Source organism: Rhipicephalus microplus, chromosome X (genome assembly GCF_043290135.1).
Source record: "Rhipicephalus microplus isolate Deutch F79 chromosome X, USDA_Rmic, whole genome shotgun sequence".
Taxonomy (NCBI): Eukaryota; Metazoa; Arthropoda; class Arachnida; order Ixodida; family Ixodidae; genus Rhipicephalus; species Rhipicephalus microplus.
Genome location: NC_134710.1, coordinates 10941737 through 11204902, shown reverse-complemented (window position 1 = coordinate 11204902; position 263166 = coordinate 10941737). Strand labels below are relative to the sequence as shown.

General features: G+C 44.7%; 1 protein-coding gene, 1 long non-coding RNA gene and 1 other non-coding gene across 7 annotated transcripts; all 3 read left to right on the top strand.

Annotated features, from left to right (window-relative positions):
- The first annotated feature begins 30072 nt into the window (after positions 1-30072).
- On the top strand, positions 30073-191601 carry LOC119175657 (RCC1 domain-containing protein 1). 5 transcript variants are annotated; one of them, XM_075881816.1, is made up of 5 exons: positions 30073-30306; positions 31961-32039; positions 136636-136845; positions 190952-191368; positions 191429-191601. In XM_075881816.1, the coding sequence occupies exons 1-5, from the start codon at positions 30205-30207 to the stop codon at positions 191596-191598; spliced, it is 978 nt and encodes a 325-aa protein (XP_075737931.1). In that variant the 5' UTR covers positions 30073-30204; the 3' UTR covers positions 191599-191601. The 5 variants fall into 5 exon arrangements, with proteins under 5 accessions (XP_075737931.1, XP_075737933.1, XP_075737930.1 ...); XM_075881815.1 differs by lacking the exons at positions 30073-30306; positions 31961-32039 and adding exons at positions 61387-61656; positions 68352-68465; XM_075881817.1 differs by lacking the exons at positions 30073-30306; positions 31961-32039 and adding exons at positions 61518-61656; positions 74855-74975.
- On the top strand, positions 74984-97152 carry LOC142777430 (uncharacterized). Its single transcript, XR_012888081.1, has 2 exons — positions 74984-88501; positions 91090-97152. It is a non-coding gene; the product is annotated as an uncharacterized LOC142777430 (long non-coding RNA).
- A 45510-nt stretch (positions 191602-237111) lies between the features above and the next one.
- Positions 237112-237195, top strand: TRNAL-UAA (transfer RNA leucine (anticodon UAA)). Its single transcript has one exon. It is a non-coding gene; the product is annotated as a tRNA-Leu (tRNA).
- The last annotated feature ends 25971 nt before the right edge of the window (positions 237196-263166 follow it).

Here is a 263166-nt window from a genome sequence, read left to right as displayed (position 1 = left end):
AGCAGGTCGGCATGTTCGGTGGGAGTAAAGGTGTCGGCAATGGCGCTGGAAAACGTATCCTTGGACGACTCCTCGAGGGCCGACAGTGATTTTGGGTGGTCGCAGTAGTCATCCGGGACATGAACCAAAGACGAAGGGTCGAGATTTTGCACGCGGCCGAGACATTCCCCCGCAAGCAAAGTGACAGGTGTGGAAAGCGGGTTGAGTATGAACATATTGCTTCTTCCGGCGGCAAGGTCAATCGTTGCGAAAGGCAGCGGCAGAGCTCGACGACTCGTGAAGATATCGGAAGACATAAAAAAGACTGTAGCGTCAGTGTAGGCGTTGCATGAAACTGGAACAAGTGCGAAATTTTCAGGTGGAATGTCGGTATCTTGATGCACGAACAACTTCGGCGGCCGATGAAGAGCGTCAAGTAATGGGACATCACAAAAGGGTGCAAACTCAACTTCAGCGCGTGCGCAGTCCATGACGGCATTATGGCGGGATAGGAAGTCCGATCCGAGGATGACGTCATGCGAACAGACAGCGAGGACAATAAACTCCACAATGTGAACAATGTCTTCGATGGACACTCTTGCAGGGCAGGCTGCGAGAGGCGTTACTTGCTGTGCACTTGCGGCGTGGAGTGACAGTCCCAAAAGCGGCGTCGTGACTTCACGTAATACACGGCAGACATTGGCGGCAATAACTGAAACGGCGGCGCCAGTGTCCACAAGGGCGAAAGTACAATAACCTACAACAGTTACTGCGACCACGTTAGCAGGAGAGAGGCGAGGGGTTAGACAGTTCGAAAGTGGCGCAGTTCTTGCCTCTTGAACTGCGGTGCTTAGTTTTCCTGGTCAGAAGGTCTGGGCCGGCGACGCATGGGGGAGGGTGATCGCCGACGAGAAGAGGGTGCGCGCGGCGTCACGAAGTCGGGGTCGTTGGGAGGGGCATAGCGAGGTGACGAGACCGGCCCGTATTGCGCGAAGGGTTGGCTGCCGGGTTGCGACGATCGAACATAGTCGCCGAACATCTGAGGTCGACGGCGGCAGTAGCAGGCAACGTGTTCGGGAGTGACGCAGGCGTAGCATGTCGGTCGGTTATCGGGCGTCCTCCAAAGATTGGCGACTGGTGGTGCTGCCCAAGGTGCAGTATAAGCAGCCGGGTGTGCGGGCTCTGAGCGCGAGGTGTAGGATGGTTGCGGAAGCCTACGCACAGCGTCTGCATATGTGAACGGCGCTGCTACAGGCTGCATCTCTTGCGAACAGGCGACAGGAGGAGCCACAGGCTGCGCTGCATACGTTAGGGGTGCGGCCACAGGCTCACGGCTGGCGGATAGGCGACAGGAGGGCCTACCGGCTGCGTGACACGCTGGCAGTGAACACGGCTGGATAGAGGCAGCTCGTGTGTAGGGACCCGACGAACGCCGAGGTGCAGGGCAGGAGGCGGCGACAGGCGATCGGAAGCAAGGTGCGTCTCGATGTGTGACGCTATGGTGACGATAACGCTTGGCGGAGTGGTGGCGTGGGTACGACTACGGAGCAGTCAACCCGCATCAGAGACGCGATGCTCCATGCGTGTAAATGGCCAGCCCGTCCAGCGAACAGCTTGGGTCGAGACGCGATGCTCGGCGCAACCGTGACCATTAGCCAGGCCACCTACGTCGCTGTGCCGAATGGCTGAGAAGGGATGCATCCCTTCTGATCAATGAAAAGATTAGAAGGAAGGGAGCTCAGTGGCTGGCAGGAGTATATTAAAAAGATAGAAAGGCACCTGCGAAATTTTGGAACCATCCTAAACTCCCTAAGAAATGAGACGAGCTTAGAGCAGAGTTTTATAACTACAGCCCAAGGTGCTAGGCTAGAAGGGGACGAAGCTATTGAATATATCAGAACAAGGGTGACAGAAAAATTTCAACAAAGAAGTACTTTATGCACCACAATAGACAAGGACGAATCAAGTGGTGCAATGGCTCCATTTTCAGAACAAGAGTGGGAAAGGGCTGAGAAAAGGGTTCCTAGTAGTACATCAATAGGCCCAGATGGCATTCCAATTAGGCTGATAAAGACATTAGGTCCGAAGTCTAAGCAGGCTTTGAGAGAGGCAGTGAGCACACTAATATTCGATGGTGAAGTTCCCGATGGATGGAAACTTAGCAGGATGAGCATGATCTATAAAGGAAAGGGGGACAAAGCTGACATAAACAACTACCGCCCTATAACAGTGACATCAGTGGTCTACAGGCTGGCGATGCAGATTATAAAGGAAAGACTGCAGGCGTGGATAGAGGATGAGGGGGTGCTGGGGGAACTGCAGAATGGGTTTCGGAAACACAGGAGGTTGGAAGACAATCTGTTTCACTGACGCAGTGCATCGAAATAGCAGAAAAGGAACACAGGCCCCTGTGGCTAGCATTTTTGGATATCAAGAGAGCGTACGATAGCGTGGTTCAAGAGGAATTGTGGGGAATACTGGACACACTGGGCGTGGAACTTGTAGTCACTAATCTTTTAAAGAGTATCTATAAAGGTAACAAGGTAGTTATAAAGTGGGAAAAACAGGTATCCAAGCCTGCAGAGGTAAAACGGGGGCTTAGGCAGGGGTGCCCCCTGTCACCCTTATTATTCATGATGTACCTACAAGGATTAGAGGCAAAATTAGAGGGATGTGGACTGGGCTTCAACCTCTCTTTAGTCAAACAAGGAAAACTTATTCATCAGGCACTACCAGCATTAATGTACGCAGATGATATAGTGCTAATGGCCAACAACAAGTAAGATTTGCAGATATTGATGGACATCTGCGGTAATGAGGGAGATAGGTGAGATTTAGATTCAGTAAGGAAAAATCAGCAGTCATGATTTTCATTGACAACAAAGGTAGTGAGCTTAGAATACAGGAGGTCACGCTAGAGATAACAGATAAATACAAATATCTGGGCGTATGGATAAGCAATGGGACCGAGTATCTGAGGGAACACGAAATATACGTGACGACTAAAGGTAACAGGAATGCAGCAGTCATGAAAAATAGGGCACTGTGGAGTTACAATAGGTATGATGTTGTGAGAGGAATATGGAAAGGGCTCATGGTTCCTGGGCTGACGTTCGGCAATGCGGTCTTGTGCATGAGATCGGAAGTTCAAGCAAGATTAGAAATTAAGCAACGTGGAATAGGTAGGCTTGCTTTAGGAGCTCACGGGAATACACCAAATCAGGGAGTACAAGGTGATATGGGATGGATATTATTTGAGGGCAGGAACAATAGCAGCAAGATAAAATTTGAGAAGCGATTGAGAGAAATGGGGGAAGAGCGTTGGGCTAGGAAGGTTTTCAGCCACTTGTACATGAAGAATGTCGATACAAATTGGAGGAAGCGAACCAGGAAGTTGACTGGTAAATACTTAGAAAACAGCAGGTGGCCAAACCAAAAAGAACTATCGGTTAAGAAGAAAGTGAAGGAAACGGAGACTGACATGTCGAGAATGGGCATGATTAAGAAGTCCGCACTCGAGATATACCGAACTTTTCAGCAGGAAATTGCCAAGGAAAGGATCTATGATAATACTCGGGGGAGTTCTCTACTGTTTGAGGCCAGGACGAGAGTACTGCGAACCAAGACATATCCGGCCAAATACGAAGGGGTAGACACAGTATGCAGTGCGTGTGGAGAGGAAGAAGAAACTGCCGAACACTTGATAATGTTCTGTAAAGGGCTTCACCCTATAGTTCAGGATGATGGCGCAGAGTTTTTCAAAGCACTGGGGTTTAGGGACCGCGAGGGCAAAATAAACTTTAAGCGGGTAGACTTAACTAGAAGGAGGTTATCTGATTGGTGGCTAAAGTCAAGGCACTAGTGAAAATTGAATTCACTGCAAAGTACGAATCCTTAAATTCACTTTTTAAGAAAAAAAATAAATATACTTTTTGGTTCATTAGGTATTACGGCTTGGTGGCGCTAGCCACCACCCGATCTAAAGGGTACAGCCATATCCATTCATCCATCCATCCATCCGACCGTGGAGACGCCTCGCCGAGATCCGCGATGCCTTTGACAAGGAAGAGATTAGCAGGCCAGGCCGCGCCCCGAGATGCAGTACTCGTGCCTGCAATGCCGCCCCAGCTGGTGGTTGGACGGCAGCAGCGTCGACGGCCGCGTTACCTGGCCGGAACCTGTATCGCCTGCGTCCGACGCTTCGGCCCGCTGTCTCCCGTCTGCCGATGCTTCGGCTTGTTCCCAGCCACAAAGCTTGCCGCCACGTAATGGTCACACGTGGCCCAGTCACGGCACGCCACCTCTATGGGCCACCCCAGGTCATCAGCTGATTGGCTGACCTCATGCGCACAGTTGGCTCGAAATCACACGCGCCTTGCCTCGCACTTCCGTCGTTGTCGTCGTTTTCTTCACTAATCACACCGTGGAACGCATATCTTCCGATAAGGTCCCCCTTTCCTCTGGTGATTTGTACCTTCTTACTATCGATGACGTGAGTGAAAGTCTTCAGCATGTCCTCGTCATGAACGTACATATCACGCACACGTGATGTGCTGGGCAGTTTTTTATCAGCACGAGGAATAGCGTGGTTCCATACATCTCGCTGCTCGGGTACACACGGGGCACAAAAATGTCATGGTGTCTCTCATTTTCTCTAGCCATCCGTACAGCCAGGAACGCAACATGTGGGCATGATGAAAACACGCAACACATACGAAGCAGAACAGGGCACGCAGAAGCAGAAAACTGTTCGCACAGAAAGAATACTCCACAGATAAAGACTCACTGCAACATGCAGAGCCGACGAAGGTTACGGGAGTGGCATGAGCGAGCATGCAGAGAATAAATACGGATGCGACAGCAGCGCCACATTTGTCTCTGGAAGCGGCGGCACCACGCAACATCGCTCAGTTTTGCAATTTACCTAGTTCTAGAAACGTTACTTTTTACGGCCTTCGCATCAGGTGTAGTACATGCCTCTCGCTGCTGCTCCGAGGAAAACGCTACGACCCTGACCTTCCTTAAGCAAGATTAGAAATTAAGCAACGTAGGCTTGCTTTAGGAGCTTACGGCAATACACCAAATTAGGAAGTACAAGGTGATATGGGATGAAACGCATTCGAGGGCAGGGAAACTAGCAGGAAGATAAAATTTGAGAAGCGATTGAGAGAAATGGGGGAGGAGTCTTGGGCTAGGAAGATATTGAGCTACTTGTACATGAGGAATGTCGATACAAAATCGAGGAAGCGAACCAAAAAAATTGACGGGCAAATATTTAAAAAGAGCAGGGGGCCAAACCAATAACCACTATCGGTTAAGAGGAGGGTGAAGGAAACGGGGACCGACATGGGGAGAATTCGCATGATTAAGAAGTCCGCACTAGATCTAGATCTATCGAACTGATAAGCAGTAAATTGCCAAGGAAAGGATTTATGATATTTCTCGGGGTATTTGTTTTACTGTTTGAGGCCAGGATGGGAGTATTGCGAACTAAGACTTATCGGGCCAAATACGAAGGGGTAGACATGGTATGCAGTGCGTGTGGAGAGGAGGAGGAAACTGCCGAACACTTCATAGTGTCCTGTAAAGAGCGGGACGGGAGTATTGCAAACCATGACTTATCAGGCCAAATACGAAGGGGTAGACATGGTATGCAGTGTGTGTGGAGAGGAGGAGGAAACTGCCGAACACTTGATAGTGTTTTGTAAAGGGCCATTTACCCCCTTTAAGATGACGGTGCAGAGCTTTTCAAAGCACCTGCGTTTAGGGACAGGGAGGGCAAAATTGACTAGTGCGGGTAGATTTAACTAGAAGAAGGTTATCTGATTGGTGGCTAAAATCAAGGCACGAGTGAAACTCCTTCACTTCAAAGTACCACTGCTCAACTTCACTATATAAAGGGAAAAAAATAAATCTAGTTTTGGGTTCACTAAGTATTACGGCTAGGTGGCGTTAACCACCGCCCGATCTAAAAGGTACAGCCATATCTATTCATCAATCCTCCGCCGCTCCGTGCAGCGCGCTCAACGCCAGCACATGAATTAGGGCGCGCTTGTCCACTCACCGCGCGTTGAAAATTAAGTTGCTTAATTGTTCAGGACGCACAAATGGTTTGTAGCATATCTCATACCTGAAGATGCTGGGCTTGGACCTATATAACTCTGAAGAGAGCACATTGCTGGCAGTGTCACAAGCCCCGAAGTGAGCGCGCGATCGTAACCTTTTTGTGACAGAAAGCGCCATATCACACACCCCTTACAAGTTTGTCTCGGTACGCTGAACGCTTTCTTCAGTCTAATTCTATGTGATGCAAAAGAAACACGGCCTTTTTCTCTCCTTTCTGTTTGTCTGTTGCGATTTTCTTAACACACGCGTGGTGTTTGCTTTCGCGATAATATTGAGACCCCTTTTTCGCTGCTTGTTCAGTGAAAGCGTCTTGTGAAGTTGAAACATCTAGATCTGTTTCTTTGGTCTTCGCTTTTTGCTTCCTTGATGTTTCACGTAGGGGACAAGCTCAAACAGCAGGATCTTTGCGAGGCTGCTTTGCACTTGGAATCAAGTAGGAAGGATAGTCCTCGAAAAGAGTAGGCGTGGAGTCAGGGATACGTTATCTGATGTGGAACGCAGGCACATAGTCTTCATCACGCAAGTGTCTGCTGCATACAACTCTTTATGCAGACTTGTATTTGATCATGAAGATGTCTCTCGCAACATTCTTTTCTCGCTTGGCGCAGAGCTGAGTATTACTTGAGAATCGGTCAAAAGAAATACCGGTCGTCTTGCCCGAACGGTGCCGTGCAGGTCGATTGGCCGTGACGGAACGCACCAATACACATTCACACCCCTTATATCAATGTGCATAATGCACGCACTGAAGGTTGCGCGACTATCTTCTCGGCTCGAGAAATCACTGTAGATTGAACACCGACAAATCACCGAATGAAATTTATATGATGTTTCGGTTTCAGCTTTCATGGTGGCCAGATTTAGTTTTATGTAAAGCATTTTCCCCTCAGGGGGCACTACCCTGTGTATATATTATATTAGGAAATATCAATGCGCACATAGAAGATATGGATGGAAAACTGACCCAACAGGCGGAATACTAATGGATATGTGTGAAAGGCATGATTTAATCATTTGCAACAGCACCGAGAAATGCGAAGGGCAGATAACATGGGAGGTGGGAAGGCTGCAGTCAACCATAGATTACGCAATAATGTCACATAGGATGTATGATCGGCTAAGAATGATGAACATAGATAAATGTGGGTCCAGAAGCTTAGGTAGTGATCACAAACATATCAAGCTGAGTTTTGGAAGAAAAATAAAAACGGAAAGGCGGCATTACGAGCAACCACACGGTAATATTTATTCAGAAAGGCAAATAGAAATTGCAACTAAAGAGATTGACTAAATAATCAAAGAGGATACTAAAACAGAGTGGACGTGCACAATTCTAACTCGATTGTTTGAGTTAGAACTTGCTAAGGTACGAGTCAAATCAACCGAGAAAAACAGACACAAACCCAATAGCTGGTGGTATCAGGAAGTTAAGGGAGCAATAGTAAGACGCCAAGAAGCCTCCAGTTAACACAGATACGCTAAACAGAGGGGTGAACCGGAAGATGATATCAAAAGAAAATGGGATAACTTCTTGAGGGGGAGAGGCGCTGCGGTCACCGAGGTGAATGGACGCTCTTCACGTCGGCTCCGTTCTCATAGAATGATTTTGCAGCGAATACAGCCAGGCACCGCTCGGATTTGTATACCATCTGATTCTTCTCGTCACCGAGAATCCGAAGAGACCATATTCTAAGGTGGGTGATCATTTTTCGAGATTTTACGACTGAAAACCAGCCCCCACCAAGCAGCGTCTACTATTCCTACGACCGGCGCTCCGCGTCGACTGGGGTGGCCTCACGATAGCCAGGCCTCGGCGTTCGCGCCATACAGGCCGTAATCATCAATAATGGAGGTATCGCAGCAGAATGAAGACGCCACCCAACGGGAAGACGACACGGGAAGACGGCAACGGGAAGATGGCAACGGGTGGACAGAAGTTCGAAACAGAAAACGTGCGAAGAAAGGTAGCCAGGAACGCCGTGGTAGCCCTAGCCCTACCCGAACACCTAGAATGCGCGGTACAAATCTGATATCCCGGATAACCAGAGACAGCAAAATGCCAAGACTGCCGACAGGCGACTTCAAGGTAGTTATAAGGCCAAGAGGAGGACTGCAGCTATCCAAGCTCAGCTTAACGGAGCTAGACAAAGCTGTGTATGAAGTGGCCGAGATCCCTAATGAAGAAAGAGAGACGGACACGATTTGTCCGAATAATTCTCAGAACATCTTGGTCGTTAGCACCCCAAACCAAGACCATGCAGACAAGTACCAAGGCATCAAGCACATCAAAGCCAACGACAAGTTGTATGAGGTGGGAGCATAAGTGACGGCCCCGGAACTCACTGCCAAAGGTGTAATCAAAGGAGTTCCTTTGAACGAAACCCCACGGGACGTCACCGCAGCTATTATTACAGCCCGAAATCCTACGGCGATCGCAGCCAAACGTCTTGGCAACACCACGACAGTGATAGTCCTTTTTGACGGCAGCAGAGTCCCGACGCACGTTATGTACACAGGAGTGCTCACACGCTGTTCACTATATAGGAAACAAGTTGACTTTTGCAAACAATGCAACAGACTTGGCCACAGGAGTGACGTGTGTTGGAGTCCAAACGACAAGCTATGTACGGGTTGTGGAACGCCTGATCCGAGCGAGGACCACCACTGTCAGCCACGATGTCAGCTGTGCGGCAAGGATCATCCCACGGCTGACAAACTCTGCAAGGCCAAGTTCAAGACACCCTACATCGTAAAACAACGCCAGTATTTCCGACAACTTCAAGAGACGCTCGAGGAGAACTACCCCCTTACCACCAAGCCAACCGAACGCGGGAAGTCCAAATTTTGCACGAGGGCAACGCGTGGGTCCAGATCAAGGTCCTGGTCCTGCGCAACGCCCCGCGGCCACACCAACCAGTCTCCGGGACCGAGAAGGCGCACTACATCCCGTTCCAGACCCAGGTCTAAGCCAAAGGGTGGCAATGGCCATCAAGGGAATTCGGCATTCACGGTGAGCTGGTCAGACGTGGCTAAAGGGACGCGCCCTGAGCCTTCGGGGGAGACTGCGCATAATGTCAGTGATATAGCGGAGCTGAAAAAAGATAACGCTTAGCTTAGAGAATTGATATCACAACTTACTCGAGAAATTCAAAGTCTTCAAAACTGCACAAATAGAACTTCTAGTCAAATGCGTTCCACGGCTCAAGAGCGCCTCAAAGAAATGCCAGATAACCGAATGGACGAGGACAGTACCCCGCCACCTCTTAAAAGTGAAGCTCAGGTGTCTAATGACAAAACTACGGCGCAAACCTCGAATATTAATCAAACATTGTCCAAAATACAGAAAACAGTTAAGAAACAGGCAGAGGCAACCAACAACCTCTCGCTTGCAATATCTATGATCATGAATAAACAAGACAAACTCGAAGCTAACGTAGCCTATCTCAACCCTAGGACACCTCCGGTACTTCCAGCTACCAACCTTCCGATAGGCACTGAAGGAAATTCACACTTATCTCAGGGCACCACTTCAGTGCCTATATCAACTAATTTCATGAGGCCTGCCTCTTTTCACCCTTCTCCCTCTTCGATAGCCAACTCAAAATAGGGAAGCCCAGAAAAAGAGACTTAATTATTTGGCAGTGGAATTGCAGGAGCTATGAGGGGAAGAGAGCAGTGTTGCAACAACAACTTAGAGACAGAACCAAACCGGATGTTCTAATTTTGCAGGAAACCCATGCTTTAGCTAAGCTACCGGGATATCAGGCGATCGCCCCCTCAACAGGGGATATTAGAACACTAACCACTCTAGTAAGGAAAGGACTCGTAGCAATCTGCCACGACACCCGCATCACAGAAATTGAACATATACTCGTACAACTTGCCCCTAAAAGAAAAAAATCTCCGAGCATATTTATTCTGAATTTGTACAGCAATCCCACACGCATACGACAACCTTTCCTTCTTCTCTTTAAGAAGGCCGTAAATATAGCGGGACCCAATCCACTCGTCATAGGTGGAGACTTTAACGCTCCACACAGTGCTTGGGGATACGGATACACAAGAGCCAAAGGAAAAACGCTATGGCAGGATATTCGAGAAACAGGCTTAATTCTCATCACTGATCTCGACTCCACTACCCGTATGGGAACTGGGCTTGCAAGAGACACGACTCCAGACTTAACGTTAGTTCGTAACGCGAGGACCGCTAAATGGAAAAACACATTCGATGATCTGGGGAGTGATAATCGAATATTAGAAATCAGGATAGAAACCATGGCTGCCGCAAAAATTCAGAGACAGATTAGATGGACTGACTGGGATAAGTTTCGGAAGTCAGAAACGTGAAAAAACAAGACCCTATCAGCAATATAGAAGATTCGATCAAAGATGTCAATAACGACGTCAGCGAGGCAACGCGAAGTATCACTTCAAGTCCACCCCTAGAGCAGATTGATAGCCATCTCGCACACATCTGGGAGGCCAAGCAACCACTGCAGAATAGATGGCGGGGACAGAGGCACAACAGGCGCTTGCGCAAGCGCATAGCCAAGCTGAACAAACAGATCGAAGAACATTGTAAACAGCTAAGCAAACAGCAATGGAACCAAGTTTGTAATAGTCTCGATGGCCAAATGAATGCTGGTCAGACATGGCGCATGCTCAAACACCTGCTAGACCCAGATAACACCAAATCAGCACACAAGCAAACCTTGCGTAAACTGGTGCGCCAGTATAACGGCAGTGAGGAGGACTTTATCGCTGAGGCTAGCAACACGTACCTTCCCGCCATGCCTGTCATAGAGCACGGACCATATTCCGGAGGCCCGAACGAGCTCTTAGATGAGGAGTTTACTGTGGCTGAAATCAGGGCCGCGCTACCGAAGCTAAACACCAAATCTGCACCGGGACCAGACAGGATCACTAACAGAACACTACGGAACCTTGACGACCAAGCCATAGAGAACATCACGCAATATATTAACGAGTGCTGGACCGAGGGCACTATACCAAAACAGTGGAAAAAAGCTAAAGTAATTTTCATCCCCAAGCCCGGGAAACCTCCCGATCTATCGAATTTACGCCCCATATCACTAACGTCTTGTGCTGGGAAGCTGATGGAACACGCTTTTCTAGACAGAATCAACACTTACCTTGAGGAGAACGAAATCTACCCAGATTCCATGTTAGGGTTCCGCACACGGCTCTCCACGCAAGACGCTATGCTGCAAATTAAGCAGCAGATTCTAGACAACAAAACAAGAGCTACCCGGGCGATCTTAGGGTTAGACCTTAAAAAAGCCTTCGACAAAACATTGCATACGGCTATCTTACATCAGATCTGCCAATTAAGCTTAGGATCAAGAGCGTATAACTATGTGAAGGACTTCCTGACAGACAGAACGGCATCTATCGTAATGGGAGAACTGAGATCTGAGGAAAGGCTTATGGGCAGTGCTGGTACCCCGCAGGGTTCGGTCATATCGCCAATGCTGTTTAATCTCATTATGATAGGACTCCCGGCGCGGCTGCACTCAATATACGGAATACATCATTCTATATATGCAGATGATACCACCATCTGGGCGTGTGAAGGTAGTGATGGAGAGATAGAGCATAGACTACAGGAGGCCGTCACCACTATTGAGGAGTATCTTGATGGTACTGGCCTCGAGTGCTCGCCAGATAAATCCGAACTCCTCCTCTATCGCCCCACGCTTAAAGGCAGACCACCCAAGGGATACAACCGGGACCGTGCTTACGAAGAGATCAATATTCACACCAAAAACGGCAGGACTATTCCTATAGTGCAACAAATCAGAGTCCTTGGACTCATCATAGAGTCTAAGGGTACAAACGGTGAAACCGTCAAGAGGTTAGTACCAAAGTCACCAACGCAATACGGCCAATAAAGAGAGTCACCAACACACACCAGGCATGAAAGAGGCTAACGTCATCAGGCTTATTTATTCATTCGCCATAAGTCACATTATATACATAGCGGCATATCTAAACTGGTATACAGCCGAAAAACTAAAAATCAATGCACTCATACGAAAGGCGTACAAACAAGCTTTGGGCCTTCCAGATAGCACCAGCAACGAAAAAGTGTTTCAACTGGGCTTACATAACACTTTAGAGGAGCTGATAGAAGCACAACAGATTGCCCAGTTGGCGAGGCTAGCCAGCACGCGCACAGGACGGACTATCCTTGACAAGTTGGGGATAAATTACCATAGGCAACAAGGAAGTAAAGTGTCGGTTTTAAAGGTGATCAGGGAAAAGATCCAGGTCCCCAATCTGCCCAAAAACATGCACCCCGAATTTAATCATGGCAGAAGAGAAAGCCGCGCTAGAACTCTGTTTAAGGCCTACGGCAGAGACAAGGAAGCGTTGTTCGTAGACGCAGCGGAGTACCCTAGTCACAAATCCTACGTTGCGGCAGTAATAAACACCGACCGCAAATGCGTAAACACGTGCTCCATACGCTCGGATAATTCAGAATTCACGGAAGAGGTGGCTATTGCACAGGCCATAATTTCCCAAAAGTGTAGGTATGTCATCAGCGACTCGCAGTCAGCAATCCGTAACTATGCACGAGGAAAAATATCTCCCGAGGCAGCCAACATACTCCTCCGCAAGGAAAATCTCATATCATCCGAGGAATTCGAAGAAAAGTATATTATATGGTTCCCAGCCCACACCCCGTGTGCGTCTCCCATTCCCAACCTCAACGAGTAGGCTCACCGCGTAGCGCGAGGTCCCACTTACCGCACTCGCAATGGAGCTTCACATGAGGTACTGAGAGGAGATGAGTGGTGGGAGAGGGACAGAATGTTTAGGTTCTGCGACATTATCGAATTCTACCAAAAGTCGAGGCGCACATTTCCACCACCTAGCTCCACATTAGACAGATCTCAGGAGGTTGACTGGAGGCGACTTCAAACTAGAACATTTCCCAACCCGAAGCACTTAAATCGCATCTACTCCGAACTATACCCAGATGACTCGTGTAAACTATGTAGCATGAGACGCGCCTCCCTAGAGCATGTGTTATGGGAATGCACACAGATACAGGACGCCAATGCAGTCTCCCCAGAACAGCTTGGGGCGCGGTGGAGAGCCGCGCTGATCAGCTCAGATCGGACAGATCAAATATGGGCCATCCAGCGAGCACGGGAGTCGGCTGAGAGACAGGGTCTCTCCACCGCCCCTGGTGCGGCTTAGGCCCACGCCTCAATCCGCTGGTTAAATAAAGTTTGCTCACTCACTCAACTTTTTGAGGCTCAGAAGAGAAGCGTCCGATTTGATCAGTAATAAGATTAAAAGAAAGGGGGCCCAGTGGATGGCGGAAGTAGAAAAAAAAGGGATAGAAAGGCTGCTGCAAAGTTTTGGAAACTTCTCAACTTTCTGAGTAATAAGACAAGCATGAAACAGAGGTTCCAGGGGCCAGACTAGAAGGGGATGAGGCAATGGAATATATAAAAATAATGATGACAGAAAAAATAAACACCAAGAAAACGCTGCATGCACCGTACCAGATCAGGATGGACCAATTAGCACAGTGGCTCCACTGCGACAGTGAGAGTGAGAAAGGGCAGAGGAAAGAGTTCCTAATAGCACATCAACAGGCCCTGACGGCATCCAAATCATGCTAGTAAAGAAACTGGGACCAAACTCTATACAAATATTAAGAGAGGCAGCGAGCAAATCAGTAATGAAGGGTGAAGATCCCAATGGGTGGAAACTAAGCAGGATGAGCATGATCTATAAAGAAAACAAGGACAAAGCCGATATAAACAACTACCGTCCTATAACACTGACATCAATAGTTTACTGGCTGGTGGGGCAGATAGTAAAGGAAGGACTATAGACATAGATGAAGAATGAGGGGGTGCTGGGAGATCTACAAAATGGGCTCTGTAAACGAAGGAGCTTGAAGGACAATGTGTTCTCGTCGTATGCAGTGTATTAAAATGGCGGAAAAAGAGCACAGGCCCCTGTGGCTGGCGTTTCTAGATATCTAGGGCCTGCCGTCATTGAGGTCTAGATAGACATGAGGGTGCGGAACCCTGCGCGGTGCTCTCACCCTCCCCACGCAGGATTGCCCAAAATTGTCTATTTTTCTCTCTGTCTTCTAGATATCAAGGAGGCTTACAATAGTGTGATTCTAAAAGACTTGTGGGGAATACTGGACACACTAGATGTGGAAGATGGAATAACTAATCTTCTAAAGGATATGTATAAAAGTAAAAAGGTAGTTATCAAATGGGAAGAACCGGTATTTCATCCTATAAAGATACAATGGGGGTTTCGACAGGGATGTCCTTTGTCACCTTTGTTATTTATGCTGTATCTCCAGAGATTAGAAGCCAAATTAGAGGGGAGTCGACTCGGCTTGAGTCTCTCTTTTGCCAAGCAAGGAAAACACATATAACAGATATTAGCAGCACTGATGTATGCAGATGATATAGTATTAATAGCCGATAACAAGGAAGCTAAGCAGGCAATGATAGACATCTGTGGTAATGAGGGAGATAGGGTGAATTGGAAGTTCAGCAGAGAGAAGTCGGCAATCATGATTTTTAACGATAACAAAGGCAGTGAGCATTAAACACAGGAAGTTTGCTACAAATAGTGGATAAATAGAAATACTTGGGCGTATGTATAAATAACGGGGTTGAGTATCTTAGGTAGCACGAAATATACGTAATGACCAAGGGCACTAGGAATGCAGCTGTATTGAAAAATAGGGCTATGTGGAACTAAAATAGGTATGACATTGTGAGAGGGATTCGGAAAGGTGTCATTGTCCCGGGTTTGACGTTCGGCAATGCGGTCTTGTGCATGAAATCAGAAGTTCAAGCAAGATTGGAAATTAAACAACTTGGCGTAGGTAGACTTCCTTTGGGAGCACACGGGAATACCCCAAATCAGGGGGTACAGGGAGACATGGGATGGACATCGTTTGAGTTCAGGGAAGCTAGCAGCAAGATAGAATTTGAGGAGCGATTGAGAAAAATGGGAGAGAAGCGTTGGGCCAGGAAAGTTTTCAGTTACTTGTACATGAAGAATGTCGATACGGAATGGAGGAAACGAACTCGAAAATTGTCAAGTAAGTATTTAGACAACAACAGAATACCAAGCCAAAAGGAAACTTTCAGTCTCCCCTTCGTGCGTTTGCTTTCTCTGGGAGTCCAGTCAGTTACCTTTAATGACCAGCAGTTATTCTGCCTACGTGCTACGTGCCTAGCCCATGTCTATATTCTCTTCTTGATTTAAACTATATCCTTAACACCGGCTTGGTACCTGATCTACTATCCTCTCATCTTGCCTCTTAAAATTGCACCTAGCCTTTTCCTTCCCATCACCCGCTGCGTAGTCTTCAAGATAAGCTGTGCCTCTTTCTATGCCTCCAGGTTTTTGCTCCGTAGGTAAGTACTGGAAAGATGCAGATGTTATATACTTTTCTGTTGAGGGTTAGTGGCAGATTATCATTCATGATTACTGAGTGCTTGCGAAATTTGATCCACCTCATCCTTATTCATCTAGATATTTCAATTTCATGGTTCGGCTCTGCGCATACTACCTATCCTAAATAGACGTATTTCATTACAACTTCCAGCGTATTTGTACCTATCGCAAGGTGTTGTTTTCCGCGGAGAGTGTTGTACATTACTTTAGCTTTGTGTATATTAACTTTTAGACCTAGTTTACTGCTTTCCTGCCCAGTTTGTCTGTCAGACACACTCGAAAAAGTGTATGTCGGAGAACGTGATGATGTAGCTCTGTGTACACGGTCTGCAAGTGAATGTGTTAAGCATATACGTGATGGCATTGAAGGTGACAGAAGTATGGAGCAGCATGGCCTCTGCAGTGGTCAGGTGAAACCTCTCGGCCAAAGAAAGAGCACGTCATGCGTATCTGAGACTCTTGCTTCGGAGCCCAACGAAAAGCGAGTGGCAATGACAAACCCTAAAATAGAGCCAGAAGATGATCATAATTCGAGCAAGAGGGGCCGGAACTCCAAACGCAGTAGTGGAGGTAGGAACGCTTTGGGCCCACAACATGGTACTCCGTACCGTGCGGAGGCGCACCAACTTCAAGGCAACCGAAAGATGTGGCGTGCTTTGGACTGCGTAGCTTGGCGCTCGGACCCAAATGTTTGGATTGAATACTGCTCCATCTATATGAACATCGAGAAGCCATCGTGGTACACAGAAGCACATAAGAAGAAAGAACTCTGGTTCTGCGCTAGTACGTGGAAGAAAAGGAGGAAGAGTACAAACCTGGTTGACCGATTCCGAACTGAACTGCGACACGACACTGGACTTCGAACTAGATGCATAACAACAACAAATGTACCAAGCTAAAGGCATTCCTATATTCTTCAGCACTTCAACACCGGGAAGCACGTGACAGCGTTCGAAGCAGCGAAGCGGGCAAGGACAGACGGTTCTTGGCTGGACGACTGGTCCGGGGAACTAGGAGACGTCCTCTAGGTTCAGTACTGTCCTGGATTCCGGCTGGGGGACTGGCCCAGAAACCAGGCGATCCGCTGCTGTTCCGGCTGCCGTTCCTGACAGCTGCACAACCGGTGAATGAGGCCTCGACTCCAGCTTGGTGACTGGCCCAGGGACCAGGCGAGGTTCCGCTGTTTCGGCTGCCGTCCCGAGTGGTTACGAGTTCCCGTTTGCTGTGGGCCGCTGGTCCTGCTGCCGTTCCGGGTGGCTGGCACGACCCAGGTGTGCTACTGGGACGAATGCGGCGGCTGAGAGCTGTTGCTCGAGGGCGGAGCTTCCAAGCGACCACTACCCTCCTGCTGCTACGGCGGCAGAAGACCGTGAGATGGCGTGGGCCAACTCATGTTGAAGACGTCAACGGGACAGATGACATGTCATGCGAGCGATCGGCGTCCAAGCCCAATCAAAAAACGACGAGATACGTCTAACTAACTGAGAAATTTCGCATAGAACTGCATTTGACAGACCATGTTAAAGATGATCCATTAATAGTTGCTTTTTCCGTGTAAATATATTGTGTGTGTGTGTGTGTGTGTGTGTGTGTGTGTGTGTGTGTGTGTGTGTGTGTGTGTGTGTGTGTGTACACAAAGAACTCATGACGCGGGTAATACGTTGTCTACTCTATGAACATGCCTACCCTTTTTATCCCACCGTTTCGCTGTTCTTGAACTGGGGGGAAGATGTGGTAAAAAACGCTGCCCTGGAGAGTGTGCGTCATGCTTTGACGTAGAAAATCGGTGTGCGGGGCCGATTTAGTATTTCAGGGTGCGCGGGAATCATCATGATGGTGATAGCGGTAAAACTATGAGCTCGCCTATGTGCGTGCTCGTGCGCGTACCACGTGAAAAAAGCTCCCGAGCCTCGGGGACAGCTCGGCTAACCCCAAAGATCAGAGAGCAAGGACAAGTTCGGGCCATGCCCCGGCTGCTCGTTCTGACCCTCCGTGTCCGGGCCTCGTCTCGGCGTTGAAGTCCTCGGGTGCGTCCTGGACTGGGCATCGCCCCACCACGCCCCCACGTTGGTCTGAAGCGGCGTTCGTCACGGCCAGCTGCTGTTCTGGTCTCGGAGCGAGACGCTGTCCCAGGTCTGTTCGTGGCAGACGGGCGGTGCGCTGTTCTCGGTGGTGTACAGGCAAGCCCAGCCGTTGACCACCGTACTGGGATGGCCTTGGCGGTTATCTTCTAGACCGGGCCCCACCTCGGTACGAACTCCGCAAGCACAAGGCACACCGCCTCCTGACTACCAGAGAGCTCAAGGTCAAGCGCAACGTTCACGCCCCAAGAGTAGAATGTGAGTGGACGAAAGAGAACATTAACTCCCTCTCGCGTAGGACCGTGAACGCGTGTATATATGTGTGAGTTTATGTTGTGTGTATCCCTTTGTCCGTCTTCGTGTATATAAAAGTCTCTCGTTGTCCTCGAACGCCCTCTGTCCTCATCTGGCTAACCTGCGCCCACAGTGGCCCACAAGACTTATGCTGACAAGCTGATCCTGGCCACTGGCGTGTAAAGACATATGCTTACAAGCTGATCCTGGTGACTGGCATTTAAAGACATATGCTGACAAGCTGATCCTGGAGAATGCTGTATAAAGACATATGCTGACAAGTAGATCTGGGCGACTGGCGTATAAAGACATATGCAGACAAGTAGATCCTGGCAAATGGCATATAAATACATATGCTGACAAGCTGATTCGGGCCACTGGCGTATAAATACATATGCTGACAAGCTGATCCTGGCCACTAGCGTATACAGACATATGCTCACAAGCTGATCCTGGCGATTGGCTTATAAACACATATGCACACTAGCTGATCTTGGCGACTGGTGTATGAAGACATATGCTGACCAGCTGATCCTGGCACTGGCGTATAAAAACATATGCTGACAAGCTGATCCTTGCCACTGGCGTATAAAGACAAATGCAAAAAAGACGATCCTGGCCACTGGCGTATAAAGACATATGCTGACAAGCTGATCCTGGCCACTGGCGTATAAAGACATATGCTGACAAGCTGATCCTGGCGACTGGCGTATATAGACATATGCTGACAAGCTGATCCTGGCCACTGGCATATAAAGACATATGCTAACAAGCTGACCCTGTCAACTGGCGTATAAAGACATGTGCTAACAAGCTGACCCTGGCGACTGGCGTATAAAGACATATGCTGACAAGCCGACCCTGGCCACTGGCGTATAAAGACATATGCTGACAAGCTGATCCTCGCCACTGGCGTATAAAGATATATGCACACTTACTGATCCTGACGACTGGCATATAAAGACATATGTACACTAGCAGATCTTGGCGACTGGCGTATAATCACATATGCTGACTAGCTGATCTTGGCGACTGGCGTATAAAGACATATGCTGACAAGCTGATCCTGGCGACTGGCATATAAAGACATATTGACACAAGCTGATCCTGGTGACGGGCGTATAAAGACATATGCTAACAAGCTTATTCTGGCGACTGGCGTATAAAGACGTATGTTAACAGGCTGATCCTCGCCACTGGCGTATAAAGACATATGCTGACAAGATGATCCTGGGCACTGGGGTATAAAGACATATGCTCACGAGCAGATCCTGGTGGCTGGCGTATAAATATATATGTACACTTACTGATCCTGGCGACTGGCGTATAAAGACATATGCACACTAGCTGATCATGGCGACTGGCGTATAAAGACATATGCACACTAGCCTATCTTAGCGACTGGCGTATAAAGACATATGCTGACAAGCTGATCCTGGCCACTGGCGTATAAAGACATATGCTGACAAGCTGATTCTGGCCACTGGCGTGTAAAGAGATATGCTGACAAGCTGATCCTGGCCACTGGCGTATAAAGACATATGCTCACAAGCTGATCCTGGTGACTGGCGTATAAAGACATATGCTGACAAGCTGATCCTGGTGACTTGCGTATAAAGACATATGCTGACAAGCTGATCCTGGCCACTGGCGTATTAGGACATAAGCTAACAAGCTGATCCTGGCCACTGGCGTATAAAGACACATGCACATTAACTGATCTTGGTGACTGGCGTATAAAGACATATGCTGACAAGCTGATCCTGGCCACTGGCATTTAAAGACATAAGCTGACAAGCTGATCCTGGCAACTGGCGTATAAAGACATATGCTTACAAGCTGATCCTGGCCACTGGCGTGTAAAGACTTATGCTGATAAGCTGATCCTGGCGATTGGCTTATAAACACATATGCACACTAACTGATCCTGGAGATTGGCGTATAGATACATATGCTCACAAGCTGATATTGGCCACTGGCGTATAAAGATATATGCTGACAAGTTGATCCTGGCCACTGGCGTGTAAACCCATATGCTGACAAGCTGATCATGGTGACTGTCGTATAAAGACATATGCTGACAAGCTAATCCTGGCCACTGGCGTATAAAGACATATGCTGACAAGCTGAACCTGGCGACTGGCGTATAAAGACATATGCACACTAGCTGATCTTGGCGACTGGTGTATAAAGACATATTCTGACCAGCTGATCCTGGCCACTGGCATATAAAGACGTATGCTGAGAAGCTGATTCTTGCCACTGGCGTAAAAAGACATATGATGACAAGCTGATCCTTGGCACTGGCGTATGAAGACAAATGCACAAAAGACGATCCTGGCCACTGGCGTATAAAGAAAAATGGTGACAAGCTGATCCTGGCGACTGGCGTATAAAGACATATTCACACAAGCTGATCTTGGAGACGGGCGTATAAAGACATATGCTGACAAGCTGATCCTGGCCACTGGCGTATAAAAACATATGCTAACAAGCTGACCCTGGCGACTGGCGTATAAAGACATATGCTGACAAGCCGACCCTGGCCACTGGCGTATAAAAACATAGGCTGACAAGCTGATCCTCGCCACTGGCGTATAAAGATATATGCACACTTACTGATCCTGGCGACTGGCACATAAAGACATATGCACACTAGCATATCTTGGCCACTGGCGTATAAAGACATATGCTGACTAGCTGATCTTGGCGACTGGCGTATAAAGATATATGCTGACAAGCTGAACCTGGCCACTGGCGTATAAAGACATATGATGACAAGCTGATCCTTGGCACTGGCGTATAAAGACAAATGCACACAAGACCATCCTGGCCACTGGCGTATAAAGACATATGCTGACAAGCTGATCCTTGGCACTGGCGTATAAAGACTAATGCACACACGACGATCCTGGACACTGGCGTATGAAGACATATGCTGGCAAGCTGATCCTGGTGACTGGCGTATAAAGACATATGCTGACAAGCTGATCCTGGTGACTTGCGTATAAAGACATATGCTGACAAGCTGATCCTGGCCACTGGCGTATTAGGACATATGCTAACAAGCTGATCCTGGCCACTGGCGTATAAAGACACATGCACATTAACTGATCTTGGTGACTGGCGTATAAAGACATATGCTGACAAGCTGATCCTGGCCACTGGCATTTAAAGACATTAGCTGACATGCTGATCCTGGCAACTGGCGTATAAAGACATATGCTTACAAGCTGATCCTGGCCACTGGCGTGTAAAGACTTATGCTGATAAGCTGATCCTGGCGATTGGCTTATAAACACATATGCACACTAACTGATCCTGGAGACTGGCGTATAAAGACATATGCTCACAAGCTGATATTGGCCACTGGCGTATAAAGACATATGCTGACAAGTTGATCCTGGCCACTGGCGTGTAAAGACATATGCTGACAAGCTGATTATGGTGACTGTCGTATAAAGACATATGCTGACAAGCTAATCCTGGCAACTGGCGTATAAAGACATATGCTGACAAGCTGAACCTGGCGACTGGCGTATAAAGACATATGCACACTAGCTGATCTTGGCGACTGGTGTATAAAGACATATTCTGACCAGCTGATCCTGGCCACTGGAGTATAAAGACGTATGCTGACAAGCTGATTCTTGCCACTGGCGTAAAAAGACATATGATGACAAGCTGATCCTTGGCACTGGCGTATGAAGACATATGCACACTAGCTGATCTTGGCGACTGGCGTATAAAGACATATGCTGACAAGCTGATCCTGGCCACTCGCGTATAAAGACATATGCACACTAACTGATCCTGGCGACTGGCGTATAAAGACATATGAACACTAGCTGATCTTGGCGACTGGTGTATAAAGACATATGCTGACCAGCTGATCCTGGCCACTGGCTTATAAAGACATATGCTGACAAACTGATCCTGTCCACTGGCGTATAAAGACATATGATGACAAGCTGATCCTTGGCACTGGCGTATAAAGACAAATGCTCATCAGACGATCCTGGCCACTGGCGTATAAAGACATATGCTCACGAGCTGATCCTGGCGACTTGCGTATAAATATATATGCACACTTACTGATCCTGGCGACTGGCGTATAAGGACATATGCTGACAAGCTGATCCTGGCCACTGGCGTGTAAAGACATGCTGACAAGCTGATCCTGGCCACTGGCACATATAGACGTATGCTGAAAAGCTGATCCTGGCCACAGGCGTATAAAGACATATGCTTAAATGCTGATTCTGGTGACTGGCGTATAAAGACATATGCGCACAAGCTGATCCTGGCCACTGGCGTATAAAGACTTATGCTGACAAGCTGATCTTGGCCACTGGTGTGTAAAGACATATGCTCATAAGCTGATCCTAGCGACTGGCGCATAAACACATATGCACACTAACTGATCCTGGCGACTGGCGTATAAATACATATGCACACTAGCTGATCTTGGCGACTGGTGTATAAAGACATATGCTGACAAGCTGATCCTTGGCACTGGCGTATAAAGACAAATGCACACAAGACGATCGTGGCCCCTGGCGTATAAAGACATATGCTGACAAGCTGATCCTGGCGACTGGCGTATAAAGACATATTCACACAAGCTGATCTTGGCGACGGGCGTAAAAGGACATATGATGACAAGCTTATTCTGGGCACTGGCGTATAAAGACATATGCTCACGAGCTGATCCTGGTGACTGGCGTAAAAAGATATATGCACACTTACTGATCCTGGTGACTGGCGTATAAAGACATATGCACACTAGCTGATCTTGGCGACTGGCGTATAAAGACATATGCTGACAAGCTGATCCTGGCCACTCGCGTATAAAGACATATGTACACTAACTGATCCTGGCGACAGGCGTATAAAGACATATGAACATTAACTCCTCTTGGCGACTGGTGTATAAAGACAGATGCTGACCAGCTGATCCTGCCACTGGCGTATAATAACATATGCTGACAAGCTGATCCTGCCCACTGGCGTATAAAGACATATGATGACAAGCTGATCCTTGGCACTGGCGTATAAAGACAAATGCACACATGACAATCCTGGCCACTGGCGTATAAAGACATATGCTCACGAGCTGATCCTGGTGGCTGGCGTATAAAGATATATGCACACTAGCTGATCCTGGAGACTGGCGCATAAAGACATATGCTCACAAGATGATATTGGCCACTGGTGTATAAAGACATATGCTGACAAGTTGATCCTGGCCACTGGCGTGTAAAGACATATGCTGACAAGTTGATCCTGGCCACTGGCGTGTAAAGACATATGCTGACAAGCTGATCCTGGCCACCGGCAGATAAAGACATATGCTGACAAGCAGATCCTGGCCACTGGCGTATAATGACATATGCTGACAAGCTGACCCTGGCTACTGGCGTATAAAGCCATATGCAAACTAGCAGATCTTGGTGACTGGCGTATAAAGACATATGCTGACAAGCTGATCCTGGTGACTGGCATTTAAAGACGTATGCTGACAAGCTGATCCTGGAGAATGGCGTATAAAGACATATGCTGACAAGTAGATCCTGGCGACTGTCGTATAAAGACATATGCTGACAAGTAGATCCTGGCAACTGGCGTATAAAGACATATGCTGACAAGCTTACCCTGGCCACTGGCGTATAAAGACATGCTGACAAGTAGATTCTGGCAACTGGCCTATAAAGACATATGCTGACAAACTGATCCTGGCCACTGGCGTACAAAGACATATGCTGACAAGCTGATCCTGTCCACTGGCGTATAGACATATGCTGACAAGCTGATCCTGGCGACTGGCGTATAAAGACATATTCACACAATCTGATCTTGGCGACGGGCATATAAAGACATATGCTGACAAGCTGATCCTGGCCACTGGCATATAAAGACATATGCTCACGAGCTGATCCTGGTGACTGGTGTATAAAGATATATGCATACTTACTGATACTGGCGACTGGCGTATATAGACATATGCACACTAACTGATCCTGGCGACTGGGATATAAAAACATATGCACACTAGCTTATCTTGGCGACTGGCGTATAGAGACATATGCTGACAAGGTGATCCTGGCCACTGGTGTATAAAGCCATATGCTGACAAGCTGATTCTGGCCACTGGCGTGTAAAGACATATGCTGACAAGCTGATCAAGGTGGCTGGCGTTTAAAGACATACGCTGACAAGCTGATCCTGGAGAATGGCGTATAAAGACATATGCTGACAAGTAGATCCTGTCGACTGTCATATAAAGACATATGCTGACAAGTAGATCATGGCAACTGGCGTATAAATACATATGCTGACAAGCTGACCCTGGGCACTGGCTTATAAAGACATATGCTGACAAGCTGATCCTGGTGACTTCCGTATAAAGACACATGCTGACAAGCTGATCCTGGCCTCTGGCGTATAAAGACATGCAGACAAGCTGATCCTGGGCACTGGCGTATACAGACATATGCTCACAAGCTGATATTGGCCACTGGCGTATAGACATACGCTGACAAGCTGATTCTTGCCACTGCCGAATAAAGACATATGCTGACAAGCTGATCCTGGCCACAGGCGTGTAAAGACATATGCTGACAAGCTGATCCTGGCTACTGGCGTGTAAAGACCTATGCTGACAAGCTGATCCTGGCCACTGGCTTATAAACACATATGCACGCTAACTGTTCCTGGAGACTGGCGTATAAAGACATATGCTGACAAGCTGATCCTGGCAACTGGCGTATAAAGACATACGCTGGCAAGCTGATTCTGGCCACTGCCATTTAAAAACATATGCTGACAAGCTGATCCTGGCTACTGGCGTGTAAAGACATATGCTGACAAGCTTATCCTGGCCACTTGCGTATAAAGACATATGCACACTAGGGGATCTTGGCGACTGGTGTATAAAGACATATGCTAACAAGCTGATCCTTGGCACTGGCGTATAAAGACAAATGCACACAAGACGATCCTGGCCACTGGCGTATAAAGACATATGCTGACAAGCTGATCCTGGCGACTGGCGTATAAAGACATATTCACACAAGCTGATCTTGGCGACGGGCGTATAAAGACATGTGCTGGCAAGCTGATCATGGCCACTGGCATATAAAGACATATGCTCACGAGCTGATCCTGGTGACTGGCGTATAAAGATATAAGCACACTTACTGATCCTGGCGACTGGCGTATAAAGACATATGCACACTAGCTGATCTTGGCGACTGGCGTATAAACACATATGCTGACAAGCTGATCCTGGCCACTGGCATATATAGACGTATGCTGACAAGCTGATCCTGGCCACAGGCGTATAAAGACATATGCTTAAAAGCTGATCCTGGTGACTGGCGTATAAAGACATATGCGCACAAGCTGATCCTGGCCACTGGCGTATAAAGACTTATGCTGACAAGCTGATCTTGGCCACTGGTGTGTAAAGACATATGCTCATAAGCTGATCCTAGCGACTGGCGCATAAACACATATGCACACTAACTGATCCTGGCGACTGGCGTATAAATACATATGCACACTAGCTGATCTTGGCGACTGGCGTATAAAGACATATGCTCACAAGATGATCCTGGCCACTGGCTTATAAAGACATATGCTGACAAGCTGATCCTGGCCACTGTCGTGTAAAGACATATGCTGACAAGCTGATCATGGTGACTGGCGTTTAAAGACATATGCTGACAAGCTGATCCTGGAGAATGGTGTATAAAGACATATCCTGACAAGTAGATCCTGGCAACTGGCGTATAAAGACATATGCTGACAAGCTGATCCTGGCCACCGGCAGATAAAGACATATGCTGACAAGCAGATCCTGGCCACTGGCGTATAATGACATATGCTGACAAGCTGACCCTGGCCACTGGCGTATAAAGCCATATGCAAACTAGCAGATCTTGGTGACTGGCGTATAAAGACATATGCTGACAAGCTGATCCTGGTGACTGGCATTTAAAGACGTATGCTGACAAGCTGATCCTGGAGAAGGGCGTATAAAGACATATGCTGACAAGTAGATCCTGGCGACTTTCGTATAAAGACATATGCTGACAAGTAGATCCTGGCAACTGGCGTATAAAGACATATGCTGACAAGTCGATTCTGGCAACTGGCGTATAAAGACATATGCTGACAAGCTGATCCTGGCCACTGGCGTATAAAGACATATGCTGCAAAGCTGATCCTGGTCTCTGGCGTATAAAGACATGCTGACAAGCTGATCCTGGGCACTTGCGTATACAGACATATGCTCACAAGCTGATCCTGGCGATTGGCTTATAAACACATATGCACACTAACTGATCCTGGAGACTGGCGTATAAAGACATATGCTGACGAGCTGATCCTGGCCACTGGCGTATAAAGACATATGATGACAAGCTGATCCTTGGCACTGGCGTTTAAAGACAAATGCACACAAGACGATCCTGGCCACTGGCGTATAAAGACATATGCTGACAAGCTGATCCTGGCGACTGGTGTATAAAGACATATTCACACAAGCTTATCTTGGCGACGGGCGTATAAAGACATATGCTGACAAGCTGATCCTGGCCACCGGCATATAAAGACATATGCTCACGAGCTGATCCTGGTGACTGGCATATAAAGATATATGCACACTTACTGATCCTGGCGACTGGCGTATAAAGAGATATGCACACTAGCTGATCTTGGCGACTGGCGTATAAAGACATATGCTGACAAGCTGATCATGGTTACTGGCGTATAGAGACATGCTGACAAACTGATCCTGGCCACTGGCATATAAAGACATGTGCTGACAAGCTGATTCTGGCCACTGGCGTGTAAAGACATATGCTGACAAGCTGATCAAGGTGGCTGGCCTTTAAAGACATGTGCTGACAAGCTGATCCTGGAGAATGGCATATAAAAACATATCCTGACAAGTAGATCCTGGTGCCTGGCGTATAAAGACATGCTGACAAGTAGATCCTGGCCACTGGCGTATAAAGACATATGTTGACAAGCTGATCCTGGGCACTGGCGTATAAAGACATATGCTCAAGAGCTGATCTTGGCGACTGGCGTATAAACACATATGCCAAATTGCCTTGCCAGAAGAGCAAACTTGAGGGAATAGAAATGTATAAAAAGTTGAACAAATAAAGCAGACAAATAAAGTTAAGGATAAAACAGAGATATTATTTTCGCTTTACATTACAAAAGACATATTGCATTTACGAGACCGAAAAAAAAAAGTTCACAGCACTAGGTGAATATGAGATGCAAGCGACGAACAAATGAGAAAGCACTTGTGCTAACAATCCTATTATAATTTCAACAGCTCTTTGAATAGAAACAGCAGAGAGAAAGCGGCATGGACCGCCAAAATATCGTCTGATAGGTAAGTGCTTGTTATTTTAGATACACCATCAGGGCCAGCGGTGCTATAGTTCGACGCTGGAGAGCGGCACCAGAATTGGTGCTGTCATCGTCGCACACACTGAAGTACGCAGCGCTTTCAAGTGGCCAAGGCTAAGTTTCTTGGCTCTGATGCAACTACCGAGAGAAGGAATTTCGAAAACATAAAGACTACGCAAGCCTTGCTTCAACAAAAGTGACGCGCACACCTCATCGCCTACCCTGACTGTCGGAGTGGGATGAAAAGAATATAGGTCATTGCCCTTAGCTTTATTCAGGTTGCTTAGTGGCACCAGCAACAGCCTGAGCAGCGGAGTTAGGTCAGCCATTAATGTTTCGCAAGGTATAGCGTTCCAACTGCTCTATCTTGTATCAAAAGATACACGATACATATTCGATTGTAACGGAAATACAGGTACAGATACTCTTCTTCAGAGACGTATCGCGATACAGATGCACGATACCCGTTGATTGGTATGTGAGATTTAACGTCCCAAAACTACCATATGATTATGAGAGACGCCGTAGTGAAGGGCTCCGGAAATTTAGACCACCTGGGGTTCTTCAACATGCACCCAAATCTGAGATACAAGATACTCAAAGAATATCTAAGATAGTATTTCAAATACATGTATCTTGGATACTGCCCTTTCTTGGTACGTACAGTTACAGGTTGGAATAATACTTAGAGCGGAAAAAGAAAGAAGCCGTACAAGTAAGAGAATACATACACCATCTAGCACCAACTCACAACTATAAATGTAGTGCACATGTTAAAAAAAAGAAACATTTGAAAAATGGGGGTGCAGCGTGTGTTATAAAGAGGCACAAAAGTCAAATAACAAAGCTGCTTGTTTACTGTTGATTAATGAAGCTCACCTTCTCTATCATTATATGACAAGAAATTTGACTTGGACAGATTGCGCCATTATTTGTGACATGATATGACTCCAAAATTTCTTGTGTTGTTGAAAGCGCAATGAAAAAGTCACTGGTTTCAAAGATAGGATTACATTTGCATTATTGACTTAGAGAGGCAAGATGAGAGGCTCCTTTCAATGGACTTGGATGCTCGCTGAGAAGCGTGCTAATGCATCGACCTGGTCGATGTGCATGTGGCCAAAAGAAGGATATTTGCGCTTAACTTGTGCACAACAATTGACAAAAAAATTGACGTGCCTTTGACCGCATTTTTTTTTTGCACACTGCAGACCTTTGCGATCTTGTATGCACTATGGAACAAATGTGACTAAACTTATCTGGGCAAACAAACGCTTCTGTATACAGTCACTTCGGTATACATTCTTCACTTTGTGCCACTTCCTATACAAACATAGAATAACTGCGATAATTTTAGTTGCTTCATTATTTACTGGTAGCAGGAGACACAGTGCTTATCTTTATTTGCCATGCGAACAAGTTTCAGCAAACTGATGCAACGATACGCAGGATACCCTGCCTCTTTGCGGCGATCAATTCACAGCTGGAAAACTACTGCTTATCTAAGTGCGCAAGCTTTTTATTCTCCCGATGATGTTAGTCTTGAATACAAAAGATAGAAACAAAAACTGAATACCAAGTACACATCACACATTCAGTTTGACACTGCTTCCAATGCTGCAGTATCATATTAATATATTTTTTTTTCTATTTAGAGAGCAATAGCAGCTTATGCCCCCAGAAGGCTACATTCAGGATTGGGACAAATAGTTGTGTACTCTCCGTATCACTGTGTACAGCATGCAGACATGGCCTTTCTGCAAGAGTGGCACTATGCTAACTCCACAATTATCTTTTCTCCTTAGAATGGAAAAATAAATGTAGCCCTGCAGAATGCATACGTTCTCAATGGTTCTCAACTACAACAATTGACGTGATTGAGAGCTACACAATATGTCTCCAATACAGCGTTAGTTTGGCATAACTACATGCAAAACAGTAAGCAGACGTCGACTATCCTTTAAAAACACCATAAGTTGTAATGTATATTTTAGTTTGCTAGTGTTTGCAAAAGGTTTCTACAATTATTTTCAAATCTCCCAAAAATTGCATTCTTCAAGTCTTAAACATTACTAGTTTGTACAATAGATCCTGACATTTTCATAAAGAATATAAATGAAGTAATGAGAAATATACTCAACCGAAAGTGTTTTGACTTTAATGCCATAATTGCACAAATATAGATGACCTTCCCAGCAAAGCCAAAATATAAAATACGAAGAAAAACTAAAATATATATGTGTGGTGGTTCGGTGCCCTCAGACACGGACACAAAACATTTATCGACTTGATACAATCACAAACACTCGGATTGGCCAAGCACTACAAATATCAAGAAAGTCCAAACCCTATGCTCCTAGCCCACACAAGCGCGACAATCAGTGCATCCCAAATTATTTGTTCGTCGGACGTCACTCACAAAACCAGGAGGTTGACGAAATATGCACGAAGCAATAGGATCACGAGTAGTGCCTGTGTGCACGATGACGTCGTGCGTTGAAACGCGAGCAGATGTGGAACTGCTTGTTTCCCAACACGCAAGCTACGCTACGCCCGACGTGGCAACGAAACCACTCCTTCAGCTCCGGGCTTCTGCTTCAGCTCCGCTTGGACGTGGCACTGAGACCACGATTCCCACCAGTTGAATGGAAACAACAGCTGCTTGACCGGCTGCTCGCTTGCTCACCGCAGGAGCAGCACTGCTACGCCGGGTCGGGACACTCGCTTTTCCGGCGAGCAGCTGTTTCCGTTCAACCGACGGGGACCGTGGTCTCAGTGCCACATCCAAGCGGGTCCATCGCAAGCCGGAATTGGAAGCATGGCCTCGGTGCCACATCGGGCGCAACGTGGCCTGCATGTTGGGAAACGAGCAGTTCCACGTCTGCTCGTGCGTCAACACACGAGGTCATTGTGTACACGGGTACTACTCCTGATCCTACCACTTTATAGGTCTGTCGTCAAGCTCCTGGTACTGTGAGTGACGTCTGACGAACAAATAATTTGGAATGCACCGATTGTCGCGCTTGTGTGGGCTTGGAGCACATAGTTAGGACTTTCGTGATATTTGTAGTATTTGGACAATCAAAGCGTTTGTGATTGTATCCAGTCGATAAATGTTTCATGTCCGTGTCTGAGCGCCCAGAACCACCACAATATGCAACTGAAATGTGTGATTATTGATAAGTTTCCGATAGACAAACATTCCCTCATATATGACACCACATTACACTTTCGTGAACAGTACTACAATAAAGTTGAGAGTACGACAGAAGCCCACCAGATTAGATGACAAATAGTAAAAAAAAGAACAAAGACAACATATCAAAGAATTGAAGACAATGCTTCGACTACTCCACAGAAGTCTCTCCGAGTGAGTAAAAACCCAGCATAGAGCAAGGTTTCTGAGTGTAGGGCATGACATGATTGCTCGCTGCAATTAAGAGCAAGTGGCAGGGCTTGCATGAACAATGACTCCAGATGAGTATGCATTTTCTTCCTGGCAATCATGCGTTCCAGTGTGCTCCTCCACAGTATGCAGTTGCGCAGTGCTTGGCGAGGGCATTCAACGCAATGAGTTATTACAGATATTTCTTCTTTGTTCAGTGTCTTGGCCCCTTCCTTGTGATACTACAACCATGCAAGGCCAACCAAAAGGATGCCAAGACTGTGGTTAACTTTGCTGAAATGTTTTCGAAATTTATGCCACACAAGTATGAATCAAGGCTAAATTTTCAGAAAATTTTATCTTAAATATGGAATACAATAGAAGAAAACATTGTCACATGACTATTAAAAATCAATTTCCTTAGTTCCACTTCTAGCTTAAAAATGCAGCATTACAAACAAAAAAATCACCATGGAGTATTGTACTAGTTTGTCTCTGTTCTAGCAAGCTATACGGAAAAAGATAGTACAGAGCGAAAATGAAAAGGGGGACCAACACCTAAACATTGGATGGAACAAGCTCAGAGCCCAGCTCACCATCTCTATCATCTTGTTCAAATGCTGCTTGCTGTATTTTGCAAAACAGCCCTTTGAGCCAAAGGCAAAGAATGCCGCGCTGCTCAGCACAAAAGTGACATCACTTTGAGAACAAGAATCAGGTGACAGAAGCTAGAAAAGATGGGAGTTTGGTCCCTGATGGTATGCAGACATTTTCATTTTTTCCACCCTTCAATGAATCTCAAATGGGTGCCATCAGACTGGCCGAGAGAGCTTCAAACGCATCATACATGTTGCAACTAATATTCAACACAATCATACTACAATGCATGCATCTCTAGCTGATTACACCTATCGTTTAAACAATATGCCATATTTGGGCATTATAGATCAAAAATGTTGGTACCTTCTATGAGCAAATTAACTGAATTCATTCGACTGTTTTATGCAAATGAGGTGTTAGCAAAAAATACACCACCGATTGAAATACGCTGTCACTAGTTGTGCCTTGAAACGCTGAGTTAGCACAATTAAGGCTCTAGTTGAGGCAAAGAGAAGCTTGAAGGGATAAAAAATCTGAACAGGGGGTGTCGGTAGAGTAAAAATTTTTGACTTCCAGTCTGCGTTTTCAGGGCAGCTGCCTTGAAAACAAGACCACTTGTCACAAAGTTGGCTCGAGCAGCACCACCTATTCAAGAATTTTTCATCCAAGTGAGTGCCGTATCTTAACACTTTTGCTAATGTTGACATGGGTTAATATGAATGATGTTATCAAGTTGTTGCATTTACTCAGCTTGCAACTTCTCGGCTCTTTAGTTCCCTTAAGCTGTAGTAGCTGCTACTGCCGCATTTATGTCACTGTGGTGGATTTAAAGTGACTGTACAAGAGAGCAACAAAGGAGTGGCTAAGGTAGAAATTCACGCTAGCTGGTCTGCCCAAATGATACAGTCAGTACAGTGCAATGTGCAGTTATTTGCAGGTTCTCTTGATTTGCACTGTGTGCTTTGCTACACCCAAGCTGATTGCATTTTACACTCTCGAAATGTCAAGCCATTCAAGTCCATTCTTTTGGATATGATTGATTGATTTGTGGGGTTTAACGTCCCAAAACCACCATATGATTATGAGAGACGCCGTAGTGGAGGGCTCCGGAAATTTAGACCGCCTGAGGTTCTTTAACGTGCACCCAAATCTGAGCATACGGGCCTACAACACTTTTGGATGTGAACACAGTGTTGCAGCACATGTGATGCAGAGATAGCTCGAGCAAATGTTGGGTGCAGGCGACGTATTTCAAATGACAGTTCTTTGTCTTCCATGTCGCCAGAATTCAACCCATCAGCAACAATTTTCATATCCAGCTGACTTACATCATTGCTACCTTCTTATCGACAATGACGAAATCTTAAAGTGAAGGCTCTGGGCACAGCGCAAGCAACTTCAGCGATTTCGTTTCAAAGACGCACAAACTCGCCTTTGTCAACAACTGTGCTCATGGATTTGGTAAATTTGATATACCTAAAGTACAGATCATTACAAAATGCACATTTCACATAAATAATGATACTACAGCTTTTAATATAAATATAAATCAGAATTCGCTGTACCTGGGCTCTGTATGATCAAATTCGACAGTAGTGCTACAAAAGCAGCACATATACCAAGAGTCGATTAAGAATGTTTTTATCTTTTCATCATGGAAGATCCTTATATTATTGGTGTAACAAGCTGGGTGCAATGCATTCTTTAACACTACTGAGTGAACTGAGGAATCGTACAAGCATAATACATCAAAGACGACTCAGAAATGAAAGACTGCTGGTTTTGCAACTGTGAAATTCCTCAGTTGGCTCGCTGTGATTTTATGGACTGGCAATTTATTTATTTATTTATTTATTTATTTATTTATTTATTTATTTATTTATTCATTTATTTATTGTTCAGATACTGCGGACACGTAGTATAAGCAGGGAGGGCAAATTGAATGGTGCAACAGTGAACATGTCAAAAACAAAAAAAGAATGAATGAAACAAGAACACTAATACAGAAATAGAGTCAATATGTTTGGCTGAACGCTATACAAACAAATTATTAATAATCAGAATTTTGGTGTCGCTTCGATTATACTATTCCATTCAGGTATTCTACGTGGGAAAAAAAGAATTTTTAAATGTATTTTTTCTCACGAAGAAGGGTGTTAATGCATCTTGTCTACGGTGACGAGTGGTTCGGGTTATTAGGGGCGACAGATATAATGATGAGTCTATGGATGTATTGTTCATGTAAACTAGTTTAAGAAATTCCACTCTGTGTTTCTGTCTTTTCATATAGAGTGGTTCAATGCAGTTAGCATTCATAAGTTCTGTGCGTAATACCTGCCTTGAAAATGTGTTAAATATAAATCTAACTGCCCTTCGCAGCCCTTGCTCGAGGTTATTGATATTAGTTTTTGTATACGGATTCCAAACAATGCAGGTATATTTTAGTTTGGTTCTGATTAAGGTGTTATAGCATAGCAGCTTTATGTCGGAAGGTGCTTTTTTAAGTTTGTTCCTTAGGAGGCATAATTTTCTGACGGCTGAGGAGCAAGTTTTACTGATGTGGTCATTCCTTGTTAACGCGTTGCTAAAGGTGACTCATAGATACTTGTATTGGGTTACTTCATGCAGGGGGGATGAACCAAATTTATACGTATGAAGCAAAGGTGGTTTCTTATGTGTCATTCACATTAGTACGCTTTTGTCTATGTTTAGTGTCATTCCTAAGTGCAAGCACCATTCAAGAATATTATTTAAACTATTATATAAGCTAATTTGATCATTAATAAAATTAATGTCTTTAAAAGCACGCAATCATCAGCAAATAATAGAATCTGGACACCATCTTCAACCATATTACAATGTCAATAATGTATATGATAAAAAGGAGAGTGCCGAAGACACTGCCCTGTGGCACACCTGCTGTGACTGAAAGTGAGCCCGATTTTTCACCATTAATTTCTACGAATTGATGCCGGTTTGTCAGATATGCAGCAATCCAAGATATTAACAATCCTGGGATTCCTGCGCTTACAAGCTTCAGAATTATTTTATCGTGAGGGACAGTGCCGAAACCTTTTTGGAAAACTAGAAAAATTATGTCAATTTGTCCGTTTTTGTGAAGAGTCAACGCAAAAAAATGAACAATAGTGATCAGCTGTGTGACAGTCGAATGCCACCTCCTAAACCCATGCTGATACTTAGTTTAAACAGAATGCATTTCTAAGTATGTAGTTATGCCATTTGCGATTATATGTTCAACAAGTTTGCAGCATGACGAGGTTAGAAAAATAGGACGGTAATTTTCAACGAGAAGACGATCTCCCTTCTTATGAATTGGTGCAATGCGGGCTGTCTTTTATTCACTCGGTATTTCTGACAACAAAAGTGACGTACGAAATGTTATAACAAGAAATTTTGATAAAGTTACCGCATATCTCCGAAGAAATGAATTGGAGATATTGTGAGGTCCACTAGAACTTTTGGGTTTGAGTTTTAGCAGCACAGCAAGTACACCCGGTTCCGATATAAAACTTGCATCAGAAAGTTGCAGTGCTGTACAGTTGTGTGAACAATCACTAGAATTAGAAGAAACACTGTGAAAAACTTATTAAAGTGACTGGCAAGTTGTAGCTTATCAGTAACCATCTGTCCAATCACTGTCATTTATGATATTGTCTTTTTTTTTCTTCTCAGCAATGTAATTCTAAAATTTGCTTGGATCGTTTTGAATGAAATCGCGCCAGGACGTGGTAAAATAATAATCCTTTTTGACTTACGCTCCGCAAGTGCGAGCTCGTTTTGTGATTTCGATATCAAGTCTGGCTGCTCATGTGCCTTCTTAAATCGCTTAGTTTTGCGCTTCATATGAATATAGTTACGATTGATTCATGATGTTTGCTTGTGTACTCATTTTTTTATTGGGTATGAGTTCGTTAAGACAAAAAATGACAGATATCTTTGAAGCGAGTCCAAAGTATGTTCACATTATTCTCATCAAAATCAGTTAAGTAGTTTTCCAAGTAATGAATCACATATGCGTCATTTGCGCGAGAATAATCTTTGACAGAATGGGCACATGATTTATCGATTTTTCTACAAGAAGTAAGCAGCAAAGAAATATAGACAAGATAGTGATTTGATAGCCCGGGCTTGACGACCACCGTGAATTGAACAAATTTGCGAGCAAAGAATACCAGGTTTAAAACTGATGATGAAGAACCTTGCACGCGAGTAGGTTCCACTACAGCTTGCAAGAAATCGTGGGTTAACATGATATCAAAAAATATGTTAACAATGAAGTCCAGAGTCAAGGTGCACCCAGTCTATACCAGGCAAATTAAAGTCGCCTACAAAAATAACCTTGCTACTCAAGTATTTATTCATAATACAGGATAATTCATGCAAAAATTCAGCGGCAGCGTCAGGGGGCCTATAAACTGCGAAAAGTACAAAGCCATAGCCCCAAAGCAATGCCCTAATGCACAAGCATTCCAACAAGGGTGTTATTTTCAGAACAACAGCTTTAACCTGATTTTTAACTAGGACTGCCACACCCCCTGCCCTGGAAGACCTATCTACTTAATAAACATTGTAGCAAGGGGGAAACACATCTCGGTTGTTAATTTCCTCACGAAGCAAAGTCTCAGTAATCGCTGTAATATGGGGGTCACGTTGAAGTAACAGTATCCTAAATGAACTGGTTTAATTTGAGACACTTTGAGCATTAACATTAATTATTTGCAGATGCTTATTTCCCCGATATACGTTATTTCATGGTTACAATACCTGACTTCACTGGCTAACTTGTAGCCAAGTCTACATTTTGGCTGTTGTGATGAAACAACTTCAGTTAGAGAAAGTATTATTGAAAACAAGGACAGAGCGACGCATTTCAGTGGGAAATAATATAGCCATGAAATGTGCAAGGTTTATTAAATGGCTTCAATTTATGGGAACATCGATCAACTGGTATATTCAGAAACTGCAAGTAGCAGCGCTCTGTGGAAGTTTGAGCTATTCACACATACCGCTTATCTCTACGAACTTCCTGTAACTATGCTTGGCCAAAATATTCACAGCTCCTTACTAAACCAACTAACACAATGTCTATTAAATTAAAGGGGCTGCTCAGGACCCTATCAAGGAACACAAGCCTCACACTAACATTTCAGCTCGTGGTCTGGTGCTCTGAAATGTACAACATAAATTATGAAACTGACTGAGGCATTATATTTTCCGCTGAATGATGCAGTGAGAAACTATGAAATATCATGCATGTAAAGTATTAAAATAACAGAGTTTCACAAATAAATAACATTTTGATAATCTAAGTGAAGTCAAATACAAACACGCAATATACTAGTAGGTACTAAGTGCTTACTTTTTCGGTGTCATTTGAGAGCTCTTTCTACCGAAAGAACCATAGATTGGACCAAGCAATGTGTTTCCTGGTGCTAAAAAAGGAACAGAAAAACCAGTTGGCGGAAACGCTAGACTCGCCTGAACAAAAGGTCCACTAACTTTGCCAGCACCACTGCGAACGAGTAATTTATGGTACAAGACACATCTGCATGCATTTTGGAATGGGCCGCACGAAAAGCGAGGACACTGGAAGTACTAGACACCGCACAGCACTGATGATAATACTCCTAATGACCCCATTTTTCGTGCCGTCCGCTCCAACATAAATTACCAATTTTAACTAGTCCAAATGACAATTCTTCTGAGACATCTGGAAATGAATGACTGAATGCATTTTGCCCGAACCCCACATTACCTGTGGGATGGATACTAATAAGTATAGATTATATACCTGTACAAGCAGACTGCATAACATCAGCAAACATTGGACAAAAAAGGCTGGCAAGCAAAACAGTGATTGAAAGCTTTGTAGTGACAAATACGGGCTCTGAAAACGATGACGAAGACGTTTGTTGTGGCGGAGGCTCGTGCTGATGCAGCTGCTGCTGAAACCGCTGGTTGCTGTCTCAGTGCTGTTAGGTTCAATAAACGGTTGCTCCACCCCGGCGTGAGTCTAGCAGTACTCTTACAGCTTTCTTAGCAATTACACTTCCATTACACATTTTTCTTGCTTGAGAAAATGTTTTTCTTTAAGATAAGTTTGCTAGAAACAAATACAGTGATGCTACCGAAGTCTGCAAATTTGGAGCAATTTTCGGAACTAAAAATTTACATATTGGAGCACTTTGGAGCAGAAAAATCTGCTTTATGAAGCATTTTGGAGTAGCCAAATTTTCAATTTTAGAGAAATCCGGAGCAGGTAACTTCACATCCTTCAGGAGAAGCAAGTTGCATTTACATTCAAGGACATGAATAATTATTTTTGGGTTGTTTGGAAGAGCTAGAAATATTTTATTTGATGGCAGACCTTATAGAACCAAACCACTTTAGGAGCACTCCCTATCTCAGTTAATGATGCAGAAATAATGTCATGCTGTTGAGCATTCTGGAAAAACTTGTTCAGTGGATATTTTTATAGCAAATAGACAGAATAAAAAATAAAATAGAATATCCCATATCCCACCAAATACAATTTTATGGGACAAAATTTATATCATTTTGACCCTGAAAATATACTCTGCTATATAATTTGAACTTGGCTGGTCCTCTAGCATGCGCCCGACCTCAATTGGGGGTTAAACGATGGTTCTGAAAGTAGCAGCAGCATCCAACTCTCCTGCATTTACCATAGGTGTGCACGTGTTTTTCGTGCCTCCTTTTGTCTTTGTGCCAAGTTCCCACTGCAACCAGCTGCTTGACGAACAGTGAATGCATTAATCACACATCATCATCTTCAGTCCTTTTCTTTTTACATGCCCCAGGAATCGAAGATTTTAGCACAATAATGGGTACGCTCACATGGAATAATGGCAGCTTTTGTCCCATTATAATGCATGCGTTCCTTTCTTTTCTTTTTAGGCAACGTTTCTTCCAGCACTCCTTAGGCTGCGCGATTCGAGATAGAATAATACCAAAGCAGCGTTCACAGTAACCTAGTCGGGGCCAACCTTACTAATATTTATCACCATCGGCGTCAAAAGGTGGCGACCACAAAGGGCAAGTTCAAGCAAATAAAAAGAATGACACACCTCTTTAAGTCTAACCAAGAGCGCACTTCTAAGCGAAAATTTATATTACTTATTGAGCTAGTGGCAAGAAGCTGCTTTACATATTCTGGGCATTACAAAGAAGCACATGTATAGCAGGACAGACAAGCAAAGTGGTCCATCTGATATGTGTCAACATCCCATTCGAGGTTACTGAGAAGTTCTTCGATCAATGGAGGACAGTAAGTGCGCTAGCCATTGTATGTAGGACATAATTTCTAATTTATAGTGCTGAAGTGCTGCATAAGAGGGTTGCGTAACATCAAATGAAATTTTTATTGTTTTCTGGCTTCATGTTTTTTATTACCAGAAGGAAAGATGGGATAGTGTATTTCCTGCTCGAAAAGTCAGTACATGTTTGCCTGCTAAGTTTAGAAAGTGAAATGCAATTTTCACCCTTGAACACATAATATATGAAGGACACGCTACAGCTACGACAAATGCTGCTAAATGAGTGAGAGATTTGCTTTCTGCCCTTTAATTTACTAGATATACCAACTGATTTCGTCTGTCCCTTCAGGGCAGAATTCACTCAAGTGAAATAACTATTACATCAACAAAAAAAGCTCTTTACTTATTGCTGAATAATCTTCCAGAGATCTCTTTGTGCTTTAAACATATGCTTCAAGCATCCCCGGTCATTGAAAAAAAGAAAAAAAATGCAACAGTGATCGAAGTTTCATTTGGGAAAACTTTATTCTAAAAGTCTGAAGGTGTGCACATTAAAAGTGATGGAAGTGACATTTAATATTTTACAGGAAAAGTACTACTTTGAAGCAGCCGTAAATGTTTACGGAGCAGAAAAAAATTTCTAATTAAGAGTAGCCACTGGTAATTTAGGAGAAGAAAATTGCCCACACTGTAAAAAAGTTCAGAGCATAGTCGAAGCATTTTGTAAATGCTAATATACTCAAGAAGCAATATTCAATGTAAGTTTTATGAAGGAAATATTCGCAGGTTGTCATAAATGTGCTCGGAAATAAGCTGCAATTTTAAACACTAGTATTTGTGGCAGAAATTAAATCAAACCGGAAAAGCTGAGTGCCATGTTTTAGAAGTAGCCAAAGTGCAATATAAGTGTTGCCAAAAAAGCAGTAGATAATCAGTATGAGGTAAACACAATCCTGCTGATTTTCACATTTTTCCACACTAGCCTGCATGTCTAACAGAGAAAAAAGAAACAGCTAAATGAGATATATGCTTAATATGCCAGTTTTTGTCACGCAAATGAGATCAGAGCTGATAATGCTGCACAGATTTAGTACACTGGGGTGATAGTACACAGTTTCTTTTCAGTTTCTCTAGGACTTATGAGTCGGTCAAACACAAAAATTCGTCATTCTCATTCTCGAGGTGTCATTTCGGAGCAGGTTTGGAGCAACTACTAAGAAAAATTACTGTTTGGAGCAGTTTGGAGAAATCAGAGCAGCACTTCTATTACGGCCGCCAGATCTGCGTGGTACACGAAACATAGTCACGGCGAAGACTGGAAGAGTGGCCTGTCATAGTGTCTTATAAACACTTTTTCGGGTAACTACTAGAAGCACACTTGAATAGGTGCCCAGTATGGCACAAATAATTATAAATTTTGTGCAGTAGGCCAACCCACAGTGTTGGCTGGCCTTCATTATGTTATCCTTCGTCATTATTCCAAGAAGAATGGTATCCGCTACATACTTGCGAAGAATTTTGTGCAATTTTTTATGCAGTGGCTGGCGACGACGCAGCAGGTATGCGCGACACCTAATAGGTGATCAAGAACAAGCTTTTGTTATGAGTTTGAGCAATGAACAATGCACTCGTTATGCAAGTTCTCACGCTGTGAGGCTTGGTAGATCTCTTGCTGCTCTACTAACGCTTTATTATTCATTCTAACGCGATTCCTTCCCCTACATCAAGCCTGCCTAAGGAGAGTTTGCAACAAAGTTACGGGCACGAAGTGGCTCTGCAGTAAATTCTGGGCTGTGATGCAGTAGACCTCGGTTATAATCTCGCTTTGTTTTCCGTGTTTTCATTTCAATTTGTTTTTATTATTTTGTATGATAGTGGTTAAAAACACCGGCAGCAGACAACTAAGGCACCACACGCAACCCTTCCTGTGATTTCATAACAGCTTTCCTGTAAAAAGCAATCATGCTACAATGTCAATAAATGTCAAGAGACAGCCCTTTAAATATTGAACACAGAAACAATGGAAAAATAAGTAAGAGACGGTGACTTGCCACTGAACCCCGGCTGGGAGTAAGTACTGCTCAAATATTTTCTTTCGCTCTGCCAGAGTAGACAAGTCAATCAAATGTGGCAATCAAATCTGTCAGGCCTCAGCGGAAAGCCTGAAAACATCCAGAAGGAACATTATGAAAGGCAGTATACTTTCTTTGCTTCCCGACACAATTTAAATATTATATTCACCATTCGCATTTCTTGAAGTTTCTCTCTTTCTACACTGCAATAGAGATCATTCATTTCATTGTAAAAAGGCTACTGTGCTCATTTAGCAAAATACCAATTTTAACATTGATTATTGTCACAGAAAAAGCTCAATTCCAACTCGGTTAGTTAGAACTTGCAGTCAATTTGAACTGATGCTCTGGTCCCGGCACCACCCTGTTTATTTCTGCAGGGGAGGGGGGGGGTGCTCCGCCATTTAAATGCGTTGGTATCCACAACGGTGAATTCCACAATGGTACATACAGCTGCCCATTTCTTTTTTAGACCTGGGTCAATAAACGCCGATTTCCGGCATCCTGGTGTCCGGTTCTCTGAACAGCAAAGCAGAAAGCAGTTGCACATGACTGTTCACCAGGAACATGTGCATATTGTCCTTCCTTTCACCGCCATGCTTCGTTATACGGCGCTTATCGACGGGATGGTCGACGCTCGCGCGTTCAGGTTAGAAAAATTGCCGGCTGTACCAGGAACTGACACAACACATTCACTACTCTGCACAACAACACAACGAAGTACTTCAGCAGCAGCACTCATCACTGATTTAGATGCAACATTCTCAGCAGCTTCGCAAAGCTTTGCAGATATGTTTTGGTAGCCAGAATGCTAAAGGGTGGCATGTTCACCACCGTCACCAGTGTCGGCAAGGGCAAAACGCGGTTCCAGAATACAGCTCAATAGAACTTCCTGCTTTATCACATTACCGTGCAGTAACCGGGTCTCGTTCAAGTTCGCAAGGTTCCGCATGGCCGACGGTTCGAACAGCAAGAAAAAAGGCTGGAACATTCATGTCGATGGGGTTAGAACTTTCGTTTCAACCAGCGCACCCAAATCTGAGTACACGGGCGTACAGCATTTTCGCCTCCATCGAAAATGCAGCCGCGGCAGCCGAGATTCGATCCCGTGACCTGCGGAAGAAACACTTGTGCCGAAGGCTATTTCTCATGCCATAGTTTAATTATTCCCTTCCTCCGTGCGAGTACCAGTGTAGTGTATAGGTGTTCTGTGGTGCTACTACAGGCACCATTCTATGGTGCCTGTAGTATGAAACGCGCTTCAAACGCGCTCAAAGCAAACAGAGACGCTCGCAGTGTGCTCGTCATGGAGAAAGGAAATAACTGCGGTCATCACAAAGATTGGGAAGAAAAAAAATCCTCACATTTTTTTAACTTATTCTGATAAAAAAATGAACAGAAATATATGAATTTAGCGTTAATGTTTGTTAGCTTATCAGTTTTTTTTTTACCACACAACCCCCAAAGCTTCCCTAAACCCAAATTACCCGGATAGATTCTGTGAGAAACGAAGGGGCTGTGTTCATCAGGGGTCTAAAAGCGCAGGCAGTTACATAATTTGTTTCACGCTGATAATAAATATTAGGTATATTTGTAATAAAAGATTGCGTTTCAAACCCAAGGCATTATTGCGCTCTAAGAAGAGATGTCGCAGTAGCAGACAAAATTTGTCTGCATTTGTGAGTTTCACACAAGAGAAAGCCACGCCACTTTTGTGGACTTGGATGGTGACCATATTGATTCAAGCTGCATTTTGTCGGCGCTTTGGCATTCTCACACAGGCTGTAAAAGTGGCGATACTCGTTTTGTGGGCCCGCCTCGTGCGCGCCCGGTATTTTGCCTTAGAGTGAATTTCTTTGGCCTGATTTCCCTGGCCCAAGTGATGAATTATGAATGATCGAATTTGAACGACGTTATGTAATCCTCAAGTACAATGCGATCCGTGGCTGTTGTGGGATATTGTACTTGAAATGGCGCTCTCAGAACAACGCACTTGCGCACAGGAGGGTGGTAAATGTTGCAACCTACCAGTCGTACAGCCCGATTGCGAGGAGACTTCGGATGGTCCCACATGCCTTGAGTGTAGATGTTAATGAAAGATAGCTGTGTTGCATATCATCGATTCCCACTGCGCGTGGGATATGCCAATTTTTTACATTAAAGAAATCATTACCTTATTTTTCATTTTCTGCATTCACACTTTAACTTCATAGACCCTGGGTGCATTATCTGTAATTGCACAAGTGTGCCTGGAAGCCACCTACAAAGTGGGTTCTAATAGGCCTGGCCTACCTTTTATTAATTTACTATTCGTTTACTAAGCTTCCAAATTACACGTGCCACTTCACTTTTTGCCTTCTTGCTAAATGATCTCGTAGGGAAAATAACCTATGCATTTCATTCACAGTATGTACCCACTCATTCACAGACAACATTTGATGTCCTGAGGCCGCATATGGTACAATCATCCTCGCACAGTTCTCATTGACCTTGGTACTGAGGACGACACAAGCTGGTTTGACCCGGAAAGGTCCTTTCGAGTGCTTTCTGTGGACAACAATTTATTCTGAAAAAGTAATTTTAAGGACATTTTGTAGGTGACAAAATCAATGCACTAGCACTGGTTCAAACGTCTATTCGAGTGCTTTCTGAGGACAACAATCGGTCCGGAAAAGGTCCTGTCAGGGACCTTTTGGGGATGACAAAAACATTGCACTGAGATCACACATTTTTTAAGGCCTTTGTGCACCAAGTAGATGCATTTCATACGTGAAAACTTTCTCCACATGTTTGTTTCATGCAGTCATAAAGTTATTGTATATTTTCGCCTCGTTTGTTTTTTGTTTTTTGCAGAAAATTTTAAAATTATGCGTCCCGCTTAATCAGACACGCGTAATCAATTGGCTTAGATATCGAATCTGGTATTGCGAAATGTCCATTTGAAACAGTGTACGTGTTCTTAAATGTCACAGCCTTAAACTAGTCATTAGACGCCGCTGTAGCGCGTAATAACAAACAAGCAGCTGGCAACCATAGACTTGGCGGCACCATGACTATGGTGGCTAGAATTGGGAGGTGACGCCAGCGCCCGCATATTCGCCGAGCGCGCGCGATCCTCGTTTTCAAGCGCCGCCGCGACGGCCACCACGGCGCTCCTGTCGGCATAGTGATGCGGGCGAAGCGCGCGCTCCGCGCTCTCTCGTCGACTCGCCGCTGGGTTCGCTGGTTCGCCTCTGGAAGCGTGTCTGGGTGTGTGCAGTTTTCCGCGTTGATGTCTCGCTTATGGCAAAATGTATTTAGTTGCTGACATGACAGTGTGAGTGCCGACCTTAGGATGAACTCCAGCACTACGAAAGCGAGGCAACGCCACTGCTTTGCTCCTGGCTGCACGAGCGGCTATGTGTCATCGAGGGAGCAAGGTCAGCGTGCTTCTCTTTTCTCTGTTCCCAAAGACCCTGCCCTCTTCGAAGCCTGGCAACGAGCCGTACCCCGTGCCGACAAGTCGTTGGACGTGAAGTCGGCGCTATGTGAGCTTCATTTCGACGAGCAGTTTATTGAGCGTTTTTACACGCATGTGATAAACGGCGAAACTGTTCAGATTCCCCGAGGGAAACCGGTGCTGAAATCTGACGCGGTGCCAACCATATTCCCAAATGTTCCTGCGTATCTTTCAAAGAAAGTGCCGAAGAAAAGGACGTCAAGAACATCCACTTGCGGCCTACCATCGAAAATTCGGCGTCAGGAACCAAGCACGTCTGCTTGCGAGGAGACAGCTGGCTCGTACAGCACAGAAAGCGACAGTAACCAAATACCTGTTCCGAATGTGCCCGCAATTCCCGACGTCCGCAAGTGTGGTCTTCCCAGCGCTTACTGGGCTCGACATCTAATTGCTGGAGCCGACAACGCCACGGTGTTTACAGTTTGCGCACTAGATGGTGACAAGTTGACTATTGACAAGTATGTGCTAATGACATCAGATGAAAACAAACTTCAAGCGACAGCTTTTGTGCAAGCCACAAAAATAAAGACCCTTGACATTACCGACATCGAAATGGCAGAAGAGTTGCTTCGCGACGTCGACTCCATGATACCATGCAGAGGGTTTGGTAGAACTGGTGAATTTGGAGGGAATTTAAAGTACAAGGAGAAGACTTTTGATGGCAGAACCTTCAGCCCATCTTGCCGTGGGGTTGCTCCAACGCCAGAAAAAGCCTGCCCACAATGCAAGCACCTCAGAAGACTACTGCTGAATCGTGAGTCCTACAGGCGAAGAAAAGGCAAAAATGTGGCCCAGTCCGAAAAGCTTTCATACAGGCTTAAGCTGCGAACAGCGCAAGCGAAAAGGAGTCGCCTGAGTGTCCTGCAGGCTAAATCACTCATCAAACAAATGAAAGAAAAGAATGCACGGAATGATTCTACAGCATTTGAAGAAGCGGTGAAGGCCCTACCCATTAAGCAGCAGCAACAAGTCAAGGCGTGCTTTGCTGCGGCTAAAAGAAAATCCACGAAAGGGATGAAGTATGAAAGTGAATGGGCTCTAGAGTGCCTTATTATGTCCATGAAAAGCCCACGCCTCTATGAGCATATACGCAAAAACAACATCATGGCGTTGCCTTCTCGAACATCACTACGTCGATATCTCAAGCGTTACAGGAGTGGATTCGGCCTGAGCGAAAAAGTGTTTGCTGCTGTGGCGGAAAAAACAAAATCTATGGACTTGTTCCAGCGCCATGGTGGGCTGTTAATTGATGAGATTAAGCTATCTGAACACTTGAGCTTGGGAACCGATGGCACCATCGAAGGTTTTGTGGACCTTGGGAAGTTCACACCAGAGAGTGAGCGCTCCGTAGCATGTGACCATGGCCTTGTAGTATTGTTCGTGCCTTTTACAGGCACGTGGCACCAGATTATTGGTGTGTTCGCATCACGCAGCATTGTGAAGTCCGAGACGTTAGGCAAAATAATCCTCGAGGCAGTAGTCATGAGCGAAAACGCCGGTCTGCACGTAGACTTTATCACCACTGATGGAGCTGCGTGGAACAGAAGCATGTGGCACTCATTCGGCATACACGGCAGGAAAGAAAACACAGTATGTAGAAGGCAGCACCCTACAGACCCAGAACGTTTTCTGCACTTCATCTCGGACTTCCCACACCTTCTTAAATGTGTGAGGAACACCTTTGTTCGAACGGGCGTGAAACTGCCAGAAGGTTATGCCAGTGTTGACCCTATTGACTGTGCCCGGAAGCTTGATGAACAGCATGACACGACTCTCAAAGCCATGCCTCATATTAGCAAATCGGTTGTGCATCCCAATGGCTTTGAGAAAATGAGGGTAAATTATGCAGTGCGGCTTTACAGTGATGAAGTCCTCAGAGGCCTTTTCTTGTACAATGCAACCATCGAAGAAAAGCATGGGAGCACAGCGGCGACAGTCAGCTTTGTGGAAAGAATGAGAAGGCTCATTGAGGCCATGAATTCAAGGTGCAGTTCGGGTGCACTTAAGCCTGGAGGGATGCACGAGAAGTGCATTCAAAACTTCTTGACTTACCTGGACGATTGGGAAACAGCTGCTGGCTCCGGAGGTTTCCTAAGCCGCAGTACAGCCGAGGGGCTTCGTGTTACCTTATCAAGCACGCTACACCTTCTCCGCTACCTGACGATGAAGTTGAACTTCAGCTATATGATGACATGCCGCTTGAGTCAGGACCCCCTGGAGAGGCTGTTTGGAATCGTCCGACAAATGTCTGGATGCAATGATCATCCGACTGCCTCCCAGTTCCTAATCTCGGTCAACACTTTGAGCTTCCAGAATTTGGCAAAACCACCGAAAGGAAGCAATGTGTCCTCAGGACTGCTGAGAAGTCTGCTGGGAGCTGACAACGGAAAGGACCTCACTCCTCGGAGGAAATTAGACGAGCTTCTTGACGTAGGAAACCTTGCCGAAGCACATGAAGTGCTCAATGAATACGGCCACGGCACCGAGCATGCAGACATGGTCGTGCAAAGCAGCGATGCCAGACTCATATTCTACATGGCTGGATATGTGGCAAGAAAAAGCGTTGCAAGCACCAAATGTGCAGAGTGCAGCCAGCAGCTCCTACAAGGCGAGAACGATCCATCTCCAGCTGCAGCATCCCTCACGGCTGCTGTTGACCGAGGAGGCCTGCTGTACCCATCAGTCAAGCTCAATGAACTCGTGACCACTCTCGAGAACACTTTTACCCACTGCTTCAGTGTTACAGAAGTCAAACCTGACAGCATCATGGACTTGGTTTCCTTCTTGCAGTTAAGAAAGCTTACACTTGTTGGCTGCCCTGACCACAGTATGTCCCTCACAAACAAAATTATCAAGTTTTATGTTCTTACTAGGCTCCACTTTCATGTGAAAGCCCAGAACAGCAAACGAAACGCTAAGCAGGAAAGAATGAAATTGCTGAAGCTTAGACGCGTGCTCTGAGTTTGATATTGTAACTTTAAGCTCTATTGATTTTTTTTTTGCCGAGTGGAAAATGATTGTATGCCTCTTATTACTTAGTGCCAAGCGATGCGCTGTCTGTGTGCAATGTTTCAATGTTTTTAACTACTCCTGAGCGTATGTAAATGTGCGTATTTTTTCATTTTATTTTATTTTACCCTGTATTCCATGATGTGCAATAGATCTTCCTAATAATATGATGTGCAATAAATATTTGTTTTATTTTCCTCGCCAAGAACTTTGGTAATATTTTTTTTAAAAAAACGCCGTCGCCTTGCACTCCAAAACACTGCAGGGATATGCGAACGAAAGCTTTAATTTGCGCAGATTCAACGTCACAGAAGTCTTGCAGCGGCAGCCAATTTCTTTTAATGCTTGAAATGGCGTTCTATCAGCCATCGTCACAGTGAGTTATCTGAATCGCCAATTTATCTGAATCATGCTTCAGCAACAGCATCTTTGAAAGGTCCGCGCGCTCAAGGCGCGCGCGCGTAACTAGCATCACCATTCCGCCGACAGCGCCACCGCCGCGCTGCTCGAAACGAAGGAGCGGCTCCGAGCTCCCGTTGGCGTCACCTCCCAATTCTAGCCACCATACCATGACCTTCTACCCTGGGTAGGGTGGCTAGAATGAAGAGGTGTGAAAAGCGGCCGTTGAAACCGGTCCCCAAAGCGCGCCGATGCCGCTTGGAGCGCTGCACGCAGAGGCGCGGGTACCCTTGCGCAGGCGGCATACGAATGAGCGCGCGCTACTCTCCGCAGAAATCTCTCTCGCAGTTAGACAAAGGCTCGTAGCCGGGGGGGGGGGGGGGGGAAGCAAGGGCCCATTCTCCCCTAGTTTTTAGCAAGTGCCCCCCCCCCCCGAAAAAATTTCTTGCCACGGGCCTGCTCTCACGCTATATGGCGGTCACTTATTTTGGGTGAAAACCTTTTTTATTGAGCCAATGTACGACAATACATGGAGCTTAAGCCACGTAATGTCTTACGTGGCTTAAGTATCTCTATATTTTCTCGCCTCTGAAAACAATTCTCGAAAAGGCATATAAGCGAGACCCGACACCAACTTTTGTGGATTTCGTAATATTTCGGTTACTCACGGCGGAACTGCAGGGGTGTTACGAGACGTTGCAATTACTGGAAGGCTTCATATTACTTAGAGCATGTTAAGTTTCTTCTTCGCCCCGCCGCGGTGGTCTAGTGGCTAAGGTACTCGGCTGCTGACCCGCAGGTCGCGGGTTCAAATCTCGGCTGCGGCGGCTGCATTTCCGATGGAGGCGGAAATGTCGAGGCCCGTGTGCTCAGATATGGGTGCACGTTAAAAAACCCCAGTTGGTCAAAATTTCCGGAGCCCTCCACTACGGCGTCTCTCATAATCATATGGTGGTTTTGGGACGTTAAACCCCACAAATCAATCAATCATGTTAAGTTTCTTCATCCACGAGCAGAAACTTCGGTACAAGAGCCTCGTTTTGCTGTTCTGCCGCGAACCCATAATCTTGTGCGAGTCGCAGCTTAAATTCTCACTTGGCATTCAATTATCGGTTCCCGAACGTAGAAGTTTTAGCAGCCTACAATTGCTCATTAACTTAGACGAGTAACTCTATAAGAGCGCTAAAACTTACGTATGCCGCGAAGCGTGTGACTCGAGAATTGTCCCCACCAGCAGAAATAGAGGAGACACTTTTTTAACAAAAACATAACTTTATTTTCATGCATGCCAAGGTATTCATGCTCTGCCACTAGAGTACGCGTTGCTTAACTCTCTGCCCTTTCTTTTCGTCTTCTTTTTGGTTCATGCCTTTCAAAAAAAGTGGACACGAGTGAGGCAATAAAATCGCGCCACACTTTTGGTCAAGAAAGCACCATGCTTTGGGCAACCAATTTGTTGTGTCTCGCCAATCCCCTTCAGCACCTCTATGGCTGACTTGGCGTGAAGACGTGCTGAGCTCAAGAAAAGAGTGATTTTGTCCTCAAGGTTCAGGATGAGGGTATAAAGAGAATTCGGCGGATACAAAAGTCTGCCGAGATCCCACAGCTCGCTTGCCTGGGCTGGGAGATTTCCTGGCACATTTTCTCTCGGGACAAGACAGGCGTTCTTGCACTCATCACGATTATTGCTCTTTCTCGCAACGTAACCTGCGACATATTGTACAAGGTGGGAGTCACTTCGCTCAGCAGTGTACGATGCATGATCTATCGACACTTCTACAGCATCAGATAGAAGTCTTTCGTTGTCTTCTTCGCCATCTTCCGTTTCGTGCATCATTTCTTCTACGGACAAAAGAGACTCCACCACTCCGTCAGCCACTTTGCCGCCCTTGGGACTCTTCACCAGGCTACAGAAGCTTAGACATCTATAAATAAACAATGCATAACTTACCCATAGTAGCCGTCAAATGTAGTGAGATATGTAACATGTTTATACGACAGGCAACATTACGTGTGAAAATTGATATTTATATACCTCATGATGACAACAAACTGTGCAGGGGTGGGGTGATCATTGACACCGCCTGCCTGCCGCACAATTCCAAAACAACGCTCAGGGCAGTCTTGGCTTAGGCGAGCAGTCATAATGTATTTGAAATGAACTTCCTCAGTCAGGTACTTCAGGAGGTGCTTCGTACTTTGCAAGGTCACACGCAATCCCACCGCGGTACTTTTGCTTAGAAAGCCAAGCCCTTTTGTATGAGCTTCCCAGAAATCAAGGAACTTGAGTGCTTGGTCTAGCACAGCTTCCTTTCGGCTATGAAGTCTGATACAAAGTGGATGAAGTGTAGAAAAGTTGATGCCTGGCCAAATTATTGACAGGGCAAATATTTCACTTTTACCGTAAAGCTTCAGCTGGGAATCTGGACGTCATAACCTCGATCAATTCCGCCATGAGACCAATGACGAGTCTTGTTAGCCCAACATTTGCGTATCGAGCCTCCATTTGATTTTTCTAGAAATCCATACATCGAGTAACTTGCGGACTGAAAACATGAAATGTCAATTTCACTCGCATTTTCTCGAATCTATTTGGGAATATATGCGATCGAGTCAGCTTTGGTGCCACTTTCAAGGTGATGGCACTGTTGTCAAGCTTCCACATGGCTGACACATGCTCCCAGTGAGCCTGTAAAATTTGCACGTTGCATCAGGAACTGTTAAGCATTAAGATCAGCGGTGAGCAGTACGTATCACGTATACAAATTCCACAGAATTATCAGAGCAAGCCTACCCATCCGTTGTGGGTGTTGAAGCCGTGCTTCATCATTGTGTTTCTCACACATTTCATCAGGTGAGAGAAATCCGAAATAAAGTACAAAAATCTGTGTTTGTCGCACGGATGAACGACTCTGCGTTGAATGTCATTTAGGGTGGCGCGTATTCCAAGGATTTTTCACATGGATCTGTTCCAGGGTGCACCGTCACAGCAAATGTAATCCAAGTAGAGGCCGACTTGCTCGCTTATAATCGTTGCCTCCATTAAAATTTTTGTCAGTAGCCTGGCTTTCACGTTCCCGCTCTACGAAAATACACCTGAAGAGAAACAGAACATTACAAGATGTTTTGACAAATGTGCTTCGGCATTGCTAGAAATTGTTATCGATGGTCCGGGTCCATTTCCCCACAAATGGCTGGAACATTATGACCTGTCCCTGGTCAGCCTCTTTCTGTCTTTCAGAGGCATCGGTGAACTTGCCAAGGTCTACGAAATCTTCAATATAGGTGGACGACTTCATGTCCAGATGCGCAGAGAGCTTCATCTTGTCCACTGCTATGCCTCCATGCCTTTTTATTTCGTCCAGGTCTTTAACTTGGGCAATGAGACAGCTGAGGAGTTTAGTATTAAACCCATAAGCAGCAGTGAATCCCTGTGGACAAAATTACATAAGGAACAATCTCTATTGCACACCATATACAGTCTTATACCTTTATGTATTTTTGGAGACAAGCACGACTTGGCAGTACAAGAATTTTGTAGTACAAGTACAAGAAAATACCAGTGCACCTGCAACAATCACAGGGAAGTGCGCCGCTCCCTACCCGCGCCGCTGCCATCAGCGCCCCTTGCGGCGTCGGCACGCCGAGTGACCCTCTCCGACAAGCGAAAACCGCCCCGCTCATCACACCTCGCCATTCTGATTTCTAGCCACCCTACCCTGGGTAGTACACACATTTGTCTAATTTTTGTACTTCTGGCCTGCTTCTAGCTCCGTGTGTGTTCGTGTGGCTCGGAGCATGAAACAAATATTAGCAAATGTTCACCGTTTGCACTTCAAAACCTTATTTTTTAAGCTTATTATTTCGAATCCAGTCCCTAAGTTCAAAAGGGTTTGTTCTTTCTTTCAAGACAAAACCGTAACCAGTAATAAACAAAGCCGCAAGTACGATTCGCCACCCGCAAGTACGAAGACTAGGCAAATGTGTGTACTACCCATCATTACCATGGTCGCTGAACGATCGCAGCGCTAGAGTGCCCTTTAGTTATTTTGGGAAACTCTATGGTTATTAGCATGCCATCGTTATTTTTACTGGGTGAATATAGCCAACGCCTCCTCTAGAAATGGAGGAGGCGTTGATATAGCATTCCGGCTATTCTCACCAGGTCGCAGCAGCGGCGGTCACGTGTTTCGGAACACAGGAGCTAGGAAGAATGGGGTTTCTTAAACACAGGAGGTTGGAAGATAATTTGTTCTCATTAACGCAGTGCATAGAAATAGCATAAAAGGAACTCAGGCGCCTGTGGCTACGATTTTTTGGATATCAAGGAAGCATACGATAGCGTGGTTCAAGAGGAATTGTGGGGAATACTGGACACACTAGGCGTGGAAGATGTAGTCACTAATCTTTTAAAGGATATCTATAAAGGTAACAAGGTAGTTATAAAGTGAAAAAAAAACAGGTATCCAAGCTCACAGAGGTGAAACGGGGGCTTAGACAGGGGTTTCCTCTGTCACCCTTGTTATTCATGATGTACCTACAAGAATTAGAGGCCAAATTAGAGGGAAGTGAACTTGGCTTCAACCTCTATTTCGTCAAACTAGAAAAACTCATTGATCAGGCACTACCAGCGTTAATGTACGCTGTTGATATAGTGCTAATGGCCGACAACAGGGAAGATTTGCAGAGATTGATGGACATCTGCGGTAATGAAGGAGCTATAGTTAGATATCAGGTTCAGTAAGGAAAAATCGGCAGTCATTATTTTTAATGATAATGAAGGTCGTGAGCTTAGGACACAGGAAGTCACGCTAGAGATAACAGATAAATACATAGATGTGGGCGTGTGGATAAGCAATGGGACCGAGTACCTAAGGGAACACGAAATATACGTGACGACTAGAGGTAACAGGAATGCAGCAGTGATGAAAAAGGGCACTGGGGAATTACAACAGGTATGATGTTGTGAGAGGAATATTGAAAGGGGTCATGGTTCCTGGGCAGACGTTCGGCAATGCGGTCTTGTGTATGAGATCAGATGTTCAAGCAAGATTAGAAATTAAGCAACGTGAAATAGGTAGGCTTGCTTTAGGAGCTCACAGGAATACACCAAATCAGGGAGTACAAAGTGATATGGGATGGACATCTTTTCAGGGCAGGGAAGCTAGCAGCAAGATAAAATTTGAGAAGCGATTGAGAGAAATGGGGGAGGAGCGTTGGGCTAGGAAAGTTTTCAGCTACTTGTACATGAAGAATGTCGATACGAAATGGAGGAAGTGAACCAGGAAATTGACTGGTAAATACTTAGAAAACAGCAGGTGGCCAAACCAAAAAGAACTATCGGTTAAGTAGAAAGTGAAGGAAACGGAGACTGACATGTGGAGAATTGGCATGATTAAGAAGTCTGCACTAGAGATCTATCGAACTTTTAAGCAGGAAATTGCCAAGGAAAGGATATCTGATAATACTCGGGGTAGTTCTCAACTGTTTGAGGCCAGGACGGGAGTATTGCGAACCAAGACATATCGGGCCAAATACGAAGGGGTAGACACGGTATGCAGTGCGTGTGGAGAGAAAGAGGAAAGTGCCGAACACTTAATAATGTTCTGTAAAGGGCTTCACTCTATTGTTGAGGATGATGACGCAGAGTTTTTCAAAGCACTGGGGTTTAGGGACAGGAAGGGAGACTTTAAGCGGGTAGAATTACCTAGAAGAAGGTTATTTGATTGGTGACAAAAGTCGAGGCACGAAGAAAAATTAAACCCTTCACTGCAAAGTACCAGTTCTCAACTTCGCTATTTAAAGAAAAAAAAAACATGGATAAATCTAGTGGTTAGTTCACTAAGTATTACGGTTAGGTGGCGTTGCCGCCGCCCGATCTAAAGGGTACAGCCACTTCCATCCATCCATTCATCCATCCATCCATCCATCCATCCATCCATCCGTCCATCCATGTTCCCACGGAGGAAGAAAAGGTGTGTGCTTGCCCTACGCAAATTGCCCTCAAGCGAATCATCAGCAGTTATCATTACAGATTCGTTATTAGTATGTAATGCACTCTCTGGGGCAGCAAATGCAGAGCTGATGAATACGTTTCGGCATTTAGTACCGAAAAACGTAAACAAACTGCATTTACTATAGGTACCGGGCCACCGCGGATTATATTTGAACGAAATGGCGGACCCTTTAGCAGCAGCCATAGAGTTTCTCAAAATTAACTAGAGGGCACTCTCGCGCTGCGATCGTTCAGCGACCATGGGTATGGTGACCATGGGAATGATGGGTAGAACACACATTTGCCTAGTCTTCGTACTTGCGGGCGGCGAATCGTACTTGCGGCTTCGTTTATTGCTGTGTTTCGGTTTTTTTTTTTTGAAAGACAGATTCAACCTTTTTGAACTTTATGAACCAATTTGGAAAGGTAAGTTTATAAGAATGAGATGGTGAAGCACAACCGCTGAACATTTGCTAATATTTGTTTGGTGGTAAAACAACTCCAAGCCACACGAACACACACGGAGCCAAAAGCAGGCCAGAAGTACGAAGTTTAGACAAATGTGTGTACTAGCCGTTTATTTATTATTTATTTATTTATTTATTTATTTATTTGTTTATTTATTTATTGCATACTGCCGGCCTCATATGGAGGCCTTAGGCAGGAGTGGGGCATAAATACACAACACAGAACAAGCTCGAAGTATTGAATAGAACTGCACAAACAAAAAAGAAATACATGACTTAGTATTCTGGAAATCAACGGCATTGGCAAAATATGCAAAAGCAACGAAAGGGAACCAATTGCACGGCCGTTAGTACTCGCATAGCACAAGGTGCTCACATTAAGTATTTACATAGCAGAAAGCATTGCATGTACTGATATTGTACTTACATAGCACAAAAAGTCAAAAGAAAAAAGAAAAAAGAAAGTTTCACCATTTATTCGAACACAGCAAACTGAAAGCGGATGCAAGTGAGGACATGACTTTACATGACGCTTCGAGCATAGTGGCGGTTAAAGAACTTCATTTCTGATCGCCTGCAGAAAAGAATCAATGTTGGAACGTTCTACCGCATGAGAAGATAAGGCGTTCCACTCGACGAGTGTCCGAGGAAAGTAAAAGTACGTAAAAGTGTTTGTTTTGCACTTCAGCTCGGCCACCTTTTTTGCGTGAAGAGACCGAGTAAAGCGGCTGATGGCAGGTTTTGTGAATGCGGATGAATCAGCTCGTAGCATTTTGTGATAGAACAAATAAAATAACTTTAATCTGTCAGCAGCGCCTTGTTTCAAGTTTCTCTAGTCCTGCTTTCTGTAGAAGGTGGGACGGGGATGTTCTATAACTGTTATAAATGAACCTAACAGATTTTCTTTGGATACTTTCCAGCTTTAGTTTATTATAGGCTGTCCAGGGATCCCTGGCCGCCACATGCATACTCCAATATGGGCCTAATAAACGTCCTGTAGGCTAATAGTTTTATTTCCGTTGTTGAGTGACCCAGCGTGCGCCGAAGATATCCCAGTTGTCTGTAGGCTTTTTTAGCAATAAACGTTACATGTTCATTCCAGCGCAAATCGGAGGTTATCATTACTCCTAAATACTTATAGCTTTGCACTAAGCTTAAAGGTAGATTATTGATGAAGTAGGTAAATTCAAGTGGTTTATTCTTGCGAGTTATGGTCATTGGTACCATTTTTTACTATTACTGTTTTTATTACTAGTACTGTCATCTGCCATGTACAACTCCAGTTTGCATTTGCACTTAATGCTTGATTTAGCAGGACCTGATCATTAAGGCTAGATGCTTCCTGATATATTACGCAGTCGTCTGCGAATAGCCGAATTCGGATGTCTATGCTCTGAACAATATCATTAATATATATCAGATAAAATAGAGGCCCGAGAACAGAGCCCTGCGGAACACCAGATGCCACCGGAGCTGAAGGAGAAGCTGTGCCATCAATGACTACACATTGCCGCCTTGACGAGAGGTACGCAGCAATCCAGGCCAAAAGGCGATCAATTTTGAGAATGGGCTTCAGTTTTAGTATCAGCTTGGAATGGGATACCCGGTCAAAGGCTTTTTCGAAGTCAAGAAATATTATATCTACCTGATTATGTCTGTCTAATGCTAAAGCGAGGTCATGTATTGTTAAGACTAGCTGGCTTACGGTTGACATCCCTCTACGAAATCTATGTTGCCGATGGTCGATCAAATTATTGCTCTCAACAAAGGAAAATATGTGCCTAAATATGATATGTTCAAGCAGCTTCACAGAAGTACATAAAATTGATATAGGCCTGTATGAAGAAGGTGAAGATTGGTCGCCTGATTTAGGTATGGAGGTAATTTTGGCGAATCTCCAGTCATCTGGAAGTTCCGCACGAATCAGTGATTTGCGCCCCGCCGCGGTGGTCTAGTGGCTAGGGTATCGGCTGCTGACCCACAGGGCGCGGGTTCGAATTCCGGCTGCGGCGGCTGCATTTCCGATGGAGGCGGAAATGTTGTAGGCCCGTGTGCTCAGATTTGGGTGCACGTTAAAGAACCCCAGGTGGTCTGAATTTCCGGAGCCCTCCACTACGGCATCTCTCATAATCATATAGTGGTTTTGGGACGTTCAACCCCACATATCAATCGAATCAGTGATTTGCGATTTAGCAGAGTTAAATACTTCGCGCACCATTCAGCATATCGCACAAGGAAAGCGTTTGGTATTTCATCAATACCAGGAGATTTCTTTGTGTCTAATTTAAGAAGCAACGTCAAGACCCCCTTCTCACTAATGAATATGTCATTAATCGGCAGTATTTCTTCGATACGCGAAGTTTTTATTTCTTCGATACGCGAAGTGAGTGAACACAGAACAGAAATATGTGTTAAGTATATACTTGAGCTATTTCAAGCTTGCCGTCGAGTACTGTGTCACCGGCGGACAGACGCGGCAGAGACTTTTTTTTTGCGGTGACAAGTGCCACCAGAACTTATCAGGGGATGAGAGAAGAAAGTTTTTCAGTGTGACGTTTTGGAAGTGCACTTTGCTTTTTTGATACCATTTCCTAGCATAGTGCGTAGCTCGAGTAATCTTTTCAGCGTTAGCGCTTGTTGGAAGACGTTTGTGCCTGGTTCCCGCCTTTTTAAGCTTACGCCCCATTCGAACGAGGTCCCTCGTCAACCAAGGGTTACAGCTGCGCACAATCTTTTGTTTTGTTTTTTTTTTTGGCACGAACTGCGCAATGCATCGAAAAACCAGTTCCTTAAATAAACGCTACATTTGTTCGACGGAGCCATCAGTTTTTTCGTACAGAGTGCTGAAGTCGGAGAACGAACTACCAAGTAAATCGAGTACGTCGACGTCACTAGCATGGGTAAACAATGGGATTATACTTTTTTTATTTGAAGTTTCGAAGAAAACTGCATTTCTAAAGTTAAGGATACCATCTTGTGATCAGATATTCCTTCAAAAATATCTATTCTTGGACTCGTCCTTAAAAGCTCATTAGAAACAAGAAAAAGATCCAAAATAGACTCCGCTGTTTGTTGAGTGCGTGTAGGGGATTTAACTAATTGGGTTAAGTTGTGCAAGATAACGAGGTCAACGAATGGTTGAGACGCGACAGTAAGAGCTTCTGGGAAATAGTCTGACCAATTAATTGCTGGTAAGTTGAAATCACCCGCGAGTAACAGGTTGCCGAATCGAATAGTGTTCAAACACAAGAACTCGTTAAGGTTTTCAGCAAAGGAACTATCACAATTTGGAGGGCGGTATATACCCACAACAATCAGGTTGCATTCTTCAAGGAATAGTATAAGCGCAACACTTTCAATGCCCGGCACATTCGCTAATCTGGACGCCTGCAGCGATTCTTTGAGAAAAATAGCGACTCCGCCTCCCCTACCGTGATGATCATTATGGTAGATTCTAATGCCCTTTGGTATTAACTCGTGGTCACTGACGTCTTGAAGGAGCCAGGTTTCGGTTACAATTATGATGTGCGGATTGTGTGCCATAATATAATACTTTCCAAATCAGCTAACTTGTTAAGAATGCTACGAGCACTGATATTTAGGCAACGGATACTTTTCCTGCAGCCTCTACTAGTTAACCGATTGCGCCTAAGCCTACTCGTGCTCTGAACGTCAGAAGCAGAAGACGTCTTATCTGTAAGAATAGGAACCCTCTTGTTTAGGCTGCTATCCCATCGAAACAGAGTGCCGTCGATGTTTACCTTGTCATATGTGAGTTTCACTTTCTTTCCCTCGCTTCTCTCTTTCGCAGCACTATCCCACAACTGCTTGCGCAGTATCCTAGTAGCAGTAGAAAAATATTCACTAACTGAAACGTTCTGGCCTTTAAGCTTGTGGCAATTTCTTACAACACTTATTTTTTCGCGGTAGTCAATGAACTTTAGGACAACCGGTCGCGATTTGTTTGCTTGTCTGCGTCCAATTCTATGAATTCGCTCAACAGATTTCACTTCGACATTTAGTGTCGTCGCAAATAAGTCATCAACCATCATTCCCATGCTCGCTGAAGCGCCGTGCATTGCAGCTTCTGTAGACACTAGCGCCAGAGTTCCCTATTGGGAAACTCTATGGCAGCAGTATCCTTGAGTGGGCCCACCATCCCAGTTTTGCCAAATACGGCTTACGTGACAGCACTAAGGTTCCGAAATGCTTGTCTGCAACGGGGAATAGATAATTTGGATAAGTTTAGAGATTTCGAGCATTTGAGGTATTGCTGAAATAAACAGTGGTGTTGATTGATTGATTGATTGATATGTGGGGTTTAACGTCCCAAAACCACTATATGATTATGAGAGACGCCGTAGTGGAGGGCTCCGGAAATTTAGACCACCTGGGGTTGTTTAACGTGCACCCAAATCTGAGCACACGGGCCTACAACATTTTCGCCTCCATCGGAAATGCAGCCGCCGCAGCCGGGATTCGAACCCGCGCCCTGCGGGTCAGCAGCCGAGTACCTTAGCCACTAGACCACCGCGGCGGGGCATAAACAGTGGTGTGTATCTCGCCAGTTAGAAGTCACTTATACCAGTTTGCATTGTGCAGTTCCACAACTAAATTATTACCTTAACAAAGCTCGACTCAAGGCGTCACCGCTGTGCATTTTTTGCAACGAAATTGAAACAATCGAGCATTTCTTTTTTTTCTGTCATTGTTACTCTTATAAGGAAAAAAAATATTTAGTAGCCCCATTACAAAAACTAGGAATACAAGTAAATCTACCAGTACTTTTCTGACTTGGCGGCACTTCATTTGGTTACTGCCACAGGGATATATGCTCCACTGTGTTTGATTACGTCAACGCAACTAAAAGATTACCGTGCCAGTGAATCCCCACCTTTTCAGATCTTTAGAATATAATTCGTAGCGATGTCTGTCAAAAACAAGATATGGTTTGACCACTTGCTCAGCAAACATTTTTGTTCATTGGTAGTATTATCGCTAAATTAATTTTTCAGATTGGCTTTAATTTCATTTTAGTTTCATTTAAGTAAACCGCCGCCCGGTTCTTGGACCATCCGGATGAATGTGGCTGTACCCTTTAGATCGGGCGGCGGCTAACGCCACCTAACCTTAATACTTAGTGAACTTACCCCTAGATTTATCCGTGTTGTTTTTTTTTTTGCTTTAAATAGCGAAGTTGGGAACTGGTACTTTGCAGTGAAGGGTTTACTTTTTCCTCGTGCCTTGACTTGCCTTGACTTTTGTCACCAATCAAATAACCTTCTTCTAGGTAATTCTACCCGCTTAAAGTCTATTTTGCCCTCCCGGTTCCTAAACCCCAGTGCTTTGAAAAACTCTGCGCCATCATCCTGAACTACAGGGTGAAGCCATTTACAGAACATTATCAAGTGTTCGGCAGTTTATTCTTCTTCTCCACACGCACTGCATACTGTGTCTACCCCTTCGTATTTGGCCCGATATGTCTTGGTTCGCAGTACTCCCGTCCTGGCCTGTCCCGCCGCGGTAGTCTAGTGGCTAAGGTACTCGGCTGCTGACCCGCAGGGCGCGGGTTCGAATCCCGGCTGCGGCGGCTGCATTTCCGATGGAGGCGGAAATGTTGTAGGCCCGTGTGCTCAGATTTGGGTGCACGTTAAAGAACCCCAGGTGGTCTAAATTTCCGGAGCCCTCCACTACGGCGTCTCTCATAATCATAGAGTGGTTTTGGGACGTTAAACCCCACATATCGATCGATCCCGTCCTGGCCTCAAACAGTAGAGGACTACCCCGAGTATTATCATAGATCTTTTCCTTGGCAATTTCCTGCTTAAAATTTCGATAGATCTCTAGTGCGGACTTCTTGATCATGCCCATTCTCCACATGTCAGTCTCCGTTTCCTTCACTTTCTTCTTAACTGATAGTTCTTTTTGGTTTGGCCACCTGCTGTTTTCTAAGTATTTACCAGTCAACTTCCTGGTTCGCTTCCTTCATTTTGTATCGACATTCTTCATGTACAAGTAGCTGAAAACCTTCCTAGCCCAACGCTCTTCCCCCATTTCTCTCAATCGCTTCTCAAATTTTATCTTGCTGCTAGCTTACTTGCACTCAAATGATGTCCATCCCATATCACCTTGTACTCCCTGATTTGGTGTATTCCCGTGAGCTCCTAAAGCAAGCCTAACTATTCCACGTTGCTTAATTTCTAATCTTGCTTGAACTTCTGATCTCATGCACAAGACCGCATTGCCGAACGTCAGCCCAGGAACCATGACCCCTTTCCATATTCCTCTCACAACATCATACCTATTTTAATTCCACAGTGCCCTATTTTTCATGACTGCTGCAATCCTGTTACCTTTAGTCGTCACGTATATTTCGTGTTCCCTCAGATACTCGGTCCCATTGCTTATTCATACGCCCAGATATTTGTATTTATCTGTTATCTCTAGCGTGACCTCCTGTGTTCTAAGCTCACTACCTTCGTTGTGATTGAAAATCATGACTGCTGATTTTTCCTTACTGAATCTAAAATCTAACCTATGTCCCTCATTACCGCAGATGTTCATCTGCGGTAATGTCTATCTCCCTTTGTCCATCTGATGTTGATGATGATGATGATTAAAGGCCTCCCCTTTGAATCGGGGTGACGGCTTGCGCCATCTAGCCTACCTTAATAGTTCGAGTTTAAATTTTGTCCCTCAACTCGGATGTCTTCTTAATTTTGCCCAGCCGCTACTCTTGGCTGGGATGTTATTTTATCGACTTCTCTGCTTTTCCTCCACCAATACTCCAGTCGCTGCTTAGTAATACCTACTGCTGACCAGTTAATGCTTCCATCAACCGCGAAGCCCAGCGCTTCAGGAAGTGTGACCTTCCCCCCATTTCTATCCGGCTGAATCTTTTGGCATTCCATGACTATGTGGTCGATTGTTTCTTTATTTATGCCACATCCAACACATGTCTCATCCTGTGACGAATATTTGCTCCTGTAAGTTAGAGTTCTCAAGCAGCCAGCCCGCGCCTCAAAGAGCAACGCACTACCTTTATTGTTGTCATAAATGTTCTCTTTCCGGATCTCTTGTTTGCTTGCCTTGTAGATTCCCAGCGATCCCTTCTTTTCCATCCTCTCTTTCCACATGAGCGTCTCTGTTTCCCTCACTTGCTTTTTAACTGGCCCCCTTTGCTTATTTGCCGCGGTCAAGTTATATTTAGTCGCCAGCTTTCACGTCCTCCCTCTGTGGGTGAGCGCCATCCATCGGAGGTCATCAGTATCAGCATCATTAGGTGTGTGCGTGTTCCAATTTTCGGACAGCATGTGCTCGGTGCTGTGTGTTCTGTGGTGCTGTCTTCTAACTTCTAAGCAGTCTGCGTAGACTGTCTACATGATGTCTAAGAATTGTAACACAGCCGTGGTGTACCGCTACTACGGCTTTGACAAGTTTCAATGCTTCACCCCGGATCGTGCGAAGTCTTTTCGTTCATGTCCTGGCGATGTTGGTGCGGTGCGGTCGGTGCACGTTGGCTGGGCGAACGCTATATTCGTGACAGGTGAGCTTGGCTCCTCAAGGTGCAGTCGACTCTCAAGTCCGCTGCTTGCCGCGTAATTCCGGTGGGTTGCGTTATTCCGCATGATTCCGCTGTAGTAGTTGGCGTCTCTGAGGCCAGTGGTGGAAGTGCTGCTCCTAAAAAATAGTGCTCCGAACTGTGAGTTTTTCTTTCTTTCTTTCTTTCTTTATTTCTTTTTTTTTTGACACAAAGAACGTCAGCAAGCCTCAAGAATCATCGATGTACGCAACCCTATCGACTGTAATCTCATTAATGAAGTAAGAACTGGCGTATGAAGCCGTTCGCACGGTTAAAGGACCGGTTTCGTTTTACGGAGTGACTAGCGTTACGTCTAGACGTAATGATAGAAGCCGTTAGAGTTACGTCCAGACGTAAAAGTAAGAGGTAGAGTTACGTTTAGCGTGACAACAATGCAAAACCGGCTTGTTAAACCCACCAAACAAACCGGCAGCCGTGGCGTGGCGAGCTAATGCAGCACGCGCAGAACAGTGCAGTCGTTGGTGCAAGCCCTACTAAAATATTTTATTCATTTTTTTGTGCAAGTATTTTTTTAAACAGGGCGGCATTATTGGTCATTATTGTTCCACGGGCGTCGCTTATATATATATATATATATATATATATATATATATATATATATATAATGTACTGTCTGTTAGATCTCATTAATATTGTGTCAAAACACGGAAAAACGAGCCCTTAGGTATAAACTTCTTTCCCTTATATATATATATATATATATATATATATATATATATATATATATATATATATATATATATATATATATATATATATATATATATATATATATATATATATATATATATATATATAGAAGGCTGGTCCACCAGCTGAAACTGTTACGATTAAATAAATATTTCATTGTTTTGTTTCCTATACTGCACTATTCTTGAAGTTTATAACTTTTTTTACGGTAGCCGGAAGAAACTCTGATCGTCTATTTCATATATATATATATATATATATATTCAAAGAAGATGGCCTTCGTGGCCGCGGCAGACACGCAAAACCGCGTTGCTACAGTGCCGTACAGTTGTGCTGTAGCAAAATAGTGAGTGTTAGCGGCGAAAGCGCACCGCGAGATTATCCCAGCATGAGCGCTATTGGAAGCTTTTCCTGTAGAGTCTGTGTATTGACTCTATGAGTCGTAGAGTTTCCCACAGAAAACTCCATGGCCTCAGTGAGAATTCGTTTTGTGTTCTGAGGTGATTTTTTTCATGTTTTTATCATTACACCCCTAAACACACACACACACGCACACACACACACATACATACATGCATACATACATACATACATACATATATATATATATATATATATTGAGTCAGATGGATGTCTTTTTGTCGCTCAAAAATAACCGTAATCTATATTAATGTATTTTTCAAGCGTACGTATCGTCCATCCACTGTCTGATGTGACGCGATCGTGCTGTGGTCAATAGAGGCCTAAAACAGGCTATCAATGCTCAATATCAGTGCAAAATAAATGAGAGGTTCTGAAATAATTCAAACTACATGATGGACCAACAATTATTCACGATAATGTATATAAAATCACGATAAATTCTTCCGAAATTGCTGCTGTCACCTGTACCTAATGTCGCGGCTACAGGCTGCTACAACTGGCAGTGCGCTACAAGTAGGCCGCGTGGGCCAATGTTTAGAGAGACTTCCACAGAACACCTATGGATACTACATTGGCGCGGGCTGCACCTTTAAAATTAAGTTGATGAGGTTTTCGGGCGACGAGATATCAGCATGTCGCGACGCGGGACAGCTGTAACTACTGTTACCGTATGGGCGTAATCTTAGTGATTGTTTAATACTTCAGCACGGGCACGCAAACCGTACTTGCATCCAGTTGGAGAGCCGCTGTTTACCACTAACCGCGGTGTGAGCAGGGTTCCATCATGATTGCTCCCCTTGTTGACCGCTTTAAAGAAGCTAACCAAAAGGCAGCACCCGATACAGTAGTGTGGTACCGACAACGTCTTCCAAAAGTTCGTCAGCTGGTCTGTCTCAACAGAGCTGCTGATACGCGAAAAAGTCCAGCGCAATAAACGGCGCAGCTTTCAACACACATGTGATTTCGGGTAAATTGGTGAATTTGTGTTTATGACCGCCTAATTCGGCGAGCGGCAGTGCCAAACGTTACCGTAGCAGATGCAAACGTCACCGTGGGACCGTGCACATAACGCAAGCAGTGGCCATGAGCAGTGGCTAAAGTTATATCTGGACGTAGCGCTACCATTGGCTATAGGTACGTCTGGACGTGACGATTGCGGTGGCTATAGTTACGTCTGGACGTAACCCTAGCCACACCGTTCTTTTTAGGCAGTGATTGCTGCGCCGCGTGGTGCACCAGTCACCTCCACACAAAAACTGCTACTGCGCCGCACTGAAGTGACCTCATGCATTTTTAAGGTTAGGCGCTTTGTTTGAATAGTCGGAGTGTCTAACGTTACATCTAGGTGTAACGATAGCAGCAGTTAAAGTTCTGCCAAACGTTAAACTGGTAAGTTTTTAAGGTACGTCCTGCGTTATAGCAATGCAAAATTGGCTAGTTATACCTTCCAAACAAATCGGCAGCTTTGGCATGGTTAGCTAGAGCGGCAAGTAAAGGACAGGTGAGGTGAATGGTTCGAGCCCCATTGTTTTTCTTTTCCTTTATTTGTTCGCATAGGTATTGTTTCGACATTTGCGCCTCCTCATCGGCCTCTTGTCAGCCTGACTTGTTGCTGGTGGTCCTGTCCATAGGCCCTTTGAAATTGCATGTTTGATGTCCACCGCAGAATTGGCGATATTTATGATAAAGTATATTGCGAAATAATGTTGTTGATCGGTCAGACGCAAAAGAACACAAAAAATTCAAATGCAGCTGGCTGTATCGGTTTCTCCGGCACACGCGTCAGGATTGTTGCCAGGGTTTATCAAAGTTTTGATAACAGAAAGGCGCACTGCAACATCGCCACGCCGAATATACAACCGGAAACTTTATGATATCCAGCAGCGTACCGTCACCTGACGAAGTAACCGGCAGGCCGCTTCAAAATACTGACGTGCCACCGTATTTCTCTAGGTGATCAGCACTAGATAAACGACGCCCTAGAGCAAGTGCCGACTGTGTTAGCCCTTGTAACTACAAAACAGCTTGTCTGCCTCGCTGAATAACATGCACCGCCAGTGACAGCACGGGAGCATTTACGTATTACCGGATGAGAATGGGCGTACGTGTTCGCACTTATCAAAACAGCCTGCAATGCAGTAGGTTTGGCCTTTGGAGATTACAGGCTTTGTAAGAACACTTCGCAGACGCACTGGGGTTTCATGCATGCGCGTCCGGACAGTCACACGTGAACTGTGCAAAAACATTTATTTCATCCTCGACCTTGCCCTTCGTGACAAGCCAAACTTGGTAGCAAGAACACTTTCACCTTCGACAACACGACGCTTGGCATTGCAATCTAGAAAATGCAGTACATCCAACAACAATAATCGTACTTCACACTGAGAAAATTTATGGTGCACACACTCGGATGAAGCTGCGGCGCTGTGAATGGCTACAATTTCCGATGTGATTCTTAAATAAAAAGAATGTAAAAGTGAGCCCTGTAACTGTTTCTCAGGGGGAGGACACCTCAACAGTAGCTCACAAGGGAGCTACTGTTAAGGAGGGATGAAAGGGATAGGATTAAAAGGTATATAGAGAGAGGGGAAAGTAGAGAGCGTGGCGCAGGGACAGTGACATCCAGAAGTAAGGAGAAGATATGAAAGATGGTCACACAAGCTAGAGTACGGGGCACCACTTGTCGAAACACCACTTGGGGCACCACTTGTTGAGAGCTCTTGTCGGCGTCAGGAGATGGCATGGGCGAGCCAGTCGCGGCTAGCTTCAATTTCCAAAATCAACATGGCATTCAGCAATCCCTTGAGGCAGTGATAGCACAGGGTCTCCAGTCCTCCTTGGGGGTGGCCTAGGCCCAGGCCACGAATTCGCCGGAGTTTTCAATAAGGTTGTTACCACCACCACACATCGCAGCTGCAATATCTACCACTGTTTACCTTTCCAGCCGCAGCACCCATGGCACCCCTGTATATAAAATACTTGTGATATGTGCTTAATCAACAAATATAAGATAATTGACCCATGAAACACCTGCTTAGTAATATTTTTGTAGGTTTAATGAATTATACAATAATAATTTATAGAGTCAAATAGCTTTAAGCAATAATTTTTAAAGTGACGTCACTTACATGCAAAAAGAGCTCTTCTGTGTGAGGCTGGCTGCTGCACCGCATGGCGCAGGAGACGCTGCCTTCTTTTTTTACGTGAAATCTTTAGAGCTTGTTTCAGAGAAATACTGGCATCGTTGGCTGTAAGCGAAAAATAATCATGTTGTCCCTGGCCGAAAAATGCAGAAAGATGCAAATAATAAAATATTTGCGAATAAAAATGAGCAACCAACTTGGGACGTTTGCGTGGCAAGCAAGTACTCTATTATAGACGTCAAACTCTGCCCAGGCGGCGCTGCGAAAAACGCTGCTCCCATCGTTCGTCAGCACGGGTAAAGGACGGGTTTCTTTTTAACGTGATATGTTCAGAGCTCATTTCGGAGAAATACCAAAGTCGTTGGTTGTAAGCAAAAAATAATCATGTTGTCCTTGACCGAGAAATCAAGAAAGATGCAAATAATGAAATATTTGGGAGTCCAAATGAGCAACAAACTTGCGATGTTTGCGTGGCAAGCAAGTGTGCTACCGTAGACGTCGGACTCTGCCCAGGTGGCGATGCGAAAAACGCCGCCACCATCGACGCACGAGCCACCCGCAAGCGAACGTGCGTAACCCCTTCTTTTTTGTTGGTCTTGAGGCATGATTTCCTGAATATCAAGGACCTCGCAAGCTCCTTGCTTCAATCGAACCTCGTTTGAGAAACGTGTGAAGTTCATCAAAATGAACTGTGGGTACAGTGTGAAAGATGTTTTGGTTATTTTGGCATACTGCAACAGGAAATCGAAGTGCAAGTGAGCATTGCATGACACCGAGTCTGAGGCAAGCACTCCGACCTGGGTTCTGTAATGTCTAAATGCGTTAAAATTGGGCATACACATGATGCCAAAGCAATGAAGTGCCTACACAAGCAATCTATCTTACAATCAGTGGTACGAAGCTTGCTTTATTCGGAATGAATAGCCCTGGCGATGTTCGCCTTTGCAGTTGCATTCTCCATCGACCTCTGGCTTCCTGTCTATTGTACTCTTTTATTACGCATGCTAGAATATTCTCTTGACGATTATCATCAGTTTGTATATATTGCCAATAAAGATGCATGCGTGTCCACTTTCTCAGTGTACAACGAAAGGCAAAACAGAGGCCTGCTTCGAGCCGAGCTTCAAACTGAGCTCCGGCAGTCGCGGAGACCAACGACAAGAAAAAGCTGATTGTAGTCGCAATCAATTTGCGACTCGCCTGTATGACGTGTTCGCATTTTCTAGTTAAAGCCGAAACTTAGGCCCTTCAAAGTTTTATGTGCGTAATGGTGTGTGGTGGCGACAACTTCAAATTCATCGTGGTCGCAGCATATGCAATGTTTATAGCGTGCGTCACCTGTCTACTGCTGCACGATTAACAAACAAAATCACTACGGTTCTCCGTAAAGGCAACTGAAAGAATAACAGGAGGTCTACATCATCACACTTTTTCATGTGAACGGCTGTGGAGGACGCTTACCCAATACGCACGCAACGGCCCGCATCCAGCACTCTTGGCATTCTGCTTCACCAAAGCTGCGGAAATTAGTAAAAGTGTAGTCCTTCATGTCCAGGGCCATTCGCAACACAACAGTAGTGTCGAAAGGGTTTTTTTTTTTTTGTAGAGCGTGAAGCTGTTGTATCTGCTCTTGCTTTTGCCGTTTTTCTGGCGAGTGAACCAGCAAGCACTTCACGGCGGTTCAGAGACACGTTTGACTAGTAGAGAGAAACTCGTAGCTCTTTTTTCTAAGTGCTCAAAGCGCAAACACACCTAATATTTAGCTCAATTGTTGTTTCGAGCGCTATAATTGCATTGCGCGGCTAACTGTACAAGGGAGTTGGGCTTTGCACTACTCAAAACTGCATTGACAGGTGGCGCTGCGTGTCCGCAATACTCCAAAGTCTAACGTTATACAGCCACGCGTCTGCTTGTAAATACATAGTGTTAAAATCACTTCCTCTGCTTGGAAAGGCAGTGGAAATTATTTTTATGCTTTACAAACAGACCCATCCTGTACACAGGCTTTACAATGCAGCATATAATATCACAATAATATTGCTTGGTATAAGCGTAAATTCACTGGGAATCAGAACTTGCAGCGATTCCACTGCTGCGTCAACTGTGCCAAATCAGATTTACTGCGCCGTCCTGATAATATCAACGGAAACCACGCCTAAGTCGGATTTGAGAGAGTCTATCATTGGCATAGGCGCAACGGAGCGTTAAAAAAAGGGGCACCTTATTCTCTGGGCCACCAAAGTCACAATCACGTACCTAGAATTATTCTGCTGAATAAAAAGCTGTCCCGCATGCGTCCTACGTAAGCTACGATGCTATGTTTAGTGCCGACGCAACTAGAGTTGTGCAAGTCTGCTTAACGGCAAAACGCGCTCTCTGCAGGGGCTAGTGACGTCTGGTCCAATCAGTGGCGTGAAACTGTGGCGGCAATTCATCTGCGGACGTGGTCCTTTCCAGAAACGCTGCTAATAGCTCGTTTGAAGAGTTGCGCAGCAGGTAATAAAAACAATTTTCACAAATAGCTACCTATGTGCCGCCAGAATATCTGTCACGTCTACCTCTGGACATCACGATTTAGTTTTCCATGCTTCACGTTAACCGAAGAACACTTCGATGGGAAGGCATTGACACTTCTTTCTTTAACATACCTTATGCATGTATCTTCATTCAGAAGTGCTTTTTCGTAATTCTTTCCACGAGCACATTCGCATTCATAACCGCTGTTACGGTAAAAGTCTCTGCCCTTTCGAACTCGTGAAGGCTTCGGCCCGAATTCAAAAATGTCGCGTGCTTTTGTAAAAAATTTCTTATTTATAAAAGCATGCCTCTTTGTCGGAAAAGGCGCAATTCGTTTTCGATGCGTGCAGCTCTCAGCAGTGGGCTCAATGCTCACGGCTTTGGTGTCGGAATACCCATTGTAAAGCGGCTACGCCTACACGTTCGCTCCAGGATTTTCAGTGTCAATAGCTGACGGTTAAAAAAAACTGAACATCGCAGCATCGCATTCATTACTTCGTTTTTGGTGGAGAGGGGGGGGGGAAGCTGTGTCGCTTGAAGGGCGTAGTCGCTGGGGGGTGCTATCTAGAGGTATGATGAGACTGCTCGTAAAATTTCTGTGCTAATAACTTCTGCTATAGTATCTAGAGATAAATATACCTCTGTTTTGCGTTTAGATTACTCACTGCACAAGAATCGCTTCGGCAGCTAGTGTGATCATTGTCCCTTTAGCCAGCTCTCTTTTCAGTTACGAGCTATCGGGTTCAAAAGATATAATTTTTTAGTTTTACTTAAGCTCTTAGCAATGAATACCATCAAATTGTATTTTTGTACCAAATAATAAGGCTTGAGGTCATCCGCGAGGAGCGCTATTGGTGGGGTTGCCATTTCGAAGGTTTGCGCCACTGCGCTCACAAAAACTTGCTGCACGTGTGGTGTTTTATACCCGTACAGCGCCTTGGATGACTAGAGACCCCCAGAACACATCTTGCATGCCGATGCACGTACAAATGGAATCAGACTTGTCTAGAGCGCCCAGCTGGCTGCTCCAGCTGCCATTTTCTCCAGAAATTTCTTCAGTGCGACCCCCCTATAGAGGGTATGCACTGACTGACTTGACGTGCATACCCCCCTAGGAGGGGGTGTGCATATCAAGTGCGTCAGTGCCACGGAGGGCACCCAGTTTCGAACCTCATTCCATCCTCGATATTTTATATTTAGTTTTTATTTATTTATTTATTTATAAAATACTGCAAGCCCAAACAGGGGCCCAAGCAAGAAGGGTAAAAGGACACAAACAAAGCACATAAAGGCAGAAAAATCGTATACTCAGCAAAAAAAAAAAAACACTGGCATGAGTGCGAAAGGAACTGCAGCATAAAATAAGGCTTTTTACAGCGAAAGCTACGATGAGATCACAAGGGTCGATTCTGGCGCTGTAGTTGTCCGCCGCCATCGCCTGTGCCGGTAACCACCATTGTGTGAAGTAAGAAAATGAAATAAACACTGAGGTCACAATGGGAATCGAACCTGAGTCTCCTGTGTAGTAGCCAAGTGCTGTTCCCCTGAGCTACGCCGATTTTATTGCAAACTGATCCTGTGCAGGCTTTATGTTGGGTAAAGAATTGTGTTAACATGTGTAATAAATCATTTTAGAACAGTAAAGTGACAACCAGGCATCACACATAGTTACGTAACGAGTGGCTCACTGAATGCTCCAACCCATTACATAAGCCTCCGGCATAATTCTGTGTCAGCCATAACATCAGTAATGTGCACATAATGCCTCTCAAGGAGGCAGAGGGTACCACACTTTTCCGAAGAATGACGAAAACTGGCATAATGGACACTTTACCGCTACACAAAAATTATGATGATTAAAGGAGTAGTAGGTACCACGCAAATGTGCTTGTAGTAGTTGTTTCAAGAGTATTTAAAGGTTCTAGAAAGGCTGCTCTTCCACTTTTAACTGTGACTGGGCTGCACATTCCACACAGGCGGGCTGGCTGTTTTTTTTATCATTTTTTTGCGTAATAGCGGTTACAAACGCCAGTGGCGGCTGACAACTATGGCACCCATATTGTGATGTCATAATGGCTTTTGCTGTAAAAATTCAGCAGTCAGCGCCTGTGCTATGCATATGCACCTCATGGCGATGCTCTGTTACTTTCTTGCCCAAAGCTTTATGCATCGAGGAAAATATTTTTCACCCAGTTTTACGAGGAACACATCTATATTTACTAAGCACTCATTTTAGGTGATAATGTGCTTGTAGATACATTATCATCATCACCCTGACTACGCCCACTGCATGCCTCTCCCATGTTATGCCAATAAACCCTGTCCTGTGCTCTCTGCTCCCACGTTATAGCCGCAAACTTCTTCATCTGCCCACCTAATTTTCTCTCTTTCCCTTGTGCATTTGCCTTCTCTTGGAATCCTGTCAGTTATAAGTACTTGTCACACCTAAGTACTTATATACGGTAGGAAGGGGAAGGTGGAAGCTTGCAATGAAAAATCCGTAAACCGGGGGTGTGTTGAGCCAGTGTTTTAGCAAGCCGACTTGTCTTCCTGAAGGCTAGAACAGAACTCCGCTCGTCGAAACGTTGGCTCGATACAACCCGCGTTAACGGATATTTCCAAGTACTTATAATGGCTTACCATCTCTAGTGTCGAAATTACTATTTCATATTAAAATTCCAATGGGTTAGGACACTGAGAAAAAGACACTGCTTTGCATTAACTAAAATTTAGAACCATTATCAGCATTGAAACCAATCTTGAATGTTGTGCAAGTCCTGTTGAAGGGCAAACTGCTCAGTATTGTTAACAACTGAATGATGAATAACACAATCAGCAAACATGGGGATTTCGCTAATAACGATGGTAATGTAATATTAGAAAAAGTAGGGGGACCTAATACCAAATCCTGAGGGATGCCTAATCCTACTGGAAGAGGCTCAGAGTCATGGATGCACACGGACTGCAGGTAATTAGCAAGGAATTGCTCAATCTATTTAGAACTGCAGGTTGTAGATTTAGTCATGAGAGCTTTATAATAGTAAGCGTTGATGAGCCACTTGTTTGAATGCTTTTGCAAGATAAACAAAATTGCATCAGTTTGTATGCTAGCATCTAGATAAAGGTTTAGGTCGTGAAGAAAGTCAAGTAATTTCGTTTCACAAGATAGTCCCTTGCAGAACCCATGCCGAGAAAGGTTAAAACAGCTGTTAGCATCAATGGAGTGAATTATTGAGTGTATGTGACATGCTCCATGATCCTACAAGGCACAGATATGATGGAAATGGGATGGCAGTTTATGGGTGAACTCTTGCTGCGTGATTTGTAGACTGGGCATTTTCAACTCTTTCGAGAGGTTTTCAGATGATGGTGACTGGGAAAACAACAATGTTAGACATGCTGCAGATATTACTTCAGTGTTCTTCAGAAGCTTTGATGTGATTTTATCGAAAGCGGTGGATGATGACACAGTTTAATGTTGGCAATTATGGTTGAAATGCCGTTTATTGAGAAGGTGATAGAAGGCATTGGTTGCCTCAAAACGGGCAATAAACGTAGTACATAGTCTATCAGATTCTTTAGAAAATGCAATGCTAAACCTGTTAGTGGTGTCCTTATCTGATAGCATTTCACCCTGTTCGTTGGGAAGAGATGTGTTGCAGGTTGGGTGCGCGTTGACGGTTTGCCAAAATTTTTTAGAACTTTCAGTGATAATCTTAGCTAAGTCGTAGTGACAGAAAGTGAGCTTGCTTTGACGGATTGCTGCAAGATGTGCACGTTTCGCTTCATAGTATTGTTTCCATGAGTGGTACAGGGTGTTTTGTTCAGCCTGATAAAAATGTAGCTTTTTCTTGTTCTGAAGTTCTTTAAGATTTTTCGTGAACCATGGTTTGTGATGGTTAGCGTTGATTGACAATGTTGGAATGTATTTATCAGTCAGATTTATTTTTTCTTTGAAAAAAGACCAGTTTGCATGAGTATCACGCTGTTGAAATGTTATCTCGCATTCCTCATAGAACTGTTAAAATTCATTATTGATTGCAAAGTAATTGTTTTTATTGTAGACAAATTATTCTCTTATGTGAAAGACGCATGGGTTGGGTGAAAGCAAATGTAGTACTAATTACCTTGTGGTCACTTATTGCATGAAGGTAAGTTACAGAAGATATTGTTTCTGGGCTTGAAGATAATACTACATCAAGAGTTTTAGCACTATCTAGTGTGAAACGTGTTGGTAGGGTTACCGCCTGCAGGGGCGTCTGCGCAAGTGGGCGTTTGGTGTGTGGCAATACCACGGACCTGAGCCAACGGGGGGTTTCGACCTCCTCCCACGCTTCACCGTGCGTGGCTTAGCTCTGTCCGGGGAAAAAAGAATCCTGGTGTTTGAGCCGATGCTGGGTGATTGGACCTTTAAGGCCGCCCGGCAGAGGGAACACATACCTTTGGCCCTGGCTTCACGTAGACGGCACCCCTGGACTGACCCACCCAGGGGAAATTGGCAGTCACCTTTTCCTATCTTTCTCTCCCCCTACATCATCGTCTTTTCTCCTCTTTAAATCTATCCTGTCATCTTCTCTTTTCTATTTACTTCCAAATTTCCTGGCGGCTAGAGTGAAACTTGTGTAATTGCTCAAACTTGGGTAGTTATATGTGTTTTGAGTGAAGTGCGCGAGTCAAGTGATTTTCGAATTTGGCGCGGCAAGATGGGCTACTGAAAGTGTGTTACCTGCGCCAGTGCAGTGAACACTGGCAATTGAAAAAGAAGAAAAGCCTCAAGAGAATTGCTTAAAAGAATCCAGAGCCACGGCATCGAAGAAGGAGGGAGAGGAAGAATTGTGCTGGTGCTTGAAAGAACGCGGCTAGGATGCGGCATGCGAGCTCATCGGGTGCAAGTAATGAGGCGTCAAGGCATCTACCTAGCCGGCGACGACAATCGCGGGGTCCTGGTGACCAATCAACTACCAACGAGGCTATTGGCTAGTTTCTGGCACGGCCTGGTTCTGGTGTTCGAGCTGAAGACAGCGCCGCAGATGACGTCGTCTACCGGGAGCGGGAGCGAGCCGTCGGGCTACGAGCCCGAGCTTATGCACTCCCACCACGGCAGCTTCACCGCTGGACTGTTGAAGAATGTGAACCCCTGGTGAGCCGTATCTATCTCCTTACACGTCTGGACTCTAATACAAGAACTCGAGAGGCTGTTAGACTCGTAGAGGTTTCCCCTCGTTAAGGAGAACTGCTGGTGCTTCTTAGTTTACCTTTTGCTGATCTTAGCATTCCTCTTTATGTGTTTTTTTTTGTTTTTGTGAAAATAAAGTTCTGTTTCAAGCAACTGAAACGCTCACCTCCTTTTTTCTCCAAAAAATAACGTTTCACAGCTAGCCCGACTGGCTTTATCTACCGAACCTGGCACAATATGTGGTTATAGCAGCGATGCATGGCTGGCGTCTCCAAGTGTTCTACCTTGCAGCGTCTTCTTGTTGGGCTCGATGGTGGGTGGCCACCATCGCCGCCGAACATTGTATTCCATGTATGGCACACTTCCCCCCCCCCCCCCCACTCCCTGATCGCCGCCCGAAAAGTGGCGCAATGAAGAACAGGTTGTACTTTCCAAACCAAAGAAATTCTTCCCTAAATATCATGAAGTACATAGCCAGAAAGAAAATAAGACAGTCGGATCACTTTTTCTTGTATCGAAAACCTTCACGGAAGCAATTGGCCTAGGATATAATGTCACCAAGATGGGAAGCGGCAACCTCCTTCTGGAGGTCTGCGACAAGCTTCAGTATCACAATCTCTCAAAACTTGTAGCATTCAGGAACGTCCCAGTATCAGTAGGCCCACATAAATCCATGAACACAGTCCGCGGCGTCATTTCTGAGGATGATTTTCTTGAACTCTCAGAAAGTGAACTATTAGAAGGCTGGCAAGGTCAGAATGTAGTCAAGGTACAGAGAATTATTATACGATGAGACAAGAAGGAAACACCCACCAAACACATAATAATCACCTTCGGTACTAGTGACTTACCAGAATCAATAGAAACTGGCTCTTGCAAGCTTCATGTAAGAACATATATTCCTAATCCTCCAGATGTTTCAAGTGTCAAAGTTTCGGGCACGGATCACAGAGTTGCAGAGGGCGCACCACTTGCGCAAAGTGTCCATCCATTCAAAGCATATCTGACGAATGCACATCGGAAGCAACTCATTGTTTTATCTGCGAAGACGATCACCCTGCCTACTCACGAACATGCCCCATATGAAAAAAAGAGAAACAAATAGTAGAACTCAAGGTCAAATTCAATCTGTCATTTCAAGAGGCACGTAAGCGTTTCGCACTTCACGACTCCTATTATTCCTCCTTCGCAGATGTGACGGGCCATGCCACATGTTTCTGCACCCGCGAATGTCACACTGAATGTGGCCACGGTCGTGCCACCAGTGTCTCCGGCTGGAGCAGCCTGTACTGCTCGGCCACCTGACAAACAAGGTGGGCAGACCCCCATGTCTACTGAACCTCACACCACTGCAAGCGCAGTTATGTCTGAAAGTTCTGTGACCATGCCTGCTAAGCAGGCACCATCCACCACCTCACAAGAGGTGATGTATACAAGTCCTACTCCTCCAGTGCCTGAGATGCTGCAGGAGAGGCGCAGCTCTTTGGAGCGCACTAAAAAAAAAAAGACTACACATTAAAGGGCCTCCTAAGGACCCTGTTATCTAAGGCAACACTTTTTGTACACACAGCACCCTACAACCTAGAAATGACACAAATATTACAGTGGAACGTCAGAGGACTGCTGAAAAACCTCGACGATATTCAATAACTTTTACACAAACATACACCGAAAGTGCTGTGTGCACAAGAGACACACTCAAAACTGAAACACACAAACTTTCTACGCCATTACGTTACATTTTGAAAGGATCGGAATGATGCAGTCGCGTCATCCGGTGGTGTTGCCATTGTTGTGGATCCAAACTGCCTGTACACATTTACCACTTCAGACGTCTCATAAGGCAGTAGCCGTCCAAGCCGTTATCTTAAACGAACTGGTCACAATTTGCTCTCTTTATATACCTCCTCAGCACCAACATAGTAAACAAGAATTACAGGAATTAATTGATGAGCTTCTTTAACCATATCTTCTCCTTAGAGATTTTAACGCACATAGTAGTCTGTGGGGTGACTCGTGCTGTGATGTGCGTGGTCGTCTGATTGAACAGTTCTTTTTCTCTCCTGGTGCATGTCTCCTCAATAGGAAAGAGGCAATATATTATAGAATAGCTAACAATACCTACTCGTCATTTGACCTAAGCATTGTATCCCCTACTCTTCTGGAAAGTCGTCAATAATCCTTTTGGAAGTGATCACTATCCTGTAGTTCTGAGCTCAGCAGTACAAAATGAATGCTTGCCACAGGTTCCCAAAGGGCTGATAGAAAAAGCCGATTGGGACCAGTTTTACAAGGTTGCTAGCTAGAGTTGGACTGACATAAGTGATTGTGGCTTAGATGCAGCTGTAGAATACTTTACTACTTTTCTTATTGAAGCTGCAGCTAAGCGCATTCCGCAAATATCTGGACTGGCCGGAAAACAATGCGTCCTCTGGTGGAACAGTGAGTGCTGTAATGCTCGCAAACAACAAAACAGGGCATGGAGGCTGCTTCGAGGCTCATCAACTGCTGAAAATCTTGTCAGTTTTGAAAACGACGAGTCTCAAGGCATGAGAGCGTGTTGACAGGCCAGGAAGGAGAGCTGGCAGAGGTTTTTATCTAGAATCAACTCATGTACACATGAAGCAAAAGTCTGTAGCATGGTCGGTAGGGTAGTAGGGCAAGAAGCACATCCTCTTCCTCTAGTAAACACACAAGGCAACGGTTTGAAAGACCAAGCCAACTCCCTAAGTGCACACTTTGAATAGGGCTCCAGCTCATCCCATTTCAGTGCAGCGTTCCAAAGGTACAAAGCAAGAATAGAAAAATAGGAAATAGAATGCAAATCTACAAGACTTGAGACATACAATGAATCTTTTGCCTTAGCTGCGTTACAAGCATTGTTGAACTGCTGTAACAGAACCGTCCCAGGCGTCGACCGTATATTATACGAAATGCTCGAACCTCTACCTCCTGAAATCCAAAACGATCTTCTTTTTTTGTATAATACCATTTGGTTTTCTGATGAGATCTCTTCCACCTGGAAAGAAGCAGTCGTTATTCTGATTTTTAAACAGGACAAGGACCCATGTTCAGCATTGAGTCGCGGGCCCATAGCATTGACGAGTTGCCTTTGCAAGGTTTTTGAGAAAATCGTAAACAGGCACCTGATGCACTTCCTTGAAACTAATGGCCTACTTGACCCATGGCAGTGTGGGTTTCGAGAGGATCGGTCTACCACTGACCACCTTGTCCGTATCGAGGCACAAATTTGCGACACTTTTGTTCATACTTTTGTTTACACTTTTGTTCATTTTCTTTCTGTGTTCCTGGATATGAAGGCCTATGATACTACGTAACGCTTTGGCGTACTCTGAGACTTGTCACATTTACATGTGCGGGGCAGAATGTTCGCAATAATTGAAAACTACCGGTCCAACCAGACATTCTATGTCCGAATTGGCATTGATTATCTCGAATATTTGTCCAAAAAACAGGAGTGCTACAAGGTGTTTTGAGTTGCACTCTTTTCATAGTCAAAATGAATTCCTTGCACTGTCTGTCCCACGCTATATTTTTTACTGCACATATGTCGATGAAGTACAGGTTGGTTTCAAATCGTGCAACCCTTCAATGTGCGAACGTCAGGTTCAACTAGGTTTGAACAAGGTTTCTCAATCGGCAGATGAGACTGGCTTTAAACTCAATGCACAAAAGAGCACATATGTCTTGTTCTGCCAAAGGAGGGGCCCACATCCCGACCACAACATTAACCTGCATGGTCAACGTCTATCTGTGAAGACTGAGGATAAGTTCCTGGGCCTAATATTAGACACAAAACTAACCTTCATTCCACACATCAAGTATTTAAAAGACAGGTGCTTAAAAACCATGAATATTTTGAAAGTGTTGTCACGCACTTCGTGGGGCAGTGACAGAAAATGTCTCATGAAGTTACATAAAAGCCTCGTACGCACGCACCTAGATTACGGTGCCATAATCTATCAGTCTGCAATACCATCTGCCTTAGAGATTCTCGACCCTGTCCACCATCTATGCATTCGCCTCTCTACGGGTGCTTTTCGAACTAGCCCCGTAGAGAGTTTGTACGTAGAATCAAATGAATGGTCGCTCCATTTGCAGAAATTTTGCGTGCCTTTTACAAACTATCTCAAGGTTAACGCAGATGAAGAACATCCAACTCACTCCCCAAATAATGACCTGCCGAATTCTACCTTGTTCAATAACCGTCCTTTGCTGAGACAGCCCTACTCACTCCGTGTCAGGAGGCTCGCTGAGAAAGCAGCTGTGTCACTTGTAGAACACCGTTTGATGGCTCCAGTAGTATATCCGCCACCGTGGAATTGGCAAGTTATAGACAGCGATCTATCTTTCATGGAAGTCACTAAACACGCACCTACTGCACATATCTGCACACACTTCCTCGAACTCCAACACAAGTACACTTGCCCAGAATTTGTCACAGTTGCTTCTAAGTCTTGCACTGGTGTGTCCTATGCAGCTGTTGGCCCATCGTTCTTTAACTTCGGTAATCTGCACTCCGAAACAAGCATCTTCACCGCAGAGGCTCATGCGGTATTTGTGGCCATGAAGCATATTAAGGAACTGCAACTACAACACGTGGTAATATACACAGATTCGCTGAGCATTGTAGCGGCTTTGAAAACTCCGCGAAAACATAAAACGCTTGTCCTTGTGTCATTGTACTCTCTGTTATGCAAGATCTATGCTCTCAAACTACATGTTATTGTGTGCTGAGTGCCAGGGCACTGCGAGATTGCTGGAAACATGTTGGCGGATCGGTTAGCCGTCTCTGCTTAAGACGACCCTGCTGCCAATGCATCAGTAGCTGTCCCTGCACTTTACCTGAAAGCTTTCCTACGACGGGAGCTCAGGGCATGCTGGCAGTGCCTATGGGATAAGCAGACAGAACACAAACTGCATGTTATCGAACCGAGAATTGGAAATTAGACAACGGCATCCAGATCACGCTACACACAAGTCACACTTACAAGACTACAGATGGGACAGGCACACTCGACATATTCATACCTTTTGTCTGGTGGCGATGTGCCATTGTGTGAAAGATGTGCAGAACCACTTACGGTTTTCCATATCTTCGTCCAGTGCCGTGATTTAGATGCTTTCAGAAAAAAGCACTTTTTTACTGGCCTACCGACTACAGATACCCTTGCACCCATCAATGTTCATTGGTAGAGAACCCCTTTTCACATATAAATCATTGCTGGCATTTTTAACATTCGTACGTACAGTACTTTTAACATCATAAACCCAGGTGCTCCGTAGCACGACCTCTGAAGACAGCGCCGCCGTGGTGTTCTAGTGGCTAAGGTACTCGGCTGCTGACCCGCAAGTCGCGGGTTCAAATCGCGGCTGCGGCAGCTGCATTTCCGATGGAGGCCGAAATGTTGTAGGCCCGTGTGCTCAGATTCGGGAGAGCCCCAGGTGGTCAAAATTTCCGGAGTCCTCTACTACGGCGTCTCTCATAATCATATGGTGGTTTTGGGACGTTAAACCCACATATCAATCAATCATCGACCTCTGAAGACAGGTTGCTGGCGCGGTGGCTGCATCTCCATCATTGTTTTACTATATCGCGACGTTTCGCCATTCACTCTAACTGCACATAATTCACGCCCATGTCGTGGTTTTATTGCTTCTATGTTTTTACCCACATTAGCACGAGTAATTTTAAGGCCCTTTTACAGCCACCTATCATCATCGTTGCTCGGATCATTTGTCCATTGACCTGGTACTCTTTGGCCATCAAATGACCCTTGCACCTTAAAACACCACACATCATCATCATCATCATTGGTGGGGTTACCAGTTGAGTGAAGTGGAAGTTTGAACATGTGTTAATGAATTCTTAGGATTCCAGCTTTCCAGTACTTAGTGGAGGGTTTTATCAAACAATGTTTTGGTAATGGAAATCCCCAAAGAGTGGAAAGCATGTATTTGGGTGCTTTTTCACCAGCCGGCTTAGGATGCTGTTCAGTTTTGTAGAAAAATCTGAAAAACAGTTTTGGGGTTGGTAGTACACCCCAACGAGGTAAAGTTGCAGCTTGGAATGACATAGCGTTCATAGAATATCCATTCTGAATGTGTATTATGAAGTGTTGATTTGGAAGACTTTTATTATGGCCGAGGAACGGGCAGTCTATAGCTACAATCAATGAAGAATGATGATGTTCATGCAACAATCATGAGGATGCACAACCAACACATGATAATGATGATAATGTACAGATGAAGAGGATGGGTATACTGAACGCCCACAATATCAATAGCACAAAATGAAAGTTTTCTGAGGATACGGCCACCTCTGCTTCCCTGCCGATATTTGTGGATTAGTTGAATGTTTACTCATCAAGGCAATGTCTTTAGCAAATCGCAGCTCTCAAGAAAAAGGTGAAGTAAAAAAAGTGTCTTTTTGTCTCACAACAATATTCATCATCCAGCTCGCTTACACTTATTTTCTTGAAAACTCGGCGCTGGCCACTTTCATATCAAGAGAACTATGTCATGCAGATAACGCGCATGTCGTTCATGACCTAGAAATGCAGGGTGCATGGCGATGGTACAAGGAAAGGAACACAAAACAGATGATGATTATTGTTGTCAGACAAAAAGACCCCCTTTTTTACTTGATCTTTTCTTTTAGTGAGGTTACTAAGATACTCTTCATTAACTTTTATCTCTAACTCTTCTTAATTTAGGGCCCTAAAACCCTCCTTTAAACATGCAATGAATAGCATTGGACAGATCGTGTCTCTCGGCCTTACACTTTTCTTTATTGGGACTCTGTGGCTTTCGTTATGGAGAACTATGGTGACTGAATCCATTGTAGATTTCTTCCTGTATGCTTATATTAGCTTCGTGAGCGCCCTGATTCTGTAGTGCCTGCGTGACTGTTGATATCTCAACCGAATAAATGCCTTCTCATAATCTGTGGAGGCTGTGTTTAGTGGTTGGCTCTATTTTGCACTTTTCACTATCACCCGATTGACTCTTAGTCTATTGTTGAGTAGCCTATCGAGCGCCAAGTCCGCCACTGGAGGTGCGAGTGCTGCAATTTGCTGTGACATGCAGGGTTGGATCACGTAATCTCACCTCGTTCTGGCAAAGAAAAGCGGGTGGTTGGATGCGTTGTTTTTTACGGCAACTTCATGGTGTTTTGAATTTTTAACAGCGTTGTATTGCTCTCACTTCATCTGTGCGGATTTCTGCAGACTACACAATGCAGAAAAGTTGCACTAAACGTTACCAGCGGCGTGGCACAGTGCGCTACGCAAGTGATGGCGCTGTCGCGGCCGTTGGCAGTGCCCCTTCCTCGTCTCTCTTTGTTGTTGTGGTTGTTATTTCGAGCCCATGGAGTTAAAAATCAGCAGAGATTATGAATTTTCACATCAAAGCAGAACGTTTCAGTATCTGTATGGGAGCCTCATTCACAATGGACAATAATTGTGCAAACAGTTTGATTATGTATATTTTAAAATGGGACTCTGAATTGTCGGAGAGTCAAGATATAGCCCGGAAGTCTTGCTGTTTTCCCTCTGATTTCTCGTTTCTTTTCTTTTGATTTCATTATTTTCACCCTATTCGGTCTATTTCATGGCGAGTAGCTTCTGCATGTTTGGCCAGCCTGTTCGACGAAATCGTCTTTGTTAGATCATACGTGTGCGCTCCAGTATATGCTAAAGCTTACTTTCTTCGAAGAAACTTTTATGGCAGTCTGCGCCACCACCATCCCCCCTGGGCGTTTCTCCATGTGTCTACACGACCACGTGGGTTTCCATCCGCCAGTGGGGTAGCTAGGGGGTGGCACATTAAACCCTTGCCCTCCCCTCTCCGAAATTTTTCCATGGTATATAGTGTACAAAAGAACGGTCACCCACACCCGCCTTCCCGCGCCCAGTTCTAATCAAAATGGTGCCCCCTCCAAAAAAAAAAAAATGCTAATGCGCGTGCCGTCTGCGACTTCAGCTCACGAGGTTCCTTGCTTATAGATTACGACAGTATAGTATGGGCCCATAGCCACTGTCACTTCCTCTTAATTTTGTTTTGATCTACAGGCGAAAACGCGGTCAGCTTCCAAAACTGATTCGTCTTCAGAAAACTGCCATGAAATATCACGCAGCTTATGAATGAAACTGCAAAAAAAAAAAAAAAAAAAAAAAAAAAAAAAAAAAAAAAAAAACTGGGCACACGCAATGTTGCTGAAACATGAAATGGTCATTCAGATCATGGTGCACAAGACCTCGTAGCAAGCTCAAGGGCGTAAAATAATGCGGGTGGTTGATTGTATTTTCATAATCACGATTAATCCCTTTATAGAAGCTCTGGAACTGAACCAATCATAATTTTTACCCATGTGTGGCAAGATGGCGATCAAATGTGCAACGTGTTACGACCGTAGAAATTTTGTGCAATAAATATTAGGAAAATGCCACAGACAGGAGTTACAACTCTGAATGCGGCACACAAGTGCCTGGATCTCACATTTGCCGCCAATCATAATAGAAAAGTTGCGGCTGCATGCGGCTGTAAGAATTATGTGTTGACTCCCACAAAGCAGGCAATGCGCTTGTGGTGTGCTTCATACGGTTATGTGTGCTAAACATAAATGTAATTTGCGTATGCCTGTCATGTCAACCACGGCCTGTTTTTAATGCAAACCTACAATGAATGAAGTAGCGTAGCGGCCCGCTTTTCTTGCAGCAAAGATAAATTTTTTACTGTTAATAACCATTTGATGCTTCAATTGAACAAAGAATGAGTCTTCAGCTTTTAGAGAGGGGGCATGGTCGGCCACCGGGTTGTTTCATTTAGGTGGCCATAGCAGACAATGCTGGCAGTCAGGCATTGTGAGAAGCAATGCCCGACAATGGCTGCGTGACTGCCAAGACAGTTATTTATCACTTCATACAGTCAGGGAAGAAGCTGCTGCAGTATTTTACTGATTTCCTAGAGTGAAGTACAAGAATAATAATAAAAAAAGAGGACTTAAAAGCGGCTACGGGCTGCGCGCAAGAAGGCGGCGGAGCAATCCAACCACGTGCGTCACAGGGATGCCTCCGCATGGTGGCGTCACGGTATCTTCTCGCCCTAATACGAAATCCTGTTTAGTTCTTTGGTTGAGTGAACTCTGATGTCGCCTTAATTCTATTAGCTATTGTTTTTATAAATAGCTAGTAGACAATGAACAGTGAGCTGATTGGCCTGCAAGTCCTTGACGTCCCTGTTTTTGTACATTAGGATGATGATGGCATTCTTCTGAGATTCTGGCATCCTCCCCATCGAGACACACTTTGCATACAGGGTGGCCAGTATTTCAAACACAGTCCCTCCACCGTTTTTCAACAGGTCTAATGTTTACTGATCCTCACGAGCAGCTTTTCCTTTTTGCATTCCCTCTAGGGCTTTCACTTCCCCTGATGTTACTGGTAGTATGTTCTATTCATCTCCTTGGCTATTGCTGCTTCTTGTGTTATCATCCCGATTATCTCGGCTGCTACACAATGAGCTGTCGCATGCACTCAGTAGAACTCCCCCGCTACCTCAACTATCCTATCCATATTGGTGGTGAGTTTGCCTTCCTTGTCCCTTGTCACGGATTACGGGCTGCTTTTGCGGGCAATGAACCGAGACAGGACTCCGTTAACAACAAAATCCATTTAATAAACACCTGCACAGCACACCCTCTATATGCAAATATACAAAAATATAGCAAACAAATAGAAATAACTACACTCTAAATTACTACTATTATATAAACCAATCCTTGTACAGACTAAACTGTCCTAACTATTGCCAAATATCTCTACAGCCTGAGTGCTTCTCATGGTTCTTCTCGTCACCTTACTTGTCACAACTGAGGCGGCGGTCCGGATCGGTCGTGTCTTTGTCAGGGCTCTTGGCCTTCTCTACGAACGTCGTCGTTCGTGTCGCCCGCCGTTGTCGCCTTACGTCGTTGCTGACGTGGTGGATGTCTTATTGGTTGGGCCTAGTGGTTGTTGGTGATACCCGGTGCTGCCTAGTGACGTGGCCACCCAGGGACTGTCTTCGGCGGCTTGCTTTGAAGGGGGTTTGCGCCACGAACGACGGCACTTGCTATGCACGGTGGCTGCATCCCGAGCAGCCTCCCTCGCAGCAGGTCGAGGTCTCTGTCCACTTCTTGGGACGCCCGCGTCATAGGTTGCCGAGTCGCTGTCCTATCGCTCCCGTCGCCAGTGCCTTTGCTGGCGATGCAACCTTCGCCTGCGAAGCCCACGTCGACAAAGCCAGCTCGTCGCTGCTCACGTGCCGATCGCGGCTGGGGTCACGCGTTTCGAGCCTCGCTGTACGGTGCATGCGCTTGCGCAGCACTGACCGTCATCTATACTTTGTTGTCTTCTTTCTCCGCCCATGTGCTCTTGCTCGTGACATCCCTAATGCATTCATCTGATTTTTCCCGATGCACAGTTTTGTCTTCACAGATTTTAGGCTTCCTCTGTCTTTTAGAGCATGCTCAATTCTCAATATGTTATACCGTCTTATGTTGGCTACCTTATGCCTATTGATCACCTCCAAAAGCACCGCCAGCTCTATTTTGTCTGTTGCATTTGAGAATTTTATGGGCTTATGTTTGTGAAAAGGAGATGCCAGTCAACAAATGCATGTTTTTTCCGAAATTGCATATTGTTATGGGGAAGACAGACCCAGCATCCTCAGACTTAAGGGAATATGTATATTTCCAACTGTTTTGTTGAGCTGAACTGCTAATACAAAGAACTCGCACCAGTTTATCTGCTGTCGTCCCCTCCTTCGTCATGTCAATCGCTATGGCACTGGTACATAGCAATATTCGTTATTTTTATTGACTTTTGTAAGTTTAGTTTCTCTACTAATATGACAAAGAATTTGAAGATTATAATTAAATTTAAGGTAAATTAAAATCCCTTTTTAAGAGCACAAGGCGGCTACTGGAAACTAAAAAGATCTCATTGTCTAGAGTCCCTTGGAAATTGTCACCTGGCTGCTTGCCATTGGATTTCTTAAATGAAGTCAATTAAAGCCTCATTCTCAAAATAAACAAGATCCCAAGCTTTCATAACGAAAGAAATCATTTAAAAAACGTATCTTTGCCACATAGATGAGCTTATGTCTTTAAAGTATGTTTTTCTCAAGATGCAATTTTTGGCAACTTTTTGAGTTTTAAAATGTCTTATACACACTTTAGCATTAGTTATTTGTATTATACAGTTAATGGTACAGTAATATGAGCCATTAATGGCTTGGCACAATAAAATTTAGTGACAAAAAATGTGTCCAGAATGAAACTATATTTAACAGACTGTCATGGTACGAAACCAAAACTATGCAACTTCGTTGTAACTGTTTACATATTATAAATCAGCATGAAAGCCTATGTATACTGCAAAAGTTTCATTTCCCCAGGCTACAGATTAAAGAAACTTTTTGTTCCTAAAGAAAAAGCCCCGTAATGAGGTTTTTGTGCCCTTATGTGTTTTCAAGGGCTTGTAGAGAAACTTTAAACCCAGCATGTACTTAGCTGAGCATCATTGGTTTACTCTCTCATTTTTGAAAAAGGCAACAATGCCCTTGTCAGTTACAATTCTTGCTCTGACAATGAGGAGACCCAATCAATGCATACCTTGTGTCAGTTGCTTATGGATCAACGCCAACTCATCCTTAGTGCGGATTGCTTTGGCAGGAACCTGGCAACTGGCCAGAATGCGTGCCTGGTGACAGACTCTAGCATCCTTCTCGCGATTTGAGTAGGATTAGAGACGCTCCAACTGTCGAATAACATCTCACATAATCCTTGTACTCACCACTGAAGATGGTAACTAAGATTTTAGTCGGGAGCTCTACATTTAAGCTACAAGATTCGGGGCTTCCTGGTTGGTAAGCTTGTGGGCACTCATGCCAGCTACAACTCCTTGGTATTCATATCTGTTGTAACACACATCGCTTCATATTTCTAAAGAAAATCCAGCATAAGGAATGACTCTATGAAGGCTGGTGATGCATAAATTTCGCCTCGGTGTGGTGGTCTAGTGGCTAAGGTACTTGGATGCTGACCCGCAGGTCGCGGGATCGAATCCCAGCTGCCGCGGCTGCATTTTCGATGGAAGCGGAAATGTTGTAGGCCCGTGTGCTCATATTTGGGTGCATGTTAAAAAACCCTAGGTGGTCAAAATTTCCCGAGCCCTCCATTACGGTGTCTCTCACAATCATATGGTGGATTTGGGATGTTAAACCGCACATATCAATCAATGCATAAATTTCCAAGTCTTCTAATGGACCGTCTTATGGGAGACACGATATAAGTTCCATGTTGTTGTAAAATTGGTGGGCACTCAATCCACAAGTGCACTCACTAGAAAACAGTCAATACAGATTAATAACTTTTGTTCATAAAACTATTTTTTATCAGAATTAATGATACGCTCAAAGAAAAATAATCGAGTAAAACGGGCATCTTTTTGTCCCACAACAATAATCGTCATATATCTTGTGTTCCATTCCTTGCTCGCGCCTGGCACTTTTCAGGTCACGAGTGACATGCGCGTCATCAGCGTTACATAGCTATCTTGATAGGAAAGCACAGAGTTTTCTAGAAAAGAAGCGTAAGCGAATCGGATGATAATTATTGTTGGGTGACAAAAAGACACCCTTTTATTTTTTTTTGGAGTGAAAAAGATTAGGGGTCAAATTGATTTTTTCAAGTAAGAATTAATTTAGGAACAGAAAAGCAATATGTGATAAAGTGCACATTGGCTGAAAATGAAGCTTTGGTTCGGGGGCTTTGCAGGCTCAGTTAGTGGCGCCACTGCTCTCTAAGTGCGCAAGGCCAATGCAGCTACTTGGAACATTTTGTCCCTGTTCCCCCCTCGGCGCATTGATCGAAGTTGTGTTTGAAGAAAGTTGCAGTGGTGTATGACATAGACAAGGCAAAACAGGTCCCACTTGTTGCTTAGGTGATGATAGTGATTACAATTTCAAGACCTCTAATCTGACAGTGTACTTTGCCAGTGTGTCAGTAGGTGATTTTTACCCTTTAAATTACTTGTAGATGGCATAGACAATTCTCACATAATCATTTGCCTCTGAATCTCGCTACTTTTATAAAAGCTGATATAAGGAAAATGCTAATAGCTCAATCGGAATGGCAAGCTCGGCGTGTTGTAGCGAGCATTATAAAGGGGAACACGTGACTAGCTGGTTAGTCTAACAAGGGTTTTGCACGTGCATCTACTGTTTCACTTATACTCGTGCCACACGGGCGGAGAAAATGGCATTCACCTCCTAATGCCTTCAGATTGAATGTCATTCACGCGGTGCCACACAGATGAACGAAATGGCATTTGCCTAAATACCATTCGTCATTTAATGCCATTTGCAGAACTCATTGGATTGAGAAATGCGTACTCTCAACAGCACAGCTGATGAAGTAATTATATAAAACAACATTTGATTCAACTGAAAAAAACTTTTTGCATCTTTTATTGACACTAATCTCTTAAAAAAGTGCTTAAAAACTTTTCTTCAGCTGGTGGACGCAATAAAATAAATGGGACAGGTGCCATTTTGATTTTACGCTGCGGATCTGACTAGCTTTGGCTTAAGTTGCTATACGGCCGATTGCAACGTCGTGAAACAAAGTAATGAACAAAGTCTAACGGCAGTGTAATATGCTGATTTGTATATTTAATTTTTCTCAGAGGTATATGTAGCTTGTAAACGCATGTTTATTTTTCTATTACTACTCCACAATTGCTTACTACAGAAGATAGTGTGGTCGACATCATCGGAGTCTAATGTGATTCATTTTTGAAGTGTAGCAACTCCGCTCCCAAAAATGTCATTCCGGAACTGAATGCCTTCACTACCGAATGTCATTTCCTGTGCTTGTGTGGCACGGGTATTAGAGATAGGCCTTTATGCTGGTTACTTTCGCCACCACAGCCACCAACTTATTTATTCTCCTCTTCCACTGCTGCTGAAGCATTGCAATATTTTTAATTGCAATAAATAGTCTAAAAATAAGCTGTATTCAATGGAAGAGTCCTGGCCAAAGTTTTCTTTAGTGTCACATAAGTTGGTCGCCAGACTTGGGATATTTTCTCCTGCGGTTCCAGCTTTCCCATATGGTTCCTGTGCGATACGTTGTGCCTCCGCGGTCAGTTGACATCGGCCGCTTTACTTAGCAGCCCGTGTTTGTTGCAGAAGTCCTAGCCCCCTGTTTTCGCTGTACGTTCTGTTCTAGAATTAACAAATCAGACTCGATCATGCTTCGGAAGTGGGAATTTACGCATTTGGACTCGATGGTGTCTCGAAAGTGGAAAACCCTATGTGCAACGACGGATTTATCTAGGAAACTGACTGGCATTGCAAAAGTCCGCACACAGTGAAGTGAGCAGCATTGCAATGCATTGTCACCAAAGCATGGAATACCTTCATAGCTGTGCATGTTATTCAGGCTCTCCGAGGACGCAAGGAGGACTTGGCAGCAGCGGGGGCAGCGAAAGCTTGTTCCTCACACGCCTGTGTTCGATTACTTCAGTTGATCAGTTGACAACTCAACGGCTGATCATCGTCGGCACATCGTCACATGCTGTGCTGCCACGCATCGCTGACTGCGTCACACGTTTCGGGAGGCAAGCCCTGACGAAGCAAAAAAGCTACCGCCATGGAGCAACACCAGGGGAACCGTCTTTAAAACCAGTAACAGCGCAGGCCTGCACTTCACTTGGCAGCAGCGGGGGCAGCGAAAGCTTGTTCCTCACACGCCTGTGTTCGATTATTTCAGGTTTGCATTAATTTTTTTTTACATACTAAACAAAGCTTATTCTTTTTGCTGCCTTTTTGCTGCCAAGGTGGTGATACATTTCTTGTGTGAAGTATTGCTGTAGTCATGAGTGAATTGGCTAAGTTGCGAGAAGAAATGAGAAAGGAGATGATTGAATTCAAATCGTCAATTGAAAGAGAGCTAAGAAAGGAAATAAGAGACCTGAAAAACTGTGAGCTTTTTGAACGACGAAGTTGAGAGGGGGATAACAAGTCACTCAGAAGCGCTAATGAGCAGTTGAGAACCGAGTGTGAAGCTTTCAAGAAACAAATATCTCAACAAGAGCAGAGGATAACTGCATCTCAGCAATACTCCCGCAAATGTAACCTTGAGATTAGGGAATACCCAAACTTGCTGAGGAAGATCTTGGAAATACCCTTCACAGGATCGGCGGACTGCTGAATGTGCCTGTAACCAAAGATGATGTTGAAAAATGTCACCGTGTACCAGCAAAGAATGCCAGTTCAATACCGAACATAATAGTCCAATTCCGCAGCCGTTCAAAATGGGATTTGGTGCTGCAGAAAGCAAAGAAGACACGCATCTCGACACAGGACCTCGGTCACGCCTCTAACACACCTGTGTTCATCAATGAACACTTATGCCCAGTCCTAAAGCAGCTTCTTGGAGCGGCAATAGCTGAAAAGAAAGCAGCGAACTGGAGGTTCGTGTGGACGAATGATGGGGGTATTCTCGAACGAAAGGATGAAGGCTCACATGTATTGCACATTCGCGACGCAAGCGACATTGAAAAGATTGCCTAAAAACGCTATCCGGAATTGCGGTGCAGCTTCTGTTTCGCCATGGCGGTATCACCTTGTGACATCAATAATCTTGGCGGAAATCGGTGTAGCGATAGTCTCTGCTGCCTTCATCTAAACATTCATTCAGCATGGAACAAGGAAGATGATCTATCTTTTCTTCTAGATACGTTTTCTTTTTCTTTCGATGTAATAAGGATTACGAAAACTTGGTATACTTCAGACGACGAGATTTACAAGCGAGATGGTTATAATGTTTTCTTTCTTTACTGAACAAAGAAAAAAGGCGGTGGCCTCATGGTTCTAGTGAAAAACTGCATGGACGCTCAAATAATACCACAATTTTCTTATGTCGGTGCTGACATTGAGTGCTTAACTTTGACTACACGTAATTACGTATATGCTGTCATGTACAGACCACCTAATTCATCTGTGAATACATTTATTAGTAGCCTTGTAGAATTATTAAATTATGTAAATGACAACAATTCAAAACTTATTCTTGGCGGTGACCTTAATATCAACATACTGGAGCCGTCTGCTGTCGCAATTACATTTGTGTCTACGGTCGAGTCGAGTGGCTACAATATAGTAACGGAAACTCCCACACGTATCACACCTACCTCAGAAACGTTAATCGATCTATTTATTACTAACGTAAACAAAAATAACGTAGAGACTGGTGTAATATGTTGTGACATCAGTGACCACTTTGCACTCTACTTAGTTACGGAGAGTGTAATCAAGAAGTCCCAAACACTGCCCGCTAGAACAGTTCAAAATATCACATTTCACACTTTAACAGCATTCAGCACAAGCCTTTCCCAAACAGACTGGAGTGCGGTATACCACTCAGAAACTGCAGATTTAGCCTATGAAACATTCTTGATTATATTTAAGAAAGTTTATTTTAGACGCTTTTAAGAAAAAGTTCTACAGAAATGCCATAGAAGTCGCAAACCATGGATCAATCGCGAGTGTTTAAGAATAATTGAAAAGCAATCAAAGTTATTCAGGAGGTTTTTAAAAACTAAGAATGCGTCATACTTAACCGCATTTAAAGAATACCGCAATAAGGCGAACGCCTTTATCAAGAAAGAAAAAAGAAATTACTTAAATCAACAATTCTATGCAGACAACTGCAAAGGGAGTGCAGAACTGTGGAAGAAACTTAATGCTTTGCTTCACAGGACACCGATCTCTCCTGGGGTTACTGAAATAAATATAGATGGTCGAGCGGTTACAGATTTAGAGCTTGCAGAAAGATTTAATCGTTTTCTCACAAACGTTGCACAGCCGACGCAAACAGCACAGACAGCTATAACTGACGCAATGACAATACAGACAAAGAACATCTTTCTTCGACCAATCGATGATCAAGAAATAGTTTCAATTTTTTCTACGCTAAAACAGAGCAGCGCTCGTGACATAGATGGTGTTCAGATTTCCCAGATCAAACATGCAATCGATATCATAGCTCCCGTGCTCTCTCACATTTATAATTTGTCTCTATCAACAGGCTGTTTCCCAAAACAAATGCAAACGTCCGTTGTCAGCGTGTTATATAAGAAAGGAGACAAGAATGATCTTACAAACTATCGGCTGATTTCTATATTACCCATATTTTCAAAAGGCTTGGAGAAAATTATTTTTAAAAGACTCTGAATTTTTGTATGAAGTTTAACATCACATCTTAATCTCAACATCGTTTTATAAAGTGACACCACTGGGCACGGTGGCACCGAAAGAATGCGGTTCGCTGACAAACCTCTGCTTTTTGCTGTGCAGTTCCTCGGCCTCCTGCGTAATGCAGAGAGCATACCGTTGTCGAGGCGGCTAGGCATCAGTCCGGGGATTTCTACTGTCATGACGCTGGGTATCAGCGTTTGACACCGCCCATCAAACCACCACTTTATTCTACGTCACCAAGCGCAGAAGCCGGCACGCAACCTTCGCATAGAGCGACACCATGCGGAACCAGTATAAAGGGTCATCCTTTGGAATGCGCTATCACTGGGCACAGCGGCACCGAAAGAATGCGGTTCGCTGACAAACCTCTGCTTTTTGCGGTGCAGGTGAGGAAATGTTACGGCAAGTGTTTCCGTTCAGGCGATCCTTTTCTGCTAGTGCTGCCGTGCCCATGGCTTTGTTGCTTGCTTGATATTGCTGTTATCGGCCTCAGGAAATTACTGCTTTTAGGGGGGGACATTGAAACTAACCCCGGTCCCGACACTGCATCAATATTAAAGCAGCTTAGGGAAATCGCAGCTGATATTAAAGATATAAAGGAAAACCGCCTGGTAGAAATTGAAAAAAAGGTGGACGCTTTGTCAAACCTTGAAGAAAAAGTGACTTCATGTCAGGACCGGCTCACGCATATGAACCAAGTTGTTCTAATGCTTGAAAGGAAGATAGGAAATTTAGAGAACCGCAGTAGAAAACCTAATTTGGTCATTTTTGGGCTACCAGAACCAGAGGGTGAAAACGATGGATCCCTGGAAACAGCCGTAAATAAAGGTATCTTTAAAGACCTTCTCGAACTGGAACTAGTAGCGATAGAACGCATTCACCGATTAGGTCGTCCATCTCTGAATATGAAATGACCGGTCATCCTGAGACTGCTCGATACGAGAGGTAAAACAATAATTTTTAAACAATGCCACAAACTGAAGAACTCTGCTATATCAATAAGTGAGGACTATTCACAGAAAGTTCGTGAAATTAGGCGGAAGCTTTGGGCAAGTGCGAAGGAAAACTGGGAGAGAGGGGACAAAGTTTCTTTAGCTTTTGACAAACTGTACATCAATAAAGTGGCATATGTTTGGAACGAGGAAATAAATGATAGAGTTGCTGCTCAAAAAAACGACGAAGAAAATTCACGCCGGCCAATGACCCGTCGTCACGTGCAAAAGCTAAGGCAGACGCTAGTTTCGCCGACTGCCAAGGCAATGCTTTAAAGATTCCGTATTTAGAAATCAACCGTCCATCCTACATAAATTCGATTTCAGCCAAAGAAAAACACCTGCGTATCGTCAATTTCAACGCTCGTAGCGTAGTAAACAAGACAGATGTACTTGAAATTCAACTGCTACGGCATGATCCACACATTGCAATCATAACAGAAACTTGGCTACGTAGTGATATAACAAATGAACTAGTCTTTCCACCCAATTAAAAAGTGTTTCGCAAAGATAGAATGTACAGAGGCGGGGGTGTGGCCGTTCTAGTGAAAGATCAGATAGATGCGACGCTTATCGGTGACACTCCCGACCTGGAGTGCTTATGCGTCAAGTTGTCATGCTGGGGCCATAGCTTCGTGTTGTACGCATGTTACAGGCCCCCTGACGCTACTCCAGATTATTTGATTAAACTTCAAGAGCACATGTCTTCTTACCAGAATAAGAAAATTTTATTCATTGGTGATCTGAACCTGTCTGGCGTCAATTGGGAGCTCCTCCAAGCAAACAATAAAAGTGATGAAAACGCTAACATTATTTTCGACATTATGCTGACACATGATCTAATCCAAGTGGTTAATGAACCCACGCGTGTGCAAGGGTCATCCTGTTCTGTATTAGATGTTGTATTTCTAAACCGTGCATTTACTGAGCATATTGTGTCAATTGAGGATGGTTTGTCAGATCATTCCCTCGTTGCAGTTTCTGTACCCATTGTCAAGATTGCTGTTCGCAAAATTGCCAAAACCATATCTATTAAAAATTATTCGAGAGCTGATGACGCCAGCGTCGTTGACTACATGGAAACCTGTCTTACGGGCTTTTCTGACAGTGGCGGTGAAGTGAGTGCTCTGTGGGCAACCTTTACTACAATGTGCAAGGATTGCATAGATACATTCATACCTACTAAATCTAAAAAGTCAATAAAAGTACACCATGAATGACGCTTGGCATAATTCAATTGAAGCGCAAGATCAAACGAATAAAGAAGAAACATGCGCGTACGGGGAATATTAGTGCGTGTACGGATGTTATCAGTGAACTACAAGACAAGCTAGCATGCGCTGTACGTGATTCGAAAGACCTATATTTCACTGCAACATTGCCGAACTTTATAAATAATGCGCCGGATAAGTTTTGGGAATACCTAAGCGAAAGCAAGAAGTCTGTCACGGAAATCACAATTAATAGAACCATTGTTAACAACTTGAATGCTATCGCACAACATTTTAACGATTATTTTCATAGCGTATTTACCAGTGGTAGTTCAGGGTTATCTTTAGACTCTAGTGTTTCAACGCCATGAGGCGAACTTCATCTCATACAATGGCATTGTGTCTATGTTGTTAAACTTAAAAACCAAAACAACTCCTGGCTCTGACGACATCCCAAATGTGTTCCTTAGGCGATACGCCGAAACTATTGCTAAATTCCTGGTTGTGTTATTCAGTGAATCTTTGGTATGTGCAAAAATACCTAGTGATTGCAAGATGGCTCGAGTTGTCCCAGTCTTTAAGAAAGGCGATCGATCGTTAATACAGAATTACCGCCCCATATCACTGACGTCATCATGCTGCAAAATTTTGGAGCACATAATCGCAAGTCGCATTAATGAATTCTTTGAAGAAAAGTCGATACTAACCACTTGTCAACATGGCTTCAGAAAAGGCTGCTCGACTATCACACAATTAGTTATAGTAATCGATTCATTTGCTAAAGCTTTGGATGCTAACGGTCAAATTGATGCTGTATTTTTAAACTTTAGTAAAGCTTTCGCTAGGGTCATTCACGAAAAATTAATTCTAATCTTAATTTACTGGATCGCAGACTATCTGAATAACCATAAACAGTATGTTTCATTTAATGGACACAACTCGGGCTGTCTACCAGTTACTTCAGGTGTGCCCCAGGGCAGTGTCTTGGGTCCATTACTCTTTCTTTTATATATTAATGACATCGTCACCGTCGTCACACCTGGAACACAAATAAGACTGTTTGCAGACGACTACGTTGTGTTTCGTACAATTAAATCAGTGGATGATCAGAAGGAACTAGATTTCAGCTTGAATAACATAACCTTGTGGTGCAAAAAATGGGGCATGGCTGCAAATACCGACAAAACAGTCTCTCTTCGCATAATGCATCAAAAGAATCTCCTCGCTCACGTGTACAAAATGGGGTCTGTCCCATTAAAACAAGTTGATAGCTATAAATACCTTGGCGTAACCTTCACTGCCAATTTATCTTGGAACCTTCATGTAGAGAACACATGCTCTGCTGCATTCCGCAAACTAGCTTACCTGCGACACAAGCTTAGAAATTCACCTTCAAACATTAAGTTACTCGCCTACCTAACATATATCCGCCCAAAACTAGAACATGCCTGCGTAGCATGGGACCCGTATACTAAGCTCAATATCAACAAACTTGAGAGAATACAAAGAAAGTCGGTTCGTTTTATTTATTCTAAATACAAACGTTTGGACTCCCCATCACAGCTAATGTTGGCTAATGAGATTCCTTCTCTTGAATCAAGAAGACAGAAGTACCGCTTGGATTTTTTACATAATCTAATTGACCACAAAATCACCCTCAACTCTTTGCTTTATGTAAGCCCTCTTTCCATAAGGCAAACACGGCACCATCACTCTGATGCATTAACACCTATTTATGCTAGGACAGACACATATAAGTTTTCCTTTTTTCCACGGACCATTTCAGAATGGAATTCTCTGCCCGCACCGTAGACCTTGTGACGATGGGTGACATGTACTTTTCTGTACCTTTTTTATGTGCATACTATCACAATTTTGTTAAGTTAAGGGTGGGTGGTGACGATGGGTGACATGTACTTTTCTGTACCTTTTTTATGTGCATACTATCACAATTTTGTTAAGTTCTTTTGAATATGTTTATATAGGCATTTATATATTAGTGTGTATATGTATATGTGTGTGTATATGTGTATATATATGTATGTATGTATGTATGTATGTATACGTGTGTATATTTGTGTACATATATGTGTGTATATATAGTGTATATATATGTGTATGTATATGTATATGTATATGGATATAGATTTGTATGTTTATTTGTGTATGTATATACATATGTATGCTTTAGTTTTGTGTACAATTATGTATGCCCGTCCTGCAAGGATCACGTCGTGGTCTGCAGTATGTTCTAAATAAAAAAAATAATAAAAAATAAAGGGCGGGTCGACGGAGACTGCTTTACTAGCTCAGAAAAAAATAATCCTTAAATCGTTTCAGAGTAAAGAACTTTGCATTGGTGTTTTCATAGATTTTTCTAAGGCTTTCGACCGTCTCTGTCATCATACTTTATTTGAAAAATTAGAAATATATGGTGTTCACGGCATTCCACTTTCCCTCTTGAAATCTTACTTTAAGTACCGCTCACAATGTGTGAAAATTAAGGATTCATTTTCATCTCTCCAGGCAATAATCACAGGGGTTCTGCAAGGTAGCATTCTAGGACTGCTGCTTTTTAACCTATACATAAATGACATTGTGAAGATCAGTGACAAACCTAAATACATAATATGCGTGGATGACACCAGCATTTTCTTTACAGGTAACAACATGACTGCCATGACCACACTTATAAACACTACGTTAGAAAGCTTAAGCATATGGAGTGAACGAAATTCATTACTCATTAATGCAACAAAAACAAAAGCTGTAGTTTTTCATTCGCGGAGACAGATTCCCTTAGACAAAAGATTACGTATAGCTAGCGCGGCTGTTAAAATTGTAGAAACCATTAAAACTTTAGGAGTACTTTTTAATTGCACAATGTCGTGGGATTCTCAGATTAATAATCTAATTACCAACCTATCAAAATGTGTGGGCATACTTGCACGAATGCATTATTTTCTTCCAGCTTCTGTTAAACTAACACTTTAGAACGGCTTGTTTTTGTCGCATCTAAATTATTGTCTTTTTGTATGGGCAAGTACGACAGCAACCAACATAAGTAAAATATACAGACTACAAAAAAAAGCGATCAGGTTTATAGCAAATGTCGACTACTATGCACACACTGATGAACTGTTTCAGCGCTATAATATTATCCCAATTCACAAACTTTATGAGTATTCCCTAGCAATAAGATATAAGCAATCTTTTTTTTCTTAACAATCGTGCCTTCTTAGATATCTTTGTACTGGAAACGCATGCTATTCCATACCCTACTCGTCACCAACAACACTGGAACCTTCCATTTTGTAGAACAAATTTTGGGCGACAAATGTTGTGTTTTAGTGTTCCTTTGTTATTAAATAAAAATTAATGGAGGCAAAAATAATTTTTGAGAAATGCAGTGCACATGACATTAGGGAAGTGCTTTTATAGTGAAAATCGAGAAAATGGTGGTCCAGGCATTCATGAAACTGAAACTGTCTATATATATATATATATATATATATATATATATATATATATATATATATATATATATATATGTGTGTGTGTGTGTGTATCTACATATATGTGTGTATATTTATGTGTATGTATATGTGTGTACACGCAATTTCTATGCATAGCATTGTTGTCATATATATAGTAATTTGTATTCTGTCATATTTTGCATTGTACTTCGGAATTTATGCCGAAAGAAACTACTTACGCATATTAGTCTCTGTACATAGCATTACTGTACGTGAATCTTCTGACTTGTACTGCGCCAAACATCTCATGGCCTATGTTCAGTGCCCTATATGTTCATGGCCTATGTTTCTTCACCCATGTCCACGTTGCTTGCCATGTATTAGGGAGGCCCGGGTTCTCCTCAAGTGAAAAAACGTCACTTTTCACCCGAGCTTGCCCTCATCCTTTGGATGAAATAAAATTGAATTGAATTGAATTGAAAAGGTGACTCAGGCTCATCACGGGCGCTGGCAAAACACTGAGAACCCCAGAGTGGCATGTAGGTTACTTGCGCCCTTGTGACACGGGCACCCCACGTATACTTGAAAAAGAGTGAGAGCCGATGGGAAAACATTACAAGGAAGCTGGAACTTTCAAAGGCTACAGTTGTAGCTATTTCGTGCAAAGAAACAAGGGAAGGGTTATAGGGAGTGCATGAGCTGGAACTGTGAGAAATTTAGTCACGAGATTCGGTGGCAATCTGGCAACACTGGCTCCCTAGTCTGGGAACTGACCTCTGTGACACCAAACAGAACCTTGCCATTGATGTACAGTCTTAATAATTATGAGAGAGAACACTCAAATGTGTGGCTAATAGCTTTGAAGCCCAATTCGATGGACACTTGAATGATGCTATTAAGAAAATGATAATAATTAAAGTTTTGCCCTCAAAAACCATGATAGGATTGTGAGGGATGTTGTAGTGAAGAGCTTTGGAAATTCAGACCATCTGGGGGATCTATTGTACACAGGCCTCAAGCATCTTTGACTCCATTGTAAATGTGGCCACCATAGTTGAGATTTGATCCTGTGACCTTCGCGTCTGTAGCCGGGCACTTTAACCACTAGACCACCGCGGTGGAGTTAAAAATAAACTGCGAAGAATAACGCTTTTCTGTGTGCTTCCTCCACATGTCTGCGTTTACGACATATGCAAAGTATCATGAGAATAGTGGCTTTTTACTCGCCCACATGCAGTAACTCACACTCATGCACAAGTGGATGAATAAGGAGGGAAGGGCGGCAGGGAAAAGAAACTACCGTGCCTCGTGACCTTGATCACACGGTTTTTTCGGTGTGATCGCGCATGCATGCATGGACAAGTGGCGGCCTCCCGTGGCTATCTCGGTAACTTGATTTTTCGGCCACAGACGTGCAGACAATTTTTCACTCACAACAAATGGGGTCGATGCTGGTGGCGGGCTTTCTGCGACATGAGCTCTTTAACGCTATCGCGTCAATAGATAAACAGCTATCACCCTGCTATGCTTTGTTATCCTGCCATATTAGTGTGAGTGGTGGTGACAAGTAATCAGCTGCCATTTTGTATTCGCATTAGCAAGGCAGCAGTGCCAATGTTTAGCAGAATCGTGGCACACTTTCAACACAGTTTTCATCAGCCACCGCCGCGAGTTTCTCGTAGCTGGGTTCAAGGCTATGTGTCACGAGTATGTGTGCTCCCTCTCATGGTGTTCATAATAGTACGTAGTTTGATGCTATTATATGCACCATAATTAGTGCTCAAAATGAGAGTATCTATAATAAATAATACCCAACCTGTGCTGCTTACGAGGTAAGAAGAGTTGATGCTGAGAAGCAGTGCTGCCTGTGTGGCAACCACGACCTACTGTACTACTGACCTGCCCAGCGAGCGGAGCGCCAGCATGCCCTTTCTAGTAAAGGCGCCGGCTGCTATGCACCTTGTGGCGCTGAAACTTACCCCAGCCGCACCGGAAGGTGGTAGCCAGAACGTGCGCCACCGTGCTTTCTTTTTTGTTGTCTTCTCGAGTAATCCGCAAAAAAAAACCCTGTTAGCAATCAGGTACTGCACTGATTATAATTGATTTCATTGATTTGTGGGGTTTAATGTCCAAAAACCACCATTTGATTATGAGAGACGCCGTAGTGGAGGGCTCCGGAAATTTTGACCACCTGGGGTTCTTTAACGTGCACCCAAATGTGAGTACACGAGCCTACAACATTTCCGCCTCTATCGGAAATGCAGCCGCCGCAGCCGGGAATCGAACCCGCGACCTGCGGGTCAGCAGCCCAGTACCTTAGCCACTAGACCACCGTGACGGGGCCACTGATTATGATAATCGTTAGAGTTTTATGTCCCAAAATCACCACACTATTACAATGGAGGTCGTATGGCTCTGGAAATTTTCACCACGTGGTGTACGTTTAAATCTGAAAGGTAAGCGCGCTCGCTGTTCTTGCTTTTCGTACTGTGTGGAGGCTCACTTGGCCAGGGAGAGAAACGAGCTTATGAATCGAGCAAAATGAACCAATTGAAGAACAAAACCAGTGATAACCTATCATCAAATGCCAAAACGAAGGATAACCTCTGTTGTATCATCAAGCGCGTGTAACTCCACCATTAAGTCTCCGTTTCAGAACATTTTCATGGCCACGAGGCTATTCGTAAATCTCGACATATGGGTACAGTTTAGGGGCTTTTAGAAACCTGTTACTAAACTGTTAAATGCTCAGGAATGCGATCAGTTGTCTAAGAATTTCAGTACATGTAATTTCTGTTTGCGAAGACCTATAAAGATGTGTGCTCTCATTTTACCCTTATTCCAGACGAAGGTATGTAGCAACATATCTCATTTCTGATTCTGCAAGATAAGTTATAGCTGTCGTTAAAAATGAAGGCCCAATTCTTGCTCAAAAATGCTCTGCAGGAGGAGTATGTGGCGGCATAACAATGCAAATGAGTCAGCGTTTTCAAGTAACATAAATATTTTTTTCTAATTTACACCACAGGATGTACAACTAATAAGAGTTGAATAAGTGATTGTAAGGGCTGTTTTGTTTTAAACCAGTTGCAGAGTGTTCTTCATGAATTTTTCGTGTACCTGTGATTTACTTTTGCCATATGGGACAAAAGTATTTATCTGCAAATTACTGTCTGTATTAAGTTGTTTTGTATGCACGCTAGATGCTGCAGCCACTGTCACATGTCACAGTCCTTGCCCTTTCTTGCCCAGACAGTAACTGCATACTAGCTCAGTATACGCTAATGGCAACAAGTCTACCGTTGTATACACAACCTGGTATCACAAGTTGAGTGAGCATTTGGCAGTCTGCACGTTTTATAACCTGCCTCTGTCATCATTCTTCATAGTTTTGCACACTGATAGATGTGCTCGTATCCGATTTGCGATTCTATTTGAAGAATAATGCACTAAAATGTCAAATAAAATGTGAAAGAAGATTTCTTAACTCACAATAAATAAAACAATTCAAAATACACAACACATTTAAACACAATGGGCAATAAAACTCTTCTCGAACCGGCGGCAACCTATGCATTCACCAGCGCTCAGCTGGGGTAACTCGAGTCCCCCCTTAGCGGCAAAGTTCGGAACCAGAGCCAGCGCAGGCAGCTTCGTAGACCGCGGCCAGCTGGGCGGTCAGGAGTACAGTAGATCGTGGTGGCAAATAGTGGAAAATATAAAGATCATGCAAGCAGAGTGCACCAGATTGAAGTGTGCAAGCATGGGCAGCTGTCCTGCTGACTTTCCACTGCTTGCAGCCTGTGTTGTGTCCATAGAAAATTATAAGGGATGTGGTCATGGTATTCACATACATACCATGTGCCACAGGTTATCTCAATCATGCGAGACTTTGGAACCATAAAGAGGGTGTGAAGGAGCCTGTGTTGGAAAAAATGAAGCAGTCGAGGTGACGGTGTTTTTTATTGGTAAATTAAACATGCTGATGGCTGCGAGGACTGTTATTCCTCAAGATGGTCGTTATCCTACCATAAAGCAATGCTTCAAAATGCTCTGGTAAAAGTATGTGCGGAGGCCTTATTTACAACAGCAGCAATTGTTCTTGCAGGGTTGGGCATCTGCTTTTATATTCATCTAATTAACATTACACATCTAAATTTATTACTCTGCATTGTGTAGTCAAGATATGCACAAATACACCTGTGACTGCTACCTATGGTATGCACGTAGGCACAATGAATGTGCACTTTGTGATGTTAAAACTGACGTCTGCTCTAACCGAAGTGCCAACATAATGTCACACCCTGAGCTACCCTTTACATGCCAGTATACTCAGCATGTGTACTAAGGCCACAATATCTGCATGACTACTTGGTTTACACAGACTTAGATACACCTCTTAGCTCCGAAGAAAAAAGCCGGCATCCTGACTGCTTCATATTACATTTGTTCTCACAACGTGTGGGAGGTGTTGGAATTTTTCTCTTTGCCAATGCAAGGCCCATCATATGCACTTTTTGTTCTCAAGAGTCGATTGTTGACATAAAGGTCCGATCAGTAACACCACTGAAACTGTTCTTCATTGGCGCTACTTCTTAATCCACCATGGAGTAGAACCACCGAATTTGTGTGATACCATGTCGTGCACCTTCTTAACAATGTAATTTTTCTTTCTGTGGCAACTCAAATAGCGAATAATAATATTTTCTCGATTTTGTAGCAGCACTGTGAACTCAATCAATGTCATCAGGCGAAACAGGACAGTTTGTTACGTGCCAGACCTTCTTGAGAACGGCAGTGCATGATTCCCCCCCCCCTTTGAATTTTTGGGATGCCTTTTATTTCAACATGGTTCATCCTTGAGTACTGTTCCACGTGTGCCAGCCTTTTTTATAAGGCTTCATTTTTATTTCTAAATGCTCTATTTGCAGCATTAGCTTGTCCTGTGTTGTGCAATATTCCTTACGAAGAAATTCCACTATGTCAACAAGCAGATCCTGTCAGTCTATAGAATGGTTTTTGATTTTTCTATACACCTTTGTGTTAGGTTCAGTCATGGGCTCATTATCAATAAAAGGTAACAGTGTAATAGTTATAGTTACCTAAACCAAAGAAGTAACTTTGTCACAGGTGAAGTTACTGAGTTTCTGAAAGTAACTTTTCTTACATTTACAGTTATCATGAAAAAGTAACGTCATTACTTATCCATTACCGTTTAAAGTAAGGAATTCATTACATAATAAATGATGGAAGTTTTTTCTTAAAAATGTACGAAGAGGAATGGGGAGTACATAATCAGTGAAGACGACATTCATTTAGTCTGATTGATTGATTGATATGTGGGGTTTAACCTCCCAAACTTGTACATTTAGTCTATTCTTCATGTTCTTCATAATGTGTCGGAGCTTCTTCTGAGATATTTGTGTCTGCTGGGCAAACGAACCATTTTTAACTGGACCAACAACTGAATTTTTTTGACCCAATTTTTTTCCAGTGCGACAGAAAGCTTACCCTTTGTAGCATTTGTAGCTGCAGTAGTTAATTCCAAATGCACGTAGTTATTCTATAAGCAGTATTTTTAGATCTGAAAGGCTCTGAATGTGACTGTCTCTTTTTATTCAGCAATGCTGAGAATTGATAGCATGCCAATATCCCTTTTAGCGACTTGTGTATACTGTCGTTGTTCTGCTTTTGCAGAAGTTCCTGTACCTATGCTTAACCATGTTTATGCTGAGCTTTACAACTATTTTTGAAAATAACAAGCTTTTATGACAGGATATGGCTTTATACAGCTTCCCTGTATTTTTACACCATTGTGTGCGCCTGTGCCCAAGGTTGATGGGCCTGTGTCGTAGATGGCTTGTCCCGGTGTCTTTATTCTCTTGACGCACAAGCCAAGCCAAGTCACAGAGCACGTCGCTCGCTGCGCATATGCACGGCCGTGCCGTGTAGTGTTACACTTCATTTCTGAAACAAAGTGTGGGTAGAAAAACAGTTTCGCTTCATAACCTTAGCGACCTGAAAACTGCATGCGTGGTTTCGTGAGCACGCAGAAAAGTTGCTCAAGACGCGCTGACAAGCACGGGATTATTACATCATGCGAAAGCAGTGCCACTTTAGTGTGTATTATTAACACAGGTATATATGTACATTTTATGGAGTATAATATAAGGAAGCGGATGTTTAATATTTTAGTACTAACAATAAAATTATACAGTAAAATATGGCCACATTATATCGAATAATTTAAGCTTCTGCCACCAGGTGATGCCACAGTTCATTCTTTGCAATTTTCAATGAAGGAATAAAAATATAACTCTACTTCTCACAAGCAGAACTGGGTTGGTTTGAGCCAGTATGAAGGACAATCTTTCCATCCGTACAGTCTCATTTCATGTTCTGAGAGCACTTTTCGATCCCTTTAAGCGCTGCTATACCTTGGAACTTGAGCTTGCAAAACCTGAAGACTGCACGCCTGCAGACAATCAGTGAGGGATTATTTAGAAGTATGATGCAGGTATTCCAAAGGGACTTAATTACATCGATAAAATGGGCTGGAAATAGCAAAAAAAACAAATGTTGCTGAAGTCAATCATGCAACATGTTTTTAGATGGAGCCTCTTTAACACTGGTGGACTGGGGATAGCTTTGACCTAATCAATGCAATCACTAGTTCATAAAAAAAGTGGGGGTGGATTTCTGAAAATGTGATTCATTTGCCACGGGTGTATCGACTTCAAACAGCAATCGCCGCTTGCTACCGAACATTTGTGTAGACATGTGTGACTTATGGACTGAATGACATCCGCTGATTTTTCTTTTTTTTACCATTGTATCCTGAGAATGTCACCTGCATAGGAGGCAAAATGCCTGTCATTTTCTTCACAATTGTGGTTGGAGTAGACCTTTTGCAATCACTCACATAGGAATTTTTAATTGCTTCACACAAAACGACGGGAAGGTCAAGATGGAAGCTTGCGATGTACAAAATTGGTAAACAGGGGTTGTATGCTCGAGCCGCCATTTTGGCAAGCGGACTAGTCTTCCTCAAGACTGGAACTTGTTTTATGAGTTCATGGCACTTGAGGCTTTCAGCTGTTCTGCACTGCTGTCTTCCAGCCCCCTATCAAACATGATTAGCTCACGTGTTCATGGCTTCAAGCCTCACGTGTTCATGGTCCAACTTTGCTTCTTGTAAGTGCTGTGTGGTAGTGCTTGCATTGAGTGGAGGCATAGTTCACCCAATTATTGGGAGTGCACACTTTGCCTTATTTCTCCTCAAAGTATGATGGTTTGAACGAGTGCGTATCGTATACCAGTTTTATGTGCTTTCTTGGCATGGAAATCACCATTTGTTCTGTGCAGGCATATGTTAACTACTTAAGTTACTGCAAAGGTATAATCATGATCATGGATGTTGTTGGGATGGAGATGAGCCACAAGGACTTGAAGTGGGTGCTTCCATGTGAAACAGTGCTATAGCCAGCACTAGACACTGCACAAGCTTTGTACTTCAAGAAATGTACAAGAAATTATCTAGTAGTACTTCTGTGTAGATATGTTGCAATCTCGTGTTATACAGATTTATATAATCGACAAATCAACCATGCTTTTTTCAACTTTGTCACAATTATAATGAGGTGAGTTTGTGGTAGTTGGTGGCACATCTGGAGGTGGTAAACAGCGTTATAAAGATGAAGACTAACGAGATGAAGAAACAATGTACCATACAAAGTACTGAGTCACAGGGTGTATTGTTCATTCTTCTTCCTTGGCTTTGTCTTTATCGTGTTGTTTCCTGATTCAATGTGTCCTGTGTGATTTGACCATCTTTGTGAGTGCAACATTGCAAGACAGTCTGATGAGGAATCATTTATGGCAAGCACAACCAATCAATAAGTACAGCAGCAGCTGTGGTTGAGCATTTACAATTACACTTTAAAATGGAATGCAACCATTGTGTGAACACAAGGAGATAATACTTGGATGGATCCTGGGTTGGTCGCAGTTATTTACTGAATGTGGCACTGATGGTGTCGCCTTTTTTTGGCCTGTATGAAGTGAAGGTCCAGAGTCGCACCCATTGAAGCCCATCAGTCTAGCCGAACACCCTTTTTTCCTAGTTGAAATTGACATGAAAACTGTGTGGATACAAAAAGGTCATTCTTATAATGAAGTTGGCTTGGCCGCAGACTGTTGCTGAAGTTGATGATACGGCCTTGAGAACACCAATAGGGTGTCAAGTAATTAATGACATACACGACACGCATGTCATAGTTTTCATAGTATGACTTGTCATTTATGTTCTTTTTACACTCATGTCATGTCATAATTATGATATTCGTTAGGTTAATGAAGCAGCCATGAGGACCCAATTGAATGTCGTAAATTGCTAGATGAATACGGTTATAGTGGCTTAAGTTCTCAGAGGCATGCATCGCATTTATTAGATGCAAATCAGCTTTTGACTAGCCTCTGTAACGCTGTCCCTCCGTCCGCGCCGTGCTCCCCTGGCTGCAAGTGTTCGGGCCAGGGTTGCCACTAACTTTTCAGTGAAATTTCCCGAATTACGAGCGAAACGTCACCAAAAGTCACTACTTTTCTTCAAATTTTGTCAAAATTTTGCCACCCAACATATGTTGTAGGCCTAGTAATAAATATTGCTAATTTTGTATAGCCTCCAGTAGAGAAGTAATATCCATAACCCCTTAAATTTTATGGCTGTTTTCCATCCAAGTTGAATCACCCGATTCATCATGAGAGGGCTCACTGGGCATAGATTGAGCCCTGGAGTCCCATCACCCGCTCTTTACCATGGGATAACCGAGAAAGGGCATGGATGCACTAGTAGCATCCCTGAAAGTTAGCGCCTAACAAAAGTTTGTGATGGTTTAAGTGGTATCGAATACTCGGCAAAACAGTCGCTATAACAATAGAGGGATGGCATGCGTAGCCTTGCTGCAGTTTTTGACAATCCTATTGTAGTGTAATGATGTGTCCGATAATCAAATAACTTAATTACAAAACAATAAAAATAAATTCGAAAGGACTGCGCAGCCGCGCAATGCCCTCACTCTGTTTTCTGCACAGTCATGCTTACGCTACACATATAGGATGACTTCCAGTTGGGCATGTTGGTATGTCTTTATGATGAAACAAGCGACAAAGAGTAAGGAAGCGCTCGTCCGGTGTCCTTTCTGAGTGTTCGTACTCTTTGGCACTTGTTTCATCATGACATTACGCTACACATTCGCCTCAATGCAGTTTCTGAAGGCTCCCCCATGAAATCGACTGCTTGGCTGGCCCGAAAAAGCATGTTAACAAATATTCGCTCTACATACCGAATGAGGGAGTACTACCATAGTGAAGAAGGCGACAAGCTATTCAGGACACTTGCAGCTGTGGTCGGAGCATGTGGCCTAACCATTAATAGCTACTTGAAAAGCAAAACTTGAAAGAAGCTTAAAACTCCTAAATAACCTAAAAACCTATACCACCGCTTCGCGGCATGTGTAGCACTTCGTTGATGTAAGTTTTGTTGGGAGGTTGCCGGAGGATTCACCGCATTAGTGCCTCAAGGATATAGGTGAATTGATAAACAGGACAGACATACTGAATTGCGCTTAAAGGGACCCATAACTGGCCAGAATGGGTGATTAGGTACCTGTAGAAATCAAGAGAGCATGAATTTTGGTGACATGTGAGAGCGTACGTTTCGTCATCTGAGTAGCATTTATATTTTTAAATCGCGTTCAAAAGTAACCAAAACTGGTATGTCACGCCCCTAGTGCAAGAGCTATGAACCACAAATATGAAGTCCTAATAACTTTGCAGTTATTATATAAAGTGCATCGGAATAAGGGTTTAAATTTCAAATATATGTTGCTGTTAAATTTCGTTTATTTCCGTGTTCATTACAAGATGTTGAGTATGGGGTGCTGCTTTCGTGGCCTCTGCAGGAAAGTGGGTAAGCTGCGCGTGCACACGGGCTGGTGGCGTTTCCAGAGTAGCTCGATACCTGTTGCGTCAGGCGCGTTGGAAGAAGCATGCGAGCCTCTGAATGCGATTGCTGCGGCATGCGAGATGCCGTCCACTTACTGCTCTGCGAAGAATCGCTACCACTTTATGCGCGCTGCTGGTGCTGGCGATAGTGACGCTCCATCGGATTCATCACTACCGCTGTCGTTCGTCGAAGCATGTCGCTCTGGTGCTACTTGAGGGGTCCTAATTTTGTGCTTGCATGTGTGCTGAAATTAGCTCCGCTAACTTGCTCGAGTTATCAAGTGGTGACATCGAAGCCGACCAAGTACGGCCGAACATGAACTACTATGCGTGAATTGTCAATCGCGAGTAAATGTGTCGTTTCGTTGTCAAAGACTTGTCTTGGCTCGACTTGACTAAAGTCGAAAAAACTACCTGTGCACGGCCAAAAGTACTTGCATGAGAAGCCCCATGAAAGTGGTGTAGCTTTTGTAATATAATTTAGCAGACTAGAAAGCAGCGGTTGCGGGACTGCAGGCTTGACAAACACAAAATTAAAAAATATATATAAAAATTACAAAAATTTAAAAAATGCTAATTATAGATGTTCTACGGTATTTTATGTTTTACCATTCCGTGATCACAAGCACTGACAGGTAAGCTTTACGCTGCACTCAAGAAAACGGGTACCATAAAAATTGTTTGTGTGTCCCTTTAAAGTGCCCCTTCTACTGAAGGATCTGAAAAAAATTGAAAAGGTGTTGTCGCTCATTTGTTTCGAAGACACTGAGTACAGAATGCATAACTCAGTCGACACTTAAAGGGGCACTAAGGTCATCTATTAGGTCGACGTTGATTGTTGAAATAGTGGTCCAGAAACCTTGTAGTGTTACTTTTGTGCCAAGGAAGGGCCTGTTTTAAAATAAAATCATGTTTTAGTGGTCCGCATCAGGTTAGTGCACTTCAAATCACCCTCCTCAAGAAGCGGACTGACGGGTCCGTCTCACGTCACTGTTGCCATGCACAACGTTGACCTGCTTTATTGCGCTAGTAGCAGCAGACCGAAAGCAGCGAGAGCCACAGCAGCAACAACGGCCAGTGATCAATATCCCGCCATTGGCTTCGAGATTGCAGACGTTTTTGTTTTCACTGCGCCCGGCTAGATAATACCATCTGACCAGTGTAATCACACGAAAATTGAATTTTCAAACCACTCGCGCCATTCCCCATAGTAACGTCCGGCGGTTCTTTTTTCCCTGAATCAAACAGAAACAAACAAGCAGCATTTTATTGCATCTCTTTTCACGGAAAGTTCTTTATTTAGAGCAGTTAGCCCGATTACTAGTGATTAATTGTAGGCGGACCGTCTGATGTCATCGGGATCATTTTGAAGATGTCCTACTGCGGCGCTTGTGTTCTTGTGCATTTACCTTAACTTCTCGGTAAGTAGGGTGCTGTTCTTGATAATATTGTCGTTTTAGGTGTTGTCATACATTGAGCTTTCACTCTGACGTAAATTGTTATTTGACTTTAGTGTCCTTTTAAGCTGAAAATCGCCAAAAATTTGCCATGTCGACATTCATAATTTTAGGCCGGCATAAGCCTTGCGAATTCGCCAATTTGGCAAAAAGTAGCCACTAGTGGCAACTCTGATTGGGGCGGTGCCAAGTAGGTCACGCCTCCCTTGCAGTGCGCGCGCCTTGATGTCACTCTCCCTAGTCTGTCGCCACTCACTTCACCCTTTCTACCGCTCGCAACTTTCGAGCGCACATTGAGTGAAAACACTCTTTCGGCTCGTTTACCTGCTCATGAAACCCAACCTGTCTCCCGTGTTTTTGCATTTAAAAAGAACGTTTACTCTAGTAAACCGTTCTTCCAGCGCCCACGACAACGTCCGTTTCAGCCGGGTCAACGGCATATGTACGGCTGCTGCTTCCCATCCCATTATGGTTCCCTTCGGGGAGACAGTCTATACTTTTTATAGTATAGATCGTAGCGCGGTCAATCTAAATGGAGGCGGTGAATTTATGCATTACCTACATGTACCTTGCTTTTTTGGGCTAGGTTGATTGTTGAACACATTTGCCGATTCAAGCTCAAAGCATCACATAGAGCCATCAGGACGCTTAACAAGAAGTACCATAGCCAGGATTAGGTTTGACTGACGCAAACTCTGGAAAGCATCTGACGATAGCGCTCCTGATTTAGTTCACTTGCCTTTCCTCGCTCGCTTGTGTTTGAGCAGAGTGCACTCGCTATTGATAGAGCCAAGGAACACACACTGGCACTGCTGACAACAATGAGTTCATTTTCATTTCCCAGCCAACAAAAAAAAAAGTGGGAACACTGCAGTAAATGAAGTCAACAACTATAACAAGGCATATCTATATACTGGTGAGAAAGCCAGCAGCTACTAAAAAACAAGCTTTAGCACATTGTGCGCAGAAAATTAAGTTTTTTTGAATGCATAAATGTTTTTTTGTGTCCCGCTCTTACCTTGTCCGATTTGTTTTCACTGCCAAGTTGTCATAATGGATTTATACCAACTAGCCTACCTATTAAATCTTCTTCAATTTATTTCTTCAGCTTCAATTAGTAAAGTAATCTGGTGATTTCATGCTTGTTTTTGTTTGCTATGACAGTGTTGTCAAAGCTATCTATTCTAAAAGACAGGGCGCCCCGCCGCGGTGGTCTAGTGGCTAAGGTACTCGGCTGCTGACCCGCAAGTCGCGGGTTCGATTCCCGGCTGCGGCGGCTGCATTTTCGATGGAGGCGGAAATGTTGTAGGCCCGTGTGCTCAGATTTGGGCGCACGTTAAAGAACCCCAGGTGGTCATATTTCCGGAGCCCTCCACTACGGCGTCTCTCATAATCATATAGTGGTTTTGGGACGTTAAACCCCACAAATCAATCAATAAAAGACAGGGCATGCAAGCATAGACTAGGAAGAAGTGAAGGCTCCACAAACTCCGACTAACAACTGCAATGGTGGAGAAGAGAGAAAGCGTGAAAACTTACGAATGCATGCCCATGCCATTTGTGATGCTTTAAGACATATGATTTCATCTTTATATAAGTTATTGGATGGTTGACTCAAGCATACGAAACCACTATAATGCCAAACCTCAATCATTGTACACATTTATTTATTCCTAAGCCAGTACAAAACTGCGTACTCTTCAAGTTTCTGCATAAACTTACACACTTAACAGCGTAAAGATAGATGAGCCTTCGTAGATTAGAAGATGAGTCCTCAGTTAGCAACCTTTTGACCACAGTTAAAAGGAATCCGCAGCTAACAAAGGCAGCTAAAAATGCCTCCACGAGAAACTGTACGCGGACTGGATGAGGGTAGGTAACCAACAGCGTGCGGAATTCCTATGGAGAGTAAAACTCTTTGAACTATGTTATATGGACAGACGAAACCAAAATCCGTTATAGTCCGATCTGGACAAAAACTCTCCATTAGCTGCGCAGACATCATACCCAAGCACGCACGCTAATGAGTCTTGTACAAGTTTCTCCGGAGTTTGTCAGCCTCATATATTTCAGTATTATACCTGCCACTGCAAGAATGACTACCCATAAAATGCTTCAGTTGTTTTTAACCTCCTATTAGCTATAGTAAAAGGAACACTATGACCAAATACGAAAATAACTTCGATATGATTGTGAATGGAATGTGAAGTTCTTGTATTTATTCCTTTTGCCTCTGAGCATTACCGACCAGACGAGTTTTCCTCGAAGTTTAGATTTGAACCTCTAAGCTAGCATCACTAAATGCTAAGTTTGCAGCACGTATATCGGTTATAGACTAGCCGAAAGCTACAACAGAAGGTATCCTGCCTTGTGACAAACACTGGGGCTGCACATTTTAGTGTCACGGGATAATCATCTGCTCGTAATGCTTGGGCAACAATTTTTTTTTTTTCGCACTGCAAGATAACTTGGCAGTTCTCGTAGGAGCTGTTATAGATGATAGTCATTGTAAAACCCTAGCCTCAGGTCCAAATTATTGTTTTAAGCCACACCTCAAACTGTGAGAAGTTTTAGGTTCGCCACATATCCTCACTAGACTAGTTTATAAAAGGCACTTGCACTGCATTTCAGACGGTGTTACTTGTATGGAGGCATCTAATATGCATCTCGATCGTCCTGAGCTTATCCAGCGTTTGGTGAATCAATGTGTGGAGGAGAAACTAATGGCGGTAATTTCAAATAACGAGTTTTTGGGGCAGTTCATCCTGAAGAAGATTTCAACAGTGTGAAAAAAAAAAAGACAAATGGACCAAAAGAAAGCTGACACGTTTCTCTTTGTCAGCTCACTTTTCGTCTGTGTTTTTTTTCCATGCAATTGAAATTTTTTTAAAGATAAGAAAGAGTATTTCGTGATTATTTTGAAGAGTATGTTCGCAGAAAAAGCAGTAATGGCCATAAAAATCATTTCGAGATGATAGAACTTTAACCATAGATATTTAGGCAGTGTGCCTTCGGTCTTTTAGGAAGACATAATTTTGGAAGGATAGCTTGTAGTGTCAAGCGGGCTGAAACGCTTACTTTAGACTTGTGTGTTCAGCAAAAGCACATACACATGAAACGAGATTCCTTTTTAAGAAGCTGTTTTTGAGAAAGGCATGTGGCAATCCAGTTACTTGAACAGCTGCTTAGCCTCTTGTAAACCCTTTTTGTATGTGTTATTTTCGGGCAGTTCCTCTCTAAGGGGAACCCTAGTAGTTGTAGACTTGGTTATGAGACTTATGAGGGCTTGTGAAAATATGCTAATGATTGTATTGACGAGCAAGGGCACAAGCTCTGCCGCGGTGGCCTTCAAGGTGCTTAGCTGTTGGCCCGAACGGCAGGGTCCGATACGGCGGTCGCATCTTGTCAGGGCACAGTAGGAATCGAGAGTAGCTTTTGAGCATACTGTAATTACTTTTGCAGGGTGCACTCGCGCTTAGCACTAGATTTTCTAGGCACTTTAGCACATGCCCTTTCATTTCACACAAGAAAACAAGAAATAAAAACCTTTCTGTCGGTACCCCTTTAAGTCTTCTCACATTTGGTCACTTTCAAATAAAATTAGCGCCAGCTTGAACGAACTTGTTACACGTTTTTTATGTGTAGGTTATCCTTGTGGTGCAGTGGCCACTGTCGCTAAGCAATTCGACACTTTCAGTGACTATAGAGGATGCCACAAGAAAAATAAACAACAATCAATATAGCTGTTGTTGCGATGATCATATGCATGCACGGAGCCTTCTTCACATCTGTTGTCACGGCATGGTTGCAGCCGCTTGCGGTTAGGATAATTTTCCACGGCATTGAGCCTCCCTTGAAAGAAGCAGCTCATGCTTGTCACGCTACGGCCTTGTGTTGCAACCCACGCGCTGGTAAAGCATCCGTCATAGGGCATACAGCATCCTTTGTCAAACTCGGTTCGTCCGTGCACTCCAAGCAGCACGAAAAAAGGTAGAGCCAGATGCCAAACGTAACTCCGCTTATCTTGACCGAAGACGCATTAAAAAAAATAAGAAATTCGGCCGGTCCCACGTACCTCGGAGTCGACACTCTGCGAAGCATGCGGAGGGAAGGTGACCATGTTGCAATTTTTTTATTGAGCGACATGTCATGAAATGATGCTAAATAGGTGTACAAATGTTGCACGCACAGACATATGTTGAGGAGTCGCAGATGTTTATATTACCAGTTGTTCGCACTTGCGAAACGATGCCAACTAGAACATGCGTATTAGCAATACCAGAAGCTGATATGCAGCGCTGATGCGCGCGAGGATGCTGGCCCTGGACACTGCTACATAAATCAAATTCAGTGCATAGCAACTAACGACAACTGACATTAACCCAACATGATGGCTGTATCAAAGGAGTACTTATGTTACGTTTATAAAATTGGGTAGGCAGCACTGCAACCACTATTGACGTTTCACGAAGACTAGCCTCTATTTGAAAAGTAGTTCCGAGACCTGGCGTAGCTCTGTGGTAAAATGCTTCAGTGCCACACAGAATGCTTGGGTTCGATTCTTGCAGGGACTCTGACATTAATTTCTTGCAATCGTCGGGTCGACGCTAATCATGTAGGGTATTCCTTACCGCTCGCATGTGAAAATTACCCGTGTGTTCTCATCGTTCCTGGGTAGACACTAAGTGTCTATCATCTATGGCACATACCCGCATACCAGCTGCACATACCTGGCAGTGGGTACGTACCACTGTCATGTACGTGACGGGATTGCCACAATATATGTCTTGACCAGTGCGTAATATTTGTTGAACAATCTTACCCTCCCATGCTAATTTTAGTTCACGCCAAGTCAAGGGGGTGACCACAAGAGCACCCAAGCGTAAGCGGCCAGGCAGGCAGGCAGGCAAACGGGCGGGTGGGCAGGCAGGGCGAGGCAAGGCAAGGCGAGGCAAGGCAGGGCAGGCATGCACGCATGCACGTACGCTCAAAGTTGCGAATTTCGCTAAAAAATGCTTTGCATTTAAAAAAAAGAATGTGAGTGCATACACACACCCGGGCATCAAACATGCACAACGCTCACTTCAAACTGCTTTATTCATAGCACGAAGGCTTGAATATATTCTTGGGGCACATGCGCACAATAACATCACCTAAAAAAAAAGGAAAAACTGGGCCAACATATTTGCGATAGCAAAAAGCGCGGCTGTGAGAAGAACCATGAGAGGCCCTTGGTGAAATGTACCATAGGGGCTGTGAACTTGATAATCTTATCCTGCGGCAAGGTGAACATTGGTCCAACCGAAAGATGTGTTGATGGCCGATTAAGAAAACATGCCCAAAAATTAACAGAACGAAATGACAAATATATGCACTCCTGGTTGCACATGTCATTTTGTGTGGTTGTGACGCACGATGCTCTGAGACAAAGATTATAGGCAGAAGCACAAGAAAAACTCAAAGGGAAGTGTTAGAGGTCTTTTCATAGAAAAAAAAAACAAGAATCACTGTGTAAGCGCCCATTCGCTCTCTTTGTTCCCAAGTGAATCCGAGTTTATCGGTTCTAGGCTGTGAGAAGATAAACTTTGTGTATAGTGTATGCTGTTATCCTGGCTGCGGCGGCTGCATTTCCGATGGAGGCGGAAATGTTGTAGGCCCGTGTGCTCAGATTTGGGTGCACATTAGAGAACTCCAGGTGGTCTAAATTTCCGGAGCCCTGCACTACGGCGTCTCTCATAATCATATGGTGGTTTTGGGACGTTAAACCCCACAAATCAATCATTAGTGTATGCTGTTGGCTTTCCATGATGGTAATGCGCGCATATGCCCCATGTGTACATTCAAGCCTTCGTGCTATGAATGAAGCAGTTGGAAGTGAGCACTGTGCGTGTTTGATGCATGGGTGTGTGTGCGTGAATGTGTCCTGTGTTTGCACCTAAATTAATTTTTTGAAATTCTCTACCAACTAGCACAAGTTATTTTAGAAGATACATTTACTGGCATGAAAAAAGATAGAATTCCTTTATTGTGATGGCAATAGACCATTTTCAAGCACACCAGTGCCACCAATAGGGGTGCAAGCGCTCACAGGGAAAGTTGGTATGCCAAAGCAGCTGCCGTGACGAGCGCGCGGGCCTCACGCTTTACCTTTGCACTTGTGCTATTCCAGGACTTCTTAGACACCGTGAATTTGGCAAGGTGCAACATATTGCTTCGTAATTCAATCACGAACTTCAGTGTTTAGCTGTGAGGGCCTCTCGACTAGTTCCGTTGGTTGTTCGACTGTAGAATCTGTTGAGCAGCTCAGAAATGCCACCCTTTTGTTTTCCTCGACGCCAGTGCCCTACGGCAAAAATGAAACAAAAAAAAGAGACAACTCGGTTGCCAATGAAGCACACCAGCGGTCTTAGATTTGCAGATAAATTCGTAATCAATGTTCATTGACATTGTGAAAGAGTAGAACTTGAGGTTCCAATTTTTGAAGAGTACTGTAGAAAGTATATTCGGCATTTAAAGGGCCACTCACCAGGTTTGACAATATTGAGCTGACAAGCGCAATGCGTAGACGAGGTGTTCATGATCACGTCTGCCAAAATTTGCAATGCTACGTGCCATGGAAATGGGTCAAATTTCAAGATGAGCGCTGCTCCCCCTCCCTTCTGCCGGCGCGCACCTAGAGAATGAGGGCATGACGTGCGCGTATGAATGGCCCTATGTACACGGCAATGCAGTGGCGTTGGTCCTCTACGTAGACGACTCTGCTCTGACATTGTTAACAGTGGCACGTGACATGGCGAAAATTATTTAACACGGCATGCATAGTTTATATAATTTGTTGCTTGAAGAGATAAATAAAACTCTAAATAAATAATGAGACGCAGTAACGGAATGTGAGCATCTTTTTTCCATTTTTCTCCCATAAATTGCAATGAGATGCGGGGCTAATGTGTTGGCGTTTCGCATGCGTTCGTGTCCTCGCGGTCAGCGCATCCAGCAGACGATCGTCGTGGAACGCTCCTACGCGTTCGCGCACTCATTGTGTTCGTCTGTTTTACCACGTCTAAGCCAGCGTTTCCAAACCATCCCACAGAAACAGACAGAAGACCACAAAATAACACTGCTCAACAAAGCACAACGCCGCTGGCGTGCTTGGGGGTTAATCTTTTTTGGGCACGTCATGTCCACATGACCTCTTGGTCGGATGCCAGAGAGGGTGGGAAGAGATTTGGTTTGCGAAGGCTACGCGAAAGAGCGGCAAAGGTTTCGAGCTCACCTCCTCTTATCGACGTTTCGCGCCGCTTCAAAAAACCTGTTTTCTCCGCTCGCGATGAACCGATTCAAAAACTTTTTGTGGCAAAGTGTTCCTTCTTGGACACCCTACAACTTGCACTGTTTAACTAAAATTTGGTATTGGGCCTGGTGAGTGGCCCTTTAATAAAATAAGAACCATTCAAACAACAGTGTGTGCGCTGCTCACACCATATATGTAATGACAATAAGTGTTGGAATAGTACTTAGGGGGGAAAAAGCAGGACATGAAAGCCCGGGAATACACGCACCATTTACTGCACCCTTACAACTGAAAGTTACAGGCATTAAAAAAAATCTACAAAACTGGAGGTGCAGTGTGGGTGTTATAAAAAGGCACAAAACGTCAAACAACGGCCTGTTTACAGTCAATTAATATTGTTGAATTACTTGCTTCTAACAACCCTGAAGGTCAACTTGGACGAAGTGCGGCATTATTTGTGACATGATATGCTTCCGCAAATTCCCAATTTGTCTGATTAGATTGATGGTACAAAACTGCTGTGGTTTTGAAGACTGAATCATATTTGCATGACTGACATAGCTGGGCGAGATAAGATGACTTCATTAATGAATTCCAATGCTCGCTGTTGCGCTTGTTAACGCATCGACCAGTGAAGCCGATGTGAAGGGAAAAAAGAGAAATTTGTGTTTACCTGCTACACAAGAACTGACAAAACAACTGGCATGACTCTGATCGAATTTTCGTTGAATTATAGCAGACTAGTAATACTAATAATATCTAGCATTTTAATGTCTCAAATCACAGTTGAAGGCTTCGGACCATCTGGTGTTCTTTAATGTGCACCGACATCACAGTACACGAGCTTCTATCATATCGCCTCCGCCCAAAAGCGACTGTCATGGCAAGGATCGAACCCGCGACCTTCAGGTCAGAAGCTGAGCACCGTTGCCGCTATTGCACCGCAGTAAATCCACTGCTGACCCTTGCGATCTCTTGTGCACAAGGAAACATATGCGACTAATCTCATTTGTTGTGGCGAACCGAACCCTCCCCGCTCCCCACACACACGTCATTATTCACGAGTGAAGTAGGTCGATACTTATCTTTCTTTGTCTTGTGAACCAATATTTGCAAACCGATGTAAAAATATGCAGGATCCCGGACTTTTGGAGGCGATCGATTTTCAGCTGAAAACTACTACTACTCATCTCATGGGAGAAAGTTTTTTTCCCCGATGCTATGCGCAGCATGACATCACATCCTCATTTAAAAATATTTGAGTAATGCACTGACTCAAGATTAAAACACCGCTTAAAGTGAACCCACAGTGAATCTTTAAAGCATGTACCAAGAATTTGCAAATTATCAGAGCAAAAAACCTCACAAATGAATTCTAGTCCTATTCCTTTTTGTTTAAACATGTCTAGAATGTGCTCACTTCTTTGTAAAGCACGTGACTTGTGAAATAAAATAATAATTTCTGTAATTTAATATTGTAAAACCTCTCTGCAGTTTGGCTATACCCCATCACAGACAAATAATTAATTGTTCAACTTAGTAACAACTAATCATTGAATAGTTATGAATTCAATGTTCCAGCTTCTATTGCTCACGATGGCCTGTTTTGACTGCTCGTATCGGCGAGTCATCATTTATTCGCATGCCGTTTAACTGCTACATCCGGTATACCTTCGTTTGGTTATAGCGACATTGACTGCATCATTCCTTTCGTATTTCATGCGTATATAGATATACATGCAGGTGTGTTCAGACATGTATAGTGTTTTGGATGGAATAATAGTCAACATGTGGGGGTGCCTTTCATTTTTTTTTCATTTGGTGCTCCCACGGCACCAACCAGCAGCAGGTGACGGAAAACAGCCAGCGCGCTTGACCGGTTTCGGCGTACACACTTCTCTCATAGTGCTACGCGCGCCCAAGGGGGGCTCTGGGACTGCTGGAAAATGGTCTATTATAAACACTCTCGGCTGGATTTTGTCGTCGGCGTCACTCAAAATATATGTATAGATATCTATATATGTGAAAATGCAAGAAAAAAAATAATCCACCAAATGACTCCGGTGCGTGGAATTGCATGTGGGACCTTCGAATTGTGAGAGCGAGGCATTAACCACTGAACTAGGGAACAGCACATCCTTCAACGTTCAAACGGCTAGCTATTTATACCATTTACCGCTGGTGATGGGCATCTCTGGGGGGACTATAGTGTTTTCAGCATTACCAGCGGAATCTTGCACAATGAGCGTGCATTGGCACATTGTCACGACGCAGCAGCGTGTGCCCTCATCTCCCAGGCGTACTTTGCCCTGCGGAGAGGAGGGGTGGACACTCGCTCGCATGCTCTTATCTCGCGGTGGGGAGAATCATACGTCTTGGCTGGCCTTAGCTTTCATCGGAACGATTCTGTTGTAGTTACCAGGTGCACAAAGGTCGCTGCAATCGTTGCACTGTCTCTGTTTGTGAAAAGGGCGCGCTTTTAAGATAACGAAGTAACAACTGAGACGCTTATTTGCATTCATCTGTACCTGTGAGTACGTTTCGTGCGTCATTTGTTTGCGAGAAACGTGGGCATGTATCAATCTGCTTGCCATTCTGCGTGTGACCTTCTAATATGTTGCTCTCGTGTTCATCGCTTCACCTTTAGCGGCAAAGCTGTGACTTTTTCTGTACAGACCAATTCCTAATCCAAAGCAGTGCTCCAATGTGTCACTTATTCAAAACAGCACCGGCTTACGAGCAAAATCAGGAACCATGATGCTAGGGCACTACGCAGGTATACCTGGCGGCTTTGCAGGCCATCCCGCCCAACCAGCTTGCTTGGCTTATATCGATATTCCCGGAAAAAAAAAACTGCTTCCGTATGTCAATGCAAGCATAAAACTACAAATCACTCATGCATTAAAATTGGAGAACTTTTGACTTGCTTGCGCTCGAGCGCGGATGGTGCCGGCGTCCAGCGGTGGTGGCCTGTTCTGACGTGTTTTTTGCCCGTGAAAGCATAGTTGTATTGAGTTTTCTATTGTAAATCATACAAAAAACAAGAGGTCTTCCTTGTTTTGTTCCAAGATTTCTCATCGTGGTAGCGCAGCACTCAAAGTGCTGTGTTATCCAGTTCGTGGGCACAAGCTCGATTTACGGCCACAGCAGCAGAATTTTAATCGTGCTAATTGCAAAATAAAAACCACATACTTTGATGTAAGAGCACCTTAAAGAACTCGAAGCGGTCAAATATAATCCAGAGGTCCTCACTACAGCGTGTCACATCATATTATGGTTTCGGTACTTAAAAATCGAGAATATTCTATGGCGTCAGCCAATTTCAAATGTGCGCTGCATGGTAACCAAAATACGATTGTGACAGGTCTCACGATGTGCAGTTGGATAGCTTTTTTCGTTGCCTGCCAAAAAGAAAACTAAGCACACTTATGCGACACCTGTCATGGTGCGGTTAGAGCACGCATGATTGTATTTGTATTATTTGCACATGTTTGATGCAATCGGTTCCACGATCTTACGCCAACAAATTCCATTGATATTCTGTCACCGCAGGTGCAAGAAGTTGTAGGACACAACGATGATGAAGCAACACTCACACGTTGCCAGGCAAGTTTTCGTTCCATCATCGTATCACGAGTTTCGCCGGTTGCGACATGGCGGCACCACCGTAGCTGATAATTGCGAATTAAGGGAGTGTGATAGGGTAATGGTAGAGTAGAGTATGGTAGGGTATGGTGCACGAGGTGTGGCCAATCCTGCTTCATCACCAGAGCAGGAGTGGCCACACTGGTGTAGTATCTGGCCACAACCTCCCATGAATAAAGCAATTACCCTTCACCCTCAGTCCCCAGTGGCTGCGAAGCAGCTGTTCAAGGTGGCGGTCAAACCTGCGATGCAGCAGTGGGTGCCAAGAATCTCTGGGTCCGAACAGGCCACCATTAGAACCTGAACTTGGCTACCTTTAACGATAGAACACTATCTAGCGAGGCTGGTCTTTTTGTGCTGTTCGAGGAATTAGAGGGTGTTGAAAGGGATGAAGTAGGGCACAGCGAAGCTAAAGACATGCGAAGCTTATACAGTGCTAAATAACAGATACCTCCTATGCTACTATGGATTAGTTGACAGAAAAGAACTAGGGGTGGTGTTTTGTATGCACAAGAATATCGCTGACAATATTTTTCAAGAGATGACAAATCATGAAAGCCTCAATGCAACTGACAAAATAGAGCTAGTGGAGCTTTTGAAGTTAATCAATAGGCATAATGTAACCGGCATCAGAGGGCACAACATGGAGAAAATTGAGCAGGCTGTAAGAAGCGACAGAAGCCTAAAAGCTACGAAGGCAGACTTGTGCATTGGCGAAAATCGGATTTATGCATTGAGGAACAAGAAAGCCAATGTCGTAATAAATATGTATACGATAGTCGAGGTTGCGGAGGAGTTCTACAGAGAGCTGTACAAAAAGCCAAAACAACCAGGATGATATTGTGATAAACAATAATGGATCAGAGGAATTGGACATTCTGCCAGTAACGACAGGGGAAGTAAAAAAAGCCCCCAGAAGGAATGCAAAGAGGCAAAGCCGTTGGTGAGGATAAGGTAACAACAGACCTACTGAAAAATGGCAGAAAAATTGTGTTAGGAAAAGTGTCTCTTGACGGGAAGGTACCAGAATCTTGGAAGAATGCCAACATCATCCTAATTTACAACATCATCCTAATCTATAAGATAGGAAGCGTCGAGGACTTGAAAAATTACAGGCTGATCAGCTCACTGTCCATTCCATGCAAACGATGGGATTTCGTTCAGGCTACTTCACAATTGACCGCATTCATACTATCAATCAGGTAATAGAAAAATGAGCAGAATACAACTGACCCCTATTCATAGCATTCATAAATTACGAGAAAGCATTTGACTCTGTCTAGACATCAGCAGTAATGCAGGCACTATCTGGGCATCGAAGAACCCTACATAAACATACTGGAATAAATCTACAGTGTATCCACAGGCTCCATAGTTCTCCATAAAGAAAGCGACAGAATGCCAACAAAGAAAGGTGTAAGGCAGGGAGACACGATCTTTCCAATGCTATTCACCGCGTGTTTACAGGAGGTTTTCAGGACCCTACGTTGAGAAAACTAAGGGATAAGAGTTAATGGAGAGTATCTTAGTAACCTGCTTCGCCGCGGTGGTCTTGTGGCTAAGGTACTCGGCTACTGACCCGCAAGTCGCGGGTTCGAATCCCGGCCGTAGGCGGCTGCATTTCTGATGAAGGCGGAAATGTTGTAGGTCTGTGTGCTCAGATTTGGGTGCACGTTAAAGAACCCCAAGTTGTCGAAATTTCCGGAGCCCTCCACTACGGCGTCTCTCATAATCATACGGTGGTTTTCGGACGTTAAACCCCACATATCTATATTAGTAACCTGCGATTCAGTCATGACATTGCCTGAATGAGTAACTCAGGGAACGAATTACAGCTCATTATTACAGAACTGGACACGGAAAGCAGAAAAGTAGGTTTGAAAATAATGTGCACATTACTAAAGTAATGTGCAACAGTCTCGGCAGAAAACGGCACATTCCGATAGGTGGCAAGACGCTAAGTGATAAAGCAATATTTCTACTTAGAAGAGGTAGTAACCATGGAGGGGAACCATTAGAGTGAAATAAGTTGAAGAATAAGGATGGGGTAGATTACGTTCACTTAGTATTCTGAAATAATGAATGATAATCTGCCACTGACCCTCAAGAAAATGTGTATAACATTCGCATCTTGCTAGTACTTACCTATGGAGCATAAACCTGGAGGCTTACAAAGAGTGTTCAGCTTAAACTGAGGACGACGCAGGAGCAATAGAAAGAAAAATGGACAAGAGAGAGGAGTGGGTCAGGGAACAGACTGGTGTTAAGGATATCATCTTTAAAATCAGGAGAAAAAATGGACATGGGCCGGGCACGTAGACAGGATAACCGCTGGTCATTAAAAGTAACTGCAAAGAAGGCAAATGCGCAAAGGGCAGACGAAAAGTTAAGTGGACCGAGGAGACTAAAAAGTTGGCAGGTATAAGGTGGCAACAGAAAACACAAAACTGGGTTGATTAAAAATCGTCGGAGAGGCCTTTGCCCTGCAGTGGGCGTAGTCAAGCTGATGATAATGATGATAGAGTAACTCCCCCCCCCCCCCAAAAAAAAAATCGACTTTGCAATTGTAAAGCCAAAAAATGCACTGTACTCCGAGGAACAAACCCTTGGAAACCTGACGTCGAGCGGCCGCTTCAAGCGGGTGAAATTCCGCACCGAATAGTTACTGCATTCTAGAGCATATACACTAAATCTAGCGATGGATAGATGGATTGATATGGTTGTACCCTTTAGAACGGGCGGCGGCTAATGCCACATAGCCGTGATACTTAGTCAACCACAAACTAGAATTATGTTTTTTTCCCTCTTCAACTACTGAAGTTGAGGACTGATACCTTGCAGTGAAGGATTTAATTTTCACTCGTGCCTTGATTATAGCCACCAATGAGATAACCTCTTAGTTATTTCTACCTGCTTAAAGACTATTTCGCTCTCCCTGTTCCTAAACCCCAGTGCTTTCAAAAACTCTGCGCCATCATCTTGAACTATAAGGTGAAGCCCTTTGCAGAAGATTATCAAGTGTTCGGCAGTTTCCTCCTCCTCTTCACACGCACTGCATACCGTGTCTACCCCATTGTATTTGGCCCGATATGTTTCGGTTCGCAATACTTTCGTCCTGGCCTCAAACAGTAGAAGACTACCCCGAGTATTATTATAGATTCTTTCCTTGGCAATTTTACAAGGTACTAAAATGGGGAAGTGTGCTCACTAAGGGGCTGAAAATGACACACTTCATGTCATTCCTGACAGGTGGCGCGGCTCGCAGTGTCACTTTACTCCAGTTCGAACTGGCACAATGGATGGACGTGTTTTTTTAGTGCGCCCGATTGACTGCGCAGTTAAATGGTTTCGCAGGTTTCGAGCTTGCTTTTATAATTAATAAGGCAGCAGTTAAAACTTTTGTAGCACTTATTACATTGTACGGCTTTTTCGGGGGTCAATTACCGGATATTTGCTAGTTTGTGTGTGTGTGTTTGTGTTTTTTTTTTCTTGCCACCCCATGGGGGAGGTGCGCGTACACTGAACACGCGAACTTTTGTAGTAGAGCTTAGACTTTCTTTTTTTTGTAGGGCAGGGTTAGTCGTATGCCGTGTTTTGTAATTATCGAGTGGAACAGTTCATAAAGACAATTGGTGTCAAAAAGACATAGTTAAAAAGCTGTAAAATGTTCAGGATGCGGGGTGGGTTTGAAAATGAACCCAAGTGCAGACACGATTGGAGAAGAGGCTGGCGCCAAGTGTAGACAATGTGAGGTCGAGGAAAAAAAATGGAGGAAATGATAGTTGCCCAGAGTGAACTGCTGTTGAGAACCACCGAACTGGAGACTGCGTTGGCGACAGAGCAAGAAAAAACGAGGGCAATGGGAGAAAGGCTGAAGTCCGTTGAGGAAGCACTAGCCAAGGTGAACAAAGAAGCGGCCGACAGAGAGAACACTAGGGCACCGTCAAACAGAATGGTAGAAAAGAAAGTGCTAGCAAGTTTGGAAAAAACAGGTTCAGCCGGTTCAATTTTCGCAAGGCCCAGCTTCAGCGAAGTAGTGGTGGGGCTGGGAGGGGACAAAGCAGACGTCGTCACAGGTGCAAGTAACCCCCAGGGGCAGGACGCTCCAGCTGAAAAGTCACAGCATGTGATAATCGCTGGGGGCTCGAATTTCAATCGATGCGCAGAAGCAATCAAAGAAAGGGTAAGAGGTGACAAAAGGGTTGTAGTAAGGACGTTCCCAGGATGCAAGCTGGAAGCACTCATGAGGCAAGTGAGTGCAAAACTCAAAATTACAGCTGATAGACAAAACCTCATGATAATTTCAGGTAGTTTAAACGATGTCTTAAATGAAGATACAATAGCACTAGCGACCACACTTGCAAAAGGGGTCAATGGCATGCGCGCCACTTCTCAGGTACAGGTAGTGATATGCACGATACCGGAGAAACCGGTGTGTGACGGCAACCTGCAAAGAGCAGTTGTCAATGCAAACCAAGAGATATGGCGGATGAGTCGAGAGAAAGGCTTTGAGGTGGCGGAAATAAACGAAGAGGTGCATGGGTGGGGTGGTTTTCAACGAGACAGAATTCACTTCGATGAGCGGCTAGGTCATGAGGTGGGTTGGCGACTTGCAGGACGTGCGGTAGCTTTTTTTGGGGGGCACGCGGGTCCTTCAGGGTGCAGGATAGCTACTAACGAGGAAAACAACCAGGGAGACTTTTTGACAGGTAATTTGGACAGATACGGTAGATTCCAAAGTCGCACCTGTATTTAAGATAGGTAGAGTCTGGGGCAGAAATAGACGTAACCACGAGCGCTGAGCCAATTCAGACATAGGATATATTAACATGCAGGGTGACAGGAACAGGCTGAAGTGGGAAGAGATAGAAGAACAGCTAAGAGTGGAGAGGCCAATGGTATACGGTTTTGTAGGAACACATCTTAGGGACATGGAACAACCTCCTAACAATACGGACTACGTGTGGGAATATTGTAATAGAACAGAAGGCAGCAGAAAGGGAGGTGGTATTGGGGCATTCATTCATAAAAGTACAGACTGGCTAAGGGTGAGCAGGAGTGCAAGGAACATTTATGGCTAAAAGAGAAAGTGGCAGGGCGAATTGCACTCCTTGGTTTGGTGTACTTGTGGATGGGAGCAAAGGCCAGAGAAGAAAACCAGGCATATCAAAGAGGAAAACCAGTGTATATCAAAGGACATTGAGGAGTTAGGAGGAGAGTGCGAGATAATTATACTCGGAGATATGAATGCACACATGGAAGATATAGATGGGTATACCGACCCAACAGGCAAAATGATCATGGATATGTGTGAAAGGCTTGATTTGATCATTTGCAACAGTACCGAGAAGTGTGAAGGGCAAATAACATGGGAGGTAGGAAGGCTGCAGTCGACGATAGATTACACACTGATATCACATAGGATTTATGATAAGCTCAGGGGAATGCACATAGATGAAAGTGGCTCCAGAAGTCTGGGTAGTGATCACAAACATATCAAGCTAAGTTTTCAAAGAGCAGTCAAATTGGGAAGGAGACAAGAAGAGCAACTACAGGAAAATTTTTATTCAGAAAGCCAAATAGAAATAGAAAAAGACGGAGAACAGGTTTTCTGCCAAATTCGCTCATTAGAGCAAAAAGTGCTGGCTGTTGCCTTCAAGGGACGAAGGCAGACCGCGATCACAGATTTAAAAAAAAAATAAATTGTTATGCCCTACTCGCAGTGTACTATCGTTCTTCACTTTCGTTAGTTCGAACTTTCGTTAATTCGAACTGAGGCGGCTTCTCCTCGCAGTTCAAATTAACGAGCTTTTATTGTATCCAGCGACCGAGACGTCTAGACAATTCTTCAACGTCGACAACCAGCACAAAACGTGGTGGTCAGTGACGACGGTAAAGTGGCGACCGTGAAGATATGGTCAAAACTTCTGGATGGCCCAGACAACAGCGAGACACCCCTGCTCGGTGATGGTGTAGTTTGTCTCTGCTGCTATGAGGGTGCGATTAGCGTATGCGATCACACGTTCGCCGTAATGCTCGGTTCGTTGCAAAAGTACAGTGCCGAATCCGTGTCTGCTGGCATCAGTATGAAGGAGAGTGGGTTTGGTGTTATCAAAATGACAAAGCACTGGCTCAGACGTGAGGGCATGTTTCAAGGTGTCAAAAGCCAATTGGCGTTCGTCCAAACATACGTATGAGGTTCCCGAAGAAAGTAGTTGGTGAAGTGGCATATCAATGGTGGCGAAGTCTCGTATAAAGCGCCGGAAGTATGACGCAAGGCCAAGAAAGCGTCGGAGCTCTTTGGCGCGTTGAGGCACCGGGAAGTAAATAATGGCGGCAATCTTGTCGGGATCAGGCCGGATTCTATCTTTGCTAATGAGATGTCTGAGTACTTTACTACTTTTGCTTGCGAAGTGGCTTTTTTGGCATTGAGCTGAAAACCAGCAGCTACAAGACACATCAGAACTTCATCTAGGCGCTGCAAGAGCTGTTCGAATGTTGAAGAAAGTATGACGATGTCGTCAAGGTAACATAAGAATATTTTCCACTTGAGGCCCCACAATACAGTGTCTATCATTCGTTCAAACATTGCTGTCGCATTGCAGAGGCGGAAAGGCATGACGTTAAATTCGTAAAGTCCATCGGGTGTGGCAAAGATAGTTTTTTTCTTGTCATCCTCGTGCATTGGAATTTGCCAATAACTGGAGTGCAGGTCAAGACTCGAAAAATATTCGCTTCTTGTAAGGAATCTAAGGCATCAATGCGAGCGCAAGGGGTATATGTCTTTTATGGTTACTTTGTTCAATGTGCACGATACCAGAAGTACTGGTGCGTGACGGCAACCTGCAAGAAGCAGTTGTCAATGAAAACCAAGAGATAAGGCGGAAGAGTCAAGAGAAAGGCTTCGAGGTGGTGGAAATAAGCTGAGAGGTGCACAGGTGGGGTGGTTTTCAACAAGACAGAATTCACTGTGATGGGAGGCTAGGTCAAGGAGAGACTCCTTGACCTAGCCTGTCAAGGAGAGACTCCTTGACAGGTGGTATTGGCAGACACAATTCCAAAGTGGCACCAATATCTAAGACACGTCGAGTTTGGGGGAGAAATCGATGTAGCCACGAGGGCTGAGCCAATTCAGACATTGGTTATTAACATGCAGGGTGGCAGGAACAGGCTGAAGTGGGAAGAGATAGAACAGCTAAGGTAGGAGAGACCGATGGTATATGGTTTTGTAGAAACACATTTTAGGGGCATGGAACAACCTCCTAACAATCTGGACTATGCGTGGGAATATTGTAATAGAACAGAAGGCAGCAAAAAGGGGGATGGTATTGGGCATTCATTCATAAAAGTTGTTGGGCCGATGGGTCCTTATCTCTAGCAAGCACGGGGGAATCGGAGCGCTAACTTTTGGCTAACTGACCCCCCCGAGCGGAGGCGGGGCCTTCAAAGTACAGACTGGCAAAGGGTCAAGCAGGAGTGCAAGGAACATGAATGGCTAAAAGGGAAAGTGGCAGGACAAATGGCGCTCCTGGGTTTTGTATACTTGTGGACAGGGGCAAAAGCCAGAAAGGAAAATCAACAAATGGTGTAGTGCATATGAAATGACATTGGCGAACTAGGAGAAGAGTGTGAGGTAATTATAATAGGAGATATGAATGCACACATAGAAGATATGGATGCATATACTGACCCAACAGGTAGAATGCTAATGAATATGTGTGAAAGGCATGATTTAATCATTTGCAACAGCACCAAGAAATGCGAAGGGCAGATAACATGGGAGGTAGGAAGGCTGCATTTGACGATAGATTATGCAATAAAGTCACATAGGACGTATGATCGCCTAAGGGTGATCAACATTGATGGATATGGGTCCAGAAGCTTAGGTAGTGATCACAAATGTATTGAGCTGAGTTTTGAAAGAGAAATGGAATTGGAAAGGCGGCATTACAAGGTACCACACGGTAATATTTATTCAGAAAGGCAAATAGAAATAGCAACTAAAGAGATTGAGAAAATAATCACCGATTATACTAAAACAAAGTGAACGTACACAAATGTTACTCGGCTGTTTGAGTTGGAGCTTGTTATGGTACGAGTCAAATCAACCGGGAAAACCAGGCACAAACCCAAAAGCTGGTGGGATGAGGAAGATAAGGGAGCCATAGTAAGACGTCAGGAAACCTCCAGAGAACACAGGTATGCCAAACAGAGGGACGAACCGGAAGATGATGTCAAAAGAAGATGATGTCAAAAGAAAGAAAGAAGAGAAGCGTCCGATTTGATCAGTGAAAAGATTAGAAGAAAGGGGGTCCAATGGATGGTGGAAGTAAAGAAAAAGATAGAAAGGCAGCTGCAAAGTTTTTGAACCATCTCATTTCTCTGAGTAATAAGACAAGCATGAAACAGAGGTTTGTAACTACAGTTCAAGCGGTCAGATTAGAAGGGAATGAGGCAATGGAATATATAGAAACAATGATGACAAAAAATTTTAAACATCAAGAAAGTGCTTGCACCGTACCAGATGAGGATAGACCAATTAGCTCAGTGGCTCCATTAGGACGAGAGTGGGAAATGGCAGAGAAAGGAGTTTCAAATTTTTTATTTTACTTTATTTTATTCAATACTGTGGACCTTTTCAGGCTTATACAGGAGAGGGCATACAACACAAGCTGCAAAAACAATGATATAACAGTATAAAGCAATAAACGAACGATACACATGTGTTTAAAAAAAACAAACTACTTAGCATGATAACAGCAACGTTAACATTGATATACAGATGCAGGCGGTTAAGCACGTGTAGCAATGTGCGAGCACATGCGCGATACATTGTTTCAACCTTTATTTTGGCGAAGATAGCACAGGATTTATTGCAATGCTTCTAAATGAATTTCCAAAAGGGAAGAAAACGATTCAGGTGATTGTGCAATGAAACGTCATTCGGCAAGTCATTCCACATCTCTATAGCTGCGAAAAAAAAAACAATACTTCGTGTTACAATGTGACAGGAATGGGCGTATGCATTCGTCGTTGTTAGTTCTACTGGAGTGTGGTGCGGAGCTTCAAGGTAATCATCCTTATTTAAATTTACCAGGTTGTTTGAAAGAAGAAAGAAATTTCAGGCTGGTCGAATTGTCGTCGGCTAGCAAGAGTTGCGACACGTGCTTGCAATCGCAGTGCGGAAACACTCTCCTGCCTGGCATACTTTGAAAAAATAAACCTAAGAGCCCGGTTTTGAATCTTTTCCTATGCATCAATCATGTTGTTTTGGTGCGGGTTCCGAACTATTGCTGCATATTCCAGGACGGGTCTAATGGACGGGTCTAATTGTACGCTGTTAGTTTAACTTGAGGGGAAGTTCTGGTCAGTTTACGCCTTAAAAAACGTAGTTGTTTAAATGCACGTGCAGAAATTTGATTAATGTGGACATCCCACTTTAATGATGATGTTATTGTGACCCCCAGGTACTTTACAGTATTTACATGCTTGATATCTGCCCCAGAAAAAGTGTACTGAAAATGGAGTGGTGTCTTTTTATGGGAAATTGTAATTCACATGGTTTTGTCTGTATTAATTTGTATACCATGTTTTTCACACCATTGCCCAATATTTTCTAATGATTTGTGAAGTTTCACCTGGTCTTCTGTTGTGCTAGTGGGAGAGTATATGACGCAGTCATCTGCAAAAAGCCTCATTGTAATACCTGGTTCCATAGCAGTGTAGATGTCATTGATGTATATGAGAAAGAGTGTTGGTCCTAGTACGGACCCTTGGGGAACACCAGAGAACACGTCGGCACGGTCGGACTCGACATTATTAAAAGAAACATACTGGGTGCGGTTAGAAAGATAAGCGGCAATACAATGAACTATATTGAGTTAACCCCAAATGATTCAAGTTTTTGTATGAGCAACAAGTGCAGACGCGGTCAAATGCCTTAGAAAAATCAATAAATATTGCATCTATTTGCAGGCTAGCAATAATAGCTAAAGAAAAGTCATGAGTGATCTCTAAAAGTTGTGTAGTGGTCGAAAGCTTCCTTCTAAAACCGTGTTGGTTCAGGTAAAGAAGATTATTTTCCTTTAAATAGTTCATAAGTGCTTTGTTTATTATATGCTCCATTAGCTTGCAGCACGTACTTGTCAGTGATATTGGCCTGTATGTGTTTATCAGTTGTTTGTTGCCACTTTTATGGATAGGAATTACTTTTGCACACAACCAATCATCAGGAAGCGCCGCTGTTTCTAATGATAAGGAAAATATCTTGTCCAGAAAACGGGTTAGCTGAGCGGCACAGCTCTTAAGAAAAGCATTAGAAATTTTATCCGGGCCTTGCGATTTTTTGACATCGAGTTGAAGAAGCTGGTTAAGTATGCCAGACTCTGTTATTTTCAACTCTGGTATGTGATTTTCACTGTTAGACAACGGTAAAAATGAAGGCTGCGTATGCGTGAAAACTGATTGGAAGTAAATTTTGAAAGCATCTGCAATAATCCGTGCATCTTCAACAAGACTACCCGATATTTCCATTTTAGTTATTGTGCTATTTGGCTTTGATAAGTACTTCCCAAATTTACGTGGTTGATTTGTCATAACCTCATTCAGAGTGCTTGAGAAAAAGTGGTCTCTTGCCATCTTTATTTCGGTTTTTAAAGGGCGTGAAAGCTCATTGAGTGCAGCGGATTTTTTTCATGTTTGCGGAGTCGTACTTTTCTTTTTAGGTGGATAATTTTCTCGTAATCCGTGGCGTTTGACGCTTAGTTTTTTTTTTAGCTTAGTAGGTATAAAGGTTGATTCACAATGCCTGATTCCAGATTTTAGTTTGTTCCATAGATCCACGACACTCGATGACATATTAAAGAAATTGTCTTGTGATGCTTCAAGAAAATCTTTAACACTTTCATCATTCGCTCTGTAGTAATCTTTAACTGATATGCGCGTCGTTGCATGCGATACGCGGCCGCCCATGCCATGAAATGTCAGCAGAATGAGCTTGTGATCAGAGATACCCTCTTCACTACTTATTTGTGATGTTAATGAGCTAAACACAAATGCAAGATCAAGCACTGAACATGCCGACCCGTGGATGCGAGTCAGTTCTATCACCAGCTGTGTCAACGAGTAACTAAGCATAATGTCAAAAAGTATATCTGAATTTTTAACAGCAGTATTTCCGATGGCAAAAGTGTCCCAGTTTATTCTCGGCTTGTTAAAATCACCAGTAAGTATTAGTTTCGTTCGCTCAGCTACACAGCCGTGAAGAAAGTTCTGTAGCTTTACAAGGTATTCATCAGGAGCACCCGGAAACTGGTATACACCACTAATCAACACAGGGATGTTATTAATCACACACTTTCGTGACCAGCAATGCCACTTTCTTTTTGAAAAGACGTGTTTCGTTTAATGGCGATGGCCATGCCCCCGCCACGGCCATCCCGATTTGTACGAAGCAGTGCGTATGCTGGTGGCACTATCTCTGAATCGTGAATATCAGGGTTTAGCCACGTTTCCCTGATGACCACTACATCAGGTCCGTACAAAAGCAACAGTTCTTTCATCTGCTGTGTTTTGTTTACGATACTTCTTGCATTAAAGCAAAGCAGCGTAAGTGGCTCTTTTGTTTTCTGTCACGCTTGAGAAGTGCTTGCCTTCTTCTGACCATCGGTATGAGCACGTTTCACAGCTACCATTTTATTTTCTATCTCATTCCATGTGAACCGTTCTCCGTTGATTTTAAGTTTATCGTAAACTAGTGTCATTTTATCTTCGTTACTGCGATTCAGCGCAGACGCCTGCCACAGCTTCCTCCGAGTTTCACGAACAAACTTAGAATAGTCTTCCGATATAGATATGGCTGTATTTTTTAGTTTATAACAGTTTCGTAATACCAGCATTTTTTCTGTAAAATCATAGAAGCGCAATATAATTGGTCGGTCGCGGTTAGGCTTCCGAAGACCAAGCCTGTGCACACTCTCAACAGATTTCACTTTGATGCCCAACACTTCAGAAAATATCCCTCGCGTCACAAGTTGTTGCACCATTTCTGGTTTTTGTTCTGTTTCTTTAAGACCATAAATAATGATATTGTTTCAGCAGCTTCTATTCTTTAGTTCTTCTATTTTGTTGTGCATTTTAGTGAACTCACTGCGCATTGCCGATACGGTTGCTTCACATTTTTCTATCTTCTCCTGACATTGCTTTAATGACGTAAGGGTACTTTCAATCTGAGATAGCCTTAGCTGGACATCTTTGAGACCCGTCTCAACAGCTGTATGAGATGTCTTAAGTTCATTTACGGCCTTTAGTATTTGATCTATTCTGTCAGGACCTGGGTTCTCTTCTACGTCACCACTCAGTTGCAATAACAAAAATATCACGCGAACACACTGCAGGTAGCAAAACAACATGTACTTTTGGGCTTGGCAGCACAACTAGTCCAATGTAACTAGTTTTAGTACATTTAACAAAGGACCGTTTATCACCAACCTGGATAACGAAGAGCACGTTGTTTAGCATGATGCTCCAAATGGTGCCACTAAGCCCAGTGAAGCGCGCGCGAAACATGTTCGGCCTTTTGTGCAGTCCCGATGATGTGCCAGATGTCGCTGATGTGGCAGATGTCGCTGGTGTGCCAAAAGGATCCTCCGGACGTGACGTGCGAAGCGTCGCATCATTATGGGGTTCTTTCTGCCATGCTGATGGCGGTAGCAGCGTCGTCCCAAGTTGCACGTGTTGGATACTTGATGACATCGGCGTTGTGGTGGAATGACCACAGCAATCCAGCAGGAAGGCACGTTCAGTCCCGTGAAAGCCAAGGCATACCTGTATATCGAAGAGCACGTAGTTTAGCATGATGCTCCAAACGGTGCCACCAAGCCCAGTCAATCAACAGGCCCTGATGCATATCAACAGGCCCTCATGGCATCCCAATCATGCTAATAAGAAAACTAGGACAAAACTCTAAGCAAACATTAAGAGAGGCAGCGAGCAAAGCAATAATGGATGGCGAAGCTCTCATTGGGTGAAAACTATGCTGTAATACTGATGCTGAATACTGATGCTGTAATAATACATAACATAGTTATACCGAATGCACTCTTTTGCTATAATTCATATGCGAAAGCTTGTAGATAATACAGAAACAGGGTACATAGGGTTGGGAGCGATCTTGGGAGCAGGCAAAAGTGCTTTTTTTAGCAGGCTTTTTTAGCCGCCACAGCCCGGATTTGATCCCGCGACCTGCGAGTCAGCAGCCGAGTACCTTAGCCACTAGACCACCACGGCGGGGCATTGTATAACTTCCATGGCACCGCAATCCCTAACAAATTTAGTGCTCAGAAGTATTACGCGCAACGCGGAATCCAAATGTTAACCTTCAATTATAGAAAAAAAAAAACTTTGCAAACACGGTGGCTTTGTTCGCTTTAAATTTTGAGCTTACTGTGGTGCTCCTGGCAAATTTTTTCATGTTCCCGAGGGCAGATTTGAACTGAGCCAGTATTGTTCTTTAGCTTTCAATGTTTTCGGCCCCGCTTGGCGATGGGACGGGCTTGAGACTTTCCTAGGCCTGGTAACACGGCCACTTGTTGCAACAAGCTTCTGATAAGGCACAGCGCCACCGCAGTTTCACTGAAGGCTTAAAATCGCCACCGGTGGCTATAAAACCGAAGCTGCCAAGCTCGGTTTTCTGATTGTTTCTCTAACCTTATGAGTGCAGCGTATGCATGATCGCCCCGATGCTGCTACTACCATGTTAATAAGCACTCGTTATGTGTTACGTTGGGATGCATTCTTCTGTCAACGTGGCATTTCACAGTTTCTTCAGACTTGATCATCATAAAGACCCGCTGTGGTGGTCTAGTGGCTAAGGTACTCGGCTGCTGACCCGCAGGTCATCACTTTAGGCACGTTGCTTTCATAGCCGGCTTGATGCCACTTATTATTTGTTTATTTTTTGCGTTGTTAGAAGGTGGCAGTACACTGCAAGGGATTTTTTTGCTGGCAGCTTTTTAATAAAGTGGTATTTGAGCCTAGACTGTTCTTTAGCCGTAATGACGAAAGCTCTTAGTGGAGGAAATTCCACATATAACAGCACTGCTGAAGGAAATCAGCTTGATGGCGATTATTTTTCACTGGACTTTGTTATGGTAGGCCTGCCTGGCTTGGCGCCGCTTGGAGACATCACATGTGCGGCTGAGCCTACGCTGATTTGTTCCGGGTCAGCGGTCCCAGAGATGTGCCTAAAGCAATGACAACTTGACAGAAGTACTTTGAATTTTGCAGCGCAATCGTCTCCGCTCTTAAAACCCTTTCAACATGCCCGACCGGCTGACGACCTGAGAAAGGCTGTTTGCAGTCAAAGAGGCTTAGAAAGCATGGTTATCACTGCGTTGCACCGGACAATAAGCCAAGCGTCTGGGATCTATGTTCGGGTGGGTTTTCCACGTTATTTGTGGTGCCTTCTTGCCGTTTTCCACAAACCATGGCCTGACCGGCTCCGCACACTCATCACTGCAATGGACTGCAGAGTTCACCCTCAAGCATAGACTCCAACGTCTTCGCGCTATGCCGTGTCGTGTGCCTGGTGTATTGTGCACTGTTTTCTCCCATGCCATGGGACGTACTGGGAGTACCTTTCTTTCCTCTTTCCTGGGTTGGGAAGGAGGCAGTTTTCTTCCTTCCCATTTTGAGAGCGAAGGCAAAGAAAACATTTTCATTGGACTCTCCTGGCTTCCATTGTTTTTCCCTGCAGGGAATCCTGGAAAGACCAGGATATAAAATGCGAGCGTCAAGATACTTCAACAAGCTTCCATCAAGCTTCCATCGAGAGTTTCTACGATGTTACTATCATCATGTAATCACGCTACTTAGAACCTGTAAATATTGTAAATAAATGTTCTAGTAATCAGCCCCGACTACTCTACTCGACATCTCCCCTAGACTTTGGCTGACTACGGTCCTCTGGGCAGACTCCCAACTATATAAACGTAGAAGGTGGTGAAAGCACCGAGAGTGACAGTGACGTAGAAGATTAGTCGCTAATAAACGAGGGGTGACTGCGCTTCATGTACCCTTGTGCAGCAATGTTGTCTCACACTCGTAAGTCACTTTGATTGCATGTAATGTACAATAACGCTGAGCGAGATCAAATAAAAGCATATCTTTGATATATGCTGCATGTACCACAACTTAAAGTGAATAATGTGGAGCGCACATGCTGTCAACATGCTCGAACTCAACCAGCAGTGTTAAAACGTACCGTCACGGCCTCAATCGATGGCACTGAGTTAACTTGCCCGAACTGTCCGAACGGCAGTGACGTTCGACATATTTTTGCAATGTTGAAGCATTGGATGCATGCGTGTGCATTCTTTTCAAGATTCACGTTTCCAGGTGCCTTTCGATTCCGCAACATCCGAGAAAGTGCGCACGGTTATAGAGTCTGAGAATGATAGTGACCCAAGCACTTCTAAACAAATGTTGAATACTCGTGTTACGTTTGAACTCCGCGTCCCTGACTGTGCCTGTAATGACGATTATGCTTGGAAACCATGGTTATGTTAAACGTGTACCCCGTGCAGCACTGATGAGGCTATTCTCTAGCGGTAATTTACTGCGGCAAATCAGTCGGGTAGACGCGGTACATACTAGTTCGGAGTGTCAACCACTTGTTACGTTAATACAGTTGATGCAGTTTTTTTGCAGCTCGTACAGGATTTCACAAAATATTGTTGATGAACGGAGCTGAACTACAACCTTTCACACCACGGGAAATAATTACGTAGTGAGAATTTAGCGCTTTTCATGAATGGGGCCTGGTTTCATATTCAATTTAGTGCAGTTCATGCAGTAAAGTTCGTGCGTTCATCACCTACCTGATCCTATGCTAGCAGACGGGTCGACTCTTCCCGAATTGCGTAGTGGGCAGCTAGATGATTGCGAATACCTCTGATAAGCAGACTACAGCGTTAACACTTTCCGATCAACTCCAGTTGTTTTGATTAGACACCCCTTATGCTCAAGAGTATCAATCATTTGCTGGTGCAACTGTAATTGCGAATGTTGATAGAATAGGTTGCGAGTGATTTCTGGTAGTCAGTGAAACATTCTAAATACAGCTTAAGTTATACACTTAATGTATGTTGTCTTGAAGAAAAAAAAAGTCAGATCACACGTATAGCAGCAATGAATGATATGCGAAGAACGAATGAGAAAGGTTGAATGTCACTTTAAAATCAGCACGTTACGAGGTGGCCTTAAATTTTGCCGTAAATGACTTTTATGTAATGATTATCATGTTTGGACGTGTCATTTACCTTCGCCGTCTATTCACGTCACGTGATACCAAATTTGGTATATGTAAAGCTGGCGAAACGGCCGCGAGCGCGCTATGAGCGTAGCATGTAGTCATGTTTACATGACAACCATTTCATGATTATCATGTTTGGACGTGTCATTTACCTTCGTTGTCCATTCACATCAAGTAATGCCAAACTGGCTATATGTAGAACTAGAGAAACCGCCGTGAGCACGCTATGAGGGTATGCCATGTAGTCATGTTTTACATGGCATGCATATTATGATTATCATGTTTGCCCCAGTCATATACATTCGTCATCGAGTCATGTCCCGTAATGCAAAATTTGGTTTATGTGAAGCTAGCGAAACGATCACGAGCACACCATGAGCGTGGCATGTAGTCACGACTTACATAACATGCATGTCATAATTTCCATGTTATAGGGTCTGTCACTTGTATTCCCCAGGCAGTCATGTCATACCATACCAGTTTTGCAACATGTCATGTGAACGAAACCAGCACAAGAACAAGACCATGGAATGTAAATCATGATGTTCATGCTATGAGTAGTCACTTATGCGCGTATACTGTCATGTTATCCCCTACCGATTTTGGTATTGATACCATTGTCAAAACGGCCAGGAGAGCTAAAACTCATAGGTGGCTAGATAGATAGATATAGAAAGGAAAGTGCTCAAAGTCGCCGAAGTACGCTAAGAAATGGTTCATTGATATGCGGGGTTTAACGTCCCAAAACCACGATATGACTATGAGGGACACCGTAGTGGAGGGCTCTGGAAATTTAGACCACCTGGGGTTCTTTAACGTGCACCCGAATCTGAGCACACGGCCTACAGCATTTCTGCTTCCATTGGAAATGCAGCCACCGTAGCCGGGATTTGGTCCCGCGACCTGCGGGTCAGCAGCCAAGTACCTTAGCTACTAGACCACCGTGGCGGGGCTGCCGATAAATGCTTCGCATTTAACAAGTATCATCCTTGCTGAGCCTCTTTCTCTGGAGCATTTGTTCATGCAGGCATTATTTGTTGCTGTGTTCCAGGAAGAAAAGCCAAGCAAACAAAAGACAGTTCTAAATCGAAAATTTCTATTTTTCGATATTGCGATATTTTCTAGCTTATGAGGCGGTCGAGAGCTTTACTATGAAGAGCTTGTTTGGCACAATTTCAAGATAATTCAATGTTGGCGAAGCTCTGACATAATAACCTCGTTATAAAGTTCGTTCGCCAGAGGATGAATTCGACACGCAGAGGCTGGCATTGCCGAGCTCCGTGGACATAGCGGCCCCCGCCAAGTAGGTGAAGGAGGGACCACCCGGGCAGTGCTTGGCGTACGGGGCCACTGGATAGTGCTTGGTGTAGAGACGGCCCTCCTTGGACGAGGGTGCAAGGTACTGAAAGTGTTCGGCCCAATGCAAGCAGCTGCCCTCGGTCCTGCTCTGGCATTGCTTGTGTGCCACAGTGAGTATTCAGTCTGATTCATTTTAGAAAGTTGTGTTTACTTGGGAGGCTGCAAGTATAATACCCTTTTAATGCTGTCCAAGAATTCTTCTAGAGATCAGCATATCGTACATTTGGCAGGTGTCTTCCCAGTTACGAAATAGAATAGTAGAGGCAGACAAGTGAAATTAGTTGCATGTTACTTATAGCTACCTTGCGCACTATAGACGATATCTGTTCCATAATTAAATAATATGTTAAGCAGTATTACTTATGTAAATGCTAAATACTGACTTTTATTAAGTAATGTGATTTGTAAAGTTCGAAACCTTCTACATAAACCCCAATTGAATTATTTGCAAGAGAAAGTATCAGGTGTTGTACTATCTGTTTTCCAAGCTGCAACAAAAGCGCACGAAAAAAAAAACACTTTCCTGTGGCATTCGCGAGCCACGATCATGCTGCTCTCAACCAATTTTGAGAGAATAACGCGCTCAGCCAGTAGAGTGTGTGGTGGTCGGTACTACCCAAAATGGGAGGGAACCAGTGCTGGAGTTTCCACGACCACTTGGCAGTGAGAGCGTGCACTTCTCAGTTACTCCCCCAGACGAGAGTGGCGGCTGGCAGAGGCGGTGCATGTGCATATCGTCGTCACAAAACCAAAGGGCGCTGGCAGTACTGCTGTGTATTCAAGTGCAGCAATATATGTAAAGGAGGATGTATAGAGGAAAGGGAGGACATAAAAAGAGGAGGCGGCGTTGCATCCAAGCGGCCAGGCGAGCAAAATTTTGCTGTCACTCTTCTTTTTAGTGCTGTCAAGCTCGTTTCTAAACCGGATGGCATGTGTCTGCTATATATATTCGGTATTGAAGACAGCCACTAGTGGAAACCAGGGCCAAACAGTCGTGTTTAAACGTCGTTTCGCCGGAAATAAAACGAGCGTATTATGCAACATATGGCATATATATAATTTTTTTTATTTGGCCCACTGAGCGTTGAGTTGTGCACTTCAGGACTAACAAAGTTTGCATGCGTCCACTCATCTGACCGTCACCACCACCAAACTCTATCTGATGCCACCGGGTGAAGTGAAAGATACGATAGGCAGGTAGTCTTTTTTTTTTTAACAGTTGCGTGTAAAGGAAAGCTGCCTTGTCCACAAGACTTGTGGGGGTCCACGTTTGCCTACGCCTCTGAACTCGAATAAAAGATAGTTTCATGGTGAGTGCTGTATGCTGAGATGCCTCTGTTTAGCTTATTAAGAGTAGAAGACAGGGTTATTGTTACGAACAAAGCAGTGGACTACTCGGAGCTTAGCTTTCTGGAGTCAGCCAATGCAGTAAACATTTTTCTCACTGGCTGCCGTGGCTAAGTAACATCAGAATTTATGCCTTGCTAAAGAAGTATCAAATGTCTTCTATTTTTACTTGTTGTTTAGTTAACCCACAGTTTTGTTTTACTGCAGATGTTGGCAGCGTGGTATTGTCGCAGCACGGGCTTATCGTTTGGGGGCATGTCAGCCAGCATTAGCATTAGCCCAAAATCCAGCACGCAACCACAAAATGAGAACGAAGGAGCTGCCATTAAGGCACAGGCACAGCACTGTCCCTCCGATACTATATGCATAGACGCAGTCCGCTTTGCAGGGCTTCTCTCCGTTATTTTCGTGCTTTTTATGTAAGAGTAGCCTTCGGACAAAGTTATTTTTCTAAACCACAGTGCAAAATTACTGGCGCAATGGCTGTTCGAGCTGTTTGTTTCAAAATAAAGCACGGCAGCGGCGTACGCGTATGCTCTCAGAGTGGTACACTGCGGCTGGTCGTCTGGGCTCGAGCAGCTGAGTTGTGTCGGGACTCTTCACCAGGTGCTCTTTTTCTGTGTGCCGCCTATCCAGCGCTGGTCTCCCATAGGCACAGCTCCTGGATGACAAAGCGCGTGGGTACTATAGTGGCTAGAATGATTTTCCTAGTGTCGTGAACGAGGTGGTAAAGTTGAAAGATTTTACAATACAGCCTCCAGAGGGTGCAACCGCCCGCTGGCGTGCAGCATTAACGCGTCTGAGTCCGCGCTCTCAGGTTTTTCTCATTTAAAACGAAGTTTGTAATGGTACAAAGTCGCTGTGCTGGTCGCACAGGGTGCCGATAAATTGTAAACTAACGAGAAAAAAAACTAATCATCAGAGCATACTGCCAGGTTATCTTCATCTCAACAGCACAAAGAAAAATTAGGCGGGATGATATATGGCACACACGGAAGGAAGAGTAGGAGATTCGGGGCTTCAGTCCCAGTTTATTAGGGTTCTTTCCCACACAGTTGCATTTGAGTATAAAGATATCAATATTCATATATATTTATAGCTGTTAAATAAAAGAAACAAAATACAACAACCAGATAGGAAGACGCAAGGACAAGTGATTTGATGCAGAATGTGACTGAACAGTAAAAAAAAGGAGAGGTATACCTCAACGAAATGAAGACTACAAGATAAATAATTCCTTAAAAATGAGCATCAGCAGGCAATAAATTGAAATTCATGCACGCATGAGGAATAAGTATTGGACATATTAAGAAGCTGTGACAAACATTATAGTAACTCTGGGTATGCCACTTCAGAAACCGTTGTTTCAGATTTAATAATTTTGTTTAGTAAGCAACTTTAGCAATTGCAGTGTCCACAGTTCGGTTAACATAAAATAACATAGACTTTTTACTTCTTCTAAACCCATCTATAGTATTCAAACGATACTATGTCAGATGCGACAGCCATATTCTTAGCGTGTGTGCGATCTCGTAACAGTAGACTCGAGCCTCTTAGAAATTTGAGTGACATTAACTTCAATGCTGGCAATAGAGTGAGCAGTTATGAAGTGAATAATAAGAAAATTGTGAGACAAAAAGAGCGATGAAAGGCTAAAAAATGTGAACACAACTTCTTGCTTTGCTGCGCTTTTGAATGTTTTCTTCTCAACCCGTCACGGCGTTCTTATGATAATGCCAGTAATTCAACAGTGAACACATAGTCAAAACAAAGCGTGAAAATATTTTATTTTTTCACAATTCAGGGCTGATCCCAGCATTTTTGAACTTTTTTACTTCTTTACACCTTTGCATAATAAAACAACTTGAGAATCGCTTCACAGCCTGATTGATTGATATGTGGGGTTTAACGTCCCAAAACCATCATATGGTTATGAGAGATGCCATAGTGAAGGGCTTCGGAAATTTCGACCACCTGGGGTTTTGGGGTTTTTTAACGTGCACCCAAATCTGAGCAAACGGGCCTACAACATTTCCGCCTCCATCGGAAATGCAGCTACCGCAGCCGGGATTTAATCCCGCGACCTGCGGTTCAGTAGCCGAGTACCTTAGCCACTAGACCACCGCGGCGGGGCACCGTCTGCTTCACAGCCTCGTAGGCGATAATTTTCAAGAATAATATCTGAGTGAGTGCATATTAGTTGGCGACACACACATGCACGCACGCACACACACAAAAGGTGCCCTGTTCCGCAGCCGACAAGGATATGTTTGCGCTCACACCACCACAGCCGCTGGCTGCAAACTTTGTAGCATCGAGGCGTCTTGACACCCCCTTCCCGTTTTCTCTTATCTCTAGTTGTTTTTCTGATTCCCGGCTTATCTCTTGTTTTCTTCTAAAGCCTGCCTTCAACCCCTGGCATCTTTGTCATTAGCTTCGCTCAGAGGCGGTGTCGTACCCGGAGAATATGAATATAAGTTCCGGTTATTTCCGAATGGTGTCGCGTTGTGGTGTCGTGCATTTCCCGCAAGGCCATGTGGAACTGATGTTCGTTTTAGTAAAACAGCTTGAGCACTCCTTTCACTAGGAAGTTCGGCTGTCTGTGTTCATTTGCAGAACGGCACATTGACACAAACCTACATCAGCAAAACATGGAGAGACAAAAAGGGGCCAAAAAGCAGCTGGTGAACAACAAGAGTTTATATTTAAAGCAAATATACTCATAGCAGCCGACAGACACGTTGAGAGCCTCTCACCGGGAGAAAATGAGGAGAGTCGTTTTGGAAAGAACTGCGCGGTTAAAAAAAAAAAATTCATAAACGATGTGTTGTAGTTGTCTCTGTTTACATTTGATGTTATTTGTTGTTGTTTTGTTCTACCTCCAGCTTGTGCGTCCAAATTTGACTTCTCCGTCTATCGAAAATAAAACCATTCGTTCGGTCTTTTTATGTTAGCCTCTCCACGGGCACTGGCGAATCCGATAGCACTACAATGTGTTCGTTTTCTGGCAGTCTCAGTCATGCGGTTCTGTCATACATTACTGTTTATTTGTTCTGCCATGTATCGTCAACCAATTAGCACCTGTGCTCGCTCAAATGAAGGCACGTGTACTCGACTGCTATGTAGCAGCCGTGGTTTTGCGATGTGTAAACAAAAAACGTGGTTGTCACTTCACTTCACCGAGCCGTGTACACACGCGCGCGCACACACACACACGCTTCCGCTCTTTTGTCACTGCTGTTTTTTGCGTTTCATACTTCTCGAGATCATTAATGTTCTCCTGGCTGAGATCAGACTGATGTCTAAGTGACAGTTCTTTCTCCTTAAGCTCACAAGCTTTTCATTCGCTGTGCTTAATAATAGTCTGCATGAGCTGCAGCAATGCATCATGAAGTGTTTTCTCCCACTGTGCTTGTTCTTCTCGATTTAATATTGTCCTTTCGGGATCAGGCTTGAGAGATAAGCCTTTCGGTACCGAACGTCAGAAACTAGAGCAGGATGGGGTAACTGAGACAATTACTACACATAAAGCTATACTGGCGACACCGATAAATATCAACCGGGATGTGGAAATGGTGCCTCCGAGTGTGATTAGTCTTTCTTCAGCACAGCTATCTGCGACCGAAATCAGACTGCTTTCAAAGGGCCTCACATTCTGTCCGGCTATGGAAAGTGTAGTGAATTCCAATTGTATCAGGATTTAGATAACTTTGCTAGAAATATGAACCGAGCCGAACAGTATTCCCTGGTTCTTCAGAAAAAACTTGGTCACTACCTGAATAGCGGGACAGACACCTAAACATGTATATATCGGCAGTACAAAAAGACATCATAGTGGCTTGTTCAAAAACAAGGCGCTATAGAAACAATCTGTCCCCGGAAGAGTGTAAGTCACTGGAGCTCCTAAGTCGCCGAGCGGATTTGGTAATTAAGCCTGCGGATAAGTGTGGTGCAATAGTAATATTAGATAGAACTGATTACCTGAGAGAAAGCTATCGACAACTGGAGGACAAGAGCTTCTACGCGGAACTGGAAGATCACCCCACTAAATTATTCAAATGAGAAATAATCTGTGAACTAACTTCACTGCGTAAGAATGGAAAAAGCACGGCTGATACGCTCAAGCTAATGCAATCGATTCAGTCTGCTCCAGGCCTGTTTGACTTGCTGCCTAAAATACACAAAGCCAACCACCCTGGTCATCCTATTGTTTCAAGCAACAGCACAGTAACAGAAAGAATGTCAAGCACGCTAAACTTCATTTAAGGGTATTGTTCCAACTATCCCTTCATACATTAAGGACACTAACCACTTTCTCCGTGAAGTCAGCGAACTCGAAGTTCCCAATGGTAGCATCCTTGTTACAATGGATGTAGTGTCACTTTATACGAACATCGCACAGTCAGATGGCATTGACGCAACAGTCGCAGCTTTCAAGAAGGCCAGCGTGCCGATGTGCTTAGATGAGGACACGCTGTTGACTTTACTGCAGTTTGTACTCGGCCACAATAACTTTGAGTTCGATAATAAGCACTTTCTCCAGATAAATGGCACAGCTATGGGTACAAAGATGGTTCCTAGTTACGCAAGTATTTTTATGGCATCTATTGAAGAACAATTTCTTGCAAGCAGAACACTGACGCCTCTCGTTTACAAAAGATTCTTGGACGACATATTGATTTTTTGGCACCACGAAGAGGAAAGTCTGCTGTCATTCATAGATCATATTAATTCAACTCACTCATCAATCTCGTTTATACACACCTACTCTAAGTCAACTATAAACTTTCTTGATGTCCTATACGAAAAAACCAACAGACCTATACAAAAAACCAACAGATTACCATCAGTACCTACATTTTAAGAGTAGGTATCCACATCACTGCAAGACAGCCATCCCATACTCGCAAGGACATCGATACCACTGAATTTTTCCGGGCGTGTCAGATTTCGAAGGTCATGCCAAGGATCTTAAAACGGCCCTTGTGACAAAAGAGTACCCAGAAAAAATCATCGATGATGCTATAGGCCGGGCATGTAATTTCGATAGGAATGAAATTCTCTCGGGCTCGAAACCACGCCATTCAAAAAACCAAACTTACCTTGTCGTCACATACTCACCCACACTACGGCACCTTAAGAATATCCATTCAAAACATTTTAACGTTATACAGCACAGTGCGCGTCGATCCTCAATTTTCACGGAGCCGCCGCGAGTGGTCTACCGCCACGGAAAGAACATAAAAGACATCCTAGTTAGAGCTAATACGACCGAGTCTGAAAGCAGTGAATGGGGTTGTAAGCCATGCGGGAAACAACGCTGCCGAGGCTTCGTCCTCAGACTTCACGATCAAAATCAAGGACACGCTGAATTGTGACAGCCAGAACGTAATATACAGTGAAACCTAGTTAAACTGTAGTTGGCCGGAGCTCGGAAAAAGTACGTACTAAACGGTAGTACTGCTTAACTGAAATAGCGTCAGGTCGCTCACTTGTCTGTCAAAAAAAAAAAAAAGAAACCTTCAGAAAGTGCGATGAAAGAACAAAAAACGTGCAGTAATTTATTAGCTTTGCATGACAAAGTCTGTAATCTTCATTTGACGACGCGGCGGCCTAGCAGCAACGACAGCGGCCTCAAACTCACTTATGCTGTGAGCCAGCTTTTTTGCCAGCCCCCTCTTCTAGGCAAATACCCGCATGACGCTGACGAAATGCGCAGCTTCGGCCACTGTCGGACCTGAATCACTCGTGTTGTCGCTTTCCATGTCGTCCTCATCACTATAATTTGGTGACACTTTCACAACCGAGGCAACAATGGCTTCGTCGGACATGTCCGGAGATGTCTGCACATCGCTGTCTGTGTCTCTGAAGTCGGGGAAGGAAATGCCTTCCGTAACGCCCTGCCGCTCCAGCACTTCAGCTAGCAGAGTTTTGCAAGCTTCGTCTACGATGTCCGAAGTCTGGTCGATGGTGTCACTGGCGTCATCTGCATCGCCCGCACACACACTGAAGCCAGCATGCTTGAAGCAATTTTGAACTGTCCTTGCTTCAACCTGCCGCCACAAGTATTCGAGCAGGTGAATCGCGCCAATCAGGTCGATGGAGAATAATTTGCCAAATTCAATGGCGAGAAGAAATCTGCGCAGCAGATTCTTCTTGTAGAGCTGTTTTACATCTTGAATGATTTACAGCTGTTTTACAGCTCAAACGCAAGTACGAAGCAGCACAAGCACACATACACAACACGTGAAAAATGATGCGAGACCTGTACGGCACAGATCAACCAGAGAACACCTATGCACGGCACCAAAGGAACAAAGAAAGCAAAGCAAGCGCACACCGTGTTTGCGTGTTTGTGCAAAGCGCCATCGCGTGAACAGCACCAGAAGCTTAGCCGGCCGAGTGCTTCTTGTTGCAGAAAAATCCATATATATATATATATATGTATATATATATATATATATATATATATATATATATATATATATATATATATATACATGTATCAGGGGTTGTATAACTCATCCCCTGATGAAGGGAGGACCCCTCTCGAAACTGTTGGGGAATAAATATATTTATCCTTGTTGACAACGCTCCCGTTGTGCCATATCCCATACCTTCACGAAGACTAACTGGCCCATTGAATTATTACTCCCCCACATATATATATGTATATACATATATATATATATAGATATATATAGCAAGAGAGCTTAATAGTGACGCTAGGTAGTAGGCAGACAGCCGGTACGGACAAAAATACTTGAACAGTCCTGCGTCAACAGCTCACCAACACAGCTGCCATCATCATCAACACAAACAAGCGAGGCGTGTTTCGATCTCTGGGGCTTGCTGTTCTGTCGGGACACCCAGGGGGGGATGACATGCCGCGGCGAGTGCGCAACGATAATTGGAAAAACTACTTATTAACTGACACATACGCGATAAGCTGGCACCGCTTATGCGGATACAAAATGTATTATGTTCAATGGCCGCCGAGTCGGTGATTTGACTTCACTACTTTCAAAACGAAACTACTGTTCACACAGGTACGGTTTAACGAGGTTTTTTATATATATATATATATATATATATATATATATATATATATATATATATATATAGCAAGGGAGCTCTATAGCGACGCCAGGTAGTAGGCAGACAGCCGGTACGGACAAAAATACTTGAACAGTCCTGCTTCAGCAGCTCGTGCACACGCTCGCGCTTCGCACTATGAGATGGTCCCACTGGTCACTGCCTTGAGAACCCCCCCCCTACAATACCCTGGTGATGAAGATGAGCAATCCTGGCGACTCGAGGTGATGAGAGAATAGGAGGGTCATAGCAGGGCTTGAGACAACTGACGTGGACCATCTCATGACCAAGGCGGCGCTTGTGCGTGGATGGCTTGAGCGGTTCAGTCACATATGTGACAGAAGAAGGGCTCTGTATGATGCGGTAAGGGCCAGTATATATACTTCGGTGCAAACTTGGGAGTCAGTCCAGGAGAGTGGAAAGACAGTCGTAGCCACACGAGAGAACCAATGGGCAGAGTGTCCTGAACAAGATCATGGTCATGGTGATCTTTTTGGAGGGCTTGATTGTTGGCTGTTAAGGATCGTGCAAACTGACGACACTCTTCGGCATGTTCGGCCATTTCAGATACTGGGCTGAACTCGGAGGCATCAGGATTGTTTGGCAGAATTGTGTCGAGTGTGCTGCATGTGTCACGACCATGTGAAAGAAAAAAGTGGAGAAAAGCCTGTTGTTAATTGAACTTCCGTATTGTAAGCGTACGTCGCAAAAGAAAGAACTGCGTCTTAATTAGAGTGGTCGAAATCATTATGCATAGTGAGCATGTCTTCCAGGGCTCTATAAAAATGTTCTGTTAGGCCGTTCGTTTGAGGGTATCAGGCTGTTAATGTGCGGTGTACTGTACGGCGTGAATATAGGAATTGCTGCAGAACTTCGAACAAAAATACACGATCTCTGTCACTCAGTAGCTCCCATGGTGCACCATGGCGGAGAACGAACCGATCCAAGATGAAGGTTGCAACGTCACGAGTACCAGCTGAAGGTAGCGCTGCCGTTTTGGTGTACCTTCTCATATGGTCGGCAGCCACAATCACACACAATTACCACCAACAGAGCACGATAGCGGGCCTTATAGGTCAATCATAACATGGTCAAATGAGCGTGCCAGACATGGTAAAGGCTGCAGTTGACCTGGTGAATGAGGAAATGTCTTGCACTGCTGACACAAGGAACATGAGCAAATGTGTTTGCGTACAAATGTGTACATACCCCGCCAGTAGGAACGTTGGCAGATCCGCTCATATGTCTTTAGCGCACCGGCGTGTGCCTGTTGCGGTTCAGCATGAAAAGATTCCCAGATATCAGACCGCATATATGGCTGGGCATGAACAGTAGTCATTTACGATCAGCCACTTAATACTTGCGACGGTATAGCAGGCCATCCCGTACGGCGAAATGCGTTGCTTGGAGCCGAAGAGCACGCGGGTAGCCGGAAGTTGCTGTGTCAAAGAGCATATTGAAGAGTGAGACAATCCAAGGGTCCTTCTGCTGTTTAGATGGCATGTATGTGACGATTACAGCAGAGAGTGGAAGGTAAAGGGCTGATATTTTCGATTCATCAGATTTCACAGGTGATCGTGAAAGCGCATTTGCGTCAGAGTGCGTTTGCCCCGGTCGGTAGACGACGCCAATGTCGAATTCATGTAGGCGTAGTGCCCAACGTTCGAGGCAACCAGAAGGATCTTTCAGTGAAGCCAACCAACAGAGTGCGTGATGATCAGTTACCACATCAAAAGTTTGGCCGTACAAATAGGGGCGAAGCTTGCTTAACACTCACACAATCGCAAGGCACTCTTTTTCAGTAACAGAATAGTCGGCTTCTGCCTTAGTGAGGGCGCGGCTAGCATAATAGGCAACCACGTACTCCGTAAAACCCGGTTTGCGTTGCGCAAGTACAGCACCAAGTTAAAAGAAAAGCGGCGCACAAAAAGACGGAGACAAAGAAGAGAACCACACACAGCGCTGCACTCACAACTGAAAGTTTTAATCCGAGCAACAAGAATATAAAAACTTATAGCCGCGCATGACAAGTGAGGTACAACGAGAATTAAATGATACGCTCATCAATAAAAGTGAACTCTTTTTTGTGCAATGTAACCGAGGTCTGGCTTATGCGAGCATCACTTGTCACTCACTTGTCATGCGGGGCTATTACTTTTTATATTCTTGTTGCTCGGATCAAAACTTTCAGTTGTGAGTGCAGCGCTGTGTGCGGTTCTCTTCTTTGTCTCCGTCTTTTTGTGCGCCGCTTTTCTTTTAATATGAATATACACCAACTCGCCCGACTTTCTATTCTGTTAAAGCACCAAGGCTGACGCCACTTGCATCTGTGTGTACTTCAGTTGGCGCAGTAGGTTCGTAATGGCGCAGTACAGCTGGTGAAGTAAGAAGTTGGTGCAGTGCTGCAAAGTATTCGTCATAGGCTGCTGAGTAATACGAAAGATTCTCATGGCCAGCAAGAAGCTTGGTGAGCGGAGTGATGATGGAAGCAAAGTTCCAGACAAACCGACAAAAATAGGAGTACAAGCCCACAAAGCTTCGTAGTTCTTTAACTGTAGTCGGCTTGGGAAATTCGCCAACAGCACAAAGTTTGTCAGGGTCGGGAAGGATACTGGCTTTGGAGACGACATCACCAAGTATGGTGAGTTGTTGAGCCGCAAAGTGACATTTCTTCAGGTTAAGCTGAAGCTTAGCATTTGTAAGACACTGTAGAATCTTACGCAGACGAATAAGATGCCATGTGAAATGGGTGAAAAGGTCATAACGTCGCCAAGATAGCACAAGCATATGTTCCATTTGAGACCACGTAAAAGGCTGTTCATCATTCGCTCGAATGTGGTGAGCATGTTTCAGAGTCCAAATGACATTAGGGTAAATTCATAGAGGCCATCTGGTGTGACAAACGCTGTTTTCGGACGATGAGACTCAGTCATTGGGACCTGCTGATAACCTGAGTGGAGGTAGTGAGGAAAAAAGTTCTGCACCTTGGAGACAATCGAGAGCGTCGTCTATGCAGGGAAGAAGATAAATATTTTTTCTCGTTATGCTGTTTAGGTGCCTGTAGTCGACGCACAACCGGGTGGAATCATCTTTTTTTTTTTTTGACGAGTACAACAGGGGATGACCAAGTACTACAAAAAGGCTTGATGCCTCCGCGCTGTAGCAGGTCGTCTACTTGTTCTGTAACTACACGACATTCCGCCGGCGACATACAATAGGGGGAGTGCTGGTGCAAAGGAGTACTTTTCCCTGGGTCAATTGTGTGAACAACGGTGTTCGTTCTTCCTAGCACCTTTGGGAAAAGTCAAACGAATGCACGAATTTGTGCAACAGGGTAAGAAACTGCTCTCGTTGAGCAGGGGCGAGATGGCTGCCAATAGAACAATGAAATGCATCAGAAGACGCGTTGTCCGAGTCAAGGTGAGGAACCATCATGTTCAGCTTCATATTTGGGTTGGTGTCGAAAAAATCGGCAGGCACGATAATACCTTCATTGATAGGCTGAATGTGGCCGAGCGTCTCGTTGCAGCGCAAACAGAGGGAGCACGAGTTCACATGAGAATAAATTAATCCGGTAGTGTCTTGACAAAGCGCTAGAACGATGAATGGCAGCGATGTGTGGTGGCGGCTACCGAAGATGTCCGATGGCGTAAACAGGACGGTAGTGTCAGAAAGTGAAGGCAGGGACAAACTGGGCGCTGAAAGGAGGAAGGTCAATGGCTGTCGCAACGACAAGACTAGCCATACTATATACGGCCACATAAACCGAAGGCGCATCACAAAGCGGTTAGTGCTCTGCTTCGGCCTAAGCGTAGCCCATGACGGCGTGATGACATGAAAAAAAAACTCATCCTAGGATCAGTTCGTGGGAACATGAAGCCAACACGTGAAATTCAATTGGTGCACAACACGTCTCGAATTATCACTTTTGCTGTACATGCAGCAATGGGCTCAATTTGTTGGGCACTCACAGTGCTAAGAGAAACCGGGAGAGAAAGCATAGTCACTTTGCGAAGAGAGCAACAGAGTCTTTGGCTTATTACAGATATTGCGGCACCAGTATCGATGAGTGCAAGTGTTCGTACACCTTCGATGATTACATCAATAAGATTGGCAGGGGACAGGCGATGACTTAAACAATTAGACGATGATGCAGCTCGTGTCTCCGGAGTTGCGGCAGTTAGTTTTCCATCTCAATGGAGGGGGGTCGTCGACGCATAGGCGAGACAGAACGACTTGTTGAAGGGGAAGGCGAGCGGGAAGTAGAATGCCAAGAAGTGGAGGTTCGGTTACCGGAAGCAGCTTCCGAAGAGGCGCGTGGTATGGAGGCCGAAACGAGTAGTGAGGGTATCTTGGTGCCTCCGGGCTAACTGCGAAGCGCCGACGACATAGACGTGTAACTTGACCTGGAATTTCGCAAAAGTAGCATATGGGCCAGTTGTCAGCAGTGCGCCAGGGATTTCCGGAGTGCTGCTGTGTAGCTGGAAATGGCGCGGTGGACGGTCCCATAGGTTGTGCGATATACAATGGCAGACTACGCGGTGGCGTTGCTGCGACGGCCATGCACAAGTCAGTGGCGCGGCAACAGGTGTTGGTGGAGAGGCAGAAGTCGGCAATGGCAACGCCTCGGATACCTGCTCCTGAATAGCCTGTCTGATGGTCGGCGTTAGGCGGTTCGTTGGTATTTCGGTGGTCGGCAAATACGAGAGACACGAATGCTGTTGTGCGACCTCTTCGCGTAAATATTATTTTATCTGCACCAGCAGGGTGCTATCACCATCGACGGCCAGGGCAGCGAGAGAGTCGTCGTCTGTCGTCGACCTTCGGACTGATGCACGTTCTTTGCATATCTCTTCCAAGCTCTGGCACAAGGTCACAAGTTTGGACACGATACTTGGGCTATTCGCCAGTAACATTTAAAAGGCATCATTGTATATGCCTTTCAAAATATACCTGATCTTGTCTTGTTCAGTCATCTCAGGGTTAAAGCGCCGGCATAAATCGACGGCATCTCCGATATAGCTTGTGAAGCTTTCGCCCTGCCTTTGCACATGTCCGTGTAAGCGCTCTTTAGCACGCAGTTTGGTCAATGCAAGGCGATAAGACACAGCTGCAAGGGTGGTCTTGAAAGCGGCCCAAGTGGCAAATTCAGCATGGTGGTTTGTGAACCACAGGCTGGCGACGTCTTTGAAGTAAAATGGGACATACTCCAATTCTGAGGGGTCAACCCACTTGTTGGCGGTGCTCACCTTTTCAAACAGATGCACCCAGGCTTCCACATTTTAGTCCTGGGTACCGCTGAAGAAGCTGGGATCCCGTTGACCCAGGGTGGTAGGCACGATGACCAGTTGAGATTGGGCGTTGCTTTGCTGGGCGGCGCCTTGCTCGGTTGTCTGATCAGGCATTGTTGATGCAGCGGGCAGCTTCCGGCTTCAAAGTTCCAGAGTTGTGTACCCAGCACCTTCACCACTTTGCAAGGAAGTTTAATAGCGACGCCAGATAGTAGGCAGGCAGCCGGTACGGATAAAAATACTCGAATAGTCCAGCATCTACAGCTTGTGCACACGCTTGCGCTTTGCACTAAGAGATGATCCCACTTGTCATTGCCTTGTGAATTCTAAACTACAATGTATATATATATAAAACACATCCTTAGGAAAATCCTTAGGAAGGCCAGACTCTAGGCCGAAACGTCGAAATAAACCACGGTATGACCGCTCACGGAGGATCTACTTGGTTATATATATATATATATATATGCATAGTCCAGCATCTACAGCTTGTGCGCACACTCGCGTTTTGCACTATGAGATGATCCCACTGGTCATTGCCTTTATATATATATATATATATATATATATATATATATATATATATATATATATATATACACACGGAGCGCAGAAGGAAGTGCACTGGCTCCATAGTAAAAATGGAAGCGAGAAAGCATGACGTACGACGAAACACTTTTAATAATCACATACGTTTCGGCTGGTGGGCCAGCAGTCTTCGTCAGGTCACACTGACAAAGGCTGGCCCACCAGCCGACTTGTATGTGATTATTAAAAGTGTTTCGTTGTATGTCGTGATGTCTTGCTTCCACTTATATATAATTAAATCCTCCGTCAGCAGTCACAACGAGGTTTATTTCGACATTTCAGCCAGAGTCTGGTCTTCATAAGGAATCAGGGTACAGCTTGTTGGTGCTCAGCCTTATACAATATTAAAAGAGAAAAGGTACATAAAAAAGAGAGAACATAAGATAGACCCACCCCAGGGGGGGTCTAACTCATGTTCTCTTTTTTATCGCGTGTGAAAGACCCACGCCCATAGCGTGCAAAATGCGAGATGAACGCCCCAAGGAACACGTTTCCCATTTGTGCAATGAGAAAACCTAGCAAGCATGGCCCCTCCGAGCTACCGGAACCTTGCCCTTTTTCCGCTGGATTGGCGAACGTCGCTGTGCAAATTCGAGCCTGGAAGAAAGGCTGAGGTCAGCAGAGGAGGCACTATCGAAGGTGAACAAAGAAGTGGTCGATGGAGAGAACGGTAGGGCACCGGCACCCAGAACGGCGGAGAAGGAAGGGAAAACAGGTTCGGAAAAAGGGGGTTCAGCTGGTTCAATGGTCAAAAGACCCAGCTTCAGCGAAGTAGTGGAGGGGGTGGGAGGGAACAAAGCAGCCGGCATCACAGATGCAAGTAACCTCCAGGTGCAGCACACTCCAGCTGAAAAGTCACTGCTCGTGATAATCGCCGGGGACTTCAATTTAAATCGATGTGCAGAAACAATCAAAGAGATGGTAAAAGGTGTCAAAACGGTTTGAATAGGGACGTTCCAAGGACGTAAGCTGGAAGCAGTCATGAAGCAAGTGAGCGGGAAACTCACAACTATAGCTGACGGACGAAACCTCGTGATAATTTCAGGTAGTTTAAACCATGTCCTAAATGAAGATACAGCAGGACTATCGACCACACTGGTGAAAGGGGTCGATGACATGCTTGCCATTTCTCCTTAAGTACAGGTAGTGATATGCAGGATGCCAGAGGTACCGGTGCTTGATGGCAACCTGCAAAAGGTGGTTGTCAGTGCAAATCAAGAGATATGGCGTATGAGTCAAGAGAAAGGCTTTGAGGTGGTGGAAATAAACAGAGAGGTGCATAGTTGGGGTGGTTTTCAACGAGACAGAATTAGCTTCGATGGGAGGTTAGGTCATGAGGTGGATTAATGGCTTGCAGAACACGCAGTAGCTTTTTCTGGGGGGGGGGGGGGGGGGGCATGCGGGCCCTTTGGGGTCCATGATAGCTAGTAATGAGGAAAACAACCAGGGAGACTTTTCGACAGGTGGTATAGGTAGACACAATTTCACAGTGGCACCAATATTTAAGACACGTAGAGTTCGGGGGAGAAATAGACATAAGCTCGAGAGGCAAGCCTATTGAGGCGTAGGGTAGATTAATATGCAGGGTGGCAAGAATTCGCAACTGAAATGAACACGAGAGGACGCTGCGGAGTTGCAGCAAGGTCACCACGTTCGCTGACGCCAACACAAATATTGAGTTTTCTGCAGTGTGATTGCAGTTTGCGCTGCATTGTAGAAGGGGAGTGGGTTGTTGACGTAGAGCATGTTATTTTAGTCGGCACCAGTGGTACTGGAAGCACGAGTGGCGTTCTTGAAGTGGCCGCGTTGTGCGTGTAAAACGCAAGACAGACGTGCGATTTTCCATGCGGTGCGACATCGTATGGTCCGGCGTCCCGCATTCGACGTTTCGGGACACATGGGGGCGAAAAAGCTATCAGCGGCAGGCTCCACACCCATGCGGCGCCTCTGCATGCACAGTTGGACGACTTCGTATCCTCGTAATGAAGCTCAAAACAAACAACAATGTTCAGCCATGCTTCATTCTACTATAAAAATAAATAATTAAACGCTTCCGTGGACGACAAGCACGTAGCAACAGCTGATTATTCACGACTGGGACACGTAGCCCTAGCATGGCGGATGCTGGCCGTTATCCACGACGTTCACACGCGAGCTCGTCATCGAGCGCTTGTTTTTGACAACACTAGCAGGCTTTGCACTCATATGTAATGCGTTAGCATACGCTATTACTTTTTCGATGCCATCGATGTGAAGAGCAATGATGGAAGCAAAGTGGGCCAGCATAGAAATGCCGGTAGCCATATTTACCTGCAAAATGACCTTGCATCGCTGTTCACGATCTGTGATTTCGCTAACGATTTCAAAAGGGGCATTGTCGTGCAGAAATGGCACACTTCAAACATCACTTTATTCAATCCGGAATAATATCGCGTCACCAGGAAAATGTACATGATGTTGTCACGTCGTCGCAGTCCGGGATGTCAGAAAATTCATGCTCGCACAGCTCCATCGACTCGCTTGAACTGGCCAGTCTGGCCTGGACCACGGCCGGGCTAGACTGTATGCACCTACGCGCTCCCTTCTTACGGCCTTCCCAACCATGGCCGGGCTAGACTGTACCTGCGTGCGCTTGTTTCCTTATGGCCTTCCCAACCGTCACGAATACAATGGGAGAGTGTCTGAGTATGTTTTGCCACCGTTCGGCGGTAGGGGCACAGCAACCCTGCCAATGCATATTTTGCGCCACGCACATGGCATAAGGGAGATTGTCGATATGAAACCGTGCAATAAGGGTTCTCGACGATAAGGGGGAGGGAATTACTCAAGAAGTCAGGGGCAGAGGGATCATCTCTTCTTTAAGAGAACAATGTTATCAGACAGCTCGACGTATGATTTAGGTGTGCTTGTGCTCATCGATAATACAAGCTGTACTTCAATAAAAATGCAGAAAATTGGCTAATGAGGCATAATGCATGAAGCATAAAGCATTGGCAATGATCAGAGACAGATAAACAACACAGCATCTGTTCTGAAAGCGGCAAGCATCAAACACCTTCGGCACTTGCTCTTGTTGAACAACGAGGCCCCAATTAAAGGTCGCTTACAGAAATGACAAGCATACCTTCCCTTTGCTAGTCATTTACTATTTCTTTATTTCAACAAATTCATCTGTAGTGATTTTCAGAGCTAAAAGCTGCACTCTGCTGCTTGACAGCTCTTTGAAACACCTACGTGACTTGTATCTCCAACGGGTAAAAATACAGGTAAAGAAAAGTGGACTCTTGCTACTGAATAATCACTTCGAACAACATGTCCCGGAGGAGTGACGTGCATAGTCAAGGTGTTAACACCACCTGTAAACATTAATTCCGGAGACCCCAAGCTCTTTTGCGTTCTTTCGTACTGCAAGCCACATCCATGAATGATGTGAAAAATACAGCTGCTTACGCTTGCAAGCCGCTTGCTTTCAAATTAAAATTTCTCGTGCAAATTATTTCTGCGCTATACTGCAAGTTCGTGGAAGAACACGTTTAGGAAGAGAAACTGACATTCCAACTTTTCGGCAAGTAAACAGCTTTTTTTTTTATTTTCGTGTGGCTCTACAAACAGGTTATTGCCGGTTTCTCTTTCCCTCTAGTGAGACTTGCTTTATTCTGGTATTTGCCCACTATGGCTGCATTTTGTTCAGAGCTTTCCGAGTGTTCAGTTCGCAGTGATTTTTCGACTCGTGAACTTGGTCGTACAACCTTCAGTACGAGCAGTACGTATGGATATATATTAGATGTGCAATAGTGTATTGTTGTGTTCGGTATTGCAAGCCCTGTTCGGGGAAAACATCCGGTGTTTCTTTTTATGAATTCCAATGCAATGTTAACTGTGTGCTAAATGGCAAAAGAATATTGCAAGAGCCAACCTCACCATCAAGGACAAGTCTGCATCGACTGTCGTATGCAGGAGATGCTTCTGCGATGTAGACTATGTGCCTGCCTGCCACATTCGAAAACTTCGCGACTCTGTGCCCACTCTCTTCAAGGGCTATCTTTCCTACATTATCCTGCTTCATGAGCTTTGCCCCTACGCCAATCATCAAGGAAGCGTAATGTGGAGACCAACGAACTACACCTATGTGTTGCGACTTCACAAGGTGCTTTCACTGAACAAGAAGCAGTATGTGTTTGTACGCAAACGATGAACAGCAATGCTCATCGTGCTGGTCGATACCTAGCTATGATAGGAAGATTACGCTCCCAAGTGTCGTACCATTCTTCGAAATCTGAGAAGGTGCAACAGTTGTTGAAAGAAGAGGAAAAGGCATCCGCATAATATCGTGAAAGCAAACACGACGTGTGTGTTAAGAAAATCTCAACAGATGCACAGAAAGAAGAGAAAAAGCTGTGTTTCTTTTGCATCAAATAGAACGTTATGAAGATAAGCATTCAGTGTACCCAGAAGAAGTTTTTAGGGAGTGTGTAATTCTGCTTTTTGTCCCCAAAAGGCTATGATTATGCTCGCACTTGGGGATTCTGATACTGCCAGCGAAGTGCACTCTTCAGAGATATATAGGTCCAAGTCCAATATCATCGGGTATGAGCAATGCTATGAAAGACCGTCTGGTTCATGAGGCCTCGCTACTCAGCAGCAAACAACATATGGCCTCAGTAATAATAGATGAAGCTAGTATAAAACAAAAGTGCATCTATAATAAGAAGGCTGATGCAGTCTTTGGCTTCAAGGACAAGCCAGAGAGTAGCATGGCGAATACAGCGAAAGAAGCCCTTGCGAACAGAGTCATCTGCTTTGTGCTGCATGGTACCACTAGTCGGTACAAGATTCCATGCTTGTACTACTTCACGAAGCAACTGAGCGAAAGAGACCACTTTGCATAGACGAAGGAGGTCATTGCTGCTGTGGAATCATGTGGCTTTATCATCATTCACATTGTCATGGACAATTATTCAGTAAACGTGACGATGTTTAAGCACATGGGTAACAGCAACCTCAACATGTACTACGTCATCCACACAATTCTAACCGCTTTATCTTTCTGGGTTTTGACCCGTGTCACATGCTCAAAAACGTTAGAAACCAGTTCCTCAAATGTGAACTTACAGATGGCACAGGATTGATTGTGCGTTTGTGCAGAAATTACACAAGCATCAAAAACACAATACTGTGAAGCTGGCCCAAAATTTGACAAGGAAACAGTCCACCCTTACAATTTGGAAAAAATAAATATGCTGCGAGCAGTTCAAGTTTTCGCTCTCAAGTGTCTGCTGTTGTAGAGCACCTTCAGCAAAATTCCACCGGTGCTGCCAGAGATTTCAAGGGAGTAAGCTGAACAGTTTCCTTCATGAAGTCTATCAACACATGGTTTGACATCCATTACACTTCTTTCAATGGAAGCAGCCACAAAGCTCTTATTTTCAGGAGCGATGACAGTTGCTTATTGTGGCTGAAGGATGTTTATTACATATGTGGAAAAAACACAGAAGAGTTCTATCGGATCAGTGAGTGCTGGCTTCACCAACGAGACGTATGAAGCCTTGCTTTTTACGAGGTCGACGGTGGAAACAACAGATTTCCTCCGGGAGCAAGGTGTCAGTTATTTCCTGACAAAGAAATTGAAAAGAAACCCCATCGAAGCAATCTTCAGAAGGGTGTGGTCGATGTGCGGCGGGAATGACATACTTGATGCTAGAGCCGTCACTGCTGCTCTGGACCACATCGAGAAGTTGCACATCCCAAGACCGAAAGGAATCTAGTTATCAATTGTGGAAGTTGAGGAAGAGGCTGCGATGATATCTAATACACTCGATAAGTACCTGAGGTCTTTCTTGGAGTACAAGGCTTGTCCATCTCTATCTGTCACCTTCTCCGGCTAGCCCGGCCGTGCTGGACCACAGCCGGATGAGACTGCACCTGCGCGCTCCCTTCTCATGGCCTTCGCATCAGGTGTAGTATATGCCTCTCTCCACACCTTTCAGGGTGGCGCTGCGACCCTGCCATCTTTCGCCGCTCTGTACAGCATGAACACATAAGTTCAGGCGCGCTTGTCCACTCACCGCACGTCGAAAAACAAGTTGCCTAATTGTTGAAAGCATAGAAATGGTTTGTTTTGACTTCCTAATTGTACTAGGTGTATCGAGCTAAGTTTATTGAAAAATGTGTAAATGTAAGAGCCTGAAGTACAGCTCTCCGCCATCAAATGTGTAGACATTCTGTGGTCTGAAAATAAATGTTATTGCTCATAAACACTGGCAATAATTGAACACTTTCAAGTGAAAAAATTTGCCGGACTTCACAAATGTCTTGTTAACACCCTAAAATGGTTCCTAGACGGCTTGTGTGTGTAGGTGGAAGGCTTGTCGTTTGCGTCAGTCAGTAGGTTTATGTGGTTGACGAGGAGAATTCTTAGGAATTCTTAGGAATTCGGCTGACATCTGCAGATAGTCGGGAGTGTCTGTCGTCAACGCTTTCAGGGCAGCTTAAGATGGGAGCGCATTGCAAGTAGGGCTGGACTGCTGTTTGCAAAACTTCTAGCACATTTCTGCATGGCAGGTGTTCAGAGGCCTTATCAAAAAAGACCACTATCTTGTCGACAAGAGCTAGAAACTCGTGCCTCGGGTAGTGTAGTTCGCCCCTCTCTTGCGCTCGCAGCTTGTACAGCTGATGCTCGTTGTTATTGGTCGTAAGCAGCGCAGTGCAAGAGTCGCATCCGAGGTCTGTAATAAACTTGGTGATATAACTGCTGAGGTATGCTAAGCCGGAGAAAGAGACAGATGGAAACGTACAAGCCTCGTACTCCAACAAAGACCTCAGGTCCTTATCAAGTATATTCAATATCATCGCAGCCTCTTCCTGAACTTCCACATTTGATAACTTGATTTCTTTTGGTCTTGAAATGTGCAAGTTAAAGATGTGGTCCAGAGCAGCGATAATGGCTCTAGCAACCAGCATGTCATTGCCCCCGTACATTGACCGCACCCTTCCGAAGATTGCTTCGATGGGGTTACTGTTAAATTTCTTTGTCAGGCCATAACTAACGCCTTGCTCCAGGAGGAATTCGGTTGCTTCCACCATCGACCTTGCTTTAAAAAGCAAGGCTTCGTACATCTCGTTGATGAAGCCAGCACTCACTGATCCGATGGAACCCTTCTGTATTTTTTCCACATGTGAAATAAACTCATCTTTCACCAACAGTAGGCGTTTGTCATCGCTTTTAAAAATGGGAGCTTTGTGGCCGCTTCCATTTAATGAAGTGTCATGGATGTGAAACCATTTCTACATGAGCTTCACGAAGAAAACGGTTGAACTTGCTCCCTTGAAATCTCTTGCAGCACCCGTGGAACTTTGCTGAAGGTGCTCTACAGCTGCAGACAATTGAGGGACGGAAATTTCAACTGCTGAACTTGAACAATACACCATAGAACATCTAATACATATATCCATACGTACTGCTCATACTGAAAGTTGTACGACCGTCTTCCCGACTCGAAAAATTACTGCAGACTGAACACTGAAGAAACTCTGAACAAAATGCAGCCACGGTGGGCAAATACCAGAATAAAGCAAGTCTCACCAGAGGGAAAGAGAAATCGGCTACAACCCGTTTGTAGAGCCACAAGAGAATTAAAAGAAAAGCTGTTTACTTGCCGAAAAGTTGGGATGTCAGTTTCTTTTCCTAAACATGTTCTTCTACAAACTCAAAGTGTAGTACAGAAATTATTTGCAGTAGAGATTTTAGTTCGAAAGCAAACGGCTTGCGAGCATGAGCAGCTGCATTCTTCAGATTATTTATGGATGTGGCGTGCAGTACGAAGGTACGTAAAAGAGCTAGGGGTGTTTGGAAATAATGTTTACAGGTGGTGTTAAAACCTTAACAATGCAAGCCACTCTTTCAGGGCATTCTGTCCAAAGTGGTTATTCAGTAGCAAAAGTCCACTTTTCTTTACCTGTATTTTTAACCGTTGGAGATACAAGTCACGTAGGTGTTTCAAAGAGCTGTCAAGCAGCAGAGTGCAGCTTTTAGCGCTCTGAAGATCACTACAGATGCATTTGTTAAAATAAAGAAATAGAAAATGGCTAGCAAAGGGAAGGTGTGCTCATCATTTCTGTAAGCGACCTTTAATTGCAGCCTCGTTGTTCAACGAGAGCAAGTGCTGAAGGTGTTTGGGGCTTGCTGCTTTCAGAACAGATGCTGTGTTGTTTACCTCTCTATGTCTCTCTGATCGCTGCCAATACTTCATGAATCATGCATTATGCTTCATTAGCCAATTTTCTGCATTTTTACTGAACTACAGCTTGTATTATCGACAAGCACATGCACACCCAAATCTTACGGCGAGCTGTCTGATAACATTGTTCTTTTAAAGGAGAGATGATCCCTCTACCCCAGAATTCTTGAGTAATTCCCCTCCCCCTCATCGCCGAGAACCATTATTCCAGGGTTTCATATCGACAATCGCCCTTGTGCCGTGTGCGCGGCGCAGAATATGGAATGGCAGGGTCGCTGCCCCCCTACTGCCGACGGGTGGCAAAACATACTCAGAAACTCTCCCATTGTATTCGCGACGGTTGAGAAGGCCGTAAGGAAACAAGCGCGCACAGGTGCAGTCTAGCCCGGCCTGGCCTGGACCACTAGTGATGGGAGCAGCTACAGGAAGATGGCACCAATAGCGGTATGACGCCACTCATCTGCTCGCACTATGATTGGCTGCTGTGATTCGGTGACGAAAATATCTGGCCGGTTGGATGCTTGCCGCACCTACTACGCGGCGGTGCGATGCGATGATACGTCATGAAAGGTCATGAAACATCACCACTCCGGCTGCCGCATCATTGCATCGCTCGCCGCATCGCATGAAAAATTGCACCATCTGTATCGCACTTCATGCACATGGCACACCGCGTCTCTCTTAAATTTGTTTACATAATTCGGAGATAACAGCGGCATGTAGTCCCTGGATAGAATGGCCATTTTATAGGTCCAAGTTAGCAAGTTAACACTTGTGCCTCACCTAGAAAGAAGAAATCTGCTTGGCCGTTTGTTTTTTATTCACGGGCAGCACCATCCTTCGTGCTCCTACCGTATACGACGGGCGCTTGGACTGTGTGGACTTCAGTACGCAGCTTTCCTCTATTGCTGCTAGTGCCGCATGAATCGCTGGAGTCGCGAATAGGATGAAATGGGGAGAGATAGAACAGCTAAGGGAGGAGAACCTGATGATATATAAGTTTCTAAAAACACATCTTAGGAACATGGACCAACCACTTAGCAATTCGAACTATGTAAGGGAATATTGTAATAGAACAGAAGGCAGCAGAGAGGGGGGTGGTATTGGGGCATTCATTCATAAAAGTACAGACTGGCAAAGGGTCAAGCAGGAGTAAAGAAAACATTTATGGCTAAAGGGAAAGTGGCAGGGCAGATGACGCTCCTTGGTTTTGTATACTTGTGGACAGGGGCAAAAGCCAGAGAGAAAAACCAAGAAATGGTGCAGTGCATAGAAAATGAAATTGACGAACTAGGAGGAGAGTGCGAGGTAATTATATTAGGAGATATGAATGCACACATAGAAGATATGGAAGGATATACTGACCCAACAGGTAGAATGCTAATGAAAATGTGTGAAAGGCATGATTCAATCATTTGCAACAGCACCGAGAAATGCGAAGGGCAGATAACATGGGAGGTAGGAAGGCTGCATTCGATGACAGATTACGCAATAATGTCACATAGGACATATGATCGGCTAAGGGTGATCAACATTGATGGATATGGGTCCAGAAGCTTAGGTAGGGATCATAAACGTATTGAACTGAGTTTTGGAAGAGAAATGGAATTGGAAAGGTGGCATTACGAATAACCACACCGTAATATTTATTCAGAAAGGCAAATAGAAATAGCAACTAAAGAGATTGAGAAAATAATCACCGTGGTTACTAAAACAGAGTAGACGTACACAAGTCTAACTCGATTGTTTAGGTTAGAGCTTGCTAAGGTGCAAGTCAAATCAACCGAAAAAAAAAGACACAAGCCCAAGAGCTGGTGGGATGAGGAAGTTTAGAGAGCCATAGTAAGACTCCAGGAAGCCTCTAAGGAACACAGGTATGCTAAAGAGAGGGGTGAACTGGAAGACGATGCTAAAAGAAAATGGGATAATTTTTTTGAGCTGCAGAAGGGAAGCGTCCGATCCGATCAGTGAAAAGATTAGAAGAAAGGGGGCCCAATGAATAGCGGTAGTAAACAAAAAAAGATAGAAAGGCAGCTGCAAAGTTTTGGAACCATCTCAATTCTCTGAGTAATATGACAAGAATGGAACAGAGGTTCATAACCACAGTTGAAGGGGTTAGACTAGAAGTGGATGAGTCATTAAAATATATAAAAACAATGATGAGAAAAGAATGTAAACACCAAGAAAGAGCTGCATCCACCGTACCGGATGAGGATGGACCAATTATCGCAGTGGCTTCACTCGGACATCGAGAGGGAGAAATGGCAGAGAAAAGGGTTTCTAATTGCACATCAACAGGCTCCGACAGCATTCTATTTATGCTAATAAAGAAACTAATACCAAACTTTAAGCAAACAATAAGGGAGGCAGCGAGGAAAGCAATAATGGATGGTGAAGCCACCAATAGGTAGAAACTAAGGTGGAGGTGCATGATCTGCAAAGAAAAGGGGGACAAAGCTGATGATAAACAACTATTGTCCTATAAAAGTGACATTACTGGTTTACAGGCTGGTGATGCAGATAGCAAAGGAAAGACTAAAGACATGGGTGAAAATGGAGGGGGTGCTGGGAAGCTACAAAATGGGTTCCGTAAACAAAGGAGGTCGGAGGACGATCTGTTTTCATTGATGCAGTATATTAAAATAGTGAAAAAGTACACAGGCCTCTTTGGCTGGCATTTCTATATATCAAGGAAGCTTACGATAGTTCAATTCAGGAAGACTTGTGGGAAATACTGGACACTTTAGAAGTGGAAGGTCGAATAACTTAGCTTCTAAAGGATATCAATAAAAGTAACAAGGTAGTTATAAAATGGGAAAAACAGGTATCTGAACCTATAGAAATACAACGCTGGCTTCAACAGGGATATACCTTGTAACCTTTGTTATTTATGCGATATCTACAGGGTCTAGAAGCCAAATTAGAGGGTAGTCGACTCGGATTCAGCCTCTCTTTTGCCAAGCAAGAAAAACACATTGAACAGTCATTACCGGCTTTGATCTATAGAGATGATATAGTATTAATAGCCGACAACAAGGAATATCTGCAAGGATGAATAGACATCTGTGGTAATGAAGGAGATAGGTTAAATTTGAAGTTCAGCAGGAAAAAACGGGCAATCAAGATTAAATGATAACAAAGAACCAGTGCCCAAGATACAGGAAGCCACGCTAGAAATAGTGGTTGAATACAAATATTTTGGCATATGGATAAATAATGGGGCTGAGTACTTAAGGGAACAAGATAAATACGTAATGACTAAGGGTAACAGGAATGCAGCTGTAATGAAAAATAGTACACTGTGGAACTAGAGTAGGTATGACGTTGTGAGAGGGATTTAGAAAGATGTCGTGGTACCGGGTTTGATGTTTGGCAATGCGGTCTTTTATTTTATTTATTTTATTTATTTGTTTACAAGATACTGCAGGCATGGAGCCCAAGCAGGAATGGTGCAGGCAGTAAGGCAATCAAGTCAAGCATCACACAGCCTACAATAATCCAATTATCACACACACATACAACAATAATGCAACTAAGCTTATCATAACAGCAATGATTTAAGTGGGATTGCGAGAATTGCATTTGCGTGAATCGCAAAGGGAAACAACATGGCACTGAAAGTAAGTAATCAACAAAAAGGATCAGTGGATAAAAAAAACTGCAAAACATTTTTACATCCTCAGGAAAACATGTGCGTCAATAGAATCTGTCGACAGCAGGGCGGCAAACGGTAAATTGTTCCACTCACAGATTGTGCGCGGGAAAAACGAAAATTTGAAGAGATTAGTTTTGCAGAAATACAGAGTTAAGGCAAGGGAGTGTGAATGACGACCGCGCCGTGTTTCCAGGCGACTAATATAGGGGCTGTGATCAAATAAGAGCTTCCGGTTAACTAATTAGTACAGTAATTTTAGCCTAAATGATTTGCATCGTGATTCTAATGTCAAGATACCATGTCTTTCCATCAGGGCAGAAACGGAGTCTGTTGGACCGTACATACCATAAATAAAGCGGACGGCCCTTCTTTGAATTCTTTCGAGGCAGTCGATATTGGTTTTAGTGTGAGGATCCCAAATAACGCAGGCATATTCAAGTTTCGGTTTAATTATAGAAGTATATGCTAAGTATTTAACCTCAGAGGGAGCGGTTTTGAGTTTGTGTCGTTATAAACAAAGTTTACGGAAAGCGGCAGCGCATATGTTAGTAATGTGAGAGTTCCAACTTAAAGTACTGGTTAATGTTACGCCAAGATATTTGTGTTCATCTACTTGCTTAAGCGGTTGGTCACAAGTACAATAAGAAAATTCAAGGAGGTGTTTCTTTCTAGTCATTCGGAGGTAAACTGTTTTTTCATGGTTTAATTGCTTGTTAGTAGTTTTACTCCAAGAAGCAACATTTTCTAATGCCGAGTTTAACGCAAGTTGGTCCTCGATGCTATTAATTTCATTAAAAAGTATACAGTCATCTGCAAAAAGATAAAAAGACGTATTTGGACCGGACTGTTTATAACGTTAACAATGTCATTACAAAAAATAAGGAAAAGTGAAGGGCCTAGCACACTTCCCTGCGGTACGCCAGACGTAACAGGGAGAGCGTCAGAAGTGCTTTCATTAATGTTGACGTACTGTCTACGGTTACTTAAATAGGCAGTTAGCCAAGAGACGATGAATGCTGGAAGCCCGATTTGAACTAATTTATCGATTAATTTGTCATGCGATACGCGATCGAAGGCCTTACTAAAATCTAAGAGTATGAGGTCAACCTGTCCCCCCTTATCAAGAACTGAAGAAGCGTGGGGAACAACTGTAAGTAGTTGAAATGAGCATGAAATCGAAAGTTCAAGCAAGATTGTAAATTCAATAACGTGGAATAGGTGGACTTGCTTTGGGAGCAAACGGTAATACCATAAATCAGGGGGTACAGGGTGACATGGGATGGACATCGTTTGAGTGCAGGGTAGCTAGCAGCAAGAGAGAACTTGAGGAGCGATTGAGAAAAATTGGAGAGGAGCGTTGGACTAGGAACGTTTTCAGATATTTGCACATGCAGAATGTTGACACTAAATGGAGAAAGCGAACTCGAAAATTGTCAAGCAAGTATTTAGGCAACAGCGTAATACCAAGCCAAAAGGAAAGAACGGGTAATCTATTGATTGATATTTATTTCTTTATTTAAAATACCTTACTGACCCAACAGGGCATTGTGTAAGGGGAGCATAAGAGGAATAGATACATGAATTGGCACAATTTTGTACAAACAAATAACATAAACTAATAGTCAATTATTATAAGTCCTGACAGGAATAACAATGAGAAAATAATAATAATAATTTTAATAGGTTAAGGAGGGCAATGAAAATCAGATGAGTATACATGTGAGATGACGTAAAACAAGCTAAAAAAGCAAGCACAAATTGTGCAAAGACTTTCCATTATTCAAAAGAAAACATCGCTCAAGAATACACAACAGAACTGAATGGCATGTTAGTATTCAAGCCATCAAAAAAAAGTCTAAAGTAAGAGAAAAAAAAAACGAGATACTAGTAGTGAATAAACGCGTAGGTGCTGATTTCGATATGAATCAAACCAGCAGTTAATCCTGGAAATGGATGAGTAGAAGGCGCCAGAATTTTTCTCGATTGCGATCAGCTACGATTTCATCTGAAAGGCTGTTCCACATGTGGATGACACGGGGGAGTGCAGATGAGTTAAAAATGTATGTTTTACCCTACATGCATGTGAATGAAAGATGATTATTCAGTCTCTTGTGGGGTTTAATCACCAAAATGTGGGGTTTAAACGCCCAAAACCACCATATGATTCTGGGAGACGCCGTAGTGGAGGTTACCGGAAATTTCAACCACCTGGGGTTCTTTACTGTATGTCTAAGTCTAAGCACATGGGCCTACAGCGTTTTCGCCTCCACCGAAAATGTAGCTACGGCAACCGGAATTTGATCCGGCGACCTGCAGGTCAGCAGCCATGTATCTTAGCCACTAGACCACTGCGGTGGACAGAACATCGGTTAAGAAGAAGGTGATAGAAACAGAGAGAGACACGTGGAAGATTGGAATGTTTACGAAATCGTCACTGGGAGACCTACCGAACTTTCAAGCAGAAAATTGCAAAAGAAAAGATCTACAATAATTTCTGGGTAGTTCTCTGCTGTTCGAGGCCAGAACGGGAAATATTGTGGACCAAGACGTATGGAGCCAAATACGAAGGCACAGACATGGCATGTAGTGCATGTAAAGAGGCGGAGGAAATGGCTGAACATTTGATATTGTTCTGTAAAGGGCTGTACGCTATGGTCCAAGATAATGGTGCGGAATTTTTCCAGGCATTTGGGTTTACGGACAGTGAAGGCAAAATAGACTTTAAGTGGGTAGAAATAACCAGGAGAAGGCTAACTTATCGGTGGCTACAATCAAGGTGCGAGTGAAATTCAATCCTTAAACACATAGGGATAGTACTTAACATTAGGACTGGGTGATGTAAGCTGCTGCCCAATCTGAAGGACATAGCCGGATACATCCATCCACCCATCCATCCATCCATCCATCCTGTCTTCCCTACATTTCACCAAAGAAACGTCACCAAAATGCGGTGGTGCGGTCGTCGGACGTTCAGTTATGCTTGGTAAGCAAAAGTCGTTGCGTCACTGTAGTTACGGCTGTGTTTTCACTGGTGCTTGCGTATTTGCAGCTGTGAAAAGGAGAAAAAAATTATGTACCAGCGTGCTTTCACGGTGATTTGCGTGCGAAGGCCCAAGAAAGATGGGTCAGGTTTTTTTTCTTTTTTTTAGTTTTCTGTTGACGAAAATCGTCGCAGACTAGCCGCAGCTGTGAAAGGTGAGAACTTGCCTTCGAGTCATCGGTTTTGTTTTGGAGCAGCTTACCCAAAGAAAAAAAAAACAATAACATCTCTCAGGCATTAAAATACTATGGAATCACGCATTTTTTTTTTCAATAAGCCGTGGAGGCTAATGGAGCAGGTTTACCTCTCAGCACGTTGCCGTTCTGGATAGCATTGCCATATATGCGAAGCATTTTTCATGATTGCCATTGTTGATATAGCGGCAAAAGTTTTTGACACGTCAAAACGATATCGTCATACTCGCGTGAACTAAAGGTGTCACGAGGTCATCGAGCCGACGCCGGAGTATGTGTTTCTGCATGGGTATGGTTGATTAAAGAAGCAGCGAAGAAAAATGACTTCGGCTAAGCTTTTTCTGAATATATGTGGCTGTGCGATGACACACCTGGCACTAGTGTATCGAGCAGGGCTGTTCTGGCTGAGGTGTGCTTCACGAGATTTTTACTTCTGTGTGAATTCATACACACAAAAAGAAAACAGCACGCCGGAAACTTACCGAGGCTGTCTACGGTCCGTACGCATTTCGCGGTGTCAGCTTGAGCGTAGTAATTGAGTCGCAGACCTTAGATGTACGTAACTGCCACAGCATATTGTTGAAGCAATATTGCAAGCGTATTGCCGAAGAAAGTGTCGCCGAGGCTGCTATTGGCGTTTGCATGAATAACTTCTCCGGCACATTTGTTATATGCGAGGATCTCATGTAACGATTCGTGGCCACGTATTTTGGCACCCCGCATTTGCAAATTGTACCCTAGAGCCTCTTGCGGAACTTGGTCTGTCCTTGCATTAGTACAAATTGAATTGTGCACGTGTGACATGGGCATTTCGCAAATGAGCTACACTTATGCCGTTAAGATACCTTATATGTCTTGGTGAGGCTCTCAAAGCTGGAGCTACACGTCGACATAGCTCATATGTTCATTTCAGAACCCCTCTAGAGCCACTGCAACTTCCTGTGTAGCGGCCGCCGCTTGTAAACATGTGAGAGGCATCCCGATGCATCATTCTCGAAGGCAGCTTGTGCACTGTTTCGCCTGCGAGTCCACACCGAACGTCAATGCCTCTGCAAAAGGCAATCTGTGTCAAGGCCAGCAATCAAGCCCCCCTGACGCGATCAACTCAATGACTTCATCAAGCGGCGGCGCCGGTCTGTCACGCAACACACTGCCAGCTCTCTCAGCCCACGAGCCCATTGAAGCAATCGGCACCTTTCAGTCTGGCAAGTCTTATGCAATGCGTAGGAACGTCACTCATCTTTGGCTGCAACCACGCGCAGCAATCTGCGCCTTCCAGTCTGGCGAGTCTTATGCAATGAATGGCAATATCCCTCGTCCCTGGTGCAACCACGCGCAGCGGCGGATCCTCATTAGAGGATTCCGACATCACGGCCAGCGGTGCTTCTGGTTGGACATTTGGTTACTCAAAGGATCCACCCAGAGCTTATAAAAAAGCCCTGCCGCGCGTCGCCTGCAGTAGACCTATGTGTCTGAGAAGCCTCTCGTTGCATCGAGCCCCTTTCGTAGTCAGTGCGCCCAGTGTCCGTGGCAGCGGTGACTTTCGTGACGCCCTTTGTAATCTCGTCGGCGGTGCGCTTTGTAACAGAGATAGAAGCCGACGGATGCATGGGAGAGAAGACATCTCGGCTCTTAGAGTTTCTAAGCTGTCGACCCCTGTGCCAAATTTGTAACGCCTCTATTTCTATGCTGTACATAAACCTTGCCTTAACTCACCCTCATCTCGTCCGCTCGTCTATCGGCTCTGCGCATAAGCAGCCGCGAACTGAATAACACACGCTACCAACGGCTCGGGACTGTGTTGGCGGAGTTTGGAGCAGTGACGCCTTCGGGACCGTGTTGGCATCACGTCTTCGTAACAGCACCGGCTGCGCTCATCGTCACGTCATATAGGCTGGGGGCACGCTTTTAGCTGGGTCGACCGCGTGGAGCCAACGTGCCGTGACGTCACTCGGTGCCTACCGTGTTTACAAGTATGGAATGGGTCTATGGATAAGGCCTGAATTTCGGAACCTCCCATACGAGAGCTAAACTCTCGCGTTCTGTGAAGAAGTAATTGTGCTCAGAGGCAGATAGAAGGCGGCTGGCGTGTGCGTCAACGCAGTCGTGACCACGTAGTTGTTCACTGCACCGATGCCATGGTCGCTTGCATCCATACAGATGGGCTTGGCAACACCACAGCTATGGCCACGGCCTCTTACCTGCAACGCCTTTTTGTCCTTCAAGCTTTCGTGTCGCTCTGCGGCCCGCGGTCCGACGGCGTGCACTTCGGTGTTTTTGGTGACTTCCCGGAGGCGTCATGGTTCCCGGCATGGCTGAACGTTGACCGCTACCCGGACCCACTCCTTCGGCCTGTGCAACTACGACTGCCACAATCGCCTTCTGCGCCCCCGCGCGGAAAGTGCGTACCAATGCATCGACCGCCGCTACCGGACCAAGTGATTACAGGGATCGCTAATCTTCGGATAACATCCTCCTTGCCCCCGGACTACATAAGCTCGAACTCGCCCAACGCAGCCTTCAATGGGCTTGGCAATACCACAGCTATGGCCACGGCCTCTTACCTGCAACGCCTTTTTGTCCTGCAGGCTTTCGTGTCGCTCTGCGGCCCGTGGTCTGACGGCGCGCGTTTCGGTGCCTTTGGTGACTTCCCGGAGGCGTCGTGGTCCCCGGCATGGCTGAACGTTGACCGCTACCCGGACCCACCCCTTCGGCCTGTGCAACTACGACTGCCACAATCGCCTTCTACGCCCCCGCACGGAAAGTGCGTACCAATGCATCGACCGCCGCTACCGGACCAAGTGATTACAGGGATAGCTAATCTTCGGATAACATCCTCCTTGCCCCCGGGCTACATAAGCTCGAACTCGCCCAACGCAGCCTTCAATGGGCTTGGCAACACGACAGCTATGGCCACGGCCTCTTACCTGCAACGCCTTTTTGTCCTGCAGGTAAATAATCGATACTCTCTGTATACACGTCGTACTCGTTACGCGGCCCTCCTGGTGTTGCCAAGCCCACAGTGTTGTTTCAATGTCGTGCTTGATTGTGTGCATGTCATTAAGCAATTGCTAGCTTTGTCAGGCGACATTGAATTATACCCTGGTCCTACCACTCGCTCTAACGTACTCGACTCTAGCGAATCGCTACAGTCGAGTGACGTAATGACAGCACCTAAAAACATCCAATCTGGTCAAGCTTTCATGCTACAAGAACTTAAGGCTATCCAGCAGAAACTGTCTCAAAACGATGATTCGATCAGGGAGATGAACAATAGACTAACTAAAATAGAAAAAGACTGTGAATCAGTATTGGGCATAAAAACGCAATTGGACAATATCAGTAAGCTTTCAGACCAAAACGCACAAGATGTCACTGCAATCATTACCAAATTGGATGACTTTGAAGACCGAGCACATCGATCGAACCTTGTTCTTTTTGGTTTAAAAAATCGCGAGTGTGAAACTTGGGCCGAATCGGAAGCCTCTGTGCTCCAATTTTGTAGCAAAGAATTAGAAATCAGTCTTGACGCAATGGATATAGAAAAGGCTCATCGTTTAGGTAAATATAATGCTAACAAAAACCGACCAGTCATCATTAAATTTGCACACTTTAAGGTTAGGGAGAACGTACTGTCGAGTGGGCGCAAGCTAAAAGGTTCGGTTTATCGCATATCGGAGGACTATTCACCTAACACACTTAAAGCCAGAAAACTTCTCGGTGAGTTGGGAAGGGCACAGCAGCAACCTTACAAATTCCGTCATGATAAGCTTATCATTGGCAACAAAACTTTCATTTACGATCATAAGACTAACAAAGTCGTTCTGCGCTCGTTAAACACATAGGCCCCAGCCGTACTATTCCAACCAGGAAATCATTCTCCTTTCTTAATACTAACATTAGAAGCATTATTCCGAAAGTTGATGGCTTACAAAATCTAATTAGCTTTTCAGAGTCAGATTTGTTCGTAATAACCGAAACTTGGCTTAACCCTTCAATAGCAGACTCAGAGCTGCTACAATATTTCCCGGACTTCAACATTTTTCGACGTGACCGCACTAACAAACGTGGAGGTGGAGTGCTGGTAGGCAGTCATAAAAGCCTTCAATGTACAGAAATTCGTGTGTCCTCATGCTTAGAAATCACGTTCGTTCTCTGCAATGCTTCTTATCCCCCCACGATAATTGGAGTTTGTTACCGCCCTCCCGGTCTTGACCCCCTTTTTATACCGAATTTTCACAGGCTATGCACTCTGTAACTAAAACTTTCGGTCATTATCTGATACTTCTCTTCGGTGATTTTAATTTTCCAGCAATTTCGTGGAATAATCTGGCAAGCACAGCCGCCAAACACGGTCCTGAAAGCGATTTCGTCAACTCATGCCTAACATTTTAACTAACTCAACTCGTCACTGAACCCACACGTCAAAATTCTACCTCCCCCAACACTCTAGATCTTATCCTCACTTCCGAGCCTGACAAGGTTTCCAAGAAGACGTTCTTGCCTGGCTTAAGTGACCATTCAGTGATTCATGGTACCTACTTCTGCCAACTATCACGCTCGTCTAAAATAACAAAAACGATGACATTGTATAACAAAGGAAACTATTCCGCCCTAAACAATGAATTTGCAAAAATTGCTACTTGCCCGCTAGCCGATTTTTTGCAGCGCTCTGTCGAGACTAATTGGTTGCTCTTCAAAAATAAAATTCATGACCTGTTCATAAAATACATGCCCACCATTACCGTCACCGAAAAAAAGATGTCCCCATGGTTCACAGCTACACTAAAACGACTCAATAATGAAAAGAAAAGACTTTTTAGATCAGCAAAACGATCTAATAACATTTCTGCATGGAACAACTACTACGCTGCGGAAAAAGCATTCAACACGCATGCTATGAAAAAAAAAAAACGTTCTTTTTACTCACAGACTTTGCCGGCCATGCTGACCAATAACCCGAAGAAATTTTGGAGCGTTATCAACCCTCAAAATTCCCAACCACTGGCACTGTTTGATAATCATAACCTTCCGATCCCCGACGATGAAGCCGCCGAACAACTTAATCATTTTTTTTCTTCCATGTTCACTATCGAACCTAATGGCAACTTACCTTCATTCCATCCTCGTGATTACGACATGATGCCGGACATCACGTTTTCTCAACAGGGCATTGCTAAATTAATCGACTCATTAAAGCTTACATCTTCTTGTGGCGCCGATGGCATCAACGCTAAAATGTTAAAAAACACACAACCCATTGTCAGTGTGATATTATGCCATATTTTTCAGCAATCACTCTCTTCAGGAGTGGTGCCGGAAGACTGGAAAGTGGGTAAGATTGTACCAGTCCCTAAAAAGGGCCCTCCATCCCAGCCTAGCAGCTATCGTCCCATCTCGCTCACTAGCATTTGCTGTAAACTAATGGAATATGTGATCTACTCTAACACCGTCAAGTTCCTAAACCGCCACAACTTCTTTCATCATAGTCAACATGGGTTTTGCTCAGGATTATCCTGTGACACACAACTTGCTTCATTCTACAATGACATCAGTTCTAGCGTTGACCTAAATATACCCACCGATGCCCTCTTTTTAGACTTTGAAAAAGCATTTGACAAAGTTCCGCATCAACGGCTACTCCTCAAGCTTTCTTGCTTAAACATTAATACATCGACGTTCAACTGGATTCGTAGTTTTCTGACTAATCGGCAACAATTTGTGTACGCTAACAACCATTCATCTAATCATCTTCCCGTAATCTCTGGCGTCCCACAGGGCACAGTACTCGGACCCCTACTTTTCTTAATTTATATAAATGACCTCTCAGCTAACATTTCATCAAATATTCGCCTGTTTGCAGATGATTGCGTCGTGTACCATCCAATAAAAAACCCTACCGATATTGCTATACTTCAAAATGACCTTAACCTTATTGAATCCTGGTGTAACGACTAGCTAATGTCTTTAAACGTAAATAAGAGATCGCTAATATCATTCCACCGTAAGCAACATTATCAGCAAGTGACTTACACCATTTCGGGCTCTACAATCTTAACAGCAGAATCCTATAAATACCTCGGCGTAACATTCTCAAGCAACCTCACCTGGTCCACTCACGTTAACAACGTAGCATCCTCCGCTAATCGTGCGCTGGGTTTTCTTCGTAGGAATTTAAAACTTTCTTCCTCATCAGTGAAGTTGTTAGCTTACACCACATTTGTTCGCCCTAAATTGGAGTACGCATGCTCGGTTTGGGACCCTCATCAATCTAATCTATCTAACCTTTTCGAATCTGTACAAAATCGCGCAGCCCGGTTCATCTACTCCATGTACTCTTATCATTCCAGCGTTTGTGAACTTAAAACTCGTGGCCACCTCAACAACCTAGAATCACATCGTCATATATCTCGGCTCTGTCTTTTTCATAAATTCTATCACGCTCCTTTCAACGTTCCAACCATCTTGCCTGCTCATCGATTATCCAGCCGTACAAACCATCCCCGAGCCGTTTATTCACCGCCAGCACAAACTACTGCCCACCTTCGCTCCTTTTTTGTTGCAACCGCCCGGGACTGGAACAACTTGCCTGCCTTCGCCATGCACCACTCCGACCCACATGTATTCAAGACCGTGATTGAATCGTTAATATGTTGCTAATTATGCCCATCCCTCATGTAATACCCCGACTGGGGCCTTTGAGGTATACTAAATAAATAAATAAATAAAAATACGGATCTCAATGATGGCAGCACAGTCAAAGTGGGCCAAAATCAGAGTAGTGAGGAGCGTGATGAGGGTCGAGAACGTAGAGGCCTGTTCTGAGCCCCATGAAAGTGGGACGTTTTGCTTGAGGTCTCGCTATGTATGCATGCGAACATTTTCATGAAGGGTCAGTAGTAAAAGCATAATCCGAGAAAGCTGCGAGAATCTTTTGAAGAGCATGGGTTCGAATTGCACCAATTTTTGCCAGGTCTGGTTGTACACCATTTGGCTCCACAAATGACCGAGTACTCTGATTTGGTGGTGGCCTAATTGACATTTAGAGGAGTTATGCTGCAGGCCAGCGTAAGAGAAGCTGTGGCTGACAGGTTCTCGAGTTTCAAAAGGTTTGACGTGATAGCAATATCCTTTCCCTAGTGCTTACTTCAACCACTTAGTGTATCATTTAGTACACAATTTAACTCGAGATGTTTAAATTGTGGATTTCAAGTCAAACTTTCAGATGAGAAGTTGTTAGGATAATCATATGCATGTTCCGAAGCCCGATTGCTTGTACCACTATGACATTACGTGTTGTATCGTGAAGCCTGATACAGGACGCGTATGTTTTTCAAGCAGATTAAGTTATTTTCACTGTATTTTTAAGCAGAATGATAGTACACCTGCTCGCCACGCAAGCGCTCTCTGTGAGCAATCCTCACTGAGACGCGAGAATTTTCATTATTTTTTCATTTTTATGAATTTTGTGGTTACGGAAAGTATAGTGATCTTTCGCTCACAACCAACGACACCCACGGCGACACCGCCGCCGGAATTCCCGCGAAGCGAGCTCTTCAACTCTACCACGTTAAAACGATGACATCGTTGAAGTAACACAAACAGGTGGACCATATCAAAAGGTGGCTGGAGCATTACAAAGGCCAAAGAGCAGAGCTTTGAAATGATATAGGCCATCAGGCTGATGAATGCTGTCTTTTCACGATCCGTATTATCCACCTATATCTGCCAGTACCGGACAGACTAAAATCCTCCATTGATTCCTTTGGGAGCCGGACTGTGGCGATGGAGCGGTGGAGCAAGCCCTCTTGTGTGCTGTGCTGTCGTGAAAAATCCTGCTCGTGTACATCATGTGTAGTAATGTGATCTACCGCTACTATGGTTTTGACAACTTTGAATGCTTCACTCGGGATTGTGAGAAGTGTTTTCGTTCATGCCCTAGCGATATTACTGCGGTGTGGTCCCTTGTCAAATATGTGCTTTCAAGCTGCCCTGAAGATCGAAGGCATTGCAAGGTTAGCCTCTGTGGTCGGCCTGCGATTCACAGAGGCATTGCAAAGTGACAATGTCAGGTGATGACGTCATCGCATGAGATCACGCTGAATGACGTCTTGATGCCATCACAAACTTCATCGATCAGTGACGTCATGGCGTGATATTTTTTTTTCATCGCTCGTATTGACGTCGTGGGACGCCGGCGGTTAACTTCGGCATTTGATGAGACATATCAAAGGCTTTTGCCTTAAATAAATAAAAAAAACAACACAAGACATACTAAAGTAAATGCATCGGTAATACTGCACCATCGTGCCGCTTTACTTCATCTTAGGAGCGATTATCCGAAACAAACGTGAATCTCAGTTCACAAAATCTGATTGTACAAAAAACTTGAATTACCTACCGGACAGGCTGTTTAAACTTATTGAGACAATGACAGAAGCGTTGGGTCAGTTATCGGGAAGACTTTAAGCTTGGCAGTACTAGGGAGCTTTAGTGTTATGTACGCTATATTGAGCTCACCAGCAAAAAGTGGAAAATTCTAACTGGGTGACATGTACTCAGTTGCCGCGGGAACAAATTATACATCATGTAACTACATCTGTCTTGTAGAATCCTCTGAACCATGTGAATGCTAAACATCGAGAACCTTTAAAATATCTCAAGCTACGATGGTTTGTTTCAAACTGTTTTCAGTTCGTATGGCGAAGGCATCAAGCAATGCTCGAATCTCCCGAAAATGTTTCATACCGAAGCTCAGTGATCTTCGTATGCAAAAACAAACCCGGCGCATGACTTAACCACAGATTACTCCCAAACAACTATACATCCATCTATAGTAGCGTGTGTTGTCACATGTTGCATTTTTAAAACTACGAAGCATTTCTTAGCGAACTTCGGCAACTTCGAGCGTATCTATCTAGCCGCTTACGTTTGGTTGCTCTTGTGGTCAACCCCTTGACTTGGCATGAACAAAATTAGCATAGGAAGGTAAGATTGTTTATTGAATATTACGCGCTGGTCAAGACATATAGTGTGACAATCCCGTCGCGTACGCTGTCAAACACTTCCATCCAGACAGTGGCACATACCCACAGGCGGGTATGAGCCGCTGGTATGCGGGTATGTGCCACAGGTGATAGACACTTAGTATCTACCCAGTAACGACAAGAACATACATGGAAAATTTTAACTTGCGAGCGTTAAGAAATATCGGACATCGGTAGCGTCGACCCTACGAATGCAAAGAATGAATTCGTTAGCTTCACATATATAAAATTTGGTATTACGTGATGTGAATTGATGATGAATGTATGTGTATGCTACAAACATGATAATTATGACATGCGTGTCACGTAAAAACATGACTACATGCGACACTCATGATGCGCTCGCGGTCGTTTCGCTAGCTTCACATATATCAAATTTGGTATTACCTGGCGTGAATGAGTGAAGAAGGCATAGAAGTGGTGCAAATATGATAATCGTGACATGTATGTGATGTAAGAACATGACTACATATCACACTCATGATGCACTCGCGGTCGTTTCGCTAGCTTCACATATATCAAATTTAGTATTACCTGGCGTGAATGAGTGAAGAAGGCATAGAAGTTGTACAAATATGATAATCGTGACATGTGTGTCATGTAAGAACATGACTACATGTCACACTCATGATGCGCTTGCGGTCGTTTTGTTAGCTTCACGTGTATCAAATTTGGTGTTACGTGATGTGAATTAATGACGAAGGTATGTGTATAGTACAAACATGATAACGACATGAGCGAATCTGAGCCATACTCCTTTGAAATCTCGGAAGAGTCACCAATGTGAGGTGATTGATGTTGATGATTTTCCGCTATACAAAACCTTTGAGCGATCTGGTTCGAGAGGATTTGGGTCAATGACTCAATTTTTCCAGCGATGCGCTCTATTGCCTTCTCTACTGCTTTCTCAATTGGTTCCGCATTAGGGACAGAGAGAGCTTCCATTGTTGGTATATTGCGAGCTGTGAAACGAGCGTAGCCTTGTCTTCATGCTTGTTTTTTAAGTGCTGCTTCCTTCCGCGAACACCGTCTTCGTTCTACTATCTGTATAATTTGCATTTGATGTGTCTTTGCCGAACAACTAGATTTATAGCAGCATGAGCTTTGATACATAGGCAACACATTTCTTCATTACTCTGACACTGGCTAGAATTGTGACGTTTCCCATATACCCTACACCTGGCCGTTGACCTACAACCTTTGATGGTGTGACCATATCGCCAACACGTTATGCATTGAAGCAGACGAGGGGAGAGAGGCTCTACTCTGTACATTACAAGCCAAGCCTTAATTTCTGAAGGCCGGGCTGATCCCGCAAAGGCCACTATTATGACTCAGTTGGTATTTTGTTCTTATCAACTACCCATCTACACCGATAGATGGAAGTAGCCCCAGCTAGTGAGAGCGATTCTAGTACTTCGGAGGGTGTCCAGTTGGCATCAATGCCACGTACTGGACCTCGGGTGCATGCTGAATGGGAAGGTGTGAACGCGCTCACCGGCTGGGATGCAAACAAAGAGCACTTCAGAAGATCTCGGGCACAGTACTGGTCTGGCGAAAAGCATAGTAGGTCCTCTCTGCCAAACTAGCGGACCTTTTTTATAGGCTGGAATTGGGCCGTCACCAACCGTAATTCTGCATGCATGATTTTCGGGTTCTTTATTTGAATGATGTCGTCATTGGTCGGGACTAGAGCCACTGGAACAGATGATATGCTGTTGTGCAAAAAAAGATCTACTTCCACCTCCTTCGGATCAGTGGAAGCGTACAAAAGAAAAGCTCTTGGCACGGGCGAAGTAAAGGGCTTCTCGTCTGGTCTGAATTGCACAACAATGCTTATAAAATAACTTCTGCATTTTAAAGAATGATGATAGACCAATCAAACCAACAACAGCTGCCCAATCCTTGGCCACAATCCCGAGAACAAGCGAGCAGCAAGACGGACGCCATCAAGCTTATCAAAGTAGCTGGTTTTAGGGCTATCCCCCGAGAATGGCCGCCTCACACTGCTCAGAACGTATTCCCAGCAGGGGAGGATTCAGTGCTGATAGGGTTCTTATTCTGCCTTGTCTTCTTTCTCTTCTCACTGGCCAAGAACGAGAGCTCAAGCTTCGTTGCCGCTCATCATCATTACATTGTATATATATATATATATATATATATATATATATATATATATATATATATATATATATATATATATATGTGTGTGTGTGTGACGTGAGAAGGCAGGGATGGTTAGAAGTAGATGAGGAGGAAGTGAGATAGAATAAACATGGTGTGCGAGTCAGGCCACGTCTCCTACCTAGTCATCATAGCGTCAAGATGAAGACCTGCCAGCCCCTTTATCAGTCGCTCATCATCTACACAGTTCTCCGCAAGACACCCTGACCACACATGGACTACCGTACAAACGCCTAATCTTACGCATCAGCCAGCATCATGTCAGAACCATCTGCTGACCTTGACATTCCCAAGTACACCGGATCAGCGGACGACGGACCCGTAAAAGACTGGTTCAACCTCTTTGAGCTCCACGCCACCGCTGCATGATGGTCGGAACGGGAGATGGTCATCAACTTTACCGACTACGTCTTCGGTGAGGCTTTCAAATTCTACCTCACCCACATATTTCAAAACAACGAGTCATGGGGAAAGATAAAACAAGAGATGATCATTTGGTTTAAAGAATACAATGACGACTACGATGAAGACTTGTTTATAACGCACCATCCACAGACAATCGCGTTCGGTTGTCAATTTCACAAGCAGTCTTCAAGCTTACGAACGCCCAGCATGAATCGATCACTGCCACAGCACAGAGTTGAACCTGAGTACACTGACAGGCGACCAAGCGTATTTCGGGAAAACCACAACGATCGAGCGGGCCTCCGTTTCACACACAAGACGGCACTTCCGAAATCATCACTTCAGCATATGACACAAGACGTTGCTCAACCACTTGATGCTCTCTATTCTTCGTCTCGCATACATTGCCCACCACCCGGTCTCACATCACGTGGCTCCTCAGGTGCTCGTAACGCTAACCGTCTGCCTCGTAAGGACACCGTGTTCACAATAGGTGAATCATTGACGCAGTGGGAAAATACCCAATCACACCATGACGAATTTAAAAGCTGTTTTTCATCACAAGACTTTATTTCTATGGCTCAGCAGGCTGTGCAGTCCGAACCTAATAATGTCGCGTCACCTATGATGTCCCCATCCAGTGCTCACAGCTCCAAGAACCGAAACCATGCAGAAGTAATACATACATCAAACCTCGCACGCAGCTGTCTGTCAGAAGCGTTCATACTGAACCACCTTACAGAAGCTTTTGGAGAGCATGCTAGCAATGGTGGCGCATTACCAACTATGCCCGATAAGCAAGACACCAATTCACCATGCATCAGCTTTCTACGGGACACGTCAAACCTCGAAAAAAATGAATGCACCATTCCAGAAGGGGCACCACTACAGCCAGGTCCTGAGCATCACCAGCTATGTAAGCAAAACCAAGTACACAAACTCAGGAGACAACGAAAGAGACTGCAACGAGGGCATCGAAGAACGCAAAATTCAACGGAAGTGCACTCACCAATGGAAGAACATCGGAAAATAAGATCTCGAAACCAAAGACCAATTCAAGGCGTCAGACACTTTCGCAAAAAGAAAAGTCACCAGCGACACTCCCTGCCTCAGCTATTTCACCAACTGCACCATCACAGAAGACGCCGAGAAAGATGCGGAAGCACTGTTTGCACACCGCAAACACACAGGCACTCCCAACCTTGTCAATTTCACACAAAAACTCAACCGATGTCATCACTAGTACAGATTTCCAGGGTGTAGTTATGCCATCCAGGACGCAAGAGTGAAGCTCGTCCACCAGAGTCGTCATAGAAATCACCGGACTGCTCCCTCGGCCTTGAAGATTCAGTGAGATTGTGAAACTTCGTTGGGACGTGAAACTGTGAACTTGGCCATTATTTTGTTCAATCTCTTCTTCAACTTGTAGTTTGTAACCGGTGCCATCTTTCGGGGGGAGGGGGGAATCCTGTGACGTAAGAAGGCAGGCATGGTTAGGAGAAGTAGATGAGGAGGAAGTGAGATAGTATAAACATGGCGTATGAGTCAGGCCACGTCTCGCAGTCATCATAGCGTCACACACACACACAGACATATATATATTCCGCCGCCGCCGCCGCGGAACATGGGAGAAGCCTATGTCCTGCAGTGGACGTAGTCAGGCTGATGATATATATATATATATATATATATATATATATATATATATATATATATATATATATATATATATATATATATATATACATACCAAGAACAAAAGTGATGCTGGGTCCGGGTAAGATTATCCGTGTAGGGAAGAAGACGCACGTACGAAGTGACTTTATTGACGTTTCGGCCGTGGTTCGTGATCCTGATGAAAGCCGGACCCACGACCGAAACGTCAATAGAATCACTTCGTACGTGCGTCTTCTTCCCTATACGGATATATATATATATATATATATATATATATATATATATATATATATATATATCATCATCAGCCTGACTACGTCCACTGCAGGACAAAGGCCTCTCCCATGTTCCGCCAGTTAACCCGGTCCTGTGCTTGCTGCTGCCAATTTATACCCGCAAACTTCTTAATCTCATCTGCCCACCTCACCTTCTGTCTCCCCCTAACCCGCTTCCCTTCTCTGGGAATCCAGTCAGTTACCCTTAATGACCAGCGGTTATCCTGTCTACGCGCTACATGCCCTGCCCATGTCCATTTCTTCTTCTTGATTTCAGCTATGATATCCTTAACCCCCGTTTGTTCCCTAATCCACTCTGCTCTCTTCTTGTCTCTTAAGGTTACACCTACCATTTTTCTTTCCATTGCTCGCTGCGTCGTCCTCAATTTAAGCTGAACCCTCTTTGTAAGTCTCCAGGTTTCTGCTCCGTAGCTAAGTACCGGCAAGATACAGCTGTTATATACCTTCCTCTTGAGGGATAGTGGCAATCTACCTGTCATAACTTGAGAGTGCTTGCCGAATGTGCTCCACCCCATTCTTATTCTTCTAGTTACTTCTATCTCGTGGTTCGGCTCTGCGGTTATTACCTGCCCTAAGTAGACATAGTCTTTTACAACTTCAAGTGCATTATTACCTATCTCGAAGCGCTGCTCCTTGCCGAGGTTGTTGTACATTACTTTCGTTTTCTGCAGATTAATCTTAAGACCCACCTTTCTGCTCTCCTTGTCTAACTCCGTAATCATCAGTTGCAATTCGTCCCCCGAGTTACTCAGCAATGCAATGTCATCGGCGAAGCGCAGGTTACTAAGGTATTCTCCATTGACTCTTATCTCTAACTGTTCCCATTCTAGGCTTCTGAAAACCTCCTGTAAGCACGCGGTAAATAGCATTGGAGAAATTGTGTCCCCCTGCCTTACACCCTTCTTGATTGGTATTCTGTTGCTTTCTTTATGAAGGACTATGGTAGCAGTTGATCCCCTGTAGATTTCTTCCAGAATGTTTATATATACTTCATCTACGCCCTGATTCCGCAGTGTTTGCATGACGGCTGATATTTCTACTGAATCAAACGCCTTCTCGTAATCTATGAAGGCTATGTATAGTGGTTGATTATACTCTGAGCATTTCTCTATTACCTGATTGATAGTATGAATGTGGTCAATTGTTGAGTAGCCTGTTCGAAATCCTGCTTGTTCCTTTGGTTGATTGAATTCTAATGTTTTCTTTACTCTGTTAGCAATTACCTTTGTAAATAGCTTGTATACTACAGAGAGCAAGCTGATCGGCCTGTAATTCTTCAAGTCCTTGTCATCTCCTTTCTTATGTATTAAGATGATGTTAGCGTTCTTCCAAGACTCTGGTACTCTTCCCGTCAGGAGACACCTCGTAAACAGGGTGGCTAGTTTTTCTAACACAATCTGTCCTCCGTCTTTTAGCAGATCTGATGTTACCTGATCGTCACCAGCAGCTTTGCCCCTTTGCATGCTCTCCAAAGCTTTTCTGACTTCTTCTATCATTACTGGTGGGGTGTAATCAGGGTTACTGCTAGTTCTTATAGTATTAAGGTCGTGCTTGTCTCGGCTACTGTACAGATCTCTGTAAAACTCCTCCGCTATTTTAACTATCCTATCCATATTGGTAGTTATTTTGCCTTCTTTGTCCCTTAGTGCATACATCCGACTTTTGCCTATCCCAAGTTTCCTCTTCAATGCTTTGACACTTCCTCTGTTTTTCAGAGCGTGTTCAATCCTCTCCATGTTATACCTTCTTACATCGCATACCTTACGTCTATTAATCAACTTCGAAAGCTCTGCCAGTTCTATTTTGTCTGTTGTACTTGACACTTTCATGATTTGACGCTTCTTAATTAGGTTCTTCGTTTCCTGGGAAAGCTTACCAGTGTCTTGTCTAACTACCCTGCCTCCAACTTCCACTGCACACTCCGTAATGATACTCGTCAGATTATCATTCATTGTATCTACGCTAAGGTTGGTTTCCTCACTAAGAGCCGAGTACCTGTTCTGCAGCGACACTCTGAATTCCTGTACTTTCCCTCTCAGTGCTAGCTGATTGTTTGGCTTCTTGCGTATCAGTTTCTGTCGTTCCTTCTTCAAGTCTAGGCGAATTCGAGACCGTACCATTCTATGGTCACTGCATCGTACCTTGCCAATCACTTCCACATCCTGCACGATTCCAGGGTGTGCACTCATTATAAAGTCTATTTCGTTCTTATTTTCGCCATTAGGGCTCCTCCATGTCCACTTGCGGTTTTCTCGTTTTCGGTAGAAGGTATTCAAAATCCGTAAATTATTGCGTTCGGCGAATTCTACTAGTAGCTCTCCTCTGGCGTTTCTAGTACCGATGCCATAATCTCCTACTGCCTGGTCTCCAGCCTGCTTCTTCCCTACCTTTGCATTAAAGTCGCCCATCACTATAGTATACTGTGTTTTTACCTTACTCATTGCCGATTCCACGTCTTCATAGAAGCTTTCAACTGAAGCGTCATCATGGCTGGATGTAGGCGCGTAAGCCTGTACTACCTTCATCTTGTATCTTTTATTCAGTTTAATTACGATACCTACCACCCTTTCATTAATGCTATAGTATTCCTCTATGTTGCCAGCTATGTTTCTGTGAATTAGGAGCCCCACTCCCAGTTCTCTTCTGTCTGCCAAGCCCCTGTAGCAAAGGACGTGCCCATTCTGTAGCACCGTATAGGCCTCATCTGTCCTCCTAACCTCACTGAGCCCTATTATATCCCATTTAACACCCTCTAGCTCCTCGAATAGTACAGCTAGACTTCCCTCACTAGATAAGGTTCTAGCGTTAAACGTTGCCAAGTTCAGGTTCCAATGGCGGCCTGTCCGGATCCAGAGATTCTTAGCACCCTCTGCTGCGTTGCAGATCTGACCGCCGCCGTGGTCAGTTGCTTCGCAGCTGCTGGGGACTGAGGGCCGTGAGTTATTTGGCGTAAGCATGTGGGAGGTAGTGGCCAGATACTGCACCAGGGTGGCCAATCCTTCTCTGGTGAGGGAGTGCGTTCTCGGCGGTGTTTGCCGGTGAGGCCGCACCCCAGGCCTCATAATGCAGTTCCATCAACACGCGGATTATTATTTTTTTTTAATCCGGTTGGGAACTGCGCGGTACCGGGATTTGAACCACGGACCTCTTGCATGCGAGGCGGATGCTCTAACCACTACGCCATCGCCGCAACTATATATATATATATATATATATATATATATATATATATATATATATATATATATATATATATATATATTGAACAAACGGGTCGTTCTATATCAAGTACGGCCTCACCGGCGACCACCGCCGGTAACGCACTCCCTCACCAGAAAAGGATTGGCCACCCTGGTGCAGTATCTGGCCCCTGCCTCTCACATGCATACGTCAATTAACTCACGGCCCTCAATACCCTGCGGCTGCGAAGCAACTGACCATGACGGCGATCAGATCTGCAACGCAGCAGAGGGTACTAAGAATCTCTGGATCTGGATAGGCCGCCATTGCAACCTGAACATGGCAATGCTTAACGCTAAAACCTTATCTAGTGAGGCGAGTCTAGCTTTATTATTCGAGGAGCTAGAGGGCATTAAATGGGATGTAAAAGGGCTTAGGTTAGAAGGACAGATGAGGCCTATACAGTGCTACAGAACGGGCACGTCCTTTGCTATCGTGGCTTGGCTGACAGAAGAGAACTGGGAGTGGGGTTTCTTATGCACAAAATCATAGCTGGCAACATAGAAGAATACGATAGCATTAATTAAAGGGTGGTAGGTATCGTAATTAAACTCAATAAGAGATACAAGATGAAGGTGGTGCAGGCTTATGCGCCTACGTCGAGCCATGATGACGCGTCAGTTGAAAGCTTCTATGAAGAGGTGGAATCGGCCATGAGCAAGGTAAGAACACAGTATACTATACTGATGGGAGACTTCAATGCAAAAGTAGGGAACAGGCTGGAGACCAGGCTGTAGGAGATTATGGCATCGGTAGTAGAAATGACAGAGGGGAGCTTCTATTATAATTCGCAGAATGCATCAATTTACAGATTTTGAATACCTTCTGCCGAAAGCGAGAGAACCGTAAGTGGATATGAAGGAGCCCTAATGGCGAAGATAAGAACAAAATAGACTTTATATTGAGTGCACACCCAGGCATCGTGCATGATGTGGAAGTGGTTGGCAAAGTACGATGCAGTGGCCATTGAATGGTACAATCTCGAATGCGCCTAGACTTGAAGAAGGAACGACAGAAACTGATACGCAAGAAGCCAATCAATAAGCTAGCACTGAGAGGGAAAGTACAGGAATTCAGAGTCTCGTTTCAGAACAAGTACTTGGCTCTTATTGAGGAAAACAGCATTCGCGTTGACGCAACGAATGATAATCTGACGAGTATCATTACGGAGTGTGCACTGGAATTTGGAGGTACTGTAGTTAGACAGGACACTGGAAAGCTGTCCCAGGAAACGAAGAATCTCGTAAGAAGCGTCAAAGCATGAACGCTTCAAGTACAACAGACAAAATAGAGTTGGTAGAGCTTTCGACGTTGATTGATAAGCCTAAGGTATCCGATGTAAGAAAGTATAACATAGAGGGAATTGAACACAACCTTAAGAACGGACGAAGGGTCAAAGCAGTGAAGAGAAAACTTGGGATAGGCAAAAACCCGATGTATGCACTAAGGGACAAGAAAGGCAAAGGAACTACTACCATTATGGATAGGATAGGCAAATTAGCGCAGGAGTTTTACAGAAATTTGTACAGTAGCCAGCACAGCCACCACAATAATATAAGAATTAGCAGTAACCCAGATGACACCCCACCAGTAATTATAGAAGTCAGAAAAGTCTTGGATAGCATGCAAAGAGGCAAAGCTGCTGCTGAGAATCAGGCAACATCAGATCTGCTGAAAGATGGAGGACAGATTTTGCTAGAAAAACTAGCCACCCTGTTTACGAGGTGTCTCCTGACGGGAAGAATACCAGAATCTTGGAAGAATGCTAACATCATCCTAATACATAAAAAAGGAGTTGACAAGGACTTGAAGAATTACAGGCCGATCAGGTTGCTCTCCGTAGTATACAAGCTATTTACGAAGGTAATTGCTAACAGAATCAAGACAACATTAGAATTCAATCAACCAAAGGAACAAGCAGGATTTCGAACAGGCTACTCTACAATCGACCACATTCATACTATCAATCAGGTAATAGACAAATGCTCAGAATATAGCCAACCACTATACATAGTCTTCATATAAGATTACGAGAAGGCATCGGATTTAGTAGAAATATCAGCAGTCATGCAGAAACTGTGGAATCAGGGCATCGACGAAACATATGTAAACATCCTGGAAGAAATATACAGGGCATGAACTGCTACCATAGTGCTTCATAAAGAAAGCATCAGAATACCAATCAAGAAGGGTGTAAGGCAGGGGGATACATTCTCCCCAATGCTATTTACCGCGTGCTTACAGGAGGTTTTCAGGAGCCTAGAATGGGAACAGTTAGGCATAAGAGTTAATGGAGAGTACCTTAGTAACCTACGCTTCGCCGATGACATTGCATTACTGAGTAACTCAGGGGACAAATTACAACTCATGATTTCGGAGTTAGACGAGGAGAGCAGAAAGGTGGCTCTTAAAGTTAGTCTGCTGAAAACGAAAGTAACGTACAACAACCTCGGAAGAGAACAATGCTTCGAGATAGGTAATAGTGCGCTTGAAGTTGTAAAATACTATGTCTACTTAGGACAGATAATAACCGTGGAGCCGAACGGCGAGACTGAAGTAACTAGAAGAATAAGAATGGGGTAGAGCAAATAAGCACATGCCGATTGCCACTTTCCTTCTAGAGGAAGGTATATAACAGCTGCACCTTGCCAATATTTAGCTACGGAGCAGAAACCTGGAGGCTTACAAGGAGGGCTGAACTTAAATCGAGGAGGACGCAGCGAGCGATGGAAAGGAAAATGGTAAGTGTAACCTTAAAGGGCCAGTAAAAAGCCTTGAGGTCCAAAAATGTTTAAAAAAGAGATATATGTGCAGCTTTCCTTTGCGAACATGCTGCCACATGAATTTTGCAAATATGTGCTATATACTGGAAGTAACAGGGGTTAGAACATCGGTCTAAGCTGGTTTCAAATTTTCACGCGGCCTTGCCCCCTTTCGCCTTTCCATGAAGGGGAAGGCATAGCCCGTTTTCGTGACTCCAGTCACTTCAGCAATGTGACAATTGATGTCATCGGCAAACTTGATCAGTCCCAACACACTTCCGCTTGCTGCGAAGCATGCTTGTTTGTTTACCGTTTGCCGCACCAGCCGCGGGTCAACCGTATAAGCGTCAGGTGCGAATAGTCGACCAAAAACGATCAGGTTCCTGACGTACGTCCCTGGATGGCCAATTCGCGTCAGCCATGCTGCGCGCAGAACCCCATTGTGAAGCACCCGGTGGCGATGCTTCTCCGCTGCCCAGTCGCTCGATTTGCAGCTGATGACATAGCAATACGTTTTACCCGTGTTGCTCATGTTAAGGGCGAAATTCGTTCGTACGTGCTCACAGGCGCTGTAGTTGAGCGAGCAATGTACACGTGCACGCGACAACTGCGAGGCTGGTTCTTTCACCGAAGTGCCAAGAAACAAGGTGCAGTTTCGTACCTGTGGGTGGAAACAGGAACTGACGTTGACTTCACTACTGTTTTTTCACACCCGATTCAGACCAATCGGCGAGCTGCGTGCTACGTCACGTCGCCGATCGCTGAGTTGATGTCAGTGTGGGTGCAATGGGGTCGGTCAGGCATAGGAAAGATGTGCGGTATTTGTTTTTCGAAATAGAGGCTCTGCCTGGCCCGCAGCGCTGTAATATTCAGAAAACGTGATCGCTGCGGTCTAATCTACGAATTGCCAAGCTTGTATAGCGGGTGTAAGTAAAAGTCGGAGCCTGTTCACTGGCCCTCTAAGAGACAAGAAGAGAGCAGAGTGGATTAGGGAACAAACAGGGGTTAAGGAGATCATAGTTGAAATTAAGAAGGGGAAGTGGACATGGGCCAGGCATGTAGCACGTAGACAGGATAACCGCTGGTCATTAAGGTTAACTAACTGGATTCCTAGAGAAGGCAAGCGGGTTAGGGGAGACAGAAAGTTAGGTGGGCAGATGAGATTAAGTTTACCGGTGTCAATACAGCAGCAAGCACAGGGCCGAGTTGACTGGCGGAACATGGGCGATGCCTTCAGTGGTCGTAGTCGGGCTAATGATCATGATAATAATATCAAGTGTACCCGGTCAATTTTCTACCACATCCGATTGTATTAAAAACATCGTGCAGGTATATGAGAATGGGAGAAGTAGATATTGAGGTGTTATATTTGGCAAAAACATTTTTGTTGCCCAGAGGGCACTTCAAACTTTGGGTACCCAAGTGAAACTGTGTCGAGCTAAATAAGCTTTAACTGGGTTTCTTTCTTTCCAGTTGAAACTTTCTTCAAATTTGCTCTCTGTAAAGCTTGTATTTTGCGAGTAAAGTTGACTTCACTAAGCTGTACATCCCAGCCTCAGCTGTGCTCCATCTGGCTATGACTTGCGAGGCCTCTCTCGGTAGCAATGCAAGCAACCATTCTGGTCATGTGTCCTGGTGAAATGAATGTTTCTCACAGATTCGTTCAAGGAGGAGAAAAAAGTAAGGAGGAAGGACAGGTATAGGTTAGTCGATTCGTTCAATGTTCGTCAGGTAGAGACCGATGTCAGTGGCTGTTTAGTACGGCTGAAGCAAACTCGTCATTTTCACGCTCTCTGTATGCGACGCTCTAATCTCGCCTGCTCTAGATTTATGTTGAAGAGCTGAATGGCTGCCTGCCTTTCTTCTTTCCTTCTCTGCTGTTTTTTTTCTTTCTTCTCATGACATACCTTTTCCCAAACTTCAGTGAGCTCGTCCTCCCCATAATCCACTTCGTCTATCGCACTACTTATTTCGGGCTTCCTCAACTTATTACTGATATCCATACTGAGCTCTGCTGCTGGCAGCAGCCGCTCTTCTTTCGTTAACATATTGATATTCATGCCTGCACGAGAGCTCACTACTACTTCACCAGTACTAAACACGCACCAGTAGAGATAAACTCAGAGACAATTGCGCAATAGAACTCTATCCTTATCGTCCAGTAAAGCGTAATCGATCAACCACTGAGCCCACCCTGAGCTTGAGAAGGTCGTGCCTACCGGAACCACGTTGCCAAGTCCACCGATCCCAGATCGTCAGATCTGCCTTCTGCCGCTCTTTTTTTCGAAAGTTCCTGAGGTCCCTCAAGCTTTCAGGTTGTTTCTGCGATGGTTATGCCTCCCGGAGTCGCAGAGAGGCGCTCTGATAATTCCGGATTCACAGAATTTGCTCCTCCCATTCAATCCCGAGCTTGCGAAGGTGGTGTCTGCCTGAGCCACGTTGCCAGGTCTGCTGATTCCAGGTCATGAGGACTGCCTTCCGCTGCTCTTTTTTCCAAATTCCCTGAAGTCGTTCAGGCCTTCACGCTGTTACAGAGACGGTTGTGCCTCCCAGAGCCACGAAGAAGATCTTTGCTGCTCCCGCAGGCACATACGTCGTTCTTCCTTCCACAGTTTTCCGCATGTCTTTTCCTGATCGCACTGCTGCCAAACAGTTTCTTTTTTTCAGTTCTGCGTGGACCAAGATTGGGTGGTATGTGTGAAGTCATGGCTTCGAGAAAGTATCTTAGAAAAACTAACTCATTTACATCGCAAAAACGTCCATCAGTGCAGCTACTCGGACTCCCACTTTCTCGGGCCGCTGCTGTCTGCCTTCTGCTTTGGCCTCGTTTTTTTATCTCCATCTCTCTCTCGTCCCAGCGGATTCTCAAAAGAAGTTGTAGCTTGCTAGCAGGAAGGTCCAAGGTGTCAGAGCCGCTTCTTGGTCGTCAACATCGAGACGGGCTCTGCCATTGAGTCGAAGCTTCTGCACTGCGCCATGGCAGATACGACCGCTCCAGTGGCTTTTCGCGAGGTCTCTCAGAAATGCCAAGAACCACCGCATTCCTTCGATCGATGAGTCCCATGGTCCTCTGGTACCAGAGCCCGTCCTCTGCGGCAGTCGCCATTGTGGTTCAAGCTCGCCCTTACCGACTTGACTTGGGGAACAGAACGCAGCAAAGGTTAACCCATATAAGCCGGAAGAAGAAATCAGATACATTCTCAAGGGTATCGAGGATTGCACATTTCAGATGTTGCTGGTAATGTGTCCCACCACCAGATTCAATCTTGGCCATCGCAGTCGCAAACGGTGATGTTCGCCAGGGACCACTTTCTAACCATATCAAGGGTTTGTCAGAGAGAAAGTGGCCCGACAGCTCGCCCTGCTGCTTCATAGTGACGCGTACACCGTAAGCCTGTCCCCGACACTGCAGCAGGCCATATTCACGAAAGTTGTTGAGGCCCTCCCTGCATTTTCAGCCCGTTACTCGTGCGCTTCCATGCCGTCCCCTCTCCCAAGTGCCAGTTTTGCACAGTCTGCTCCAGCTATCAGCTACGAAGCTGTGATCGCGCGGCCTCTATGCATCGAGACTCCTTATCGGCACCACCTCGTTCCATCTCGCCTCCAATTTAGAAGCCCTCGCCACGCTTCTTGCGTCCATCAGATGCGTGGCCCACCCATGGCAATCGCCCTATCTGTTTCGCGTGTAGCATCTCTGGCCATTATGTGCGCGTCTGCCGCCGTTGTCGCACACCTGCTTACGCCTCCTCCGGAACTCCTACCTACGCGCCGGAACATTCCACCACATCTGCATCTGAACAGAGGTACTCTGATTCAGATCGCCGCTCACAAAGTGTTTGTTTGTCATCTCCTCGTAACCAGTTGCCATCGCCAATGCGTTGTCCACCACCCTATCATGAGGTAAACTAACCAGTGCAGTTGCATAGGCAAAAACTGGAACTTCCTCGCAATTCTCAGGGCCTCCAATTTCGCCGCAAAACAATATTGCTGTCGATGTAAGAGAGTCGCCGCACTAGCGCTTGTAGATGCCGGGGCTGTGATTCTGCGATGAACGCCGGTTTTTGTCGAAGACTTAAAAAAGTGACATCTCTTTGTGGCATGGTGCTGTCAACGGCTAGCGTACAATGCATTCATTCCTCAGCTGTGTGTACGGCGTGCGTCGTCATCCAAGATGTTATGTACTTATATTGCTGAAGTTTTCGTTGTGCCATCTTGCTCTCATGACCTCATCCTAGGTTTGGATTTTGTTTCACGTCATGACGCTATCACCGATTGTTTTAATTCGGAAGTGTTTCTTGTCTTCTTCCATTCTCTTTTTCTCTATAAGCTCATAGTTGATGCCGATATCAACTTATCTCTGGAAACTTCCGTCTCTATTACCCTTCTGTTTACTGCTCAACCTGACAGCACTATAGTTTTTACGCCATCTCGAGTGTTTACCGAACGCAAAGGCGTCGTTCTCTCGTTTGCCGCTCTCACAATTGTGCCATGATCAACCATAATGCTGGTACAAATCACTGCAACTACTGTATTGCCCTACTTCGTGGTGAAACTTTAGGATATATACACCACATTGATGATCTTGATCTTCCCGATGACACCACATGATGTCACATTGCCACAATCAGCCCTGCGTCTCAGCCATCAGGTTCTTTAGCGTTTCACAACGCCATTGACGCAAACCTTCTCCCCTCTGATTGCCGCCAACTTGTTGCTCTCCTTGACTAGTTTATCTCTTCTTTCGACTTTCTACAACGTTTGTTAGGCTGCACCATGACTATCAGTAACACCATTGACACCGGCTCACACCCACACCTGTAACAGCGTACTTACCGCATCGCCGTCGAGGAGCTCTGGGTCATTACAGAGCAAGTGGATGACATGTTTCAACGTGGAGTCATACAGTCATGCAGTGCGCGAGAGTGCTAACAATTCTCTTGAAATGCTAACTCTCTTTGTCTGCTTATGCCTTCCGAAAGGGGTCAAATGGCTACCTGAAGAGAGCATTCCGCGCCTCTATCACGTACTATATTCATCTGACATTATCTGGTCTTCCAGGCTGAAGGAATTGTCATGTAAACATTTTAAACTCCCAATATAAAGCATGAAGTCAAATGAAATTCTTTCACAGATATGTTGTAACTTTGTCCGAATGCAGGTGGTTTCATGCATGAGGTACGCCTCGATGATATCAGGATGACTTCGGTGCCGACGAAACACCGGGTGCGTGAGGTGAGCTGCGGCCACGGCCATCAGCTGGCGCTCACTGCCAACGGCGAGCTGCTGAGCTGGGGAAACGGTGGCCACGGAGAGCTGGGCCATGGCAGTCTTGAGTCTGTGCAGTCGCCGCGTCTGATTGAGCCACTCGCCGGCGTGGTCCTGGCAGGCGCCGCTGCGGGTGGATGGCACTCGGCTGCGCTCAGCGATGCTGGTGACCTGTACCTCTGGGGCTGGAACCTCGATGGGCAGCTGGCCACTGAGCCCATGGAGAAGCCACTGTCCGCATTGCCTCTGCTGTTTGACATGGATGTGTGTGCCGTGAGCCTGGGCTCACGGCACACAGCTGCTGTAGCAGGTATAGTAGTATTATAATCTTCATGAAGAACTGGCACAGCCAAACTCTTTCTTTTTGCAGCCAACAGCTCGGCTTGGGCCTGGGGTAGCAACGCGTATGGACAGCTAGGCCCTGGCTCAGATGAAATTACGCAAAGTGCCAAGCCCGTGCAGCTGGTAGCCGAAGACGCAGTCGCTGTGAAGTGCTCTCCTTGGGCCACCCTGTTGTCAATAAAGTTGCCAGGGTCATGAGTGTCTTCAGTTTTTTAATGCGGTACTGGCACGGAATTTTTCGTTTACTGACAACAAAGAAATGAAGTTTTGATATTCTAGTGGATATTATGCACAGTTTTTCATTAGTTCACTTTGTGCTTCAGCGAAGTTGACTCCAGGAACAATGGTGCTCAGTACTACACCGTGTTTTTCTGTCCTCATCTTTGACTCCTGAAGTTAGCATAGAACATGGCATATCTGACGATAAGATGGTTTTAATTACATTTGATGGTGTTCGTATGGCTGCAAAGGGCTCTAATACTGACACTAGAATTGTGGTTAAAGATTATTCGAAGGCGAGAGATGAAAATTTAATTGATTTTCTGAATATTTTGCAGGATGACTTCGGTGATAGCACATTGACTGCTAGTGACTGGTGGTTAAAACCTAAGAGCGGGATTATTCATTGCGAAAAGACTTTCATTTTAAGCAGAAAAAAAAGACTTCGACCATCTCTCCGAAGGGAACCCTGATGCGATAAAGCAGCAGCATTGGGCACGACTGGGGTCACGGGTTGAATGGCGCTTACATATTGTGGTAAGTGGTGGAAGATTCGTTTGAAGCGATAGCTTGCGTAGGTCTTGTATGTGGACTGTACAATAATGTTTTAACGCGTACACGTTAGGCACGAGTCAGGTTTATTTCGCGTGAACCGACGAGTTGGCAGAATAGTGAGTGGCGGTCGTGGCAGGTGCTGTGGGGTAATGAACAAGGCGGCAGCTGCGGGCGCCACGGCGAGGGTGCGGAAAGTGAGAGACAGAGTGACCTCAGCGTTCACTACGAAGAGAGCGTGACATCAACGCACAACAGTGATGTCACCTGCTTAGCACCGGGCGAACACCTGCGGCGCGCAGCGCGTTCGTACCGAGAGACAGCATTACACAGGCCAATAAAAGAGCTGCTTCGCATCTAAAAAAGTATTAAAAGCCCCGTGTTACCAGAACCAATATACATACGAAAAAAAAAGGTGTGATGAATGAGTAAGAAAAGGTGATCGTTAGTCAACTTTCAAGAGAGCTAAAAGAAATGTGAAGAAACGTACGCAAAGAAAAACACTTCAGACACGAAGCTGTTTATGGTCGAGCTCAATCCAGTGTGCGGCGTGACCTCCTCACTGCGCATGCGTGTTCCTCCACCTCTCTCTCCTGTCATATGCTTCCCCTTTCTCGCTTTTCAACACCGACGAAGGCAACTACTTCTAGCCTACGCTTGATCTCCCTCTGTCTCTTGAACGCATCCCTCCCAGTAGTGTTGGCGCTCCATTGCGCGAGCGCATGCCTTCCCCTCTATCTCCTTTCCTACTCTCCGACTTCTTTCGTCTAACAACGACGACGCAGGTAGCGTCCGCTAGCGAGTTTCTTCACTAAAAAACTGACTGCTCACGCTGGACAACCGTTCTATAGCCACTTCCTACATATGGGCACTTGATCTTGACCACCAATGTAGGGCCGGCGAGATATTTTCCTGTGCGTCATTGAACAATGAAAATTTGCAGCGTGCCCGTTAACTAAAAGTGGGCTGCATGTCTTTGCGTCCAGTCGGAGTCGTCTGTATCTCATTTCTTGTTAGCAGCGATTGGCACGTTGCAGTTGGAAACATCAGTCCAACGTTGCATGCTTCGCGCCTCCTCAGATTTCTCTCCTGCGCAATGACGCCGCCAGTGAGTGTAAGCGTTTGCGCTTAGCTTTTTTTTTTGTACGAGCACGAATAAACGCCAGAAACAGAAGAGCGCATGGAATACCAGCGTGCGCATGTTTTTTTTTGTTCTTGCATTCGAGCAAAAAACACTGCCTGAATCTTCTGGTTGAACTGATGGAAAGTATATTTTGGCGGACACCGTGGCAGACAGCAGAGCGCATGGGATTCCAGGATGCGCATGTTTTTTTTTTTTTTTGGCGTGTGAGCAAGAATCACCCCCAGAGTCTTCTGGCTGAACTGAAGGAAAGTATTTTCTGGCGCACACCGCGGCACACAGCAGAGCGCATGGGATTTCAGCGTGCGCATGTTTTTTTAGGGGCAAAGCTTCTAATGGCGTGGGTTTGTCGATCCCTTGTATGCATGCTTTAGTACGTAGCCACCGGTGCAACGTATACCCGCTCTAGGGCGGGTCTGTGCCACAGGGGATGCAAGATGAGAGATGATGGTTCTTGGAGTGCTTACTAGATAGACGCACCCAATGGATAGACAGACAGGCTAGCAGACAGACGAACGGATGGGAAGACGCGTGGACCTATGGACGGACGTATGCATGAACAGACAGACAGATGGATGCACGGACTCACGAATGGATGCACCATCAGACGGACGGACGTATTAATGGCTGCCCGGATGTTCGCACAGACGGACGGAAGCAAGAATGAACGAATGGATAGAAGCACAGACGGGCTGATGGATGCTTCGCCCCAGTCACCATAATTCACTCCGTGGATATGCTTTGGTTTTGTATACGAGCAAGAATCACCGCCAGAAACGTTTGGCAGAACTGAAGAAAAAATTTTGCGGTGGGCATCGCTGCAGACAGCAGAGCGCATAGGATTCCACCGTGCTGGTGTTTTTCTTGCATACGAACAAGAACCACCACTACAATCTTTTGGCTCAACTGGAAGAATGTATTTTCCGCCGTACACTGCCGCTGACAGCAGAGCACAAAATATTCCAGTGTGGCCATGTTTTTTTTGCGACTAAGTAAAAAATCTGAAGAAAAGTATTTTCCAGCGGACACCGCGGCAGACAGCAGAGCGCATGAGACTCCACCGTGCGGGCGTTTTTTTTTTCCTGCGTATGAACAAGTATCACCACCAAAATATTTCTGGCTGAACTGAAAGAAATTCTTTTCAAGTGGACACCGCGGCAGACAGCAGAGTGCATGAGATTCCAGCGTGTGCGTGTTTTGTTGTTTTGTGCATGAGCCAGAATCATCGCCAGAACCTTCTGGCTGAACTGAAGGAAAGTGTTTTTCAGGGGATACTGTGGCACCAGCAGAGCGCGTGATATTCTAGCGTACGCTTGTTTTTTTGTGTATGTGTAGGAGCAAGAATCACTGCCAGAATCTTCTGGCTGAACTGAAAAAAAATAGTTTCCGGCGGACACCGTGGTAGACAGCAGAGCGCATAGGACTTTAGCGTGTGCATGTTTTTATTTGCGTACGATCAAGAATCACCACCAGAGTCTTCTGGCTGAACTGAAGGAAAATATTTTTTGGCGGACACCGTGGTAGACAGCAGAGCACATAGGATTTTAGCGTGTGCATGTATTTTTTTTTTGCGTATGATCAAGAATCACCACCAGAGTCTTCTGGCTGAACTGAAAAAAAAAATATTTCCCGGCGAAGACCGCGGCAAAAAAACAGAGAGCATGGAATTCCAGCGTGCGTCTTTTCTTGTGCGTACGAGCTAAAATCACCTTCAGAATCTTCTGGCTAAGCTGAAAGAAAGTATTTTACCGCGGACACCTCGGCAGAATGCAGAGCACATGAGATTCCAGCATCGCATGTTTTTTGTTTTCTGCGCACGACCGAAAAATCTCAAGGAAAGTAATTTCCGGCGGACACCGCTTCAGACAGCATAGCGCCTGAGATTCCATCGTGTACACGTTTTTTTTTTCTTCTGCGTATGAACAAAAATAACCGCCGATATATATGTGGCTGAACTGAAAGAAAGTGTTTTTCAGCGGATACTGTGGCACCAGGAGAGCGCGTGAGATTATAGCGTAGGCGTGTTTTTTTTTTTTTTAGTGTACGAGCAAGAATCACCGCCTGAATCTTCTTGCTGAACTGAAGGAAAATAGTTTCCGGCGGACACCACGGTAGAAAGCAGAGCGCATAGGACTCTAGCGTGCGCATGTTTTTTCGCATACGATCGACATTCGCCGCAAGAAGCTTCTGGATGAACTGAACGAAAGTGTTTTCCGGCGGACACCATGGCAGACAGCAAAGTGCATGGGATTCCTGCGGGCGCGTGTTTTCTTATGGGCGAACCTCGTTATGGCGTCGGTCTGTTCATCCGTTGTATGTAAGTAGAAGTACATACACTCAGGTGGCACATACCTGCTCTTGGGCGGGTCTGTGCCACAGGGGCTGCGAGATGGGAGATGGTGGTTCTTGGAGCGTTCACTAGATGGACGCACAGGCGGACGGACAGATAGGCTAGCATACGGGCATACGGACGGATAGATGCACGAACGGGCAGACAGACAGATGAATAGACAGACTCACGATTAGACGCACGGTCAGACAGACGGACGAATGAATGGCAGCGCGGCTGGTCGCGCAGCCGGACAGAAGGAAGACTGAACGGACGGACGGAAGCACGGACAGGCTGACGAACGCTTCGCCCCACTTATAATCATTCAATCCGTGGATAAGCTGTGGTTTTTTTGCGTACGAGCAAGAATCAACGCTAGAAAATTTTGGCTAAACTGAAGGAAAGTATCCTCCGGCGGACGCAACGGCAGACGGCAGGGCGCATGAGATTTCAACGCGCGCGTGTTCTGTTTTTTGTGTACGAGGAAGAATCACCACCAGAATATTCTGGCCTAGCTGAATGAATGTATTTCCTGCCGGACACCACGGCAGATAGCAGAGTGCATGGAATCCCAGCGTGCGCATGTTTCTTGGGTTGCGTATGAGCAAGAATCAGCGCCAAAATCATCTGGTTGAACAGAAGGAAAATATTTTCCATCTGTCACCGCGGTAAACAGCAGAGCGCATGTGGCTCTAGCGCGCGCGTTTTTTTTCTGCGTATGAACAAGAATAACCGCCGAAATATTTCTGGCTGAATTGAAGAAATGTGTTTTTCAGCACATACAGTAGCACCAGCAGAGTGAATGCGATTCTAGCGTACGCGTTTGTTTTTGTGTGTGTACGAGCAAGAATCACCGCCAGAATCTTCTAGCTGAATTGAAGGAAAATAGTTTCCGGCTAATACCACGGTAGAGGGCAGAGCGCACAGGACTCTAGCGTGTGCATGTTTTTTTTGCGTATGATCAATGATCATCAGCAGAAGCTTCAGGCTGAACTGGAGGAAATTAGTTCCTGGCGGACACCGCGGCAGACAGCAGTGTGCATGGTATTCCTCCGTGCGCGCACCTTTTTTTTGCGTGCGAGCAAGAATCACCGCCAGCATATTTCTGGCTAAACTGAAGAACAGTTGGAAAGTTTTTTCCGGTGGACACCGCGGCAGATAGCAGAGTGCATTGGATTCCAGCGCGTGCATGTTATTTTTGCATACGAGCAAAAATCACCGTTATAGCCTGGCTGAACTGAAGGAAAGTATTGTTCGGTGGATACCGCTTTACCAGCAGGGCGATTGGTATTCCAGCGAGTGCATGCTTTCTTAGGGGCGAAGCTCATTATGACGTGGGTCTGTCCATCCCTTGTATGTACGTAGTCGTACGTAAACTCAGGTGGCACATACCCGCTCTTAGGCAGGTGTGTGCCACAGGGGATGCAAAATGGGTGATGGCGGTTCATGGAGTGTTCACTAGAGGACGCACAAATGGACAAACAGGCTAGCAGACGCACGTAAGGACGGATACACGCACGAACAGACAGACAGACAGATGGATGGACAGACTCACGAACGGACGCATGGTCAGACGGATGGACGAATGATTGGCCGCACGGATGGTCGCACAGACGAACGGAAGCAAGATTGAACGGACGGATGGAAGCACGGACGTATACTCTACCTATCCACGCGTTAAACAAATCAGAAAAAGAAATCATCGAGCCTATAATTAGGGGCGCCTACAAAGTGGCCTTAGGGCTACCGTTAAACATACCAACCCAAAAGCTTTTGGACCTCGGTATATATAATATATAGCCTGAGCTAGAAACAGCGGTACTGATTGCGCAGAGAAATCGTCTAAGTCAAGCGAAAGTGGGGAGAGAGATACTTGCTAGGGTGGGCTTTCCGCCATACCCCCAGAACCTGGACGAAGTCCTTGTAGAAGTCCCGGATCCCGTCCGCCGCAAGATCTCGATCTCACCGCTGCCCAAGAACATCGACGTAAAAACAAACGGAAAGCGCAGAGAGGAGAGATTGCGATGGCTCCGAAAAACATTAAGATATAAATAAAGTGTTTTGTATATATGGACGCTTCGAGGTACAGTTTAAATGGTCAGTTGCATCAGTACTTAGCAACGACAAGAGCATGGTGATATGTGCATTGCTGTACACGTCCTCGATCGCCAAGGCGGCAACTTTGCCATTGCCCTTGCAATCAAAGTGCAGGAACAGAGAGATGAACCGCCAACAATAATCATTTCCGACACGCAAGAAGCGTGCCGTTTCTTTTCAAGAGGCTGCCTTCCGATGAAAATATGGAAATTCTTAGACGGGAGAATAACGAACAAATACAGGCTGATCTGGTGTCCAGGGCACGCAGGCCTGGAGGGGAACGAAAGGGCCGACGCTTGTGCTAGAGGGCTCACGAACCGAGCACAGCATCAACAGCACATTCAGTCCTTTGAAACACTCCAAATGGAAGCTATCGAGAAGGATAATGACACATCCAGAATGGTCCCTCGCGAAATTCTTGTTAACCAGTGGGGCATGCGACAAAAATACAGCGCCCCCCACAAATCAATAGAAAGGGAGGACGCGATCGACCTCCGCAGAATTCAAACAGGAGTCTTTCCCAACCTTCAAAGATTAGACAAAATTTTTTCGACGCTGTATGGCAATGCGTGTCCATGGTGTGGCGGCTCGCCGTCGATCTACCACATTTCGTGGGGATGGCAAAATCGACCACCACATTTAGATACCTTTTTAGGTCAGTACAAGCTTTGAAATACTTTCGAGCAATGGGAGGCACCGGCAACGCCTTCTAAACTATGAAGGCGCCCGCACTCCTCCGTGACGTCACCACACTCAGCGCGTATGCGGCGCTTCTTGACTGCGGTCGCTTTACCTAAAAACGCAGGTTTTTCTTTAATTCGCGTTAAATAAGTCAATGCGATGATCAAGAGGCTAATGCAAGGCTGGGTCATGTCTTGGGGCATTCCACCGTAGAAGTGCCTTTTGTCTCGACCGCATATGTACATTTGCACATATAGCTGTAGTGCGTCCTCGTATTTTTTGCTGCCGTTTTTGTTATCTGTTTGCGGGACATGGCAGCTGGTGCTTGTCACCGAATGCTACGCAATTAAGACACGCTTTTATTCTAATGACCAAACCTGAAAATTTTTTTGTCGTTTTGTAGTTGGGTTTACAGGTTTGAATATCTTATGAGTTTTAATATCTCGTCGCCTTGCCCATTGGAATTTACCAAACATAATTCTTACAGCATGGAGAATTCTGTCATCACTGTTTTTTAAATCTGTGCACCATCCACATTTTCAAGCAGTTCGGAAAGGGATACCAAACGTACATTAGTTTCAGAACAAAAAATAAGTTTTATTTCAGGAGTGAATATACATGCACATACACACACAAACACATACATACAGAAATTGAAACACAAGATCATTTCAAAGTAACTAAGTTTCTTTTCGTTTCATTCGCTTTCTTTTTGCTCAGCGCTTCATTTCTCAGAGAAGTGTAGTTTTTGAGCAGGATGTTTATGGCTGGCAGCAAAACATTTTCATTACTGAATCTGGAGTGTGGCCAGCTGCACAAGCATCAAATTTTTCGTTGTCATTCAGCAAATACATAAGAACATTAAGTAGAGTCAATCGATGATTACTTTCGGCATGAAACAGAAGCTCATGTTGTTTACTAGTGACACGGTCGAAAACAACCTTCGTGTGGAGGGTTGCATGAATTACAGCTTACTGTGGGGACATCAATCCACCTCGACTGGTGCTGTCAATCAGCACATATTCACTTTCTTCTAGCTCTCGTTCCGTGACTATCAGTATGTCACGGCAGTAATCACATGGTTGTCGTATAAGAGCTGCGTGTGCACAGTAGCCGGCGATGTAGACCATGCAGCCATGTCCTGTTGTGGCTTGTTTAATTCAGCATTGGTCAAGCGTATGTCGTACTTCGTGATTGTCTCCTCAGCATTTGGCTCATTTTAAGTCTGACTGGGTGATTCAGGCATGTCTGCCAAAATCAGTGTGTTTTGTAGGCGGATCTTAGCCTCAGCCTCTAACACTTGTGTTATCGACACGTTATAGTGCGAACCACAGCCTGTACCTCCTGTTACGAGCCGCGTCGGTGGCCGCAGCGGACCCAGTAGGTAGCGTGGAGCTGGGTGGTGGTCGTCATTCCGCAGGCCACGGGGACGTTCAGAACACCAGAAAGCTGAGGCAGAGGGACGGGCGTAGAGGAAAACTTGCAACATGTCTGACAGTAACGTCCGAACGACGACTCTTCTCGTGACTCTCTCCTGTTTCCTTCTGGCGGGCTGCTCTCGCTGCCTCGCCGTGCAGTTCCGAAGATAGGGGCGGAATGTCACTTCGGGGAACCAACCACTCATGGAGAGCACAACACAAGACAAGTATTTCTTCACGCACGTGGCAGACGCACGTGACACACGCGCGGGCACTCGGAGGCGACCACGCAGGAGGAGTTCACGGGAGTCGCTCCTACAGCACACAAGCGGCCTTCCGCACATTCCAGAGGGGCCCGATCGTAGCCACTGCCCCGCAGGCGAAGCGCACAGCCGAGACAAAGACAGCCGGTGCAGGTGACAAAATCGTACCCCATAAAAGAATGTTCAAGATGACGGGAAGGCATGCTTGGGGGCAGCTGGCCCAAGGACTTCGTTACTGCTTTGTAACAGCTTCCCAGGCGGCCAGCCGAGACCTCGACATAGAAAGGTCATCCACCTTTGTGGGGAGAGGTCGATGAAGACAAATGCTGGTGTGCTGAAGCCGTGGACACCTCGATGGAGCTCTGCTGCATTCTTCGGCCACCCCGGTGATCTCCAGTCTCTGGTAGCGTCGTCCAAAATCGGAGAAAGGCTCCCGCTCTGCTGGACAACATTCCTTCTCGAAATACAGCACCTGCGTTCACCACGCGAGAAACACTACTGCCAAGCAGGCAAGCACCCATACTCTCTTACTTAGACCCACCAGGCTTTTACTTCATCCAAAACGACCTGTTCTTCATTACAATAGCAGCAGCAATTCCAACAACCCAACCTGAAATAGGCTGCTCAAATTCACAAACACGTGTCGAGATAAAGCACAAGTACAAAAAAAGCAATTGCAAACATGTCACACAAAACAAAAATGGAACCTAATACCCAAGCCAGATTACCTGACGCCATCAATATCCCTAGAAACAACTACTTAAGCCGTCAGCGTTGCCATTCAATTTGCCTCTCTTGTAACGAATTTCGAAAGAGCATTGTTGCGCAAGCTCCAGCGAAGTAGCCGGCCGTTCTTAGGCGACATCGTTTGCAACCACGTGAGGGGACACTGGTCCGTCTCGATAATAAACTGTGATCCCGCGAGATAGCATGCGAGCTTCTGAACCGCTCATACAACACAGGCGCATTCTTTGTCTGAAGCGCAATACGCTTCCTTCCTTACAGTTAGTTTGCGGCTTGCATATAGCACGGGATGTTCCTCTCCTGCGTCGTTTCTCTGACACAATACGACGCCCATGCCGCGGTCACTTGCATCGCACTGAACCACGAAGGGTCTAGCGTAGTCGGGGGCTTGAAGTACAGGTTGGCTCATGAGCACATTCTTCAACGCTAAGAATTCCCTCGTTTTCTTTTCGTCCCACTCCAGGATCTGAGGTTCGGTTTTTTTAAGAGCATCAGTAAGCGGGCTGGCAAGCTCTGAATAACGGGGAATGTAATGCTGGTAGTACCCTGCCGATTCTAAGAACGACTGCACATTCGTCTTTGTCTGGGGCTGCGGAAAATTATTAACTGCCGCCACTTTGACATCGGAAGGTCTGCGGTGGCCTTGCCCCACGATGTGACCCAGGTAAGTAACCTCTGCTCGGCCAAGTTCGCACTTCCGAGCCTTCACGGTCAGACCTGCTTCGCAGAAACGTTGATGCACTGCTCGCAAGTGGGCGAGATGTTCTGACCATGACCTTGAGCGTTTGACCAGCGTAATCCTCCTTTATTTACTCTTACCTTTGTAAATAGCTTGCATACTACAGAGAGCAAGCTAATCGGCCTGTAATTCTTCAAGTTCTTGTCATCTCCTTTCTGATGTATTAAGATGATGTTAGCGTTCTTCCAAGACCCTGGTACTCTTCCCGTCAGGAGACACCTCGCAAACAGAATGGCTAGTTTTTCTAACGCAGTCTGTGCTCCATCTTTCAGAAGATTTGATGTTACCTGATCCTCACCAGCAGCTTTGCCTCTTTGCATGCTCTTCAAAGCTTTTCTGACTTATGTCATTACTGGCGGAGTGCCACCTGGGTTACTGCTAGTTCTTATAGTATTAACGTCGCGGTTGTCTTGGCTACTGTACAGATCTCTGTAAGACTCCTCCGCTATTTTAACTATCCTATCTATATAGGTAGTTATTTCGCCTTCTTTGTCCCTTACTGCATACATCTGAATTTTGCCTATCCCAAGTTTCCTCTTCACTGCTTTGACGCTTCCTCCGTTTTCCAGAGCGTGTTCAATTCTCTCCATGTTTCACCTTGTTACATCGGATACCTTACGCCTATTAATCAACTTCGAAAGCTCTGCCAGTTCTATTTTGTTTGTTGTACTTGAGACTTACATGATTTGACGCTTCTTAATGAGATTCTTTGTTTCCTGGGTAAGCTTGCCAGTGTCCTGTCTAACTACCCTGTCTCCAACTTCCACTGCACACTCCGTAATGATACTCATCAGATTATCATTCTTTGTATCTATGCTAAGGTTGGTTTTCTCACTAAGAGCCGAGTACCGGTTCTGAAGCGAGACTGAATTCTTGTACTTTCCCTCTCAGTGTTAGCTCATTGATTGACTTCTTGCGTGTCAGTTTCTGTCGCTCCTTTCTCAAGTCTAGGCGAATTCGAGCAGGCTACTCAACAATCGACCACATTCATACTATCAATCAGGTAATAGAGAAATGCTCAGAATATAACCAACCACTATACATAGCCTTCATAAATTACGAGAAGGCGTTTGATTCAGTAGAAATATCAGCCGTCATGCAGTCACTGCGGAATCAGGGCGTCGATGAAGTATATATAAACATCCTGGAAGAAATCGACAGGGGATAAACTGCTACCATGGTGCTTCATAAAGAAAGAATCAGAATACCAACCAAGAAGGGTGTAAGGCAGGAGGACACAATCTCCCCAATGCTATTTACCGCGTGATTACAGGAGGTTTTCAGATGCTTAGAATGGGAACAGTTAGGGATAAGAGGTAATGGAGAGTACCTTAGTAACCTGCGCTTCGCTGATGGCATTGCATTGCTAAGAAACTCAGGGGACGAATTTGCAACTCATGATTACAGAGTTAGACAAGGAGAGCAGAAAGGTGGGTGTTAAAATGAATCTGCAGAAAACGAAAGTATTGTACAACAACCTCGGAAAAGAGCAGCGCTTCGAGATAGGTATTAGTGCACTTCAAGTTGTAAAAGACTATGTCTACTTAGGGCAGGTAATAACCGCGGAGCCAAACCACGGGATTGAAGTAACTAGAAGAACAAAAATGGGGTGGAGCACATTTGGCAAGCACTCTGAAATTATGACAGGTAGATTGCCACTATCCCTCAAGAGAAAGGTATATAACAGCTCTATCTTGCCGGTACTTAGCTACGGAGCAGAAACCTGGAGACTTACAAAGAGGGTTCAGCTTAAATTGAGGGCGACGCAGCGAGTAATGGAAAGAAAAATGGTACGTTTAACCTTAAGAGACAAACAGAGAGCAGAGTGGATTAGGGAACAAACGAAGGTTAAGGATATCAAAGCTGAAATCAAGAAGAAGAAATGGACATGGGTCGGGCATGTAGCGCGTAGACAGGATAACCGCTGGTCGTTAAGTGTAACTAACTGGATTCCCAGAGAAGGCAAGCGTGTTAGGGGGAGACAGAAAGTTAGGTTGGCAGATGAAATTAAGAAGTTTGCGGGTATAAATAGGCAGCAGCAAGCACAGGACCGGGTTAACTGGCGGAACATGGGAGAGGCCTTTGTCCTGCAGGGAACGTAGTCAGGCTGATGATGATGATGATTCTCCTTTCTTTCTGCTCCCGAAAAGGGGAAATCTAGTGGTGGATTTTCGGTCACGTTTACCGCCATGTTTACGACAATCTCTCTCTCTCTCTCTCTCTCGGTATGGTTTGAGCAGATTGCTGTGGTATATCTGCTGCGTCTTGCGTCTACCTAGAATCCTTACCAGATAGTTTCTGTCGGACAGCCTTTGAACGACTTCCGCCGGTCTTTCCCATTGGACATCTAGCTTATTCTTTTCTGAAGGTTTCAGCTGCATTACTTGATCTCCAGCTTCAAACCGGCGTGATCTTGCCAACCTGTCGTAGTAGCGTTTGGCCCGAGCCTGTGCCTTGCTCATCTTATCTCCTGTCAGCTCCTGTGATCTATGCAACCTCTCTAGCAGAGTCAGCACATATTCAACCACCGTAGGATCCTCCGCTCGACCTTCCCATGACTCACGAAGAATACGGAGTGGGGATCGCAGAGAGCGACCGTAGACCAATTCTGCCGGGGTAAATCCAGTGGCTTCACGAGGTGCAGTCGTGGGCGCAAGCATAGTTGCTGGCAAGCACACATACCAGTTGACTTTGCGCTCGAAGCAGAGTGCTCGAAGGACGCGTTTAATTACCGAGTTGCACTTATTAACGTGGTGTTGGTAATAGTGGAAATGAAAGCGTTATCTTGTCTAATGGCTAGAGGGAAAAAAAGGGTACCTAAAACAATTACTATGTAAATGGTATGAGTGCTTTAGTCAAGATATATTGCATATGTACAGTGGGCCAAATCTTTAGCTATCTTGAAGGAGTGGAAGTTTTAAAGAGGATAGTCTTTCTTGGGGACCTTCGACACAAAAACTTTGGTCTGTCTATCTGTGCATTTGTCTGTTTGTCTACTCTTACCTGTGCTGGGTTCTCTGAACGGCACCAGTCTTTCTTGGGGACCTTCGACGCAAAAAAAAAACATTGGTCTATCTGTCTGTACTTTTGTCTAGTTGTCCACTCTTTACTGTTTTGGGCTCTCTGAACGGCAGCAATCGATTCCCCCAAACGGCCAACCCCATCCGCAGTGCCCACCAATGTTGCTCAAGATATAGCATTCATACTTGTGCAATTATAATTAAAAAGCAAATATTGCGCCTATCTGAAACACCATAACCACATGTATATTCTGTATGTGCGTCTTTTAAGAGAAAAGGCATACATAATTAATTCTTAATACCCTAGCAATTATCACGCTGCGCTGACCATGCAACGCTTGCATGAACAGGCGAGTATTTTTGGCACTTTGCTAAGACGACACGGTGGTGGCACCTACCCGTCGCCTTGTGTTGTACACCTTATCACTTCTGAGATGGGCGTGCGCCACGCGCTTCACTTTCCAAGAAATATACCAGATAGCACTCATGTCTCACATGTGACGTGACTTGATGCGCTCGTTCGCCTCCGCTGCACGCTCAAAGCATTCTAACGCAGCGCCTCCATGATACCGTTCACCAATTTTTTGCGCAGAACATCAAATAAATGTTTTGTTCACTCTGAGAACATCATATAAACATTTTGTTCCCTCTTTCCACACGCAAAACTATTGTCTTTCGACGATTAACATGCCGATAAGAGGCCAAATTTTTTTTAGCTTTGCCACATGACTGAATTAAGTTGCAAAATAAGGGAAACCAAGTGTGTTCCCAGGAACCACAATTCCAAGAAGCAAATATTCGTAACTTCGTTTGATATTATGGCGCTGAAAGACACAAAAGTGGCCTCTTAACACAATAGTCAAGGTTTTGGCTGACTGCAACAACTTAGAACTATTGATATTCACCTTCTTATTAGGCAATTGATGAAGCAGTTTCAAGCGCACGAACACAATAATTTTTTATTGTGAATGATCTGGCCACTTTGATTAAAGCTCTTCGCGAGTCCTTGAGTTTATATCTAATAAATATGAGCATAATTTCTCCTCTTGCCGTTGTTATATGCTGGAAATTAACTTGCGAAGAGAAACCAAGCCGTAAAAGCACACTCCAGATACTTATCGAACGAATGTATTGTAATCCAGTAATTTAGTTTGAAGTGCTTGACGATGGCGTGTAAATTTTTTTAACATTAAGGTTCATTTCCAGTTAGCACATATAGTTGATTAGAAAAACACATTCTGCAGTATACAGTCATTTGCAAAAAGTGTTCTTCACGGGGGGAGTCGGTAAATGCGATTCGTGGCGAATACCACCTCTATTGTCCATAACACATCTGTATTCCATTTCATTCTAACGGCGAGAAACCCATGTTTAGTCAAGTGCAAAATTTTAGAGACTGAGGGCTTCTTGATTTTATACATATCTTAATTTTACAGTCTTCTTTCTTTGAAATGCAATAGTCGATTACTACTAATATTGCCCATAGAATCGTCCCTTCCATGTTTAGACTGCTCTGATCTTTTCTCATGCAAATAAACAATTTCATCAAAGTGACGCAGTTCGAACGCACGAATGTATGATTTATTAAAGTATTAACATTATGGGAAATAAAGATATGTCGGTATCAATTAACTTACAAAAATGCTCTAAGGTACCGATGCTCATTCACACATCGAATGCGTAAGGGGAAACATATAAACAGAAACGCAGAAATTCGAATGGAAGAAATAATACGTAACCATAGCAATCAAACAAATAGCATAATTAACATATAACTGAATATTTCGCAATAAAACATAAACATCCTGGTAATAAAGGCACCTCTCGGTGTCACTACCGCCGTTCACGTTGCAGGCCGGGAACACTAAAAATAGCAGGCGGGCCTTTTCGACTGGTCTTCATCGAGCCGACGACTCGTGAAGAGACAGCGTGCCCTGCGAAAGTTTTAAAAAAACAAAAGTGGAGCAAGGAAACGACAACAGCTTTTGCGCGTCGTCGAATTTGAAGATGATGCCCGACAGAACACATGCACAGGGCAATGAATTGACCACAGAAAAGAATGGTGAAATATTAGAAAAGCAGCTGCAGCTAAGAGCACGATTCCCACTAAATAAAGCAAATAGATTTTTTTTCTTTTAATCACACATTTGTTTTGGGTACGACTCACCAGGTCTTATTTTTTCAAAACAAAAGCCGTCTGCGTGCCAATTACTATTATTGATGATAATATTTGTTCGCCTGTTAGGTCACAAAAGCATGATTTTCAGTCAGTATTACCTATGGAGAGCCTGGTAAGTGAATGCAATATCCTAAACACTTCGTACTCAATACGTTGCAGCTCTATTTAATTTTTGTACTGTGCAAACCTATCCTCCAGTGAGCGAGTTGATCATACCACTCACTAAGTGTAAGTAAACTATCACTATAAATACATACATACTAACTGTACTTTCCTGCGAATTACTTCGACTCAGTTTTCCTATGAAAACTATGGCTACTTATACTTATAAGCTATGGTCATTTATCATGATAAATGAATTGAATGCTAAACTTACACGACATTTATACTCTCTCTGGTTCGAAAGGTGGATAACACAAGTTGGGAAATGCAGACTTGACGATACCCACTCTGTCTCTGCACTTTGTCGTTCGATCACATTGAAGCAAAAGGGAAAATACAAAGACGCTGCACCACATACCGAAAAGAAGTGTTCAGGATCCAAGCCTTGTAATATAAAACATGAATACTAGAACACGAACACTGCACGGGAAAGCTTATTCCTTCCTCTCACCCGCTCCCCCCCCCTTTATATATACTGAAATACTAATGATACGTGGACCGCTTTTTTTTTATAGCGCACCTTTCCTATTTTTATCACACCAACTGCATAGCATGTCGGCTTTCAAGAACTTCGAAGATATGACTCGGAACCTAAATATTTCCAGATGACTCAGCCTTCTTCAAATGTTTGGCAGAGATCAGGGTAGGATAATCCCTGTAACTGAAAATGCGAGAGATAGAATTTCACATGACACTAAATTACATTGATAAAGACAGCCGCAAATAATGGCTAGAAACATGCGAGCAGATTCGGTCTGCACAACCTGCACAGTATAACCAGGGCTAATTGTTTTGTTTACGAAAAAAAGACCTTAATATCTTTTAAGTATCTTGCCGCAAGAGCATATTTCAATTGATTGAGTTTTTTGTTCTTTTTCTTTCTTTTTTCAATGGTAGTAGTGAGGTTTCTCGTTCCCTCGTGTTTGCGGCGAAATCAGGACGAGGTATGGCAGAAAAATATCCCTTGGAGCTGCAAACTAGCCGACAGATAAAACGACCAGCCCTGATTACTTCAAATTATTCCAAGATCCTAGCATCCCGCTTTTTTGTATGTTCCACTCCACTATGTGGGGATCAACGTCCCAAAACCACCATATGATTATGAGAGACGCCGTAGTGGAGGGCTTCGGAAATTTCGACCACCTAGGGTTCTTTAACGTGCACCCAAATCTAAGCACACGGGCCTACAACATTTTCGCCTCCATCGGAAATGCGGCCGCCGCAGCCGGGATTCGAGCCCGCGACCTGCGGGTCAGCAGCCGAGTACCTTAGCCACTATACCACCGCGGTGGGGCGATTTTTTATATGTTCCGTTAATTCGAAAACCTACTTAATTGAAAGATTTCTCACGGCACCAGTGACCTCGAATTAACGAAGTTTTACTGGATTGACAAAAAACTTGTACGGACTGCGTGGCAGAGAAAGATGGCAACAGCAAGGCTGAGACATTGCGCCACAGTTGACGTTGGGCATCATCATTAGAGGCACCAGGAGCAGGGTAACTGAGTGCGTGTTCACGGAGACGTGTTGTGCGCGCTGCCTCCATGGCAAATTTAAGGGTAGAATTCGAAAAAAAAAGTTCAATATGTAGCTTAGGGCAACAAAATATTCAGCTGTGAACAAGGTGTGTTATAACTTCAAAATATGTAATTATTTTATAATAAACTGCACAGTTTTTATTTGTGCCATGACAATGTGTAAAGCATAGTTAGCTTAGGATAAACTTTTTGTGCCACCAAATTTTTAAGGGTCTTCACCATTAATGGCTCATATTGATCTACATTAACGGTAGAATGAAAGTAACTCTCAAGAGAGTGAGTATAAGGCAGTTTAGTGGACTAAAATTGTGACAGCTTTGCCGCAAAGGCGAAGCAATGAACGCGATAACAACAAATTGGAAGGTCACGCGCAGCATGGAAAGTAAATCGAAATGTTCCCCGTATTTCTCACGCACAAATGATGAACAAAACGTACTCACAGGTACAGATGAACGCGATTAAGTGTCTCAATTGTTACTTTGGTGTGTCTGAAAAGTGCGCCTTTCCGCAAACGGAGGCTGTGCAAAGATTGCAGTGACCTTTGTGCGCCCCGTAACTCAAAAATAATCGTTCCATGCATGCCCAACGTAGGCCAAGACGTATGATCCTCCCCATCGGGAGATAAGGGCGCGCAAGACATCGTCCACTCCTCTCATCTCCACGGGCCAATGTACGCGCTCATTGCACCATCTTGCTGATAATGCTGAAAACACAATAGTCTCCCTCCCCCGAGATGCCAGCCAATGGCGGTAAATGGTAGCTATAAATAGCTTGCCATTTAAACATTGAAGGAAGTACCCCTCGGTGGCTTAGTGGTTAACGCCTCGCATTCACGGCGTGGAGGTGCCACATTCTGTTTCGCACGCCGGAGTATTTTGCTGGATTTTTTCTTTTTTGCATTTTCATTTATTAGATACGTATACAGATACGGTACATGACATCGACGCTGACGGCGAAATCAAGCGGAGAGTGTCCACATGATTTCGATCGCAATAAAATTGTAATGTGAGAGCTCTTAGAATCCTCAGAACGTACCAATCGCTTGCTTTAGGTTCGTAATAATTATACAGATAATATCAAGTGTTAAATGAGATACTTGGACCCTTCACATGCTTAGGAATATGTGGACAATATCTCATCGCCATTTGACTATCAGAAGTACCAAAAACATCATGTCTTAACTCAGAAAGTTTCCCAAAGCTGAATCTAGAACAAACTAATTTTCAAGGTATAAGTCGAAGCTCATCTATGTGGCAAGAATATGTATTTTAGAATGATTTCTTCCATCGTGAGAACTTGAAAATCAATTATTTTGTGCATGTGGCCTCAGTGAACTGCGCATGCAAATTGCAATGGCAAGCAGCCAGGTGACAATTTTTAGGAGACTAGACAGTGGGCTTTTTATAGTTTTTAGTAGCCACCTTATACTCTTTAAAAAAGTGATTTTAATCCTTTGCGGTCCTCTCAGTTAGCGCACGACAACGCAACACGGCTGCAGTGGTCTGCTGTCTGGCACCGCCCGACAAATGTGTTCGTGGTTTATATTCAGTGTTTTTTTTTTGTTCCCTGAAAGTCGCACGTATCATTATAATACATGAAGCGCCTTCTCTTGAAGAATGAGGGAGCTTACTTTGTTGAGGTTGACTTGTCTTTACGCTAAGGTGCAACACAATGTTCAGCAGGGAGCCTAGAGCGTATTCACTCAAGCATGGTTTGCTGAGAAGCATGGTCACGCTTTTATTGCGTGCATTTACGGTGGTGCTTTTTGCGAAAGCGAGGACGGCTGTATTGAAGGAAAGAATTACGTGCCTCCACCAGACAGTGATTCGACAGAAATGAGTGACGGAGACGACGGCAGTGGAGAAAACATTTTCGTTCAGCAAAACCTGAAGTAAAAACCCCAGCCGGTACCCAGAGAATGCTGTGAGTGATATCATACGCTGCCCAAATATCGCCAAAGGAGTTGCCACCTGAATGCAGGAGCGAAAAATATCGGGTCAGTTTTTCTTCCACAGTTCATGTTACTCTCTTCGATGCCAGAAACTGGCGAAATAGTTTTGGACCGGTAGAGGCAAAAAGTGGGTAACAGTTTTGGACCGCAAAGGGTTAACCTACTTTCAGTTTCGTTACAATTTTCAGCTTTTTTCGTTATGAAACTAGAGAAACCAAACTTACAAAAGCAAATAAAAATGAAGAATATGTATGTCACAGAACGAGCGCTAAAAATGGGCGCGCCGCCAAATTCTTTCGATAACGCGCCGGAGTGACGCCGCGAGGTCAACGAAAAAAAAAGAAAACAAACATCTAAAGGCTCCCCGGGCGCGTGACGCTGTCCCCTCGGAAGCGTGGCTTCGCCGACGAACCTCCTCACCCCACATCGGTGGCCGAGCAAGCACTGGAAATTTCTAGAAGGAAAGGGGCGTGTGTTATGCCGGGTTGAATCAGTGGTCGGGGACGGCCCCCGTACAGTCTCGCGCCTCTCCCCAGCCTTCGCAGCGTATCGCGCCGACGAAATGACGAGAACTTTCTGGAATGTCGCGCGGAAGGTATTTAACCGAGCAGCGGAGATGAGAGATCAGGAGAAGACGGAAGTTAGCGCCAGAGCGCGTAGGGATTCCGCTGCGTAGTCGGCGAAGGTTTTGTCCGTAGGGACAAAGCAGGAGAAGAGGATTTCCACCTGAGGGGTGACGACTCGAGCTACAGGCAAGAGTGTGTGTTTACCGCTATCGAGCGAAGACGCGTGGCAACAGCTGCGGGTGTGAAGCTGACGTGTTTCCGGCGAAGAAGTTTGAAGTTTGGAGAGTGGCCTATTGAAGACTTGAGGTTTCCTGAAAGAGAAACTTCGGCGAGGTTTCCTGGAAGAGAAACTTCGGGGCCAGCGGAACGACAACAACACTGGACTTTGAGTGAGTGATTCTTGGAAGAGTATCATCCAGACTTTTGTTCCAAGAACTTTGGACTGAATAGGTTTTCTATCTCTTTAGTCTCTAAGTGTCTTGGTTGTTCAATGCATGCGACTGCAGTGTTGTGCGTATTGTTGTCTGTGTCCGTTGTTTCGAGTGTGGCTGATTGTACTGTGTAGTACGTTGTTTGATTGGTGACATACTGTCCTCATCTATTGTGGAGTGTGCATTCTTGTGTATTGTTTTTGATCTGCCATTATTGAGAATATAATTTTGTTTGTTATCAACTCTCGGCTCTGACTTGTTCTTTGGGCCACAGCCGGCGTCTGCTGGCGCGCCAAGAAGGACCACTTCTAAATTGTCCACGCTTTCGTGGGGCGGTTCGGGGGGCCGATACTTCGGCCCTTGGAATCAGCCCGACGATCGCCTCCCTAATTAACGGGACTTGTGACAATGTAATTTTCAAAAAAAATTGTGTTAAGACTCGCATCTCCCCTTAACAAGAGATGTGCTACACTTGCATTTTTTTAACATCAGGATAACTCATACCTCGATATAACGAACCCAGATATAATGAATTATTGGTTATAGAAAAGTAAGTGAAGAATGGCCCTGTCATTGATACAGTGCCACAAGTATAATTTTTTAATGAATTTTTAGATATAATGAAGTATTTTCATGAGTGGTGTGATTGTAATATTGAGGTTTGACTGTATTTCCGAAAGCAGGTTCGGAGAGCCGATTAAGCCATGACGAACACAATCATCACTCTTTTTTTATTAAATATATGTAAGGAGAGGTTGGTGAATCATCACTCTTCTTTTCCTTTTCCGATCATTTTAATGTGTGTGTGTATGTATGTATGTATGTATGTATGTATGTATGCCTAAGAACAATGAGAACTGCCATGACAACCATCCTAATAATAAATGCTATATTAATGCCATGAAAGGGTTATTAGGAAAGCTATTGTAGGGACATCCAAATGAACTTTACTTTGTAAAATTCCCATCTGAAGTTAAGCACAGTTAAGCATATACATTACGCTTGCCTATGTATCAAGCACCAGCCCACGCATTGAGGAAAGTGTTCAGCAATTCTAAGGCAACAGTCTGGAGATGACAATGTCTTCACAAGGCATTGTTAAATATACTTGCGATTGGGCCTCTTAAACAATGAACATACTGTTTTGTGTTTTAGAGAAATGAACTTGTAAGTAGAAATCTGAATTCTTGGTCCCGATTTGACTGCATCATTGCGTAGTCTATGAATGTAGCTCGTTCCCAGAACAACTTGTGGCCAGCCGATATTCAAGGCAGCCAAGTGGTGGCTTGTCAAGTATGGTAGACATGAAACTTTTCGTTTTTACATTTTTGCAGATATCTTTGATGAGTTAAGTGCACAAGACCAGTGGATCGACTCGTTTTGAGGCCTTCGACTCCGTCACTGAAAGAATTTCCAGAGCACCCAATGCGGTTCACACCTCGATGCCAAGGTGCGTTGAGTGCAACCCTGTGTCACACACACAGCTGCCGTGCCTCAACGTAATGGTGCTTGCCGAGTGCAACGACCTGCCTGGACAGCAGCTTGCTTTTTATGCAGGTGGCATGCTCGCTCATTTGTTGTACACTTGGCAGATTTGGTAGGCTTTTGCGATGCACTTACGGTGCTGCGCACTTGAAATGCTCTTACGGTAGCACATCGCAAAAGCCAACACTAACCAAGTAGTACCTTTCATTTGGTAATTAGTCGTTAATTCGAATTCAGTTATTTCAAAATCCCACTTATTTGAAAGTATTTCGGGGGTCTCATATTTTGCAATGCAAGTTTGAGCGGATAATTTGAAGCGGTGGTCAGCACAAGCACGGTCAATTCAAAAAATTTGGGTGCAGTGTGCTAATTCCCAATCCCGATTTCGCCACAAATTCGCGAAAACGGCGGCCTTCAAGAGCCACCAGGCAATGTACTTAAGCAATGCTAATGGGTGGTAGCTGATGCACCCTTGCCTCGCTACTTCCAGCACAGAAAATAATATTACTGTCTAGTGATCAGCTAAAATATGCGCCTGTGGAACGCAAGACATGCTTCACTGCAATACAGCAGTGACGTGTGGCCAGCATGTCGCATGCTTCTCGCAACGATTGCAACGTCATCGCGTCAGAATTTATCCATTCTTTCTGGAAATATAAAGAAATAAAAGACAGTCTGAAGAAATCCGCGATGTATACAAACCTCCGAGTGCCGATTGCTCTAACAATTCGCGCACTTGCACAGCTGGCGGAGGTCTTGCCTGCAACGCCTACTTCGCAAACTCTGGTGGAAAGTTTTAATGATGTTTTCCAGCCAAAACACATCGCGAATTTCGTCACACTGTCCATTATTGAATTCTTCATTTTACGAGAAACAATAGGAGAATGGTTGCATTAGGACGTGCATGTTGACACAGCTAGGAGCAAGCGACATGCTGCCCGTGTGTCACTACTGTGTTGCACGCATTTTAGGTGATAACAGTTAGTTTTTTTTCTGACAGCAGTTAGGCTCGGAATTCTCCCTTGTTTGCAGCAAAACTGACCAGGTATTGCTGAAAAACATGACCCTTGGAGTCACAAACTAGGTGGCGACACAAACGACCAGCCCTGATTAATTTGAATATTTTATGTTCTTTGCATTGCACTTTTTGTATGTTCGGTTACTTCAAAAACCCGTTTAATTCGTTCCTCACAGTCCCAGTGACTTTGCATTAACAAGGTTTTACTGTACTTTGCCGTATGCAGCATTGTGATCTTTGCATCTTTTTGTTGTGCAATACTTCATGCTGTCCTATTGTAGCATTATGCATTACATGTGCCTTGCAAGTGCCCTTAGGGCAATGTTTTGGGTATCTTAATTCTTTAAAGTTCAGTCACATAAAATACTGTTTCAACAAGCACACTTCGTAAACCTAAAATAATTATAATATTCTGCATTTATTTAGAGCCAACATGTCATGTTTAAAGAGAACAACACAAGATAACTTGCTAACATGGAGAAGTGATACAGTGATGCTGGCAAAAAATTTATTCCGAATTCACTTCCTAATTTCTGATATTTTGTATCATTTGTACGCATTATGTATACTTATGTCCGATTCTACCCGATTCACCGTGCAATTCAGCACCGTATCTAGATAAAACACACCGGCCTGAGTAATTCGCGGCCTTATGCGTAGCAGTGCAATGCCACTACGAGTGTGTACACACCTTTTTCATGTTTAGGTATGGCACGATGAACCGGTACTCGGCGATCTGCCCTGCGCAGCCCTCGCGGTGGTTGAGGTGCAGATCGGCATGCAGCACGCGCTGGTCGTGACGGAACGTCGCGTTGAGTTGCAGTGGTCGTCGACGATGGTCGAGGAGAACAGCTTGTGCTGCACAAACACGCCCAACTGCACCAGCGTGCCAAACGAGATCGACGAAAAGCTCACGTCCCGGTCATACGGGTGCTGAAAGGCTTCCAGGGGATTGGGAACCAACCACTGAAAAAGAGCCTTCCTGCAGGCCTTGTCGGCACTGGCACTGCACCACGCATGACCAAGCTGGAAAGAAAAAAGGCCGGTACATTTTTCGAGTATGCAAGGGATGGACAACGGGCCAGAATGCGAATTTAAAACCTGGTGGGAATAGAATAACCGCGAATAACAGCGGTAGATTTGGGTGTCCTTTTCACGATCCATGAAGGATTTATATCTTCAAATACAGTTTAAATGTCACAAAAAGCCCACATGTCGCGCAGCTTAGTGGAAGAGCCTCAAAGCTGCATTACGGAGTCATTCACACTGCTTTACTTGTTCTGATACTTTTGGGCACACCACAGTTAGTGCTCAAAATTATTGTATATTATTATCCATCCTTTGTTCATTCTGAGCTCCTTCGAGGCAGTGGCCCTGCAACACTTTTTGAGCACCGTCAGACAATGCTGCCAATCAGTAGTCGACGCTCCTGAAAACACGCGAGCCAAATACTATAGCAATACTATAGCGCAGCACGGGGCCTGGAATTCACAATAATTTCTCAGAGTCAGCTAAAGATTGCTTCCTCTCGTTTTGACAAATGACGGAACAAGCTCAAAAAACTACTCATCACAGCCATTGTATACGCCACTCGCCGATTTGAGCACGGCGCGCTCGGTCGTTACTAGGCCCACCACGTGAGGCCGCGACTTGTCCATGCCTGCGCGTGAGATCTCACGGAAAAGCTGCGCATTCAAAGAAAAAGAAAAGAGAGATAAGTGCTGAATGTCACAAGACGCACATGACGTACTTTCTTTCTCCATGTCATCCCTCCCTGCTTAGTTTCCAGTGCTTTTGTCGGGATGAGAGAAGAGCGAATACGATTGCAGTGTGTAATAAATCCAACTTGGCTCGCACTGTATGGACTAAAAAAAATTTTTTTGTGGCAGTGAATTCATGAAGCAAGAAGCTCCTTTACTGAATCCATTCAATGGCTACTTGAAAAAGTGTTGCAGGGCCCCTTTAAAGGCCGATACAGAATACAAATGAAATTACTGAAGAACAGAGGCTAATATATATGCGAACACATTGGCAGTGTACCTTCATCTCTGCCAAATTTCGAAAAACAATACTGTTCAATACCAGCTGTGAAACAAGATCACATATGAACACTGTCAAGTCACTCACATGATCAAGGTCAATGAAAACTAGCATGTAATGAAGCCAAGAAAATTACAGGGCTTGTTATTTGTACTGTTTTAAGTAAGAGTGTGTGAATACTTGAAGTTTCGAGTGACTTATGAATACTTCTTGTTATTAGATTCAAACTGGAATTTTCACTATTCAACCTTCACAAAGACAAATGGAGTCATTGTCCAACTAAAAATGACCCCTTCAAACCTTTAGTATGCTTCACCTTAATACATTTTCCTATTGCGGCAAAACTGCCTTCAGCCTGAGCTACGGTCGAACTTTTCCAAGACAAATACAGCCGTCCGATTGAAAGGCACCTTTTCAGATTTTTAAACGCTTCACCTAATCCGAACTGCATTGCAGCGAACCTGCCTTTTAGGTTTGGCGGCAGTAGCAAATGTATTGACTCAAGAAAACGCCGTTTCCAACATGGGGATAATAGATATGGCAGAGGTGGGGAGGGGGGGGGGTCTTGATTTTGCTTTGGATCAGAAATTCGGGCAGGATGTCCGAAAAATCGGATGCAAAAGATTTTTAGCCTCCAAAATTCGGAATGTTTATGTATGTTGATGAGGCAGATTCGGAACTTCTAACTTGAAGGGAGCAACTCTTTGTCTGCCATATCAGCTGGGTTTCCACGGAAGTTGAAAGAGAAGGAGAGGACGAGAAAGTAGCATCTCAGTCTGTCGCTTCTAAAGTGTTCTTGGTGACACTTTGGTTGCACCAAATCATCTACACAAATAAAATTCAGCCTCTGCATTGCCTCATTTTTGATAAGACAACTATGGATACCACCCCACCAGCGCTTCATCAACCTAGCAAAAAGAAACACTTTCATGTTGCTATATACCATAAGCAACTACTTAGGCATCCTGTGTAATTTTTTTCTCGAAAATCCAATTCATGCTACTCGAAAAATATTTGAGAAATATTCAAATTAGGAATCCTTTCCAATTTTCTCCTGCAATTTCACATTAAGCTATCCAAAAAAGGTTTTAGAAATATACAAGAAATATTTTTGAAACATTGCACTCCATTTGCACTCACACTTCAACATTCGAATTTGCTTAGCACCCGAAATTCGGTATTCACATAGCTCTAGTGTAAGAAAAGAGAGATAAGTGCTCAATGTCACAAGGCGCACATGACGTACTTTCTTTCTCCATGTCATCCCTCCCTGCTTAGTTTCCAGTGCTTTTGTCGGGACGAGAGAAGAGCGAATACGATTGCAGCGTGTGATAAATTCAACTCGGCTCGCACTGTATGGACTAAAAAATTTTTTTTTGTGGCAGTGAATTCATGAAGCAAGAAGCTCCTTTACTGAATCCATTCAATGGCTACTTGAATGCTCTAGTGTAATGTTTACATTGCGATACAGATGTGCAGGGAATGAAAAGACAACTTGCCGCTGGCGGGAATCAAACCTGCAACGTACGAATTATGCGCTCGATGCTCTTACTAAATGAGCTACGATGGTGGTGGTTACCTCATCCGATTTGTGGGGTATTTTATGTGCATGGAAGGAGTGTTAGTACCACTCGCAGCATAGACAGCTCACGTCACGCAGGACATGATCGAGTAAGCCCTCGCATACAACTACCTGAAGTTTGCAGGAACAAGATTCTCGCTACAAATGAGTGGAGAGGATTTCGAAAGCTCATGTCTTTGTTTAACACAATGTTAGTGAATACTGGCAGAAATCGAAGCCAAGACCAAGAAAGTACACGAGATGTTAATACATCCAAACCTCCCTATAACAAAGTTGCATCTTACATGAAAATAAGTTTGCTATATCAAAAAATCCATTATAAAGGTCTAATCCTAGCATTATATCTATTCCAACTTTTTCTCATTTACTTTGTTATAACTGACTTTTCATTATATCTGGGTTCGTTATATTGATATTTGAGTGTAGTACTGTTTAAACTCTTTCAGCGAACTGGGAGCGCGGAAACATGCACAAGAGATGCAGAAGAGCCACGCAGCCCGATTGCTCACTCGTGCTGTGTGACTCTTCTCTGCCTTGCGTGTTCCTGCGCTCCCAGTTCGCTAAACCAATATGAACTACCAACTACGCCACCTTTCTCTACTGTTTTAAGTGTACCGTAGAAATTCTGACAGAGACGTAAACAAAGTAAATGTGTTATTGTGTCACAAAAGGAGCAACGGACTCATAGCTGAAGATATATTGGCCCCGGGCCAAACCAGACAACGCGGGGCCACTCTGTAGTGCAGTCTATGATAAATCACCTCCTCGTGAAGGTACTTGACCACTTTACGGTACAACTCGCTGAAGGAAAATGTTGCATCGGCATTCACCAGCGGAGTCTGCTCGCTGAAGAATGTCCGATAGGCATCCAGGAACTCGTCGTTACCTTCTCTGCCATCCGGTGAAATCCACCAGAGTTGGAGCTTCAGCTGATCGTAGCTGGTGGGCAAGCTGCATAGCATCAAAGACTTTTTAAAACAACGTCGGGACTGTCTTAGGGTCAGTTTCGACAAGTTGCAGTTATTTAAAGTGCACCAAATGGGCTGAACAGGAGTATTGTAAGACAGTGGCAGCGTTGGAGTCTCGACGGCGTTTATTAGGCTGAATCGCCTGATCAACCCTTCGAACGAAGACGACGTTTTTCGTGATGATGATTATATATAGATGAAGAAGATGAAGGTCAAGCGTTGTCAATATTGTGCTGACACTAATTTCCCCCTCACTCGCAAGCAGCCAATGAGGTCACTGTTTATGACGGTGGTGTACGGCGCACGAATGGTTTTAAGCGCGACACGTGAACAACCTCCGTACCACGAACACGGCTGTCGGGAGGCATGACAACCGGGGTTACTCGATAGTTAACAGGAGACGTCTGCTCGACTATAGCGTAGGGGCCAATGAAACGTGAGTGAAACTTATCACACAGGCCGGGAACCCGCGTTGGGGTCCACAACAGTACTTCGTCTCCAGTATTGAAGTGAACTACGCGGTGGATGCCATCGTAGCGAGTCTTCTGCTCTTGTTGGCTTGCCTGTGAATTGAGGTGGGCGCGTCGGCGACAATCGGCCAGGTGAGAGATTAAGTGCTCCCTCGATGACGATGACGAGTTCACAGGGACGTCAAAAAAGGAGATGTCGAGCGGAGATGTTGGTTGACGGCCATAGATGAGAAAGAATGGAGAATAGCCCGTGGTGCGCTACGTAGCGGTATTGTACGCAAAAGTCACGAATGGCAGGATGGTATCCCAGTTGGTGTGGTCGGAGTTGATATACATAGATATCATGTCGGTCAAAGTTCGATGGAAGACAAAGCCGTTCGTTCCACAAACAATACCTAAACATTTACTGCAGAACTAAAGTAAAAACTCGACACAAACTACAAAAATAAGTATCTGGCTAAAAGCTGGCTTTAGAAGGAAAATAAACGTCTGAAGTCCCGAAAATGTCGGCTGAAAGTCACAGCTTCATGATACAGTTCTGACGCGGTGATTCGGCAGAGCAGAGAAGACAGCATTTCACTAGAACGTTGCTGCTGGAATGGTGGCGACGGCGTGTACCGATGCTTTAGCTCCCAGCTGCGGCCTTCCTCTTGCCTGGTTCGCCTCGAACTGCTAACTCTCTTACCCTTCGGGATTGGCTTGCTCTGGGGCACACTTGTGTCGTCCCGATTGGCCATTTAAAACTTCGTGGTGACCAGCCATTGGCCCTTGTTTGTTTTATGACTTCGATACTTGCGCTCCGCGCTCTCACGCGCACCGGTCCTCGACGTCGTCGTTTGTTTTGAGGTGACGTGGCTCGTGCACTTGGTCATCTTTTGATTGCGCGCACTTTTCAAGCATTCACATTAACGCGCACCAGTCGCAGCACCATCGCATCACGCATAGCAAGCGCAGCCTTCAGAGCCTAGAAACGAGGTAGCTCGATGTTTGATATAACACCACTCACTCACTTTGGCAACTTCGCCTATCGGTGTTTTGGTTTCGGTTTCGTCGGCAAGATAGAACGAATTTCAAAGGTGTCTCATCTTGTTTTAGACAAAATTGCTCATTTTTGTGACTAAATTCTATTAAAGCTACGTCAAGGCGGTAGAAACTAACAGGTTTTTGCAGATGCGCTCAGAAAGCAGGAAAAATCAAAGGTGCACTGCCAGACCGCAGTCTGGTTGTCTGCCGCGTTATGTCGAAGCAGTATTCTTCGAAGTGAATAGAACAGAGGTGGTCACCGTACGTAGCGCTACAACTATTTATTCTAACAGCACGTTCCCAGGCAGAACGCAGCACACCATCTTTCGAAAACCTGTAACATGGATAATCACGGCATGGAATCGTTATCTACGTATGCGAATTCCTGGATAAACATGCACCACATTTGATATTCACTCGCCAAAAAAAGTATTAATGCACGCCGTCAGTTTTGCCTTGTAAGACAACACCAGAGAACTTAGAATTAAAAGGACATTCAGACGTCCCACTCGTTCCAATGTTTGATACGTGCAGCCACAGAAGACAAGTCCTTTGTCCATAAACTTAAAACTCAGGAACAACGTCGTGTCAGCGAGCAATTAAATTAAAGCTTCAAACTACCTTCCCTACAGCTATAGGCATGTATTACACGCATTCGCACATTTGATATTGTTTCTAATTTAATAAAATATGCGAAAAAATAGGCGATTGTCAACGAACGAAGCGAGAATACTTACACGTAAAAAGTGATCCCAGGCGTCTTCTTGATGTGATTTGCTCTGCCATAAGTGACGCACGAAGTCGCCATGGCCTTGTAAAATCTTTAACTGCTTTAAAAAAGCATGTTACAGTATCCAGCGGCCACTGCGATGGCGGAGCAACGAAGCGCACTTTGTCGTCTGCTTCTGACTCTTTCCTTTTCCACTATGGCTGCGCCGGCGTCAGTTATTGGTATAGTCAACGCCTCCTCTAGAAAGATGCCTGCCACATGAGAGAAAAAAAAACATTGCCACCCCTTTCCCTCCTTCAATTTGAAAGTGTTCTCTGTCGCTAGCGTCACTTGTGGCAGACGGTCCAACAACGCAACACTTTGCATAGCCTTCGAAACAGTGGTGCACAGTTGCAGGTCTTGAACAACTCTTGACTGACGCGTCCCTAAGGGCTGCAGGTGAAAAACGTTTAGCTGGTACCATAGAGTTTCTCAAAAAATTAACTAGAGGGCACTCTGGCGCTGCGGTGCGTGATAGCAACCTGCAAAGAGCGGTTGTCAACGCAAACCAAGAGATATGGCGGATGAGTCAAGATAAAGTATTTGTGGTGGTGGAAATAAACAGAGAGGTGCATAGGTGAGGTGGTTTTCAACGAGACAGAATTCACTTCTATGCGCGGCTAGGTCATGAGGTGGGTTGGCGACTTGCAGGACGCACAGTAGCTTTTTTGGGGGGCAAGCGAGCCCTTCGGGGTGCAGGATAGCTAGTGACGAGGAAAACAACCAGGGAGACTCTTCGGCAGGTGGTATGGACAGATACGATTCCAAAGTGGCACAAATTTCTAAGATTGGTGGAGTCCGGGGCATAAATAGACGTAGCCACGAGCGCCGAGCCAATTCAGACATAGAGTATATTAACATGCAGGGTGGTAGGAACAGGCTGAAGTGGGAAGAGATGGAAGAACAGCTAAGGGAAGAGAAGCCGATGGTATACGGTTTTGTAGAAACACATCTCAGGGACAAGGAACAACCCCCGAACAATCCAGACTACCAATCCAGACTACGCGTGGGAATATTGTAATAGAACAGAAGGCAGCAGGAAGGGGGGTGGTATTGGGGCACTTATTCATAAAAGTAAAGACTGGCAAAGGCTCAAGCAGGAGTGCAAGGAACATTTATGGCTAAAAGGGAAAGTGACAGGTCAAATGACACTCCTTGGTTTCGTGTACTCTTGGACGGGAGCAAAGGACAGACAGAAAAACCAGGCAATGGTAGAGTGTATATGAAAGGACATTCAGGAGTTAGGAAGAGAGTGCGAGATAATTATACTAGGAGACATGAATGCGCACATAGAAGATATAGATGGGTATACCGACCCGACAGGCAAAATGATCATGGATATGTGTGAAAGGCTTCATTTGATCATTTGCAACAGTACCGTGAAGTGTGAAGGGCAAATAACATGGGAGGTAGGAAGGCTGCAGTCGACCATAGATTATGCACTCATGTCACATAGGATACATGATAAGCTCAGGGGAATGCACATGAAGGTGTCTCCAGAAGTCTGGGTAGTGATCACAAACGTATCAAGCTAAGTTTTGGAAGAGCAGTGAAAGTGGGAAGGTGACAAGATGAGCAACTACAGGAAAAGTTTTATCCAGAAAGGCGAATTGAAGTAGCCACTAAACAAATTGAGAAAGTAATCACAGAGGATAATAAGAGAGTGTGGAAATACACGAATCTAATTAGACTCTTTGAGCTAGAACTTGCGAAGACGCGTGACAAGTCAACCCGGAAAAGAAGACACAAACCCAAAAGTTGGTGGGATGAGGAAGTTAAGAGAGCCATAGCAAAATGTCAGGAAGCCTCTAGGGAACACAGACGTGCTAAGCAGCGGGGTGAACCGACAAATGATGTTGAAAGAAAATGGAAAACCTTTCTAAGCTGTAGAAAAGATGCATCCCTTCTGATCAATGAAAAGGTTAAAATAAAGGGAGCTCAGTGGCTGGCAGGTCCTTGGAACAAAGTCTGAATGATACTATTTCAAGAATCACCCACTCAAAGTCCAGCACTGTTGTCCTTCCACTGCCCCGGAAATTTCTCTTCCAGGAAACCTCGCGTCTTCAATTGGCCACTCTCCAAGCACCAAACTTCGCCGGTAACACGTCGGCTTCCCACGCGCAGCTGTTGCAACGCGTCTTCGCTCGCTGGGGGTTGGCACACTCTTTTGCTTTTAGCACGAGTCTTCACCCCTCAGTTTGATTGACATGTGGGGTTTAACGTCCCAAAACCACAATATGATTATGAAAAACGTCGTAGTGGAGGGCTCCGGAAATTTTGATCACCTGGAGTTCTTTAACCTGCGCCCAAATCTGAGCACATGGGCCTAAAACATTTCCGCCTCCATCGGAAATGCAGCCGCCGCCGCCGGGATTCCATCCCGCGACCTGCGGGTCAGCAGCCGAGTGCCTTAGCCACTAGAACACCGTGGCGGGGCTCACCCTTCAGGTGGATATCCTCTTCTTCTCCTCCTTTGTCACTGAGGACAAAAGGCTTCGCCGACAAGACGGAACACCCTACGCACACTGGCGCGAAATTCCTTCTTCTCCTGATCTCTCTTCTCTGCTGTTTGCTTAAATAACTTTCGCACTAGATTCCAGAAAATTCTAACCGTTTCGTCGGTGCGATGCACAGCCAAGGCTGGGGAAAGAGTGAGACGTTTCGAGGGCCGCCCGCGACATGTGATGCAACTCTGCATCACCACGCCCCTTGCCTTCGAGAAGCTTCCAGGGCTTGAGCAGCCGCAAATGTGAGAAGGTTGGTCGGCGAAAGTACGCTTCCGAGGGGAGAGAGATGGCGCGCCTGGGGAGTCTTTGGATGCTTGTTTTCTTCTTTATCGTTGACCTTGAGGCACCTCTTTGGCGTGTTATGCCTGCGAGTCCACAGCGAACATCCATGCCTCTGAAAAAGGCAATTTGTGTCAAGGCCAGCCCGCGAGCCCGCCTGAGGCGAACAACTCAACGGCGTCAACACGCGACGGCGCCTTCCTGGCGCGCACGTGCAGTGAGTCACTCGAGCAGCCCGTCGAGCCAGCAACCGGCGCCTTTTTGTCTGGGGGGGTGACGCAATACCTGGCGACGTCACTCGTCCTTGGGTGCAGCCACCTGCAGCGCAGCCTCTCCAAATTCGATGAGAAAGAATCACGCGGCCCAGCGGCGACCCCATTTGAGGAGTCTGACCTCACGACCAGCGGTGCTTCTGGTTGGACATTTTGTTATTCAAAGAATCCACCTGGTGCATATAAAAGAAGCCCTGCGGCGCGTCGCGAGCAGCAGACCTGTTGGAGAGCAGACATGTGTTTCAGAAAAGAGAGCTATGTGATAGAGAGTTGAGCTGTGTGTCAGAGAAGAGAGCTATGTGATAGAGAGTTGAGCTATGTGTTAGCAGACCCATTTGAGAGTAGAGCTATGTGTTAGAGAGAAGAGCTCGGCTCTTCGCGTCTCTGTTGGCCCCAGTGCCGAATTTGTAACGCCTCTGTATATATGCTGTACATAAACCTTGTTTAACTCACCGTCGTCTCGTCCGCTCGTCTATCAGCTCTGCGCAGAAACAGTTGCGAGCTGAGAAACCTACGCTACCAAACGGCTGGTGACCTTCCCGGTGGAATTCGAAGCAGTGGCGCCTTCGGGACCGTGTTGGCGTCGCCGTCTTTCGAAACAGTGGCTGCAGCGGTGAGATTCGTAGCGCCCTTCGTAACGTCGTCGGAGGCGCGCTTCGCAACAGGCGCTTGCTCGCCAGAATTCAGCGGCGCGCCCTTTTTTGAGCGCTCGTTTGTGACACTGCCCCCCCCCCCCACTTTAAGAGTATTATCTCATAATATTCAAAACCACACAAACGAGTGCGAACAGTCACCACACACTTAATGACTGTAACATAGTCCGTCGCTCATGGCGCGTCACACTCAATACAATTGCACATTGCAATTCAATCTCACAACACATAGAATATAACCACAGGAACATGGGTACATCACATGTACGCACTAAGGAACAAAGAAGGCAAAATAACTATCTATATAGATAGGATAGTTAAAATAGCGGAGGAGTTTCACAGAGATCTGTACAGTAGCCGAGACAACCACGACGTTAATACTATAAGAACTAGCAGTAACCCAGATGGCACTCCGCCAGTAATGACATAAAAAGTCAGAAAAGCTTTGAAGAACATGCAAAGAGGCAAAGCTGCTGGTGAGGATCAGGTAACATCAAATCTTCTGAAAGATGGAGGACAGATCACATTAGAAAAATTAGCCACCCTATTTACGAGGTGCCTCCTTACGGGAAGAGTACCAGAGTCTTGGAAGAACGCTAACATCATCGTAATACATAAGAAAGGAGATGACAAGGACTTGAAGAATTACAGGCCGATCAGCTTGCTCTCTGTAGTATACAAGCTATTTGCAAAGGTAATTGCTAACAGAGTAAATAAACATTAGAATTCAACCAACCAAAGGAACAAGCAGGATTTCGAACAGGCTACTCAACAATTTACCACATTCATACTATCAATCAGGTATTAGATAAATACTGAGAATATAACCAACCACTATACATAGCCTTCATAGATTACGAGAAGGCGTTTGATTCAGTAGAAATATGAGCCGTCATGCAGACACGGCGGAATCAGGGCGTAGGAGAAGTATATGTAAACATTCTGGAAGAAATCTACAATCAAGAAGGGTGTAAGGCAGGGGGACACAATCTCCCCAATGCTATTTACCACGTGCTTACAGGAAGTTTTCAGAAGCGTACAATGGGAACAGTTAGGGATAAGAGTTACTGGAGGGTACCTTAGTAACCTGCGCTTCACTGATGACATTGCATTGCTGAGTAACTCAGGGGACGAATTGCAACTCACGATTACGGAGTTAGATAAGGAGAGCAGAAAGGTGGATCTTAAAATAATCTGCAGAAAACGAAAGTAATGTACAACAACCTCGGAAAACAGCAGCGCTTCGAGATAGGTAATAGTGCACTTGAAGTTGTAAAAGACTATGTCTACTTAGGGCAGGTAATAACCGCAGAGCCGAACCACGAGATTGAAGTAACTAGAAGAATAAGAATGGGGTGGAGCACATTCGGCAAGCACTCTCAAACTATGACAGGTAGATTGCCACTATCCCTCAAGAGTAAGGTATATAATAGCTGTATCTTGCTGGTACTTAGCTATGGAGCAAAAACCTGGAGATTTACAAAGAGGGTTAAGCCTAAATTGAGGACGACGCAGCGAGCAATAGAAAGAGAAATGGTAGGTGTAACCTCAAGAGACAAGAAGAGAGCAGAGTGGATTAGGGGACAAACGGGTGTTAATAATATCATAGTTGAAATAAAGAAGAAGAAATGGACATGGGCCGGGCATGTAGCGCGTAGACAGGATAACTGCTGGTCATTAAGGGTAACTAACTGGATTCCCAGAGAAGGAAAGCGGGTTAGGGGGAGACGGAAGGTTAGGTGGGCAGATGAGATTAAGAAGTTTGCGGGTATAAATTGGCAGTAGCAAGCACAGGACCGGGTTAACTGGCGGGACATGGGAGAGGCCTTTGTCCTGCAGTGGACGTAGTCAGGCTGATGATGATGATGATGATGATGATGATGACATGGGTACAACGCTCCATTACATATTTCAAACAATACAAATGTACAAAGGTCTGTCGTTACAACAATTGTACAATCATATACAACGCATCACCACAACAAACACTTTGACTCGCTCGACATACACTTGTGACAAAGGATAGCAACAACACAAGACATTGAGGCTCAACACAACCAAACACAATCCTATTCGACCTCAGCACCTATCCTTTGTACCTCGAGCTGCACTTGCGCCCTTTGTAGCGGTGCTTGCTTGATCTCCTTATTTTTGCTCGTTCTGTTCTGGCGAGCCCTTCCAAATTACGGTATTTGAGGCGGCGTCTCAGTCATCGTTGACACTTTCGACACCGTAAACTGGTCATAACGTTCAACCGATCTTGTCTGGTTATTCACCAGCCTCTTCACGTCACGACATTGAGCCTGGCTGGCCGACTCCGTCAACTTTTCACGGTTGGTCGCTTGAGGCCGTTCTGCCGCCAGACCAGCTGCACGACACGTTCTCTCGTTCAACACGATCATCTCCCGATCCACGGTCTTTTGTACCTAAGCTTCTCCTTGAGCTCGGGTGAAATCCGTCGCGGGATGCTCCTCCACTGTATCTTGTGGTCGCTGGGTTGGCGAGGGCTCTATCTTCGGGTATTCCCTCAAACGTTCGGGATCGCTCGGCTATCGCGCCCCGTCGATGTTTCCGATGTTGAGGTCGTACAGGGGTTCGCCATACATAGAACAGTAAACTTCCCGCTAAAGTAAGGGGTTTCAACCTCAATGTCTGCTTCGGGAAGCATCCGAACCATGCTGTCAATTAGGGAAACCGGTTTAGTTTTGCCTGTCAGTTCGCTTTCCCACACCAAGTTCCACCCCACGATAACAGTGGAACTACCGGTGTCTCTTAGCACCATAATCTTCTTGCCCGCAACTTTTCCAGGCAGCGTTGGCATTCCGTTCGTAACACAGGTTGGCTGCTTTGTCATTACAGCCCCCATAATAGGAAGTTTCTTCCCATTTTTCAACTCTACGAATCTATCGGTGACGTTGTCATCATCGGCTTTTGGTGCCACCTGCACACAGGCTACTTGGTGAGTTTGACTCGCTCCGTTAGGACATGCGTCTGCTTTGTGCCCACTCAGACCACACTTAAAACATTTTACAACCGTAGGGCTCGTAAAGTTAGTTCGACAGCTGTTAGTGCGATGACCCACTCTGTTGCACAGAAAAAATCGCGGAACACTCTCCGGCGCGCGCTTATTTTCTTCGGGAGCCGATTTATTCCAATCTTCGGGACACTTTTCTGGACCTTGGCCGAATTGGGGCCACCTTGCGCTTCCAAGAATTGATCAGCCAATTCAAGCATGTCTTTAACTGACTTGGCACTCCTCTCTTTCAAGTACAGCGACAGGCTTGGGTGGCAACTGGTGAGAAATTGCTCTCTGATAAGGAGCTCTTTAAGCTCATCGTACTCGTGTGCTGTCCCTGAAAGATCGATCCATCTGTCGAAATAATGGCTAAATCGGGCGGCGTACTGCGTAGCCGTCTCAGCATCACCTGGTTTTTCTATCCTAAATATATCCCAGAAACCTTCCACAGTAAATCTGAATCACTTCACTAAAGCAGCCTTCATCCTTGTATAATTGGCTGCATCGGTTGGCGTCAACCTACCGTACACACTGAGCGCTTCGCCACTCAAGCAAGTACTCAAAGCAGTTGCCCATTGATGTTCCGGCCAATTCTGGCTCCTTGCAATGGTCCTAAATCTGTGAAGGTACGTGTCAAGGTCGTCCTTCCTTTCATCAAATGCTACGAGCAGCTTGCTCGGGTTCAAGCGGAAGCCATGATCTTCCCGTTCGCTGCTTTCAATTCTAGCTTGGACGGGAGTTTCGCTTCGCTGTTTCGAAAGAAGCCGCTCGAGTTTCATCTCGTGCTGCTGCTGCTGCCGTTCCCTTTCAGCCATTTCCGCCTCTCTTTTTTCTTTTAGCTGTCGCTCTTTTGCTTCTCTTTCTTCTCTCGCCCTTTCAGCTTCCAGCTTTTCTCTCTCCAGCTCCAAATTCAATTGCTGCTCTCTTTTTTCTTACAGCTGTCGCTCCTTTGCCTCTCTTTCTTCTTTCACTCTCTCGACTGCCAACCTCTCTCTCTCCAACTCAGCTGCTTTTTCTTCCTTGGCCTTCTCAGCTGCCAACCTCTCTCTTTCTCTCTCCAACTCAACTGCCTTTTCTTCCTTGGCCCTCTCAGCTGCCAATCTCTTTTTCTACAACCTAGCTGCTTTTTATAGCTTCGCCCTCTTAGCTGCCAACCTCACTCTCTATAACCAATCTTTCTCCTTCTGGCTCACCCACTTCTGTAGTTTGGCGCCACAAAGACCCATCTTCTCACCAAGAGCTACTAACTTTTGGAGATCCATAGTGTCTCGCAAATAAAACCTTGCCGCGTGCAGAAAGTATCTGCCTACTCAGTCTATCGACACACACTCGTTAACGAGAACACTGAGCAACGCACAAAAATTGTTCCGATAGCACTATCAACGACTCAAGGCTCTTTTGCACTACATTGGCCACACTGTGCACCAAAAAGGTCCTTGTCGTGGACGCGAGAAAAATTGTCACAAGTCCCGTTAATTAGGGAGGCGATCGCTGGGCTAATTCCAAAGGCCGAAGTATCGCCCCCCCCCCCCTTGAACTGCACCACGAAAGCGTCGACAATTTAGAAGTTGTCTTATTTGACGTACCAGCGGACGCCGGCTGTGGCCCAGAGAATAAGTCAGAGCCGAAAACTGATAAACAAAACAAAATTATATTCTCCAATATCGCAGATCAAACAATACACGAATATGTACACTCGACAATAGTTGAATACGATATGTCAACGATCCAACAACATACTACACAGTACGATCAGCTACACTCGAAACAATGGACACAACACGAATACGCGCTACAATGAAATCACATTCATCGAACAACCAAGACACCTAAAGACTAAAGAGTTCGAAAACTTATTCAGTCCGAAGTCCTTGGAACAAAGTCTGAATGATACTCTTCCAAGAATCACTCACTAAAAGTCCAGCGCTGTTGTCGTTCCGCTGCCCCAGAAATTTCTCTTCCAGGAAACCTCGCGTCTTCAATTGGCCACTCTCCAAGCACCAAACTTCGCCGGTAACACGTCGGCTTCCCACGCGCAGCTATTGCAACGCGTCTTCGCTCGCTGTCGGTAGACACACTCTTCTGCTTGTAGCACGAGTCTTCACCCCTCAGGTGCAAATCCTCTTCTTTTTCTCCTTTGTCTCTGAGAACAAAAGGCTTCGCCGACAAGACGGAACACTCTACGCACACTAGCACAATTTTCCTTCTTCTCCTGATCTCCCTTCCCCGCTGTTCACTTGAATACCTTTCGCGGTATATTTCAGAAAATTCTAACCTTTTCGTCGGCGCGATGCACAGCCAAGGCTGGGGAAAGAGCAAGACGTCTCGAGGGCTATCCGCGACATGTGAGGCAACTCTGCATCACCACGCCCCTTTCCTTCGAGAACCTTCCAGGGCTTGCTCGGCCGCCGATGTAAGGAGGTTGGCCAGCGAAACTACACTCCCAAGGGGGGAGAGACGGCTCGCCCGGGGAGTCTTTGGATGCTTGTTTTTTTCTTTATCGTTGACCTTGGTCGCCTCTCTGGCGCATGGTCGCCAGAATTCGGCGGCGCGCCCTTTTTTTGAGCACTCGTTCGTGACAAACTGAAAATCTATCTCATGTGTATAACATAAAACAAACATAGAAACAAAAACCTACTCAACACTAATGCGCATACCAGCCAGTATACAGCAAAAAGAGAAGGTTTATACCGAGGCTTACAGAGAAACAAAACCTACTCTACAGTGACGTGCGTACCAACAAGTATACTGTAAATTACGGAAGGTTTATACGGCGGCCTTAAGTCAGCTTACACCTCTGCTAAAATCAACTTCTATGTAAAACATTAAATATACAAAGAAACGAAAACCTATACTATACTGCAATGACAGAATTTTTAAACAGAGGTTTTTACCTTCAGCCTACTTCTCCTATTGAAATCAGCGCAAAACCCTCTACTCGGGTGCTAGGTTTTCCTAAATGTAAGCAAACAAGCAAGTCAGCAAATATCTCAATGTCTGCAGTTTTGATGAGGGAGAAAATAAAACTTTCAAAAATCGACATAGCCTTTGCTCATCGGCAGACATGCAAACTTTAGACAGCTTAACAAAAAAACTGGATACACGACAAATTCTTAGTTTCTTTTGTTGCACAGCGTTGCTTAATGCGGTACCCTTTCAGACGTGCTCTGGGGAGATGCGTATACCACAGTTGTTGACGGGCGAGGTTGTGACGAAGGGACAAAAAGCCAACTTGTCCAAAGCACCCAGCGGTGGTGAACTTTGTTCCGCGGCCCCAAGGTTTTAAAGCTAAAAAAGGCACGCACGTTACTGCCCGTAGTGTGTGCTGGCCAAGTTTGAAAAGATTTCATGTACTAGGTGTTAGAAGTACGCACTACGGACAAGATATCGTTATCACGCGCGACTCGTAAAGGCGAAGCTTAACGATCCCCTAATTTTTCAAATAGCGCGTAATGTTCGTGAAGCGTCAATTCGGGAAGCAGCGAAGGCTATCCAATTTGATAAACATTACATATGTACTCCGAGAGTACAGCCGTACTGTATGGTAAAGATGAACAGTAGTTGAGCGCAATGCACTGAAGGTGACTGACCTCCGTATTCAAGACCATCCCTTCACTGAAAGCTTCAGCTTCACTCGAGAAAGCCGATGGGAGCGCCGTCTCTAGGCAGGGAAAGTCACTGCATATCAGCAATAATCTGCTGCGATTTTTGAGCAGCCCAGCGCCATTGTCAGCCGAGCAGTGGCGGAGTGCTACACTCTGTTATGCCTACTTCACACTGAAACATCCGCTTTCTACAGCGACCGAAATTCCCCTGCCGCCGAAACGCAGCGTCGTTCGCACTGGACGCGCCCGGTGCCGCCGAATACGCCACCTACACGGGGCGAACGCGGGATGGATGCGCTGTCACCCGGTTGTTGTCGCGGCTCGCAAACGCTACTAAGCTATCCGGTGGTGTATACTTCGACGATTCTCGTACGCAAGAAGCAAGAAAAGACAGTACTGCTTACATTGCTGGCAAGTGGCTGTCTTGTAATGCACGAAGAGCAGAAAAAACACCGACGCCAGCGGCGTTGGTGGGCTCGTTTTGCTCTGCAAGACCGCAACAAGCTCGGTCATGCCAACAGCAAGCTCGGTCACCTCTTTCACAAAATACGGACGTGAAGTAGGCACAGAGTAGGTTGAACTCCCGTTGCTTTCAACATTCAGTTACGTGCACTGCGGCATAACAAGTGAGGAGGGCTTGGCCGCCATTTTTCAAAATTCCTTGACTAGCGCTCCTATTGGTCCGCGGTGACCGATTCGGCGGCCGACGCTGCAAAAATCGGTCTGAGAGCGATCGGCGCGGAGAGGGCCCTTACGGCGGATCTTGCCACCACCGAACCGGATTCGGAGCACTTTCGTCGGCCGGAATGCTCAGTGCGAACACGGCGTTAGGTGAAGGGTGAAAGTCGAGTCGAGGAGCGTTTGTGAATACGGGGGTGACAGTTTATATCAACCAAAGAACGGCGCAAACAGGCAGTGTTAATTTTCATGCGAAAAACAGTGCATCTCCACTAAGTTAATGACGACAAATGGGCGGAGCTCTAGGTCCTAAATCCTGTAATGTCTATGTTGAAGTCGACGACTAGTGTAAAAAGATGGACACATGAATGGACGAACAGTTGGACATATGCACGGATGGCCGGACGGTAGGACGGACGCATGGATGAATTGACGTGCGGGTGGATGGACGGATGGAGAGGCGGACGGCGCGGGTGATCATTCATATAGCTGATTACGCATAACCTATAGTCGTATAGCTGATTGCGCATGAAGTCGGTTGTTTGCACGTTCGGTTTTCGTTGTGAAGGGGTTGAGTTTCGGTTTGGGTCTTGTGGGGCGGGATGGAGGTCAGCCCTAAGGATCTTCGCTGCTAAAAACTGGCATCGGCAGCGTTGATCCAACAAATGCATAGAATAAATATCATGGCTCCAGCAGGAATCAAACCCTAAAAATCTGCGCGACCATCAAATATTCTACCACAGAGCCACGCCTGCACTCGGAACTGCTTTTTCACGTTGACCGTATATAATGTTCCTCAAACGTTAATTTTTGTTGCAATTCTGGCAATTCAGTCTTATGAACAGTACGTATACGTACTCCTGTCATACAGCCGTCACTTCGGGTTAGCAACAATTGTACTGAAGCGTCATCCACTGAAGCTCATTTAGCTAGCAGTGTGTAGGGCCGCCATCCTCGCTGCAGCACAAGCGCTATATCAGCTTAGCGGTTCTGGTGTTGCTAATACCCATGCTGCTGTTGGCATTGTTACGCAACAGTAAACAAACCGACTTTTTAACATATATCTATGCATACTACATTTGTACATATCTTTGGCGTCATTTCGTAACGTTTCGCTCAATAAAAACATACGACACTGTCACCTTCCCTCCACGTGCTTCACATAACAACGATTTCAAGGTACGTGGGATGTGCAGTTTTTTTAGGGGCGAAGCTCCTGAAAGCGTGAGCTGGTCCATCGCGTGTATGTATGTACGCGACGGCCTATACTTCCACTTTTGCCAACTGCGTACTACTTCGTCCTTGCAAACATCCCACTACGCCCCATGACCATTACCCCACTTCACCGACCATACATCAAGTAATGTTGAGAAGTAGCCAATATAAAAAGCAAGATGGTCCTATACTTGAACCTAGGTGCGCGTTGAAGAGCCACAGATTGTCCCATTGTGTCCATCTCTTGTTTGTACGTGACCACCCATAGTTACACTCTTGCAAACTGCGCACTACTTCGTCCTTGCAAACATCCCACAATACGCCCCATCACGAACCCACCACTTCACCGACCATAAAGCCGTTTTAATGAAGGGGGAACGGAAGCGACGTATAGCTGATTGATTGATATGTGGGGTTTAACGTCCCAAAACCACTATATGATTATGAGAGACGCCTTAGTGGAGGGCTCCGGAAATTTAGACCACCTGGGGTTCTTTAACGTGCACCCAAATCTGAGCACACGGGCCTACAACATTTCCGCCTCCATCGGAAATGCAAGCGACATATAGCTACCACCTACGAATAATATAATTTCTTGCATAAATATATACAGTGTTTGCCACATTTCGGATGGTGTAGTGGGTGATATTCGCAGATGGTTCATGGTTGAGCGATGAAACCCTCCAGCGCTTCGCCCCACTCATCATCATTGACTCCGTTGGTATGCTGTGATTTTTTTTCTTGGAGTATTTAGACTTTCTTTATATGTACTTTCCAGTACATGAGTGACACATCTTTGCTGGAGCTCTGAGCGAAGAGTCAATAAGGCAATAATTTTTTTCGCATTGAAAACTTGTAAGAGGTCCAATGTGGCAATCTTGTCTCAGTAATTTCATGTTGTAATTCAATAGTGCTTGATTGGAGGACTGGTGCCTTGTTTACCACGGTAGCTTTAGTGGACTTCGGTAGCTGATACGTAAAGCATGCGGTTATACAGGCCCCCATTGAGTGAAAAGAGGATCACTGTTGTAGGCTATCGAGGTTGTTTTTAGCAGTTGCGTTAATTTAGAAAGATCACAATGATTGACACAACTTGGCATGGTAGGGATTTTGTTTTTATGAATGCAGGTTTTATTTTAATCATACATAGACAAAATTCACAATTCAACATAAAACAACACAACGAGTATTTTTAATAATAAACATTCACAGTCGAGCAGTCAGACTTATACTTCACTCTAAATGGCTTCCTCGTAATCGTTGACCTAAATAAAGCAAGACCATTCAGAGTTTTTTATTTGTATCCTAAAGCTCAGCCTTAAACAAAATTTGTGACACGTCAACCAGCAGCACTTCGGAAAGCGCGTGCGCAACAGTGAATTTTACAAGTGAAAGTAGCTTTGACTTTTGTACTTCACGTCTCCTCTAAGAAAGGCGTTCAAAATTCACAGTTACGGGAGAGTGCAGTATATTTAACTCAGAAGCAGACCTAATATTATGTTGCAAAACATATCTCCAGATATATACAAGGAGTGACCCCTTCAAGCTGGAACACAAGAAAGATAAAAAAGACCCCGACGCCCTAATTATTTAAGCTAGTGGTGGTTAAGCCTTACATACGAAGAGTGCTTTTTTATCCTCTTAAGGAGACCGTCTGTAAATGTGTCATATTCTCACAACCTAATAATGAAGCCCTTTTTAATACATTTCAATGAAGAAAATGAAGTAATATGCTGTTTTGTGTGAGGTTTTATAATTATTTCAAATTATAGGGTTAATAAATATATAATATTCTGCAGCCAGTCAAGTCCAAATATTGATTAAGGGAGGCAATTGTAGATTCAGAAGGCACACGTCATTCGCGTTTGGCTGTATTATTTGACGTTGGTGTTGGCATGTGGGCGGCACCTCGACCAAGCTGTCGAGCAACGTAATGCGTTAACCCAAGTGGTCGGCTTCAATCATACACGGCACATTCAGGTTAAGGAAAGACACAGTATGACCCGCAGGTCGCGGGATGAAATCCCGGCTGTGGCGGCTGCATTTTCAATGGAGGCGGAAATGTTGCAGGCCCGCTTGCTTAGATTTGGGTGCACGTTAAAGAAACCCAGGCGGTCGAAATTTCTGGAGCCCTCCACTACGGCGTCTTTCATAATCATATGATGGTTTTGGGACGTTAAACCCGACATATCTAAGGAAAAACGCAGTAGTGAAGCAAAAAGTTCCGTTCATTCTATGAACAGCGTATTCTGTTCTGTCTTCGTCTAAAGAAGTGGCCAAGACAAGCTGCGTCAGCATGTATGAACGCTGAACCTCAAGGGGATATGATCACGAAGGGTACCGAGAAAAACGCGGGTGTGTGCATGGGTATCTCTCTTTTTTTTCTGCCTACGTGGTGCTTGCTTAAACACCACCAAATGTTTATTTCCGTCATGAAAAAGTAATATACCGTTATAGTTTACCGATAGAGTGATAGCGGAAGTTAAGGGAATGACGTTACCGTGCAGCAAACGTTCGTTGCGGACAGCGTCGTATAGTTTAGCGTGATAGCGTTTACGTGGTTTACGTGCCCCATCCGGGATGGTGGGGCACCTATCGCAAGTTTGAGAAAAGTAAAAACAGTGAAAAGAAAAAGAAAACGAGATTGTCTGCCTGTGTTACCACGCGAAGCACTGTTACAAGTTTATTTTAGTAACAACAAAAGTAAATAAATATGAACCCCACCCCAGAAGGGAAAAATTTTACCTTGCAGATTTGTTTACACACATCTTCCACTTAGGCCTAGACACGTTGAAAATGCAAAGCTACCTCAAAAACTGCGCCAACTTATCCGTAATACTAAGTCGTCGAAGCTAACCGAAGACAAGAGAAGCCACTATAATCAGTCGTTTGCAGCAAACAAGTTGAATCTTTCAACAACTACGCCAAAATCACTTCGAAGCGGGCGTCCGAGAGCGCCGCCATGTTTACGTACACTACGTACACCTACGCTACTACGGTAACGTTAAATGTGAAAAATACTGCACGTAGGGTAAGTGGTACGGGTAACTTACGTATCTGCGCATGCGCACTTCAATTCTGGTATCACGGTACGCCCAGTATTCTGGTAAGCCCGGTATACTATAACTGTCTAATGACAGTTGGTATCGTCAATACCGAAAATAATTTGCGGAAATTGTGATCACAGTGGTGGGAATACTACTGGTACAATTGCTCCAAAGTGGCACATTTTGTTAAATTTATGGCATTGTCCTTACAAATGAGACGCAATGCTTCGAAACATGGCCGTCATATTCGCACGGAACAGCAGGAACTGCCTTGGGCAACACCAGAGGCTAGAAGTACGAGAACTTCTGCTCCATACGCCACATAGCTGTTGTCACCACTCTATGTAGAAAGCAACAATGTTTCCTGCCTTATTCAAGTATCCCAAGGTAATCAAATCTTGGGGGCACTCATACAAAATCTAGTATAGATATCTGCCGCTGCTGTCGTTGGACGACTGCATATTTTGCTGTGCACCACACTTGCAGGTTTGCTACGTATAAGGCTCCTAAATATCGCAAATATGCACTGGTGCCGTTGGCGTGGCCTTTGTGGACGTGGAGAAACAATCAACATTGTGACCTTTTTTTTTTCATGACCACCCGCCACAGTATCTGTAATGTGACGTTGCGGTATGTGCGAAGAATCAAGCAACACCGAGTGCGGCAGCCACAATTACACGTTTCTTTGAACTGAAGTTTCTTGAGCAGCTTTTATCGCAAGCCACACAGACGAATTGATGGAGTAGGTAAGCGACAGATAAGTGCGAGAAGCTTAGAAATGTCAGTCAGCTGATCAAACCTAAAATTTGTCGCAGGAACAAGCATCGCGCTCACTGAAAGTGTCTAATTGGGCAAAATGAGTAACGAAGTTTTTTGTTTTTCAACAAGTGGTAACAACTGAATACTCTCTTACGATTTTTAGGTGCGAGATGTTAGCTGCGTTGGTGAGACATTTCGTAATATGTGTAGGCATACGGGTTCCCATCTTTCCTTCATGCAGCACATTATTTTTACGTATATTAGACAAGCCACATTTGCGTTACGTGCGCGAATTGTCAGGATAGCCGAGTGGTCTAAGGCGCCAGATTTAAGCTCTGGTCCTCGTAAGAGGGCGTGGGTTCGAACCCCACTTCTGACAAACGTTTTTTACGTGTGCCTGCAATAGGTTCCCTATCTTCCATTAGGAAGTAAATTCAAATATCCGTAATTCACTAAATTTTTAAAAAATCCAAATATTTATTCTCAGTTTATGGATATTGCAGATATTTAGAGTGTGTCAAATAAGACTAGGTAGACTGTTGCCTGAGTTTGTTGTGACCACCCAAGTTATGACAGGGGCTGTGCAAGGCTACATGAAGAAAGTTGTGGCCAGAGTGCGGTTTTTGTATGTCCGTTTTTCGACTGACTACTTGTGGTTTGTTTGAAAGAAAAGGAAGATTATTAAGATTTAGGTGACTCTGTGCTCCTCGTGCCACTGTACAGAGCGCTATATACAGCACGTAAGAGTCAGAATGTACCTAAACAAGTAAAGAAAATGTATGTTGCTCCAAGAACAAAAACGTTCTTTTCTTAAATTACACACCGGATTGCTTACTCTTAGAACTTTCCTGTAGAGAAGCGTTGTTTTCATATGCCACGGGGATATCACTGTCTAATCTGTAACAAACCGAATACAATTGACCATATTTTCCTACAGAGTTGTGAAGAGGTATACCTTTGGGATGTTTCACAGAGGACAATTCAGAAACAATTTCTGTTAGACCATCATGAAATCAGGTACTTAGCAACAGAGAATGATGATGGGTTACGTTTTGATTTAGTCATGATGACTGCTTGCAAAGCATGTGGCGCTCTCGAATGACTGGATTTCACTGTGACACTGACGAAAGACCCACAAGGCACTATTTTAAAGAAAGCGTATCAACGTTTCTCGAGGTAGTAAAAACAAACGAGTGTGTTCTTTCATGGTTAGCAAGGGTGGATGCTCTGCTTACTGTGAAGGAAGTTTAAGGTGTGATGTGCTTTAGCAGTGGTTGAGGGCCGTAGCTTAAATTGAGGACGACGCAGTGAGAAATGGAAAGCAAAATAGTAGGTGTAACCTTAAGAGACAAGAAGAGAGCAGAGTGGATCAGGGAACAAACATGGTTTAAGGATAGCATATGTAGTTGAAATGAAGAAGAGTAAATGGAATAGGCCGGGCATGGAGCACGTAGACAGGATAACGGCTGGTCATTAAGGCTAACTAACTGCATTCCCAGAGAAGGCAACCGGGTTAGGGGGAGACAAAGTTAGGTGGGCAGATGAGATTAAGAAGTTTGCCGGTATAAAATGGCAGCAGCAAGCACAGTACCGAGTTGACTGGCGGAACATGTGAGAGGCCTTTGTCCTGCAGTGGACGTAGTCAGGCTGATGAGGATAATCATGATGACGATGAAGATGATGATGATGGCCGTAGTAATTGTTCTGTTAGGTTTGTTGTGCATTAAAATATATTCGCCTCGTCATCCAGTGTGTGAAATTCAACCAGAAGTAACAGAAATATCAGGATGGTCGAGTGGTCTAAGGTGCCAGATTTAAGCTCTGGTCCTCGTTATAGGGCGTGGGTTCAAATACCACATCTGAAAACATGTTTTAGGGGCGAAGCTCCTTACGGCATGGGTCTGTCCATCCCTTGTATGTATGTATGTATGTATGTATGTATGTATGTATGTATGTATGTATGTATGTATGTATGTATGTATGTATGTATGTATGTATGTATGTATGTATGTATGTATGTATGTATGTATGTATGTATGTATGTATGTATGTATGTATGTATGTATGTATGTATGTATGTATGTATGTATGTATGTATGTATTGTTAGGTTTGGCCTGGAGATTCGTCTCTCAATCCCTTCGGCGCCCAGTCTGACAGACGCTGTCGAAGATTTGAGCAATTATACAGACCAAGCAGCAAGCAAAGGCGAGTCCCCGTCCTTCAAATGCGGACCCTTCTGTCGTCCCTTCAAGCAGCAGCGTGACTGATGGCCTCGGCGACTCATCGGGCGACAGGAATGCTGGCGTGACCAGCGCCAGAGCTGACGGCGGAGCGGCGCTTCTCTAATCCTCAGTCAAGTAGCCGACCGGCCGACTGCCTATGCCCGCCAGGCATTGTCCCTGCTGGCCGGCGGAGGAGACGTCGTGTCGCTGCGACGCCACGACGAAAGAGGGCAACAGGGACGGCGTCTTCCTGAAAGAGACCGCGACGGCCACCGCAGATCGCCCCGCTAATTGGGCGAGCTGTGCGGCGGACCCTTTGATGTACGTTTTCCGGATCGTGGGAACTCTCGACTAGCGGCACACAAACGACGAGGAAGAGCCCTGCTGGCGCCACCTTGCAGTGCAGTGTTCACGTGGACCGTGCATGCTTGTCTCCTTCACCTGTGTGTGTGTGATTGGTGGTCCACTCGGAGAGGAGGAGCCCAACAGGGCTTAAAACGACGCCGCAGAGTGCTGGACGTCGCTCTGAACTATGTAACGTTCAACCACCACGCTCGAGGTTTGTGAAACCCCTAACCTTTCTTTTCTGTAAATATGTGTAAATAATGCCATAAACCATGTTTTTGTTCTCGTATCCTTCAGCGACCTTCCCTTCCGACCCCTAACAACTAGTTGGCAGTGGTGAGATGGACTTCACGACATGGTGCTGTGCTGTGGTGAGTGCTTGGTCTTTGCTTTGACTTTCCAGGCTTCATTTCTTGAGTGTGAGTTGATTAGAAGCTGGATTGTGTGTGAGTTAGGGAGATCACCTATTTGTGTGTTAGAAGGATCCCCTACATTTGTGTGAGATGTAGGACCAAAGTACAACGGCAATCATGGAGGTGAAGACACTGCTAAAAGATGGTCTTTTGTACATTTGTGAAGACCTTGGTGTTAAAATTAAGGAGGGAATGGGCAGGTCAAAATTTTATAGCTAATTTTGGAAAGCGCCAGTAAGGTGGATATTGGATACGCGTTAAAAGCTTTAAAAAGGTTGGAGGAGCGAAAACAGAAAAAAGAAAGGGAAGAAAATGAAAGAGAGGCACGGGAAAGGGAAGGAAAAGAGCGTGATCGAGCACGCGCCTTGGTGCTCGAACAATTGAAACAGAAAATCGAGGCAATGAGGCGGAAGATTCAGCCATTCGAAACTGTAGCGCACGAGAAGTGCGATAATCAAATGAGTGAGGTGCAGTTTAGAGCCAAAGAGAAGGCTACCACGTGTGAAGAGCGCAGCAGGTTCGAAAAAGAACCAAATGTGAGTGCTGCTAAAGAGGCTTCGCTGCGTAGAGAGGCCGACGAAGGCCAGAGCGAATGCGACGAGGTGCTGTGCCAGTTTAATACTAGCGAGACAGCTAGAATAGCGGTAGACAGGCTGGTGCAGACTTCAACTGTGTTTGTCGCGACGGTGGATCTTGCAGAAAATGTGGAAGTAGTCAAGGACACCGGAGAAAGCTCAGGAAAAGCAGCGAAAGCAGAGAGTGAGAAGAACAGTGCGGTTGTAGGCAGCTCCCAGCAAGGTGAGCGAGATTTTTCGAAGGGAAGCAGCTGCACTGTTCCTAAGAGCATCAAGCTGTCCGCCAGTCTAGAGTGTGAAATAGGTGATTTTTTCGAAGATCATTTAGACGGCGCGGCATCGACAGCTGACGAGTGCAGTGAGAGTGTTAGCGACCTTGAGCTGCGAGCCGTAGGCTCAGCGACGAGTCGCAGGAAACGGCACATACGCAAGAGACGTCGGAAGGCCGTGAGAGAGACAGAAGGTACTACGCGGGTAAAAGAAGACGCAAAATCTTTTAGCGTAGCAAGTAGGACTAGGGGTTCTGGATCGGCATCAAAGCCGGTTTGCATGCGTGCGAGCAGCCGGGCCAAAAGTAGAAAGAACGCCGGTTCGCAAATTGAATCACCAGGAAAGTGCCAGTCTTTCCGTTCTATTAACAGCAAATTTCATGGTGCGCCCTTGAGCTGTAATGCCGCCGATGACTCAACCCGCGACCGATTTCAATGCAATGGGGGAAAGGTCGGTCCCAAACGTCGCCGAAAAAGGAAGAAGCGTACGCGAGTGACAATGCGAAGGGATGAAGGAGGTAGCGATCAGCCGGGCGAACGACGGTAGAGTGGGTTATCGGCCAGTTCGACGGGGAGGCCTTTGTGTCGTGCAGCAAAACGCCAGCGGCGAAGTGGTATGCCACAGCGCGCATCCTCGCGACGGAATTCGCGGCAGAGGTTAAAAGCTTTCCGCGGACAGGAGTGTCGAAGGGGTCCTAGGAAAAAGGCCACAATAACGAAGCACCGCTCGGGAGCTAGACCAAAGAGGACACCGACGCTCTTTTCCACGCATTGCTCGGGTCACCTCCGCGAGCCTGACAAGGGCAGGCTGAAATCGCGAATGATGCGTGACTGCGCCGTTCAGCCTGTAGCCCAGACGCGACGTTGCCACTAGAGTTCTCGAAATCCGGCAAGACGACGACCGCCGCGTGTGCGATTGAGGTGAGGGACAGCTGTAAGCTGGAGAGTCGGACAAAGGAATTTTCTTACAAGCTTGTTTCTTTGCTTATTTTTGGGGTTAAAGTAATATTCCTTTGTCATCTCCCCGGCTAGTTTGTTTTAGTTAGTTTTTCACTTCAATGCTTTCTTGTAAACTTTGTAAGGGCTTCGAGTTGAACTGTTAAGTGTTATGCGGGAGCAGTTACCCGCATCAGTCAACCGAATGCGTGCAATGAGTTTTTCTCTGATATAAGAGCGCGTCATTCGTAATTGAAGATTTGGTACGCCCGCTAAATTTTAAAGAGTGGTGGCTATAGGTTATAGCGATATGACCTATGGTTAGGTGTGTGTTAGTAGGCTAACGCTCTTTGGATGAGAGTATGATGTCGTGCCAGAGCGCACAGCAAAGTCATGTGCGTTCTATAAAAACAGGCGCTGACATGAAACTACATCCAGCAAATGAGCGTGTTAGTACACAAGGTTTACTTCGTTTTGTTGTTTTAGTGATGGCTTATAGGGATAAAATGATCACTTGAGCTGAGAGCGTTAACCAAAATTTTGAGGCTAGAGATACAGTTCTAGGATTTATTGAACGCAGTTTGATCTGCTGCGAGTAAGTTTTCATTGGCGTCAGGGTGTCCTACAAATAGGCACTCACGACTACGTTAAGTATTGAGAGAATGAAAAATGTGCACAGATACCTTGTGTATAGTGTCTGGCAGCTCTCGTGTAAAAACCATGTAGTTGGTTGTGTTTCATGAAATTAGTCATGAAGTTAGAAGTGAGTTACAACTTAGTAGTGCGGATGGCAGGAAAAAGCTAGTTTTGAAGTAGTGTGATTACGATTATATGGGGCCAAATTGTATTTGCCTTTGTGTGCTTTTCTCGCACGGCAATTTGTTCCATTTTTTGGTAAGCGTCTCCACGTCCATGATTGTTGTAACTTTGGCGGCACAAAATTGTCTCAAAATTTTAGCGTACAGGTTTCTCTTTTGTTTGTGTTTCTTGAGAAGCCTGGAGGGTTTTAAGCGGGTCCAATGTGCTTGACTTCAGCATGGTATTGTGTTGTGTGGTTCGCCTTGCTGTTGTCAATCATTGTGAGCTGGTTTGGGAGTTGGTTTCGAGTTCGCAGCTGGAGAGAGAAAAGCCAGGCCATCGTCCTCGTCACCAACCATTCTCTTCGTGCCCAGCGGTTGGGAGCGCTGGCCAGCCGAGACTTTCCGGGCGGCGGAGGAGCCGTTAGGTTTGGCCTGGAGATTCGTCTCTCAATCCCTTCGGCGCCCAGTCTGACAGACGCTGTCGAAGATTTGAGCAATTATCCAGGCCAAGCAGCAAGCAAAGGCGAGTCCCCGTCTTTCAAATGCGGACCCTTTTGTCGTCCCTTCAAGCAGCAGCGTGACTGATGGCCTCGGCGACTCATCGGGCGACAGGAAAGCTGGCGTGACCGGCGCCAGAGCTGATGGTGGAGCGGCGCTTCTTTAATCCTCAGTCAAGTAGCCGACCGGCCGACTGCCTATGCCCGCCAGGCATTGTCCCTGCTGGCCGGCGGAGGAGACGTCGTGTCGCCGCGACGCCACGACGAAAGAGGGCAACAGGGCGGCGTCTTCCTGAAAGAGACCGCGACGGCCACCGCAGATCGCCCCGCTAATTGGGCGAGCTGTGCGGCGGGCCCTTTGATGTACGTTTTCCGGATCGTGGGAACTCTCGACTAGCGGCACACACACGACGAAGAAGAGCCCTGCTGGCGCCACCTTGCAGTGCAGTGTTCACGTGGACCGTGCATGCTCGTCTCCTTCACCTGTGTGTGTGTGATTGGTGGTCCACTCGGAGAGGAGGAGCCCAACAGGGCTTAAAACGACGCCGCAGAGTGCTGGACGTCGCTCTGAACTATGTAACGTTCAACCACCACGCTCGAGGTTTGTGAAACCCCTAACCTTTCTTTTCTGTAAATATGTGTAAATAATGCCATAAACCATGTTTTTGTTCTCGTATCCTTCAGCGACCTTCCCTTCCGACCCCTAACAACTGGTGGCAGCGGTGGGATGCCATCAACGAACTTCCTCCTTCTGAACCGCAACAGTATTTATGTATGTATGTATGTATGTACGTATGTATGTATGTATGTATGTATGTATGTATGTATGTATGTATGTATGTATGTATGTATGTATGTATGTATGTATGCATGTATGCATGTATGCATGTATGCATGTATGTATGTATGTATGTATGTATGTATGTATGTATGTATGTATGTATGTATGTATGTATGTATGTATGTATGTATGTATGTATGTATGTATGTATGTATGTATGTATGTATGTATGTATGTATATAGCCACCAGTTGCACATACCCGCTATAGAGCAAGCTGCGAGATGGGAGATGGTGGTATTTGGAGTGTTCACCAGATGGATGCAGGGATGGTTGCGCGGATGGAAGGAAGCACAGACGGGCTGACGGACGTTTCGCCCCACTCATCATCATTCACTCCGTGATTATGCTGTGATGTTTTTACTCTTTTTTTACATGTGTATGCAATAGGTTTAGATTTTTTTCATTAGGCAGCAAATTCAAATATCTGCGGTTTGCTGAAACGTTATTCATATTCACAAATATTGATTCGCATTTTACGAATATTGCAGATATTCACATTGAAATTTATGACATTTCGACCATGATGTAACATTTAAGTTATGCATACCAATATATGTCAGATTAGGTTTTTTCTGATGGCCACGTACTTTGTGCTATGACGGCATCTAACTTCGTAGAGATACCAGTTGTGATTTCTATTATAACGAACAAAGTTCTCGACTGCAAAGTCAAGGCCACATTTCCGAATCTAGCAGAGCAGTTTTGACATTTGTTTTGTGCATTCCTGTGGAGTTGTTTTGGTGTTTCTGTTGGCTGTCAATCAAGAAGCATTCTAGAGCATTCCTTTTGACGCCATAGCACGGCTCTAATGCCTAACCATCATTTTATTCATTCGAGGTAATATATCAACAATTTTTGAGTATGGTGAGAAAATGCTGCCGATCGGTTGCTGAAGCTCCGAAGAACACAAGGTCAAACGTTACAACGCAGCGCACGGCCTGAAATTTACAATAAATTCTCAAAATTAGCTAAAAGTCGCTATCTCTTTTCACTATAATAAGGCTACAGGCTGAAACTCCATACGTGCCAGTTCTAGTGTCTTCTATTTGCTCATTTCAGCATGGCATGCTTGGTCGTTATTGAAGCTTCCACGGGAGGCTGCGATTTGTCCACGCGTGCGCACGCGATCACACTGAAAAGCCGTGCATTAAAAGAAAAAAATGAAGATAAAGTGCTGAAGATCTCTACACGAGCATGACGCATTTTCTTCTCCTGTGCCACCACTCCTTGCTCAGTTTCCAGTGTTTTCATAGGGACGCGAAAAAAGAGTGCGATAGGAGCGTGTGACAAATCTTTATAACTCCACTCTTACTGGACAGTTTCGGAATTTCTTTCATTGGTAAATTCATGAAACAATAAGCTCCTTTAGTGAATTCATTTCATGGCTACTTCGAAAAGTGTTGCAGGGCCCCGTCCCTGTAATTGAATGTTTTATCGACACTGAATTTTGGAAGGGCAGTGCAAAGACACGAGGAAAGAAAGACAGAGAGGCAGCGAGCGCCGAATAACTCTCTCTTTGCCTCTCTGTCTTACTTTCCTCGTGTCGTTGCGCTGCCTTTTCAAAATGAGTGCTATGAACGAGCTAGCTTAAAACAAAGTATTTCTCGACACCTTATAGCTGCGCAAAAGCACTTCGTAAAATGGTGTGTTCATCGATACTGAAAGAACGTTCTGGTGAGTTGTGGGGTGTACGGTGCAACTGAACACAGCGAAAACGGCTCTTCAGTAGCCCAATACAAAACTACACTATGGAACGCAATGAAGTATATGCAGAGTTGTACTTAGTTTCTGCACTATCTATTTGAGGACGACCTTTCACTAGCACCAAAGGCTAAGGCTCGAGGAGGTAGCCATCGTAACCTGCAGAGATGTGAATTGGGTTGTAAATACTGCTAAAATGACCGGGATCTCTTGAGCCTCGTAGAACCTAGTACACAAACAACTGAATCCGTCATACTTGACTAGCCTGACGTTGACCCCATTATATGCAAACGATGGCTACTATGGTGAGGTTGTCATGACATAGCACATTACCTAATAACACTGCAGCAGTTAAACCACAGCTGAGAGATTGTGCACCGGTAGCATGCCACATGATGCTACTTGTCAGGGTGCTGCAGATTTATCGATACCGCGAGGAAATGTTTATGTACAGAAAACTGGCATCACTCGTAAAAGGAAGAGCATATATTTACTTCTCACTGAGAAGGTACTCGCCAGTCAGATTCGCGGACCAACGCAGATGTGGCTGTCGTCATCCAATGCCGGTCGCAGCGGGTCCACGGCGAGTCTCGGCATGTCCACGACGAAAATCTGGGGAAACCAAGAGAAATATGAGCCACGTTTCACTGCGACAAACAAAAAAATGCGCATGAGAAAGTGGGAACACCGCTACTTATGAACACGACGTTGAGGGCAAAACAATTTTGAGGCACTAAAAGTCCACCTTCTCCTCACTCCTCAATGCGACAAAGCTGCCGTCAATGCATCCGATCACGCCGGGCAGGGGTCAAAACCGAAGGAATTCCTCCTGTACGGCTGCCTTCTCTTCCGCGTTCTCGGGAAGGGAACCCACTTGTAGCGGGTCCCAGCGTTGACGATCACTTGAGCCACACGTCGCACAAAGATGCTGACCATGGGCTGCCTCACCACGACGGTCTCCTCATCTCTCACCGACGACTGGGAGGATCCGGTGGCGAAGAAACGCGGGGCGCACACCTTTGCCGCTCCACCGAGAGAGCAGCCCGCGAGTCCATCGGCGACTTCGTCGCGCAATCACGACACGTTGCTTTACTCAGGCGAAAGTGACGCCTAAACTGTTCGTCTGGCATGCTAAACTCGACCTCAACATCCCTCTGGCGCTTGTTGTAGGCCACGTTGATGTAGCCAAACCTCCAACGTTTTTCAATATTTGGCCAATGAAGAGCACTTGATGCCGCCCATAGTGTATAAACAAGATAATTGCGCCAGTTGGCCTAGTTTACATAAAAATCTGGAGAAATCTGTAGTATTTTTTTGGGTATCTTGAGGAGTAAATTCTAAGTACTTTAGCAACTTTCCCGTTAAGTCTTCCAACGGGTCCGTATATTAAATTTATTTTGAGGCGAGTGAAGAAATGTAGTATTTTCTGGGTATTTTGAAGAGAAAAATCAAACATCTTAGCCATTTCTGGCTGAGGGCTGAAGGGAGGTCGTATATTCTATTTTTGTTATCCTCGAGTATGTGACAAAAAACAACCGTCCCTCGTAAATTAAAAGATATTTGATTGATAGGCTTCAAGCGCTGACATGAATGAATTATACTGCTAAACGTAAATGATAAACTTTTGTATTTTGAGATTTGAAGCCATGAGTTAGTCGCTTTTGCTTCAAACCCAAGTCACATAATGACCGCTCTGTGAAAAAAAAAAATAGCTGATCGTCTCTGTGAGCCGCGTTATTTGTTCTGTGGCACATAAACTGCGATAATAATGTAATCGCGACCACCGAGGAGTATTTTTGTCACTAAAGAATGTGGCAACCTGCGAAGAACAAGGATAAATCGTGAAATTCTTGCTGTAAGGGGAGCACACAAAGCCAAGCATACCGCGATCACGATATACATACTTCGCTTTTGTTCTTACAGGTAACAAACAACAAAGTATGAAGCGTATAAGCCTGCATTTTTGTGTTATATTAACGGTCAAGTGACGCTTTTTCATTTAAGAAACGATCATGCGTGGGCGAGCGTCGTTACAGCGCCCGATATATAGCACGGAAGTGCGCATTCATGTAATTACGCACTGCATCTTACGTACAGTTTTTCCTAATTGAACACTCGCAGAAGAAAGTTGTTGAGTAAAACATTTATGTTTATCTGCAGGCCACGGTGTTTCATTTGCTATGATTTAACGATTAGATCTGATAAGCAAAAGTGTTTTCGCCGGCTAATGATTTGTATGATATATGCTGCGCATTGGTTTCTTACCGCATTGCGGCGAGAGCTGGGAAGAAAAAGGAAGGAAACATTTACGAAGCCACTCGGTAGGGTTTCCAAAGAGCGGCGGGCCTGTTTTTTGTGCTTATCGAGCAGACGCGCTACGACTTCGTTGCCAAGTTACAAGTGCTGTTGGCAGAGCAGCACTGCATACAGTTGCCATCGTGTTCGATTCACTATGTTTTACATGCGGATCATGTTATACTAGGGGCTAGTGATGCGCCGTCGCCGTCCGCAGCCTCGCCTCCTCCTCCGCCAGCCATCTGTGCATCCCTTCCTCCTCTCAACACAGCGTGCGCTGCGCTCGCTTCTCCGCTCCGCGCGCCGTGCGACTTTTAGATGAGTAGGCCGGGGCCGGCGCTCGCTATAAATAACCGAGTTTCAGGGTGCGCCACCCTTCTTCGGTTGGTTTGTGCGGTCGCTACACGTCCGATGTCACTGGTGAAAATGTATGCTAACAAATCCGCAAACACACTTACTGACGTCCCTTCCAATAGCGTCAGCCAATGTGTTGGCGGAACCGCAAGCAATTCCGAAGACACTTCGTCCGCGGACGAGGCCGTGTGAGAAGAGCTCGCGATGCGGAGCGCAAGTATCGGCGTTGAGCGGAAGATCCCCAGCTCCGAGAACTTGAAGCACCTGCGAGACGTCAGCGTCGAGCGGAGGATCCCCAACGCGAAGCAGCTGCGATACGTCAACGTCCAGCGGACGATTCTCAGCTGCGAGAACACGAAGCCGCTGTGAGGCGTAAGCATCGGCAAGAGAATCCGGACGGTGAAGCCTCGTGCAAGCGTCGACGCCGCGAGGCCGATCACGATGCCGCCCGCGAGTGCGAGCGCGCCGCGATAGCGGCGTGGCACGGGTTCCAACGACCTGCGGGTGGCGTGAGAATTTACGTCAGGCGTGACGACGTCGACTCCGCCGAAGACCTCCAACTGCGGCCCGGCGCTCAACAACGTGCCAACGGTGAGCACTGCGTTGCTAGCGTCTGCAGAGTCGACGTCATGATGATATACCTCGCGCCCAACCTATCGCGTGCCGCCGTGGAGAAGTACTTCGACGAAGCCGTGGAAGAATACCTGAAACAACGACCGCAGCGATGACCCTTCGTGATAGTTAACGACTTTAACGTCGACGTCATCAAGGACGGTTGGGTGGTCGACTACATGTAGTCGCGGCACTCGCTCAAACGAGCAACGCACGACGGCAAACATCATCCGACCACGGTTCGCGGGACGTGCATCGACCACGTCTTTGCAAACTTGGAGCTTCGACCGCTGCAACCAGATCTACTCACCCTTCACTTTGCGGACCATAAAGTCATCTTGCTCAAAATACCCAAAGCGTCTCATCAATAAACATCGTCTTTCGCAGCACACGTGCGTGCGTGTTCACTCGTGTTCACTCGTGTTTACTCATGACACACACGCAAGTCGCAAATTACAAACCACATTTATCGCAGTTCAACATATATGCTCCGCATGCTAACAAGTGTTCCCACTTGGGAAACTCAGGTTATTTTTTTTGAAGTGGAGATTACTTAGCTAATTGGTCTATTCTTGGTACACTTTGATTATCCAGGAGGTCGATTCAAGAGACAAGTATCTTGTGCCTTCTTAGCGTAACTCAGAAATCACTTGAATATTTATTTGGCTTGCATTATTGGCATGAAAACATAATTTTTGGGCAGACAGCAAACTAATGCGCGGTAAAGAAAAATAAAGAAGAGTGACCACTGTTACTAAACAAAGTAGAACATTTTCTTGCATAAATATTGAAAATATTCCCCCAGCTTCTTACATAAATATTGAAAATCTAAGGAAAGGGTCAATATTTCGGAATGAAAATGGTTGTGATCACTGCACCAAAAAGTCAGATTTGCAATGGTCCTAGCAATCCATGTCGCACATTGCAGCCTGCATTTCACACACTGTTACTATAGTGTTGTGTCTGTAAACTAGCTAGGTACAAAACTTTTGCACGATTGCTTGAAAACCATTAAGAAATAATGGCTTCTCTTGATGACTGCTGGGCTAAATGACGTAATAGGTGAAATATTTCCCGCCATGGACAGGTGGAGCATACTTTTGAATAGAACAAACAAGAAATATCATTGGTATGCTGAAATATGCGCAACATCCGAACGACGCAGGTCACGTACTCCCTACAACTCTGCTGTGTTTACTGCTGCTACTGATAAATTGGTTCAGAACATGCTTATAGATTCATGCTATACACCTAAGAAGTTCAGGAAATCATTTTACTATATAGATGAGGCTGAAGTGCAAGGTCATACTTAACAATGCTACATCGAGGTGCTTGTGCCAAGGTTAGGAAGAAGCCAAGTGAAGCCAATCTATTTGGGCTTTGTGGTTGGGCTGTGTTATAAGTGGACAAAAAAATTTGGTCTTTTCTATCTTAATTAATAACTTTTTGCAAATCAATAATAAATACCACGTTTTTCTACCCGTTCGACTTGCACACGTGGAGCATCAAATGCGTTTTTTGCATATTTTTGCATAGCAGGGTCTGGAATACATCTTGTGATTGGTCTACATCATCTGGAGCTTGTCGATGAAATGAGGGACTTGCGTTCGGCTACTTTGGCTGTCGTTGTGCCTGGAGCTCGTCAGTCTTTGCTGCCGCCACCACAGTAACAACCTTGGCCATTCCATTTTTCTCTTTTAACTTTTTTTCTGTTGTGTTCTTTTACTTGAAAGTCAGCTTTTCAATACGAGTGTGGTGCATAATTGTTTTCAATAATCCACTTTTTCACAGCAGTGTGTGGGTATCTTCACACATTACTTTTACGTCTGCTCGTTAGCCTTCTAAAATGATGCACAGAACAGATATCACGTGGCTTGATTTCATCAGACAAGCTGGCATCATGTATATATATAGAATTCTAATATTATTTACCCATTTGATACAGTGTTTCATTCAGCATGATGTTTTTTACAATGTGTGCAGCGTAATAAATTTCTGCTTTGAAAACATGACACCATGGTTTACAACGTGCATTTATTTACAAAAAGTGTATGCCATCTTAGCATTGGCATGAGCATGAATGAAATCATTTTTTACAAAGTTCGAACTTAAAAAAAGGACTGCCTACTTATTCTTTCACATTAATTCAGCATTTACAAATGAGCAAAATTTACTTGAAATGCTAGACTATCTGTTTGAGTATAGGTTGTCCCATTCCGAAAGAACAGTGTGGTCGATGTGCCACAGAAGGTCACTGAGTGTAGTTGGTGTGCGTTGCGTAGATAGGAAGCGAGAAGACAATGCTCAAGCATGTTCCAGACGACGGTAAGAATTGTCGGTAACTGCAGGATGGCAGCAGCGACAAAAATGATACTGCCGAACTGTGGCTACGGTGTTTGAATGTGAACCCGAATCACATGGGCATGATCAAAGTTGCGGAGGTCGTACTTCAATGGAGGTAGAATTCAAGAGGCCTGCGTAGGACTTACATGTACTTCGGTAAATCTGATGCGTTAAATTTTTCCAAAGACCTGAAGCTAAGTGCACCCCGTAATCATATCGTGTTTTCAGCTCACAAAACCCACTCAATATTTATAATTACAAAGAAACCTTTACCGAAATTATTCCTTCCTAGGGAGTGGGCTACACTCTGTCGCTGCTTCATAATTCCTCGCTAAGTTTCTGGAAACACCATTACAGCTGATCACATAAGATGTAACAGTATGAGACTTGTGGACGTGTGACTCATTACTGCTGACAGCAGTAGTTGCGAGAGCACCTGAGTGTGAAATGCAGAAACATTGGCTTACTTTCATATTAGGTGGATGTTAAACAACCACGGATAGTCAAGCTCTTGCAATGCAGCACAAATATTTTATCACTGCGGTTGCTGCTGCAGGCGGTGCAATCGCCTGCAAACTCTTCTTAGCTACTGCAGGTGTTGCTCCTTTGTCGTGCCAAACAGGCTGATAACAAAGTTGCGGATAGGTTGCCCGCGCAACTACACTGAGAGGGCTGACTTCTCCATCTAAATCGAGGTTGGAGGTCATCATCGACAGAGCTGCCATGCTCGCTGTTTTCATCACCACAGTCATCACTTAAACTGTCAAAACCTGTTTCACCTTCACCACAAAAGTTGTGCAACACTGCACATGCAGCTCTTTTCGTGTTGGCGTTCATCAAACATTAACAAAGAGGGCATGTGCATTCTCAGAATATCTCTTCAAAGTAAAAGTTTTCGCTCCTGCAACGATTCTCATATTTTATCTAAAATGTGTGCATAGACGCACAGTGGCTTCGTGTGCTTGCCGATCTGGCGGTGCAGCTTACACGAAGATAATTGATGCATGCAAACGACGCGATGAAAAAAAAAAACATGGCCTCAGAGACAATCAAGCAGATAGAAGTGGTATCGGAGGCTGTGCATATTTCTATTCGCTAGAAAATAGCCTTTGAGACATGTTTCTCTGTGGCCTCCCATCTTTGAGGCTGCTGAAATTCCCAACGACCATTGGAGCACTGCGAACCCAAATCAGCCGCTGTTGCCTATGAGAGTATCCTCTCTTAACATTTTATGTAGTAGTACTCAATGAAACTCCGCCGAACAAGTCAGCCTTGCATTGGTCGAAGATGGCTTAATCGGGCAACACTTGCTTTTCGCGGCTCTTCGTTGTGCTAAATTAGGGATTTCCAGTTACGCGAAGGTTCTTCAACGTTTTCTAAAGGCAAAGGGTGAGCACGAAAATTCAGAAGCATTTTTCGAGCAGGTATTGCTTTTGCATGAGTACATATGAGTAAACCCAGTTCTTTACAAGCCCGACTGGACTGACAAAAGTGCACTGTCGGTTGACTAATTGGGGAACACAGCAGCCAAGCTTCTGTCGAGAAAATGAGTTTATTGAAAAGCTTGTAGTGGACTTGGCTATGCTCTCTTACTTTTGGTGCGTAGTTCAAATGACTTCAAGTAATTTTAGGCTGCTTACTGCCAATGAAGTCCTTATAACTGCAATTGATAATTTGTGACTCTTTACTTCTTATAGTGTGGCACAATTACACGTGATGGGATAAATTCTTTAAAAAGTTGATACAGAGAATGTAGATGGAGCCAACGTTTTGACAAGTGAATTTTTCTTCGTCAAGACAACGCTATTTCTCTGATGAAGAGAAGTAAACTTGCCTAAACGCTTTTTCTAGCGACGTTCTTTCTCGAAAAAACTTGCGATCGCTTCAAGCTTCTCGGTACATCGGAATTTCAGTCTCGTTTGGTACTCAAGTTCCGTAAAAAAGCTAAGCGCGCCGTCATAACACACGGGATTCAGTCAAATACGACGCGTCCTATACGGGCGATTGTGAACAATGTTCACACTGAATCAGATATTCTGGGTTAAACATTTTCTCATTATGTCTATATGTAAATTGTAAATTAAAGCTGGATGTATTCAGTGACGCTTTTACACTACGTGTATGTATCTGTATTTTTATACAAAACGTGAAATAATAAAAAAGTTAATTTTATTTGTCCCGATAGAGTTTCCTCTCACTGAGAAATCAGTCGGCTCAACGCTCGCCTCTTCGAAAAACGTGAACAAAATTTTAAAAAAGATGACAAACTATTACGAATGGCTGCATCGCCCAAGCGACCAGCGGACCTTAAAGAAGACATAAGCGCATTCCCGTTGCATGCGAAGTGGTGAAGGGCTTTCGCGGCAACCCTCCTCCTCTCGATATTTCGTCCCTTCCTTCTATTTCGCGACGTAAATAGTGACGTCATGAAATTAATGTTATGTTCGTGATTTATTTCTGGTAGGATGCCCGGAACCTAACCGTAGTAAAAGCGGCTCTGCCACGGCCGAGATCGAACACATGGGAGATATAGGCAGTTTCGGCCCCTTGGTTGACACGCAAACCGAGCAAGATAACTGAGTGCGATCCAACTTCTAATTTTGCTGAGTAAGGGGCGAGAAGGAGCAGAGGCAAGTGCGACGAACGCAAGTCATTCACTTCCTGAGCTTCGCCTGGATTAAAATTCATAACATGAGGATTGAGAAAAGACATGGAAACAAAGGAGATCTTAACAGGGGTATCAATTTTTTATATGTAAAAACTTGTGAAAGCCAATAAAGTCGACCATTCGCATCAAGTTCACTTAGTTCGACCGGATCTCAGGGTTCCCTGCAACCGCTACAAGCGTGCATGTTCTTTGAAACCAAAACTAGCGATGAGTTTCCGGGACCTCCTTCAAGCGCCGTCATGGCTCAGCAAACATGAAGGAAGCATGAAAATTAAATGAGGAACTTCACGCTAGCAATAATTTTTTCGCTTGTTGCAGCTTTTGTGGATACGATTTGTACAGAAATTTTTTGTTACACACAGTTTTCAAAACGCTTCTTTGCGTCTGAAGTTTTCAGTTTCTTTGTACTTGCGTTGCTTTTATGTAGAGTTTGTCGGATACTAGTACACCTACGTTCGTTTGACAAGGTCATTCGACTCAGATATTCCGGAGATTGGTTTGAACGCTGCGCACAAGCAATGATGAGTGCTGGTGGATGTATTGGCTCACATTCATGCAGCTATGTAACCTGGACGGCTTCAAGCTCTCTCATAGTAGAGTACTACGCACTCTTAATCATTCAACACTCTCTTAAAACACAGCGTTAGCGGTGTTGAATAAGTGCAAAGAGTATCAGATCAGTGGGGCTGGCAAAGCTTTCCCCTACAGAAGTGTGCACAGTATGTTGTAATCTTTAGAGTCGTAAGTTAACTAGAGGGCACTCTGGCGCCGCTATAGTTCAGTCATATGGTTCAGTGACCTTGGTAAAGGTGGGAAGGAAACAAATTTGCGTAATCTTCGCATACATAAATTGGCTGTCGTAAAGAGTGGCCAATCGAGCTTTTTAGCGATCGAGCAAGAAAGGGTCTGACCAACCGCTAGATTGAGTACTATAGCTCGGCTTCAGCCTCTCTTTTGCCAAGGAAGGAAAACACGTTTAACAGTTATTAACAGCATTGTCATATGGAGATTATGTAGTATTAGTACCTGACAACAAGAAAGATCTGCAGGGATTGTTAGGTATCTGTGAGAATGAGGGGTATAGGTGAAGCTTGAAGTTCAGTAGGGAAAAATTGGCAATAATGATTTTTAATGAAAACGAAGCAATGAGCGTAAAATACAAGAAGTCAGGCTGGAGATAGTAAATATTATAAAGGAGATTTATTAAGCAGAAAGGTTGGTGCTTGGAAGGCTTGGAAGGCGATGCACCAGCCGCAATTTCCGAGCTCGAGCCGCTGCTGCACACTCGATGCTGCTGCCTCTGCGCCGGAGTACTTCCTCTTCTTTACAATGGCCCCACGGAGAAAAAAGGAGCCATCCTGGCGACTTAGTCCTGTGCAGGCGGCGTTGAACCGTGGTATTGCTTGAGCCTCTGTACGTGTACAACCTCGCGGTTGCGACGTCGCAAGTCTGATGGTGGCGTAAGAGGCTCAATGAGGTAGTTTACTGGCGAAGTTTGTTCGACAATACGATATGGCCCATCGTACTTTGGCAGAAGTTTGGAAGAGAGCCCAGGTGTGCGATGCGGCACTGACAGCCATACAAGAGAACCCGGAAGAAAAACGGGAGTTGAGGTCTGGGCATCACGAATTGCTTTTTGCCTGTTTTGGTCATCGCAGGTAAAGCGACGAGCTAACTGGCGGCATTCTTCTGCGTGTCTGGCGGCGTCCAAGATCGGTAGGCACTCGGACGCGTCTGGTCGATAGGGCAAAATGGTGTCAATAGTGTGGGAGGGGTGACGGCCGTAGAGGAGGTAAAAAGGGGAGAAGCCTGTTGTCGCTTGCGTTGCCGTATTGTAGGCGTATGTAATGAATGGGAGAACTAAGTCCCAGTTAGAGTGGTCAGGCGTCACATACATAGATAGCATGTCACCGAGAGTACGATTAAAGCGCTCGGTAGCCCCATTGGTTTGTGGGTGGTAAGCGGTACATGTGCGATGTACAATAGCACACTCAGCGAGCAATTTTTCAATCACCTCGGACAAGAAGGCGCGGCCGCGGTCACTGAGGAGTTCTTCCCTACTGAAACGTTCCGTATGAAATCTTACGGAAAATATATGGACTCCGTAACATTTGCTTATGCTACATACGGAAAAAATATGGAGTTTTATGGAAATATACGGAAGTTGTATGGCATTTACGGAAAGCTTCTTATGGAGTATAAGGAAGGATAAGGAAATTGTATGGCGTATACGGAAAGCTTTTTATGGAGTATACGGAAAGATAAGGAAAATGTATGGCATATATGGAAAGCTTTTTATGGAGTATATGGAAGGATAAGGAAGGACAAGGAAACTTATGGAGCATACGGAGAGTTCATGATGGAAGGATAAGGAAAGTGTATGGAGTGTACAGAAGCTTTCATAAGGAAAATGCAGAATGTAAGGTCTTACGGAAATATACAGATTTTGTAAGGTGCTTACGAAAATGTGCAATAGTGTATGAAAGGCATGTGGATTGTTGCAAAAATGTGGAAACTCTACAGTTGTTGTCACATTTTAAGCAGGAAATCCGAGCTCTATAAAGTTATAAATGAATGCACAGTGACATATATAGTACAAAAGAATAACGCAGCCTAGTCTGTGTTGTCAGTCACCGCTGTTCGCCCTTTTCCAGAATGAATAACACTTCTGTAGATGACCAGGTGCTAAAGTCTGTCACACGGAAAATGTGTGATTCACAAGGAATGACAATAACTGTCATTTTACTTGCATGCTGTCACACGAAAACAAATCAAGCAAAAAAAGCATAACTTCAAGGGCTTGTTTTTTGGTAGAAACAATAATAATGAGAACTAAATTCAATGTGAATGAACTTGTCAATAATAATGAAACTGTTCTCATTAACATTGGCAAAGAGAAATGTCATTTTAAAATATCGGCCATGAGCTTAGCTCTCCTGAGCACCGACAAAAGAAATGAAAATCTATGAAAACTAATTGCATGTAGCCTAAAAATAATTTTTTATTGATAGTATATGCTCCTACAATATAAATACAGCTATACACAACTTGCCACAGCTTCACGACAGAAACGAGGTAGGGGCAGAGGAAGTGGTCAGAAAAATAATTAAGTATGCGAGCACAACTGATATGTACAAACACATAATGGTGCTCATCACTGATGCACGGATGGTCGTGTAAAGAGCTGGGTCGTTTTGAGATTGTCAAAAGCATTGTTTCAGACCACCATGCAGATTACGCTTCAATTGTAGTGCTACATAAGACACAACTTATGGGCCAGCTTTAATGAATAAGAAGATTATAGGTTAAACAAATGCTTTAATATATATCATATCATGGCTGCATGGACGCATACAAGCTATGTAAAGCGCAATAAAGTGAGGACGCATGAGCTTCTCTTGATGCTTCAGTTCTACATAGATCCTTCAACTGGGCTGCAAAGAAATTTAACCAATGTCTGTGTGTGCAACATTGTCCATTTTAAACTATCTATATGTATACATAAAATTCCTACTGCGAGTTAAGCTACGTAGCACTCCATAACTCTTCCTTTTATTAAGGGCAATTTTTCAAACAATCAACATTATTCATTTTCTGTCTGATGAATTCGTGCCCGCAATTCTTGGTTTGGCTCGATCACAATTGTGCAGCCCTTATTTTGGAGGAATCAAAAAACATCAACCAAAATATATTTTGGAACTGCTTCTCGGTGATATTGCCTTCCCTCAACTGCCACAGCTTGAGATGAGTCATATAGCAAGTCTCGCGCATACCTAGGGCCTACCCTTGAAGAAACTGGTCCGGCTGTGAAATGCTCAGTTTTTTCTCAAATAAATTTTTTGGTTTGAGTTTTCTCACTTCTCGAGTCCCTTCACAATCAATCAGACCCATTGTTCCCCTTAGTCCTCAATTTTGTTATATTATGAAATAAATAAAAAAATTAATAATGAAAATAAAAATCATAATAACTGTTGCGCAAAAAACACAGTCCCACATACGTACTTGAACGCAATATTGCTTTTATTTTGTTTTAGAACCTAAGGCATTAGAAAAGATAGCAGTACAATAAAAACGTTGAAAAAAAAAACAAAAAAAAAAAGATTAAACTTCGCGGGACTCGAACTTGCGCCACTTAGTTGTGCTCGCGTACGTGAACTGAGTGCGTTAGCTTGCTAAGCTATTCGCGCTGAAGCTAGCTTGGTGTTTAAGTTATGTATATAAATTTGCTTTTTACACGCTATGTGTTGGCATACTTATGTACGATATGCGATCGTATCTATTGTTGTGTGCATAAGTTTTGGGATTGTATATACGTCACATGTTTTTCGCATGTCTTTCAACTATAGATTGCTGCACCGCCGCGGATGAAAACAAGTATTTTTACACCCACACACAAGCTTGAGCAGTTGAAGGTTGTTTCCCGGGGCTCTCTTGCGATTGAGTCGGCCACCACAGGGAATTAGAGTGATACGCCATTAATCCCTGCATCTAGCTGTATTCCACTTAGTAGCTCTATCGCTTGATGACAAAGCGAGCGCGGGGCGCGGCGCTATTGCGCACCACCATGCCTCGCGTAGCGGCGACATCAGCTGATTGCGCCGGCCGGCTTGCTTCGATTTGCTTCAGAGCAAAGAAATGTCATACCTTGAGAGATTGCGTACTGCACTATGTCAAAATGTTACTGCTTTGTAGCCATCCTATGATTCATTGAGAATTGATAACTCTGATATCACTACTGTAGAGCTTTGCGTCGGCGACACGCACCGAACGTGAAACCGCACTACGTCTGTCGTAGAAGCAGTAGGAGGCTGTCGTCTGCTAGAACAAAAACAAAACAAAGACCTGCGAAAATATTCATAAGTTGTAACTTGTTTTTTGAATAACCGTTTATCACTTTTAAAGTCATTTTGCCAGATAACATACATTTTTTTTCAGTTTATAGCAGCGACAGATGTTTTTTTTTTATTTTTCTCACACAGCTATCCAAGTCAAATCCATTCACAGCTAAAGCCACATGTTGTTTGTCTTCTTTGTTTCTCTGAGCATGCCGTTTCGGTGCGTCTATGTGTTCGCGCTGCTACACACGAGAGCACGAAATGTTAAATTTACGCAAGGAAGCGCCGTTCCTCGTTCGTGTGATGTGCTAAGATTGCGCCCTATTCCCGCGGTTGTCCGAGTGCGGATCAAGTGCGAGTCGTCCAAGGAATCGGCGGGTTGGGCGGGCGCTCGAAGGACTCCGAGGTGACGGCTGACGCCTGTGGTCGCTTCCCTCAGGACAGTGTGAAAGAAACTAAAGGTAAGGGGGACACTTTTTTATGTAGACCAAGTATGCCACTCAGTGCAAGTGTGTGTTGCTGCACTCGAACCAGGCGTCGCGAAACGGCAACCTTACGCGCCTTTGCGAGTGCGGTTGCCGATTCGCTTTGACAACGCTAACGCCAGCAGAGCCATGGCGCGTCGGCGCGGCCTTACTGGAGCTAATTGGAGACAACTGCGGCAACATGCATGTGTATGGTGATCGATTTTTTTTCGTATGTGCAATGTAGTGAGGATGACGCACATGGCGCTTGCTACGTTGTTGATTAAACGAAGCCTGCAGTGCCATTTCATGCAAAGCAGCATTTTATTTACGTTCGCGGGCGATACAATTTGTAACTTGGCTCGATTCACCTAGCCAACCGCCTAAGTGGGTTGATTAGCATACGTTCACGGTAGAGCGTTATTATGCCCCTAAACAGTGGCGTGTGCTTGTTGAAAGATATAATGTGTGTGCCTAGTGCAGAGAGAGAGAGAGAGAGAGAGGTGTTCGTGCAATCTGCATGTGTACCTGCAAGACGCCTTTGCTTGTAACTAATAATGTACCGGCCAGCACCTACATTGTACGCCTGACTTTGAAGAAAACTTGCATGCACAATGTGAGATTTTGTAATCTGCCAGAGTTGCTTTTTATAAAATAATACACTGCCAGCATGTTCAAAATATGTTTCACTGCTGTGTGGCAGGGGTGCGGTTATCACGCTGTTGTGTAGTTGCTGATGCAAGCACTTATAGTTTTGATGCGTTAATATTTCTCATCTAACTCATCAGGTGTTTGGCTGTTTCAGCACAAACAAGGCAAAGAGAGAAGGAAGACGGGTAATGACAGGACCAGTGCCGACTTTTGTTTGCAGGAGAATACCTATGTTGGTGTATTTATTGTGACAGCCTTTCTGTGTTGCTTTTTTGCCCAATTTATGCAACAACAAAGTTGTCAGCAATATGAGAGAGAACACTGAAATTAGCTTTTAAAGATCATGGTGACTAAATGCCTAGTAACTCACAGCACAAAGTAACAACAAAAGACATCAGTATGATCAATGTGGATGAGTACAGTCTTGCATCTAAAAAATATATTGTGCAAAATGTTGCCTAAGTAAGAAACCTCTCTATGTTTGCAAATAGTGTGACGTCACTTCGAGCACCGTGCCAGCCATTCCCTCCCTCTGTGCAAGGGCTGGTTGGCAAGGAAGTTGTTTGTGACGTTCCTGATAGACCACCGAGATGTATGCGATTCTAAACCTGTAGCCTAATATATACGTAATCTTTTGTGCAGTTACATCGCTGCATCTGACACGTACAACTTATTTGCATATTTACATTGCTCCCTTAGGACCTAACACACAAACTTGTTGTTTTGCATTGTCACTTCATGAATATCGAGCGGTAAAGGTACTGAGTATATGTGAAACAAGAATCTCTGCTTATTACATGAAGAAATATGAGGCCTTCGATAAAACGAGTTATACCTTTATTGAGCTTGCGTACTCGTCGGGGCGATTCATACATGCAGCTTCAGCAAATGGTATCTTCCAGCCCGGTGACCTTGCAATTTTTTTCTGCACACAGCGCAAACACCGAGATGTACCCACTCGCAGATGGTCACGTCAAGTGCATATTTACCTTGACTAAAATGTCGAATCAAGTTTTTTCATCGACCGGTCCCTGCCATGAGTGCTAGTCTTCGTAAACAAGACACATTGTTATTGACACTGCACACACCACACTCAGTATTCTCAGTTGAACCGATATTCTCAATACCTTTCAATGCACACTACATGCTGCAATCAACAGTGCACATTTTTGAAGACTATGCCACTGTTGCTCGCACAGGCCACCACGTGTGTTCACTTCTTCAAGATAAACAGACAGCGTGGCAAATATTTTACCACACAGTTTACCACACAGCTGGATGTTTGCTGACACATACTACAGCTAATGTCGACATTGTAACGTGAAGTGTAAGCTTTGAAAAATTAAAACTTGCCCCAAACACCACACGACTGTACCGGGCTGAGCCACCAGCGGGAGTGTTTTTCCAGCCACACCTTTTACATGTGCCAGTGACATCATGCTGTGACGTACCTCGGTAGGGGCCTATCGCTGCATACTTTATGTGAATGAGGGTCCTGTTAGTGAAAGCAGGCATTGTTGATTTCGTAACTTGTTCATGCCCAACTGAACCTTCATTTGCACAAGTTGTCTGACTGATATTCAGGCGAACTTTTGTGTAATAATGTATACAGTTGGCAGTCTGTGCTTGCCGCATACTGTTGTTACTGGTGTTTCTTGTTGTTACTTTGCACTGCTCATTACTACTCACCTACACAAACTAGCCTATCTTGCCGCTGTTTTGGACAAGATGCAGCAGGCAAGTGCGATAGTGTTCATAACTCTAAATTCTCGAGCAAAATTGATTGTTTCATATTCTGTTAGTTGCATTCATATCAGTACATTATAAGAAATCATTGATTAAACGTGAATCCGTGTTCCTTTACATAATGCTCACAACTTTTATATCAAATTGAATGGTGTTTATAAAAAACATGGGTTTTAGCTAAACTTCATGCTCTTTTCTCGAAGAGCTGACAAAACGCTATTGCATGCTTACTTGCCATGAATTGGACTGTGTTCTAAATACATTGCAATTCTTCACCGGACTGCCAGCACACTTCACATTGGGGGAACATTTAATAACCATGGATTGATTAATTAAGAACGGAAAGAAAGAAGCGGCAGGCCGGGATACTTGATATTGGCATCCGTTTTGCTACCCAGCGCATTATCATGCAAACTTCCTATAGAGTGGTTATGCGTCTTGCATGTGTGTCTGTAAACCAAGAACTTTGGGTAGAACTATATTTATCTTACAAATGATTGCAGGACTGTGGAGGCTGTAGGGCTGCTTAGGAATGGTGGAATCCCTGGACATGTGTTCAACCTTGCTGCATCAGCTCCTTGGTGTTTTTACGGCATCTCTACAGATGTGTTGGGTGAGTAAAGCAAGCAGGTTTCAACACAAGGAAAAGTATAATATGGCAGCACCTCTTGTGCGTGTCTTACATCCCAAGTATATCAAATATTTATCTTGCCTTGTGGCCTGTAATTTTTAAAGAGACACTTCTTTTTGCTTTATATTTGAGTCTTGATGCTTCGACAGCAATGTATTTGTGTTTGACAGCAAGTGTTCTTGAACAAATAACTGATCTCAATAATGACAAAACACCCTTCATACTTGGTCCTTAGCATAAGCTAGCACTTATCTGTAGCAGATTCAATTATTCATTTTTTGCTGGGATGATAATGGGCAAGTAGCAAAGGCAAGTTCAGATTGGAGTGGTCGGTGACGTCTGTTTAGGCTCTGCCATATTGCTTTGCAACCAGAGTTACTTGTGGCCACATATACAATGAAGCCACATGACGTGCATTCTAAATGAGATTACCATATCACATTTCACTGCATCTTAGTATGTGCCAAACAAATGCAGATATCATTAGCTTGCCACAATAAAGGGATCCTAAACCAACACAAGGTTGAAATTTAGTCGTGGTGTTGCAGCTGTGTATGACTCTACAATGGATACATAGCCGTGATAATTTGTCTATATGTGGTCGCAATAGTAATGTTACATTGTACGATATAAAAGAGGTCCTCGCTTATTTCGCTTTTTTTCGCTATGCTTCTTTCTTGTCTCTTCTTGCCATGTGCTCCTCCTCACTGTACAAGGAGCAAGAGCAGTGGGCATACAAACACGTATTTAAAAAAAAATGTTGTAAGGTGAGCACTGAGAAGCTGAACACTTGCAAAAGGCTCAAAGAGGTAAAGGTATTGTTTCTTGCTACTTTTTGGGCACCCATAGCTAGTTGTGCTGCTGCAGTTAAAAAATAAGTGAAATGTTAAAAATTAATTGGAGATGGTTTGGCACCCATAATTGCAGTTACATACAGAACTAGGTTTCAATGCGTAAGCAAAATCTGTTTACTCTAAATCAATCCTAATGATATCTGAAATTCAGGAAATATTCACAGAAAAGCTCAGGAAAAGGCTAAGTGGTTGCCCCTTGAATGTGAAGGAGATACCCTTCTTCTAAAAGGTCAATAGACAGTCTAGTAGTCTCGATATTACATGCACTATAAAATATTCTGGTGTCGTGCTTTTCA

What these genes read in the sequence shown, in the direction of transcription:
- LOC119175657 (XM_075881815.1), top strand. Translation starts at nt 61,491, where the DNA reads ATGATGTCTAAGAATTGTAACACAGCCGTGGTGTACCGCTACTACGGC. An exon ending in GAACGCTATATTCGTGACAG is followed by an intron (nt 61,657 to 68,351) that starts GTGAGCTTGGCT and finishes CGCTCTCTGCAG; the next exon opens with GGGCTAGTGACGTCTGGTCC. An exon ending in TTTGAAGAGTTGCGCAGCAG is followed by an intron (nt 68,466 to 136,635) that starts GTAATAAAAACA and finishes TTCGACACGCAG; the next exon opens with AGGCTGGCATTGCCGAGCTC.